We start from the raw sequence: 238,337 nt of genomic DNA, 5'->3' as shown, positions 1-238,337 counted from the left end.
ACAAAAACATGACAGACTGTGAGCTGAACAGGGGAAGAAAGGTCGAGTAAACATGTTCTTATCTGCAAATGCTTCACTGTGTGCGTCTATCGAGTGAATGTGAATCTTGTTTTAGTTTTTTCCAACGTCAAGTACGTTTAGGCTTCGTTTTTGGTCTTTTTTTTTTTTTTTTTTGGACAGGCCTTCCCCACAAGTAAACATTTTCCTGCATGCACTTTCATTTTAATATATGTTTCAGAGTGACACTGGTCATCTTTGTCAATTTCCATCGCTTTCCCCATTTGTTCTGATTAAGGATATTTGTAGGAGGCTGTAATTCGTTATTATAGTAATTGATGATAAGTCGTTGAAGGCTTTTAAATATGTAAATAGTCTTGAGATGCCCGCCCACTCACGTTCCATTTTTAACGCCCGCCACCTGGGAAAGGAAAAACATGCCTGGGGATTCATATGACAGGACTGTTGAGGCATTGTTTGAGAAATTTTAATTATCAGCCAGTGATTGGAGGATCTGTAGGTTGGCTTAAGATTCAATCTGCCCACTTGATTCATGCAGACATTCATTCGCTGGTCTTTTTGTGCCACGATTCATCATCAAAAATTTTTATAATTTCACAGAGCGTTGTCCATTTAATCAAATGTCATTGTCAGAAATAATGCTAAATTAATGTAATCGTTTCTCAACACCACAACAAGATAGGCCTAGATAAATATTTTTCAAGTTAGGTATTAAATATCTAGGGCATTTCTTGAGGGTTTTTAATGTCCTGGTTCTTGAATAATTTCTGACCCCCAATTCAGATACATTTATATCCTATTCATTGCACTTAAGTTGACAATATTGGCGTGTTATTGAATAAGAAATTGCTGGCTTGGCCTCGACAGCATCCAGATCCTGCACCTTGTATCTCTGTGTGTGCATTACCCATCGTTTATTGGTCATATGTTCAAAATCGAAAAATGCAGCATGGTTAAAATATTGTAATTATTTTGTTTCCTTCCATTTCCCTTAATGTCAAACACAGAAGATGCCAAGTTAGTTATCAAACCAATAATCACCTACAAAGTCACTACATCATCCCATTTTGCAACGCTGACTATTAACTATTTTGTGTTTTTAAACCCACCAGAGGACCATAGTGGCATCTTTTGCATTGTCCATGCTTTGTCAATGTATGTTAAGGCCATTATTTAGCTGTGTAAAAATCCAAGAGATCTTGGTTTCCTTCTATAGTGTCATGACCTAGTTTGGCAAAAACTGAGAGACCTCCAGACTCTCAAGCCTTGTCCAAATACCCACACTTGTGCTCTTTGCACTTGACTACTTCTATGATGTATTTCCTGGTATTTGGCCCAAGTGTTCAAGTGAGGATGAAGACAACAAGTGTTTCGAACCTGATGGGACACACTTATAATGTTGTAAAAAATGTATTTTTGATTTATTTTAAATACTTTGCATTTTAAAATCAACTTCTAAATGTCTGTTCAGTAGTCCCTATAACATGACAATATTAATTTGTGGTGCTTCTAATTAAGTGATAAAAAGCAGTTCCAAATGTAAATATACATATAAATATTCTAATCAATGTAGTAATAAAATGTGTAGCGCTTTGTTTTATTACCAAATCATATGTAATATCTCAATTATTATTAATATTTAACTTGCATTGGAAAGGTTTCTGTGAACCTTCACGATCTTGGCAAAAACGTCTCGCGATTTATTTCCACAACATGATGCATGATGGGATACACTAAGCCTTGAATACCACTCCGGAGTGGGATTTGGTGTGTGTTAAGAGCACTGTGTTTTGCTGTTTTTAAGATCTGGACAGTCTTGCACACTTACTTGCTGTCATGAGCATTTGCTCTCAAGTGGCCAAGACAGCATGTGTGGGTATTTGGACAAGGCATCAGTGTAATTGTGTCTCCTTGCTCTCATTTCCGACTTTAAAGATCTGTAATCTGTTGGGAATTTGACACCTGGCAAAGCAAACCTCCGTATTGATTTTAATCCAATAAGAGTTTGCTCCATGCATTATGCATTTAAGAGGAAAGCTTATGCTGCATGATTACATGACTCTTTAATTTCATCTTCATGTTTTAAAATGCTGTGTGCATTTCAAGCCTACGGGTCTCCAGGACAGAATAGACACTTTTTTTTTTTTCTTCATTCTTTTCCTATTTTTCCACTTTGCTTTCTATAGAAGTTTTAAGTTATAGCTTATAATTTGTCAATGCATTGCTTCATGCTCTTTGTGGGTGGTTGCTTCCTGGCTCAAGTCTTTAAAAAGTTCATAAAAAACCCCTAATTCTGAGTATGAACAATAATAGTGATGATGCTTGAATACTAGTTTTGCTCTGAATATTTAGCCTTTTCACTGATTTGATAGCATTTTCCTGGCTATCCTCAAACATGCTTGTTTTGATCTTACAGGGAGGATGGAGAATTGGAGGATGGAGAAATAGATGATGAAGGCATAAGCATAGAAGAAGTGAAGGAAGCTAAGGAAGAGCCTGAAGAGGTCGAGAAAGACAAAGAGAAGGGAAAAGACAGAGAAAAAGATGACAAGTCACACCGGCATTCGCGAAAGCGACACAGGAAAGAAAAGCGACGGTCGAAGAGAAGGAGACGAGACCGACAAAAGGTACTTTCGTTCGTTGTATCTTTTTAATGCAACTGATACTAGTACATTTCCTCTTACCTCTTTTTAAAAATTTTCCAATTCAGCATCATTCTCCATCCAGCGGATCTAGCTCGGACAGCTATGACTCGGAGCACGAGCGACAAGACAGACCCAAGAGCAAGAAGAGCAAAGGAACATATCGCGACCATGACGGAGAATTGGCGCAGGTGAGTTCACGATCAGGTACTAGATTTAAAATTTCATTATCAGCAGCATGCAATTAAATTTCCTTTCTACCCACGTCTCCAGCGGGAAAATGAATCCGCAAAACCTCCGAGATCAATACAGCACAAGACCAGCGATTTGGATAAATACAGTGACTACAGTGAAGAAAAGTACGACTATGATGAAGACGATGATTTCTCTGAGGAGCTGTCTAAATACAAACATGCTAAAGAGTCGTCTGGTCACGGCAAAGCAGGACCTAAAGACCAGGCCAAGAGACCAATCATGAAGGGACAACAACAGCAGTGTATGTTTGTTTACTCTGCTTACAAATATTATAGAAGTCTGCATGGGAATCCATCTGAAGACCCAACATGCTAAACCCTTGATCTCGAGTTAAATGTGGCTTATTTTGATCATCTTTCAACTTTTTCGTTCACTTGTTATATAGTTGGTGGGCAGCGAGGTAGAGGTCGTGGTGCCGTTGGCAGGGGACGGGGAATGCAGAACAAGAATAAGAAACAGAAGGGCAAGAACTGGGGCCGGGGTCGCGGTCGAGGTGGAGAACATGGTGGAGGAGACGGAGTGAGTACTTCTCTTTTTTTGAGTAAACTGGTGAGGTCTCAGGGCACTCAAGTTATTATTGTCTTGTCCTCATACAGGATTCTAGAGGACCACCCAGTTTCCAGAAGAAGCGTCCAATTATGAGCCAGGAATTCATTAATCAACATACGGTTGAACACAATGGGAGGCACATTTGTAAATACTTCCTTGAGGGTAGATGCATCAAGGTAAGCTTATTCCACCCTTTTCACACTTCTTCATTCATTTTATAAGTCAAAATTCATTTGTTAGTGAAACGTGATCTTAATGCTTCACAGGGGGACCAGTGCAAGTTTGAACATGATAATGTTGTTCCAGAGAAGAAGAAAGAACTGTGCAAGTTTTATGTCCAGGGATACTGTACCAAAGGAGACATCTGTATATACATGCACAATATCCTTTCCAAACATTTCTTGGATCTGTTTTTAACAGATTAACAGTAAGAGATAATCTTAACATGTCATTAGTCAAAAAAGAAAGTGTTTTCTCTTGTTTGTTTCCCATTTTGGACCTTGACCCTAAAGTGTATGTGAGTATCCTTGCAAGTTCTTTCACACCGGAGCAAAGTGTTATCAAGGAGACAACTGCAAGTTCTCCCATGAGCCTTTAACCGATGTTACCAAGGAGCTTTTGGAGAAGGTATGAACTAAACTGAGACTTAATATTCAGTTTCCATACAGATACATGCCCTGTATTCATATTTAAAATACATATAACTTGGGATAATGTGCCTTGCTCAGCAATGCAGTGGTAATAAAATGCGTTCTCAGTAAATATACAGTTCCAGGGTCTCAATTAGAGTTATTTTATCACTTTATAAAAGTTCAGATATGCAACTTTCACATCTAGCAAGGTTTACATTCTAGCATCAACTCTATCGAATATTGTATGTCACATTCAATGAATAAATCACACATTGGAAACCTAATTGGCGTTGCACATTTTAGATCCTAAATACAGATGAGGAAACTATCAATGAGGATGAGCTGGAGTTAGAAGACCTGAGAAAACAAGGAATCGCTCCACTACCAAAACCACCTCCAGGAGTCGGATTATTACCCACTCCTGGTCCTGGAAGTCCAACGGATGGAGGCAAGAAGATCCCCTCTCTTTTTGAGATTAAAGTTCAGCCTACTGTGGACTTGGCACAGAAGATTGCTCTAAGGTACTTTTGATGTTTATTGACTTAGTCCTCTTAACACTGACTGTTTACATCTAGAATATTTGGTCAAGTTTGGTCTGTTTACATGTCATATAACCTGATTTAGCATTGTCATTTAGCTTTTTCGTATACTTCTATTTACAAGTTGGCAATATCAGTAAATAAATCTTCAATCAACAAGTCAAACTGAACAGTAGATAATTATTTCTACCTACCTTCAAAAAGGTCATTATTTCCACGTTTTTGCCAAACTACTTTAAAATTAAAGACCACCAGTTATTTCAGATTGGCATTGTATGGATTACCTGTTCATCATTATAGACAAGTTTAGAAATATGTTTTTCTCCCCAATAGCCCAAGTGAGTGTCAATTAAACAATAGTTGTTTTTCTTGCTGTTGGTTTGTAGCATGTTTCTTTCTTGTTTTCATTGCAGGCCCAATTTCTACAACAGTGCATCTCCCCCTGCTGGACAGTTTCAAGGTGGTCCACAGTTTGGCAGTAGCCCTGAGGAAATGCAGGCTGGCAATATTATGTCTTCTCCACCCAATGCTTCCCATTCCCCTCATCCAGGCTCCATAGGGAGCCCTCCCATACCATTTACAGGTCCAGGAATGCCCCAAAGCCCACCAGGCCAACCTCCACCCCAGGGCTTTGGCCAGTGCTCTCCAATGCCACCTCCAGGTCAGCCGCCTGCTTTTCATGGAAACATGCAGCACATGAACCGTCCTCCACTGAATCAACACGGGGCTTCATTTCAACCTGTGCCTGACATGCCAATGAACATGCCTTTCCAAAACATGGGCCAGATGCCCTCAGAGTTCTTCAAGAATTTGTTTAGCAGCCAGTCTTTGGCCCAAGGGGGTAGGTTTTCATTTGGCATTATTGTTTCAGTTGTTGTTGTTTATGAAACGTTTGATATTTATAAAATATGAATCTATTCATGCCTTATTCTCTGTTGTACCTACAGATGAGGGACCGATGCAGGACTCCCAGTCACATGGGAGCTCTGATTCCAGTGGGATGCAGGATTTCCTTCCGGCTGTACAGAAGGCTTTGTTTTTACATCTAAACCAAAACAAGCAAGACTCTGACTCTCACAGGAATGATGGACAAGGGTCTGCACCTCCCATCAGAGAGAAAGGTTAGCGTGGGATGTTGGAAATAAACAATTTGAAACAATGATGCTTTAACCCTGAACAATAGAGTGCTGCAGGAATTAGTCTTATAACCTGGAAACAAGTTACGTTTTTGAACTAATGGTCCCATCCTCCTGATGTCAGTGGTTTTTTTTTGGGTTAACACAAGTTCAAGATATTTTCACAATTTATTCTGCAACATAAAATACATCAGTAATACCTTGTTCATTCTTTGAAGCTTTTATGTGTCTTGAAATAAGCAGTTGCTAACAAGTAGAACTAAGCTGTGTTAATTTGAGAAAATTATCTTGATTAACAAAACATGTAAGAATCATAAACTTTTGTTGGTCACAGAGCTTATTTTTTGCAATAATCCAAAAGCCAATGGGAAAATCTTGTTGGCTTTTTTGTTGAGGGAACCAGGGTGATGATTATATATTTTTATTAACTTATATATAGTCAAATCAATGTTAATATTCATTAATAATACATTAGCAAAGTAGGTTTAAAATAGTTCTTGGTTCCGGTTTGATTCTGTTTAAATGTTCATATTCTAATATAATTTCTGTTTATTAGATGAAGCCCCTAACTGGTACTCCAGTGATGAGGAAGAGGGTGGAAGTGTAACAGCCATCCTTAATACTATAAAGAAGCAGAACGAAATGCTAAAAAACCAGCCTAGTGCGGGACCAGCCGACCCTAGACTCCAGAAGGAACGAGCTTTGCCCAATGATCCTCGAATAAAAGCTGACCCTCGTCAGCGTCCCCCAGATCCCAGGAAAGACGCTGGAGATGGTGTCGGGGACCCCAGGCTTGCCAGAGACCCACGCAAGATGAAACCTTTGGACTCCTCCAAACCTGACCCTCATCGCCACCCAAACCCCGCCGTGTCCCACAAACCTCCCGCCGGAGAGGATGATGACGAGTGTGAGAGAGAGCTGAGGGAACGAGCAGCATTGATCCCGTTGGATCCCAGCCCTGGAGCCGCGCTGCGTGACCCCCGCTGTCAAATCAAGCAGTTCAGCCACATCCGGGTGGATATTCTCCTCCAGCGTCCGGTTTTTGCACAAACTGTGGTTTGGGCTCCAGAGGACCTCATTCCTCTATTGATTCCCAAACAGGAGCCTTCCATAAATCTTCCCCTGCCACCTTTAATCGCAGATGCTCAACTAAACCGTAGCCTCTCCTCCCCACCGGATCACCCTCCTTCAGCAACCCCAACACCTCCTGATCCACGTCTGGCAGCCGCCCGCTTCAAAGAGGGCATTGGGCGACTCGGCAGTCCTCCCGGTAGGACTGCAGATGCTCATCACCACCACCCAGACAAGCCCCTGGACCCACGTACTCATAAGACTCTTGATCCCAGAATCAGTCGGTCTGGAAGCCTGGATTCCAAGCTACAGGGTATGAGTGAGAGTCCATCTGGAGGAGGAGCCATTGACCCGCGGCTACAGCGTGGGTCGTCAAACCAAATGGTTGCCGCTTCGGTTAAGCCCGAGTCAGAAAAGTTGCCCCCTTATGCTCCCCGCCTGGCGTCTTCAAGGGGAGCAGGACTTGAGAGCCCTACTACGTTGTTAGGTGGGATTAGTTTATACGATCCACGCAATCACAGCCTACTCTCCCCGAAACGTGATGGTGAGGAGCACTCTAAAAAACCGAGTATCCTAAAGCCATCTGTGAAGCTCCCAAGCTCTCCACCACATGGCTCACCATCACAGGGCACAGGAGTGGGAAAAAGACCAAAAAAGTCCACTTGAGGACTCTGAGAGCAACACAAGTGGCTGTCCGTCAAATCCTCCTGTGCCTACAGTAATGCCAGCGTCTCCTTGCTCGCCAGTCCGGGCGGCAGCTCCCGCTGTGCACAACTTGCCAATCCAGGCACTAGCAGGACTGATCCGGCCTGCTTACACTGACCCGCGGCAGAACAAACCTGTGGGTCCTGCTGCTGGGACTCCCCAAGAGGATGAGGAGGACAAAGACAGTAAGAAAAAAGACAGACCCTTGAGGGATGTCTTTAAAACATTTGACCCTACCGCCTCTCCATTCTGTCAGTAAACACACCTATATAGAATATAGCTCATGCATTTTACTGTATACTGTACATCTGTTCTTTGTAATCACTCTGCATGTATATGAAGCTTTTCTATTTATTTATATTTGTTTGTACATACATTCTCCACAGCTGCATCATGATCTAACCAGACATATTTTTATTTAGGCTTCTTGTGAATTAATAGATTGAAACAATGTTTCAATTGTAACAGACAGAGGTGAGTATATGAAATATCAGTGACACAATGCTTCTGTTGCTATCAGCGGTTAAAAGGGATGTGTGGCTTAAACTATTCATATTTGTAGTACTCTGTAAAGCTATAGAAAAATATACATTTTTGCTTAATCCCCACAGTATTTATCATATAACTACACACAGAGTATATATAAACACTGTAATATAGCAGCACTTCTGTGTCACGTTTATGTCCACTGTGCATTTCATCAAATCATTTGTGATTTTGGTGATGAAAAGGTTCCTATGAGATTCCTTTCAGAGAATCTCTATTGTAAATGGTTTTCTTTTTAACACAAGGCTTTTTTTTATGGTCATTGTTTTTTTTGCGTAGATAATTCTATTTTATTTGTATGTTTTTCCACAGAAAATGAATTGTTTTTGTGTTCTTTTCCGGTTTGACTGAAATGGTAGAAAGGGAATTTAAATACAGCAGTCACTTTCCTCGTTTTTTATTGGATGTCTAAAATAAAATATAAAGGAATTGAGAGATTCGGATATTAGTGTTTTTTTAGTTGATTGTCACTTTTGTGTTGTGAAGTCCAGGACCATTGCAGTCGGCTGAACAATTTCAGTAATTGTTTTAGCCTTCAGGTTAATCCATTTTACTATACAATGATTTTAGAAGGATTGCATCCTCAAAACTATTTAGTCAAATATCATCTGCAGTTATATATAGATATTTAAATCAGACAAATGTTAAAAAAGCAATGTGAAAAAAAGGACCAATACAAAAAAGTAGCATGCATTCCTAATGTAAATCATCATTCTTAAATTTATTGAATGTATAGGTGTACTGAATACCAAATCAACATTTCTTCCTTTGTAAATGTCTGCAGCTGAAAATTGTTTCATTAGGAAGTTTGGTTTACATTAGGAATATGTTCATTTTTTTGCTTTTTATGTCCTTTTTCTACATGTTGCTAAACGGTTTTTAAAAAGGTTGGATCGATAAACCAACAAATATATGCAGTAGAATAATTATGTATTTTAGTTATGTAATTATTACATTAAATAAATGTGATCAGGTATGCAATTTCTACTTAAATACTGATAATTAAATAAAATTATATCGGAAATGTTTTATCCTTGCCTTATCCACATTTTGTGTACTTTTCATGTTTATTTGTATGGCCTCGGTTGTATTTTCTAAAGGCACATTGTGTTCATAACGCTTTTTAGTTTGGTGCACAATGCTGTTGATTTCTCAACATATAATAACAGAATATCCAAAAGTTACAGGCAAAATTAAGATACTTTATTTTGCGTTCACTCATTTGTTATGATCTAACATATTGATGGTTGGTGCAAGGCTGGGCGCCGCTGAATGCTGGGCGGTCCTACGTAGACCCAAATCATCAGTTTCGGGGTTAAGCTGTTCTTGAGCTCGGTGAATAAGGAAACCCTTTTTCCACTGGAAACAGAACGCTGCTGCCTTCGCTGCTTCCGAGTTTGGCTCAGGCTGTTTCAAACCCTATAGAATCAGAAACAGACATTTAAAATTGAAACACTGAAGTTAAGCATGCTAAAAATCATACAAAAAACAAAAAAAACTTACCCTGATGCAGGCAGTCTCTGCAGCTCGTACTCCTTGGATAACTGACTGGAGTAGATTCTGTGCATTCTTCACCAGGATCTCATCTGATGATTTGCACCCAGGAGTAACTGCATTAACACTGTAGAGACACCATGCACCCCTTGGGTCACATGAGATTTTTGCATGTTTAATTTACAGGAAATGTTGTTTGCACATGATTGAATGTGTCAGGGATTTAAGGAAGAAAGTAACTTTTAGATACTACAAGAGAGACAATCAGAATTGTTGCGAGTCAGGGAGATGAACTGTTGATCGTCTCACCTTGAGATGATGGTAAGTTGGTTGGAAATGGTAAGGATCTGCTCCGCAATGACGAACAGCTCCTCAGTACAATGCTTGTCCAGACAGTGGTCTGCTATGACACGCACAAACTTGGTGATCGACTGGCCGCTTGAGACCAGATCTTTCGCAGATGTTACAAAAGCATCTTTGGTCTACAGGTGAAACAAGCAAGTGTCAGTATGGGAACATTAACTTTATACAGAAGAAAACTTGAGAAGCTTCTGACCTGGATTGGCCCTTTCTTCTTCAGGTACTGCGCCATGTGATAGAGTTTATCTGCCATTTCCTTTGTCACCTTGACAATCTGGTTACCCTGATCATCCCACTTCTCAGTTTCCCGTTTCAGAAAGAGAGAAGTGTAAGAGAGGGTCGTATCTACTACGTTAAACACAGGACCTCTTGGGCTCCTCTTGGATGTCTCTTCCTGAGGTAGATAAATAGTTTATAATGCTAGATCTATAATGTTGTCCATTCTTCAACTTTAACATGTTTCATCAACATTCTTTTTTTTACCTTATTTGGTTCCTGATTGGACACATCTTGGACACTTGGTTTGCTTTTAGTAGGACCTTGATTATTTGTAGATAGAGGATTTAATGTTGCTTTTTTTGTGAAACCTGGTGTCTGGGACATGACTAATGTACTAGACTCTTTGCCCTGCAAGCTACACTTGATTTGTTCCTTTGTGACTGCAAGAATTCCATCTATTTTACAGATTTCTTCAACGAGGTAATGTGCCTTTGCTGACCAGCACTGTGACTGGATATCAAGGGTGAGAGTGTCTCCAAGAGTTTGTGTCTCTGCTATTAGTCTGGCTCTACTCACAATGTCTGACATTTGAAATGTTAAGTGGTCATTAATGAATCTTAGATTGGACCTTTCCTTTGGGTCTCTAATGAAATTGAAACAGTCCTGAATGGACTCTGTGGCGCTTTTAACATTCTGCATAAGCAGTTCGGCAGCACTTTCAAACTGTACCAGAGTATCTTCAGTTTCCATGTCTCTATCATTTGTTTGGACAGAGCATGCCAAAGCAATAGTGTTTTGAACGGCCGTCACATAATCTTTGTTAACTTTGCTCAGAAGACAAGAGAGTGCTTTCATTTTAATCTGAAGCTGTCTCTGAAGCAGCTCTGACTTTGCCAGCATCAGGACACTTGAGAGGGACACTGTACCAACTTCTTCAGCAGCCTGTAGGTAGGAGTCCGTAAGTGTCTTCACGTCATCTTGTAGTTCTCCTATTAGTTTAACTTTATAGCCATCTCGACAGTTCAGAGAAGACAGTCTTGCAGCTTCTTGTATACGAAGTGAGTTCTCAGATATTACTGACAACCATTTTTTGGGTGTCATTTGATGTGTGACTGTGTGCCCCTTACCATCAGTTGTTGCTGTTCCCACAATCTTATCCAATGAGTTCAACACTACTTGGACAGACAAGGCCCAAAGCATGCAGAGACCATCAAGTTCATCATTTTGAGTTGGTCTTGAACCCGCTATATCTGTTAGATTCTTGGTGTTGGTTTGGGCTTTTTGGAGCTTGCTCTGCAAAGACATTATACTCTCATGACACTCTCCCATCACCTTTATATCCGAAGATGTCACAAGTTGCACAGCATCTGCGCATAAACACATGACCTCCGTAAGTTCCTGTGTGATGGTCTCCAACTGATTGGGTACATAGTTTTGGAACATGGAGCAAACAGCATGGTACCACTTCCCTGCCACTGGAAGCAATATCTTACGGGCATTTTTGATGAGGTCAGAGAATTCCGTGCTGTGTTTATAAATGCTATCTGCACTCATGGCTGAACTCATGGCTGTTTCCTGTGCTGTCTGGACAAGCAAGGGTGTCAAGGACACGAGTTTGGACCGCAGATTTTCCACTTCCTTACTATCAGCTGTGTCTATGACACTGGTGGCTTCTCTTGTAGCTTGGGCATAGCAGTTTGAGAGTCCTAGTACTCCAGTGCAAGCCATGTTAAGAGCCTCTACATCTTTACCTTTGGTCATGCAGACAACTTCACACAAGAGAGGCAACAAATCAATATTATGGAGCTGTATGACAGCTTTAGATTCCACGACAGGTGCAATCCATGCTTCTTCAGGGTTTGGCACAGCATACTCCATTATTGTTTGAACAGCCGGATTCTCTAAACCAGCTTTGACCTGACATGGAGTTTCCTCACTAGTTGAACTTTGCACTGAAGACTCAGATTCGGTTTTATCGGAATGATCTTCAGTTGATCTTTCATGCTCTGAAATGGGCATTGCACATGGTACAGTACCGGCAGACTGGCGAGCTCCCTCCCGCAGTGGGCTGAGCAGATGTGGATGCTGCAAACCATCAAGTCCTTCACGTAGAATATCAAAGTGTTTTAAGGCTATTGAAACACTTTTAGAGAGTAATGAGAAAGTCTCATTGCTAAGACTGGTATAAGAATAGATATCAGTGACATAACTAGTCACCTCAGCAGCGGATCCTTCCGCTTGCTTTATCAGAACCAGAAGTCCGTTACGGTAGATTGGATTGTCACTCTTACTGACATGCCTTCTCACAACCTGGATTACCAAGCTCATGTATCTAATGAGCAAGCTTGCCTGTTTGGTGAGAATGTGTGCTTCTTCATCATTATGTGCATCAACAAACTCAATCCAGTTGCTCTGCATCTCCTTAAGAGCAAGACAGACAAAGTCCTTCACGTTTATAATGCTACTAAATGCATGTAAGAGCTGCTCCATCTCCTCTGACCATCTCTGTTGCATCTCTTTTAGTTTTTCCAGAGCTTCACTTGAATGCAACTCGTCTTCCTCTAAATTTTGCATTAGTACACAAATTGCTTGTTTCAGCCTCTTGATGCATCCCCTTGAGTTCTCTACATTCTCAAGACTCTTTTCATTACACGCTAAAGCTGAGATGAAGCCGGCCACTTCTGATATCTTGTCAGCATGAGCCATGAAGGATTCAGATCGAACCTGTAGTGTTTCCAGATGCAGCTTATCTTCATCTTGTTCATCCTGGACGATCCTGCTCAGGGTGTACACCAACTGTTCCAGGGGAGTTGAAGTAGTGACAAATATGTCCATTACTTGCAACTGGGTGGCCTTGACCATAGCATCGTCAAGTTTGTGGATTTGCTGCAAAAGAGCAGCACATGTGTTTGCAAGCCATTGATCATCACAGCATTTAATTTGTTGTGACATCTCAGACCAAAGCTGAAGGACCTGCTTGGAGTGTGCAGCAACTTCAAACTGAATATTCCTATGAGAAGTTTTTGCTACTGCCATGCTGTGGAACACTAGGTCACGAAGTATAACATCAAAACCACCATCTTTAACAGATGCAGGATCAGAAAGCAGTCTTAATAATTTGTTTCGTATTATGGTGTAATATCCACATGAACTACTGGCAGCTGGTTCACAGTTGCTCTTGAGTGTTGCAATGATGTCATTTACTGTTGAGTCCACCTGCTTTAAGATGTATTGCTTTGCACTCTGTGCCTCCTCGCTGTGTGGATGTTTGATGGTCGTGTACATGGCAGTGTGCAGCATGGAAACACATTTCTTCAGGGTTTCTAGAGAAGCCATCAAATGCTCCTGTTGTTTGTTGTCACGCAGATCCTGAATTCTTTCCACCACCAAGTTGTGAAGAAGTGGCATTGCCTTTGAGTATACTTGAAATGCTTTCAATAAGGATGATATGTCTGCTGCAGCTCCTACTTGAGAAAGACACTGTAAGAGCCAATCAGCAGCTGCAGCAATCTTCCTTATGGTCGCATCATCTTCCACTAGAAGGATCTGTAGAGACCAAAACAAAAAAGTTTACAATTCTTCCTAATCAAACACACCTGAATAAACTCATCAGCTCATTAACAGAGACTCCAAGACCTGAAATCGATGGGTTAGATAAGGGAGACATCCTAAACGTGTATTGTTGGGGTGCCTCCTAGGACTGGTACCACTTTTCCACCAGGGCTGCTGCAAGAGATGGAGCCCAATTGGGAACCAGACTGAGCTTTTCCACTCAAACAAATCCTGGGCCAGTTTACAGACCGCAGTTTGAAAGGCGCCATTTATAAAAGCCGTATTAGTTCAGGTAAACTAACTGCATTAACAACAGTAATCAAAAATGTCAGCTCGGCAGTGGTTGTTTGAAGAGACCAATGCTCTCCTCTTGCAGAGGTAATGATGGTTTTCAGTCATATGTTGGTGACATGGGGGGTTCTGCTCCCAGCCAGTGGAAAGGTGAGCCAGTTCTGAATGAGTGTCACTCTTGGTCAAGCACCGGCTCCAGCTCCAGCCCCAGTGGAAAAGCATTAAGGAATATCCAACCAGGCTTCTGGAGAGCTACTGTCCTGCAGACTTCAGTTCCAATCTTGCTCAAACATATCTACCAGTAAATATGAGATAAACCTAAACACCTTCATTAGCTTCAGGAAGCCTATGTTTGATTGGGGTTGGAACAGAAATCTGTCCAGGAGCAGGGTTGGAGACCTCTGCTCTAAGAACAAGGTTGGGAAACACTTTTCTGGACATAACCGTGAAGGTCAAGTAGGCTAAAATCAGTTCCTGGAGAGCTTAGCTTCAACATTAATTAAATGGACCTGAACCACCTCCAGCATTTTTTTGAAAACTACAGGTATGTAGTTTAGGTTGGAACTAAACTCTGCAGGACTGTGGCTGCAGGACTCCCTTCATTTCTTCATGTAATTATGAAACGTATTACCTTGACCACACCTAACAGCACATTCTGAGTGGCTTCAATGAGCTCTTCTCTGTGCTCTATGATCTCCGGTTGTATGCTGAGCTTTTGGGTGGCCAGGAGCACGTGCTGACCAGAAACAGTCAGGGATTCCACGAGTGGCTCCATCTCCATCTTCAGAATATCATCATCGGTATCCTCCACTAACCTAAAAGCATGGATATGAAGTGTAATGTGAATACCCAGTAACACATTTAGTATAAACCACAATGCAATACAAAGCTTTTGTTTTTTTGAACACGTACCATTGTATTACCACCTAATTCCCCCACTTTAGCATTGTGCTGCCTTGGTACTTTTTCTTTAAGCAACAAAGCATTTTTTTCCAACTATATATACAATGATCTATGTATTTGTTTTCATGAGGCAAAGAAACTTTCATGATAGCATTTATTTTACTAAATATAATTTTTCTGCTTCACTTTACATCCCGTCAGGAAAACACATGCAACTGACCTTGTTGCTACAGCTGCCATGTTTTTGGATGCTTTGGCCACCGCTTTAGCTGCAGCTTCCAGCTGGGTGAATTCATCCAGTTCTGTCTCGCTCCCGCACAGAAGAGTGAGGTGACACAGGTGAGAGGACAGAGGGGCCACCACCTGCTCTATTGAGCTTGTTTTTATCAAGCCGTCCTCCAGTATAGATGTCATGTTCTTTCACTGTAACAGAATAGATGTCAATATATTTGAATGCATTCTAACTGAAAAACAAGGTTTCATTGTTAAACAGTTGCCAGGTCAAACAATTTTTCATACCGACATTTATGGAGTAAGATTAAAATGTTTGATATAAGCAGCTAGGTGAAGATCTTCTTTATTAATTGATATATTAAGATAAACACTTACCTGGTGGTGTAGTAGCTCCATGCAAGTGTTCTGCCTGTCACAGTAGCAGCTAATGAATAATGCAGTGCATTAACTATGGGACAGCACTGTGTGTTTAGCTCTCAGATGTCCCATGGTTACCATGGTAAGTAATTTACCATATAAACTGTAAACATACATTTCAAATTCATATATATATATATATATATATATATATATATATATATATATATATATATATATATATATATATATATATATATATATATATACACACACACACACACACACACACACACAGTGGGTATAGAAAATAATCTTTAGAATCTATCCCTTTAAATAATCATATTTTGTTTCTTTGTAGCCTGAAATTAAGACGGACACAGTTTTTGTTTTATCCAGCTGTATTTACTTGCATCTTACAACATCCAAGTGAAAGATAAAACACCCACATGTCAAAAAAAAAAAAAAAAAAAAAAAAGTAATACATTTAAAAAAAAAATTCTATACGAGTTGAAAAAATGAATGGAGCACTTTTAAGGTTAGTAAAAAAAATGCATGGGGCAAAATACTGTCAAATTCTTGAAAATGTGTTGCCCTCTGCCAGAAAGTAGTCAATGGGAAGAAAGGTTACCTTCTGACATGACAGTGACTGAAAGATCACAGAAAAACAGAAAATACTGACATTACTGAGGGGGTGATCCTTTTTCCAACACAGTGATTCTGTTTTTTTACAAAAAAAATTCTGATATATTGGAGTTATATCTTTCACTTGGAAAATAGAGCTGGATAAAACCAAAACTGTCAGTCTTCATTTCAGGCTGCAAAGCAACAAACTTTGATTGTTTTAAAGGGGAGTGATAAATATATAAATCCAAAATAACCTTATGTATTGTTGTACAATGAATTTTGTCACAGAATAGCAGACATTGACTAGAATGTAGTTTAAACAGTAAGCTGGCATTACACTAGAGGGCATCAGTGCAACAAGAAACACCACTGAATGAACTGTTTTGGGTGGCACCCAACAAAACTGAGACGAAAACATCTGTTTGTGATTTTTTTAATTTTAAAAAAGCAGTTTCAGTAGATAAATACATAGCTCGAGCTTGTACAACAAACATATTTCTCAATACATCTATAAAACAGTGACAGTAGTTTATTCTAAAATCCTCAAAATAGGTGATAATGGCAACAACACTCACAGTTAGGATACACATGTACAAAGTCAAGTATGTGTCTCTCAAACACACCTATGCAAGAACCTGGTGTTGGGCCGGAAATGAAATGCAGATGTGGTTTTGTCAGTGATCAAATAATAAGAGATAGGCCTATATTTGTTTTGGAGAATCTTCCAGAGATCATCTAATACCCAAATAAATGGTTTCTTTCACATGAAGCTTCTACAATGAGAGGAAAATGCAAAAAACAAGCAACCAAGTTCATTGAATGAAGTTATTATTTTTTCCAGATGCTCTATACTGAAAACTCGATTAAACATTTAGGTTCTGTGCTGTTTCTGTTCGAGCAGTTAAAGGCTGAATGGATGTGAAATCTGACTGTAAACAGCTCATGCTATGCTCTTGAGTGAACTCCAAAATGTTGACAAAAGTTTGTGCCCAGTGATGAGGTACTGCACATTCCCACCTATTTTTAGGCCATTACACACTTCAGGTCCTGCAAACCTGGGCCTGTGCAGTCTGAACTTCATGAAACTTATTGGATTTGTTAAAAAAGCAGGAAAGGTGGGGTATGGTGTCATGTATACTGTTAAAAAATAACAACATGCTGTAAGACGGGTTTTTATACTTACAGTAGAATTGTACTTCGTTACTTGGAATGTGTCCCTTACATAATGTTTCATAAAATAGCTTTTATTTTGAGATTTTAGACAACCAGAAGTCAACATATGATTTCAGCATTTCTGTGTGAAATAGGATTTAGTCAAGAGAAAGTTAATATATTTGGTGAAAGACTATAAAAACAAAATCTTTTCCTTTTGAATAACATGCATCTTTCTTTCAGTGGAGTTAAAATCCAGTGCAGTACAAATAATACTCTAAGCTTGTGAATTTCACTTATATTTAACTAAACAGGTTTGAGCTGAGAACTTATAAGGTTCTCTCTTTCTGTTTTAAGTAAAGCTGAACTGAAGTCGAATGAAAATTGGCTGAAAATACTCATCCTCAGGCCATCCAAGATGTAGAGGAGTTTGTTTCTTAATCAGAACAGATTTGGAGAAATGTAGCATTGCATCACTTTGCTATGCAGTGAATGGGTGCCGTCAGAATGAGTCCCAAAAAAAATAAAAATCACAATAATCCAAACCACGCCAAATTGCATCAAGGCATTTTAACTTTTAATGGAGTTGTGTGCATTATTGTGATGTTTTTATAATCTGTTTGGTCTCTCATTTTGATGGCACCCATTCACTGCAGAGCATCCATTGGTGTGTAAGTGATGAAATGCTAAATTTCTCCAAATCTGATGAAGAAACAAATTCATCTACATCTTGGATGGCCTCAGGGTGAGCACATTTTCAGCAAATTTTCACTATTCCTTTAACAACTTGAGCAATAACAGCTTTGTTTGGTTTGCATCTTTTGTCATTCTCATTTGTTCATGCAACATTTAATAATTCATGAGTTGTCTGAATGAAAGACACAAACTTTTGCTTCGATTCTTTGTAAGTTAAAATCTTGAGGGGATAAAGAGGTACAATCCATCTTCAAGGTTCATCTGAAAACTGAGGTGAAGGAATAACATCAACTCTTCGGCGTGTGTCAGTCATCAGTGCTTTAAAAACAACTCTTGAAGCTCTCTTCTATACAGTATGGAATACATTTTATAAAAAATAGATTTTTGCTTTTTAACAGCGCCCTGAGGGTTGTAATTGTCTGCTAGTATTGACACGATATCCACATTCGTTCCAGGAAGTCTCTCTTTCCGTCTCTTTAGACCCACTGGCAGGAGGCCTGTCCCATTGGGATCAATGGGATTCCACTGCGAGTCTCTTCTGGCGGGCCACACGGTCGAACATCAGCTAGATCACCATCAACTACAAAAAAAAGTGTCAAACCTCCGAAAAATCTGGAGAATATTCTGTTCTTCCACATATGGAAGGCTGGAGGCTCTGGGTTTTAGGAAAGAGCTGTGGTGAAGGTAGCAGCTTATTGGATTTTCTGAACCGAGTCCAAGCTCTCCTGGCTCTTCTGGACCCAATCCCAGCTTTCATCGCTGTCCTTCCTGTTCTTTTCGGCCTCTATGATCTCTCTGTAATGCCTCCTGAAGAATCCCATCTGCAAAACACAAAAATAATTGCTTTGTTGGCAGTGGACAGATGTAGAGACGCTCACTGACAAAATTACACTCCCTTTCCCAATCACGTGTCACCTTACTGCTACAAAATACATTACCGCTCAAAAGCTTTGGGGTCAGAAATATATATATTTTTAAGAATTTAATTTCTATATTTTGTAATGAATGCATTAAACTGATCAAAGGTGACAGTAAAGACATTTATAAAGATATAAGATTATTTCAAACTTTCTATTCATGCAATAATCCTGAAAAAAAGTGAGTTTCCACAAAATTTTGAAGCAGCACAAATGTTTTCAACATTGTTAAAAGCAAACCAGCATATTATTCTGATTTCTGAAGATCATGTGACACTGAAGACTGGAGAAATAATGCTAAAAATTCAGCTTTGCATTACAGAAATAAAATAAATTTTAAAATACATTAAGATAGAAAACATTTACTTTAACTTGTAATAATTTTACTGATTTATTTACCTGCTCTTAGATGTATAGGTATGAAAACATCAAGTCAATCACATTAAAATCAGTCTATAAGAAATGCAGTGCGTTTTTGGTGCCTTGACCCATCACAAGGTTTCATGATGATTGACATTCAAACTGCATTAGAAATGCTTTATCATATCATATAGGTATCCAAATATATCTAAATTTACATTACTAAAGATATTAGGTATATCTGATGCCAGGAGTTATAATACCACTTCATAAAAAAATGAAATGTTAAGTTAAGATGGTGCTTTTTATTTTAGCGAAAACACTGGCTCTTGAGTTTTAGTGTTTCGCAGAAGAGAGAGAGAGAGTCACACAGATTCGGAGCGACACAGTGAGTAAATGATGTCATTTTTGGGTGATTTTCTCCCTTTGTGTAGTTGGAGCCAATGGAGAGGGGTGACACTACTGTAAAGAAGAGCGTCAGCGCAGGAAATGAGCTGTTCCTCTTCCTGTGACTCGACAGGTTTGTCTTTGTTTGAATGCGGTTTATTGATTCAGACCCCAGCTCTCTCCAGACATTTCCTGACGCTGGAGTAGCTGGACATGTGCAGCTCTTGTTGAGGACGTTTATTTTGGCAGATTTGGGGGGGGGGGGGGGTATCCCTACACCAACATTCCAGGATTTGCTCTAGTATTCCCTCTAGAAAGTAATGGAGTGGAAAAGAAAAAGAAGCCTTTAAATCTGTTCAGTGCACTTTAATGTGTACGTGTAAATTATAGTCAGCGCTGTGTTTTGTTACTTTACGATCGCTCTAAAACTCTCTATTGACCCCTCAGGCTAAGAAAAACAACAGTAGTGTGTGAAAGAGGGACATGTGACCCTCTTAAAGTCTAGTTGAGGGAATATCTTTATAAACTGACACACATCCGCTTCACTGTGCCTTTTTTTGACTGAGGGTATTAAAAGCAGCCTGATGCTAATTTAACTGTAACGGGACGCTGCACATGAGCAGGTGCTTCTGCGATGACCTGACGGGTCACATTCTCCGCTCACTTCGACTTTGCAAGAGCTGAACTGCTCCTCAAGAGGAACCGTCTCGGTGTCTCATGTGATTCGTACTGGGTCTCGAAAAGACAAAAAAGTGAACGTGACAAGCAAACAACCTCATCTGGAACGTCGGTGTGTTTTGGAGCAATGAGGATGAATATCTAGTAGAAAGTCTGATGTGTATTTGCATGGTTCAACATTTTCTGTTGGTTCTGGAATAATGTTTCTATCAAGCAAATACAACTCTAATCCTAAAATCAGTGAGAAAGGAGAGGTTGATCGTGTCGTTTAAGCTCATGATCTCAATCCTCAAGGCATTAGGAATGATCTGAAAAGTGTGTGGTGCTTCTCAGCTGAGATCATGAATATTAATTAGATGTCATATAGCAGATAATTGTGTAATTACAGTCTACCAGATTCACTCATGTGCTGAAGTGAGTGCTGAGGAGGTCTGGGGATTTATTTTTTTCCCATATCATAAGATACTGATGTTTAAACAAATTTAAATATGTCATTAATGGGGAAGGAAATGCTTTCCATATGCTTGTAAGACCTCAAGAATCAATGTAAAAACCTAAACTCCTTTATTTCTTTATTTCCCCCAATTCTGTTTAATTTTTTTCTGGGTCTGTCATTTATTATTTAATAAAAATGTATCATCTGAAATAAATTCATTAAACTTTTTTTTTTCAAGAAATGTTACATTTACAAATCTAGCAACTGAAAATATATCAATAAAATTACAACAAACCATTGCATTTTTTTTTTTTTGGTCAAATATGGTGTTTTGCGCAACTGATATTTAAATATATACAATATATATATATATATATATATATATATATATATATATATATATATATATACACACACACACATGCACACAAGATATCTAAAAATATCTTGGTTATAAGATAATCCTTAAAATAATAATTATTCTCAAAGTAACAAAAATGCTATTATAATAATAATTATTATTACTACTACTACTACTTTACTGATATTATACAGTGAGGAAATTATGGCAGAAATATATGAATATTTTATAATAAAATGCACTTTTAAAATTAACAATAATATTGTTATTATTTCTTTGAAAAGTAAATTTATTACACAGCAGTAATATGTTTCTGTCATCGTTTCTATCATAAATATATATTAAAAACATACTCAAAAATTATTCTTTCTAGATGCTTCTGCTTGTTTTATAATATGTGAACGGCTCTTATTTTTTCTTTGTATAGTGACGAAACTCTCTAAATATAATGATTATTTTTGGTGTTATAATGGTTGCTGCGTTCTTGCCAACCCTAAATCTAATCCTAACTTACTCCTAGGCTAATACAAATGTTGTTCAAGCCCAAAATCCAGAAGGCTGCTCAAGGAACGGACAAGGATGTTGATGGAGGAACGTGTGTGTGTCTGAAGCGCTACCTTCCAGAGCAGCACGGCCAGCAGCAGGAAGAGGAGGATTCCCACGAGGAGGCTGATGGCGATGATCCATCCCACCACGTAACCCCTGGGCTCCTGACTGTGAAGAGCCTCGAACACCAGCTGCAGGACGACACAGAGAGACTGAACATACACACTAGAGATCCTCACAAAGAGCAGACATTACAGACTATATGAATCACCGTGTCATTTCCTGAATTGTCTCATGTCTGTGCTGAGTCTACAACATATTGGGCGTTGACTCAATCAAAAGGAAATGAGACGTCATTTTTAAAGTCAACAAATCAATCAAACGCTCGTCTGTGAAGGTTTTCGTGAATCCAGATCATCGCAGAATGCCAGGAAGAGTTTATTTGTTTATAGTTGGACGGCATTATATCATGTGTCCCTGGAGCACAAAAACAGTCTGAAATCTCTGGGGTATATTTGTAGCAATAGCCAAAAAAAAAAACATTGTATGGGTCACAATTATCGATTTTTCTTTAATGCCAAAAATCATTAGGATATTAAGTAAAGATCATGTTCCATGAAGATATTTTGTACATTTCCTACGGTAAATATATATAAAAGCTTAACTTTTTATTCAAAAATATGCATTGCTAAAAATTCATTTGGACAACTTTAAAGGTGATTTTCTCAATATTTAGATTTTATTGCACTTCCAGATTTTCAAGTAGTTGTATCTCAGCAAAATATCGTCCTCCTAACAAACTATACATCAATTGAAAGCTTATTTATTCAGAAAAAATAACCTGGTCTGGTTTAAAAGAATGGCTATTTTTAAATGAACTTTCTCTCTTTTAATACTGTACATATACACAGTTTTATGCACAATGTGTGTTATATGGCATATGTGCTTGCTGACCCTTAAATGTGGAAGAATTTCACCTCTGAAACCATAATGTACTGCCACAAAAACAGCAAATAGTTCCCTCAATGGATCTGGATGTAAATGTTGCATGAAATGCTAGCAGAAAATCCCAGTCTGGAGCGAGATGCCGGACCAGATAAATCTCGCTTCAGCTTCTGGCCACAATTTCACTCCTTGAATATGAGGGGCCAACATAATAAAATAAAATAAAATAAAAAAGCCTGCCATTTGCAGCCTCCAGTCAAGTAAAATCACAAACAGAAAAACAGAATATCAATGTCAGTTGTGACTTTGCAACAGTAATGAGATAAAAATAAGACTTTTGACAAAGTTTAGAAGTGATCTTAACACAGCCAAAATACCAGTATTATTAGTATTATATTATAAGATTTTTTTTATTTTTGTTAAATACTTTTATTTTCATTAGTATTTAATTTTTTTAACTATGTAATTTTTTAAAAAAATTTTTAGTTTTATATATTTTAGTGCATAAACCGAAACTTATTTTATTTGTATTTATTTTTTTAATTTATAGAATTTTATAATTGAGTTACAAATAAAAACAATGCAATATACAAAAACGACAACTCAAAAAATTAATCATGACTTTAAATATTTTTCACCAAGTTACTTTAATATCAATTGATCTGAGTTATATTCTCTTACTGTATGAAAACTATTAGCCTCATTTATGTACAGCATATTTTTTATTGCCTTTCAGGAACATCTGAGGTGAAGTCGATAGTTAAACAAATCAAATCCTAAGCTATAAAACCCTTCGGGATAAACACTTTTATATGGATAAGACTTATTTTTATCCTTGCTAAACAATGGAAACTAAAGTGTAAGGTATAAATATTGCACTAAATATATCTCAAGCATTTGTTGAGTTCAGCTGACTAAATTAATGATACAGCAGCAGTATATAAAGGTTTAATGCTGTCATTTCCAATTAGTTCTGGTGGCTGTGAACATGACAGAAATGTTACATTTGAAACACGCTACAAGACTGTGCAGTATTTATTCTTATACGCTGGCAATGCAATTTGTAAATGAGAGTTGCATGTCCACCCTTTGCCCCAGCGGGCGTCGTGTGTGACTTAATAAAGGATTGCTTTGGGACCAATGCATTTCCTAAGTGCTGAGGGCAGAAGGGGGCACAGACACTTTTAACAGCCCTATTAGGAATTGGCCTTTATGCTACAAATAGGAGGCTGAAATTGGGTCAGAAGGCCAATCAGCTGAAAGCAGATGCCATGGCACCAGACACCGAAACACAGTCCCATATTCCTCCAATCAATCGGCACGCCGAGGTCTGCAGTATTAGGGGTGACTGCTCTCGAGCACAGCTGTAGAGTAAAAAAAAAGCCCCCTGCACGCACACGAACTGCAAACCTGAGCCAGATCTCAGCAGCAACTGATTACTTTCAAAGACATTAATGCTTGACTGTAGTGTTGTCACGGTACCAAAGTTTCGGTATTCGATACCGATACCAGTGAAAATCCACGGTTCTCGAGTACCAATTTCGGTACCAAAGCAAAACACAAAAATATGCTAATTAAAATAAATGGTATTGTAAATAAGTATAAAGAATGGCATTGGTTTTATTTTTTACGTTTTTCTACAAGTAATATAATTATGAAAAACAGTAAACAAGTTTCACCCAAATTTGTCTTTTAGTTAATGCAATTTAAACATTTAATTTTTTTGGTAAATAAAGGGGATTTGCTATTAAAATTAAAACATGGAAGACATATTGTGTGATTTACTTCTTTAAAAAATAAAGTTTTTTAATTTTTTTCAACAGTAGTAGCAGTATCACAAACATTTTACTAAATAATAATAATATTTCTAGCACAACGCCTTTATGTAAAAATGAACTTTTATTTTGACGGGCTACTTTTATTTTGACACTGGTTTTACTCAAATGAAATGGTAATATGCTTGTGAAGTGACTCAGATAAGGTTTATGTTTTTATGTTGTTTATGTATTTATGTCCTCGTTGAGATGGCAGATGCTGAAATTACTGCAAGTGTCACGTGCATCAGTCTATGTAGTAAACAAATCATTCATTCATTCACACAGAGACGCGCAGAACATGCAGGATTCAGATTTCAACCAATTTTTGCACTTTACATTTACTGGTCTATATGGAGATTTGATTTGATAAATTTATGCTAACCTTGACAAATTCCGTGACTGTTCATATTAGTAAGTTTCATTTTCATGACTGGATTTTGAGATTCCGTCCACGTTTTCTGCTTCGCGGAAATCATAGCGCTGTATGCATCAAGAACCCGGTTGACCAACGGTACTTAAAGAAACCTGCTACCGTCACATTTTCATTTCATTTAGAAGTACCAGGTCTTTTGACAACACTTCTTGACTGTTGGATTGGATTATTCATCCGTTTGATGACTTACAGAAGTGTCCTCTGGAAGGCCGGTCGAGACCTCCACGGCCCTGTCGTCCAGCAGGACGTGACCTCGTGTCACAAACTGGATCACAGAGGAGCTGTCCTGCAAACACACACCGAGACAGATCAGGGTTATTATACTTAAAACTAAAATTTAAACCAAAACTGAAATTAAAACCATAAAAAAAAAAAAAATAATAATAATATATATATTTACTTGACATAAAATGAATCATTAACTAAAATAAAATAAAATACCGTATAGAATATAGCTAGCTACCAAGGTAACATTTCTCATTTTATTTTAGCTAATTAATTTAATGTACTAAAACTTAAATAACAATGAATGAAAACTATAAAACTACAAAAATTTACAAAAACACACAACAAAATTACTAGAACTTACACTAAAATGAAAACAGAAAAAAATAAATATTAAAAACTATAATACTATGTAATTGATAATAAAAAAGCTCTGAGACAGACACGTTTAAACAAATTAAACAGTGTTATTTTAGTATTATTTATATACTATTATAGTATTTATTAATATGCTATAATTGTATTTTAGTTTTAATTTTAGTGATTTTTTTAAGTGCTTTTGTAACTTAAAAAATAGTCATTGTTTATTTTCATTTAAGAAATTTTTGTACTTTAATGTATTTCAGTTTGGGCAACATTTCTATTTTGTAAGTGTTATAGCTTCAATTTCAGTTTTTAGATTTTGTTTAGGTTTATCATCTAATATTTTATTTATTTCAGCTTTATTTTATAGCTTTATTTAATATATTTAACTAACAATAACAGCATTGGATGTAAATTAGACACTGCTCATTTTATGACAAAATATTTGTTGCTAAATATCTTGTTAAAACTGTTGTTTATCACTTTTTGCTTAGGTCATATAAATAAGGCTATTTTATGTTTAGTTGTTTGTTTTATTACTTACATTTAGTGTAAATTCATATGTCGAATTATGACTGATCCGTCACACTAAATGAGATCTTCATGGGTTTCGTGCCTGATAAATTATTTATAATAAGATACATTGCTGCTTAATTGGTCTCAATGTATTTCATCAGCTTCTTTTTGTCAGTAGCTTGTCATTTAGCCAGCTACATTTTATCTATCTTAAGGTTACCAGTTTACATTTACTGCTGAAAATTTGGATAGGGCTGGTAATTAAGTTAGCTAATTAGTTTTAGCTATAACTAATGCTTGTTGCCTCAATTCTACAAGTCTTAATTACACACTCTGGAGACTTGCATTGACATTACATTAACTTTTTAATTAATTGAAGCAATAACTCACCCTCTGTAGTATTTCAGTGTTCAGTAGCATTTGCACATCTATACTCGTGGCTTCTTCTTTAGCCTGAGAGCTCAGACTGCAGGAAATAGTTAGACACGCTCTGCCAGGCCGGTCACAGTCCTGTTGACACAGGATACCATCAAAGATTCACCCGTTCAGCACAAAAACTGATGTGAAATTCGGGTTTTCATGAGTGCTTTATGGGGCATTAAATGCTGGGATCCACTGCTCTAATGTATATGCACTGACAAAAAATTCTTACAAAAAGCATTAAAGATGTGACTCTGGAGATGAATTTCTTAGCAATGCATATTACTAGTCAAAAATTAAGTTGTGATATATTTATGGTAGGAAATTTACAAATTTAACTTAATATCCTAATGATTTTTGGCATAAAATAAAAATCTATGATTTTAACCCATATAATGTTTTTTTTTGGCTATGCTAAGAATGTACCCCAGTGACTTAAGACTGCTTTTGTGCTCCAGGGTCACAAATATGGCTTATTTCCAAGTGCTAAATGCATTTGGATGCCATTTCTTCTCTGAACTATGCCAATATGCCCAAAAAGTCCTTTGTCATACCAGAACTTTTCTGCCAGATTTGGTGAAGAAAGCAAAAAATGGTGTGGAAGATGCTCTCCTTGTCCTGAGGGACTGTGCAGGGTTTGGGGTTTCTTTGCCACGTGCAGTTCCCTCGACCTTCTGATACCTGCAGACAAACAGAAAGTACGAAAATTAGCAAATCTCACAGTTCCCTCACAGCAAAATGGCACCAAATTATTATATATTCTCTGTTTTCATTGTAATTTCAGTTAAAGTTTTAAGATTTTTTTTTTAGCATGTCTATATAGTTTTTATACATACATATATATATATATATATATATATATATATATATATATATTCTTTCAATTTTATTTTTAGTTATTTTAGTACAATTAAATCAAAATGAGAATGTTGCCTTCTTTTTTGAATTGGAGAAATTATGCTAATCAGTTTCAGTAACTAAAATTATTACTTATTCCATGTCAGTATTCTTTATTTTTAACAACAGCTGTTTAAGTTGATAAGACGATTAATAATCATATGCAAAGAGAGGGAAATCTGATTTTCCCAGCATACTTTGATACAGACTATATAATGGAATAAATCTAGACATTAAGTGTCGTAATGATGTGTATGTGAACTAACAGTTATCCTGCTACAGCTGCTTTATGGCAAAATTTGCCTCATTTTTGAAGTTTGTATCATTGATTTTACTTTCCTGTTTAATAGTCTCAAGCTGATCTGAAATAATCTGTAGTGTTAAGTGCTTATAAAGGTGAATCAACTTTAATAGTTAGTTGCTTTTGTAGGTGAATTCAAATTAATATTGATTCATAATCGTTGCTTTTAAATGGGCGTACTCAAATATTTGAGCTGCTTTAACTCGGGTCTACTAATTTTAATTAGTTATGATATAAGTTATTCAAATCTACTTACATTTTTAACCAACGATGCTTTTGATTATGACTCAGTTTGAATTAATGACTCAATTTTTTAGCTGTAAAAATGTTTCACTAAAAACATTGAGTGCTGGATCACTGGAAGGCGAGATGCTCACAGACATTATCATTTATCCAGTGAGCTCAGACCTGCTAAGCAATTCGGATAACGAAAGGAAGTTCTTTCCCAGTGGGACTTGGGAAGCCTTTCTCTGACAGCATGTCCCATCTGGAGTGATTTAATGTCTCGCTGCCCCTTCCACCCCTCTGCCCCCGGGGAACACTTCACCTCTTCCTTAAACCAGCATCCTTTTCAGTCAGACCTCCGTAGAGGAAAGCATCTGAAGGCCCCACATTGTCTTCTCTCAAGTCAAGGGAAGGATCTCTGCCTGTTTCACACAGGTTTTACGAGCCAACAGTGTGTCTGTCATTCATGGGCTAATTTCACTACAGTACCGTTTCAAAATCTAGTGACTTGCTTCACTAGACAGTGTTTTAAGAAATATAAAACCAAGGCTCACTGAAAAAACATTATGTAACGTTTTTTCTTGAACATTTTTCAATGCTTTCATGTGAAAATGTATCTGTCAGTGTAAGTGTAATGCTGTACCAGGTGAGCTACTAAGCAAGTTTACTATGTCATAAAAACCATAAATGGTGCTGGTAATGTGATGCAAACCTCTGAATGTATTAGTTTATAAATCATACTCTACAGTAAAAGTGTTTTGAGGTGGTACAACCATACAAAAAAAGTATTTGATAATCGATAATCTGCACCTGTTTACATTATTTGTGTTAAAAGGAATAAAAGTAGTTGGTGTTTTATTGCCACTAGTGTTCATTTCAGCTGGAGACTGCATTGAATTCTATAAGTATTTGATGTTTTTTGTAGTTTCGCTAAAACTTTAGGTACATGTAGATGCGTGTTTTCCAAAATAGATTTTGCGCTGTTCAGTTCCAGACAGTAGGCATTAAAATACCCAAGTATGTGCATGCAAACATTAGCTATATCTCATTTTGCTAAGAAAGATATCAGGTTAAAGACAATCTTGCTGAGCATGTTATGTGAAGTCAACATTCGTAACTACCAACCTGAATAATACGATTTAAAAGATATTCGAAGGTAGTTCTATTGCCTCGTTTGAGAATAAACTGAGGATTATTAGCAGCACAATAATGCAAGAATGCATATCAAGTATGTTCAATGCACCTGAATATTTGCCAAGCATTCTCTTTTACATTTGAGTATTAACTTATGTTGATTTTTGGGGAATTGCAATGCAATCGGTGGGGGTCAATTTGATGATAGATGGTCTTTCTAATACACATTTATGTGTTGAAACGTTGCATGCACATTCATGATCTTAAATGAGAAAATGTCACCAAATTTCAAAAAGAAATACATAGTTTAACTAGTTTTTCAAACTGTTTAAATGTTTGTCGAATTGACACGAACACGAAACGAGTAATTGTTGAAGTATTGCTGGAAGGCAGCTCACTAGGTTTTCTAACCAAGCTGATGTCATGTAACATGTATCTCACACGCATCGAGGGACCAGCCCAAGCTGTTTCTGTAAAAACGCCCCATATGTTTTCAGTCATGTGAGGAGAGGAATTCCTCCACGTGTGCTTTTTTAATTAGGCCGAGTGTTTATTCTGTCCATGTGGGTGCCTGGGAACGTCTGCTCCTCCTTGAGTCGAGTTACCCGGCATTGCCACTGTGCTACAGGTTAGTCAGGGTGAACAGAAGCTTTCCCCCAAGTGTCCCATTCCATCTTTTCGTGCAAACCCGTTAATCCTCTCATAAGTGATTCCATATGGGACGAACAGGGTGGGATACAAACCTCCCCTGTCTCCCCCCATTCACAGGAAACAGGTTGATCCCTGGCCTGATCTAGCAATACGGCCAATGCAAGGGTTAAATCAACACCGTATGCAGTGAATGTCTGCCCTCTGTATAAGCTTATTGTGAGGAACTATCTGCAGCAGCTCCATAAACCCCGTCTCTCACCTCTGAATTACCTATAAGCCTATAAGAGCTTGTTGACATCTCTAAACTCTTGCTGTGGAAGAACAGAACTTAATCAACACGCTGCCCTCGTTTCTATTGATACAATACAGATAAAGCCTAGCGCTGTATATTTAGCTTCAAAACATGCAACAGTTGTGGCATTTATAAAGTATTTTAAATAATGTAACCTTAAGTAGAAGCAATGTTTTAAAGGTAACATAAGTAAGACAAAACTGACAGTGGACTAGAGAATCATTGAATATTAAAATGCATGCATATTTAGGTATAAAGTGAAGCCTTACATTTTTAATAATGCACCAACCTAGCATCAATTTTTCCACTTATAAAATGATTATCAAGACAATGCTTGCATAAAGTATGCACTTACTCTGACAATTAACCCTCAGCAAGCCTGCGGCACCATTTCGAATGTAGCAAAATTAGATATGTTAGGAATAATTGAAGACGGGGCCATGCAATTATTGTAAACCAAAGCACTGTAAGGTTGCAATGCAGCTATGATGCAATTTGTGGTAATTGTCATTAATTCAAGCAGCTTGGTTCACAGTAAATGTCACATTAAAGTTTGCATTTGGCAACACAACATGGGCTAACAGTCTAATGAGAAGCGGTAATAAACCTCCCGTTGTCAACAAAACAGAAGCCAAAATAAAGCTTGATGTTTGAATGTTTTAAATTGAAGAAATTAAGACGGTCACAAATATGAATGTACACAAAAACCAACAGTTTCGGTGTAATGCAAAAATACACACAATAAGGTCAGAGAAACCACTTACAACTCAAACAAGTGTGATGAGAATAAACAGCGACATATCTGATGTGAGGGAAAACAATGCGTATGAAGTTGAGCTGAATAAACAAGCGCATGAGTGGCAGGAACTCACTTGTGTGTCAATGATATGGAACATATCTGCTCCGTTACCAGCCATGCGGTTGGGTATCCTGATGTTTACCGTGGAGCCTGGAAGTCTGCTGGGCCCATTGTTTATCACCTACACAAACAACGCGAGGGAAATGGATCAATGCTGGGATTTACGCTCAGCACAACAACTAACAACTCAGAGAGCAAACAGCACACTTCATATACAGTACATTCAAACCACATTATAATACAGTTTGGTTCTGGATTGGTCAAATGTGGTCGATATTGGTCCTTTTGACTTGCTTAGTTAGAGACAATGAATATTTGGCAATATTAGGGACTTTAGTGTACAGACACTATTGGATGAGATCTGAATTGAGCTGAATGATGACATCACTGTTTTCCCTAGAGCTGCTTTATAGATTAATTCAACTCATTCCATAATTGATGAACTTTATACAGTTATTGACTCAAACCGAATCAACAAAGAACTAATTTCAGATGAATAATGACGGTCTTTTAAGAGTTGCTTTAAAGCAGAACTGATCTCTGATTGCATCAGTGAATCATTACTTACTTGTTTATCACTGTAAAGCTGCTTTGAAACTGAATTGTATAAAGTGCTATATAAATAAAGGAAACTTGACATTGAGTTATTAAAAATATATGTAACACAGGTGAAGCCTTTCAATAATGCAGTAATAAACCATTTTCAATAATATTACAGTCCAGTGCCAATTATTCACTACTTGTTTACATCAAGACATCTCCCAAGTTTTTTTGTCTTTAAAACAATTCCTAAAAAAGTATTTACTTATGCCCCAAATTAGGCAACAAGCCTGTAGTACTCTATAATTTAGAGCAGGGGTATTATGGTATAATCAAAATAAAATATATAAAAGAACTTAAACTTATTTTATTTTATTTTATTTAGTCCTCAATTTCATTCATTTTAACTTAAAGTGCTAAAATAACTAAAACTTAAATAAAAATGAATAAACCTATGTAAACACATTGAAAAAAAAAACCCTAATTAAAATAAATAAATAAATAACACAGAAAATACATAAATAAAACAAATTCATATTATTAATAAAAACTATATAAGTATAACAATAATACTAAAACAGCACTGGTGCCAAGGTAAAAAAATACTAAAATTACAGAAATGTACAACAAATTAAAATAAATAAATAAATAAATAAATAAAACCAAAAATACATAAATAAAAACAAATTCATATTATTAATAAAAACTATATAAGTATAACAAACATATTAAAACAGCACTGGTGCCAAGGTAATAAAACACTAAAATTACAGAAATGTACAACAAATTAAAATAAATAAATAAATAAATAAATAAAACACTTTGGAAATGAATGATCACAGCCTGTGAATAAGGTCCATTTTACCAAGTAATTGATCCCCTGATATTGCTAGTGCTCATAAACAAACAAACAAATAAATCAATCAATAAAAAAATAAATAATGCACCTTGTAACTAACTGTACAAACTTACAGATTCTGCAATAAAGTATACTGAAAAATACTCCATATGCATGTATTCTACCTGAAAGGTGAAGTTGAGCGGCTGAAAGCTGCACTCCATGTCGTCCAGCTGAACAAAGTGCGATCGCTCCACTGAGTTTCCATACACAAATGATGTAGGGGAGACCACACTGCAGAAACAGACTCACAGTTAATATTGGTCTGTCTCTCACTTAACGGGATTCATTTGATGGTATCCTTGTGTACATGTGCTGCTGTCAGAATTATTTTATTTTAGTAACACACTCTTGGAAACTAGTCCGTGCCAGGAGAGTGTTGCATATTTTTGTCTAAATGTACTGAATACAGTCTTTATATTCATATACTGATTACAGAAACCTTCTAATACATATGAAGTCAACTTGTTAAATGACATAAAACAGACTTTGATCTGATTTGATGTCCAACACCTGGAGATCATGTTTATATATTAAAGTGTAATCTCTGGTGCGCTCATGTAAAACATTACAGGGAGCACCTTCTCATTATCAGGCTGTACATCTGGCTATAGAACATGTTGTGTATTTAAGCCTCATTCATCTGTGAAACAAGTGAGCCTGTGACTTTCAAATACTCCAGCGCAGCAAAGAAACACATGCCAGAAAAGAAATGTGCACATTGGAGGTGTATACTGAGCCGGCCACAGATGTCTCTGCTGTTATCAGACGTCTGGAAGCATAATGGGCTACAAAGCTGTTACAGGAATACAGTAGTTCACAAAAAGATGAATATAATGTAAGATAAGGAACCAAGTTCACACTGGTCTTATGCATTCAAAGAAAGTGCAAAAACCAGTCTTAAGTGTCAATTCTTCGAAATTGCTTTATGCATCATAGTTGAATAAATAAGGTTTCGGTTGATATATGGTTTATTAGGATCGGACACTATTTGGACAAGATACAACTATTTAAAAAATCTGGAATCTGAGGGTGCAAACATTAATTATTAGCAATGCATATAATAATCAAAAATTAAGTTTTTATATATTTACGCTAGGGGATTTACAAAACATCTTCATGGAACATGATCTTTATTTAATATCCTAATAATTTTTGGCATAAAAGAAAAATCGATAATTTTGACCCATACAATGTTTTTTGACTATTGCTACAAATATACCCCAGAGACTTAAGACTGCTTTTGTGCTCCAGGGACACATATGTATAGTGCACAGGTAATAGAGACACAGGTTTTGTAGTTTGACAACATTCAATTCACAGGTTTTGAACAACATGAGAGTGAATAAATAACGATACATTTTAGGTTTGACACTCTTACCCTGTGATTGCTGTGTCCACCTCATGTACCAGCGGTATGGACAACTCCAATGTGTTATCGTGAAGTGTGCTATCATGTTCTGGATTGGCACTAAGAAAATAAAGAATACAAATATTCATAAATAATAGCAACAAAAAAAGTCATTTGTTTATTAGAAAATGAAGGTTTTCAAATAATAATATATAAAACATATAAATTATTGAGCAAGGATGCATTAAATTGATCAAAAGTGACAGTAAAGAGTTTATAATAGTATAAATAATTAATAATTAATTACAACAAATAAGCACCAAATCATCATATTAGAATGATTTCTGAAGGATAATGTGACACTGAAGACTGGAGTAATGATGCTGACAATTTAACTCTGCATCACAGGAATAAATGACATTTTAATATATAGTCAATTATTGAAATTGTAATAATATTTCACAATATTACTGTTTTTTTTTTCTTCCAGCCCTGGTGAGCAAAAGACACTTCCAAAAACATTTTAAAATGTTACTGACCCCACACGGTTGTATTGTATTGTACAATGTGTTTTTAGCATGGTTGTAGGGACAGTGAAATTTATTATGTTTCTAAGATGGCCAAAAGTGCATTATTAGGGCCCCAGCATCGCAATGTTAGGACCCTATTGGAATTGCTTTGTTAATTATTTTTATAAAACTGATCAAACTTTGCAAACATGCCAGAAGTGGTGAAAATGTATGTCCAATATAGGTTTCAGAATTAGGCATGGCAAAATGGCTAGATAGCGCCACCTGTACACTTTCAAAAAAGTGCCCCTCAAGCTACGTTTCACGTATATGTAAAATTACACACATGTAATGTCCCAATGCCAACAAAAAGAGACTCTTTGAGCGAAATCGAAACTCAGCAGGAAGCAATTGTGTTGTGTTTTAACTCCTGCCCCTAAAGATTTAATCAGATCAACCCCAAATGAAGTCAGTGTAATTTAAAATCCTTTGTGTTGTTAAATTGCGAAGATCGTAAGTTTTCTTAGAAGGACGTGTCTGTGGCATCCTGACAAATCTCGATGTTTCGCCATGAAACATGAAGTTGCTGTAACTCATGTATACAATGTCAGATCTGCCCCAAACTTTGATTAAAGCCCTGCAAGACATGTAACGGACAATATCCCATAAGAATCACAGCGCCACCTGTTGGCAACAGGAAATGACTTATTTTACACTAACTTAAACATACCATGTCAATCTGCACCAAACTTCACATGTTTGATAAGAGCCCTGGCCTGAAGACATCTAGATGCCAGTATTCAGTTATAGTCATAGCGCCACCAGCTGGTCACAGCTTTAACGAGAGCTGTATTTGCCTCAGAGAGCTAAGAGATCTCACACATCTGGCCAGCATTAGATTAATATCATGACTTCAATATCAATACTGAAACCACTCAATTTCTTTCAAAATAGCCAAATAGGGAAAAGTCCAAATGTGTAATCCATCTAGGTATTTCATGTATAAACATCATGGCATTCACTAATAAGGACGGATGATGTGAAACGTGTATCCTAAACAAAGAAGTAAACGTATATTATTAAAACTGGGAAAATTAATTAAATCAAGAATGTTTAAAACTCACCTTCTTGCATGAACTAAAAATAGCAGCGTCTCATTTTCACCAGACAGACGACTTGTGTCGAAAAGCACCGATAGATGGTACTGAAAAATAGAAAAGGTTAAAGCTACAAGGTTAAATGGCACTATAATTCACGAGATCACCAAGCAAGTTGCTGAAGCATGCTCTTGTCATACTACCTTGGTTTGTGCTCTCATAAAAGGAAATCCAATGCTGCACTTGAGGAAGTCCAGCTCTACCAGCATACAGGAAATGCCCTTCTCATCCTGGAGCCCAAACAGACAGAGAAAACACCAAATTACAGTGAGAATAATCAGACAAAACCTTCATAAGTTGTACTAATTTGTTTTGACCCCAGCAGAAAATCACCAACCGCAGTGCTTTCCACAAGGTATGCTTAAAGAAAAAAACTCCAAAAGAAACACAAGAAATCACTGATTGCCATGCAAACATACAGAAGGCACACAAATGGTTTACTGCTGAGAATAAACTCCTGCAAGCTTGGTTCAGTATGCATTACAATCATGTTTAGATCTCCAATTTAGATCTCAGTTTGAGGTAAACAAAACAAATTAATAGGGATGCACGATATTGGATTTTGGCCGATATTCGATATGCCGATATTTTCTAAATAATTTTGGCCGATGCCGATACCGATATCGATATATATACAAATATATACTGATATATTTACAAATATATACTGATATATTTAAACTTTAATTTTACTGAAGAGAAATCCATGTATCTCTTCTGTACTGATTCTACCATAAATTTATTATTTTACAAATGTAGACAGACATTCACATCTGAAAAACAGGTCAATTATTTCACTTGGAGAATATCGGTTTGGCTCATCGGCAGAAAAATTCATATTCATATGTTGTGCCGATATTATCGTGCATCCCTACAAATTAATTTTTTTATGTTTAGCTTTTTCTCTTGCAATTTCAAACAGTGGACACACACCTGTAGTTTTAAATTTGTTGCAGGATCTGCAATCAATTGGAACACAATTGTGCAAGTGTGCATACTAGAAGAGTCTTGTGAAAAACACATGCTACAAGATGCGTAGTGTGCATAAGGCTTTATGTAAATGACTTATACCTGGAATACACTACATGATTTTTGTCCCATTTTCTGGCTGATTTACTGTCTGGAGAAGTTGACGCTAGTTGCGCAAAATCAGAGCCAGTCTGCAGATTTGAGTTGACAGATAAATAAAATCGCAATAGTGTATGATGGTCACAGACCACAGTCATGTAGTGTATTATTTCCTTTAAAACTCATTCCTGAAGTCTTGATAAGTATAACATATGCATAGTTAACAATAAATAAATAAATAAATAAACCTGAAATATGCACTACCTTTTGGTGGTTTAATAGTATTTTAAACAGCAATTAATATTCAGTGATATCATTTGAAACGACACTGAACTAAACGAAGAAATACTATGACACTGTTGTACTAATACTATGACGCCCGCAGAGCTGCTTTGAACCAAACTGCATTGCATAAAGTGCTACAGTATATAAATAAATGTGACTTGACTAACACATAAATAACTGTATTCTCGCATGCGTTGTACACTAGGAGCACATTAACTGGGAAAGTCGCCAGTGAGAGTTGAGGGCTTTATTTAAACACAGTAGAGCAGCACCGGCTGGTTTGTGTAAACAGTTGAGATTCAACCCTGTGAGGAGTGAGCATTTCTCGGGTGAGAGTTCACCAAACTGTCCCTTTACAGAGCTGTGAACGTAAGATACAGCGGTGCGCCTTCAGGAATCAGTCAGGGCCACTGATAAACCAGACGGCCTCACGTTGCTGGAACAATGCAGAGGACAGGGGCGGATCTAGAAAAATATTGATGGGGTGGCGAGAAGGGGGCAGGAATTTTTGAGGGGTGGCAACATATGGCAGACATATATATACTGAATTTAGTCACAGTTATCACAGATTTATGATAAATATATGTGCACACTACAAAAGGGCACAGGCTATCATTTACAAACTTAATCTCATGCAATCAATGTCTTGCATTTGAAACAGTTCATATAAGGAATGAGTGACCATACCCCATAAGCACCACACACTCATGCATACAGTATGCATCAACATGTAATTAAGAGCATTATAAAAGATTCAGTGTTATCAATATGTCAATTTATTATAAGAAACACAAGATTTTAACAGCCAATGACATTTACAGCTGGGGAGACTCAACTGATTTTCTACTGTTTAGTGTTAATCATCATCTAACTCAACCAGTCAAGAGCTACATTTAGCCTTAGATGTTATATGAATATGGTACTGAAGCATAGGTTTTATTAGCTGACAATAATAATAAATAAATAAACATTATAGGCACAAATAGATTTATCAAATGAAATGGTGAAATCCTCACATAGCGCACTGACGTGCACATGTGTAGCCTACATCATGCATCAATATAGTGAAGAGCTGAAAACACCACGCGTGCTTCAGTGTGTGTGTGTGTGTGTGTGTGTGTGTGTGTGTGTGTGTGTGTGTGTGTTCCCAGAGACGTGTATAACAACACCTTAAGGGTTCCCATAAGCAGGATTGCAGTTCGGGAGTTCGTAGCGGGATCGCAAATCATTTGAGTCAGTTATGGGGATCGTGAATCATTTGAGTCAGTTTGGGAGTTCAAAGCGGGTTCGCGAATCATTTGAGTCAGTTATGGGGATCGCGAATCATTTGAATCAGTTCGGGAGTTCGTAGCGGGATCACAAATCATTTGAGTCAGTTATGGGGATCGCGAATCATTTGAATCATTTCGGGAGTTCGTAGCGGGATCGTGAATCATTTGAGTCAGTTATGGGGATCGCGAATCATTTCAGTCAGTTTGGGTGTTCAAAGCGGGTTCGCGAATCATTTGAATCAGTTATGGGGATCGCGAATCATTTGAATCAGTTCGGGAGTTCGTAGCGGGATCACGAATCATTTGAGTCAGTTATGGGGATCGCGAATCATTTGAATCAGTTCGGGAGTTCGTAGCGGGATCACGAATCATTTGAGTCAGTTATGGGGATCGTGAATCATTTGAATCAGTTCGGGAGTTCGTAGCGGGATCACGAATCATTTGAGTCAGTTATGGGGATCGCGAATCATTTGAATCAGTTCGGGAGTTCGTAGCGGGATCGCGAACCATTTGAGTCAGTTTGGGGGTTCGGAGCGGTTTCGTCAATGATCTGAATCAGTTCGAGAGTTTGGAGCGGGTTCACGAATCATTTAAGTCAGTTCGGGAGTTCGGAGCGGGATCACGAATCACGAAAGATTCGCGCTCGGAAATTTTCAAATTGGCCATAACCTTTAATTCGTTTCTGGGGTGGCAGCAGGGGTGGCAAGGCTTTCTTTTCTAGATCCGCCCCTGGCAGAGGATAAGCGCTTAACTTTGGGATCTTGCGTTCCATGTGAGGTCCTGCACGTGTTTACAATTCTTGAGTTTATATTCAAGCTATTCTTAATAATAATAAGAAGTGCTGCAAGAGAAAAAAAAAAACCATCAATAAATAGCAAGAAGCAGCTGAGGGGGTGCAGTTCATGCACTTGGCGGCTCTCAGGGGAAGAGTTTGAGGTTTTTGCCTCAAGTTCTGCACTCGTTCGAAACGTTTACACCCGGGTTTTCTCAGATTTGAGCACTGCTAACATGCAGCAGAGAACCTCGTCTGGCAGCACTACAGACTAAATTGGGCCCATTAATCATTTCCGAGTTTAAGAGCACTCTGTGGTTGACAATTTGCTGTCTGAGGTCTATATCCACACCAGATCATGCATTTTTACGCTTTCTGGCTTTAGTTCAGCTACCCAATTTCCCCAAAACATGATCTTAGGCACACATATTTAAATGTGTCTGATGCAATCAGATGTGCACTGCTGTAAGTTAAATTAATGTTTTTATTCTGCATATTGCATTAAATTAATCGAAAAATTACAATAAAGACATATTATTTACATAATATGGCCCTTAAAAGTGGTGTAAGATCCCTCACGTACGATATGTGGCAAAAAGCATTCAACATTATTTATTTATACAGTCGTCTCCCTCTTGCTCAGCACTTTTTTTTTACGTAAAAAGAGTAATATTTTGAAATATTAAAATAACTGTTTTCTATATCAATATATATTAAAATGTCATTTATTCCTGTAATGCAAAGCTGAATTTCCAGCATCATTACTCTTAAGTCTCCAGTGTCACACAATCCTTCAGAAATCATTCTAATATGCTGATTTGGTGCTCAAGAATAATTTAATATTGTGTTGAAAACTGCTTCATATTTTTGTGGAAACTGTTTATACTACTGGAGCTCAAACTTTTAAATGTGAACATTTTCCACTAATGTTTAATACCGCCCTCCTTTATCAGCATTATTGAACCACAATTTTTTTTTTTTTTTTTTTTTTTTTAACAGCAGATGATTTTGCCACATTCTTCACAGACAAAACCAGAACAATCAGTAGTCAATTCTCAGCCCAACAAACACAGGACCTCAAATCAACGACTCCCACTGCTAAAACTCCCATCTTCTCCTTCAGTCCCCTCACTGAAGAAGAAGTATCAAACCTTCTTCTCTCCAGCCATCCTACAACATGCCCTCTAGACTCTAAGCAATCTCTCCTACACTTTTACCAGCACTCACACATCTCTCCTCATAGGTATCTTCCCCACTGCATTCAAGAAGGCTCGGGTAACCCCACTGCTCAAAAAACCTACATTAAACACTTCACGTACAGATATCTATTGTAGGTTTTCATTCCAATTATAGTGAAACATTTTTTTCAACCAGATAATCATTGTTTCTCTCACAGAACAACAAACTGGATGCTAACCAGTCAGGTTTCAGGAGTGGCCGTTTAACTGACACTGCGCTACCGTCAGTCACAGAAGCCCTGGGGATTGCAAAAGCTGATTCCAAGTCAGTCATCAGTTCTTATTCTGCCGGATCTATCTGCTAATCTAATCATCAGATCCTCCTGTCTTCCCTCTCATCACTGGGCATCAAAGGGTTTCCACTTCATTGGTTTGAATCTTATCTCACTGGTAGAGGTCTTTCAGTGTGGCTTGGGGAGGGGAGGTATCCAAAGCACATCAACTTGTCACTGGGGTTCCACAGGGATCGGTTCTTGGACCCCTCCTGTTCTCCATATGCACAACATCACTGGGTCCCATCATGCAGGCACATTGTTTCTTCTAACATTGCTATGCTGATGACACACTGCTCTATCTTTCATTTCAACCAGATGATTCAATGGTAGCTGTATGTAGCTGCCTGGCAGACATCTTGGCATGGATGAAGGAATATTAACTACAGCTCAACCTGGCACATACTGAACTTCTTGTCTTCACTGCCACTCCAACTCTACAGTATGATTTCTCCATCCAGTTAGGTTCTTCTACAATTACCCCATCAACTTCAGTCAGAAGTCTTAGTGAAACCTTTGATGACCAGCTGACCTTCAAAGACCACACTGAAAAGACTGCTCGATCTTGCAGTTTTGCATTGACTCTTTCAAACGGAGCATGCTGAACCTTCAGAAATGATTCAGAATGCAGTGGCATGACTGGTCTTCAATGAGCCCAAAAGAGCCCATGTTACACCTCTCTTTATCTTATCACCTCGTAATGGTGGAAAGCTACATGTTAGCCAAAATCATCACGATTAAAAGAAGCAAAGACTTAAACTACTTCAGTGTGTGTGCACTGAATTTATTTAATACACGAGTTTCATAATTTGAGTTGAATTACTGAAATAAATGAACTTTTCCATGACATTGTAATTAATTGAGATTCACCTGTATGTATACTCCAATTGCAAGTCATTTTGGATAAAAGCGTCTGCAAAATGACTTAATGTAAATGTATTTTGTGTAGAAAATGTGCTTGTACTATCCTTCTTTCAAAGAAAGGCATTCAATCTCTAAATCTGCCCATTGTTTTGTCACTTCAGTTTTGGTAATTGTATTCCATCTTGTTCTGGAAGCAACGAGGTGTTTTCATTAAGTCAGTGCTCTGTGTGTTATTACATTGAAACATTAACAAATCTCAAATGATGTATGCATTGGCTGTGCAACTGTAAAATAAACTCTTGTATTTTATCTCCAGCCAGCTTGTTTCTCTCTCTCTCAGTCTTGTCTTTTACTGCTTCAGTAACATTAAAATTAATTGAATTGCTTGCTCACCAATTTGAAGGTCTTCGCTTCACCTGCCGCAATCTAATAGAAGGACAATATGCCGTTTATCAAATTAAACTGAGTGTATTTCTTTGCCAGAGAGGCCACCTAAACAGTGCGATAGAGCTTCTGAAACCAGTTCACTGCTGCAGATGGTTTGAGTTGCAAGACAAACACAGAGTCAACAGGACTTAATATAAAACAAGAGGCGAGCACGAGTTCACACTCGGCATGACGGAGAGCTGAAGCGCTCTGAGGGAGACGTGTGAGGACGGGTCACATCAACACAGACGACTTCTCGTGGCGTTGGGGTAATTAGAGGCGTCCTGCTGTGTGTACAGTACTACAACAGCAAACAAAGAGTAGCCCCTGCGTCTTCTCACAATACACTTCCACCTGGTCGTCCGCATGCGTCCCATTCAACCGTCATGAGGAATTACTCGCAGAAGATAGAGCTAGTGGCGCAAAAATTATCCAATGAAATTTAAGACGCTAGCTCCATCTGTATCAAAACACATGGATATATAAAGTGAAATCTGAGCGCATGTAAAACAGACCAAGGTATGTTTATGTTGAAGGTGATTGAATTCTTTCAGAAGGATTTCAGAATGCAAAAACAAATGGTCCAAATATTAAATACTCAATTAAGGACAGATCAAAAGTAAACTAGAAAAAAAAAAATTAATTCAAAGGTCGTATGACTTTCTATCTTCTGTGGGGAAAAAAATTTAATAGTATGTTTATGTAATATGCTTTGGTTTTTGGAAAAGGACAGCATGATTTTTTTTCTCTTTTTTAAAATGTATTTAAATAAATAAATATAATTATGCAATTTTATTTATAATAAATAAAAATACATAAATCTTTCCTCAAAAATTATTTTGTCAAGAGTGAAAATCATGCTTAAAGGTTAGTAAATGAAAGTAAATAAATTATCCCTATAAATTTTATAATTTAAACACATTTAAATATTTATTTTAATAACAAAAATTCACATTGGTTTGAATTGACATTCCTTTAATAAAGTATTTTTGTCAGTTATTCATGGTACATTCTCTCATTTTTTCAGTTTTTTCCCCCTAAAAATCAGTCAGTTTAAATAAACAAAAAACAAAACAAATTGTTAAAACAGTAAATATAAAAATTTTATTTTAGAAATATGTGACCAAAAATAAATAGCATCCCCTAAAGTTAAAAAACATTTAAAACAATTAAATTGTTAATGTAATTATTTAATTTAAATAAATAAAAAAAACTAAAACATGTTTAGTAAAGAAATAACATCATACTGGTTTGGAACAACATGAGGGCAAGTAAATAATGCCAGAATATTATTATTAATATTGTTATTGACAGTGCATTTTGCGTTCTCTGTGTTTTTTGTCATTTAAAAAAAACAGTAAATATAGAAAATATAAAAAGTAGAAACACGTGGTCAAATATATAAATTATCCCATAAAAATGAAAGAAAATGTATTAAAATGTGCAATTCCACTGATTCGTTTCCCTTTTAAAAAGGCAGAGTTCATTTTAAAGTGGTCTGTTCAGCAATCTTAAAGAGTTTCTCCATTAATCATCAAACTAAAGGAGGAAATGTTCTTCCTCATGCTGCTGATAACTACAGAATACTTTTCAGCAGGAGAAGCAGAACATGAGGGAGTTTGAGAAGAAAGAGATAACGATACGCTGACCAGCTGCAAAAAAACTCCTGTTTCCACAACTTCCTCATATCTTTATATTCTACATGCCTTTTTCCAAGCTGTCCCTTTAAATAATGGATACGATGACCACATACCCTTAAAAAGAGGATTCAGACTTGTCACATTTTCCAGTAAATATAATTTAATCTACTGGTCACCATTTGGCACTGAGTTCATGGCACACCCTTGGGCTTACATCGTGCATATTACATCAAGAATGTTTAAAGACTTCAGTCGAACTGGCAGACTTTTATGTAGTTTTCAGTAGGTTTTAAACAAATTTGTGTTTAACAATGAACACATTTGAGGGGTTGCTAAACTAGCTACTGGATTGCAAGATACCAAAGCGTCACAGAAGTCTGGTGCAGAGAAACGAATGACAAACACACAGCATCACTGACTTACTCTTTGTAAGAAGTTGATGTAGTGAACCTCTCTGGAGAAGTTGAAGTAGATGTTGGTGTCGTAGGCGTCGTCTCCAGCGTTAGAGATGGTTAAATTTAAAGACACGTTTCTCACTCCACCGAGAGCCAGATGAGAACTGATGTAACGCCTGCGAAACGAGAAAAAAGTGAGACAAGGACAACATGATGAAAGCAAGCTGTTAAGAATAATTCCTTATATTTGGATTGAAGCATCTGCTAAATTTCTAAATATGAAACGAATTTCAATCTAAATATTTCTGTGTCGTATTTCACCCCGTAAGCAAAATAAATGAAATATTGCATTAAAAAAAATTATGCCTTTTTTATGAAAATTAATATTTTTGCATTGTGACTATGACAATTTTATTAGCAAATTCTCATCACTATATCGTGAAATTAATGATTACATTATTTTAATCTTTAAGTATTTACCATATATATTAACTGTAGTATTTCTTGAAACATCTTTAAAATTTGATAATTCAAACATGAAAATAAATAAAAAATTACACTTTGCATAAAGTAAATAAAGCATATTTTAGTACAATTAATAATTTTCAATGTTTTCAAATACTGTAAATTTTGTATTGATAAAATAAGTTTTTATCTATCTATCTATCTATCTATCTATCTATCTATCTATCTATCTATCTATCTATCGTTCTGTATTTCTATTTTTACTAAAGACTATTGTTAACAAAAAAATGATATTGAAAGTAAATTATTTGAATGTATCCTAAAATTAGATTTATAGTATTTGTCTGATACAAAATACACTGTCACAGAACATGAATGCTGGTTTTGTAGCCGTTACAGTAAAATGTGTTTTCAATTAGTGAAATCAGTGAAATCACCATCCGCTCTTTTAAACAGTGAAGGTTCAGCATTTAAGGAAACACTCTTGATGAAACCAGATTAATTCAGAACCAGATTGCTGGACCTCCTTAAGCCCGGTTAATGAATGACGTCATGGACGGGTGAGAGCCAAGTGTGTGTCCACACCCACAGAGACTCAACCCTAATGACGCAGATCGACCGAAACCAGGAGAGGACCAGAGGCTTTACCCAGAAAGCAGCAGTTTCCCATGAAGCCTCAGGTCAGCGGCGCAGTCCTCTGACAGACAGTTCTTCTCAAACCACGTCTGTGAAGAGTCAAACAGAGCAAAGGATGTTTACATCATTGTCAGAATAACCCGAGACGGGATACTAATACTAGAGGGTGCTGTTGAGCAAGACTTCACCACACACTGGATGGGACTTTTTCCACAACGGCCTTTAAAGCGCTAGTATTTGAGTAGCGGTTTCAAACGTAGCGCACAAGAAAGTGCTTTGTGTTTGCATTGGACAGATTCTGACACTGACACCTTTGCTTTAGCGCTACAGACGAACTGTACGGTTACTAATAGCCTCAGATTCCCCTGTAATGGATTCCTGATGCGCTGGAAGATGCTCGTTTCCTAAAGCTGAGAGGGGAAAGCATGTGACCTAACAAGAGGGTGGGTTATGAAGTGGCGTGTTGGCAAATAAATTCATCAATCTTCCACATTCCACTCACACGAGTCAATAGCCATCATTGAGCGCTAACTAAAACCACATTTATAACTGGAGAATTTGGTCACTTTTGGCATTTAGAGATGCAGGGTGATGTCAACGGCAAATGAGTACAAGGGTAAAAGAAAATAATGTACCATATAAGATCATTGTAAAGATATTAAAATCTAAAAACAGGCAAAAAAACGCAATAAAATTAAATAAACATTCCGAATTTTTTTTTTTTTACAAAATCTGACACTTTTAAAAAGGTAGTAATATGTGCCATTTAGGTACTAACATGTGCTAATACATGCACATTTAAAGTACTAATATGCACTCTAGACGTAAAAGGTAATTTAGACGAAGTTAGATGATAACTGATAATAATTGAGCAACCGTGGTAGGCAGACGTTTCTATTCTAACGCATTAATGTTATTCTGCTTCTCTGTTTGTGATCGAAAGTTGCTAAAATTTGGGAATTTTTTAAGTCAAGTGAACCATTAAGCAAATGCATTCAATCGATCAATCTAAAACAGTTCTAATGTGAAGAAAACCAGATTGATTACACTGATTACATCATTGAATGGATAAAGCAAACCAGTGTCTGGCTGGTAAAGTTTTGATGGATGAGGATTGTAATCAAGGCGGAGATGATGAAGTGACATACAGAAGACATACAGGAAGCACATGTGAATCTGTTATATACTGATCACCAAACAAAACATGCACTCATCACATATACTGTATTTATGCATATACACCAAGGTTCAATAAAGTACATTGCATTACACTCTGATCTAATACAATACATTTATAATAAAACATAACAAACGTATTGCATTAGGACACTGTGCAATCTAATCTAAGTGTCTTAGATTGATCTTGGTCATCTTCAGTTCTATTCTTTTTAACCTTCATTTTTTAGGTCCAGTGAAAACGTAAGTATTCAAACCTCATTCTTTGCAGCGATCTTCTCTCCTTTTTTCCAGCGTAGAATAGGAGTGAGCGAGGGAAGCTCGCGGTCCTGGTGTTCGTCCACAATGTGTTTTCCTAAACTGTAGGCTGCTTCGAACACGATGGCGGCAAACACATCCTTCACTTCTTTCTGTTAAAAAGCACAAAAATGGGAAAACGTGACATATAAACAATAAAAGGTGGCAATGTGTCAGTTAATTTCACAGTCACTGATATACAATTATAGTTTTTGTTAATATTATATTTTATATAAAAAATTTTTGTCATAATTTGATTAGTTTTTTATGTGTTTTGTCCTTTTTTAACATATGTACTTAAACTAAAACAAACCAAATTAACCGAAGAACGAGAAATGTTAAAAAATAAATAAAAAAATAGAGACAAAAAAAGTGTTTTTATGGTTTTAGTTTAATTAATGATAGTTTTGCAGGTAATGCACAGATCTGGTTATTTTTCCTTTATAATGTTGAAACTGGCACAAAAACAACACTTTTCCTTTAAATAGACCAACATCACAAAACATCCACTAATGTGTCAAGACAAAAGCACACAGACTGATGTAAGTTTAGAAGAATAGCCCGTATGACAAGTAGCTCAATCGGTCGCAGTATAACTGGCTTTGCACGGGCTACAATCACATTTGTGTTGAAAAGCTTTATAACCGAGGCTCTTTGCAAAGCTGCTCAAAGCACGAAAGTGAACAGCGCGCCATTAAAGAGCCACCAAAAGCTATTAGATGAACATTTGGAAAAAGCTGGCACGGCTCTGCCCCGACACACTTCATCTTCCCTTATTTTGTCAATATGAGCCACGGGCCGAGGAGTGTTTCCTTTGGCACACTGCTTGGAAACAGTCAAACGAAAGACCGAACAGGTTCAAATCTGGACATCCTCATTAGAGGACACTAAAGAGGGAAGGTCACTGGAAAAGCACTTTCATCTGCACCACCAGGATAGAAAAGCAAACCCCTTCACTTTCTTTCTTCCCTTGAGTTTTATCACATGGTTTCTGTTTGTCCACCCACCCATCCCCTTCCTCAGCGATGCTGATTCAGGCTGATGTTTCAACACATCGTGATGCACTAGATAGGGCACATCCTGTCCTGCACCTTCACATGCTGATAGAGTTACTGCAGGAAACTGAGGTGCGGCGGCTGAATGGACAGGTTTAAGACTTATTTACACCATTAAATGGGGCATGTGTGTTCATTACACATGACAGAATGAAGACAGTAGTATAATCAAATGCACAGTTCACCCAAATAATGAAAATTCTGTCATCACTCACTTTCTTATTAGAAACCTGTACGACTTTATGTACATTTGCAAAGCTTTTATTTAAAAAACATTTATGAATTTACAAAATAAATTGCTTTCTTAGCTTAAAATGGCACTAAATAAATAAATTAATGGTAACACTTTAGAATAAGGTTCCATTAGTTAATATTAGTTAACTACTTTCGTTAACATGAACTAAGCAAGAACAATCCTTCTACAGCCTTTATTAGTCTTAGTTCATGTTAATTTCAACATTTACTAATGCATTATTTAAATCAAAAGTCGTGCTTGTTAACATTAGTTAATGCACTGTGAATTACCATGAACTAACAATGAATAACTGTATTTTCATTAACTAACATTAACGAAGATGAATAAATACAGTAATAAATGTATTATTCATTGTTTGTACATGTTAATTAATACATTAACTAACATTAACTAATGGAACCTTATTCTAAAGTGTTACCAAATTAATTAATATATATGAATAGTATTAATATTTTGTATTATCTTTTGTTTTATATTTTCCTTTTTTTTTTACTTTAATTAGTTGTGCTGGTCAATTTTAATTTTCTTATTTATTATTATTTTTAGCTTTTATTTTATTTCAAAATTTTTATTTCAGTTTTTAATATATTAAAATATATTTAATATTTCACTTTGTTGACAATAACATGCAAAAAAGAAACAAAATAAATAAATAAATAAATGGTTTGGAATGACATGACGTTGAGTAAACAATAATGTTTAACAAAAATGACAAACTAAAATGAATAAATCAACACATGAAATAGACTAAATTACTTCATATAAAAAAAATTATTATAAAAAAAACAATTTAAAATAATTATAATATTACAAAAGTATAATATTACAAAAATACTAAAAAGGAGATGCTGTCACTAATACACACACACACACACACACACACAAAACCCCTGCTTTGTGCTGGAGATGTAGGTGTCGAAATCAAAGCATCTGAGAACCAAAGCTTGTGTGATAAACCCTAGATTTAACATTTAGCGGCCTGAGTCCTGTGAAAGCTGCACGTTCATCAGCTGAGAGCCTCTCGTGAGCCAGCTGACATCCAGAGAGAGGCTTTTGTTACAGTACTACGCTGGGGTCGTAAAATGAAGAATATAAAGCTCAGTCTTGTGCAAGGAGCTGGTGTTCTCCTCAGGTCCCAGCTGGGATTGAAGCAGTACGTATATCACATGAACTGTTGACCGGTGATCCCCATCCTGTGGAGCAGTAAAGATCAGGAGACAGACAGCCAGACCTCAGGAACAGTCACTGAGCCACATGTGAACATGAATGAGCTCTTGTTCTTCAGTAAAACACGATTAAGTGTGCACCAACTTCATTCACCATAATCAGTGTATTAAAAATGATCTCCAGACTAAATAAACAGTCAAGTAGCGATAACTAAGTTATTTTGAACAGTCCAACTAATCTTACACGAAAGTGCATTTCAAGTAATTCAGTTCAATTGGCCGAATCCCCGAAAACTTTTTGTTGTTGTTGTTGTTGTTGCATTAATGTCCCATTTAATGTGGAATCGTATTGCTTTTTTACATTTTTACTTCTTTCACTGTAGTTTTATATTTATTTTTCTTATAAAACATTTTGTTTACTATAATTTTAAGACAATGACAAAAACTTGGACTCCTAGAAAGGAAGTAGAAGATGGATCCAGTAAAACCACACAGAGGAGACACGACAGGAAAAGCACCTCCTCCACAAGGAAGTAGTAGATGTCTCAGCCTGCGCTTTTAATAGCTTTTATCATTATTATTAATGCCTCCTTTCGCCTTCTGCTTCCTCCGTTCCCAGCCCCCCAGACTCCATGCTTTGCTCAATTATAAACTGTATTTATAGAGCAGAAGAAAGCACGCCTCAGGTCCTTTCATTGGGTGAAGGGACCCCAAACAACTGCTCCTTACATACCGCGAACACACACTGACAGACTCGAGCCAAGCAGGTCAGTCAGCCGCCACAGGGCTTCAGTGTACGAGCCGCACGGCTGAGCTGAAGCGGCGTCTGTTTCCTTACATTGTTTCTATGTGGCACAGTAAAGCCTTTCACAGAAAGACTCAGCACTACAGAACGGCTTCCCACAGGCGCATTCGCAAGTCATAATAGCACTTTTTATGACTGCAATAAAACTAAACGGTCAGAACCAATGGTCACACTTTAGGCCACAGTGTTCATATTACTGTGTATTTATATACATAAACATTCAACACTAGTAAAAACTAGTATATGAATAATAAATAACTGGCTGCTGCATGTCTGCATGTCAAGTCAAGCACCTATTTAATAAATAACGTGCATAATGTGTAATTATTTCGAGGAGCTACTAGTAATTAGTAGTGTTTTCATATTTTATTTACAACCATTTGATACAAACCATGGTCCTTGATGATTGTCATATCAACTCTCATTCAAAAGTTGAGGGTCAGTGAGTATTTTTTGAAAGAAAAAACACTTTTATTCAGCAAGGATGCATTCAACTGCTCAGAAGTGAACTTTTATAATGTTTATAAAAGATTTATATTTCAAATAAATGCTGTTTTTCAATTTAGCAAATAATCCTGAAAATAAACAATATTTTACAGTTTCCGAAGAAATATGAAGCAGCACAAGCGTTTCCAACATTGATAATAATAATAAATGTTTTCTGAACAGCAAATAAAAATCATGTTACAATGAAAACTGGTGTAATGGCTGCTGGAAATTCAGCATCGCATCGCTGGAATAAATTACATTTTAACATACATCACGATAGAAAACAGTTATTTTGACTTTTAATAATATTTCACAATTTTTTTACTATTTTCTTCACCAAATAATGCATCATTGGTGAGTATAAGAGAGTATAAGTGGACTGTGTTTGTATGTTTTGTGTTACTGAAAGTGATCACATGCTGACATTCAGCACACTTGAAGAAAAGTATGATTAAAAAACCTCTTTAGCCACGAGTGTGGGAAATACAGTGTCTAATTTATGAAGGGTTGGATGCCGTCCATTCCCGAACTCACCAGAGCAATAATCTCTGGTCTGAGGATCACTGAGTCTGACCTCACGCGTTTGAACATGGAGACAGTGGTGAAATAGTGCTGATTGAATGATAAGAGCATGTGATTATAAGTGGTTAATCTTAATCTTCTTTTGAATTAAAAGCATTAGGATTCTGAATTAAAAGCATAATTGATTCCTGTGATGCAAAGCTGAATTTTTAGCATCATTACACCGGTCTTCAGTGTCACATGATGTCAAACACAATTGTGCTGCTTCACATTTTTGTGGAAACTGATACATTTTATTTTCAGGATTCTTTGATGAATCAAGAGTTTCAAAAGAACAGCATTTATTTAAAATATATATCTTTTATTGGCTAACATTATAAATGTATTTAGTGTCACTTGATCAATTTAATGTAACCTTGCTGAATAAAAGCATAAACCTAATTGGGAAGTTGTGTTTTTTTATTTTTTTTATTTTTTTTTTATTTTAGGCTTAAAATTATCAATAGACAATTAATTATATATATAACCATTTCTTAAGATCTTATGCAATCAAGCTTCTTAAGTAAATTTATCTTGTTTTAAGGAAGATCAGATCAGAAGACATCTTTGTGGAATGTAAAAAGGTTTTTCATCAGCATCAGGCTGTAAAACACCTTTCTCTGACAAACTTACACTCTAAATGTGTGGGTAGAAACAGGGAGGCTGATATCAAATGCTTTCAAGAATGTAATTTGTATTTAATGGCTTAAGTACTTCAGTTATGTGCCAATATGAGACAATCTTCAGTTTATCTTAAAGATAAGCGGGGCGGCTGAACTCAACCTCTTTCTGTTCTTCAGGGAAGACAGAAGGGATGATGTCATCTCAGCAGACGGCGATCGTGATTGGCTGAGAGCATTCGTGCTCACATGGCTTCCACCAATTCCAAGAGTTATTAAATACATGCATACCGTGCACAAACCAGCACTTTTTTTTCGAGATCAAGACCCTCGACCCTAAACTCACAATTCCTGCTATTAATCTACGCTCATTCCCTTTTGAGGGCAGACACAGGCATGACATGTTTTTAGAGTCATGATAAAACATGAACTTCAGCAATATGTGAACTTCAATCCAAAGATCACTTTTATTATGGCTCATACATTTGAAAACTATTCAACTTAAGCATTCAATCTAACCAGCATCATTTGCTCTACAGACACATTAATCCATAGAATAAACATTAACTACTCCTTAAAGGAATAGTTCACCCAAAAATGAAAATTTCCCTTCTTACAAACACGCAGCTTTTCTCTTTACAAGACATTAGGCTAAATGATAGACTGGAGTGGTGTGGATTATTGTGATGTTTTTATCTGCTGTTTGGACTCTCATTCTGACGGCACCCATTCACTGCAGAGCACCCATTGATGAGCAAGTGATGCAATGCTACATTTCTCCAAATCTGATGAAGAAACAAACTCATCTACATATTGGATGGGCTGAGGGTGAGTAGATTTCCAGCATTTTTAATTTTTGGGGTCAATTATTCCTTCAACAATTATCAGTGTCATGACAATGAGTTTTTCCACATGCAATACTAATTACACAATTGTTAATGACCAAAGTTGCTATCCACGCTAAAACATAACTATGACCCAAAATTATCATGTAACCTGATTTTCAAAATCCATTGTATTTCATGAAAGTGATAAATGAGTGAAACCTGAAGATTTTCCAGTATAAAATCCTTCATATATGTCATTAATACTAATAGGACCCGTCTGAACATGAACCTATCACCCTCCAAAAAAATTGGACAACCAAACACAATTATATTGAAATATAATACAACGACATAAACTCATCTCGCAATATTTTCCTGGACAGACATCGTTCAAGACAACAACATCCCACATGGAACCAATTATAAGATACAGAAGACCAACAAAATTCAAGGAATTAAAATGAATAACTGTGACGAAGAATACAACTCATGGAGCCCGAAATAACTGTGTTCATGTGCTGCATGTGTTTGCAAATGTGATTAACTTATTCAAGTGTCAGAACAAACAGATTTAGACTTTTACAACATTTACAACACACCAATCCAGTTCCACCTTGAGATAAATCACTTAGCCTGTGGAAAACTACAAATTAGCATGAAAGAATAATTATTATGTCCAGAAACAGAACAGGTGAAGCTGCATTTGATTACTGAACTAAAAGCTGGAATGAACCGGACATGAACCAAACAAAGACTGAGCGTGGAGATATCTCTCAGATCTCCCTCCAAAACCCACAAGCTCATCTGAAACTGATGATAAATCGCAGGCACTCATTCCTGAAGTGTTAGTCCATGCACAGAAATGTCTCATTTCATAAACAAATCAAACTAGCAGCTTTCCAACCGCTTCAAAATAGGCCAAAGAAAAGTAAGTCAGATGGTGTCAAACAGAACATAATTGTGCTGTGTGGCGAGAGATATGATGTAGTTTAGTTCAGAGGTTTTCAACTGATGTGTCACGACCAGTGTTTGGAATAATGCCGTTTAATAGAACGGCGTTAGGTAACGACGTTATTTTTTCAGTAACGCGGTAATCTAATTAATTACTTTTCCCGTCGTTACAACGCCGTTAAGATTACTGTACGTTAAATGCGGTGCGTTACTATGCATTGATTTAATAAACTATGCAATCCGAACGCACCCCTGGCTCACACAGCGAGTGAGGAGGTGGGTTAATAACACAGACAGTAAGGTTAATAACGAGATAAACAATTATGATTGGCTGAGGCAGAGTCATGTGTTTCATGGTAGCCAATCAGAGCCACACACACACACACACACACACACACGAACGGAACAGCTAAACAGCGATTCGCAGCAGCAGCAGAGATGGAGAGTCAGGAGCAATCCGATGAAAAGTTGCCATTTTCAAGGTGGAGATATAAGCACTACTTTTAATTCATTGTGGTCAAAGGCAAGAACGTGCATTTAATGTTTACATGTAATGTGATACACACACATCTACAAAGATAGTGGCCAAAAACACTTTTCTTACAAAGACAATACTTAAAGTGCAAGATAAAACGCTTGCTGTCTGTTGACGTGCAATAAATATCGACTTTATGTACGAACACCTGTCTGTTTTACTCATTTTAACTGACTTGTGAAAACTGCTAAAAAAATAATAATAATTGACATCAACTTTTTTTTTTTTTTTTTTTACAGTAACACAAATAGTTACTTTCCCTGGTAACGAGTTACTTTTATAATAGAGTAATTCAGTTACTAACTCAGTTACTTTTTGGAACAAGTAGTGAGTAACTATAACTAATTACTTTTTTAAAGTAACGTTCCCAACAGTGGTCACGACACATAAATGCTTCAAAGGTCTGCTAAATGCAAATAATAAAGCATGGATAGGTTACAGTGTCATTGTATTATTTTAGATATACTACTGATTAATATTTAATTTAATAATAGATTCATATTTTAATTTATTTTATTTTATAGTTTCAGTTTAGATTTAGTGTTTTTTAAATATTTTTTTATATGGTTGTTTTATTTTTATTATATATTTTCTTTTTTTTACATTGCAAATGTTTAATTTCTTTTCATCTAATGTTTAAATTTATTTTATTAATGCTGTATTTCGATTGTCAACTATTTTTAATAGTTTTAGTCAGCAATGACAACACATGATGGGACAAGATTGCAAAATAAATGCTTTCCCTATACTGTAAACAATCTTTTTTGAAGGTAATCAAGTGTTTGTGAGCTTTTCTTGCAAAACAGAATAAAAACCAAATAGTACAAACTTGTTTGTAATAGTAATATGTGAACCAAATGCAGAATTTCATACAAGAATTGTTGCATCGTCTTCATTTGCATCCAAATATGACCTTCATACTAGCCTATCTTCCACTCTGAAATTAACCCATTAATTACCCTTTTTTTCCAAAATGATAGTGAACAAAACTTTTGGGTTTCTTAAAAGGAAAAGCATTGCATAGTTTCACAATACATGTTTCTGTATTGCAACTTGTGTTACTCTTTAGCTCTGTTCCAAAAGCAGCTTTTCTAACTATCATCCAAATTGAAACATTTCAAAACATTTGTCTGTATATATTCATTTAATGCACATAAATTCAAGAACCTAGCCATGCATTCTGCACCTTCTAGGTTTTCACTGGGAGTGTGTCTATAATGCAGTCAAATGCTGTCTAGTAGATACTCTTGCAGTGTATTGATGTTGAGGCAGATATAATATCGGCTTGTTTGCACAAACTGCAGGTGTTATCACAGGGACACATAGTTTCCGAGCCTCCCCATCAACCCCCTGAGGACTGCTGAAATTTTCCCATGAGAATGATGATGGTTAACAAACACTGAAGTGAGAGCATCACTTCAGCTGGCTAGAAACTTATTCCATGTGTGGTTAGCATGCAGTCCCCCTATGCTATACAGCACACACAACACCCACAATGCACTTCTAGATTATTGATAACACATTGGATACATCATATGACCTTGCATAAAAAAAGAAAATTGCATAATGCACACATAAAAAAGTAGATTTAGCATGTGTTCAGAATGAAATAAATAATATAAATAGACACAATGACACATGAGTGGATGCATTACTGGAACAATGTCCTTTTATGGGTTCATGTTCATAATGTAAAAGGTATTTTGGCATGTGATGCTAAGTTGAAAACACAGCTGGGATTTATAAAGCTGGAATGGAGGTGCCATGCTCCTGTGGTGTAAACAGGCACATGGAAAGCATTTTCTCTCCATACAGAACATCAAATTAAGGGGTGAATCTTATTAAATCTGTCATGAACATTTGACCACAAATTGAAAAACAAAGGAAAAAAATTAATTACATTTTGCACAAAGAAAATCCAGTTTTTAGACTAGATTTTTTTAGTATGTGAACTTAGGGATCATCCACACGGAGATGCATTTCTGTGAATACGCACACATTTTTTTCCACATGTCCACACGGATCCGGTGTTTTTATAAAGTGAAACCGCTATTTTTTGAAACCGGGTCCCAGAGTGGATAAATTTGAAAACGCCGTCTTTGCGTTTTTGTCTGGACGGCTAATCCGTATATTTTCTGAAACGATGACATCATCGGCCCACGTCTCCCCCCTAGTCAGACACCTCTACGTCACGTAACAGCAAAAAAAACATGAACAAACACTGAACGATTATCTTTTTATTAACTAACATTAACACTGATTAATAAATGTATAGTTCCATGTTCGTTTGTGTACCACGGGCAAGGTTTATGAGCATAGTCCAAGTCTTCTTCTCTGTTTTTAGTGTATCTCTGTGGCAGAATTACAGCGCCACATACTGGTCTGGCATGTATACTACATCATTATGCGGTTTCGTGTGGACACGGATATTTCTTGAGACGAGGAAAAAAAAAGATCGGATTGGGGTAAGCTCCGTCTCCGTGTGGACGGGGCCTTAATTTTGCATGATCAATAACAAAAAAATAAATGAAATAAAATAAAAACACATGCTAAACTGCCAGTTAAACTTCCAGTGTGATCAAATGCCAATCAGTTAATCAGTTGAAGTTAATGTTATTTATTTGACTCAAACTATTAATTGAAAATTAATAGACAGACAGATGGTCAGTTTCTTTGCAACCATTATTTCAAGAAAAGCACATTCCCCCTAACAAGCAAACAATAAGTAATGTATATTTATATACAGGGCCGTAGCTGGGGTCAGGTTGTACCAGTGGGCCCTGTTTGAAATTGTTTAATTTGAATGTTCGTTCATTTTTACTTATTTTTGCTATTTACACAATGTTTAAGTTTTTTTCAAGTTTGTAGGTGTCCAGGCACAGAAACCGAATAATTAAATGTAAAATAGCACTGGATAATCTTCAATGTAAAAATGAAATATTCAATCAAACCAAAATTTATTCAGAGACCTTCTCACATTATTACAGTTTATTTGCTATTGCTTCTAAAATTTGTATAAAATATGACAAGAATTTAGAATTAAACTCTGTCAGAACAATCTCGTCTTGATAACGTCATAACTTTAATAGAAATGTATGTAATTGATTACAATCAACCAAAACTACAGACAACTGTTATTATGACAATATTTACACAACTATCAATACTTTGTTGACCAATTACCAAGCAATGCTTCATTTTGTTCAGACCGTGGTGTGAAAAGGTTGCATTAGCAATTCAGAAAAAAATGCATGGTGCTTTATAAGGTGCTGAATAATTTTTGGTCCAAATTGTATTGATAGATAAAAAAATTATATCTATCTATTTCACTAGTAGTTCACTGTATGAAGATTCTTTGGTTATAATATGTCACAGTTTGCTTATACTCACTTACATAAATGTATTAGTGTCCTGTACCTACCAATAAAATATATATATCAAAAATTTAATCTGGAGTCTGGATAATTTTTGGTTTGACTGTGCATAAATTCTTGTTAAAACTACAAAGAAATTCAGTCAAGAGCAGTGAGTGATTTTCATTTTCATTTTCTTAGATTAACATTACAACAGCCAGTCGCTAAATTAGGTGCTGTCACTTTAAGAGACGATGAACGCATCTTTTTCCTCAACTGTTTACTTTCACTTAAGAAAAAACTGACTTTTTTTTGCATACTTTCCAAGGCGGTATTTTGACATATTTTGTATGTATTTGTCGGCACAAGAGCAAAAAGAAGCAAATTCTGTGTTCAAGCGTAAATAAATAAATAAAGTTGTAATATTTATAAGAAAAAACTCAAAATGAAACACTGGGAAGCATTGCAGTAGTTAAAATGTTACGATTAAAAGTTCTTAACTATCAGGAAAAAATGTCAAATGAACAACAACAACAACAACAATAAAACCTTCATTATCTAAAAACATGTTTCATTTATGCAAAATATTTTTGGGGTGAAATGTGACCTGCACATGCTCTTGACAGGTTTGTGTGATGAAAATAATAGCTAATAATAAAAAAGAACGAGAACAAAGCATTCATCAAGTGCTAGCGAAAAAGTCAGGCCAAGATACATACTCTCTCTGAACACTTCAACAAAAATGAAACTGCCTGGAAATCTTTCCGCTGTGCAAAAATACACCGGTATTTAGCAGGACATCCATTTCATTCGGAAGAGCAACAGAACTTAATCCCTTTGGCCTTGACATGTGCAGTAATATTTCCATGGCTTGATACGTCCTCTCTGCTGCTATCTGTCGACATAAATGCCTGGAATAACTGATATGCCCTTAGGTTTTACTCACTACGTGAGCAGGTGGGTCATGTCAAGGGTAAGTGTAGGGAGAGCCAAGGAAATCCTTCACTCCTGCTACTCATTCCCAGAATTCCAAGCCATCACCATATCAGGCTGAAAACGGGGCGCTCCTGAAAAGGTCCCAAAAGCAGTACGCACCCGGGAAGCACGGGAGGATTGGGATTAGTTCCTTTTATGGAGTTGTAAAGTGAGTTATGGATGCTGGAGGGAATATGGCTTCCATCACCTCAAAACCAGTTCAAGAACACAAAGATCGTATTCAAAGTGGGTCCAAGCTAAAAATCACGTATTTTAAGAAGCTGACCTTCTGTTTTTACAACGGTCAGTCATTTTGAAAGGCATCAGATCATATCTGCACCGCTTTAGTTATCTACAATGCATTTATCAAAACTGCCAAGAGACTAAAATATTTTCAGCTTCCGCTGTTGCAAGATATTGGATATCTGCTTTCAGTTCTATAAAGAAAAACACGGTGAAAGAGGTTAGAGGAGTTTCCTTATGTTGAGGAACGGACTTCAAACTGTCATATATGGTGAGTTAATAAAACCTCCGGTACTATCTTAAAAAACCCCAAATAATAACATTGCAAAATCACATATACTGTACGTTATGCAGCTATAAAACATTAAAAACAACAGAAATGAACACTGTTGTCAAGTGGCATCTAAGGATCATCTGAGAAATTAGAAACAGTTATTTTCTGATACAATATTGTTAAGAAAATTAACTCTGATGAATAATAAGTAAAGAAGCAGACTTACATTTATTATATTTTATCTATCTATATCTATTCAGTATTCTATTTACAGTAATATATACCAAACGCTTAAATCTGGAACACATAAAGCATAATATACTAAAAATCATTTTTAGTACCGTATTTTTCGGAGTATAAGTCGCACCTGAGTATAAGTCGCATCAGTCCAAAAATACGTCATGATGAGGAAAAAAACATATAAGTCGCACTGGACTATAAGTCACATTTATTTAGAATCAAGAGAAAACATTACCGTCTCCAGCCGCCAGAGGGCGCTCTATGTTCTCAGTGTAGACTACAGGAGAACTGAGCAGCATAGAGCGCCCTCTGGCGGCTGGAGACGGTAATGTTTTCTCTTGGTTCAGGTCTCTTAGTTCATTTCTCTTGGTTCATGTCAAATTAATTTTGATAAATAAGTCGCACCTGACTATAAGTCGCAAAACCAGCCAAACTATGAAAAAAAGTGCGACTTATAGTCCGGAAAATACGGTAAATCCTTACTGTTCTGAACTATGAATGTGCAAATTCAGCTTTCCAGTAAACGTTGATACTGTAGATTGACCTGCAGACCCTCTATTATGTTTCTCTCTCTGTATGATCCTGCTGAAGCAGCTGTGTGAACGTCAGCTCATCCTGAACGCTCTGGACGACAGCGACAGATGCTTCCTCAGGCCTCATAAAACTGCTGCACTCTTACAGTGCCGTTATTCTGGGTCTATTGTTCTGATCGCTGCAGGTCTCGTAATCTTCTGCACGTGGGCTGAGAGACGTACAATAAACTGCTACATGTTTATATGTTTGAGACTCCACACCGAAGGTAGTCCACCACTGCGCTCCGACAGAAAAACACACACAATTCCAACAACAACCAGAGTGTGGATGAAGTCAGGTGTTAAATACCAGACACATAACAGCATGCCATCAGACCATATAAACAAAACCTCCAAAAGCATGCTTTAGGGAATGGAAAATCAAAGGTAAGAGTAGAGTGTGTGCTTGACAAAATGCACATATACTGTATGTGAAGCAATTCTCACAATGGAAATGTTGCTCGAGATATGGCTTCCGGTGTACAACAGATTATTTTTCTCTGTGGCCCATTTTATATATACAGTATATTGTTTTATCATATATTATAATATTAACATTATACCATTTGAAAGTATATATATATTTATATATATATTTAACAATTATGAGTGTATAACATTTATCATATAAAATATAATAATCATTTATTATACATTAAGATATTGACATATATAAAACGTATTAAATATATATTATTTAAATAAAATTTAAATAATAATAATAATAAAAATATAAAAATATATATTAATATTCATATACAATTTTGTATATTAGATTTGATTGTGATGTCATATTATATATATTTTGTTTTATTATATATTAATATTTAGATTCTACCATTTGACAAGTATTTAAGTATTTCATAATATCTTTTTTAATATATATATATATATATATCATATAAATATAATAATGATTATTTATACATTAAGAAATTGACATTATACAATCTTAAAATAATGTTAGACCGTTGAATATAATATATATAAAAAACATTTATTAAATATATATTTTTTAAATACAATTTAAATAATAATACAAATAATACAAATATAAATATATATATTAATATTCATATACAATTTTGTATATCAGATTTGATTTTGATGTCATATTATATATATATATATATATATATATATATATATATATATATATATATATATATATATATATACACACACAAAGTTTTTCTCAATAGCAAGCCTTTATAAATAGCTTCACATCATTTATCACATATGCATTTACTTTCCTAATATAACGTAATACTTATGAAGCTGGGGTTGTTATGTAAGTATTATATTAAGCTCTATGCTGTGTACTTTCCCTGGATTCAGCAGGCAACTAAACAGAAGCTTGGCTACTTCTTGGAAGTTTCCTGCCGTTTTGACTGTTTCCGAGCTCGTTACATGGCTTTTATTGCCATTTTAATATTGCATTTTAATATTTTTCCGTCACCATGCTTTATAAATAGGTGCTGGAGTCGTGAGCATGTTTAATGGGAGACAGCTGGATATGATCACCTTCCTGCCGTGTGGATTCATTGTGTCAGCTTTCTTGGCCGGGTGTAAATGAAGCCCGTGGAATGGCACTGGAGGAATTGCAGCGTTGTGTTATATGTGGCAACACAAAGCCTGTAGTGTGGCAAACAGCCTAGTCCTGTCCTCTCACTGCGTCAGTGCTGTGAACACCATCAAATCAACACTGCACGCTCTGACACAGTCTGTGTGTGTGTGTGTGTGAGAAATATGATCAGTGTTGTGTGGCACTGAACTCTACCTGGACAGCAAACAAATAAGTCAAGACTGAATGAGTATAGGGAAATGTTATACTGTAAATAACTGAATAAATTAAAATCTAGACTACTTACACTATCTTCCATAGGTTTTTAAATCTTGTATCCAGCAAGGATGCATTCAATTAATCAGAAAGGATACTAATATTTGTATTATGCATTCTATTCATCATAAAATCCTGAAAAAGTAAAAAATGAAGCAACACAACTCTTCAAAATTTACAATAATCCTAAATGTTTCTCAAGCAGCGAATCAGAATATTAGAATGATTTCTGAAGATCATTTGACACCGAAGACTGGAGCAATGATGCTGAAAATACTGCTTTGTAATATTGTGAAATATTATAAAAATTTTAAATAATGCTTTCTATTTTAATATACTTTAAATATACTTTATTACTGCATTGCAAAGCTGAAATTTAATATATATATATATTTATTTATATAATTTTAAATAATTATATATATATATATATATATATATATATATATATATAATTTTAAATAATATAATATAATATATATATATATATATATATATATATATATATATATATATATATATATATATATATATATATAATTTTAAATAATATAATATATATAATATAAATGAGATTATTTAAAAAGTTTACACTTATTTTTACACTTATTATTAAAAAGTTTATATTTATCTTTTTATATAGTTAGAAAGTTGCATTTTTGTATTTTTAATTTTACATTATGTATAATATAACATGACATTTTATATAATTGCGTGTTTAAGCTAGTTTTAAAAACTCTTCTTAAATATATTTAATATATTTAATATATATATATATATATATATATATATATATATATATATATATATACAAAATAAAAATAAATAAATAAATATTAAAATACACAATATAATATATTACATTGATACAAAATACAAAATGTGTAGGGATTCAGGCCCATTTATTGCTCTGAGATTCAGGGTGACCCACATCTACTCGAACCATCCAGAAAACACTCTCTGATATTTCCTTTCTACTACAGAAGTCAGTGTGTGTGGACGTCACCATTACACAGATAATAGATTTGTCCTTTACATCTGGTTTCATTCGAGTGTTGAAGCCTCTAATGCCTCATCTTTCAGCTTGGACATTTAAAGAGTCAACCCTGTACATCCACCCAGTTTTTCGACCCATCATGCATGGAGTGAATGGTTAGCATGAGGGTGGCAATAGTAAGCAAAGAATCCAGCCGAATCTTCCATTCAACTCTAAAAGTTTTTCCTGACAACATCCTCCACAAACTCCTACATCCATCACGATCAGAAAACACGGAAAAAACGTTTACCTCTCAGGTGCTAGTGTACCACATATGAAGTGTGTCTAACTAAAAATAGCCAGAGAACGACATCTGGAAGTCTGGAATGATATTTCATAACCAGTGCCAATAGAAACATGTTTAAAATGATCAACAAGAATCCATGATGTAATTCCAAAGAGGGGAAATTATAACTAGACTATTTACTAGATTTTGAGAAGCTCTTGTAGACGCTTGTTTCTTTTGGCAAGATGCATGGGTTTTATAAAGTTTTCTAACCTCGGTGTGCACAGGAAGGGCTCTGGAAAAGCAGAATATGTTCAATTAAATGTACGTAACTTCATCTGATTAAACCACATCTAATTCTGGATGTGATGCAATGAACCTCCCCAAACAGGAAGTGCTACAGGCCGTCTCACTGACTGTGTCTGTTAAAACAAAATTAAGACGTACACAACTCTATTACAGATTCTACTCTATTAAAGATATCTACTTGGCCACTTTGAAGATAGTCTTAGTTGGTCTATGGACTTATATACGGTAATTCATTTTCAATACACATTTCTTTAAGCCAGTCTACTATTGTGGTATCAAATATATAGTCTATATATATTATAATATTTATAATAATTATACGTAATATAAAAATAAAAATAAATTATATACATATATATTAATAATCCATTTTAAATTTATTTTAAATTTATTTTAAAAACTCTTAACAGACATTGATCAACTGCAAACATTATTAAGAAAATATTCAAATAATATTCAGTGATAGATATATACATACATATACATATACATATATAAATATACATATATATATATACATATATAAATATACATATATATATATATACATATATATATATATATACATATATATATATATATATACATATATATATATATATATATATATATATGTATATATATATATATATATATACACACATATATATATATCTTTTACTAAGTCTGCAATTTTTGTTATATTATGTATATTATTATTATTAATATAAATATTATATAATTTATGTGCTGTTTAGAGGTGCGATAATGTAATATATATTTTCATTTGAATATAATAAAAAAATTGAAAAGCTACTTTGATACACTCTTAATAGACACTGTTGTTCTATTGCAAAAAAAAACATTTAAAATAGATTTAAAATCTTTAAATATATTTTGCTATATTATGCATAATTTACATAAATATGACTATATATATATGTGTGTGTGTATGTATATACAGTATAAATATATATACAAAAATATATGAATAAACAATTTAAAAACTATTTTACACTCTCTTAACAGACTTTGTTTTATTGCAAATATTAATATTTTAGGTAAAGTAGTTATGCTAAATAATACACTACTCAAATAATATCAGATATTCACCCTTAACCAGCACATAAAAGCAAAACGAACTGTTATTGCACACTTAATATCTCTGTAAGAAATAGGCATGCAAACTAATCCAAATGACCCGGTCAATTGACAACCAATAAAGATTTTAAAGTCAATCAAATACCAAATCCCATTTCAAGGTCTATTTCATGAAAGAAAGATTTGCCAATAGAAATATCACATTCATTGGCCTCAACAAGCAAGGTTAACAAAATAGAAGTCTATGCAGATCTCTCTTAAATCAAGAGGTTCATCCAAATGTTCTCCTGTAATATCTGCGTGACTAAATATAGTGAGCTATAGTGAGTCTGAATGTGTTCGGGGGCCAGAGAAAGAGCTCCAGTTAACACAACAGCAGCTCCAGGACCGCTGTGAAGATCCCTCTGGAGAAACATAGAGAGCCAGCTGCTTTCCATTAGCATTCCTCAGCTAGTGAGTGGGGGTCCTGGCTTCATGTGGGGGATGCTAACACCCGGATAAATGAGAGGATAGCTGTGCAGACTGCCCTCGGGACTGCAGCCAAATCAAGCTTGATGACGGGGATCGAGCTGCTTTGAGCTCGCCGCCTGAACTAACACACTCATGTTTTGGAGCATATTTGAGTGTTGTTTGACAAACTGATACAAGGCTTACACTTTATAACTAGCTGCTTCGGGAATTCGTATTGGAAGCTTCGTTTCTGACGTTTGCAGTTTTGGAATAAGACTGAATTTTGGAATAAAAAACAATTCCAAGTTATATATCTCACCTTTTGGAGATTTCTTCTCAGAATTGTGAGAAAATGTGTTTATGTATCACATTTCTTACTTTTTCTTAAAATAAATAATAATAATAATGACTTTTCATCTCACAAGTTTTATTCCTTGAAGTCTGAATTGTGAGATTTTTTTTTATCCGTGGTGGAAACAAGCATCCATATTTTAAGCATTATTCATTGTGAATCTGTACATTTTTATCCACATAATTTTGGATTTTGACTATTTATAGTGAAGCATCTAACAAGCAATGACACAACAGTACACTATAATAATTCAATAATCAAGTCAGCAAGTTAGTTTTTTTTTTTAGGAAATCAATATTTTTATTCAACAAAGATTGATCAAAAGTGACAGTAAAAACATTTAAATGTTACAAAAGTTTTCTATTTTAATTAAATGATATCCATTTGCTAATAAAAAAAAATGGTTTTCTACAAAAATATGAAGCAGCTGCTTTCAACATTGATAATAATAATAATAATAATAATAATGCAACAAATCAGCATATTAGTATGATTTCGGAAGAGCGCGTGACACTAAAAACTGGAGAATTGATGCTGAAAATTCAGCTTTAGCCACAGAAATAAATTATGTTTTTATATTTAATTTTACATTTTTTAATTATAAAAATACTTCATAATATTAGTGTGTTTTTTTTTTTGTTTGTTTGTTTTTTTATCAAAGAACTGCAGCCTTGGTAAAAGAAAGAGACATTTTTTCTTAAGCCTTTAAAAAGACCCCAAAGGTAAATGCTAGTGTAAATATGAGCTGCTACACCACTCAATATTCAGAATAAAACCGCAGTAAACCATGCCTGGCATGATCAGTTTAAACAATCTTAAAACCAGTCACAGATACAGATACTCTCCTTACACAGACTTTAAACAGAACAGCCCGGCTAATAGAATAAAAAAAGAAAACCATGCAATAAAAGTACATCTCACTTCCACACGACTGACAGGTTAATGTCTGAAAGTGTTTGCTATGATTATGCCAATGCTATGCATACTCTGCACATTGCAGTATAATCGAATATATTCTAAAATTAGCAGTGGAAATTCAATATAGTTTCAGATTGACATGTTCTGAAGAAAACGTGACAGATGTTTGCACATGCAAAAGATGCCGTCTAAAGTGTTGTGGGAGAAGATACACAGCAAAGCACTGCTAAAAAAATACCAGAATAAAACAGATAAGACAGCTGTTTTCTCCACATGGAGCTAATAAAGACTCAACCTGGATGGAAACACTTGCAAACCTTTCTTTGTGGCGCATTCAGACTGTAATTTAAGCAAGGCACAGCAGTTCCTCCACTGACAGACGGGATTCACCTCAAATCTACAGAGACAAGTGTGTTCTTCCAGATAAATGAGTGTTTGTACTTCAGACGAAGGCTGTTTATGCTGCTTGATCCGTTAAGGATCACCCAGTGAGATCCGCATGCCCACCCAGAACATGAGGACAACCTTCAGACAACATTAAGTTCAAAATATCACGCTAACTAGCCATTAAAACCAATATACATGTATTTGTGATTACACTAACATGTCAAATAAACTATGCTGACACATTAGACCACAAGTGAAAAGATGCAATTAACAAGCAACGCTCTGATTATGAGAAAGAAACTGTAAAGTGTTTGATCAAAAGTACACACACTTAATGACAGATGTGGACAGTATTCAGCATGAAATATTAAGATGCATTATGCTCCACTTCACTACAGCACAGACACATTCATTGAGCTGTTCAAGCAGGACATTCAAGGGTCATTGTATAAAGTTTTTTTTTTTACTTGAGAAATGTCATGACACTACACGCTTCTTAGAAAACTGTCCCCTGCTGACAAAGCTAACAAAATATAAGACATACAGTAGTGCAAAAAAAAAAAAAAAAGTAATTTAAAATGCAAAAAAAAAGATTAACAAATATATAAATAATTCTATAATTTTTCAATGTTTTATAAAAATGTTAAAACAAATTATATGTTCCATGAAAATGGCATTCATAAATAAAGAAAAATAATAAATATAAAAATTAATAAAATATTAATAAATATATATATATATATATATATGTAGTATACTACACACACACACACACACACACATACACAGAGAAGGATAGATATGAAGAAAGGAAGAAAAAAAAGCTGATATATGTGTGTGTGTCTATATATATATATATATATATATATATATATATATATATATATGTATATGTATGTATATGTATATGTATATGTATATGTATGTATTGCAAACCATTTAATGCAAATGTAGTTTCAAGTAGGTTTAATCACCATTCTATATTAATGTGCTGCTTTAATTGATGCATGCACACACACACACACACACACACACACACATCACTCGCACATAAACAGTGAGAGAAAGAGAGATCGGAGATCGTGCTGTGCACACACAGAAACATATCGTCAGCGCTGCCCTGTGACTTTTATTAATAAAACAACCTAGCTACTGGATCGCAACGTAATATTTCTCAGCAACAAGTCTGTTTTGAAGTAACTAAACCGCTTTATAGACATGCACAGTTAATTATATAATTCATTATTGTTTATAATTTCATTCAAACAAATGTGCTCTTTCACCCCTGTGTCTGTCTCAGTGATATATACAGTACATTTTAACTAAACACAGTAAGAAGTATGTAGTTTTAACTCAAAACAGCATAGTAAAACTGTAAGCCATTGAGTTTTAAAGTAATTTTTACGCATATTTTGATGAAGGAACACAAAAGGCACACAGTTTTGTAGAATGACCCTCATCAGTCTTAAAGCTGCAAAAGGAAACTATGTGTGATTGTCCTTGAGTAAAGCAAGAAGACTCGGTCAGCGAACCGAACTGTATTAGTAACATTAGTTGTATGTTGCTGGTTAATGCATATTTGCATCATGCGCTGTTTTATATAAAGCAAAAACAGGAGCGTGGTATGGGCGTACCCTTCCTGTAAGGAGCTCCCCTATGGAGAAGTGGCCTGCAGAGGCTCATAAAGCAGCGCCAGTGAACTTTACAGGCTCTGTGTGGGCCTCCTTGTAAGATCTCAAGCTCCACGTTGCCCTGAGGACACTGACGCTGTGACCGAACGCAGGAATAGCAGCCTATTACCAGAAAACAGACAACAAGAGCCCAACTGTGCGGCCACAATGACGCTGTCTCTCGATAGAGTCGTGAAACAAGGTCTCTCATTAGGAGCCCCGCATTTCAAAGGTAGTTGTTTGTCACCTGATGTGGGTGTTTCATTCTGATAGCAAGACTTCATTAGCTCCCACATGACTTAATAAGAGCTTTAAGATCCCAAAACATGGATATGTCTGACATCCTTTGAGGGCAAGACTGCAGTAAACGGCAAAACCTTTGAGTTTGGTCGCTCAAATCGTATCGTATGTCTTCAGTATAAAGCACAAGAGTCACTCTCCAGACTTCTGTTTCAAAGCTAGCTCAGAAAAATTCACATGGACTTATTTGGTGCATGTTGATGGAGTAAAACAAAGTTCAGCAATAAAGTCTGCTTGACCTCCAGCAAAGGTCATGGGAGAGAAAAGACAGCGGGTGAGTCGAGGACAAGTGCAAACAACATCACATGGACCAGCATGAAATGACATTCACAACCCATTTACTTTCATAATATGACATTTCTCCTTATGAAGAGACATAATCTATGAGAAACAAAGTATTTAATTATATCAGGATTTGAAAGTATTTTTATAAGTCGGTATTACGTGGCAAATTTGACTTAATTAGCATAAATCTGAAAAAATTTATGAATAATAAAATACAATAAAATAAAAATGAAATACTGCATTAACATTAATCTGCGTTAATTATTATTATTTTTTTATAAGTAGGTATTACATGACAATTTTTTCTATATTAACATTAATTTGAAAAACCACATTAAAATAAATCTCTTATTTTTTTGTTAAGACTTAATTATTAGTTAGATTCTAGGAAGGATGCATAACTTAAAATTGTGATCTATTTAACATCTATATGATTATGCGCTGCATCTTGAAAACAATTCAGCTGATTTGCAGAAAAAAACCTTAATATTATCTAATTCAGTGACGCTGAATTCAAAACGTATACCACAACTTAGATATTTATAAATTATAATTATATTTTTTCAAATTATATTATGCATCAGCTATAATAATGCACTTATCAAAACAACAAAAGCAGTCAAAATATTTTAATATTCAAAATGTGTCATTTAAATTGCAATCTGCAAAGGAGTGAAAAAAGTGGAAACTGGGATTATGCATAAAATAATGTCTTCAGAATCATTCACGTGTGAAAATGGGCTGAGACTTGAACAAACTGGCTCAGAGGACGACAGGAATCAAGTTTTTCTGTGATTAAGAGATAATACAAGACTTCTTCATCTTACAAATGGTTGTTGAAAGCACTACAAGAGCAGTATTTGTGTAATTAGCATTTCAAAATTAGAGGAAATAAATGCAGGAAATGTTTTATGAAAAATGTATCCTTTGGGATAAGATGCATGAGTGAATGATGCACAATAAAACAAGGAACATGCATGTCAGAATAAAGTTTGATTTCATGAGTTTAAAGGACAAATCCCAGATGCATGAAGTTGTGGAATATCAGAGGAAAACTCACCCTCACGAAGGACGTGTAGTGATGGCACTGCTGTCGGTTGATCTCCAGGCTGAAACGCTGACTTACAGCCACTGTCTGCTCGCCACCGTTTCCAAAATACACCCGCGGCGGCAGACCTCTGTGTCTCTTATCTGAGTCTGCGGTTAGATTGTACAGCAGCTCTGAGGAGAAACATAGACACCCAGATTTGAGTAAGACAACAGTGGAAACATCTCTCAAAGCATTATCAGAAGCAACCCAGAGATTTAAAAACAAAGTCAAGTGAGATGTCAAGTCGTGGAAAGGAGAGAAAACATTACGAGAACATTTCTGGGGCCACGTCCAAGAGTTAAATGTTTGTGATTCATTTCTGGAAATTTGAGAAAATGGCAATGGGATGTAGGAAAAACATGGTTCAGAATGTCCTGATGAATCTCATTAAGAAACATATGGGTCATATTTTATCACAAATGTATAAAAAATTAAAAGAAAACACATTAATTATAACAATATAAAAATAAAATAAAATAAAACACACAATGTACTGATGAATAATAAAAAGTATTGTGTGGCTCATAAATTAATTAAAAAAAAATGAATTAATTAATTAATTAAAATGTCAATGAAAATAATTAATAGTGAAAAAAATGTAAGTAAACGAAAAAATTAATAGAAGTATGTGAATAAAATAAAATAAATAAGTAAATAAAATTAGACACAAAATTCTCATTAATGCAATGCAGTTAAAATTTCATTTTAATGACTGTTGACATTGATTTATTTTTAAATTAACATTTAGCACATTTGCACATTTAGGTTATTGTAACAAATACCATTATGATGTACACAATTACAATTGTACTTTACAATTCAGATAATATATTTTTTACATGTAATCATAATGATATTTGCATTATTAGACATAAGAAGCTAAACAAAATGTGTTGAACTGTTATGAAAACAATGTCAAAAAACAAACTTTGGGCTTTTAATTGATTATGTGCTAAAAATAAATACTTACAATTCTGCATATGACTGTGTATGTGATAAATAAAAGTCTTTAATCCTGTAAACACGTTTCAAGAGTTTTTGCTCTTTGGGTTTTGGGATGAAATACGATCCAGACATCTCTTTGGTGAGATTCATCCATCTACACCTACAGGCTTCTCCAAAAAACAGAAATTGATCAAAAACGCAGAACTCTTGGACGCGGCCCCAGAAAGAGCTGCTCTTGATGAATTTCTTGACAGTTTTTTGTGAAATTCACCCAGACGAGGTTAAATGTATAATTGCGGGACCTCTGCTCCGATCCTGACGCTGAGTAAGAGCTATTATTACCGTGCTGCTCTCACAGGGCGTCACTCAGATGAACGGGCTCCTGGAGCAGTGCAGGAGGTGTAGTTTTAATGCATCCAGCTGTGAGCGCACCATGAGCTCACTACAGTCCACAGATCCAGGGTGTCACCCGGACACAAGGTGCTGCAGTACTTTCCAATGTGACACTGCTGCTCTTTACTTCCCAGAAACCTTCATTATCATTATATAACACTCCCTTTATTTACTCCGTCTCCCATAAGGCCACACTCAAAAGCTAAGCAAGCGGTCATTCACATCAAATCCCAGCGGCTGCATCATGGGAGGGCCAAAAGTGATGCATAGTGCATTGATGTTTTTATATCTAACATTTGATTATATTTCATAATAGTCTATTTTGGAACTGTCTGTGTGTTGTTAGACTGAAATAAAGGTCAGCACAGCATGCACTGACCTCCAGTTCAGGGATTTTTGCACCAAGAGAGTCATGAGAGCCAAAAGACAGCGGTTCAGTTAAAAACAAAGAGTTATTATTATATATATATGTTTTTTATTTTATATAAAAAATTTTTTTAACTTTTTTAATATTTAATATCAAACAATAAATTAAAATATTAAATAATAATAAAATACAAAATGCAAAAAAAAAATCATAAAAAATATATTTTTTAATTAAACATACAAATAATATAATAAAATACAAAGTTAAATAAAAATAAATAAATAAATAATAATTCCACATTGGCTCACCTATGTGGCCGGGAATGTGTTTTCCTCGAAAGCTCATGCAGATGGTGACGTTGAAGCAGTTGAGATGCTGAGGGCCTTCGTGACACTGTGGTACTGTGATGTTAATGGACACGGGCAGGAGGATGGAGACGTCCACAGAGATCACCGGCCTGGATCTGTCACAAGCAACAGCAAATAAGATCAAAGCTAAATCTGAATGGATGCTTATCAGAGAACACGAACTAGGAACTGATGTAAATACAAGCTTGTGCTGGATCAGAAGAGCACAGCTTACCTAAACAAAACCACACTGTCAGCCATGAACGCCCCTATCGTCACATCTGATATGGGAAAAAGAGACTATAAAGTTATACTGTTACAGACCTTCAGAGTAAAACTTCTGGGCTGACCAAATGACAAACTGTTGTATCTTTAAAGGTTAATAAAGCAGAGCGTAACAAATTGACTAAAACAAACTTCAGAATAATGAATACATTCAAAACATGACCAAACACTATAATAGCATGTAATTAATCATAAATATTTGTAAATTGCATTGCATGAAAGTTGTAAGGGTTATGCATGGTCATCATAACATTACACAGAGTTATGTACAAATCATCATGACCACTAATTAGTAAACACATTTTATCTTAAAGTATTGTACATGCAAACTGATATACTGTATATGACACGGATCAAGCAATTATTTTTTAAGTAAAAGATTAATGGCCATGTCCACTGTGGAATGCTGTAAACAAAACAGAGCAGACAGAATGTGTCAGAGAACGGTTAAGAAAATTAAACAAACACTCAATCCACATTCCCAGGATTTTCACAGAATGGAACGTTGTCCATCGTATAATTAATCCAGTTTTACACAAGAGTCTTCTGTGGATGTAAAAACAAGTTGAGAAGAATCTTTTGGGCGTTCACCCGTCACTCTGGATCACATGTTGTGACGAATCACTCATTAGCTACACGTTACATTTAAACACTTGGAGTTTTCCAGAATGGAATAAACTCACTGGAGGTCGGTAGAAACGTTACATGTTTCCCATCTTTACACAGAGAAGGCCAAAGTAAGTGGTTTGGCACCGATCACGGTTTTGATCTAGTTAATTCGGAACATTCTCAGTGTTCATATGAGCAGAACGTGTTCAGAAGTGTCTACAGCAAAGCCAAACCTGGATATCCGTTTCCATCCATGTCTACATTGCCGGAAATTGACTGGCCGAACATTTGAAGGGATGGGTTGATGCTTCGCCCGGACAATCTCTGCATACGATCCAGGTGACAGAGAAAATCACATCAATTAAACAGAAACATGAGTATTAACATCCACACACACCAAATCCTTAATAATACATGCACACATTTATTCAATTCTTCAGCTAATTTGATAATGCGTTCAGCTAGCTATATCAGTGTAGCACCCTCAGCTCCATTTAATCAGCACAGAAAATGCACAAAAGCCAGTGGATTCCATCAATTAAACTGGTAAACTGCATGAGCTTTAAGGTTTCTCAATAAAATCCCAGTCTTTGGGATTTATTTGAATACAGACACCAGGCAAGCTCAATAGCACCATAAATAAATGAAAAATCGAAACAAATGGTACAGTACTGTTGCAAGCTGACATGTTAAAATAAATAAAACAAAAATTCATAAGGTTTTATTTGTATCCATGTCTCCAAATCAAGTGTTGTTGAATGTGTAGCAAGTAAATAAAATAAAATACAATACAATAAAAAAAAAAAATACTAATTAAAAATAAATAAATACAAATATTACATTGAATGCAAACGTCTAAAATTTGTATTTGAATTTAAATATTTTATTTACATTTTTAAATTTAAACATTTACATTTTACAAATACTTAAAATTTATAAAATAAGATAAAATAAAATAATTCTAAAACGAAATGAATAAAATAAAAAAACAATAAAATAATATATTAAATAATAAAATATAATAAAATTATAATTAATAAATTTAAAAAAAATGCAATGCAATAAAAAAAAATTATATATATAATTAAAATGGTAGATTACCATTGAGTACTTGTTAACTATTCCTGTAGCATCACCATGGTAGATGTAGACAGCACCTCCATAGTCATCCTCCTTGGGGGCTCCAATCGCTACATCTACGGCACAAAAGACAAGCCCAGAAGTCAATGAGAACAATGGAACTTCTTTAAAGCACTCGTTTTATTTTATTTATTTTTTTTCTACTGTTGGGGAAACTTGTCTGACATAATATAGAGTCGTCACACAGTATCTGCCTTGGCTTTTCCTCAAGATCCTATTGGGCTCATACAGTCCGACAAGCAAGAAGAAAGTCTGAACAAAGACCTGTCAGAGACCTACGACCTCTAATAGAAACGCTAGAGGTGGATTTGTGTGTGTCAGGACCCCAATAAAGGCCTGTTTGCTTTAAGCCCATCTCTGTTTGAGAGACGCTCTGCTAAGTCACTTAATGGACACTTCTGTGTCTTTAAGAGCCTGTAAAGATCTGTGAGACTTCAGGGGGGTTGAATTCGAGACGGAAAAAAAATCCCTTGTGCAGGAAAACAGCAGTACACATATTTTGAAAAATTATAAATCTGATTCACTAGCTTTTGCCATGTGAGACTGAGACAGTTTATTGGCTTATCAATATGCAAACCCTTTACATTCATGCATTTTATACTTTAAAGTGTTAATTAGGGTCGAAGGTTTGGGGAAAAAAAATCTCACTGACCTAAAAGAAAAGACCCAATAAGAGACAGGTTAACCTCTTGTAATCTCTTTATGGTTACAGCCTCCTAAAGGAAGATTTACTAGCACACTGACCCCTGATCAGTTCATCACAGATGCTTCTCACTACATATATGCAACAGCATTTCTGTACAAGGATTCTTGAGCGCTTGAATAAGTTTCTTGTTTCACTGTCCTACACCGGAAAGATTGACTTCCTGTTTAATCTGACAATCGGTCTCCACTTCTCAGGCCATTTTAATTAGCCTCATCAGCTCTAATTTCTCTTTTGCACATTAATGGATGCTTATTATGTGATGGTCAGTTTCATTAACAGTTACTGTGTGAGAATAGAGGACAGGCTGTACTACAATTACAAAAAAAGAGCAATGCATCAGGTGAAGAGCGAAACCAGATGCCAAGAAAAGCCTGGTGGGGTGCCAGGAAAATCAAAAAGTGAGAAGACTAGTCATTTAATTCATTTGAATTAAAGGAATACTTCAGATAAAAATACTTATAATGCACAGCTGAATATTTACCCTTCAAAATTTTGGAGTCGATTTTTAAATGTTTCTAAAAGAAGTTTCATTTATTTGATCATAAAAACAGTAAAAACTGTAATGTTGTAAAATATTATTTCAATTTCAAACTACTGTTTTCTATTTGAATCCATTTTAAAATGTAATTTATTCCTGTTATGCTAATGCTGGATTAGCATTGTTACTTTTTTATCTTCAGAAATCATTCTAATATGCTGATTTGCTGCTTGTGAAACATTTCTTGCTACTTTACATTTCTGCGGAAAATGCAATACATTTTTAATAATCATATTTTTTCCAGATTCTTTAAACAATAGCATTTATTTGATCACTTTTGATCCATAATGCATCATTGCTGAATAAAAGTATTTTTTATATTACAGATTCCAAATTTTTGTGTTCCTTATGTAAGGACTCTAGCAATTGAAGTGCTTTGATGTGTCATTATATATTGAGCGCAAACACACTCTGTACACTGACCTTGGTAGCCATCGTCATCAATGTCCCCAAGAGATGTGATACACTCTCCAAAATGAGCATTGTATGCATTATCACCATTCAGTATAGCGACTTCCTCCATCACTCCCTGAACAAACAAGTACAACACATTGTGTTTATGCTCAAAACACCTTCAAATGTTAAGTTTTGGTCATTTACACCACAAGGCATTCGAATACCAAACTTTAGTACCATTCAAGTGAGGTTCATGACAACATTTGCATCTTTAAAAGAAAATTCACCCCAAAATGTAAATTTGCTAATCCAAGATGCAGATTAATTTATTCCTTCATCAAAACAGATTTGGAGAATTTTAGCATTGCATCACTTAGTCACCAATTGATGCTTTGGGGTGAATGGGTGCCGTCAAAATCAACATCCAAATCAACATCTTGGATGGTATTTTCAGCAGATTTCTGATTGAACTTTAATAAGTAACACAGATGTAAGTGAACTCACATTGCCACTGCTGAGGTAAACAGAAACCTGGCCTTCATCCCGGATCTCGCTGTGCATGGGTGCTCCCACCAGCAAGTCCGACAGTCCGTCCGCGTTTAGGTCAACTGCACACAATGAGGAGCCAAAGTAAGAGCCCATCTGAAACCAAGCCGAGCCGAGAGCAAACGTGTCAGTTTACAACACCATGCACATGGCACATCACTCCTCCATTAGATGCATTATCTCATTCAGTTCCCTTTGGAAGAAAGTCAAGCTATGATTTAGCTACACTGCCCCATAACTGAACGTACATCAATGAGATCCGAGAGCTGGCTTTAACATAAACACAAAACTTGATATATAGAGCAAGAGTCATATATAGTACTTTAACTCAGTAAAGGCGGACTTCTGAAACAACAGTGAAAAAGAAAACACATTGGGAGCATTATCCACCTTATTTTTCCCGTAAAAGCAGGTGAAGCCAATTTGTAAATTTTATGTGTCTAGGTGCCGGTGTCACTCGCTTCCAGCTATTTTTAGCTGTACAAAACAGCTCGTTTTGCTGCTTGTGTCTTTCCATATTATTTTAATGCATGATCTTAATTATGAACACACTGGTTTGTAGTGCAGACCGTTTTACCATTTACTGCACTGTGTTATTCTTCTCATTATTGATTTTTAAGTCTCACACATTCACAGAAATCCCCCACGTGGGGTGCATTCTTGTGATTGGCTAAAACAAGGGAGATATCTGATTGGTTGCAGATCATTCCCTGTTTAAAAAAAGCATTTGTGTGTTGAGCCAAGTCAGGCTCATATTCACAAATGCAGTGAAGTTCACAGACCGCAAGCAGTTTGTGAATCAAGATATATGTGTGTGTGCATCAGAAATACATTTCTGAATCTTGTCCTGTGCATTTGTGAATCTTGAGTGCATTTGTAAATGCTGTTTGCATTTCTGAATTGTGTGTGTATTTCTGAATTTTTGTGTGAATTTGTGAATTTTGTATGCATTTGTGAATCATCTGTGCTTTTTATATTTTGTGTGTGCATTTGTGAATTTTGTGCACATTTGTGTATCCTGTGTGTGTATTTATGGATTATGTGTGTGAATGTATGAATCCTATGTGTGCATATGTGAATGTAGTGCATGCATTTAGTTCCATAGTAGTCACACAATATCTCCCAATAATGTCTTCGTATTTAAATGCTTAGTTTTAAAACCAGAGCTCTTTAGTTTCAAACATATAATGCAATGAAATACTGTACAACAATGACTGAGAGATGAACAAATAAACATTCCTCAAAGCCTGATGATCATACTTGAGGTTATTTTTATGTTTACTTAATAAAAATCAGTGCATTTTTTACAGCAAAAGATATAAGTGAGGCAAGACTCGACCATAGCGATTTTACAATGACACTAAAAGCCTTTAACATTTGGAATAAATCATGTTCGTAAACAACGAGCATCAAACTCACCATTTTCCCTGAGGCTTGAAAGGTCTTCACAAGAGACGTTCCTTCGATTCTGAAGATGTAAACCTAAAACATGGATGACAATGTAGATCTGGAATGTCCAAGTGAGTGTAATCTAAACCAAACCTGGAACCAATGATGCAAACTCTGCTAGAAACCACTCACTTTTCCACCACCACTGTCTTGAGGAGCACCAGCCGCCACGTCTGTGGTATTCGGGGAGGAGAAGTGACCAGCTGTCACAGCATACCCTAAAAAACACAAATCCATCACAGACTGACTACAGCGTGAATATTGAAGCAGTTATTAATATCTGAGCAGGTATTACCGAGGTAGCTGTATCTGGGAGGACTCAGGTTGTCTTGATTTAGGTTGTAGTGAGTATTGGATGTCATGTTAAACACTTTGACCGTTCCGGTCCAGTAATAAGAACCAGGCGCACCCATGATAACCAGCTCCTAGAAAACAACATAAAACTTTTCATCAAGCTTCAGAAGATTTCCTTATGACTCAACAAAGTTGCATTTGAAATCATGGGAGAAAAACAAAGAGGTGTTGGTGAGACTCTGGTCAGTTGAAAGCCACAAACTATGCTGTATTATCTGCTGATGATAACCCAACCATGAGCTGAACGGACGGCTGTTATTCATCGCTTTGATCACTCAATGGAGTCTTACGCTGAAGGAAAACTCAAGCCTTTGAACTGTTTTAGTTGCTCCACATGTTTTGTGACGCTTTGTTAATGTGTAACTCCAGAAGAGCAGTCTGGAATAGAGATACAATACAATACAATATATAATATGATATAAGATAATATATTGATGTTCAAAAGACTCGGCGTCAGTAAGATGAAAAAAATATAATAATCTGTTATTTTGAATTTCTTAATAATCAACGAATCTTGAATAAAAATCATGGTTTGCAAAAAAATACGTAGCAGCACAACTGTTTAAAACATTGATAATAATCAAAATATCAGAATGATTTCTGAAGATCATGTGACTCTGAAGACTGGAGAAATGATGCTGGAAATTCAACCGAGCATCACATAAATAAATTATATTTTTAAATATATATGAAAAAGTACCAGTACTTTTAAATTGTAATAATATTTCAGAATTATTAAGATTTTTACTGTATTTTTAATTAAATAAATGCAACCTTGATGAGAATAAGAGACTTCTTTCAAAAACATAAAAAATCTTACTGATCACAAACTATCAATCAGCACTGACAAAAGTCAATTGTTTTGTATTGTTTTTGTTGTTGTTGTTGTTTACTGGCAATGGTTAGAACCCTTAAAAAAATCCCTATTAAGAACAGAACAGAAAAAAAATAATAATTGTGAAGCCAAGCCACTGAAAAAGTTGCGGGTCCCTGTTGGGCTCTAATCAAAGTACAGTATATACTTTAAAAAATGCATAACTTGTCATAAATGTTTAGCTCTGAAACTATGGTGAGAAAAAAACATCCCCCTTTTTCTGATGGCCGTTATCACAGGGAATACAAATATAAAAGTTTGGGAACATGGAATATCCCTCATGTTATTAGGAAATGCATGGGGTCTTTACGCAGTTCTTTTGATTTCTATCAAGCCACAAACAGGCGCTTTCACTGCTTTTACCATTTCACAATGCCTGCCTGCTAAAAACATCCGCACAAATGCTATTTGACTCATTCAGTCCTGCCAAACACCTAAAAACAGCACCTCCAGCTGAGCCGGCAAAATTCACTCAAGAATGAAGACATCTGTTTTAGACGCTTAAGGTCTTGAAGGTCACTTAAGACATTCTGCCAAATGATAAAGTGCCATTAGCATCCAAACTACAAAGCAGCTGATGCAGATGCCATTCTGCTATGGGTTAACTCCTCTCGGACTCAGTTGAGGTCAGCTTTAATGCAACAAGACTCTAGTTCTTATTTAAAAACTGCCTTGCATTCCTCCATCTCTTAAAATGAATAACATCTCAATAACCAGACCATAAAGGGAGTGAGTTTCCAGTCATATTTCAACAAGCAAAGTGAAGAGGGTCAAAAAGTGATCTAGTGATGATACTGATGAACTGCTGGGCATCTCATCCGTCAGCCTGCGTTCTCGTATCTGTTCCAGACATTTCTTCCAAAGCATGGACTGCATGTGGATTGCGTCTCAGACAAAACACTGCAATGGTCAATGTACAAAACAAAGGGCTAGTGGATGAACAATTTGCATCCTTAAGCTAACACGTGCATTTTAAAGAACGATAACTGCAAAATAAACTAGTCCACTTCTGCATTATACTAACAGTAAAGTAAATCAAAAATTAAATACAAAATATAAAAGTTAATTAAAAATAAAAGTAAAAATATAATAATAGTCCAGTTATTTCCATTAGTGTTATTTTAGTATAATTCATACTAAAATGTATACTAATGACTGTTTTTACTAAAAAATTTTAATTAGAATTTATTCTTCTTTTTTTTCTTTTAATTTTAGCTACATTTATTTATTGTGATTTTTACTACTTAAAAAAAATACAATTTTATTTTATTATTATTATTTTTAGTTTATTTCGTTTTAGTTATTTTAGTACTTCAGGTTGAACTGCCTGGCAATTAGATGAAAAATAATAAGATCAAATATATTAAAATACGTTTTTTTTTTTTTTTTTTTAATTTCAATTAACGTTTATTTATTTTTTATGGTTTGAGTTGACAATAATACCCCTGATTTGCCGTCCTACACAATCCTGATTCAGAAATGTGAAAATATTGAAAATATTCAGATGCACATCAAATTGTACAGACTACTTTTATTGATCTTCATAACCACACATAGAAATAAACAGATTGGAAATTTTGCTAAACAACTTTATTTGTGTTCTGAGGAAAGAAGAGCATCATACAGTTTTGGAACGACATGAAAGTTGGTAAATAATGACAGATATCTTTAGATGAACTATCCCTTTATAACTCTAGAGAGTGAATATATCAGGTATACTGTGCTAAATGTGATTGTTCATACATGTACCACAGCACAGAGCGCCACACATGTGAAAACACATAACAAGCTTGTTCTTCTACTGACCTCAGTGAAAACGCCTGCGATCCCGGCTTGGCACGAGCCGTGCTCTTCCCCATAGGTCTTCTTATGGTCTGTGAGAGTGAGTAGGGGGACAGAGAGAGAGAGAGAGAGAGAGAGAGGAAGGAAAAAACAACAGACCACAAATGATTTCGCTGTGAGCCTGAGCCAGCGTTTACTGGAGTTCTTCCGACATTCCATATGGAGTTAGTCAAAGTCCCAGCTCCATCCAAGAGGAATCTGTGGGCTGAGAGACAGACTGAGAACGACCTAGCAGCTCCACGTTCAACAAAAACTCTCGCTCTGGAGGGCTTCGAGAACGGGGGGATCGCTGTGCTCTCCGGTTACAGAAAATATTAGGCTTGGATCCCCCCATAATGCACTGCACACACATACACAAGGCCCCCGATGGCAACTCACTAGAGTCGGGAAAAGATATGGAAGGAAATGAATAACTCTGGAGCGGGACGCGGAAACAAATTCTGATCGAGAATTCATGCACCTTCTTTTGCTCTTTCCACAGCAAATCAAAACATCTCGTAAAATACGAGGAATCCTACCGGGATGATGAAATTCAATGCTGATGGAGACGTACAATACATGATGGATGGAGCGATAAACAGCGAGCGCAAGCCGGTTTTGATATTGGCACTCTTTAACGAACATTGCGGGTTCAATGCAAGTTCATTTCTGTGCATCTGTGGCATGCTGTCGATTACCACAGAAACAATGTTGACTCATTTCTCAGTTTATGAAAATAAGCAACAAAATAAAAAAAAACAGTTCATAATAATGCACTTGGAAAGTTTGTGGGGTAAAGCATTACACTAGGATGAAAATACTCTATTCTGAAAGTAAAGCCACAAGACTTACTGTAAACATAATGCACCGTAATATGAGGCTAGTGTATTAAATATTGCATTCAATATTTCTCCTGTCATGAACGTGTAAATGCAAAACACTTTTGCATTGATATGCACAAGGAAAGGAGATATTGATGAAGAAAAACTGCTTTAAAAATACTGTTAATTCTGCTAAAATAAAATATAAAGTCAAATAAAAATTACGGTAACACTTTAGTATAGGGTCCACTTCATACTAATAAGTAGTTGCTTATTAGCATGTGTATTATTAACATATTGGCTGTTTATTAGTGCTTATAAAGTACATATAATGCATGACATTCATAATCCTACCCAATACCCTAAACTTAATAACTACCTTATAAACTATTAATAAGCAGCAAATAAGGAGTTAATTGAGGCAAAAGTCATAGTTAATGGTTAGTTAATAGTGAGAATTGGACCCTATAATAAATTGTGACCAAAATGACTTAACTGTGCTAAAATGAATGAATGAATGAATGACATTAATTAATTAATTTAGTTGAAATGATTTGTTTCTGGTATATAACGTTATGCCTCAAATTAAGGCAAAGCTGATCAAATTAAGAACCTGGAATATTACTTAGCACTGTACACAATGTTTCCTAAATAAAGGCTAAAGCATCCTTTATCTTGATGTGCAAAGAGTCCAATATTTAGCCATCATATCCCTGAATGTGTCCTCCAAACTCCCTGCCTGACGGCTCATATTTCTCTCCAGTGTGCTGCTTCTTTCTGATTCTGGAGGTGCCAGCGCTTTGATGCCAGAATACATGAGTCTGAGGTTTTGGAGGAAGTTCAGGGTGTCATAACTCATTGTGAAGCCCGTTGTGAACATGTGCCACAGTAAATAGTGTCATCTTTCCAACTTGTTCTGAGGGTTCAAGTCTCGGACTTGGCTGTCATTTCTGTAGTCTGCTTCAGTGGAGTGTATGCTGGACTTCTAGTGTGATGAAGACCAGAAATCCTCCAACAATAGGGCTGATTATCACTAACAATACATTACACACTGTCATGCATCTCAAAGATTCAATAAACACTGTAATAAATCATCGTATCATAACTGAACCACAATTTCAAGCGGCGTGTAGAATGAATATGCAGGATCAGTTTCAATCTTTCTCACGCGGTTCTCTTGACTTTAGTCCATAATGGCGCCTCATGGATGCGGCTCTGACCACACGAGAAACAGTGGTTTCAGTTTGTGCTTATTTACTTGACCTGCTTCTACTTTAATTGAACTGTGGTTCAATGATGGTAATACTTGGGCTTAGAGGTCTGCTCAAAAGACTGACCCTAAGTATTAGCAATAGTAATAGTGATGTTTGCTTTATAATTTGCCACTAAAACATGAGTTTCAACAGTGATATTGAAACAAAGACTATGGTGCTGTTTTTGTTAACTAAAACCGAAACTATTAAAAATAGTTTTAAAGTGAAACAGCAAATCTAAAATGTATATTATGTTATATTACTTATTTTTTAAACAGTATATTTCATTTATTTTTTTGTACTTCAACTGACAATGGAAAAATACTTATCTTCCAAACATCTAAACATAAATCAAGATACATTTACTTGAGGATCAAATTACTTTACATGACTTATATACACACAAACACAAATTTACACAAAATTAAGCAAATTTATGCTTAAAAATAACAAAAAATAAAAAACTATCTGCCAATGGAGTCAGAAATATAAACATACAATTTTTCTGACCACTTTGGGGCTCACATAAGATCTTAAGTCTATATATATATATATATATATATATATATATTTAAAAATATATAAATTACAATACAATACAATTTCGAGACTTAAGATCCTAAGTGATTTAGAATCTCAAGTAAAAGTATCTTGATTTAAGAATGTTCAGATATTTGTGCTGAAAAACAAGACAAAAGTACTGAATAAGTATTTTTTTTTTCAAATAAAAAGGTAAACAAATAATAAATCGCAGCTAAATAAAATGTTCTTAAAATCAAAAATCACAGACTAGAATTAAACTCTCTCTCTCTATCACTATATATACACACATATAAATATATACATATACACATTTATAAAATACTATATTATTAAATACTATAATAGTATATAGATAACCCTGAAATGACCCCTGAGATGAGTAAGAGTTGTAAAGAGCGTGCCGTACCTTCATAACACGGTATGAGAGGCTGTGACTTGCCCTGTAGAGTAGCTGGAATGACGGAGCAGTATCCGTGAGGAAGGATATGCTCCGATTCGTAGTACACATTCTTCCAGCGGTGAGCACAGGCCTGCAGACAATACAAGAGAACAGTGATGGTTGAGAGACCAGGACTATAGAAGTAAATCAGGGCAAATACAGTATGATTACAACCCAATAAACAGACTCTATATCCCTTACAGCGTCGGTTTCTTTTGCATCCAATTTAATGCAATGTGTATCATGAGAAAGGTACAGTATATACAGGATTGCATGATAATTGGACCAAGACACAAACAGGATACACAGACAAAGCTTTTTCTTTTCATCCCTGCTCCAACTTAAGTTCTGAGGCAAAACCTGAGCACAGAGCCAAGTCTGGACACGGTTGTGGATCTAATATATACCTATAGAGTCCATGCATTAATACTGTTGTACAGGGCGGCAATAATCATTATAATTAGTACTTTATATGTATATGGTGGTATTTTGATTTACTGATTGCCAGGTATATGGCACCCTGTTTTTGCTCATGAGGAAATTTAAGTCAAAATCAAGAGAACATCAAGAAAAACAGTATTAATGCACGGACTCTTTAGGTTGCATCATTAATAAAAGTGGTGCAATAAAAAAAAAATCACAAAATTGAAATATAAAATACTGATTCAAAAAAAAAAACTATTTTACAAAAAAATGATTTTGTTACCTGCATCCAAGACAAAACAAGAAATAAAAACTTAAAAAAATACAAATAAAAGCTTTTGAAAATCCTAAGTCACAATCATAAGAGACCAAGCCCAATAAATAAATGAAATAATACATGAGCCCTAATGGCATCTGTGCTTTTTCTTCTATCCTAAGTCAATAAAATGCCACCACAAAGGTGTTTTTCTTGTTTTCTGTCAATTGTGCATTAGATGCAAGAAACTGTAGATGCACGAAAGTACAACACAATTGTAAATCAATATGTCTATTGAATCAAATATCAAATATTGCAATGACATCACTACTGCCGGTTAGATATGCATTAAAATTCATGTCCGTAGCACAAACTGTTAACACATTAAAGTATAATGCATTGGTTTATGTGTTCGTATGAGGAATAGAAATAGTGGTACTTGTCTTAGCAAACACCAGTAATGAAACAGAGGCATACAAAACAGAATTCAGCTTTAATCAAGTCATTATACACATGGAAAAAATATGGAAATGATCAAGCATCAAACCAAAACCTCTCTGTTTAGCTCATTAATACAGTCCCATAATCGTCTGCCACAAACTTTCCTTTCCCTATTTCATCAAATCCCTCGTCGAGGAGCTCAGGACTGTAGAGAAACCCAATTCCCCTTAAAAACAGTTCAGCTTCCTGTTTCTCCACTTCCAACAGTGCTCAGTGAGATAAACAAGCGAGTTAAAAGATATTCCAGCCACACGGATTCATTCGAACGCTCACACGTGATGTCAGATGACTATCTTGCAGTAGTTTATTTTGTGTTGAGAAACACTGATTGTCTGTTAGACCATGTTGAAGCCTAAAGCAATCCGCTCAATCTAAACTCATTCGATAACCATCTCAGCTAAACATCAATAAAACTACCTCAGCCTAATGACAACCAAAAGAACAAACTCCAACTTATTCCCTGGCAGTCAGTGTTGGGAAACACACAGGACAGACGTAATGAAATACATAATGCTTAACTAAATCAGGAACGAGTCTGAGAGGCTCTGAGTCATGGGCCAATCATGTTCCTGCTCATGCTGAGAGCTGATTGGCTGAGTGAAGGCCACCACTTCTGCACAACAGCTCTCTTACATGCCTTACAATTAAACATGAATCCAACAGACTTCCATAGGTTTGCAACAACAACAATAAAAAAGCAAACAGTCCGAATTAAGGGAAATAAACTCAGAATTCTTACTTTCTCTGACTTTTTTTTATAAAACGGTAACAGAATTTTTTATTTTCTCACAATTCTGAGTTTACATCTCGCAATATTAAAACAAAGTCTGAATTGTTGGTTAAAAAAAATCGCGATTACCTCTCTTACATGCTTCCATACATGCTTCCGTACACATTAATAATACTACAGTTCAAAAGTTAGGAGAAATGTGGTAAAAGTGCAGTAAGTATTACAGTAATATTACAGTAATATTGTGAAATACAGTGAAACTCTTTTTCAGCACCATTACTTCAGTCCAGTGTCACGTGATCTTTCAGAAATCACTCTAATATGCTGATTAATATGCTGAAACATGTCTTACAGGTCAAAGGGACTGCATTTACCGTATTTTACGGACTATAAGTCACACTTTTTTTCATAGTTTGGCTGGTCCTGCGACTTTTTCTAAATTAATTTGACATGAACCAAGAGAAATGAGCTAAGAGACCTGAACCAATAGAAAACATTACCGTCTCCAGCCGCCAGAGGGCGCTCTATGCTCCTCAGTTCTCCTGTAGTCTACACTGAAGACATAGAGCGCCCTCTCGTGGCTATAGACGGTAATGTTTTCTCTTGGTTCTAAATAAATGCAATTTATAGTCCAGTGCGACTTATATATGTTTTTTTCCTCATCCTGACGTATTTTTGGACTGATGCGACTTATACTCAGGTGCGACTTATAGTCTGAAAAATACGGTATTTGAAATAAAAATATTTTGTAACATTATAAATGTCTTTACCGTAACTTTGGTACCGTAAAACAAATGGTAGCATACTGTACATATAAAGTTTATGTTGCAATCAACATATTAAAAAGCCCAATGTCACCTCTGTGGTGAAATGCATTATGGAAAACACATAGTTGTAGCTCAAAAATCTGATTGCATGAGCTATGCCACGTCTTGGTTATTGTGCCACATCTCCTGGAAAACTCCTCCTGATTGTGTTGGCATCTTCCTCACACGTGCCTGAAAGCCCATATGTTATATCTGGTCCTGACTTGTAAATACTAATCTACCAATCAAATAACCATCATTAGGGCTTCCACTATAACATGCCATCTCTCCCTCAACCTCTGTGATTTGAAATCAAGGAGACTGACGCTAACGTCTTGTTTGACTTGTTTGTCCAGTTGAAGCATCTCTTCTAGAGCTCCCGTTTGTCATCATGAGAAAATGTCCCTCAGTTCAAACGCTTTCACTTGATGTACAGTACAGCTGGAGTTTAACAATGCGGTTGTCGTGAAAGATTCTGTAACAATGATGGCTTCGTCATTTCTGTCCACATTTTACAAGTTGATGTGGCTTGTTTTAAACAACTGCTGAGATGGTTGGAAATTCATTTGTTAAAGGCAGTTAAGAACAACAATTGTGTAACAATGGATCAAGTAAATCATGCTTGAAGTAATTACATCTTGGAGAAAAGCATCAATGTCACTCGAGAGTTGAATCAACACACAAAAATCCAGACAATATTGACCATAATTACCTATTTAACAGGTAAACTTTGAACAGGTATTCTTTCTAATCTGCTTCCTCAAAGTAAATGTTCTGTGCAATATTAAGTGCTGAAGAAATAAGTCATAAATTTCATAATTTTGCACTTCTGGTTCCATGTCCCAGTCAATGGGCTTTTTGAACTGGTTTTTGGTTAAATGCCTAAAATAAGGTCTGTATTAAACATAAGCTCTTAATATACACACATTTTATTCTAAAACATAAAATACCTCAGTAATACCCAACATTTTTAAGCTTTTACTTGTTTTGAAAAAGGAATTCAGGTGTCTAAATGGGACTGCAGAGGTTTTCTGTGACATCATCACACTGACTACTCACTAGTCGCTTACAGCCTCACTGTGTTAATAATTCATGCTCTTACTCTTCTAAATATGGACTGAAAGATTTATCTGAAGCTCAGTTGTGTGATTTTCGTTTATAGCCTAACTTCAGTTCAACCTCTTGTTCCTGATATAATTAAATGCACATTGTGTCTCTCTTCTACACACGGTGCATGAAAGTGCAGGGCACAAGGTTCATCTTGACTCAGTAGTGTTGCCAGATATCGCTATAAAAAAAACAGCAAATAATATCAAGTCTATAATAAACATAAATCACCCCTCCTTAAAATGTTCTTGTTTTTATAAATTGATGAAAACATTTTTTTCGTCATTCAAAATGCATTATTTCATTGTAGTCTCATTTCCGTTTAGTTGATAATATGAAATTTCTGAATTATAACTAAAATTATGTCACTGACATGCTTGGAAATAAGCAGCATACCAAAATATCGTGACCTGCACCTGCCTACATAATTAACGCCATAAACTGCATTGCATTATGTGCCAAGCCCGAAAAACAACCCGAACATGTTTAATGCTAATATCACCAAACATTAAGAGCCTTTGGTAGCTATAATATTACTCAAAAATAAAGGAAAGATGGCAAAACATTGCTTAAAATGTATTTCTAATTATCATAAACTTTTGCTGGCCACAGAGTTTATTTTCTGCCAAATCAGTTCAATCCAACCAATCCAATCCAAAATCAAATAAAAAAAATACTTTTGGCTTTTTGTCGAAGGAACCAGGGTGATGATGACTTTCAGGTTGGCCTACAAAGTTATGTAATCTCTGCATCACTCTATAAACCATGTGACTTCAAAACATTTAATCCAATTAGAATTTAGAGTCACAGTTGGCAAATATTGCTTACTTTCTATTTCAAAGGTCCCATTTACACTGCATGGTTCAAGTGACCCAATTCCGATTTTTTTTCCTCTCATGTGGCACAGATCGCAAATGACCGGTGATCGTGTAAGCAGGAAAATATGAGGTAACACTTTATAATAACTGCATGCTATTAATCATGAATTAAACAGTTCATTCATCATTTATAAAGCATTAATAGACATTTATAAGCAGTTTATAAATACAGATATAAATGCTTTATACCTGATTTAAAAGCATATCTATAATGTATTTAATAATTGTTTTTTTTCATACTTTATTGATGATCAATTTCTCATTTCTAAATGAAGTATAGCATTATTTACACACCAGTTATTAAGGAGTTGTCAGTGGTTCATAAGATCACTTAGAAATTGTAAGTAAATGATAAATAAACTATTTAAATGTGCATTCATGCATCTTTTTATTCAGACATATAGTAATAGTTACTTATAGTGTTAATAAACGGTTTATTAACATGTATTTCTACTGTAATTCAGGGTTAATTCAGGTAGTTATAAAACATATGTAGTTGTTAGTTAACTATTTTTGTGAGCTCATCTAAAGTGAGGACTATTTATGCCTTGTAAAGCTTTTACAAATGAGATTTAAAGGCTGTTAATATTTCTATGTTCTGTATCACTGTGTTGTGTTTGTTTCCGTTTTTGGTTTAGAAGATAACTGAGCCTTTAAATATCCTTTATAAATGCTTTACAAGGCATAACTAGTCCTCACTTTAGATGAGCTCACATAAATAGTTAACTGACCACTACTAAATGCTTTATAACTACCTGAATTTACTACATTTCTTGTAATCTTATGAATCACTGGCAACTCCTAAATAACTGGTTTGTAAATAATGCTATACTTCATTGAGAAATGATAAATTGATCATGAATAAAGTATGAAAATACAATTATTAAACACATTCTAGATATGCTTTTAAATCAAGAATAAAGCATTTATATCTGTATTTATAAACTGCTTATTACTGTCTATTAATGCTTTATAAATTATGAATTATCTGTTTACTAATGCTTAATTAATGATTAATAGTGTGCAGTTATTATAAAGTGTTACCAAATATGAATATGAATATGAATCGGATACGTGCATTTGCATGTGCCATGTAAGCAGACAAATCGGATATTTCCCAGTAAATGCGAGTTGTACGTCATTAAAAAAGTGACGTCAACTCAGGTGGACACCACCAACTGAGATCACATGACTTATTATAGACGCGAAATCTGCCCAGCCTGCAACAGGGGCTCCTCTTTTTTCTCCGCCCTACGAGACCAATGTTTTGCTGATTTTTTTGACTTTTCAAAATATTGTGGAAAGCAAAACACTGTATAATTTTATTTGCATCTGCATCCATTGTAATTCGTGCTGTTTTACTTCCTATTCCGGGTCAGAATGTCTACGTTTGGTAGTTTAAGCAGTGCATAGTGTAAATGCAAAAATCGGATATGGGACACTTTTAAAAGATGATGTAAGCGGGTCTTGGGTATCGGATTTGGGCATCAAGACCTGCAGTGTAAATGCAGCCAAAAGGTAACATACCAGAATTTTGCCGTTAGGTTTGTCCTGTCGAGCCAGACTGACCCCCATCCACTCATCATTCCTGTCGCCTTGACACGTCTTCCCGCAGGACTCCCTTTGCTTATTTCCTAGAGTACAGAAGGAGAACATTACTGTAGCCCACAGAGAGACAAACATCTCTGTCTGCAATGAGAAACACAATAAAACCACTCCGAGACCAGACAGCCTGAAGCAAAAGTCAGACAGTCAATGTTTGAGACTGTTCAATTTGCTTAAATACAGACAATACTTCTTTGTGTTAGTAAGATGAGAACACAAAATGTTTGAAATGTAAAACTCATGTGTATCAAATGCAAATATAGTGTATGAACTGCTCTATTTGGAGAATCAAAGTCTAGAAGCTCTTTTTTTACTTCTATTGACCAAATCAACTTCCAATCTCACAATTCAGTAGCAGAAAGATGCGTGCAACCTACTAAACACTGATTAATGAACTTTTATTTCCTAAAATGATCATCAAAGCCATGCAAATCACATCTGATGTGGATGTTGTGTATAGTCCTCAACAAAAAGTACATGATATACCAAAATATTGTCATAAATATCATGGTACATTAATATGGTGAGCATTCAGTACCATGGTACATAGTCAAGTCATGTCACATTTATACTATGATCAGCTATAATCAATTTAACACCATATCAGCAGCAGTAGATATATGCATGGCAAAATCAACAGTGTTATGATTGCAATATCATTTCAGTACTATTTACAGAAGACAATACCATCATTCAGCTCAATTGAGTTCAACTCGGTTAATTTCAGTTCGATAAATGTGTCAATGCTGTAAAGTTAATCAATTATCAAGCAAATTCAGTTCAGCTATAAAGCATCTCAATGGAATACAATAGAGAAATACACAAAAGGGCTGTATTTCCCAAAAGCATTTTAAAACTAAGCAGACTGTAGAGACCATTTCTACTTAAAGTATGCAATCCTTTCGGGAAACACATCCCCAGTCTGTTCACTAAATTGTAAGGCATTTAAAAAAAAAAAAACTCAAAGCATGATCACAGTTCATTTACCTCAAACGTTTAGGATTAAAATGGCTTATACTGATGACCCTGAAAAATATAAACCATGAGATATCAGCTTCTTGAATCAGACATGATCTATTTTGGAGGTATTGTCTATTTTAGGTATTTAACTGCACAAAAATGGAGGATTTATGAGCAAGGTGTGTTATTCCTGCAGGGAGTTTATCTAAGCATAAGGGTCGGATTTAATGTTTATCTATGAGTCTTGAGCTACAGCGGCCCTCTGAGGGGCAAACTGTGATTGTCCGAAGGAGAAAGAGTGATGGCTCGCGGGCAGCGGCTGTTTTCTTTGGCTCTGGTTCTTTTCTCCTTCTCAGCAGACTGACAGCATTGGTGTGAAGAATGCATCAATTACAAAATGCTCAACTGAACTAGGATTTCTATTCTACTCCCACCCAGTTCTGAATGAATCAATGCATAACCAGAAATCTTCAATTGTTATAGCATCTTCTTCCTACTAAGACAACATCCTAAGTTTAAAGGTCTTCGCACACAGAGTCTGATATTTTCAAATGCAGTTTTCTGTTTTAAAATGCATGTTACGGATTCAGAAGTGCAGACAATCGAACCCGATCCAGCTTTTTTTTTTTTATGGCGGGTGAATGTTTCAGACAAGGAAATAGTGTGCCATATGCAAAACTTCACTTTTGATCAATTTAGTGCATCTTTGCTGATTAAAACTTCTAAGAATCTTACTGAACCCAAACTTTTGCACCAGCAAGACGAGCACTAACCAGGAGAAACTATCATGAACTTGGTTGGAAATTCATAAACCAGTCTTTTTTAGCAGCTATTACACGAAGTCTGTCACTTTTTACATCGTAAACAGTAACTTGTCAAAGATGGGGCAATTGGTTCTAACCATGTCTTGTTCGGGTTTTTTGAAGTTAATGCTTTTGCTCCCAAAGCTGTGAAGTATCCAAAGCACACAAAGAAGAGAGCCAGATCTCAAGTTAGGAGGGAAACACAAACTGTCAAAAACAAAGATGAAGTTTGCTTGGGATACGGACGAAACATTATTTTCAGCAATTAGCAGCAAAGCACCATCCAAAAAAACACTACTCACTGAACACAGATATATTTCACAGGGTCAAAACTGCAGGCAAACCGCGAGAAGAATTCTCTTCTTAAAACCCTTGGCCATCACTTCAAATAAGGAGGCGCAAGGAATGTTCCTCAGACTATAAACATCCCACCAAATCAGCGACCCCGGTTCCCTCCGAACAGTCGTGTTTGTTTTCGCATCTGTGTGAGTCCTGAGTGCCACATTCTTCTGGTTGTGAAATGCTTAGTGAGAGGATGAGAAGTAGGATGAGATCTGGAAGTGTGTAGTGATTGAGCGCGAGCCAGGAGTGTGCTAGTCGGTTAACGGATAACTGAAAGAAAACAAATGCGCGTGCTACTTGGATCATCACGGGCAACTATGATGAAGCGCTGGTCAACAGTGAATGTGGTGAAAGATATGTCAGGTGTGGATCTTTTTAACACTGTGGGAACAAACCTGATCAACCAATAATAGTTCAGTACAGTGCACAGCAATGCAACACTAACACACAAATAGTTTTAATTTGATTTCACTCAGTTTCTGTACAATTTGCACTATTGCATGTAATGTAATCAACACAGGCTCATTTGAAAAATTTGCCTCTTCCTACATTTACGCTCCAAAAACATACCTATATAAGTTTCTGGTTGAAATGTGCACTAGTGGTAGTAATAAACAAACTACTTTTATTCCTTTCCACACACATTATGATTACAGAGACAGACTATTGAAAAATAAAGACTTATTTTTGGCAGTTCCTTGCAGAATACTATATTAAGACACTTTTACCATAGTACAATATTTGCAAACTCAAGCGTTTTAATGTTTTTAGCACACAAACAACCCCATATGCATGTCTCTTATGACGTAGTAAACTTGCTCATTGGCTTACCTGGTACAGGTACGTCAGAAACTTAAAACACGAGTCAAAAACTCCACAAAAGAGATCAAAGCATTTACACTTTAAAACACATTATACAGTACCCTTATACCCCTGACAATCAAGATTGTAATTGCCAATCCATAAATATGAATCTGAATAGGCTCAGTGTTGCGTTGAAGGGAATAACATAATTACTGTATGTAATGAAGCTAATACATAGTAGAAAGTGGAGATTTACTTGCCTAGACAACTGAGGACAATGCATTTCACTTTATCAAGTATAGAACTTCAATGAAGGCTGTAAAAATAGAAGAAAGGATCTGCAGTACACAGCTAAAAATTGCTCGAAATGTACTTGCAATTATCAAGATCAAGACCATTTCGTAACTGATAAATAGTTTCATGTCTGCAAACAGATTAGTAAATGCTACTGAGATAACATCTGACAAATTCTGTCATAATTTACTCACCCTAATGTGATTGCCAAAGCAGTAGGACTTTTCTTCTACTGTGGAACATAAAATGTGACCCTGGACTCTTAAAGCAGTCTTAAGTCTCTGGGGTATATTTGTAGCAATACAAAAAAAAGCATTGTATGGGTCAAAATTATCGATTTGTATTTTGTTAAATATTAATAGGATATTACGTAAAGATCATGTTCCATGAAGATATTTTGTAAATTTCCTATTGTAAATATATCCAAACTTAATTTTTGATTAGTATATGCATTGCTAAGAACTTCATTTTGGACAACTTTAAAGATGATTTTTCTCAATATTTCGATTTTGTTTTTTGTTTTTTGCACCATCAGATTCTCAAATAGTTGCATCTCGGCCAAATATTGTCCTCCTAACAAACCATACATCAATGGAAAGATTAATTATTCAGCTTTCAGAGGATGTATAAATCTCAATTTCGAGAAATTGACCGTTTAGACTGGTTTTGTGCTCCAGGGTCACATATATGATGTTTAGCAGAATGTTCTTGTTCCACAGAAGAAATAAAGTCACATAAGTTACAAGAATAGTTGAAAATGAAAACTGGGTGAAGATGTACTAATCCTCAGGCCATCCAGGATGAAGATGAGTTTGTTTCTTCATGGAAACAGATTTGAAAAATGTACAGTTGTGTTACATCACTTGCTCACCAATGGATGCTCTGCAGTGAATGGGTGCCGTCAGAATGAGAGTCTAAACAGCTGATAAAAACATCATAATAATCCACACCACTCCATTAACTCCTTCAGTTAATGATTTGTGAAGTGAAAAGCTGTGTTTTTACAAAAAACAAATTCATCAATCCATAATAATGCTGTTCATATTTTTACCAGAAGCAATGGTTTAAAGTTTAAAACATCTTAATGGATTTGTTTATTACAAACACACAGCTTTTCACTTCACAAGTCATTAACTAATTGACTGGAGTGCTGTGGATTATTGTGATGTTTTTATCAGCTGTTTGGACTCTCATTCTGACGGCACCCATTCACTGCAGAGGATCTTTGCTGAGCAAGTGATGCAATGCTACATTTCTCCAAATCTGACGAAGAAACAAACTCATCTACATTTTGGCTGGCCTGAGTGCGAGTACATTTTCAGCAATTAATTTTTTTTTTTTTTAGGTGAACTACTCCTTTAACAGCACCGTTTCAGAGAAACGGACACTTGTTCACTATATCAGTAGCGATATTTCTTAAGGGGGCCCCTGAGGGATCTAATCCCAAATTATTCATGTAAAATTAAAGTAGATCCCCCAGGACATGCTTCATTTGCTCATGTGTGTTCAGTCAGTAAGACACAGCGCAATCAGAAGTGTGCGCATTAAACCGCTCTCATCTCTCCACCACAAGAAAAGAGCTTCAAGAGATCTCTACACACTGAATCGTTGGCAAGGCCATTCGGAAAATATTAGCCAAACCATTCATCATTTCTATCAAAATGCTTCAGGAGCCAGACAACAGACATTTTAACTGATCTCACACAGTAATAGTAATAATATTAAAAAGATAAAACAATGATATCGTCAGCTGTCCATCACATAAACAAGCTCTTAGTATGATGCTTGTTTACAGGAGTAAAAGTGTAAATCGATACACTATCAGCGCTGAGAGTGAGGGTTAGTATAACAGGGGAAATGTGAAAATAAGAGGGTTAGATAACAACTGTGTTTTTGATTATAACTGCGAGAATAGTTGTTAAATGTAACAAAAGCAAGGCTGATAAAATAATGGTCCAGGCAGGTTTTCAAATGTTGACCGGTCCAAAATCCATGTTTAACTTCATGAGTGATTTCAGTTGTACAGTGGTTCGGGTTAAACTGCCCGTATAAAACAGTTCTGCTCTTTTACTGACTGATTTGACTGTGCAGATGAAATCGTCTGTTTTTCATCGAAACTGCTGTTGTCAAACCAAGCACATCTGACACTCACAAAAGAGAGAATGATAATAGATCAACGCATTTTCACTTCCCTTTTTACCAAAGATCTTTAGAAAGATTTAGACATGTTTACATAGAGATCTGTGCAATAACATAGCTACTTTGTTTCTGTTGATATAAACAATCACAAAGCTGAGATTTGCTCTATGGTTATTATACACATATGGCTTTGCACAAGTATACAGTATGCATCCGGAGAAATTTATACTTTTTATGCAAGTTATATACTTTTTTTATAAGTTTATATTCTAATTATTTTATATGGACGTATTTTTATATCCAACTTTATATAAAGAGCAAGATGATAATATAGTTAATTTTTGTGAAGAAAAAAAAAAGTACATTTGCTATATACAATATTTTTTGATACATGAAAAATTCTACGATTCGATACGATACATGATTATATCGATCGACATATCGATATTTTGATATTATATATCTATTTTAAACAACCATCTTCATTTTTATTAACTCACAAATGCAACCAAAATATAAAACAAGAACATTTATCTGAAATTTTTACATTCTGCACCTCAGTTGGGACATTCACAAAAAATAAATAAATAACAATAATAATAATATTATATATATATATATATATATATATATATATATATATATATATATATATATATAATGTTTTTTAATAATAATAATAATAATAATTATATATATATATATATATATATATATATATATATATATATATATATATATATATATATATATAATGTTTGCAAAAACAATTCTGGCTGCTTATATGGGCTCAGTGCTAAAAAGCTTTTCTACAGATAACCTAATTACAAGAAATAGCAAAAAAATAAATATATATTTAAACTACAGATATCAATATTTTACTTGTGACATTGATGTATCGTATCGTCAGACATCGTATCGATGTATCGATGAATAGTTACACCCCTACTATTTAGTCTATAGGCCTACCACTTTATGTGAGCATATGTTTTCAGATAAAATCAGACATAATACATCCAACTTTATATTTAGAGTCTGATAATAAAATCACATTTTTGATTATATAAACAATCAAGCGGCTGAGATGCACTATGCTTTGTTAACATACTCTAGGGATGCATGTAAAGTAAGAGCTCCTGCATGTGTATTCTGGGTATTTGTGAGACACACACCTCTGCCGAGGTCCATCTCAGTGCAGCGTTGCTCTGGGTTGTTGTGGATTCGGCACTTGTACACAGCTCCAGGAGATTGAACCGAACTGCTGAATGATGAGTTTGCTCTGGGAGCCCCAACCACAATCCTACAGACATCAGGAGAAAGTGTCACTGAACATCACAACACAACTACACACACACCCTGGGATGCCTGGGACAGGAGTGTTTCATCATTATAAAATGGAAAACCAAACTATCTTTTGTAAGTGTCTGTAAGTGTCATAGATGAATAATGGAGATGCCTAATAACTGAATTAGCCCTGGAGGTGGTTTTGCCTTGTCGTACTGTCATGGTTTGGCTCTACAATTCAGTGATGCAAGAACTACATCATCATCTCCACTGAAGCAAAGGCAATGATTTGGGCGCTGGCCAGTGTTTCCCTTTAAACTTAAGGTCAGCCCTTGGAAGAAAGACTTAACATCTGTTCAGTCATAAGAGAGGTTGCAAAAATGTCATGTCTGAAATGTAATGGCAAGAGTTAAGTCATAAAAGTAAGGGAAAACATTGCACTTTTGTAAGCGTGAGCTGAATAATGTAAGAGAATAGCATGAACATGAATGTGATTATTTTGTGGTGCATTGGTAATCACAGTCTAAAAGCCCTAAATGTCATTGCCTTAGAAAACAAAATGTAATTCTCCAAATGCCGAAGGAGCTTTTTTTCCCAGAATAACTTAATAATAGGCTTATATACATATATAAACTTTATATTTGTTTTTGTATAAAGTCTTTAAGACAGTTTACCTATGGCTTATTGTACTAGAGCGCCAAAACACAACTTGAAACAAACCTCAATAGACTAAAGAGACATAATATTTATTTTCACCCTTAAACCAACTAAAAAGACGCAAAACTGACTGTATGAATGTTTAATCCATTCCAGACTCAGTGCTCACCAGCGTGTGTTGTCATGGACGTGCTCCAGGACCGAATATCCAAAAAACGTCGCCTCTGGTCCTCGAAACAGCACGGGATGGTGTAAGTCAAGGTTGAAGGAATACGCCAAAGAAATTAAACACAAACACACAAAACCATCCAAAGCGCTTCTTTTCCGTGTAGAAAATCCCGTCATTCTGTTGCGCATCCTCAGTGCTGAAGTCAACCCGAGGAGAACTTTATAAAAGCTATTAAATCTTTCTATAGAGTAATGGAAAAACTACATTTATAGGAGTACACTGCTTCCTTTTCTTAAATGTGTGGATTAAACGCATGCAAACAGGGTTTGAGTTTGTGGATCGGAGGCTTGGGTCAGGATAGCGCGCTCATTGCATGGCTCTTCTTCTCTTCTGCAGCGTCTCTGGAGTTTCTCTTGGCATTAAAGCGCTGCGCTCGAGATGACGCGTGCGTTGTTGCGCGCGAGCATCACATTTCACATTATAAGCCGAGGAGCGCGCGGCTCCGCGTCCACTGGCGACATCTACCGCCAGCGCTCGGTACTGCAACTCATTACTGGCGCGCTACAGCCAACATGAGCACATTTTACAAACTGTAATGCAGGGGCGGATCTAGAAAAATATTGATGGGGTGGCGAGAAGGGGGCAGGAATTTTTGAGGGGTGGCAACATATGGCAGACGTATATATACTGAATTTAGTCACAGTTATCACAGTTTGATGATAAATATATGTGCACACTTTTTTTTTTCTTTTTAAAAGGACACAGGCTATCATTTGCAAACTTAATCTCATGCAATTCAATGTCTTGCATTTGAAACAGTTCATATAAGGAATAAGTGAACATACCCCATAAGCACCACCACACTCATGCATACAGTATGCATCAACATATAATTAAGAACATTATAAAAGGTTCGGTGTTATCAATATGTCAAATTATTATAAGAAACACAAGATTTTAACAGCCAATGACATTTCCAGATGGGGAGACTCAACTGATTTTCTTCTGTTTAGTGTTAATCATCATCTAACTCAACCAGTCAAGAGCTACATTTAGCCTTAGATGTTATATGAATATGGTGCCTGAAGCATAGGTTTTATTAGCTGACAATAATAATTAATAAATAAACATTATAGGCACAAATACAAATGTACTTTTAGAAATGTTTTAGTATTTATTTTTATAAAGTTTATTTTACTAAGCAATTTCTTACATAATTTCTTTGAGTTAGACCAAACTTTTATTTTGGTGGGTTTGTAGACAGAGTTTCTGTGTTTTTTAATTAACTATTATTATTAGCTAATAGGAAGTATAGCATATCAAGTATGCTAATACTTGAAGTATAGCATACTCTACTGTGCAAAAGTACTTTTTCTGTTTGAATTTCTTCAAGTTATACCGAAATTTTATTTTGACAGGTTGTGGTAAAGACATTGCCGTTTCTGTCAGTCTGTGTATACGATACGAATGAATGATGATAGTTTTATCAAATGAAATGGTGAAATCCTCTCATAGCACACTGACGTGCACATGTGTAGCATACATCATGCATCAATATAGTGAAGAGCTGAAAACACCACGTGTGCTTCAGTGTGTGTGTGTGTGTGTGTGTGTGGTAGAGCACACATTCCCAGAGACGTGTATAACATCACCTTAAGGGTTCCCATAAGCAGGATTTATTGTTGTGCCCCCCTTCCTCAAATATGATGATGGAAAAAAAAAACTACTATGGGGTGAAAAAATAACTTTAATCAAATAAAAAAACTAAATGAATAAATTGTATTATTTATAAATCACAATTGTAGCTCTCGACATTTACCTGTGGCTATAACTTTATTATGACCCTAATTTATTTTATAGTCTCAAGCATTCAGAAATCATGCAAAAGGAAACTAAGCAGTTTTACTATGATAAAACCATGGTTTATTTTTGTAAGGGTTGTGATATGCACGTTTTTTGTTGAAGAAATTATAAAGGCTGTGTCATCTATAGCAAAAAGGTGTCCAAAAATGAAAGATTAAGTGAATATTTGAATGTTTGGTCAGTAGCCTAAACAAGGATTTGATCGTCCTGTAAGTGTAACAGCAGCAATTACATAGCATTTGTAATAACATTTACATAAATTGTTTATTTTGTATTTGCCTACATTATGTATTTTAACAGTGTTATTATTAACCAATCATTATTGCCTCATTTTTTTTATATAATACATTTTAAGCCATTTTAAAGGCTATTGATGGCTTAAGTCTGTTTTTATAGCAACAACAAAAATATTACAGTATATTAATACTTTGTAAATTATAAGAGTTTGGGGATCACAAATCATTTGAATCAGTTTGGGAGTTCGGAGGGGGTTCGCGAATCATTTGAGTCAGTTCGGGAGTTCAAAGCGGATTCGCGAGTCAGTTTGGGGATTGCGAATCATTTGAATCAGTTCGGGAGTTCGTAGCGGGATCGCGAATCATTTGAATCAGTTCGGGAGTTCGTAGCGGGATCGCGAATCATTTGAATCAGTTCGGGAGTTCGTAGCGGGATCGCGAATCATTTGAATCAGTTCGGGAGTTCGTAGCGGGATCGCGAATCATTTGAATCAGTTCGGGAGTTCGTAGCGGGATCGCGAATCATTTGAATCAGTTCGGGAGTTCGTAGCGGAATCGCGAATCATTTGAGTCAGTTTGGGTGTTCGGAGCGGGATCGCGGATCATTTGAATCAATTCGATAGTTCGGAGCGGGTTCGCGAATCATTTGAGTCAGTTCGCATGTATATATATATATGAACATTTTTTAAGCATTTTAATACGGATACTAAAATGGTGATTGTTTTTTTTTAAGTTATATATTCTGCTGTGTATTAAACTATATATACATATTTATACACACACATACATACTGTATATTCAGAGTATAATACAAATTTGCTCATTCTCAGAAGCACATCTGAATGCAGACACTAAAATATAACGATAAAGTTGAATGCTTATGGTTTTTGGTGGCCCCTGTAAATATCATGGCAGATGATTATGGTATTCATTCAGAACAATATCTCTTGTACAAAATCTTTGCATATTTAAACATTATTTGGTCAACACAACAGTAATTATATTATAGTGAGAATTAATCTGATGCTTAACCAGTCTTCTCTAACACCTGCAATATACAGCAATGTCACCAGAGCTTCTGCATGCAGAAAAAGAGAGGATTTGAATGTAGTGTAAATAAAACTTTATTAGTTGTCTTAAAATTTATAAACAGCCTCAAAGTGCCCTATATGACAGAGATTTATAGCCTTTTATTTCAACAATGATTATTTACAGTATGAAGCGTGGTTCTAACTAGTAAATTTTCCCGAAAATACAGTATTAAGTTACACAAAAACATAGTAAACATTAAGCATACTATGAGCCTGTGTCTTTATATCGTACATGTGCTGTGTAGATAATTAAAGGGTAATTTCATCTTACCTTAAAACTGAAAAACAGGAAAAAGAGATAAATCAAACAAACCGAACCTTACAATTATTGCACAAGTCTTAAATCATACAAATGCAGCTTTAAAAAAAGAAGAACCGTCCACCCAAAAAAAAAAGAGAAAGCAAGAAAAATCCACGTAATAAATTATTTCTGACAAGCTATAAATGTAAGAATATTCTCTCTTAATTCATTAATCTAACCAAGTTCCCTTGTACCATTAACTGTGCATGCCTGTGCACACACACACACACACACACACACAGACACACACACACAAGAAGAGCAGGCTCTTTCATGTCAGTAGCATCCCTCAGAAGCAGCAGCAGGAGAATCTGTTGTTCGGTCAGTCAGGTTCAGACACAGATCTGGTTCCACCTTACCGGAGCCAAGGCTGTAAAACACACAGATGGAGAACAGAAGCCCAGTTACTTCAGACACACACAGACAAATCACCAACCAAAAACATGACGTCATCTGAAGAAACATGTGACAACTCATTAGCTAGACAGACATCGTTAAAGAAAACGTTCCAATGCTTGTGTGTTGCTAGGCTGTTCCTAAGGAGTTTGAGAGATGCTACTATGCAGAAATAAGATGCATCAAGAGTTGAACACGATGAAGATGGCCAAATTTTTCTTATTTTGTTGATTTTTCATTTAGTTGTAAGCAACAGAAGATAATTGTATGTTTGTACTTAAACACAAATTAAGTACAATTTACCTTGATATTCAAATTCCAAAAGTTTTCAAGCTCTTAATGCATCTTGTTTCCTTCTGGAGCATCAGTGAACGTTTGAATCTTTTTTAATAGTTGTGTTTGAGTGCCTCAAAAGTCCTCAGTGTGAAAAGATGTATCTCAAAATCATAAAGTCCCTGCTGGAAAGGGTTCAAATATGCAAAGATGCTGAAAAACTGAAGAATCTGCAGGACCTGAAGGGTTTTTCTGAAGAACAGTTCTCAGTTTAACTGTTCAGAACAAACAAGGGACTCATGCACAACCTTCACAAAACAGTACATTTTACAATGTACAACATTTTTTATTATTGGAGCTTTTGAAGTATATTAATCAAAGAATCCTGAAAACGTATCAGTTTCCACAAAAATATGCAAAAGCACTGTTAATAACCAGAAATGTTTTTTGTTTTTTTTTAGCAGTAAATCATCATATTATACTGATTTCTGAAGATCATGTGACACTGAAGACTGGAAGAATGATGCTGAAAATACAGCTGTGCATCACAGGAATAAATTACATTTTACTTTATATTACAATAGAAAACAGTTATTTTAAATTTTAATAATATTTCAGTTTTTACTGTATTTACTTTGAACAAATAAATGCAGCCTTGGTGAACAGGAGAGACTTAAATTAAAACAATCGAAACTTGAAAAAAAATCTAGTGATTTCGTGAATGAGTGGATTCACAAAAAGCAAAGCAGCAACTCAACAACTGGAGAAATGTAAATAAATGTCAGGAATTCTGATATGATGATACTATATCCACTCCTATATCCATAATGGAATACTGGAAAAGGAAAGAGAAACCTTATAACAAACCATCAAGTATTTGATAAGAAACACATATGGGCTTCATTTAGCATCTCTAGGCCCAAGAACTGCAGAATGAACATCAGTGCATCAGCGCTGTACATCTGGGATGCATGTTTCAGCCGGTTTGTTAACATACGGAGAGTCTTTGAAGCCTGCGCTTAAACTCACAGCTGCTTCTGTATACTACAGACACGCTCACCATCACACGGGAATCCTCATGCTCCAGAAGCTTCTGCGCCTGGTCCGGAGGAAACTTCAGCATGGATGTTAAAACCTTGGCCATTGTCTGAAGAAAAGAAGAAATTAAACTGAAATTCTAAATTTAATGTTATAGTATAAAAGCAAGAAATGACAACTTAAAGGGATAGTTCACTCCAAAATAGAAATTGTGTCATCATTTATTCACGGTCTTCATATTTGTAAGAATGTGTGCAAACAAACAGTTGATGGTCCCTATTGACTTCCACAGCAAGGAAAAATACTATGGGAGTCAGTGGAGATCAGAGATTTTAATTTTTTTGGGGTGAACTATGTCTTTAAAATGATTGTATTTGTTCATCACTCATGTTTTTACATGAATGTACAGAGCTGTTCATACAGTTTCATGAAATGTTGGACCAGAATGGAAATTACGACTATTTTACAGAAGACAGACCCTCAATGTTATTTTAGTAATATTTGTATTCAGTTGTAGTATTTATTCCCTTTTCTAATTTAATTTAATTTTAGGTTTAGTCATTTTATGAGCATTTATCACTTTTATTAAATTGCTTATAAATGTATAAATATAAACATACACATTTTAGTAGTTTATATGCTATAATATAAATTAAGTTTAACTTTAGAACATGCTTTTCTCATTATTGTTTTGTTCTTATATATATATATATATATATATATATATATATATATATATATATATAATATTTCATTTATTATATATATTTTATTTCATACACACACACACATATCCATATATATATATATATATATATATATATATATATATATATATATATATATACATATATACACACACACACACAACAAACGTATTAATAATCTTAGTACTTCAATGTCAGCTTGTTTTATTTCAGTTTCTTTCAGTTTTACTAATTTTTTTGTTATTTTAAAATTCAAGTTTTTTCAGCTTTATTTCAATTAATTTAGAATATTTTTATTTTTAGTTAACCACAACAACGCTGCCGCCCATCTTTAGCGGAGCTGCTGCTCTGCACTGTTCTGTGAGCAATTACATCTGGCAAAGACAAAACGCTCATGATCTGCTGCATGCTGGGTAATCAGCCTGCAGCCATACACGGCTCTAATCAGAACCAGCGCAGCCGTCCTCTTCAGCATCTCTCTTATAATGATACAGGCACCAGTGGGTCATGTGATGAGAAGGAGCCTCCGGGTCGTCCGCCGGACTTCCTCTCTGACAGGAAGGCCTCTCGTGATGTCATAAGGACCGACTGTTTATTAGCAGCGAGGGAGAACCCCGCTGCCTTCAGGGCAGCATCAACTGAGCTGTTAATTAGTCCTGGCTTAACTGACCAGATTCCTGCTAAACGGACACAAAACGCCGCTGTTGGGAGTTTTCATGGGAATGAGTTTTTTTACAGGCTTCCATCCGGACTCCCCATCACACTTCTTTACTGCATCCTTCCTCTAACAAATGGCATTATTATGTGGTGGAAACTGTGCATTGTGGGAAAGATAATATGGGTTTATCCTACATGTGCAGTAGCTACATTTTTTGTCAATGTTTATTTAATATTATTTATCTACTACTTATTATTTATTGAGTATTTGTTTAGCATTTATTAATATTTTACATTAGATTTTATTTTTTTATTTTCAGGTTCTCGTTTAATTTTTTCAAATATTTCGGTTTAGCTTTTATTAATTTAATTTCGGTTTTAAGAATTTTAGCACCTCAACCAATTTAACTTCTAGTGGCCAAAGCATTCTTTCCAATTTTCATTAAAGTTTTCCATGTAGTGTCATATTTTATTTTAGCTTTATTTAAATAAACATGATTTTCGTTACAGAAATGTACCTTTGTCTCTCTTCCCATCATGTACTCAAACAAGACCTTCCTGAGGTACTCTAATTCGGTCGGCTGGGTGAAGGGGTCCACACTGTTGTGTGACATATCTGTAGAGACAAACCAACAGCAAATTCATCATAATCATTATCACAGAGAATCGAAGAGAACTAGAGACATTAAGCTCGGTTTAAGAGGAAACAGTTGCTGTCTGTACAAAATGATAGCGGTTCCCTGGTTCACTCCAGTTCTGCTAAACGCCGCTCTGTCAGGGCCGCAATTAAAACCAGAGCAGCCAGATGAAGAACTTATAAATCCTCCAAACACTCATCTTCTAACAGTTGAACCAATACAGTCAGAAAGGATGTAAAAAATAGAAAATAAGATCAGACGAGAAAATATGTGCATTGCTACAAATGCAAAATGTAATACAGTTTAGGGTTTTGTTTCAAATCTGAAGTTTGGGCGATAGTAAGAGTTAATCTTTTAGAACGCTACACTGGAGATTGAGGACACTTTTATCTTTCTTTGACATGTATAAGATAAGCACGAATTCATAGATTCATTAAACACACACCCACGACCTTTGCGAGGCAATAATCAGCCTGTAAATCACTTCCAGCGGCCGTAGTTAAGAGCGCCGGCTCACGGAGACGCTGGAGCACTATAATGACAGCATTGTGGCTAAATACAAGAAGCTTGGGCTCTGTCGAGGTGGGGGCCTTTCCGTTTTCCACTCTCCTTTTAATGGATAAAGAAGTGAGAGCAGAAACAGAACAGGAGACGCTGAGACCGTGAATGAACAAAAAACAACTTGAGTTATATAAAAAAAAAAAAGCAAGACGGAAAACCTGATGCAAAGCGAACGACACAAAATTATCCAGTCCAGTTCAACATTTATGACTAGGGAGAATTACACAATTTTGTATCTCAAGGAAAGTGATGTAAAAGTTGCACATAAAAGACAAAAATATTAAATGCAAAAAAAAGTCACAAAAATTCCCATTTCTTATAAAAATAAAAAATAAAACAAAAATAAAGTAAATTGAAAATTCGGCATTGCATCACAGGAATAAATGACATTTTATATTAAAATATTAAAAATGTTTTTTAAACTTATAATATTTGACATTTTAGTGTATTTTTCATCAAATAAATGCAGTCTTGGTGAAACCTGGATTCTGTCAAAAACATTTAAACAATCTTACAAACTCCAAATTTCTGAACAATAGCGTGCATGCTCTCGCTAAAAAGAATATGCACATGTGGTAAACATCATAAGCGTCACGAGCACCCCAGATGTGCAGTTAATCTTCAGTAACGTCACATGGAAGTGATGTAAGCATCAAGCAATTAGTTTTATAAGTGAAACTGACTTTTGCATTACAGTATCTAGCGTGCACAAACAACACAGGAGGTACAACCGATCAGCCAGCCGTCTCGCCTCATTAAACCTGTGAATGACTGGCAATTAGCAGGAGCCGTGTCTCTCTCTGGAAAGCCCATTTAACCCATGCTGAAGACACTAGGGTGGCTGAACGTCCAGGAACAGACAGCCCGACAGAGAGAGCTGGGACTCACGGTGCCACTGAAACCCAAACAGGCCTTTGATCAGAAGCATGGAGAAATGAGGGGCTAATAAATAACCCGACCTGTCCGACTGACCCCAAATCAGCCCAGTCTGGGTCAACAGGGACGTAACACGAGCCACACCGAGCGCTCTCATCTCCAGAACAACACTGTTTAGATGATACAGAGGGACTGGTTTATGACCGCTGTTAGCACATGCTTAAACTGTTGACTGCATAATGAACAAAATCCATAAATACTATCAATGCAGAGAAATCACAGTGTCATTTCAGTGCTCTATGGTGTTTTTTAAGCAGTTTGTGTCTTGTGAATCACTAATCAGAAAGTCAGAAAGACTACTGTCCCTTTAATTGGATGCCACACAGATAAACTGAAGAACAGAGGATCAACGGATGGGTTTGTTTATGTATGAAGTTTGCTTAGTTGCATGCCAGATGGATATATTCAAAGGAAAAACTCATCTGGCAATACAATCAGAAGAATATTTCATTTGGTTTATAAGGAGAGAGGATGCCTATTGAAAGTATATTTTGCAGATTAAGAAATTGCAGGATGCATTGTAACAATCTCTGTGAAAAAAGAAAAAGGTTGATTTAAAAAGTTGAAAGCACTTCAACTTAATTAGAATTTCTGGTTTTAAAAATTTGTCCCTTAAACAGCCACATTTCAAGCTTTCAAAATCAATTATATTGTGAAATATTATTACAGTTTCAAGTTACTGTTTTCTATTTCAATATATATTAAATTGTGATTTATTTCTGTGATGCGCAGCTGTATTTCCAGCACCATTTATCCAGTCTTCAGTGTCACATGATCTTCAGAAATGATGGAAATATGCTGATTTGCTGCTCAAGAAACATTTATCAAAGGTAAAACCTGTTGCACTGCTTCATATTTTTTGTGTATATTGATGCATTTTATTTTTCATGATTCTTTTAAGAACAAAAAGTTCAAAAGAACACCATTTGTTTGAAATAGAAATCTTTTGCAACATTATACGTCTTAAAATTACAAAAATAAGAGTGTATCTTTAAATATATGAAAAAGGTTTTACAATACAATATTAAATGAATGGTGCACCTGAAAACAAACAGTTTGTCTGCATTTTCTTCCTTTCACATCCAAAACCCATATGCCATTCATTCCACCAAGGAACATTAAAAGGTTTTATTTCGATGCTGATGCTGCTCTTGTCCAAACCTTGCAAGCATTAAAGACACAGCACATCTTTCCTTGAATCTGGGGTCATTCGTGGGAACTGGGGCGAAACACGGTCTGTGAAAAGCATTGGATTCAGAGAGGAGCTCTTTGACACCAGCAGGGATGATTTTCTCCTCTAGCTCCCCATATGTTTAAGCTCCACATGTGTGTGTGATTGATAGCAGGGTTGAAGCGCTGCTCTCCTGCGGTGACTGATCGCTCAGAGCTAGTCAGAATAAAGGTGAGGTTTATCTGCCAAGGGTCAGTGTGCCACATCATTCATTAACCTCTGGGAGTTACAGGAGATACTTGACAAGCATTTTACAGTCACTAGGTGGCTAAAACCCCCAAATTCACATTACAAATAGATAAATAAGACGGTGAATAACATCTGGATAACAGCTGGCTTCAGAAACATCGGTCTGCTTGCCCACAGCTAGACAGTATAGCATGCAAAAACCATCTTAATTGAAAACAGTTAAGGTTATTTACCTCTATAAGAGCTTCCCAGGTGAGTCACCACTGCCGTTTTATGGGAGCGTCTTAGTTTGTCTTCTAGAGCATGAATCTGATAAAAAAAAAAAGAGAAAAAGTTACACGTATAGTGCAAAACTGATCTTTAGGTTTTAGAAATTAACAGGAAATTGGATTGCATTATACATTGCACATTAATGACTTTGGCAGACCCTTTTATCCAAAGGAACTAGACAGGATTTTAATATTATCAGACTAGACTTAAATTGATTGACTGTGCTCACACTTTATATAATGCCTTCCCCAAAAAGTTGATTTTTTTGTACGTTTTGGTTGCACTTGTGGTGCTCCTAGTCAAAAGATATCTGTCTACAAAAACCCTTGCTTATAAATCTCATTATGATATTTTATCACCAAATATTATGATTATTTCTATTTCTTTGAACTCACAGATCGTAGGCCTTGTTGATCTGGAGCTCACGCCTTTTTCACTAAGATCAAAGAAGTCTACGAACAGTTCCAGAAATAAATACAATTGCTAATTGAAAGAAAACAAGTTAACTAAAAGACTGAATCCAAGATATGGTCTTAATACAGCATAATGAAAGACTTACATGCAATTTTAAAAGACCGGTCATTAAGTTAGGATTTTCTGTACAGCACAAGGGCTAAACAAGTCATCACTAGTTTGTCCCAGAGAGAAGGAGGATTATAAAACTCAAGGTTTGTCCAGTGTGTGCACCTCCCCGTGTGAGTTTGCATTCGTGTGTGGTGAGATAAACAGCATGAGCTCTTGCTGTAACTGTTTGTAAAGTTGAAATAAGAGTAAACAGATGTGCGGTGTAATGAATCTAATCTCATTTCGGTTTTACACAGCTGGAGGAATGTGACGGTTGGTAAATGCTCCTCTCATTCTTTCACTATCATTTGTTAACACTTCTTAGGGATAAAACACACTATATGCAACTTAAGCATGCAAACGCAAGCATTTCTAGCTTCTTCTATGGTCAGTTTCCTTAATTCAGGACAACATGACCGAGCAAGCTAAAGTAAGTTAAACTGTCAGCGATGTTTAGAGCTAGCTTCCTGTTTAGTGGCACAGACACACAACAAGCTAAGCTCTCTGTCTTTCTATCAGTATATGTCTTCACTTACCCTGTCGTGGTATTCCTGCTCTTTTAGCCTGGCTTCACTCAGCATGGTCGTCTTTTCTGCAAGCTGAACCTAATTGGACATAGAGAGAAAGACCAGAGGTCAGAAATATAAACACATGAAAAGTAAAAGCAACATTTAGAGAGGTACAGTAAGATTTTTTTATGTTTCTGCTCATTAAGGTTGCATTTCTTTGATAAAAAATACAGTAAAAAAGTATACATTTACAAATAATAAAGCTGAATTTTCAGCATCACTACTTCAGTCTTCAGTGTACAATGATCTAAAATACTGATTTGCTGTTGAAGGAACATTTCTGATTATCATCAGTGTTGAAAACAGTTGTGCTGCTTAGTAATTTTATGTAAATTTGATTTGATTAATAAAAAAAGTCTAAAAGAACAGCATTTATTTGAAATGGAAACCTATTGCAACATTATAATTTTCTTAACTGGCACTTTTGCTCAATTTAATGCATCACCGCAGAATAAAAATATTTAATTTCTTACTGAGATATGTTTTATTTTGAGCAGTCCTTACAACAGTCAACCAGTTAGTGTCCATGGGATTTCATGCAAAAAGTAAATAAAAATAAAACCGTACCTTTAACTCGTCAAGACCCTGAAACACAAAACAGAATCATCAGGTCACACAACTGCATAATTAAGCAAATATTAACACATAACAAACTTGTGAGATCAGACTGTAAAAATGTAGCATGAGGTGGAGCGTGTGTGTTTGAGGACCACTTTATCCTGAACAAGGCTCAACTTTTTGTCTCTTTCCAAGCAAGGATGCTCTCGGAGGGGTAAATTGAGAACAGAGACTGTCTGTTTAAGGCCTCTTTCTCAGGGACGCATTTCAAAGCTTCTAAGGAAATTAATTATTGTGGCCTATACTGGATTGAGTCTATTACACTGAATCTTAAGAGTCTGCAAATTAAGTCTATTATGTGACTAGAGAGAGAGAGACTCTGCATTGTAAGACTTGACTGTCTGGGTTAACTTTTTAGGTAAATAAATATTTAATGCCATTAAATGCATCACTGATAACACATGCACCTGATTTGACATTTCAACTTTTTGATTCCGAGACTTACATTTATATCCATTAACTTAAGATGCTTTTATCTGACAAATGAGGAACACAAAAAAGTAATTAATGCTAAAAATATATATATTTCTAGTCAGAATAAGAGCAGCAGGATAGGTGTCTGACACCAAGAAACATGCAAAGATACACAGAAAGAAGAAAAGACAAGCTGATAAAGAAAGACCTTCGTACAATTTGCCCAAATTTGAAGGGTTTTCCATCATTATGTGTTCAATGGTTAGTTAATTTATAAATCAAATTTATATTGGAAACATCACTTTGTATGTTCAATTTATTGTCAAAGTTAAACAAATATGAAATATAACATGAGCAAACTAATGCTGCAAGCTAATGGCAAATATAAAGAAAAAAAAATCTTAAATAAGATTTATTATTTTAACTATGGCTTTTCCTATGGCATTATTTATAATTTATTATTATTATATGATTATTGTTATATAGAAACTAATTTATATAAACATACGCACTAAATATATAAAATATACATAAATATATAATTAAAAAAATAGCCAATATATTTTATTATATACAGTTATTATATTATTATTATCATGTATTATATATAAATTAACACATTCTCTAACATACAACAACATATACACACATTTATATATAAATATAAACTTAAAAACATTAAAAGCCAATATATTTTTGACATTATTTTTAAATGATTAAATTAGTATAAAAGTTGCATTTAATTAAACATGGCAACTCTCATTTTCATGCATATCCACACAAACCACAAAAAATAACTAGCTCCCGGCGGGACATGGTGTGTAAACTGTGCTGTACCTGAGGGCCACTGAGACTCCTCTGCTGTAGCTCCTCTAACTCCTTCTGCACCTCACACACGCGGTCGCCCATCTCCACCTCACGACTCTACAGGGAGAACAAACTCTGAGCAAATGTGTCCTTTCTCTTCAAACCCCTTTACAGTGTTGCCATACTGTATTCGTTTTCAGATAATAAACTTGGGTCTGAAAATGCATGGGTAAACAATTCGATATATCACAAACAGTTAGCATAATTCTCTGTTAGGATGGATGCAAGCAGCATAAGGCCTGCATCATTCCCTACAGCTCTAGGCGGAGTCTGAAGTGCTAGTTGACTGAGGTAAGTGTTTCCTGATGATACACAAACTATTAGCTGAAACCCGAACTCACTGATTTTATGTGGTGGAATTTGGCAAAAGCAATAAACTCCTCGCAAAATTCTTCCTGTGTCTATCTATAAAGTTGAACGTATAATGCATCTTCTGGCCATTAACTCACAATTGCATGAAAAAAAAGCTACAGTTTCGCGTTATTTTGCCATACCTGAAGGACCTGTTCGTAACGCTGAACCGTTTTGTTCAGGTCTTCTTCCTTCTGAGCGATTATTTTCTGAAGTTGACTGACTTCTTCTCGATGGTTATTTATAAGCTCGGTTTCCACACCCTGAGCTTTCTCTGTGAGGAAAAAATAAACAGGAAAGTACAGTAAGAATACATGAAGGTCACCACAGAGTTACTAGTGGTATAAAACACTAAGTTCCACACTGAATGCATTACATGGCAGGATTGAAAACACATGGTAAACAAATCATGAATTTCTTATCTCATATTTCCCGACGCCAGTAAATCAGCAAATGTGAACAACTATGAAAACACAGGTCGTTTATGTCCTCAATGCTTTCCAGGACTATCAGTACTTGGTTTTATTCAGCATTTATTTTTTTGCACTCAAAGGAGTACTAGACTCCAAAATGTCTTTTATGTCCTCACATTTCCAAAAACAGTAAGAATTACTTTCTTCTTTGGAATACAAAAAATGTCATGCCGAATGTTCACAATGCTCCTTAAAAAAATAACATAAAATAAATGAGGACCAATGTTGCCAGATTTTTAACTTTTGGGTGAGCAATTACGAATTCAGAATTGCGAGATATAAACTTTCAACTCTCAGAGATGTGAGATTTATACTTTAAATTCATAGGAAAAAAGTCAGAATTCTAAGAAATAAAGTCGAAATTTCAAAATATTTACTCATAATTTTGACATTTTCCTCAGAATTGCGCGTTTATATCTACCAATTCGGACTTTATAACACAACTGCAAGTTATAAAGTCAGAATTGGTAGACAGATATTAATCTAGTAATTTTTCCTCAGAATTGGACTTTATAACTCGCAACTGCGAGTTTATATCTCGCAATTCTGACTTTATAACACACAATTGCGACTTAACATCTTGCAAATCTGACTTATTTTCTCGCAATTGTGAGTATATATTTCATTCTTATATTCTGCGTAAAAGTCAGAATTGCGAGTTTATATCATGCAATTCTGACTTCTGACAATTGTGACTTTTTCACACAATTCTGACTTTTTTTTTTATTGCCAACTACGAGAAGAACTGCGAGATGTCAACTCGTAATTGCTTGAAAAAAAAGTCAGAATTGTGTGAAAAAGTCACAATTACCTTTTTTGATTTTTTATTCAGTCTAAGAAATTGGCTTCTATATTATACCCATCTTAGTCTTCTGTAAAACAGTACTACCATAGTAGCATTAGCAATAAACAGTACATTTGTACCGTAGAGCCCTAAAACAGTTTTAGGAGACTCCTAGAAATAAGACATATATTCTTCTTACCAATGGTTTCCTTAACTGAACCTTCCAGTTCCTTTTCTTTCAGGGCAATCTGGGTGTTGAACTCCCTCATTAACTGCTTAAGAGCGGAATTTTGTTTCATTTCCATATCTTCAATTTCAAGCCTGTTAAAAAAAGATCAACCATATGAAACCTGGTAAGAATACTGTTACATAACATATGCATCCTTATCCTCAACTGTTTCTAAAATTTTCACATCTTACTTGAGCTTCTTTTCGCTTTCCTCTGTCATTTCCTTTTTCAGGAATTCCAGATCCTTCTCATGTTCTTTCCTTAGAGACCGAAGGTCTTTCACTAGTCTGGTGTAATCTTTGTGAAGCTTCTGCTTTTCATTCTCAACCTCTACCAGCCTTCTCTGAAGATCACTCTCTGAGGTGTTTGTATTGTTGATTAGGCACTCATTAACAGTATCCCCGTTTCCTTGAGTTGAACTCTGTTGTGCTTTTAGTTGATTTTCTTTCTCTTCTAGTCTCTGCTGCAAATCATGAAGCTTCTCCTCATATTCCTTTACCAACAAGTCCTTTTGGCTTGTCCAGTCATCTTGGTACCCGACAGTTTCCACGTTTTCCTTGGCCGCTAGCATTGCAGGCTCCATTCCTAATCTATTGCAAATCGTTTGAACTTCAGAAACATGTTCCACCTCAACTTCTTCAATCAGTTTCTCCTTGATCTGTTCTTGAAGATCCGAGCAAGTCTGCTGCAGCTCCTGCACTTGAGTTGTCTGTTCAAGCAGGTCTGCTTTAAGGCGACTTATCTCAGTTTGGTAATTTGCAATCTGCTCATTCGATTCCGAGAGTTTGGTCTCAAGCTCTCCAAGTCTTAAAGAAGTTTCTCTAGCAGAAGTGGCAGATTGCTCCTCCTTTGCAGACATGTCTTTGTGAAGAGCAGCAAGCTTCTCCTTATACATATCTTCTAGGTTTTGCAGAGAGGACTGTCTTTCCTTGTTTTCTTTCTGTAGCAATTCTTGTAGATGCTTTTCATGCTCTTCCTTTAATTTTGCATTGGCCTCCTCCATTGTTTTCTCAATTTCCTCTAGAGACTTTATCCGTTCTTCTTTTTCAGTCTGGGTTTGCTTTATGCCTTCCAACTGTTCCTGCAGGTCTTTGATAGCCTGCTCCTTTTCCTCAATTTGTGACGTCAGCTGCTTACGAATCATGCCAATCTTTTGCTCTGCCTTCTTCTTCAACTCAGATACTTTACCAGTCGTTTCAGCTGACGCCTTTTCTTGGGCTGCCTTCACAGCCTCTTCTTTCGCCCTCAGGATCTCAGCCTTCTCCCTCTCAAAGTCATTTCGTTTTGATTCTAGTTCCTGCTTGGCTGTTTCAATGTCTTTCCTCAAAGATTGAAGACTTTCCTCAGTTTTCTGGATTAGGGCACCATTTTGAGAGCTTTGGTCCTGAGCTTCCTGGACCTGCTTCATCAACTCAATCTTTTCGCTCTCCCTAATGGTAAAGTGCTGCTGCAAATCGGCTGTGAGTTGTTCTCGCTCTTTTGTCCGCAACTCTAGCTGCTCCTCCAGATCACAAACTTTCTTTGAGCAGCTTTCCAACTCTGAGGTCAAGGCATGAACTCTTTGTTCTTTCTCGGTAAGAGCCTGGTCCATTTCTGACTTAGTAAGGGAGTGATTGTCAATGCTAGCAGTGAGCATCTGAAGTTGGTTGTCCTTCTCAGCAATCTGCCTCTCCATGTCTGCAACTTTATCTTGAAGAGATTTAACAGAGCTGTGACTCTGACTGAACTTCTTTTTCAGCTCAGAGAACTTATTCCTAAGTGAGTCTACCTGCTCTTGAAGCGAGGTCTTCTCTTTCTCAAGCCTTTCCACCATCTCTCCCATTTGGCATTTAACCGTTTCCTTGTCCTCATTGTGCTGCTGATTCAGCAGAGATATGGCTTGCTCTTTCTCGGTTATGCTACTTGCTAACTGAGTCTTCAAGTCATTTATGACTGATTCTAGATTGCTGATTTGCAAAACATTTGCTTGGAGATTTCCTGATACGTGTTCTTTTTCCTCACAGAGCTGCTTGATTTGAAGGTCTTTCTCAGAAAGTACTTGGGAATGATTCTCTGCATTGGACTGCAGAGACTCTCTTTCGGTTTGTAAGGCTTTAAGAGTTTCTGAACTTGCCCTAAACTGAAGAGTCACCTCATCAAGAGAGCTCTTTAGACTATGGTTCTCATCCAAAGTCTGCTGAAGTTCTTTCTCTAAAGTGCTAATTCTGTTGTCCTTCGTCATGATAATATTTCTTAGATATATGACCTTATTCTGATGATCTATCACCCGGCGTTGTAACTCCCCAACGCGTTCTTCAACTTTCGTACACAGTTCAACAGAAAAACCATCCAACTTAGTCTGGGCTTCCTGACAACACTGCACAAACTCCTTCGAGATGGCACACAATTGCGTCTGGAACTCTTTTTCTTTATTTTGGAGTTCAGCAGTTTTTTCTTCTAGTGTTCTCTGGAGATCCTCGCCCTCTTTACACTTGGACGTTTCAAGCATATTCAACTTTTGCTGGGTGTTTACCAACTCTTCAGATATGCTCTGGAATTTCTTTTTATTAGATTCCTCAGCCTTTCTCAATTCGTCCTGCAAATGGTTTCTTTCATTCAAGGCCTGGTTCAGATTCTTTTCCATGGTTTCGACTTGTCTTGTAAGTAAACCCTCCCCTTCAGATAAACTTTCCAGCTTGCTTGCAGCCTCCCTGAGCTCTGTCTGTAGTTTCTGCACAGTGGTTTCCCTCATGGCAAGCTCCTCCCTGAGGTTCTGGATGTCTTTCATAACCTGTTCCTTTTCTTCCCTGCTGGCAACAAGCAGCTGAGAGATCTCTTCCAACTCTTGGGCTTTTTCTTGCAAAGACTGAGCATGTTTTTCTTGCAACTCCTCCTCAAGCTGGTTGAGTTTCTCCTGCCAGCGACGAATAAGATCTTCATGCTCTTGTTTATGAGTCAACTGAAGCCTGACTAAGTGTTCTTTGTGATTGGCCTCCAAATCAGACATGGCGTTGCTGAGGCCCTCAGAGCTTGGTTGCTCCATGTCAAGGATCTTCTCCTTCAGTTGCTGGTCTTTCAATTCAATCTCTTGAGCTTTCTTGGATAACTCTGCTTTGGCATTCTCCTCTTGATCCTGAAGCTGCTTCTTCAACTTGTCCTGCGCTTCCTTGGCTTTCTGCTTGAACTTCTCCATCTTGTTTTCCTGGGATTTCAGCTTGCAATCCATGTCTTTCCTAATGTTCTCAAGTTTCTTCTCGTGAGAACTCTTCTGGTCTTCCAGCTGCTTCCTCAACCGGTTTTGCTCCTCTTGCATAGTTTTGCAGGTTGCAGCATGCAGATTTTCTTTTTCAGACAGTTCCCTCTTGACTTGCTCCATCTTCTGCACTATTTCCTGAAGTTCACTTGTCTTTTGCTCAAGATACACTTCTTTCTCCCGACCATCATTGCGCACTGCCTCAAGGGTTTGCTCAAGATCTTTCACTTGATTCTTGGTTTGCTGGAGTTCTTCTGTAAGTGTGCTTATCTGAGATCTTGATTCCTCAAGAGCTTCTTTATTTGACTGTTCCCTGAGTCGAAGCTCCTCGAACTGTGCACTTCCTTTTTGCAAAGTCTTTTCTCTAAGCACATGTTCCTCTAGTATTTTTTCCTTCTCCTCCAACACAATCTTCAGCTGATTTATCTCGTCTTTCAGCATTTTCTCCTCCCCTGCACACGACTGTTCTTTCTGTTTCATATCTTCAATCTCAGCCTGATATTTTGCTCGTTCTTCCTTTAGTCTTTCCTCAAAATCTTGTCTTTTAGTTTCACTGGTAGTCTCCACATTTAACAGTCTCTCTTGTAACTGTTGTTTACTATTTAGTAGCTCACTAAGCTCAGAAGACAGGGTCTCAATCTCAGTTTGTTTGTCACTCAGTTTATCAAGCATCTTTTTGTTCATGTCTTCCACATGAGAATGGAACTGTTCCTCCTTGTCTTTCAGAATAGATTCAATTTCCGCTTTATGTTTCTCCACAAGCTCCTCCACAGCAGCATCACGCTGCTGATTAAGGACTGTTATCTGCTCTGTCTTTGTCTTTTCTAGCTCCTGCTTATGTACTTCTTCTAAAGCAGCTATATCAGCCTCATGTTTCTTTCTCTGCTCTTCTAGTTGTACAGAGAGTTTATCCGAGTTGCCAGGATCCTTCTCCAAGCTACCTAGACAACTCTCAAGCTCTTGAATTCTCTGTATTAAAAAAAAAAAAGACGACAATTTTAAGGATTCATGTTCTCATGCATGATGGCTTCATATCTATGGGTTCATTTGGCTATTCGACTACAATAAGGATATCATGTTAAACAATCCTTAGATAAGGTGGCAGATTAAATCACCGTTTTGGCTGACTCCAACTCTAGCTGTAGTTCCTTGGCTTGGTTTTCTCCTTCAGACTGAATCACAGCTTTCTGCAGCTCGGCCTCCTCCAGAGCAAGAGACACCTGCTGGTCTTTTTCCTGTGCCAATCGCAACAATTCCTCACGACACTGTTCCTTTGGTAAATAAAGTGAATCGGTGCAAATTAGCTTATCAAACACCTACATACAAATAGCTAATATTCGCACGAACTGATCATAGTTTACAACTGAAATGAAAATTAAGGCATACCACTGCTTGTTTGATCTGAGCACTCAGTTCCTGTTCTTTTTTAGCCATAGCTTCTGAATGTAACCGTTCCATTTCTGCAATCCTGTCCTCTGAGGATTTCTAAAAAAAGAAATAAATCATAGAAAAATTAACATTTGTCAGGTTTGATGGACATTTTAAAACACTAATACTCTAATGTCCACAATTTAAAACTATTTCCAGTCCATCTAGACCATATGTTAAAACTAGGTTATGTAAAGTAGCATAAACAACCTGCTTAATTTAAACGGTCTGAGAGGTTGGGGAATTATAATTTTATTCATTTTTATTTTTGCCATTTCAGCATCAAAGGCTTTATTCATGGGCAATTTTATTGTTATATTATTAAAAAAAAAAAAAAAAAATACACAAAATGCAATTAATAGTAAAATAACAACTACATAAAATCTCACTTTAATATTAAAAAAATAATAAAAAAAAATAAATAATATATATATATATATATATATATATATATATATATATATGAAATCAACTTAATTATTTTACAAAGTATGAAAAACAGAAATGATTAATTAATTTACATTTAAACAGTATATTTTACATTTTCTCATGGATATAAAACACCTTATTAAATGCTATGTGGAAAAATTAAGGTGATTGTGAGTGTGGGTTATAATGCTGATTGCATTGGGATGTGTGATTATATGCGACAGGTTATTTGGGGTAAAATGTAAAAAATTAGGACATACTGCATGTGTCTTTGTTACAGCATGGCTTATGGGGCCTGATGAATGAAACAGAACTGCATTTCTTTGTCAAAAATGAAGCCCTGTCTCATATACATGCAGGCAGAATGGTGGGCTGTAAATGTGGCATCAATTTGGTTCATTTTTATTTACTGCCCTTCAGTTAATCAATCATACTCCAATGCACAAAGGAAGAGACTAAAGGTGTGCAAATCCATAAAAACACACAGCCTTCATGGGAACTGTGCAGCAATGAACATTTAAACGCTCATCCAGACAATTCTCAGGATGCATGTGACACTGTGAGTGGATGAATTGCTTTTCCAGGCAAAATAACTTTAAACAGGTCAAGTTACAAATGAGGACAGAGAAATGGCAAAAGAAACATACTAAAATGCAAAACAAAATGGTTTGATTATTCTTGATTCTAGTGTCTAAATTAATGCGTCTCCTCAAGATCCTCTAGTGTGTGTAACAGGATGTAGCTCTCAAACAATACTGATGCTAAGAAGGGACAACCATAAGAGACACAGCAACAGATGGCATGTTTTATTAACACAGAAAATGACTTCTTACAGTTTTTTGCAGAACAAACAGACATTTTCCCTCTCTTTCTGACCTTGTTTTCTAATACACACCTTCATAATGGTGACCACTTCCTGTTTGACTCTGGTCAGCTCCTGTTGCAAGCCTCTCCTCTCTTCCTCGCTGGTTTTCTCCACCTGCTTCACCTGCTCCTCCATCCTCAGCTGTATCTGGCGGCGTGCCTCCTCCGCCCGCTGGGCCACACCGAGGGCTCGCTCCAGCTCTTCAAACGCTAGGAAAGAGTCACAGGAAGTGCAGTTAATGACAAGCAGACACAAGGGCGGGAAACAGAGAGAGGAGATAGTCTCACTCACCTGCTTTCTCTGATTTCTCTTTCTGTTCCTGCAGCTCGTCTTTCTGAGTGATAGTCTGCTGGAGTCTGGAGCGCAGCTGAGCGATCTCCTCTTCCTTCATCTCCAAAGTCTCGTGCATCTGACGCTTGGTTTCTGCGATGACCATTCCCTACAGAACGAGACCATAGGTGAGTTTTAAAGGGGTGGTTCACACAAAAATTAAATGCACTCATCCCAGATTTTCAGTCAATATGTTCATCTTCTGGTCTGATCCTTATGCAAAGCTCCTTTGAGTTTAGGAGGAATGGTGATTTTGAAAAACGAAACCACAGTATTGCGGCCCACTTTTTAATTTTTTCAAAATCCACTACTGATTATGTCTAGGTTCCTGCAAACTAGGTTCTCGCCCCGTACAGCAGGTTCTGCTCTCAGTTTGAGGACGCACCTCTAATTGCTTCTGACGTTTGTTTGTGCTCTTCACATTCCATACAATGACCCAAGTGGCAATGATCTCTATCCTGCAGAGTGAAGGTCAAAGGCTAAACAAAACATGACTGATTTGATCACAACTCCGTTGCAAACAGACAGCTCTCCATATATCACATATTTCACTTAGATGACATCTCAAAGACTATTTTTTGATCACAGGGTGCAAAATCAACTTTCAACCAAGATGAATAAAAATCTGTAATAATATATTGTTTCAATTGATTTAATTGTTAAAGTATACATTGTTATTGATATAAATTATTTAATTTTATCAGTGAAAAATTTCATTTATATATAAAAATTTCATTTTTCAACATTAATATATTTAAATAATAATAATATTTAATACAGCCAAATAACCAATAATATGGGTCTATATATTATATATATATATATATATATATATATATTAAATATTTCATTATAATTACTTCAATAATAATAATAAAATAATAATATTATATATATATATATATATATATATATATATATATATATATATATATATATATATATATATTAGTGCTGTCAAAATTAGCGCGTTAACGCATTCGATTAATTTGAAATATTTAACGCGTTAAAATAAAATAACGCAATTAACGCGGTTGCAGTTTTTTTTATTTCCAGTTGTGGCCTATGTATGTTCAACGTGCAAAGAAATATGGATAAGACCAAGGAAGGACTTTTAGACGGAAAGTTTCAGTATAAAACTCTGCCGGATTACTCTTCAGTCTGCCACAAGAAACAATATGACTGTATGACTGTAACAGTGCGTAAATCAGACCTTTCTGTAACGCTAACGTTAATAAGCTTAAACGAAAATAAAGAAATAATTGTGTAGCGGAGTATTTTTTGAACACAGTGCCGCGAACTGTCAATCACTCCTGTGCGCGTGCATCACTGTCCTCCTCAGCTGCAACAACTTGCGCTCTCTCTCTTCATCAAGCTTTAAAACAAAAAGGGGACAAAAAGATCATATTGTCTTTGTGCATAGGCTATAGATTAATCAGATAAATGAATATCTAAATTTGTGCCTTGCCGTCTACGGTATTTTTTTAGAACTTAGAAAAAAGATGCTGCAGCCAATGAACAGCCGGCGGGGGCTGCAGGACGACTCAACCTCCGCAGACAGTTTTTAATGTTTATCAGACAATAAATACTCAAGATTTTGCTTTAGTATAACTCACAACGAGTTTCACACACCTTCTCCGGCCACGTTGAGTTGTTGACACTTAACAGTGGGAAAGCGACACATGCGCTATTCACTTGTATAACTTAAGGGTGAATGGGTAATGTAGTTTCTGCTCTGGGTGGGATGAATTAGGAAGCTTGCATTGTGAAGGGCGCTCTGAAAATCGGCAGTGCAGGTAAAAGATTAAAACCTCTATTAAAACAGATGTCCAAATGAGCGTACCGGTACGCTACAAGCACGTTCTGGGCGCACGGAGAGGTGGCGGTACGCTCAAGAGCTATATTTGGAAGTGGCGGTACTGAGTACCAGTGCGTACTGGCCCACTTAAAGCACTGGCAGTGACTATACTTTGGAATTTTTTTGCAGTCCACTTAGAATTCAACATGGAAATCATTTTTGTTTTTTATTGGCATTGATTGTTTTGAAATTCAAATGGTACTTACATGCCTGTGTTTTTATTTCTGTAATAAATATGGCTTTCAAGCCAACAGTTAATTTGGAGGATATTGATGGTTTATTGCAGGTATGTTGTTTACATGAGAAAATCTGTGTTACAAGTTAAAAAAAATTCCAATAAACAATCATATTTTGAATTTAAATAGTTTCTTTGTCTTGAGTTTACATTAATTATTTACATTTTACATTTACATATCCAAAAAGTTTCAGTCTTTTAATTGCGATTAATTTTAAAAAATTGTGCGATTAATTAGTTAATTTTTTTTAATCGATTGACAGCACTAATATATATATATATATATATATATATATATATATATATATATATATATATATATATATATATATATACAAAAAATTATTATAAAGAAATATACATTTTAATTGGTCAATTTACCCACCATTATCCTAAAATAATAAGCAATACATTATCTCCACTATTACTTTTATACACAAACATGTCAAATTAGAAAAAAAAAAATGTTCCGATCATTTTAAAAAGCCTTTCCGGGATAATTCATCTTTGTCTTCGAGGGCCAGTGGAATTTATACTTCCACTCCTGCTGGCTCAAAAACCGTCCTGTGGCAGACGCACAACATAGCTGAACCCTTCTGAGGAGCGAAACGAAGCGTGTCCTGTTTCTCGCTCACCTTGTCCTGCTCCAGCTGCTCGATGAGGTTCTTGGCGTCTCCCAGCTGTGTGATCAGCTTCGTCTTCTCTGTAGTGTGGAGCTCCTGGTGAACACACAGAAGACAGACGATGAGCGTGCCTCCATGGATCTCAATACATTACTATACATCAACACTCATTGAGCATCTTTCATAAAGACCCCAGAGCCAGCTGGTCTAGACAACCTGGATTAGAAAATGAGACCTGAAACTTCGACTAGCAAAATGTGGAAAAAAAGGTTTGGTTGAATGTCAAGATCTCTTTGCACATTCAATAAGTCTGGCTACACACAAAAAAACCTATTTATCTGTTCCTTGATGCACTGCAACATGCCAAAAACAATGTAATTTAAGGCTTTGCAATGGTTTAATTTCATGACCAGGTCATTACATCAAAAAAAAATTTATCACAGGCATCAAAATCGACATTCGAACGAGACTACATGGAAATAAGTAAAAAAAAATTAAATAAAATGTATTACTTCATTGTTATTTTTAATACATATTATTGAAAAATTTATTTTTGGTATTTATATACAGTAAATGCATATTACACAAATATTATTCAAAGACAACTGAATGGCACAAAATAAACGAAAATAAAAACACAGAAAATGCTTTATTTGATTTGTATTTATTTTATAATATCTATATTTTTTATGTTTCATGTTTAATTAATTTTGAAACACTTTTTATATAAATTTGTGGTGTTTGCACAGGCAAGCATCATTATTACTATAGTTGAAACGATCTGAACAGACAATTAAAATGTAATTTTTGTGCATAACTATGTGCTTCAGACATGAATGATACCTTAAACTTCATAGTTTATTGACAAAGAGGTTTTTCAATGTAATTTAACGTTTCATTTTGGTCTGGTCTGTGATAAAATGCTAAAAAACATTATAGCAACCACCAAACAACATCATAACACTCTTCTAGGGATCTGCATTTGGGTTATTTTTCCCCAATCGACAGCCAAAGCTCGTTAGCCGATTATTAACCGTAAACTGTTTCAATTAGAATTTAATTAAAATTAGAAAGGATAAGTGTCTGTGACATGTTAAAAATACTAAGATTTGTTTTTGTTTTTGTCCCAAATTTACGCACTGCCTCCGAAACTAACAAAGTCATTAAAAAATCCAGATCATGTTTGGTTTTGTGCATTCTCGCATCCATAGCATGCATTTTGATAGGAGAGGATGGGGAATACGAAAAAATTTAAAACGCATGCAAAATTTTCAGACTCTATGTGCAAAGACCTTTAAGCTTTGTTACGTTGACAAAGCAGCCTGTTCATTATCGAAATAAAATGTGTCCCTGGAGCACAAAAGCAGTCTTAAGTCTCTGGGGTATATTTGTAGCAATAGTCAAAAAAACATTGTATGGGTCAATATGATCAATTTTTCTTTTATGCCAAAAATCATAAGGGATATTAAGTAAAGATCATGTTTCATGAAGATATATTGTACATTTCCTAGCGTATATATATCAAAACCCAATTTTTTATTAGCAATATGCTAATATGGTTTAAAGTTGATTTTCTCAATGTTTTGATTTGTTTGCGCCCTCAGATTCCAGATAGTTTAAGCCTAAATTAATTCATTTTGGCTTGTAGCAAATGTTGATACAACTTCTTAAAGGCCCATTTGAATTCTTGATCTTTTGTAAATACTGTTAATTGAAAGAATTTAATTTAGAGTGAGGGGAACTAAAATAGCCCAGCTATGTTTACAGTGTTTATTTTAATGTTTGTAAACATTTTGCATCTCCATTTAGATCTATTTCTGAATGAAATAGTAAAATGCAACTTATTATAAGCCTAAATGACTTGTTTTTCTCTCTAAAAAACTATTTTTTTTAATACTTGCATCATATTTTAACCATGCAGCAAACCTTTATAAATATTTGGATAAATTACTGAACATAAATAAATAAATGACTGATTGTGTTAATCATTCAAAATTCTTAACGGTCGGTAAAGGGTTAACTGGTTAACATCCCTACACTCTTCACTCAGAAACTGCTAGTACATTTCACACAAAAGTTCAATTTAAAGCAGCACTTCAGTGTTTCACATAAATCTGAAATGATTTAGTGATGAAGGAAAGTAAATGAAGAGTAAATCATGGAGTTGAGCTTCAGGTGGTGTGTTTAAGTGTGAGCGAGTGTGACGGTGGGAATGTGTGTCCGAACACTGCTTGAGACAGAGAGAGGTTCATTTTAACCTCTGCTCTCACTGTCCTGCTGAGCACTGTTCCCACACACACACACACACACATCCACAGGAAACACAATCACAGCCATCCGGCCGCTACCTCACACACACACACACACACACACACAAATATATCTGTACCAGCCTCTTTACCACACACAAAGTAACAAACACACTACCCAAGACAAAACCATGAATTAAATCAAATAAAATAATACATTATGAAATAGTATTAAAGCATGGATGAATAAAATTAATAAAAAATGTAATATAAACTATATATATATATATATATATAAAGAAATGTAAATAAAATTATCCTGCATAAAATATAAAATTAAATAATGAATAAAAAAATAATAAACCATTTGTGAAATAAAATAATGTCAAATAAATTATAATGAATATAGTTAACATAATAATAAATTATGAATAACGTATAATTATTAATAAATTAGAATATAATACAATAAAATATAAAACACGCAGATTTTCTCAAATTAATCATATGTAAAAAAAATGTATGAATTAATAAAAAATTTAAATTAACAAATAAATACCTAAGATTAACCCTGCATCAATAAAATACAAAATTTAAAAGATTATATAATATAATAAAATAAACCATGTATAAATTAAATACAACAAAAAAAAGTAAAATACTGAATTTTATATATATATATATATATATATATATATATATATATAATTAAAAATATAACTACAACAAATTCTGCATTAATTAAAAAAAAATACTAATAAAATATAAGAAAAAAAATTAATTTTGTAATTTTGCTCTAGAACACAAAGTAGATAGCTCAATAAGTAACCTCATATAGGGTTTGATCCTGCTGCCCTTCTTTAACCACTATGCTACAGCTACCAATGAATAAATCCCTAACCAAACCTAGATGTTGTTCATGTTTTGTTTTATTTATTTTATCTCAGTACCTTCATTTTCTCAAGCTCTTGCAGTCTCTCCTGCAGCTGCTGCTGTAAAACCTCGTTCTCGCTGCTCAGCTGAGCGCTGCGCTCTTTACTGGATCGAATCATCTCTTTACATCTCTGCAGGAGACTCTCTTGCCTTTTGATTCGCTTCTGAAGAGCCTCAAGGTCCACCGCGCTGCCCGGCTCTCCCCTGCCCTCTGCTGGCCCCACACACAAAACACAAACAGGTTAAAGATGACTTTGGTGTAAAAAAAAAAACGTTGTGTGTTCTTGGAGACCTGCACACACCTGTGTTAAGCGTCGAGCCGTCGTCTTTCGAGGGGCTCTGAATGTCAGAGGTCGCATCAACCGTATCTGTGGAGGTCTCTACTTCTGACGAAAGCACACCTCCAGACGCCTGCAGACGCTTCTTCAAGAGAGAAACCTGAAGACAACAGCTTCAGTATCACCTCAGATGACTAGGAGATGCACAATACAAGATAAACACACACACACACACACACACACTTGTGTCTGAAGCACAGTGATCATCTGGTCCTTCTCCTCGAGAGCAGCATCAAACTCCTCCTGCAGGTGTTTCTTGGTCTGCTGGTCCATCTGAAGCTCCTGAGGAGGAGAGATAAGGGCTCAATGTCTCAATATTGTTCAAAACTATATATTAATATTTAAATCTACAAGTCCTATATTTATGTTGCATATGTAATATAAATAATTTGAAGTATTTAAAGAAATGCATATTTTAAAAATAACAATTTGGAAGAATTTAAAAAAATATATATAAATATAAAATATACAAATAACTGCTCATATACAATTATCATACAGAATTAAACAAAAATAATATAATTTATCAAATGAATTAAATACAAATAAAAATCACATTAAATCCATATATTTTTATTTATTTTGTTTTATTTATTTTTTATTTTTTTATTGCATTTATTTTCATAAATGTAATTACTACAATGACAAAAAATAAATAATAATATATATATATATATATATATATATACACATATATATATATATATATATATATATATATATAAAATATATAAAAAAAATACAAAAACAGCATAATTAGTAAAACCTTAACTAAAATTTAAAATATACAATTAAAATAGTATAAAATCGTATTCATATGGTATACTATAATAACACCGCTTCATGCATGGTTTATTTTTATTTTATTCATGGTTTATTGTGTTTTATTATTTATATTTTTCTTTTTTACTCCAATATTTCATATATTGTGCCCATCACTCACACAATCCATTTAAAGCAAGCAGACAAATTCCTACACTCCGCAAACATCTGAAACTCTGGACCATATCTCTGAAACATGTCACTTTGCAGACGTTCGCTGCTTTGTGAACGCTTTTTCATGCTGCCTTTAAATACACCGTGTGAAGCGAAGACTAATAGAGATATCAGAGGTAGAAAAACATTGACGGTAGAGCTGTGATGAAGAATTAATGTGTTCCAGACGAACCTCCCTGAGCTCTCCGATTCTTCTTAGGGCTTTATCTTGACTCTGGCTGAGGATGGCCTGAGAGAGAGAGAGAGAGTGACAGACTAATATCAGCTCCAAACCTCACAGCAGAGCAAATCGAGCGACTCATTAAAGGAAAAACATCAAGAAAACATTCCTCCAGCTGCCCCTAAACTATCATTTATTGACTGAATATGACATTACCTGAGTTTTCTCTTTATCCCGCTGTACAGTTCGGTAGGCCGTAATCAACTAAGAAAGGAAAAAGAGAGAGAAAAACATCAGTCTATTAATAATGATCAACTCTTTTCACGAATCAAACGGTCCCATGCCCAAATCAGGGACCACAGGCATGTAAAAGTACACTATTGATTAGTTGATTAGTTCTGCCACTAGTCAATGCATCGGGCTTGACTTCACTAGTTCAAAGCAGGAGGACAATTCCTCATTTTAGTGCAACTTTATAAAGCTAAATAAAATACTACTGGAAAAACATATTTGAAAAGGTCCTTCTGACATAATCTAAAATAAAATAGAATACATCTAAAGTAAAAGTGGAAAGTTTTGTGCTTAATAATAATAATAATATTAACAATAACAACAACAAATCAATCAAAACAATTTTAGAATTATTTATACACTACTACTTGTTAATATTTTGAATTAGCTTTTATTTTTAGGGTTTTACATATTCAGTTTTTGTAGTTTTGTTACATTAACAGATTTTTATTCATGTTTTCATTTGCACAATGTTATGATTAATTGATCATTTCAGCACTTGAGCAGAAATGCATGTATTTCAGTAAGTTACCAGTTTACACTTAAATCTTTGTCTTTTTTAGTTACTTTTGTTATGTTTTAATGTAAACTTGTTTGCAATTTTGTATTTTATTATTTTGTAGTTTTTATTAGTTATATATCCATCCATCCATCCATCCATACAAGCTTTAATACTTTTTTATTTCCATTTTAATTTCAGTAATTTTAGGATGGATTTAGTATTTGAACTATAGTATACTAACTAACTTTAGTATTTGAATTAGTTGCCAATTTGTTTAAATTAGTTCTAACTTTTGTTAAAAAAAATTTAAAAAATAATATCTTTCAAATAACCCCCCCCCCAATCTTCAATATATATATATATATATATATATATATATATATATATATATATAATTTTTTTTTTTTTTTTTTTTTTTGCTTTCTTTCAATTACTAAAAATTATTTTAATAGCTTTTAATAATAACACTTTTTCATATATCAGCGGGTCTTATTTTACATAAACATGATGTCAGGAATAACAAAGATGATCCATTCCATCCCGGCCATGTTTACAGTACAGTATGCGTTTTTCCAAACAGGAAGTTCTTCAGTGTTATCTGGGACACATCACTAATTACATCACGATGCTAACACCTGATCCTCCTGAGGTGGACCGAGTGACTGGATCAGGTGGAAATAATCCACATACTGTCAGAGCAGTGCATTATCTGATCAGGATTAATATGCACAGGCAGTACTACAGGCCTTGGCTCTCCTTGAACAAATGATATGCAGCTAATTTGATGGATTTATCATTTCGCCATTATCTCAGGAAACACCCTACAGCAGAGGGAACACAGTGATTACAAATGAGCCAAAGAGCTTTAATGAAAACTAAAACTCAGAAAGCTTTTATATTCAGTCTGGGCTTTAATTTACATTTAACTCTATGCATCAGGAATGAAAGAACTTAAGATTCGGTGGCTATTTGGACATGTCAGCAAAGTCTGTCTGAGCATGCAACTTGCAATATTTCTGGTTAAATTACTAATGGATAACAAAGATTGCAGTTTCCATCTCAAGTATGCATTGCTTTGATTTAATGCAATCTGCTAACCTATGGTAAGTAATTAAGAAACAAATCTTTTGAACTACACAGTCAACACTAGAAGCATCTAAAATAGTGTTGCATTGCATTTTACGTATTAATACAAGTCTGTTGCACAGATCACAGACTGACAAGATAAAAGTTGACCAGCTCTGAAGGATAACTGTCAGCACCTCTGCTTCACACACAAACTCTTTAGTGTACAAAAAGCAATAATATCAGGCAACTATCCAGACTCCTGAAGAGGTGGAGAGATCATAAACTTCATAAATATGAATCAAAATGTTTCTTTTAAAAAAATTAAATGTCAATAAGACAATGCTTTTACATTAAACAACAATAAAAGCTATTTGCAGCTTATGATAGTTCTTCAAGGCCACATACGCCAAAAATATAATGCATTTGTAGTCTAAACGGAAAAAAAAGGGGTAAATCTGACTTTTTATCTTACAGTTCAGACTTTATTCCCTCAGAATTGGAGATATATACTCAGAATTACAAGACATGAATTGGGAGATATAAAAAATAAAAAAAAAATTTACTCTGAACTGCGAGATACAATTGGAAAAATGTATTTATAGTATAACAAGCTTGTATCGACCACGGATAAAAAAAAAATTTTAAAAATAAAAATTTGCAAATGTGAGTAATTATGCAAATGGGAGTAAACATTTACCAATTCTGACTTTTCTGATAATCCAGGCTTTTTTTCTCAGAATTGTGTTTTTTTAATATTTGGCAGAAACAAGCTATAATTATTATTATTATTTTTTTTTTAAGTAGACATAACAAAATGTTAATTGCTTTTACCTTGTTTTGTGATTTCATAATCTCATAATTCTGACTTTTTTTCTCCCGGAATTGCAAAGAAATAGTATGGATTGTGAGACAAAATGTTGCGGTTGCCTTTATTATTACAACTAAAAACTGTGCCAAAACAAGGAATATTGAAGCTTGACTTTTTGCAAAAGTGTTATATGTACAGTTTCTGTAAGACCCTCCCCAGAAGTAGATCCGAACAGTCTGACTGATCAAAACCGATCAGATCACCCGAAATAAACGCTCACCTCGGAGTACTTCCCCCTGTAGTTGCCAAGGCTCCTCTCGACCCGGTGCAGGCGGTTCAAGAGCTGCTCTTTAGACAGACTCTCAACGCTGCCGGGCGAATCCTCCGCCTCACTCTCGACGTCTGACGAAGGGTCGTACGCCGGCGTCGTCTGGGCCTCGTTCTCTCCGACGAGAGTGAGCGATTCTCTGGAGGAGCTTCGGACCAGACTGTCCCGGGAGCCGGAGCGAAAGAGCCCTTCACCGCGGGCCGAACCCCGGAGCAGAGACTCCACCGAAGAAACCTTCTGCTGCAGCTTCTGGGCCAGAGACTGAGGAGCACACAAGCATCCCAAATCATAACAATCAGACATTAAATAAGAAGATTCTGTTGTCAAACTGTGATTAAGCCTGTTACTCAAAAATGACAGCAATGACCAATCATCAGAAATACAAAAACAACTACACAAATGAGCAATGAATCGAACAATCACAAAAAATAAAATAAAAATTATATATATATATATATATATATATATATATATATATATATATATATATATATATAAAAATAAAATAAATAAATATATATATATATATATATATATATATATATATATATATATATATATTAGTGCTGTCAAAATTAGCGTGTTAACGCATTCGATTAATTTGAAATATTTAACGCGTTAAAAAAAATAAAATAACGCAATTAACGCCAATTAAGACCAAAGAAGGACTTTTAGACGGAAAGTTTCAGTATAAAACCACAAGAAACATTACTCTTCATTTAGTCTGCCACAAGAAACAGCAACATTAAAATCATGAACTCAAATGTCATTGTTTAAAAAAAAAAAAACAATGACTGTAACAGTGCGTAAATCAGACCTTTCTGTAATGCTAACGTTAATAAGCTTAAACGAAAATAACGAAATAATTGTGTAGCGGAGTATTTTTTGTACACAGTGCCGCGAACTGTCAATCACTCCTGTGCGCGTGCATTACTGTCCTCCTCAGCTGCAGCAACTTGCGCTCTCTCTCTTCATCAAGCTTTAAAACAAAAAGGGGACAAAAAGATCATATTGTCTTTGTGCATAGCCTATAGATTAATTAGATAAATGAATATCTAAATTTGTGCCTTGCCGTCTATGGTATTTTTTTTTAACTTAGAAAAAAGATGCTGCAGCCAATGAACAGCCGGCGGGGGCTGCAGGACGACTCAACCTCCGCAGACAGTTTTTAATGTTTATCAGACAATAAATACTCAAGATTTTGCTTTAGTATAACTCACAACGAGTTTCACACACCTTCTCCGGCCACGTTGAGTTGTTGACACTTAACAGTGGGAAAAGCGACACATGCGCTATTCACTTATAACTTAAGGGTGAATGGGTAATGTAGTTTCTGCTCTGGGTGGGATGAATTAGGAAGCTTGCATTGTGAAGGGCGCTCTGAAAATCGGCAGTGCAGGTAAAAGATTAAAACCTCTATTAAAACAGATGTCCAAATGAGCGTACCGGTAGGCTAAAAGCACGTTCTGGGCGCACGGAGAGGTGGCGGTACGCTCAAGAGCTATATTTGGAAGTGGCGGTACTGAGTACCGGTGTGTACCGGCCCACTTAAAGCACTGGCAATGACTATACTTTGGAATTTTTTTGCAGTCCACTTAGAATTCAACATGGAAATCATTTTTGTTTTTTATTGGCATTGATTGTTTCGAAATTCAAATGGTACTTACATGCCTGTGTTTTTATTTCTGTAATAAATATGGCTTTCAAGCCAACAGTTAATTTGGAGGATATTGATGGTTTATTGCAGGTATGTTGTTTACATGAGAAAATCTGTGTTACAAGTTAAACAAAATTTCCAATAAACAATCATATTTTGAATTTAAATAGTTTCTTTGTCTAGAGTTTACATTAATTATTTACATTTTACATTTACATATCCAAAAAGTTTCAGTCTTTTAATTGCGATTAATTGCGATTAAAAGTTATTTTTTTTAATCGATTGACAGCACTAATATATATATATATATACTTAATGTTTATTATTTAATTGCTTATTTTTTTTAAATGTCACATTTTTATTTATATAATTAACAAAACACGTTTTATTTTTACAATTTAAAATACCTGTATTCCATTCAAATATATTGTGAAATATAATTTATTCTTTTGATGCGCAGCTGTATTTTCAGCATCACTCCTCCATTTTTCAGTCACATGATCTTCAGAAGTCATTCTAATATTTTGATTTGCTGAGGTGCTCCTTCACATTTTTGTAAAAAATGATTTATTTTTTAAAGAACTCTTAATGAACAGAAAGTTTTAAAGAACAGCAGGTATTTCTTTTAATAAAAATAAATCTACATCACTGTGTATATAGTTCTAGTGTTTCAAATAATCTGCAATGCATGTCATCTGGTCACTTCAGATGCAATGTGAACAGATTCACTTTTAACATTTCATGCATGTGAAACACAAATAAGGCACTTTAACTATTACTTGCCTGAGGAGAAGCGATTTCATCTCCGTTCAGACTTCCTCTCGGAGAGCTGCCGGCCGCTTTAACGCTCTGCATCAGAACAGAAGCCACAAACATGAGTGAAAGTGTGTCTCTGCAATCAACAGGTCAGGTTAGTATTCCTCCGGCCCATCGTGCTGCACCCCGATTACTCTGGCAGCAATATTAGCTTTGCTATGAGAAATGCAGGGGCTTCTGGTTACACCAACCCTAACCTCATGCAACTCCGAGAGGAACACATGGGGTTAAACACAAACATTACTACTGCGTTACACAAACGAGGAGTTAAACACAGCAGCACTACACTAGCAGCTAATCTGCAAGAGAAGCTGGTTACTGAGAGCGTGAGAGTTTGTCATTGATAGGTTCGGCAGACGAAAGAAGTCATGGGTAATGTTTCTCAGTTTATAACATGATCGTGATGTTCTACTTCAGAGCTGAATGAGTTTCAATACAAATGTTAAAAAGCAGCACACACACACTGTAAAGTTATTTCTTTTTCAGGTATAACACGGTCAACAAGGCTCTTTTCCAAGAATCTACTGTTTAACGTCCAATTAATGTTGTCCCAATCTTAGCCAAAATTTACATTTTACAGTCCAACATTAAATATAGTACAAGTTAAAATAATAATAATAATAATAATAATAATACAACTGTAGTTGTTGTTTTTCTTATCATTATAAAAAATTAAATTTTTTAGTATTATTAATATTATAATATCTAATAATAATAATATTACAAATATAATCTAATAATAAAATATATTATCATTTATAATAATAAGAGCATTAGCAATAATAAAATGTACAAATTATTATTATCTACTACCACTACTAATACAATTAATAATAACAATAATAATATATGAATGATAATAATACTATTGCTATTGTTATACTTTATATTATAAATAATAATAATAATGATACAATTTTACTAGTAATAATGATAAAATATTATTTATAATACTAAGAATACTGATGGTAAAAATAATAATAATTATTATTATTATATAAACTACAACTAATAACAACAATGATAATATATTTAATTCTTATATTACTAATTACAATAATTATCTTATTATTATTGCAGTTTACACGTGGCTCAGATGTCTATATTTGACAGTAATATAGTTATTATAACTATTAAACTGTAATCTAGTTGTGGGAGGCATTCCTATAGAGATCATAAATCAAAAAAAAAGAACTTGATTATGAGAAGACTAATAGATGCACACAGTATTTCAGTAAAAATCGAGCCATCTATTAATGCAATATGCTGGAAACAGCGTTTTGATGCAAACTAGCTGTATTTAAATCTAAAATCAACAAGTGAAGCTCGCTTTCTGTCTGCTGTACATGTAGAAGAAGGCAATCCTTCAATCAATCAAACACTTCAGGCCAAACGTTATAAACACAACTAATAAGACAGCATTATCAGATATTTTGCACTTTGAAACCAACAGTTTCCTTTACATCATACACAACCAATTTCAGCAAATAAACGTGCTTTCATTTACAGTTTAGCATGTCATTGTAGTGTATTGCCAGACAAGGCCAGGGAAACTTTGACTATGTGCTGAAAAACAAATGTTTCCACATCACAGCGTTCAGGTGTAAAGGACAGATACCATTCTGCACATTTCTCCCCAATGAAGATGATAATGAGGCCAGTAATACGGCAGATCACATGATCAGTGTTTGTTTGATGTGATTGGTGGTGCTGTGTGTCAGCTGTGGTGTGTGTGTAATGAGCTCAGGTGTGTGTGGAGGATTGTAAATGTAATCACAGTAAATGTAGTGGAAGAGCTGTCTGTTACCGTGTGAAGTGTCTTACTGTAAAACTGCTTTCTAAAACTAATGACAGATACACAGGACTGTAAAAGGGTTCAATATACTGGCTTCTTATTCTGTTTCAGAGCAGTGTTTCTGACATCGTTAACTAACATGATTCAAAATAGTTTGTGTTTATTTGAAATAAAGCTGCAATAAAAGTATACATTTGATTAAAAAAACGTTACATTTCTAAGCAAATAGAAATGCTGCTTTGACAAGTGAACTAAAATGTATTAATAAAGTTAAAATGGAAATAAAAATATTGACAGATAAACATTTAAAATTAAAATGGTTAAAAAAGCTATAATCAAACTTAAAATTATAAATAAAATAAAATCTAAAACCTAATCAAACTTAAAATTATAAATTAAATAAAAAAATCTAAAACCTATAATCAAACTTAAAATTATAAATTAAATTAAAAAAATCTAAAACCTATAATCAAACTTAAAATTATAAATTATTTAAAAAAAAATCTAAAAGCTACATTTAAACTTAAAATTATAAATAATATATTAAAAAATATATTAGTATATAAATAATACTAAAACAAGAGTGCCTTGGCTAATGTAACAACAGCACAGATTTTAATATAATAATTATTATTATAATAATGAAAATAAATATAATAATTATTATATAAATTATAATAATAAGCAAAGCAGAAACTTTAAAATGAACACCTAAAATGTTCAAAATATCAATAAATAATTCAATAGTATAATAATAAGAAACTGTACACAATTGTGTCTAATTAGCACTTTCTAATTCTCTGACAATACTTGCCAAGCTAGGACTCCATAGAGAAAGCCAATGAATGTATGTACTTGTATTTACAGTAGTGTATATATATATATATATATATATATATATATATATATATATATATATATATATGAATGTTAGATTTAACCCTAACTAACCCTAACCCTTAACTGATCCTCCTTAAAATTATTCAAACTTGTTTGTCAAAAGTAAATTAGGGTAAAATAACTAAAGCATGACAATTCATTGGGAAATATTGATACGAGTCATGCAAAAGGACCTTCAAATTTGGAAACACCTTTAAACAGAGAATTTGCCAAATCAGTTTCACAAGGAAATCAAAATAACTCAAAGGGAACAGCAAGGGTACATTAAATCTATGAGGACACTACTTAGGGAACGAGTCAGGGAATCCAAGGCATTATCTAACACTACGGGAATAACATTCATTCCTGGAGATGCCAAATTAGAGGAACCATTCCGAGGTCCGAAAACGCACAGATCAGGCCTAACGAGGATCGCAAGATATTAGATGCAGGGGTTAGAAGCGAGATGCCTTTGAGTTATGCAGAGACGCTCAAGAAGAAAAGCTGCAAGCAGGGTGTTACTCAGCAGGCCTCCTCTATAGCCCATAACCTCCAAAGGCATCGCAGACGGGACGGGGTGAGGAAGAGGACAGACTCACCGCACTGGGCACCTGGGCCGCTTTGGGTCGTTTTGAGTGGTCCAGAGCAAAGATAGTATACTCAGAGAGAAAAGCAGGCTCTGCTATCATCCCAGCCAGCAGCTGAACGACCCCCCCACACGAGTCAACGCATTAATGAAGAGCAATGAGAAAACAACACAATGAGTGAGAGGACAGAAAGAGAGCCAGAGGATGAGAGAAGGACATCTGTGGAAACAGAGAGAGAGTTGAGACAGCCCATTCACACTGAAGCTGCAGAGCGACGCTGTTTGAGGTCTCTACCAAACCTGATTCTCTACAATGGGACTGGCATCCAATCCTGATATATTCTGTGTATAGAGACATCAAAAAGGTACATCTAGCAGTCTTTGGCATAGAGGAAATTAGGGCTCAAAAATAAAGAGGAGTCCACAAAGCTGTGCTGTCAATTTATTTTACGTTTAACAATGATATGCAAAGTTTTTGAATTAAGTCCGAATTAAATATGTCTGTGAAGTTTTGACTTTAGTGATAGTCTTTTTCATGAAGAATTAAAAAATATTAGAGAAATATAGCACAATAATATTTAAAAGATTTTTTTTAAAATATATGATATAAATACAATATTGAAATTATATTATTATATAAATTATTCTATTTTATTACATTAAATATATAAATATAATAACTTTTTATATTAATATTATGTAAATATATTAAATATTATATATATATATATATATATATATATATATATATATATATATATATATTTTTTTTTTTTTTTTTTTTTTTTTTTTTTACTTATTAAAAATAAATATATATAAAATATATACATTCAAAAATATATAGATTTTTATAAATCTTAAAAAATATATATTAATTTTTTTTAAACAATTCTTACATAAATACATTTAGAAATTGGTGTAATTATACTAATTGTCATGGACTAGTAAAAATGTTGTCAGTGCAATCAAATATAAATAAATAAATAAATCTTTATTGTTGAGTCCTGGAAATGCTGAGATGATGAATTTATTCTGAGATCTGATGGAAATTTCAAAAAGAAATACAAACAGAAAATGTGGTTGAAAGACAAAGGTACAATCATAACCTCAGCTCACTGAAGAGTAAACCAGTTTCCCTTCAATGGACATATATTTATTCTGAGGTACATTCTATTTAAGCTACGATTCAAAAAAAGAGGACAAACATCAATAATTTGTGACAAAGCGCCAAAGGACAAACCAAGCAGAGTCTCTGAAAGTCAGAAGATGCATTCATATATCATTATTTATCATGTTTAAATGTTCATGCTTCAAATGAGGTTTAATGTCACGGTCCAGAAATGACAAAACTGAATAATCTAGACTATTATTAGATCGCAGTAGTACAATAATAGCATGTCGTGTGGTAGCCAACCAGCTGTAGATTATCAAACTGATTTGAAATCTCTGCACAAAGTTCTCTGTAAAACAAGAGGTAGATCATTTCACATTTTAAATTCACAGAATAATAAATCAGATTCGTTTCCCCTAGACCAATTGCAGGCCCAAAATGTATTTATACACTTAAAGCGCGTTTAATATGTATAGCTATACTGTATAGATTTACTGTAAAGTCACGTTGCATATCTCACACATCTGACAAACACCAAAAGATCACCTTACATTGTTGACTATCGTTTAAAAAGCCTGTGTTATGACAGTATGAAGTATTTTTGGTCATAACAGTTCAGATATTCTACACTCAAGAGTTAAAGAGCGTATCTGGCACATGTATACATGCACTCAAGAGCAGTGAGAGGACAATGAGGGCTGAACTCTCACCTCTCGGTCACTTGGGGAGGACGGGGCATCTTGGTTCAACAAAGGGGGCTGAGCGCGCCTCTCTCCTGAACTCACCTGCTGGACACAGACATCAAGTCACGACAATCACAATCAGCACACCAATTACACTGCTGGTCTAAAGTTTGGAATAATTACAGTTTTTATGTTTTTGAAAGACGTCTCTTCTGCTCACCACGGCTGCATTTATTTGATCAAAAAAATACAGTAAAAACTGTAATATTGTGAAATATTATTACAGTTTAAAATAAATGATTTCTATTTGAATACATTTTAAGATGGCATTTATTTATGCGCTGCAAGGCTGAATATTAAATTAAATTTGAAATTAAATTTATGCATTTATCAAATGCTTTTATCCAAAGCAACTTACAGTGCATTCAGGCTAACATTTTTTACCTAACATATATGTATAAATATATATATTTTTTTTTTTCACCTTCAACTTCCAGATTTTCAAATATTTGTATTTCAGCCAAATATTGTCCTCGTCAATGGAAAGCTTATTTAATCAGCTAACATATGATATCTAAATCTCAGTTTCAAGAACTGACCCTTATGACTGGTTTTGTGGTCTGAGGTCACACACACACACACACACACACACACAAATACATATATCAACAAGGATGCATTAATTTGTAACATTAACACAGGACAGAGTTTAAATCGGTTTAACTGTATTGATTTCTACATGGATACAACCAAATAAAATTATATTTCAATATGTTTTCAGTGTTTATATACATACACATGCGCACACACACACACATATATATACATATACACATATATACATATATATATATACATAAATACATATACACACATATATACATATACATAAATACATATACACACATATATACATATACATATATATATATATATATATATATATATATATATATATATATATATATATATATATAATAAGCAGAAAAAGATATACAATAGATAGATATAAATGACTTTTTTCAGACTCACTCTGAAAATTCACATAATAATTAAACCAAACAAACTTGAATTTCAGCTGAAGTAGAAGTTTAACCTCTCAGTATAAAGTCTGTTTAGGGAAACCTGCTGAAGGGCCTGGGCTCTGGTAACAGGTCGAGCTGGTTTGGGGCTCATTAAAGTACTTGACAGACAAGACATGATAGTGGAAACGTGGTATTAATAAGGTAACTTCGAAGAACACCACGGTACATGTTTTAAATACAATGTCGGTACCATAATAATATTTGAATATGCAGCTGGGGATAGCACAATGAAATTATACTTATGAATTAATACGGTAACACTCAACAACACCATGGTCAATATTGCTTCTTGGTACTGTTTTGTTAGTGTATAACTAATCCAATAGTTTATTTATGAACTTAAGAGCAAACAATGTCATTTAAATCTTTAATGCAGTAATAAGAGTGTTAGACTTCACAACTGTAATAGATGTTGTGTTTTGTTAGCATATATGCTACATAAACAAACCGCTGCACTGACCTGCGCGCTGCTCCGCTGAGGAGACTGCTCCTCGATCACCTTCTGCTTCAGCTTCTTAAACATCACTCCATGCGTTTATTGCCACGTTAGAAACGACTTTACTGTACGTTTAACAGAATAAGAAACTTATGTGTATGTGTGGATGAGAGCAGTGCGCAGATGCAGCTGACGTGGAGGAAAAGTGAGTAGCTACGGATCCACGAGAGGCTCAGAAAGGACGATTGTGAATTATTGATTCGCTATTTCAGTAGAACATGAACTGAGACGGTGCTGTGCGACACGTTATAATAAAATAAAAAAAACTGTGAAATCTAACATGCTAATTAAATTCATGTACCGGGGTAACAAGGTATTTTCTTAGAATACCATAGTATTTCTGTAGTAGACATAGTTTGTTACTGATAATAGTTTATTTTAATAAATAAATATTGATTCTTTAAGAGGTCTTATGATCAAAACCTATACACACACACACAGACACACATACCTACATGTTTATATTTAAGAAATATTTGCATGTATATGTTAATATTTATATGTGGTTTATATATAACTATAAATATATATATTACATACTGTATATTTCTTAAATATATACATGTCTGCGTATATTATATCCATATATAATATAGTCTACATATTATTTTCAAGAATAATAGTTATATTTTAAAATAAATTGAACACAATATAATAAAATGCTAATAAAATAATAATATAATTTAAAAGGCAGGCATAATAATAAAAGACATAATATAATTTAAAAGGCAGATAATTATGTTGTATTTTATTGAAGACAGCATATAACACTTGTTAACATTTCAATGTTGATTTATAAGTAAGAATTAACTGACATTAATTCAAACACATTTCAACACTGAAAGTCGGTCATGTGCCTGTTATGCTTTATATTATTTATTCACAAACATAAACAGCCAAACTTTAATGAAATTATGTGCATATCATAATTTGACTTAAATGACTTGGCAGAATTAAAGTTTAGTTTGTATTTTGATTGCATGAATGATCCTTAATGATAAATTTGCTTGTGTTTTTGTAATGTAAACCCAATTACTGCACAAGTAAACTGAAACTGGCTGGATGATTACACACTTTGCATTATCATAAATAACCTTTAACCTGTCTTTAACAATTATCTCCCAGTGTATTCATTAGGGATGAGAGTCGGGCCTAATTTTTTTCTCATTCTTATATAACTACATTCAGCATGAGACACTTTGTGTGGTCTTTCTCAGTGGTTAAAGGTCACAGACTCTATCACAAGGGAAGTTTTACTCACTTGAATTGTGAGCAAAGCACCAGGTTTCTCCACAGGGATTGTCAATGCAGAAACGGCACTGTAATTAACTTCAGATAACAAGTATCTGCCTAATGAGCCATAAATATTTGATCACTATGGGCCATACTGTTAAAAACAACATACGGATGAGAAGTCTAGGTAATGCATATTCACACATGATCTGTTCAGTTTGTGCTGTAACACATTAGTTTTGCTCTCCATTTAATCTAATTGTCTAGCAGAAACAACCAATATATTAAAGCCAAACCTCAACTTTTCTTTCTTTTTGGTTTAATGTTGTACCTATTCTTGAGAAGCTGTAGAGGGCGCACACTATAACTGTACAAAAGCAATAGTCTTTATGAAAACACTAATAAAACATCACATCACATCAGTGTTTCATAATATTAAGATTCTGTAATTGAAAACCCATTATTTATCAACGACTATGTTAAATATTAAAAGATTTTTGCTCTTTTTTTCAATTCTTTTTTTTCTATTTTCAATTTATTTTTTTATCAATAATGCAAGATGACAAAAACAAACAGTCAACTTTTCAGTTAAAGTCAGTTCATTGATGATTCAGTGATCATCCGGTTCAGCTCTCTTCCAATAGTGTTTGTGCAATCAAGCCGACATTATTGCCAGAAATTAAGCGCCCCCAACTAAGCAAGTTAAAGGAGACATTGGCAAGGAACTAAAACTCCATTGGTGACAGGAATGGAGAAAAAAAACCTTGGAAGAAACCAGGCTCAGTTTGGAGGGTCAGTTCTGGCTCTGGCCAGACGGAAACAGCATGGTATGGTTTTATTCCAGGCTTGTCAGTGCAGAGTTGACAGAAAACATACTTTCTAGTCCTGCTGCATTTTGGACCAGTTGGAGTCAATAAAGCATTTCAATAATCTAATCTCGAGGACATGGACGTATGAATTAACGTTTCTTCATTTGACACTGAGAGCATAGGTCGTAATTTAGATATATATTTTTAGCTGGTAAAATGTGGTTTTACAAATGCTAGAAACATGGTTTTCAAAGGAAAGGTTGCTACCAGATAGCACACCTAAATAATGATGAAGAATCGACAGAGCATCCAGTGTTTAGACAGTGGTTTTTCAAACACCAAGCGGTCCTAGTACTGAACCTTGTGGTACTCCATACTGTACTTGTGATCGATATGATATCTCATCATTCGCTGCTATGAACGGATGATGATCGTCAGATAAGAAAGATTTGAACAAAGCCAATGCAATTCCACTAATGCCAACATCATTTTAAAGTCTACTCCAAAGAATGTTGTGTGCAACAGTGTCAAATGCAACGCTAAGATCCAGTGTAATGGATAGTGTAATGGATGATAAGAGCAGGTCATTTATAACAACTCACTTAATATATTGACACTGGTTATAGCCCTGCATTTCATTATGAAAAGTCCCAATAAACATACACCAAAAGCACAGGTCATTAGTATCAGTATTGTGTGTTGCATTGATAACCTCCTTTGCATGAGTTTGAGTACTTATAGTGATGGACATAATGCATCAGCGAAATAAGTGATCAATGATCAGCAGCAGGTTTCTGTCAGGTTGCAGGTCTGTGTCCATCCTTCATCCTGCTAATGTCACCACTGGCTGCATACGGGAAACAATCTATCAATGTCTGAATGCTGCAAGTTCCCAAAGCTGTATCCAGAAACGCGAGGACCAGTACAGACTTAGATTTAATATCCTGCACCATAATGTGCTTACAGTCATTTTCTGTGTAAAAGATTTTATCATGTTAGAGTTTTGACAGTTATAATTTTTAGTGCATTTCTTGTTGCATGTTGAGAGCAATACATTTTATCATGAATACAACATATTATAAAAGTTGAAATGTGTTTGAAGACAATAAGAAATATTTGAATAAAAAACACGCACTTATCTAAAAAACCTAAGAATGTACAAGTAAAAATTTCAACCCTACCTATGTAGGGGAACTTTTTATTTTTCTCCCCAACCCCGAAAATGATAGTTAATGTTATTGCATCGGACCAAAACTTGCTGAAAAAGTAAAATGCATTTTATTAATTTATTTAAAATTATTATAATTAGTTATATTTTGGTATTTTTTTTCCTCAAATGTGTTACACTTTTGGTAATTGCAATCAAAAAATTATATTTGGCCAGGAACACTAAATTATTTAAAGGATTTTCAACACAGCACAAGAGTTAACCTTCAAAAATGATGAAAACCAATTAACGTTTTAATAAAATATGCAATTGTGTGTGTATGTATATATATATATATATATATATATATATATATATATATATATATATATATATACATACATATATATATTTATATATATATGCATACAGGACAGAAACATAACACAAGCTTAAAACTCAACATACTGTACTGCACGTCATGTGTCATGTGTATGTGAATTACCAACTGCACTCAACATGTCAGCTTTGCTTAAGTCTTCTCTCTGTCCTTCGGCTTGACCTCTTTACATTTAAAGAATGAAATCACAATGTCAGATAACATCCATCTTCATGTAACCACAGGGTATCCATGCATCTTCACTTCAGCGTAAACATAAACGTGATTTCTGTAAGTAACATGTCATGTTTAAGGTTCATCAAATCAAATTCCCGCAGATTTATGTCAGAAACATTAAATTCATCATTAATACAAAGACAGGAAAACAACATGGCCATTATCTTAATGCATAACATCCAGTCACAGAGGAATTTATGGTGGGGGTAGTTTATGATTGTATTCAATATCATCAGTAAATTTGTTATATATGCATTAGAATTTCATTTTCCATTTTAATAAATGAGACACAAGACACAATGAGATAATGAATGAGACAAAAGTATTTTGAATATTTATTTTCATGCAAGAAAAGTTCAACAATCATACAATCCTCCGAGCTGAGCGTGAGAGAGTGCAGATGCTTTGATCTCATCCACTTATGATGCACATTCAACATATGTCCAACCATGTCCTCGAGAGGAGTTTATAAGAATTTTCTTTTTAGGATTTTCTTAGTAGCCAGGATGTCTAAGAAACTAAAATAATATATGTTTCACACTTGTCTTACATACACACATCAGATAGATTTCCTGTTATCTCTTAGCTTATTGAAAACTCATGCATATGCCTACACTATTAGAAAAAAGGGTTCATTGGGGTTCTATATAGAACCATAGGGTTCTTTACTCAGCTCCAAAGAACCTTTTATGCTAAAAAGGTTCTATAATGACAAGAAAGAACGCTTTTGGCACAAAGGTTCTTTAGACTATTATTCATTCATATATCACATTATTCTGCAACATTTTGTATTTGTAATTAAAAAAAATTTTTAAGAAACTTAATATCACATTTTAATCATGCTGATTTTTGGAGAAAAACTGAAATGGCACTCTTCATGTGATATTGATTAACTACATGAAGTGTTTCTAACCCCCATATCTTGAATTTTGTGATCATTCTCATGCATTTATAAATGCATTTGAATACACCTAATAATGCAGTGAAAGAACGCACTCAAAATGGACACAGGCCACGCACACTACTATTATGACTCAAATGATTCGCGAACCTGCTACGGACTCCCGAACTGATTCAAATGATTCGCGATCCCCAAACTGACTCAAATGATTCGCGAACCCGCTCCGAAGTCCCGAACTGACACAAATGATTCGCGATCCCGAATTAACTCCAATGATTCATGCTCCGAACTCCCAAACTGACTCAAATTATTCGCGAACCCGCTTCGAACTCCCGAACTGATTGAAATGATTCGCGATCCCCAAACTGACTCAAATGATTCGCGATTCCGCTCCGAACTCCCGAACTAACTCAAATGATTCGCGAACCCGCTATGAACTCCCGAACTGACTCAAATGATTCGCGAACCCACTTACAAACTCCTGAACGTATTCAAATGATTCGCGATCCCGCTCCGAACACCCGAACTGACTCAAATGATTCGCGAACCCGGTCCGAACTCCCAAACTGATTCAAATGATTCGCGATCCCCAAACTGACTCAAATGATTCGCGATTCCGCTCCGAACTCCCGAACTGACTCAAATGATTCGCGATCCCGCTCTGAATTCCCAAACTAATTCAAATGATTCGCGATCCCGCTCTGAACTCCCGAACTGACTCAATTGATCCGCAAACCAGCTGCGAACTCCCGAACTGACTCAAATGATTCACACTCCGAACTCCCAAACTGACTCAAACGATTCGCAATTGTGAGTTATACTAATATGGATTTGTAGTTTTGAGGTACTTGATGTTGTTCTAACCCTGATGGGAATTTAGATGAATCTGTATATTTGCATTATTTATCAGTGACAGATTAATGTAATTTTATAATGGACTTATTTTGTAATATGTACCTGTAGGTGAAACTCTGTTTTCATTTTTTATGAGATTTTTTAAATGGTTGGTGTTTTAATGTTGATTTGTACATTTAAAGCCTTGAATATTTGAAATAACAGTAGCATTCTTTCAGTAATAGTAATTCATGGGTGACTATTTTATGTGAATTACATTTTTACATTTTAGGATCTTGATGTTTGTCAATTATATTAAATATTTAATCTGGAAAGGACAAAATAAATGATAATGAATAAACCCCTAAAAGCTTCCATAAACCTTTTTTTCTTTTAATTGAACCCTTAAAAAGGGTTCTATATAGAACCTTTTAGGGATTCCAAATACGTAGCGCCTGTTAGAACCTTTTAAGGTTTTTTATAGAACCTTTTCTTCTAAGAGAGAGTCTAAAGAGCAAATAAATCTCCTCCACAAAAAGTGTCAATTTTAAGCGTTTTTTTTTAATTGCCCAAAGTAAATATAGAGTGTAAATTCCATACACTTTTATTACCCCAGCCCCAGTCAAACCATAACGAAACTGAGCAAACTGTAATTTAACGACAGTGATATGTTTTAAGCAGTAAATCCAGCATCATCAGCAGATTTACAGACGCTCATGACAGAAGTCAGCGTTTGTGACGCACAGCCGTTTTTCGCCTCTCGTTTGCTCAAGTTGAACATTAGTGATCTTTTCTTGACATTCTCAACACGCCATCAATCCCACAATCCCCAGTGTGATATGGCAAGCCGTTGTACCATTAAATATATAAACTGCGTATCTAATTTAATGTGACTAATATGCAAGTCTCGCATAGAGAATTGGAAGTTTAACTTTTTTAAAAAGATCCCGCTCGTGTCCTCTAGGAAACAGCCTTTAACATTATTCATTGTTTTCATCACCTTCTCTTCTGCGCCTATGAAATATTCATACAATACAGAGTGTCAGCTGGAGCGGGGAGCCTCGAGGAGACTCGTTATTCTGAGGAGAATTGATCGGCTCGCTGTCAGGCGGATGTTCCCGCGGTGACTGTCACTGCGTGTGGAGAGATCAGAATCACACTGAGAATCATTTGTTACTTACTAAAGCTAGTTTATACTAAGGGTTAGTCATTTGAATAAACCCCAAACCCAAATATGACAGCTGTGTATCTGGAGCAAAACATCACAGATCAACTCATTGCATCACTCAAATCACCCTGGCAACCGCACAGCAACGCCCTAGAATTATACAAGCAAATTCTACAGGAGAACCATTTCTAATTTATAATATGTTGCAGTTTATTGATTTTAAAATCTAGTATATATGTTGCAGTTTATTACTGCAGAAATGTAGTTTATCATATGTTGTGATATATACATATATATACATATATATATATTGCAATTATTTGTGAAATTTACAAGCAATTTCTCAGTGGAAATTGTTTCAACGTATACTAGTTTGAATTAGCTTTTATTTGTTTTATTTTTATGTAAGTCATGTTTATGTGTTTTTGTAATTTTTAATAAAATGTATTATTTGTTTGTGATTTCTTTTTAGCCTTTTTTAGTTTTAATGATTTTAGTACTTCAAATTCAGCTTATTTTATTTCAGTTATTAGGCCACATATAGTGTGATATACTGTGCAAACATTAGAGGTCGAGAAGCCAACAGAGAGCATGGATCACTTTTTCAGCAAGACTTTATATATATATATATATATATCAAGCACAAGGTTGGGGGTTCGATTCCCCGGGAACACATGATAGGTAAAAATTGATATCCTGAAGTGCATTAATTTAATTTAAATATTATATATATATATATATATATATATAATTTTATGTCAGCTTTATTTCAATGATCCTATATCTCAACAAGTAATATGCAGTTACTGTATGTTTGAATAAAGCAGATACTCTCTTGGATAAAGTCTCGCTGAAAAAGTGATCCATGCTCTCTGTTGGCTTCTCGACCTCTAATGTTTACACAGTATATCTTTAAACACCTACACACACTCTTCTCAGGCCTGGAATGAGGAAAGCTTCGTTCAAGCATTAGCATTTTTGCTCCATTGAGTCAGAGATGCGCGGGAGACTCCAGAGGACGGGAGAGATGAGTGATGCTTTACAGCTCAAACAACAGATGCATGATGGAGCTTCAGCTTCAGCTTCACCCAACACAACCATCCAGCTCTCACTGACACACAACTACATCAGACATTCAGACAAATACTCGTCATAATCCGCTTATTCATATCAGTCTTCACTTAACTTAGGCATCGTAAGTCACTGCACTTATGGAAATGTAAGCAAACAGATTAAGTTGTTGCAGAGAATATTTATAAAAAAAAGAGCAGGAAATTACGTGTAAAGTACACAAAACCAATATAAAAAAGTAAAAACAAAATCATAAAAAATTATACAAAATAAAACACACTACCTTAAATAAACACAATAAACACCTAAAATAAGATAAAATAAAAATAAAAATACAAATAAAAGTAAAAATAAAAGTAAAAATAAAAATAAATAAATAAATAAATAAATAAATATGAAATAATGTAAAAAAATAATAGTAATTATATAAAATAATATATATAATATAATATATATGACTTACTCTATTTTTTTCCTGTTAAAGGAATACAAACAAACAAAATATGAAAAAAAATATATTTTTTACTAGAAATTGATTTAAGAAAAGCATTGAAATGTTTGTTTAACATACAAATAGTGAGGTCAAAGTCTTTTGGTTGTAATATGGGGCAGGTGCATGGCAACACCATAAATAAACTCCTCTGCATCTCAACAAGTCCCTCTGAAAGGTGCATGATGGGTCACGCATTGACCACTAGTGAGCTTGAATCACAGGCTGGATATACTGTTGCCTCAATTCACCCCGAGCTACACACACACACACACACACACACACACACACACACGCACACACACACACACACATACAGGCTTTACCATAATAAAAGTACTTTTAGATCTGACCTATTGCGGCCTCTCACGCATAATCTAGTGTTCAGGAGAAACATACTCAAGAAGATATTTGCATTAGATTAATAAAAACAACCGCACACTCTTGCCAAAGTTTTTGTCATCTGAGACCTTTCATAACGCAGCTCTTCTCCAGTGCTAGCATTAGATTGGAAGATTTATCGAGATGTATCACTACTGTAAATGTGGAATATTTCTGCTTTAATTGATTACTGTAATTTCTTTCACACTGCTCTTTCTGAGGACTTGATGATGCATGAAAACAATTATCGTGGTCATTTAAAAAGGGCAACTTTTGACCTCATATAATGAAACTGGTCTTGCAGCAGTAATGTACATGTACTTTAATCTGCTTTTCGAAATAACAAACCCTTATCGATTGAATCACAAACAAATCATGGAAATTAAGTGTTCAAAAGGATTGGAAATCCTTAGAGAAAAAGAGAAAAAGACTCTTTAGAAATTGTATTCCACAGAATAGATAATTACATTAAATTCAAGTAATTTTATTAGACAGCATTATGTATGTATGTATTTATTATGTATTTATTTGATTATAAGAATTGAGAATATAAACTAGAAATCTTTACTTGTTTAATGGTGACTATTTATTTATTTATTTAATTATTTATTTATATTCGCTATACTTTATATAGATATAGACAGAATAGATAATTCCATTAAATAAATAAAAAATATTAGACATTATTATATTTGTTGGATTATAAGAAAATAATTTATTGTTACATGTTTATAATTGTGAGATAAACTTTATATTTATTCATTGAACAGATTCTCTATAAATTATATTCAGCAGAAAAGATAATTACATTAAAGATAATTTAATTAGACTAAATTTTATTTATCAAATTAAAAGAATATAATTAATTAATTTAAACTTGTTTATAATGGTGATTATAATCTTTATATTTATTTATTATTCATTAAACAGATTATATAAATTATATTCAGCAGAATAGCTAGTAACATTAAATTCAAATAAATATACTGCATTTTAATTATTAGATAATAAGAACATGATTTATAAATTTTCACTTGTTTATAATGGTAATTATAAGCTTAATTATTTATTATTCATTAAACAATATAAAATAGAACATATTTTCTAAAAATTAATTCAAAATTAATTCTAATAATTTTGTTAGACTGCATTCTAATGATTAAATTATATGAATATGTCTGAGGCTATAATTTATGCTAATATAGAATTTATCATTATTATTTATTTAATATTTAAGGAACACTCCACTTTTTTAATTACTGTAGGCTCATTTTCTAACTCCCCTAGAGTTAAACAGTTGAGTTTACCATTTTTGAATCCATTCAGCTGATCTTTGGGTCACTTTTAGCTTAGCTTAGCATAGATCATTGAATCTGATTAGAGCGTTAGCATCTCGCTCAAAAATGATCAAAGAGTTTCTATATATTTCCTAGCCTAGAAAAGCGCAACTTTTAATTTTCCGTCAGTCTTAGAACAAGATGTAACTACAGAAGAGTCAAGTTTTATATAGGAAAAATATAGAAATTCTTTGATCATTTTTGAGTGAGATGCTAACGGCCTAATCAGATTCAATGATCTATGCTAAGCTAAGCTAAAGGTGTTACCGCCAGACCCAAAGATCAGCTGAATGGATTCAAAAATGGTAAAACTCATCTGTTTAACTCTAGGGGAGTTGGAAAATGAGCCTATTTTCAAAAATAAATAAATAAATAAATAAAAATAGTGGAGTGTTCCTTTAAGTAGTTTTATATGTAGTGTGATTATTCAGGTTTGAAGACACAAAATTCAATTCCACTACATTTTCAATACTGGGCCAAAAGGTCATGCAGTATGTCTTCTCATTAAAGCATTGACACACATCAATCAATACCTGCTTTATGCCTCTCAACACCCACTGGTTTCAACTAGACGCCATCAATATTTCTGCAGAGCACTGAGACAGAAACTAGACACTGCAAGAGGACACTGCTGAAATAATGTCCATGAGAGAATACATCCATCCGCTTTTTATTAAACTCCACAGATCAACTACAACAAGAGATGGAGGAGAATCTTAAGATCTACTGGAATATAAGAAGTCCTTTTGCACATACGTGAAAGCTTTTAAATCTGATAATCAATTAAACAGTATGTTTTTGAGGGCCTCGGTATCTGAGGGGTGCTCAAATGAGATGTTAAAATGCTTTCTCCATTATTCAACATTCAGAGTCAACAATGAGTCGATGAAGTCAACTTTGCCACGTTTATGTTTGATTAAAAATGATAGTTCGCCCAAGAATGCGAGTTTGAATTATTTTAGCAATTTCTTTGGCACAGCTAGAAGAAATTACACAGTTCAGCCTGAAGTAGCGTTTATTTAGTTTTATATTAAAAGAATAGTTCACCCAAAAAATGTAAATTTGCTGAAAATGTACTCACCCTCAGGCAATCAAAGATTTAGATGAGTTAGTTTCTCCATCAGATTTGGAGAAATGTAGCATTGCATCACTTGCTCACCAATGAATGGGTGCCGTCAGAATGAAAGTCCAAACAGCTGATAAAAACATCACAATAATCCACAATTAATACACACCACTCCAACACATCAATTAATGAATTGTGATGCTAAAAGTCGCATTATGTTTGAAATCCATCATTAAAACCTTTTTTATTTTATTTTTAAACCATTGCTTCTGGCTAAAATATGAGTCCTTTATCCATTATAATAAGAATATATTTGTTTTTGGGTGAACTGTTCCTTTAAAAGAACAAGGTGGATAAACAAGACAACACAAGAGCACAATATTCAGACACAGACATTACACTAATGAAGGAGTAATGAACAAACACATCCATCACCACATACTGGTTCTGCTGAAATGTTTGGCTTGATTAATGAGAACACTATGATTCAAGAAGATGTTTTAATAACAAGTTTCAAACAAGATATTTTGTAAAAACGGAAGTGCAGATGTTTGTTTAGTTACTGTCAAATTGTTTTTGTATTTCTTAGGTCGTTATTTCTTAATCATAATCGCTCAGCCCTAAATCTCTAACACATTCTGGTCTCTATACTCTCTGCTAAGATAACAAGGTACATTTTTAACTATAGAAATCATTAGAAATCATACTCCTCCAGTTAATTGATTACATTTGGAAATGCAATTGCAAGCATTTGTTTGTATAAAAGTTTTCTGAAATGTTATGTTTAAATATGCATATGAGGAATTTTCTTTTTAATTTGCATAAAATTCCAGAACAGAAATCTGAACGTTGAATAATGTCATATTCAAAAATCTTGTTTCTTTTTTGTTTGTTTTTTTGACATATTAGAGGGAACAGAGGAGAATAAATGCTTTACTTTTTTTTAAGTAAAATGTTTTATAAAATCAGGCCAATGTTATATGAACAAACCCTTCTATAAAAATCTTCAGAATATACATAGGGGAAAAAACTGTAACGTTTGGTGTATGTAAAGTGCTCCTGAAGGTGCATTAGAAAAATCTCATTCGGAAAAACAGGCTTTTCGAAATAGACCCAAATAGATAAATGTATGCAATGTATATTAGATGTTTCTTTCCACTAGTCTGAATCAGCATGTTTTGAAAAGCCAAACAGGACAAATTCTTAAAATTGACCAGTGCATGAAAAATGTTTTTGCCAATATTGCCCTAAAAATAAGACTATATATACACATGAATACCATATAGTGGTAACGCATGTGAGTAGGTTCTTGTTTGTGCAAAAGGATAATAAGGAAATGCAATAAAAGTGCATGTTGACTGTTGTCAGTCAAGCAAACCTTAGCAACTCAACTGCTGCTCTACTATGTGGAAAAACTGTCAGTAAATGAAATAAAACAAAGGGTTTCTTTTCATCAGTGCACAGGAATGAAAACTCTGCAGAGCTTGTGGTTGTTAATGTTTATTGGTACCATGTGCCAAATGCTGTTCGTTTTCAGTTGCCTGCGGCGCAAAAGCCACATCATTCAAGCCTCCTGCATTCTCATCAATACAACACACAGATTTGATCCAGAAGAGCAGCTGAAGACTGAAGCTGCTGCAGATGATGATGGACCAGAACGCAGGAAAATTCATAAATGTGCATTCATGTTTTTCAGCTGTTTTATTAATTGTGTGGGAGCTATTTTAAAGAACACAGTTCACCTGCTGAATGAAAACGTATTTAATTGAATTACTGTTCTGGAACATGTTTGGAGTCTGTGAACACAAAGGTTTCTTTCACAACCTTCGGTAGCTGCACCTGGTTCAGCCTCAGTGGAGTTTAAACTGGTTAATGTGTAATGTTTGATCAAGCGCTGTGAATGGTACATTAATGCTCATTTGATTTAATTGTGGCTAATTAAACGGGCTGTTTAAAACCAACAAGACTTTATCAGCAGGACATGAAGTCCGTACTACACTGAAGCAGAGCAGATTAGAGTGAAGAGAGTTGAATGTTGTGCAATAGTCATTCATTAGCCTGTGTTATCTGAGAGACATACATATATGCACATAATATGATGAAAAGATAGTGTAAAGCATTCACACTTCCTTCTACACTCATTTGTGCACACGAATGAATTAATATTGCATTATGTAAGCCTCAGGGTCTCTTCATCATATACTGTACATTAATCACAGCAGTCCTGCTTTGTGCATGCATGATTGAACGTATATCATATTTAATATGCACATTTTCTAAGGTTTCAACATGATCAGAATTTTTTTGAAAAACCTGTTGCACACAATCTACTCCATGCCTTCTGTCATCTGATTGCAAGTTAAAGTTATTTCAGTATAATTGTACAAACAGCCACCTTCAAGTTGTGCTTCATTTGCTGAGAAATCTTTACTGATTTACATAAAGTAAATTAAAGTAAACATAATTAAACATAATAATTATTAGTCATATTTTATGAACACTTACCGGACTAAAGCAACTAAGTTTACATTATTATCCATACATCATAAAAAAAAAAAAAAAAAAAAAAAAAAAAAACTTTTTGAAATGTATCAAATTTAATCATCAGGCATTTATAAGTATCAATCATTATTGTATTGCATTGCATTATATGTTTAAAAACTAACCATTTAAATATCATCTTACTAATGGAAGTACAGCGTGACAACTGTTATTTATTTGCAGGTTATTTATAGAAATATCAGCATCTGCATCATATTTCATATTTTTTACTCAGTTTGAGCCTCTGAATAAAACTGAGGTGTTTTTCCTCCATATTCTCGCTGTATCACTACACAAACCATAAAAGCATCTTATCTCATATGATAATCAACAAAATAGATTACAAAATATTTTAGGGGTCATGTCAACTAATGCACCAGCTGCATTATTGCTAGTTAAGTTTTGTACTAAAAAAAAATCATAACATCATAAAAATTATTTTGCGTGACCTGTTTGAACCCTCTCCTGACCTTCAGAATTAAATGAGTGAACTTTAAATACATCTAAATATCTTTGCATGTGAAATGAGAAGAAGCACTTACATCCTGCAGATTTACTTTTGGATCCGATATAGTTCACACTGCTCCGAAGTAGAAGTCACATTAAATTGTGATGGATTCATAAATCATTTAGTGCCAACTAAACGGTTCAGATCAGACTGAAATCATCAGGGGTGTTGTTGAAAATAATCTTGAGCTGCTGGTTTTTCTTCAGAAGGATCTGCAGAGAAAATACACACCACATTTTACTCTTCTACTCAAACAAATAATGACTAGTCCCCTGTGGCAAACAAGTACAGCTAGACAAACATCATATCTGGTTTACCTATGATAAACAAGGGTGAGGGATGTAAACCTTTAACCTTTTCTCGCACAAGTCAACAATGCCAACCCTGGATCTGAAGGATTCAGTCGTCTGTCAGTGATAGATGCTGTACAGTCCGTCTCTCAGTCCTCGCTCGACTATGGAGAAGAATCTGTATGTGTGAGAGCATCTTTATTGCTTAAAATCCAATAAATGTTTCCAGAGGCTCCAAAAATACCTTTTTATTGTACTTCTGTATGATTCCCAAGGCAAAACAAAAATAGATGTCTATTGCATCGACAAAATCACAGGCGCTACACGGGCTGCAGATATAAAAAGTGGAAGTAAAAGTGATGTGTGGCCAAGTACGGCGTTCCGTACTCCGAATATGTGCTCCTCTGCATTTAACCCATCCAAGTGCACACACACATCAGTGAGGAGTGAACAAACAGCCATTCGTGGTATTACAGCTGGAAGAAATAGCTGTTGGAAGATTTGTGTCAAAGTATGGAAATGAAAAGTCGTCATATATGCTGTCAGAAACCAAAAAGATGAAGATTAAAACAGAAAGTGCTATGGAGAACAAAGAGATGATGCAGAGATCATCTGCATCCGGCTGATCTTCACTGGATGGAAATGCTTTTCACAGAGGAGTTTCTTAAATTGTGGACAGCTTGTATCTTGACAAATTACAGCTGAAGTAAGCTGTCAGCTTCATTACATGTTATTAACAAAAATGAGATACCACAGAGAACACCTCAACAATTGCACAGCAATTGTCAAGTCCTTTTTTTATATAGCACTTTATACAATACAGATTCTGTCAAAGCAGCTTCACGGTGTTAAAAAGGAAAATAGTGTTGATAATGCAGGTGGATAATAAAAACAGTATTCTGTGAAATAAATGATTTCTGTGGAAAGTCACAAATACACAACACCTTACTTCAAAAGCTTACTTTCTTTATTATTTAATAGATCACAGTGGTATTAATCATATTTGGCGCACTTGGGAGAAAGAGCTCAGCAATGAGTAATGTATATTGATGGTGGTGACTTGGTAGATACAGTTAAATCTATCAGAAGTGTTTACTTGAACTAGACTGGTCCAATAGTAATCACTGTCCATTATGCAATGAATGCCAGAGTGAAATGGAAACTTTCATGCACTGTTCTAGTTCGAAAAGTTCTAGGATGGAGAGGCACGGAAGATGGGGGACATTTTTTTCAATAACATTTAACAAGGACCCTGTTGTTGTTGTTGTTTAACTTGGTTTACCAACAAAATCCTTTTTTTACCTGCTAACCGGTTTCTACTCTGTGATGCGCTTGTGTTACTTGTTAAATAATGCTTTCTAATTGAGTGGATTCACTAGACCCCCATCCCTTTCCCTCTGGTATCGAGAGATTATTCAGAATAATTCCTATGGAGAGAATAACTGCAGTTGTTAGGGAGATGGTGGCATGTTTCAACAGATATGGGGGCCTGTTATGGAACATCTACCCACTAGTTTACAAGAGATTATATTTAACTGCTTTGCAAGGGTGATGCTATGCAAACTAGGGTGTTTTGGTATAATACAATAATATTGAAAGTTTAACCAAATTAATATTAAAGTCCAATAATCATAACAATAACAACAACAATAATGATAAAATAATTAAATATCATGAACCCTATATGAGCCTCTTAACACAGCTATTTGCCCATCAGCCCATTCCATCTAATATAGTACAAAAAATATAACCTAGTAAGTTGCAATTAAGGCGTATCGAATGTTAAAATGCATTTCAAATATAAAGTGAAGTAGGTATTATAACCCATTGTACTCATAATAATTAAATACATTTCATAATCTAAAAGTTTAGTTTAGAAGTATCGGTATCGATATTGACGATACTGGCCGATACTTAAAAGTATAGGTATCGTATCGAAAACAAAATATGTGGTATCGCACATCACTACTGCATAGGAACACCTTATCATATCCCAAGACTTTCTAGCAACCTTTTTAACACCTTTTAACTTGGCTTTCTCAAGCCAACATCAAGTTTATCTAGGTATGTTTGCAACATTTCTGATGCATTTTTAACGGTTTCTGCTGAATATTAACCCTTTAGGCGCCAGAGGTTTTTTCCTAAAACGTTCGATTTTGTCATCTTAATTTTAAAAGGCTATATCTTAAAATTGATAAAAGATAGAGACTTTCTGTCAATTATATAAATATTAAGGACGACCCAATGTTTATGTAGGGTTTACATTTTCCCATCTAATTTGCATATTATGACGTCATATGATGGTGGCCATCTTGAATTATAGAATTTTCATGAAAAGTCACGTGTTTAATGAACAGCACTGTACAGTATGTGTTTGTGCAGCAGCACATGTTTACTCGTTTGATCCTGTTGTTCTGCACTAAACATTCCATCTGGGATCAATACAGCACCTGTCTAATGGACTCTCGCCAGAAACATGTTTTGGTGTGGACAGATTGCAAATGTTTTCACCATTATAATGAAATCAGTTAGTCACACTGAAATGAACCAAAATATCCCATATATATTCATGCATGTAAACACACATCAGTGTCACAGCGAAGACAAACTCTTAAAGAATGAGAGACCATAAGTCTGTAAACTTTCTTGCTACCAGTCATTATTCTGCAGAAATAACTTGGTCAGTGTATGGCCGGTGTTAAGGGTGTTAAGGGCACACGTGGACAGGAAGCACAGCCTGTCATGTGTGCTGACAGCAGGAAGCCAATCAGCCGACAGAGCCCAAAATCATACATCATCATTATACACATCACATCCTGCTATCTCTCCAGCCACTGACCCAGAATAGCTCATCAGCCAATCAGATCAGGCTATTTTTCCCACTGACCAGGACCGATGGTTAGACTGTGTAACTGGACGGGTCATTTTCAGGAAACGCTCCCGATTGAGCCCTGTGTGTGTCCTCAGGACTCACTTCTGTTATTATCAGGACAGTGGACATAGCAACATTATTTAAAGTGAAAATACACCTAGAAATGAATATGCTATCAATGTCATTATTTACATTACTCATGTTCTATTTTTACAGCATGCTCCAGTGCAGTGGCGTAGCCACGGGTGTGCCAGGGTGTGCCTGTGCCACCCAAAGTGGCAGCTGGCACACCTAAAAATAGATGCAGAATTATTTTTTATAGTCTCAATAAAAAATGTTTACTAAACTTGGGCTATTGTTGATTACTTAGAATATATATATATATATATATATATATATATATATATATATATATATATATATATATATATATATATATATATATATATATATATATATATATATATATCGCGACTCGGTTGATTCAGATCGGCACTTCGAAGCCTGTTCGCGACTCGGTTGATTCAGATCGGCACTTCGGAGCCTGTTCGCGAGTCGGTTGATTCAGATCGGCACTTCGGAGCCTGTTCGCGACTCGGTTGATTCAGATCGGGACTTCGGAACCTGTTCGCGACTCGGTTGATTCAGATCGGCACTTCGGAGCATGTTCGCGACTCGGTTGATTCAGATCGGCACTTCGGAACCTGTTCGCGACTCGGTTGATTCAGATCGGCACTTCGGAGCCTGTTCGCGACTCGGTTGATTCAGATCGGCACTTCGTAGCATGTTTGAGATTTTTTTAATTCAGATCTGGACATCGAAGCAGGAAGTGTTTGTCAAACAGTTAATTGGTGATAAATGAATATTTGGACTTGAAGCTTTTTTTTACCTGTCGATTCAGCATGTACATGGACCCACACACAAAGGTGGACACACTCTAGACGGGTGTGCCAGGGTGACCACCCATCCGGCGTAGCGCGTGCGCGCAAAGCGTTTGAAGCCCAATACATGCCTCCCACAAATTGAGACTGTGTCACGCATAATCAATGCTTGCTCAAATAAACGTTGGTCGCTATATCTGGAGTCACCAACCCGTCGATCGCGGTCGACAAGTCGATCTTGGAAGCATTTTAAGTCGATCGCGAAGATTTTTCAAAATCTGAGAAAAAAAGGTGCGAGCCTCCAGTGCGAGTTGGGAGGAGCCTCCGCTGACTGCGCGCGCACCTCCCGAAACAGACGAGACATTTATACTTGACACAACTGTTTTAGACTGAAAACCAGACCATACAACTGATTTAGACGCGGGTGCCGGTGTGATGAGATACACTAATATCCGTCTGCTCGGGCATGATTGTTTTAGGCCTGTGATTGATTATTGAGGTAATAGGGATGGCACGGTTCGCTGAAATAAAAAAATAAAAAAAACGTTCGGTTCACCACACACGGTTCGGCACGCGCTTTAACTTAAATCTGACAAAGCATCTGTAATATCATCTGTAATATGGCTTACTATAAATGGCACGTAAAAAAAACAGGGTTCAGCTAATAGATGTTTCTGTTGATGCATGCGCATTCTGGCTTCCCAGACATTACAAAAACATGAAAAAAAAAGATCTATATTGAGCAACTACAATTCATTTTAATCCTATAATTATATATTATCATTTATTTAAAGTGAATACATTGTAATGAAAATAAACAAAATGAAATAGCTAAAGTTCAAAATTATCGTATTTGGAAGAAAATGATTAAATTTAACAATTAACTACATTTTGACATGACCTGCAAATTAACACTAGGAGTATAGTTGGACGGAAGCAGTGTGACAAAAATACTGTCCCATAATTTTGCAGAGTAATCTGACAATAAATGTGGCACACCCAGATTTTCATATGCACACCAGTGTCTCTTTTCTGGCTACACTACTGCTCCAGTGTTGTCTGTTTTCCAACATTTTGTTTTGTTTTCTGCAGAAGAAAGAAATAAAACCATGCTAACTTGGAATGGCATGAGAGTTAGTTAATGAAGACGGAATTTAAATTTTTCATTTTTAATTCAGTTTAGTGTGTGTAATACAAAGATGTTTTAATGTAAAACAATATTATTTTTAAAAGTTTTGAAAATCCTCAGAATATCAACCAGTTATAAATACTCCAGAAAGATCATTTTAATGAAATCAAATAATCCAGCTTTAAATGTTAATATTGAATCTGATTCATTATTGAAACGTTTTTAATCAAACATAATTACTCTCAACTTTGACAAAGAACAAAAATATCGATTGTACATTTTGTAATGTGGTTCCCCTTTCAACATGCATCTTTCAAAAAAAAAAATTCATGGTTGTTATGAATGTAAATATAATTAATACAGCAGAACTAACTCAATTATATATTTAAATTAAACAAAAAAGCCTTTTTTTTTCAAATCTGTTGCTCTGGGGTTGAAATTATGTGGTGCTTGATCATAAATGACTCTGTTTCCTGATGCAACACTGATACTATTTGCTGATTTAGCTGCATAAAGCCTGTGCCTTTGTAATAAAGAATGAATGAATATATTACTTTAACAAATTCATACTCAATGAAAAACAAATTCCGGTGTTAAAACAGGATATCACTCACTTTCTTTTTCCCATCTCTCACCAAACATGCATGAATCCACCTCACCTAACAGTGCGGAATATCTGCTATCGTCAATGCTCGGCAAACGTTGTTTATGAGCAGCTGCTGTGGCTTCCTGACTGCGCATGCATATTCATACACAGTTCATCAACTCGTGCTCTGACCTAAAGTGCTGCGCCTGAGGCTGGTGTGCACAGAAGAACATTGCTTTGCTGAAGCACAGGCCATCCATCAAATAAATGCAGATCTTTCTGGTGAGGCATGTTGTGCTCTCTACAGGGGAAAAATACAGAGATGAGAAAAGTAGAATTTAAGAGATGGAAATTTGTCAAAGGTTGAACCTTTGAGGTTCTGAAAAATGGAAAAGCCCAAGATGCTGAAAAAAATATATTTGAAGAAATGTTCATTACAAAGAAAAAAATAATTTCAGTGTGTCCTTTACTTTTTAATAATAAACAGAAAATGTTTACAACAAAGTACTTACAATCAAAGCATTTGCTGAAAATGTACTAGCTTGTTTCTTCATCAGATTTGGAACAAAGTAGCATTGCATCAGTGTCTCAGCAGTGGATCCTCTGCAGTGAATGGGTGCCATCAGAATGAGAGTCTAAAAAGCTGATAAAAACAAATAATCGACAAGTAATCCACACCACTCCAGTCCATCAGTTAATGTCTAGTGAAGCCAAAAGCTGCATGTTTGAAAGAAACAAGTCCACCATCAAGGTGTTATAAATTTAAACTTTCGCTTCTGATCAAAATACAAGTCCATATTCCATAATAATGCTTCCTCAAGTGAAAAAGCCCATCCCTTATTGTTTTCTCAAATCTGTTTTGGAAGTTTTTTTTAAACTGTGCTTGATCTGTGCATATTTCTCTCCTGATTCAGCTGGAAGCAATGTTTTGAAGTTAAAAATGTCTTAATGATGGATTTGTTTCTTGCAGTTTTTGGCTTTACAATATGTTTTTGTTATGTGTTTTATTAGCTGTTTGGACTCTTATTCTGACGGCACCCATTCACTGCAGAGCATCCATTGCTGAGCAAGTAAAGGAAAGCTGTATTTCTACAAATCTGTCCCCATGAGTACAAATGAGTATAAAACAAATGCAAAAATCAAAACCATTGATTAAAGTAACTAAAAATGCAATGTAATGCAATTTGAAAACAGTACAAAATTAATAACACATAAAAAAATCTTTATAACTGATTTGACAGAGCTGAAGCTCTTGCTGAAAGTGTGTTAATGCACAAGTGTTCAATCGTAATGCAGCTGTTTCTCAGGGAATTAAAGAAGCACTTCTGTCAGATAGCGACTATTAACACTCAACAGATTTTACACGTGAGTGGAGAAACTGGTTGTTCGAAGAGACAGGAAAAGCACGAAGACGTGTGTGTGTGTGTGTGTGTTTGTGTGTGTGTGTGTGTGTGTGAAGAGGGAATTACCATACAGATTGGCTCTTTTAATGTTCCATTATGCGCTCAGGTTTCATTATCACGGCAGTTTCAGCTGTGAAAGGAAACAAATGCCAAATATACATTAAATGACAGCCGATAAATCCACAAAATAGGTGCAGTAAAGACTGCTGGATGTGCAATTACTTTGATATCATGACTTTGCATTCATAACATTTCACTTAATTCATCTCCACCATCCATACTAATCTCATTTATCTTCAGAGTATACCTGTTTGTGCATCGTACGAAAGCATTCATTATAGACTTTTCAGTTTATCATGGGATGCTACGTTCCCATCAAAACAGGAATGCTGGCATAGCATAATCTCACTACGCTTTTGGCTTGTGTCCCGGAGGCTAGCTGATTTTTGATGTCGTGCAATGGTGAATAAGGCTTTTCAAACTGTGCTTAACCCTGAACTAAAGCCTTTTTAAGCCTGGGTTATTAAACATTGATCCAGAGAAGAGTTAATTGCATTGTCTTACTAAAGTCTACACTGGTTTAAATAAAAGAAAGAAAGAAAAAGAAACAAATGGGTATATATAAATATTATATATATATTATATATAATTTATACACAAATAAATATAATTAAATAATTACAATTAAACAAAGGATAATTCAGAATTAAAGTAAAAAAGAAAATATTCTTACAATTTTAATAAATAAATTTGTTGAGTAAATATTTAGTCAAATAAATATTTAATTACTTAATTTATTGGTTTAATTGTAAAACATAAATAAATGGTAAAAAATCATAAGAATGAAAAAAATCTTTAAAATAAATAAAAGAAGTCATAATAAACATTTAATCATATATAAATTCAAATATTTTAGTAATTAAAATTACAGGGAAGGTAAAAAATGAAAGGAAGGAAAAAATAAACGTAACAAATAAAAAATAAAAATAAAAAAGCACATTATTTGTGCATATGCATATGGTTTCAAGGGATTTTTGAGGTAAGTTTTTAAGTCAAACCCTTCAATGATGGACCTGGTTTCTAACTTCATCAGCAATAATCAGCGATCAGGTTCTTCTAGTTCTGTGTTAATTTGGCAAACAGCTGCTGAGGAAACAGCTTCATCAATCAGAGTATTTAGCAGCTCTCTTTTGCCCTGTCCCTGCATTGACTTTCACATTAGCTCTTCTGTGGGTGTTGGGGACATACATTATCCGTCAGGAATCACCGTTAGTCTGTCGAGGACATCAAGTCACTTCTCATGTAGAGGTTTTATTTGATATGTAAAGCAGTGATGAGAATGAGCTGACGGGTCTGTGAGGAGGATCACGCTAATTGACGTGCTGGGATGAAAACTGTGCAGCTTTGGAAGCACATAATGGTGTGGACTACTCTGAAGTTTGTCCATGTTTAGATCTCATTCACTTCTCCTCCTTGACCGGTGCCAGTCAGGAACTAATTAGCCACTGATGCTGACTCAATACAGCAAAAAACAAACAGGTTTTAACAAAACCTATCATGAAAAGCAGTCTAGAACGGCTGCCTTTTATATTTTTGAGAAGCTACATTTCAAGCTATTTGATTAAATGTGTTGGGATATTCTGAACTTGAGACAGCTGGAGCATTTCAAACCAAAATATCTGCTGTTATCAAAGTTATAAGCTGCTATAATTAGCTTGCGAGAGACAAAAAAAGTTGAATGTGCATTTCAAGCAGCAAAAATGTTACATTTCAGTCGAACTTCCCAACTTCTGAACTCTAAAGACTCGAATTATGTCTTCCTCATTGTTTCATATGAAAATGAAACTTTGAGATAAATAATTGGTCTGATGGGGGAATCAAAATTGAGACACACACACAAAGATCCCACTTTGATTAAAAAAAAAAAGGATGGTGATCCGTTCTGACAAAAAATGGCGTAGATACTGTTTTTTAGATTGCAAATATTTGAAGTATATATAAATAAACTACTTTTCTACTATTAAATAATAATTATATTAATTGTGTATATTATTAGCTATGTAAACAAGCAAAAATGCAGTCTTGAAATAAATGAAAATTGAATTATTAATATTAAATAATAATTAATTGAATATTCATAAATTATTTAATAATTTATGACTAGCTATACAAACAGGTAAAAATTGACAGACGCATAAAATAAAAATAAAATTAAATAAGTACAGAATATAAATAAATACTTAAATAAGTAAATTATCACATAAAGTATTTCTAAGAGATAAAGGTTCTGTGTAAAATGCTGTGGATGCTAATAGTGAAACTATAGTGCTTTCTTTTCCACTGTTTTAATATCTGTCAGGTGAAATGCCTTGAAAAGTAATAGCAACCCATTCCTCAATAAGAGAAATGATTAGAGGTCTCATGCATAATTTGAGCATAAAAAACTGAGTTTTATTGGTTTGTTCAAATCTCTAACTGCAAGTGACTAATGGATTAGTAACAGTCAAACACTAACATCTCAATGCACTTTCTGTGGAAGTATAATTTCAGCTTCGTTGCTCTGGTCTTGGCTAATGTTGTACTGCACAAATACATTTGTAATGTCTAGCAGTTTTTTGTTATCTCAAAGCATAAAATTGGTCCCCGAAGCAAAGCATCTGCTTAATGAAACCTCATTTTGCTCCAGCACTCGTATGAGTTCTGCCTCTTTCGACGTGATAATAAAGCTAAAACCAGTATTGTGTTTCCCCAGCTGGTATATTGGTTGTGAAGCAGCGTTAATCAGGAGGAAGCATCAAACATGTCTGTGCTTGTCTGTTATAAAAAAGATAAAGGACAGTTTAACGGTCCATGCAGTGTTGCATATACAGTGTGCATCATGAAAAAAATCCTTTATCTGTTGAAGATTTCATTTTACTATGTAAATATTCATAAATAATAAAATATGTAAACATATAAGCATTTTCTATTACTGAAAATAAGCTGCAAAACACCTTGTTTATTAAACTAAAAATCATATTGGGAAATATTTTTATAAATTAAGATACTATTTGAACATATTTGTAAATTGTAAATCAGAATTTTCAGCATCATTAATAAAGTAATACAAATATACAAATATTTTAAAATAACATTAGATAAACAAACACACACACAATATATATATATGTGTATGTATGTATGTATTAGGGCTGTCAAATCAATTGATCGCAACTAATCACATCCAAAATAAAAGTTTGTTTACATAAAGAAAAATCTATAAATACCTGATTTGCAAAGAGTACACACAAATCATCCCTGCTAGGTGCATGACAATTATTTCATTCAACCATGCATTTCTTCTTGCATGCAATTCCTGGTTTTGTTTTAATTACAGTTCTGTGACAACACAATGATTTGCATTGCATTACAGTGATGATGTGTGTTAGCCTGGTGTAAGCAGCTGTTATTATGGTATGCATCTCTGTCTAACGCGAGCCCACAAAAGACCTATTGACTAGCAGGCTGTGATTATTCAGGTTGTGTAGGACTGATTGTAATTCGCTCAGGGCTAGTCAGTGTGGTTTTACTTCACAGCTTGTTTCCGCGAGCGAGGATCACGGCCTCAGCTAGTGCAGAAAAACAATTTGTTCAGTGTTGACGACGGAGGAGGATGGAGTGAAAGCGCTGCTTCAGATTGAATGAGCATCACAGGGAAGATTCAGTCGAGCAGTCATAAGCTACAATACGTGTGCTGGGAAACACACAGAAAACACACAAATGCTTCCTGACATGCCATCGCACACTAGACTGTTATGAGACAAAGAGCTTGGGAAAAGTGTTAAGTTGCAGTTTTTCTCCATAAGAACAGCTGAATAGCTAACATCAGCTCGGTTTTTATCAAAACATAGAGGTGTAACAGTACACAAAAATGACAGTTCTCTGCTTTTTACTGGACAATGGAGGAAAACCAAACATAAAATTGCTTCTTCTTTTTTTTTATTAAACTGAGGTTTACTGAGCAAATCGTGGCTGTCTTTAAATAATTTCAATTATAATTCATAATTGAAGATAGATAGATAGATAGATAGATAGATAGATAGATAGATAGATAGATAGATAGATAGATAGATAGATAGATAGATAGATAGATAGATAGATAGATAGATAGATAGATAGATAGATAGATAGATAGATAGATAGATAGATAGATTGCGACAGTTATCTGTAGATCCCGCCTTCTTTCAAGCCACGATTGGCTGATTATGTACAATGCCTGCACGCTATTGGTCAAAACTACTTTTCAGTCATTACCTTCAGCAATTATAATATCAAAGACAAAACCTCGGACGTTTTAGGTAATTTAGAAATAATTGCAACAATAGAAAGAAGAACAGATGGAAACATGTGCAATTATTGGCCAGGTATGAAAGGAAACAAGACAGAGAGATTCTTAGAATAGATTTTAATTTCTTATATGCGTGACTCATTAGATATGATCTTTTTAAAATAAATATAAAAGTACAATTGTTATAAATGTGCAACTTGCAACCAGAAGGATCATTTGCATACAGTAAATCAACAGGCAACATGGGGCAGGCCTAAGTCTGAGATGAAGACTTGTGAGGAATGATAACCAGGTAACCAGGTCTAGATTACTGACCAAATACTCACAGGTGACTAAAGTGGTGTCCTAATGAGGGATCATTTTGCTTGGTCTCAATCACTGCGTAAACTGCTAGTGTCATTTGATTTGAAGTCAACATGAAATCCAAAAGCATTCCTATTTAAAAAATAAAAAATATGAATATTAATATATGTTTAAATATTTAGAATGTTTTAATAACTGTATTTTTAAAAAAGCAAATATTTATGCTAATTGTTATTAACAAATTTCCCTGATCCAGTGATATTTCATTAGTAATATACTAGTATAGTTTTAGAATATTTTATAAATTTTATATTTTTTTTCTGATTTAAATATTTTAATTTATTTAATGTTTTAGTATTTAGTATTGCATTTTTGTCATTTTAATTAATTTTTTAGATGTCCATATAGATTTCTTTTTTAATTTAATTTTAATTTCCCATTACCATTTTTATTTAATTTTATTTTTAGTTAACTATAATGACCCTGCTGTGAATGATTCATTAATTAAAGTTATTCCGGTGAAAAATATGTTTGACTTTGTAACCATTCATCAAAATGTGCTAACTTGCTTATCGTCTTATTTATTTATTTATTTTACATTTTTCACCATCCAGCTATTACCCAATCGATAAAATCTTGAATTCATTTGATGTTTCAATCAGAAATGTCATGTTATAAAAATAAAATGGGCTTGGAATGCTATTTCATTGTAAATTTCAGCTATTGAATTACATATGAACCCGAGCTGATGGTCTCATTTCATGCATGTTTCAGCAGAAACAGAGAAATAAAGAGAGCAGGAGAGACAGATTGAGTAGGCGAACACTATTCTGTTCTTCTCTTCCTGCATACTGATAAGGAATCTTTCTTAAAATATAATGATGCTAAAAATTCATATCAACCGTCTGACTCACAGTCATCACAATTACAAAATCTGATATGCACGTCAAGCGCCTCTCTTCATTGTTCAATGCAAAATACATGCAATCTTCATGTTTGGGGATAATTGTAAATTATTATTCGTTTCTTTTCCTTTATAACTTTATAACCTTCATTACTTTTCCACAGAACTACTAATGTACCTGCCATCATCTGGTATGAGAAACATTCATGCTTTTATAATAAGAGTTGCATGAAATGAATACATTGAGAATGACTGAACATCAGGAGGATAATATGTTTTTGTCAGCATATTGTTTAATGCATCGAAGTAATTTTCTTAAACTAATAGTTTTAGCTGTCATAAATAATGTAAAAGAGCCATCATTATAATTATCTGCAATTGGTTATATAATGCATATTAAATGTTAAATATTCAATTTTTAAGTTAAAACAGATGTTTAAATCACACATCATCTTATTTTGAGATCACAAACATGACACAACATGAAACAAGTGTCAGAAATTTCTAATACTTGTCCCACCTTTAGAGTAATCTTTATAAACACCATTCTCTATAGAGTGATGTATTTTTCTGCATTTACCAACAATAAGTCATAATCTAAACCTGGTTTCCACCTCACACACCAGCGTAAAATCTAACGACCTTGTTTGGCTTCATATTGCTGTTAAAAACATAAAGATGAATAATGATCGATGAGTTAATTGAGTCCGTATCAACGGCTACAAAAAAGACAGATAGATAGATAGATAGATAGATAGATAGATAGATAGATAGATAGATAGATAGATAGATAGATAGATAGATAGATAGATAGATAGATAGATAGATAGATAGATAGATAGATAGATAGATAGATAGAACTGTGAAATTCCCGGACTTCAGTTCAGTTTGATCCACTGCAATCAATGGAGATACATTTTGCAAAATGCAAAAGATTTACTGTACAGAGTAAGTCAGATCTATAGTTACATGGTTGAGGAACAAAATAAGGCAGTTGATATTGATCCATGCATGCATTATAAGAGAACAAACTTAAATTTATTTGATATATTTTAATGCATCTTCAGGCTTGTAAAAACACATTCCTTCTCTTTGAGTTGCATTGTTAGCACAGCTCTGCTTTACATCTCAAACCCTCTTTTCATGTTCATCACTCATGTGCAATGATATGTTCATCATGTAACGTGTGGTTTTCTACAAATTTGATGTGAGATTTGTAGGGCTTCTTTAGGGGTCAGCGGTATGACGTTATAGTCATTGTTTTCGTTAATTAAAACGAACTATCACAAACATTTAAAAAAAGATTAAATAAAATCTAAATACAATTTTTTTTTCATGTAAACAAATATTAGAAGTTCAAATTTAAATACTAAAATTACAACCTGTAAATAAATAAAATGAACTGAAATAATACATTAAAATAAGAATGATACCAAATAATAACACAAAATAATAACATTAAAATAAAATAAAAATAAAAAAATAAAATATTTTTTTTATAAATCTATAATAGTATATAAATAATAAATAAGTATATAGCAAATAAAAAAATAAAAAAACAGTCATCAGTTAAATCTGGATTTTACATCAGAGAAACCAATCAGATGATCAACATTTTCTAATTCAATGGATTATCTAAAAATAAGCATTATTGTAATTTAATATATAAACAACTTTAAGTTGAATTTCATAATATGTACTGAATCTTACTCATAATATGTTATATTTTGTTCATACTGCCAACCCCTAATTTTCATTACATGAAGCACATTTAATCAAGTCGTTTGTTCCTTTAAAGCTCACCATCACCGCAAGATATTACATTATCATATCTGAATATAAAAATAGACCTATAACAGATACAAGTGCCTCTTGTATGGCTTTACCATAGTAGCATGCAAAAAACTACATCAGAAGAATAAACTACCTGAGGTTGTATAATATAAGCAAGAGCCACGATCTTCTTCCTTTGCAATATGCAAAGAGAATCAGAAATTGTTCAGCTTGACTATTTACAGTGAGTTACATACAGGTATTCACTTAAAGAGTGTGAACTGTGCTATGCTAAGGGAGGGAGTGTGTGTGTGTGTGTGTGTGTGTGTGTGTGTGTGTGTGTGTGTGTGTGTGTTGTCAATGCAGATGCGTGCTGTTGTTCCCTGGAGCAGAAGAGAGCTAAGCAGAGATGCTATAGATCACCAGCAGAGAGCTAGCTAATGGAAACTACATCTGTGCTGATGCCTCATCACACCTGAGGGACTGGATTCCCTCTCGTCTCCCGTCTTTCTCCCTCTTCTACTCTTACCATGTCAGGATTTAAGGGTTTGCAGAACACTAGCATCTGTTTCTGTCTGCTACACACACAAATACTGCATGACACCTCAGCTATTGAAATTCTTCAACCAATATTCTTTGTTTTGTTTAAGCAGTTTGATTTATCATTTGGGGGGGAAAGGGAGTTTGCATTGGCAGAGTTTTGCAATGAAAGTTGGTGATTTGAGGCAACATGAGCGAGTTTGTTTGTGCATTTGACTTTAATTAGACCTCAACCAGTGGGAGTGCAGAATGGCTCAAAAATGTACTTTATGGTAGCTTATGAGTTTGTTTACATGCACAATAAAATAGCGATTATTATAAAAAGGAGTTTGTGCAAATCATTAAACCACCAACACAAGAAAGTCTTGTTTACATGGCACTATGTAATGATCAGATGATAAGCTGACAGATTGTTGTTTATGCGGTTTAAATGCAAAGCAGTGAAAATAATGGGGAATTAACTGATGTTAATGAGTGCATTTACATGCATGATCTAATATCTTGAATTACTTAACTTGTTCTTCTATCTGTGAAGGTTGCAAACTATTTTAGCAAAACTGATTTTTACAGATTGCTTCACTGTAGATTTAAGCACACATTTTTGTTTTATTTTATACAGTTGCACGTCTTGTTTAGTTTTTGATGCCAATAAGAAGAAAATCATTTAAAATTCTCACCAAAATTGCATGCAAATCTCAAATCAAATGTGCTTTTTAAGCACACCAGTGTATGAGTGTGCATGTAAACACTACAATATGGGTTTCTGCTTATGCAATACCTAAATGTACTTTCTGTAATAACTTGCAGTACATTGCAAAAAAGTTATGCTTTCCATATTTGTTCATGTATTAAGCATTAACTCAATTTTCTTAAAATTTTCAAGACTTCATTTTTACATTTGCATCTCAAGTAAATCTAACTTGATTTATAGTCATATTGATTTAGAACATCTTTCAAAAATAATCTATCTTTTATTTTATTTTTTGCAATGCCTACAACATATAATGTCATGCCTTTATGAATTGAAGACTTTCTGCTCTGACTAAAGGCCTTCATTTATGGATTTTAAGGGATTTTTAAGACCCGCAGAAACACTGAATATAGCATTGCATAATTCCCTAAACTTCTTCTAAATGGTTATTCAACAACTAAGACTGCTCTGTAGTGTGTTCAACACCAGGCATGATATTATGCATCCTACCAAGCTAGGGCAGGTGTAGCAAACACCATCTGAGAGGACATAGACAGTGTTAATAAGATGATAGAGGAGGGGTTGAGGGCACTAACATTCGGTCTGCAGATGAACACGAGCTCCGCTGGAAGTCTAGTTCTGTGCTGATAGATGGCTCATATTCTCTATCTCTCTCAGGGCTTCTTCATTTTATTCTCCTTCACTCTGTCTCACTCCATCTTTTCAGCTCCTCTTCTCTCCTCTTTGGGGAAGCACATAGTTTGGCTTTGAAGTTCCTCTGCTCAGCTCATTGGTGAACCTCATCATATTACTGTGAGGGTGTAAAACCCTCAGCTGAACTTTTCAAACAGTGGCTTCTCTTTGCCATGAGATCCCTACCGACAGCAACAGAGATTTGAAGGGGTACATTAAACGCAGTCGCTTATACTGTACAAACTTCCAACCTCCCAGCTCTCTAATCTGCATAAAGTCATCATTTGTAGCTATAGAAATAAGCCTTGTTCTATGTGTCTTTAATTAATGCTGCATACTAGCTCACATATAGTGTTCGAGGTCAAAAGTGATGTTGAAATGATTCATAAGACTGACATTTTTTTGTAATAGTAATAATGTATTAAGTAGTAGTTTTGTATTGTTTTCCAATAATGCTTGAAACATAATACATTTACTTGAAAAGCAACATTGCATGAGATATTATATATATGTATTGTGTTGTTTCTTCGTATATTCTGTCACTATAAAACTATAACTATAATTTAAAACAACTGAAAAATCTGACAGTTCAGTGAGTTTTGATATGTTGCGGAGTATTGCTAAGTAAATTTATGCTGTTTTAAGGATTTTTAGATGTTTTAACCATAAAGATCTGATAAATAAACAATTAAGTATTAATTTTTGTAGTGTTGCCCTATGGAAGAGGAGAGTTTTTAATAATACTTTTTTGACTTTTTGTCGAAAAGGAGTGCCAGAGAATTATAGATTAAAACATTTTGTTAATTGCGTGAACCTGAAAGAAACATAATAATGCAGGTACTGAATTTAGCTGGATGTTAAGAGACAAACTGTACAAAATAAGGGACACTGTGCAAACATGAGACATTGTCCAATTGTCCAAATACTGAGTCTGGACTTTCCATTGAGCAGAGAAGTACATACTTTTAGTGCACAGCATAAGTATGCAAACTGGGATGCAGCCCAAGACTAACAATGGATATGTTTGAGACATGGAGATGGTGCATAGTTGTAAATCGAGTGTGCCGTAAGTAAATACGATGCTACTTTTACTTTTTTGAGATTAGACAAGCTCTACTCATCTCCTATGAATAGCCACTGGTAGTCAAGTCTAACTTCAGAGCGTTTGTTTAGGGTTAGCTCCTGTAGTACATTATTGTTGATAAATTCTAGAAAATATTATTCGGGTAATCAAGGTTTGTTGCGTTTAATTACTAGAATATGCAAAGTTACTTAAGGTGCATTCAAATCCTCCTGGGAATTCATATTTTTGAGTTGGGAATCCGCAATTACGACATCATGTGCATTCAAATATCTTTGAAGCCTTTATATATAATGCTTTATAATAGTATTTTTTATGCATTGTAATGCACTGTGTGATCTCATGACTAACTGTGGTTACAGTTATAATACATGATATCTATGTAAATATTTGCAAACCTGCAAATATTATAATGCATTTTACGAAAAGGTATAATCTGAATACATTTTGAACACTTTATAATGCATTATACATAAATGCTTCAAGTTAAGCATTAATTATTATTTTTTTACTGCAAAATTATGACTAATGAATTTGCATCAGGTATGTTGCTTTTTATGTTTTTATTCAAATATAATTGTATTGTAATTGAACTTTACTATGGTATTTTATGCATGCAACTAAGATAAAAAATAAATAATTGTATTAATTTGAGCCATCAATGCAGATGCTGCATTCATTGCATCTGACTTGTTTTCTCACTGAAACGATCCAAGCATGGGACTTTTCTCATTTCCCACTCATAATTGTGATTTTTTAGTGGCACTCATGTCCTTTCAACTTATACAGTAAATACGATCTCTCCAACATGATTTGAGTGTACCGTTACTTCCTAGAACGCATTCTTAGCATACATCTTAGCAAGTCACGATCCAAAAACCCTAAAGGATATCCTATACAGTTCATGCATGCCATGCTGTTCTGCACAAGCTCAAAAATGTACATCGCAAACCCCAATCGCTCAACATCCAGAGAGAGTTGGAGAGGCTTTACCACTAAAAACAATCGTTTTCTACCTAGAGTCACTGGTTTCTGCTAACCGGTTGTTCATGATGCCCAAAGCACCGACGCCACCGGAAAAGCCGTTCTGACGTGAACTTCCACACACCGTTCTGGGATATCCATTGGCTGACTCCGACAGCTGTTTCTGCATAATGGCCAGCGAGATTTTATTGGATCCCGTCAAGTCCCGCATGGAGATCATCTCGCCCGAGAGCCTGCGTCCCTCTGTGTCGCTGTCGCAAGGTTTGTCCGAGTCCGGCGTCCGGCCGAAGCGTCCGCGTCTGAGGCGCGAGCCGGGCCTGATGGCATTGCGGCGTCCCAAGAAACCGTTGGCTTTGTTGCAGTGCTGGCAGCACAAGCAACTCATTTTCTCCAGCATCCAATTGAGGACCTGCTTGATGACGATGGAGATGACGTTGAAGAGCGAGTAGATGCAACATACTCCAGTCAAGATGAAGATGAAGTTGGCCAAGCGGTAAAGTCCTTGGTAGCCGTACGCAGCATTCTGGCTGCTCACCAAATCTCCGAAACCAATGGTGCTGAAAGTGACGAAGCAAAAGTACAGCGAGTCCAGATAAGCCCAACCTTCGACTGGAGTGTACATGGCCGACGCGCAGCAGGAGATCACGATGGATGATAAACCCAGAATTAGCATCACGTGGTACACCGAAGGTTTCCAACCGGGCAACGTACTCGCAGCAAAGTCCTGGCAGATCCCCGGCGGGAGGAGACCACTGGTCCGCAGACGGCGCAGACGCACGGCCTTCATCACCACGGCCAGCAGGGTAATGATGCGCTCCAGAAACAGGTTAAAGAACAGGATGGTGGCCGCGCAACCTAACAGACCGTAGAAGATCAAGAAAACCTTTCCAGCTACTGTCACAGGCGTGGTCATCCCGAATCCTGCAGAGAAGAAAACCAAAAGACTTTGTTAGAACATCCTAGTTTTTATTTGCAAGATAAAATGTTTGTTTACATACAGTATATTTATTTGGTAGATTCATGCATCTATTAAAAACTGATGAATGAGAATAGTGTTTAAGTCTTTTAACTTTCAGTCAAGTAGTAAATATATAGTATAGGCTTTAAATTATTTAAATACAAGGGAAGAAACAACACAAGTGTTACTATGACAAATTTGATTCAGTATTATTATTGTTAATTAAAACAATTTTTAAAAACATACACATTTTCGTTACTGAAATAAAAAATAAAATAGCTTTTTATTCAGCTAGTTGCAAAGGCATTTTCATTTTTATTTAATTTCACTTACAGTAGTACAAATAATGAAAACAAAAAAAGTAATAATTACAGAACACTATATGCAAATATATTTATATTTTTAAAATAACTAATATAAATAATAAAGTAATTAAAACTTTAACTAAAATTAAAAAATAATTATATTAATAATAATAATAATAGTAACTAATATTCTTTGTGCAAAATACATGTATATAATTATCATTTTAGTGTGAAATGTGATGCATTGTACTATTCTATCATTTATTGTTATTGTTATTATTATTATTGATATAATTATTTTTCAATGTTTTAGTAACTATATTATTTATATTAGTTATTTAAAAATATTGCATACAGTTTTTTGTAATTATTACTTTTATTTTATTTAGTTTTCATTATTTGACTACTCAGAAATACCAGTTCAGGCAAAAGTACCATAATGCATTACTTCCCATAAATAGTAACTAAGTAATGCAATTAGTTACTTTTTTATGAAGTAACACAATATTATAATGCATTACTTTTAAAAGTAAGTTCGCAACAGTGCTTAAGGATATAAAGAAAAGTACAGAAAACATTTCACCAGCACTGTAACTAGACATGACTGTGACTGCTGGGATGCAAAATAAATCGCAGATATCCTCAAAATGTGATTATAACAATGACAGCTGACCTTCAGCAATGCTGCAGTATTCACATCCCGGTGATTAAACTAGCTTGTCTTTGACTGTTCGCTAGAATGGATTTAAAGACCTATATATTAAAGGGGATTTTTTTCTAAAGGATTGTGTCCTTTGAAACACATCAGTATTGAGAGTCTTCTGAATAATTAAAGGATTGCTGGGAGAAAAAGATAAAGCACTTACACATTTGTCATTATAACAAATTATAACGGAAGAATGTGAAAGAGAAACAGCACAATAACCTCTTTCTGCATTTCCTGCAGAAAACAGGTAGAAAAAAACCCAGCATTAAGATTTCAGGTTTGGTGAACACAAATGTTTCTAGTTAAAAGCTTGAATTAATTGGCTATTTTGTGCCAAAGTGTCACCCTGCACTTTGGTTGTTAATCTTCCATTGACTTGCATTACTAGAATTACACACTAATATGCTATAAACATCTTAAAGAAATATAGAGCAGCATTGAAGTTATCTACAAAACTGAAAAAAATTGAAGAAATTATTAGAGTAAAAAACAAATAAATAGTTTGAAAAAATATTACTGCTGTACCGTTTGCAAACACTATAAACTATAATAAAAAAAAAATCAGCATACATTAATATGAATTAATACAATAAACCATTATGATCTAAACAAGCTGCTAACGATTTTAACATTAACTTGAGGAAATTATTTTATTAACATTAAAATAATATTAATATATTATTAGTAATAGTAATTTCTTATCAAGCTTAATTTAAAAATATCACTTAATTGCTCTTATTTTAGTATCGAGACACTATTATATATATGAATCATTTTTTTATATAATTGTTATTTATGTATCGATAATTGGAATTTTGATAATTGTCATTTTTATATTTTAAATTTTATATTTTAAATTTATTTTATTTTAGATTGTCAAATTTTCATTTATTTTAGTATATTTTAGTTATGAGTGTTTTTATGTCTATAATCTGTATTCTTTTTTTCAGTTTCTATTTTAGGTTTTTTAATAACTAAATGAAAATGTTTCTTTGGAAATTAACTGCAATAAAAATGAAAAAAGGTTGAATTTTAAAATTATTTTATTTTAGTTGATGTTTATATTATTATTATTATTATTTTGTGCTTTTATTTAAGTATAAAAATGCTGAATCAGCCTTAGCAAGAGTCTGCAATTTTACACAAAAAAAAAAAGAAAAAAAAAGGAAACCAATTCTTTTGACAAGCCCAGAGTGCTATTAAACGTACATCTTTTGTGCCATGCCCATGGAGTGTTAGATAACACTTCAGTCTCAGGAGACACACAAAGAGCAATGCCACAGACTGTGCAGAAACATATCCAATAAACACTGTGGAAACACAACTGCACATACTACACTACACAACAAAAATGAATGATAACACTAAGCAGAAAAGCGCCCATGTCGCTGATGGCAATACACAACAGGCTCTCCTGAAAACAGCCCATTCGCAATCAAGCAGTGCACTTTATAAGACAAAAAGAGAACAGGATCAAATCTAACCTCTCTACTTAATTAACCCCGCTCGTTTTTCCTCTGGCGTGCCGCTGAGATGCTCTTGTTAAGAGGGCACTGAGGTTTCGTCTGCCAAGGGCCACCCAGCTCTCTCTCTCATTAAATTCTCTGTTACCTCAAGCCCTGAAGCATCGATTCTGTGCTGTGATTCAGAGCCGACACTTCAGACTGGATCTCTAGAGACTTTAGGGACAGAGGGAGAGAGAGAGGCAAACACCCAAAATAACCGGCAGGGCTTTAGACAACAGTCTGACAGATCGCCTTTCAGGAGAATTACAACTCAGCATTCATAACTGCTGCATTCTGCTGGAGTGTGTGCAAATGATCAACGCCAACCATTATATTTCATAACCAGTATAAAACAATGTGGCAATCTGGAAGCAATACACCCCAGTAAAAAAATAAAAAATAAATTAAAAACTCCAGGCATGCCATCTGTTTTGAGGTCTACAATCTCTTTTCAGAAAATAAAGCAACTTACAGTTAAAAAAACAAATAATGTCAACATTAATCAAAATTCACAACACATTTATTTCCATAAAGTCACCAGAGGATGTTTATAATATCTGCAGAAAGTCATTAGTCCAATCTCATTACTATACCACTCCAGTGCATCAGTTAATGTCTTGTGAAGTGAAAAGCAGTGTTTGTAAGAAACAAATCCATCATTAAGACATTTTAACTTTCAACCCCCAAAATATGAGTCCATAATTATATAATAAATAATAAGTGAAAAATCCAAAACCCAACCACATATTTGTTTAGAACTGTTTTGGACTGTTTTCTTAACAGTGCTTGATCTGGGCATATTTCTCTCCTGTTTCAGGCAAGTTGACTTTTTCATTAACGAAAACAGTTAAAAACACCTTAATGGTAGATTAGTTTCTTATAAACACGCAGCTTTTCTCTACACAAGTCATTAGTTGATAGACTGGAGTGGTGTGAATTACTTGTGGATTATTGTGATGTTTTTATCATCTGTTTGGACTCTCATTCTGACGGCACCCATTCACTGCAGAGCATTCATTGGTGAGCAAGTGATGCAATGCTACATTTCTCCAAATCTACTACATCTTTAATGGCCTGGGTGAACTATTCCTTTCACTGCACTACAAATATAATTAGCTTTGTATATATATATATAAATATATATCACAACATGTATCAGATGGGAAGAAATTTGACTTATATCTTGGAAAATATGTTGCCTGGTCTACAATCATGTTACAGTTTCTATGCATGCAGTAAGAGTAGTGTGTTCTTAAGAAATTAATAGCATACGAGCGCTTGACTGCGGCAGATGGTTTCAGCTCGTTTCCAAACACAGTGCAGCACGCAGCAATCTTTGCCTCACAATATGCCAGCACAGTCTAGCTATTTAGCACCTCCAGAAAAAAAAAAAAAAAACGAAAACAAAACATATACACACCCTGCAACCACACAGCAACGTCATTGTTTGCATTGACACGTAGCAAGTGTCCTAATTTGACCAATCTGGCACTTTTCCTGCCCTGGACAAAAGCCATTTCAGTTGTCCTGCTGTCTTCAGGGATCTCAAACCGGACACATAAAATACAGAGAGGATGAGGAGGGATGGTGTGTTTTTCCTGTGACGAGCAGGAAATCATTAGTCACCGATTGGAGTGCAGGGGGTCTGCGGAGAACGGGTTCAGGGTGTGATGATGGGAAGGAGGAGCGGAGTAAGAAGTATCTGATGCTTTCCCTACACCATCTGCCCCTCACTCGCCCTGCTACACATCATGTGCTTAATTACTTACGGTTACACAAACACGTGACGCACACCAGCTTGTTTTGGTGATGAACAGAAACCTGCATTTCAGATTGCATAAAGAACAAAAGAAGTAAACTTTTAACCCCAACATAAAGGTTTCCTCATATGAGCTAGATTTATGCTAAAACTAGTGCACAATAATTGTCCATATACATAACCAGTACTCAAAAATGGTATAGTCACCTCCAAAAAACTAAATTTAATATAAACTTTAATATTTGACTTTTCAAAATGCAAAATATACATTTAATTGCACTTTATCTGTTTGCATCTGTAGATTTCAACACATACAACAGGTTTTTTCATATATCATTTTATTTTTTATTCTTAAAAACATGGTGATTTTTTTTTTTACTAGTTGCTGACAGTATTTTCTGATTGAGTTATAAAAAAAAAAAATAATAATTATAAAAAACATTTGACTCTAATATGGCAAATAAATAAATAAATAAATAAATAAAGCTATAATTTGTAACCAATGTTCAGTTTTGTCTTCTAGAAATGTATGCATATTAGTTCATATTTAATTTAATAGCATTTTTTAAAACAACATTTATTATTTATTATTATTATTAATAATGTAATCAATGAAATGAGGAAGTATGGTGATTTATATTACCGGTAGTTATTTGTATTAATTTGTATAATTAAACACTCATTTAGAAAGAGTTATACAGCTGTGCAACAAGAGATATTTTGCCAGGAGCTCAAAAATATTCTCAAAACCATTTTAAAACCATTTTAAAATGCTGATTTATGCAAATTCCAACTTTTTTTTTTTTGTGGTAGCAGATTGGAAAATACCCTACAAGTGAGCATGGAAGCATATTTATTATTTATTGATTTTGCACAATAGTTTTTATGAGAAATTGATATGGTGACTTGTCATATGTAAGCCATCAGATCAAAACCCACAGCTGTGGATTCAACCGGTCTTTTCACACATAATGGCTATAAATTGACTACAATAACAATAAAATAATGAGCCACAACCGAGCATGACAGAATCCCGAGCGCAGCAATGCGAGAACTGGCAATATAAACAAACAACATGGAGTTATTTCTGCATTGATTTACTCAGAGCAGGGAAAAGAAGATAAAGAAAGCAAAGGTCTAGATGAGGGAGAGCTTAGGGAGACGTGGGCTGGATATGTTTGGCTCAATGCTTTTTCACTGGTTGTTGCTTTTGTTAGTCAGAGACATCGGAGAGATTTGAAACTAGGCATCTGGATCTGTAACTTGCTGTTATCTGGCTGTGATCTGGGGCTCCTTGTCACAGTTATAAATCATGAAAGACTGACAAGCTCTGGGCTTGTAGTGTGCACTTACACTGGCTGGGGCAAAATCTCTCACATACTGTATAAAGCATTTTTGCAATCAAATAAGTATTTATCTCTCACAGAAACAATAAATATCTATCTACCAAAATCACACTATAAATGTGCATAAATAAATAAATAAATAAAACAGAAATTGTATTTTTATTGTTAACTAAAACTAATAAAATTGATATAAAGTTTAAATGAACAATATTAAATGAATACCTTTTTTTATGTTTAAGATTATTAAATTATATTTTTTATACTAAAATATAAATTGAAAACTAAAAATACCAACAAAAAAAATTAACTAAAAATAAAGCTAAAAATAAATATATATTTAAAAAATGACAAAAGCATAAAAAATTACTTCAACCTTAATCTAAAATTTAAATATACAAATATATAAAATAATACCCAAAAATGTGTTTATTTTATACTTAAATATAAAAATAAAAGCTAATACAAAATACTATAAAAGTATATAAATGTCATTAATTAAGCTGGACATAGACTATCTTTTTAAATAATTTTTAATAAGTGAAGTAAACTAAAATTAATTTAAAATTTAAAATAAATCAAAATGGAATTAGAAAAAAACAAAAATGACGAAAGCATAAAACAAAAATTACTTCAAAATAAACTAAAATAAAAATATACAGAAAGTATGTTTATTTTACTCTGAACATACAAAAATAAAAGATCATTTGAAATTTCAACTATAATTGGATATAAATAAAACTAAAATAAGTCTGACAAACTAACTTTATTAGTATATATATATATATATATATATATATATATATATATATATATATATATATATATATATATAAGAGAATTAAGTTCCCACAGACAGCTTTGTCCTTGAGATCTCGGTAAGAGTCATAAATATAGCTTTTATACATTTTCAGGATTTCCTTTCTGGAATCTGTGTTTAAATGGTTCTTTGAACTGTGTTAGAAGCCCATACTGTGTTCAAACATGGGCTTTCACACAGTGTTTGGATGGAAAAGCTCACCTGCACCCTGACGAGAGCATACGGTGAAGCTGGTTTTGAACTGAGGAAGTCATACAGCGTTCGAACAGTAGAGACCTCGCTGCATTTGCTGGACGAATGGAAGAGCCCAGAATACATTAGAAAAGAGATTCACACTGCATCTGAACCAAAAGCTCACGGTGCAATTCAAAAGAGTGAGGTAAACAGCTTTATCATCTGAATCTGCATTGGTCACAGTCAAAGAAATAGTTCAGCCAAAAATGAAAATTAGTTGAAAATGTGCTCACTCTTAAGCCATCCAAGATTAGGATGAGTTTGTTTCTTCATAAGATTTGAAGAAATGTAGCATTGCATCATTTGCTCATCAATGAATGCTCTGCAGTGAATGGGTGCCGTCAGAATGAAAGTACAAACAGCTGATAAAAACATCACAATAATCCACAAGTAATCCACACCACTCCAGTCCATCAGTTAACATATTGTAAACAGAAAAGATGCATGTAGGAAAGAAAAAAAAAACTTTTTAAACTTAAAAGTCCATAACACTTTCTTCAGTTAAAAAGTTATCTTGTCTGAATCAAGAGAGAAATAAGTGCAGATGAAGACAAAAAAGTTCTAAACAAATATGTGGATGGATTTTGATGTGAGAAGAAAACAATAGATGGACTTTTCCACCGCCTTATTATGAATTACAAACAGAAATTATGGTTTTGAAGTAAAAACAGCTTATTGACTGATTTGTTTCTTACAAAAACACAGCTTTTCACTTCACATGATATTACTGGAGTGGTGTGGATTATTGTGATGTTTTTATCAGCGGTTTGGACTCTAATTCTGACGGCACCCATTCACTGCAGAGGTGAGCAAGTGATGCAATGCTACATTTCTCCAAATCTGTTCTGATGAAGAAACATACTCTAATCTTGGATGGCTTGAGGGTGAGAAAATCACTTCTGAGCTGACAAAACTACAATTCCCATCATTCTCTTTAAATAAATGGTTAATTAATGGCCACTCATTATTAACATGGCATTACAAAGAAGCACAAACACAGAACTCTATGCTTCTCATTACATATTGTTGCCGTATTAATCAAGTCAGTCGTCATGAGGCCTGAACACGGTCTGGTTTGTTCGAGTGTCTGTCAGTATTTAATTTTACACAGAGCACTACAGAGGAGAGCTCAACACCCGTCTGTTCCTTCATTGATTTATAGTTGAGAAACTGAGCAGTGCTGCCTCTCCTTCTGCATTTATTTCCTTATCGACTCAGACTTGTTTTCACAGTCTGCCACAGAAACTTACAGTTGTTTGTGCAGTATGCCGTGAAAGATTACTCGCGTGCATGACAGATTTTTATACAGTACATCTTAAAAGAATTGCATTTATCTCAGCTGTATTAGTAAGGTTAAGAAGCCCATGTTATTGCAAAAGGTTCATGCCTTTTTAAGCTTATACTGCATGATACAAAATAAATGCATTGCCCTTTCTTTATTTAAGTTTGTGACACAAAGCTCCAGACTGTCTTGTATAGTCTTGCAATGCACAAATTAAGAAATGTAGTAGATCATGCATGTATTTTATGCATACAGACAATTTGAAAACTTTGCATAGCATACTACAGAAATATATTTTTGTAGTAAAACCATGGTAAATTTTCATAAGGGATGTACTGCCAGGTTAACAAAAAAAAAAAAAAAAAAAAAAAAAAAAAAAAAGTATATATATATATATATATATATATATAGTAATAAAGTTACACCTTGCACCTTACAAGGACACAAAACTATTAACTGTTTTGAAAATTAACACAGCTTTTTCCCTGTTACTTATATTTTTAATGTGTTTTTGATCAAATAAATGCAGCCTTGGTGAGCAGAAGAGACAACCTTCAAAAACATAATTAAAAATATATATACCAACCACAAACCTTTGAGTGTATTATTATAAGTGTATTAACTATTTAAAATCAGTGGAAAAAATATGTCAAAATATACCTGTATTAAAGACACAATCTATGACATTTTTTTATCTAGCATTGCTTTTTTTTGATATTTTAACTCGAAAACACGACAAAAACACTCAATGAGTATATGACTTTTTAAGTATGCTACATGATTTATTAAGAAAAATGTAAACTGGAGATCCATATCATGGTATCCCTAGTGGCCTAGCGTAGTATTACAGCATACAATTGACACATTATGCTTAAAACACATGCGTTTTTTAGGAGAAAGTTTCTGCGTACAAGTTGTGCAGAACCTGTTGAAATCTGGTGCACTGAACGGTTGAATTTTGTGAGAGTAGTCTGTGCTTCCCATTCTTGTCTGCTTGGCATTTTATATACAAAAATCTGTTTAAACATAGACTCAGCAGAAGTGTACAAAGCGTGGCCCTTTCCCAGAGCAAACACACCTGTCCCTCCGGGCATTTTCTAAAGGCTGAACAAAAGCACTTATATCTGCATAAAATCTTTCATATGACTCAATGAGCACAGCATATAAAACACATCATGCATTAGAGAGCCAATTCCAGTTCATTCATACTCGGATAGCGCTCATGACACACTCCAAATGTCCTGCTCTTTCCCAACAGGAGTGGAGTGCACTCGATCTATGACGCTTTCTGTAAATTAAAAAGAGCTGGAGATATTAACAGAGAGACATGCTTGAGTTCACGTGGAAGTGAAACAGAGAGAGGGAGAGTCTGGAAAAGGTCAAAGCTAATGGCTAAAACCACACATATATAGTTCTTGCATTTAAGAAAAATGTGTCTATCCATCACTAGTTAATTGGTAATATAGATAACCACTGACCCTCTCAGCTGATGTCACAGTGATGCATTTGGCTTTCAGAACTGTTCTTGGGCATCTTAGGATCAGCTACTAACACCAGATGAGATACTTAAAGTGACCTGAAATAGTCTTAGTTAACAACAATAGAAAAATGCATCAATGGTGCTAATGGTTTCACACACTGACAAAAACTATAGTATAGGATTTACTTTGAATTTACACTTAGAAATTGTTAGTAAATGTTATAGTTCACAAATAGACTAAATGTGAAACACGGAAACATTATAATCCAATAATAAAATTTTATTTACAATTCATCTCAAAAGCATATTCTGTATAGTCTGTAAAGTTGTAAATACAATATCGCAGTATGTTTTACAAGGAAATACTATTTCAGTTTTTCTTCAGGTTAATTTACTTGTCGTTTCTTTACAATTATTCATGAAATTTACTAGCAATTTATTTTGTTTCAAAGTAAATCAAACACAGTGTAATATTAACCCACTAGCTTTAAATACAATATAATTTTCCTGGACAAAAACCTGTGCTGCTTAAAGCTGCTTGCAGTGAGGTAATCTAACTGATGCTTGTGCCTTTCTAGATTCGTGTGCAATACAGTGAGCAATTTGTGACGGGTCTGTAGGTCTTCCAGCTGAGACTGAAATGAACTTTACACAGTTGAGGTAAAAAATAAATAAAAAGAAAGCTCTTCGATGCTGTGTAGAACAGGCATCTAAATTTACACTGGCACTGGAGGGAACACCATGCCCAGAATCTGAAGAATAATGCTGATGCACTGCAGAGTTCTCAAGCTGCCTCTCCAGACAGTTTTAAATGTAATAAAAAGATAGTCAAAAGTTTCAATAATGCTCAGAACTGCAGGATCTGCAAAGCTCCTCCTGGTCGTCACGAGGACAGGTGCAACCCGGCAATAACCACCGTTCAATCAAGGATTCGGTTTTAACAGAAAAATCCACTTAAGTAAAGATTGCAAAAACAAGCCACACACACACACACATACACCACTTTTAGCAAAGATAGACTACAAGGGCAATGTCATACAGGTTAATAAAAGCACTAAACCCCAGTATAATTGCTTCCTCATTTAGTATAGGTTTGGTTTCTTTTGATTTAAAAGGTAAATGTTTAGTTGCCAAGCTCCAATTTCTTCAAAAAAGAGAGTGTGCCAGCTTTCCTGGAAACATTTCACGTGGCAGCATTTCTCATTAAAGTGTAGTTGACCCCAAAAAAATATTAATTACTGACCCCCACAAAAGTATATGTTTTAGAGAAAGTCAAAACTGCTCTCTCTCTCTCTCTCTGTCTCTCTCTCTCTCTTTCTATTTATATATATATTATTTGTTTAACAGGTTTGTAATTATTGACATGAGAGTGAGTGAATGTTTTTTGTTTTTTTTAGGTGTACTGTCCCTTTAATGATGGATTGTTGGCTTGTCACTCAGAATATTAGTTTTACAAATATTGACCTTTCCGATCAAACCAATATCTCGGATGCTGATGAGATTTGTGTTGCTGTGTATTTACATTCAGTGAGGAGGTTTATGAGGTTATCGTGGTCTGTAGATAATGCTGTGACAACAACAAATCTGTGGTTTTACTTAAAGTAATAGCTGTCTGCTTCATGCTGTGCTGTGTGTGATTGATCCTCTGTGTATGCAGACGCCATCCTCAGATGGGAACGCTCTGCATTGAGATTTATTTACAGTCTTTGTGTGTTTGCCAGGGCAGATCACATACATGGATCAAGGGCATGTGAATGGGTGACTTAGGGGATGCAGGCCAGAGATAAATGTAGAATTGGGATGGGCGGCTTTTCCTGACACTGATTTGTCACTGCGTGGGTTTTTGTGTTTATCTCAACTGCTCTGTGGCTATAAATGCAAAGATCACTCTAAAGATTATGAGTTGTGTAGTGCAAATCATTAGTGATGTTTGCAAAAACAACCTAGCAATCACATAATAATGACTTTATAACTAAAAACCACAGCTACTGCATACATTATTGTGGCAGGATTTGAAAAGGCAAACCAATCACAATCACATTACTTTTACACATTTAAATCTAGCTAATCTTAATATTTCACTGACGACCAGCTTCAGTTCAGCATTACAGATTAGCAGGAATTATGATGCATAAAAGCAACTGTTTAAGAATCATTCTTGGCCACGGTGGAAGCTTAAATCCTCTTATTTAAATAGTTTAAAGTTGAATCTATATACTCAGACACTATAATGGAATATATCTGCAAACAAAAGTCATTCTTGCGACACTATTAAAAATAAACAACCCAAAGAGGGCTTTTTTATTTTTATTTTTGTCCTTTAGTGAACATTTCTTAACAGAACTTTTTTTTCTTAGTGTGAAGAACTTTTTACAAATCTAAATAAAGTTTTTCCACTATAAAAAAAACTTTTGTGGAATGGAAAAGTTCCATGAAAATTTAAATTTCTTAATGGAATCATCAATGGAAATAAAGAATCTTTATTTTAAACAGTGTCTATTACAGACCGTTTAAAAAGTAAATTCAGTTCCAAACAATTTTACAAACATATATCTACATACAAAAGAACATAAAACATAAATGAACATAAAGCAGCATACAGAGGGGTGAAAGCATCACAACAGTCTCATGACCTATAGCTTTATGATGCTTGTGTCCTTTTCATGCAGAATTAATGCTCAGAATGACTAAAACACATGATAAACGATACGAGAATCTTCAGTATTTCCAGAAAATAGCGTAAGAATGCCTTAATCTTTCAAAAAATAAAAAGTGAAATGATTCTCTATATTACAGTAATTGCCATTAAAATGATGTCACAAATAATCTTACAAAAAAAAAAAAATGTTGATGATAATTCAGTCCTTTTCCTTTCTTTTTATATTTTTCGGGTACAATATATAACCCAGCCATAAGATCCACCCAACCAGAATGAACCTAAATAAATAAAAAATATTAATCAAACTATTAAAAAAAAAACTTAATCACATTCTGTCTGGTCTCGCCTCATTCAGTATCTGTGCTTGAGTACACACTGTTGAGAACAGCACACACACCTTTTTTGTGGCTGCATGCCCTCTTCCATTTTTAACTTTGACATTTTCCAGCCCTCTGTTTTTACAGAGCAACCCAAGAGATCAGAGAGAGAGAGAGAGAGAGAGAGAGAGAGAGAGAGAGAGAGAGATAGAGGACTCTCGGAGTATCATGTTATCATTCTACTAGTGCTATTTTTGCAGCATGCTGCATGTTTATTATGTACAATATGCACATTTTCTATGCATGGAATACCTGGATGATATTTAAATGCAGATATTGGAAAGTGTGAACCAGAATAGTTTGCAAGAGACGTTTAATGTCACAGACAATCTCTTAGCCACTTGTATTAAGTAAAAGCCTTTAAAAAAATCACAAATCAGATATTGCTGATGTATTTAATGTTGTGGAATAAATTACATCATCAAAATTATCTTGAGCTTGTTTTCACCGATCTTATTTCAGGACGAAAACACATTGACTTCAGGAGGATTAAACTGAAGTTCAAACTCGCAGATGGTCAAATATTTTGAGATGATAACAAGATGTAACAACTAGAGCTTGTCACAACAAATATAAAAAACAAACACATTTTAAGTGCCTTAAACATCACAGTCCATATCTTACAGTTTCAATCTCTCAAAACATGTGCATGTCACATTCACCTCAAAATCAAAGGAATAAAATTAGAAATCATTGTTAGAATCATATTTACTGTGCAAAAAAATAATAATTTTAGGACAAAATATGATTTTGACATTTTGAAAAAATTTCTTTTTTAAATTAAAGTTGCCCCAAATTTTCATTATTTTAATGCAAGCAGAAACGTATTTTAAATTCATTTAATTGCATTATATTCACATGATTCAGATCATTTTACCATTGCCTTTTGTAATTCTTCTAGTTCTGTAATGACTAATGCATCAGAAGTCTTGCGCATTCACAGAAAATAGCTTACTTCTGGGTTACACAATAAAGTGAATACAGTACACTGTAAACTACTACTAAAAAAAACAGCCGCCGTGAAGCTTGGTAACTACATTGGCCCTTCTGAATGAAACACTGCATTTCATTGACCCAGATGATATTTTAATGGATAACACTTGCAAATCATTGTATCATAATTCTCTGACCTGCAATGTGAAGTCTATCAGTGCAAACAGCATGTGATGGAACACAATGAGACTGAAGGAGAGAGAGCGTGATAAGAGGGACGGGGAAAAGAGGCAATCCATTCCTCTGCATTAGCCAAGCAGGTTATATTGCTAGATGAGTCTGAGGAGGAAGAGAATATCACTGAGGAGACAATGATGCATGATCCAATCAAACACGCAGCTCACTGAGGAGTAACCGGAGCCAACTGCACTGATTACTACGACACGGGAGAGAGCGATGAGAGAAAGACGAGTCTGCGATGGGGATCCCCGAGGTTTACTCACACAACTGTCTGTTTGACCTACGTCAGCCGGCTTTAAAGGAGAAGATCACCCCCCAATAAAAACAACATCAGGACATTATTTACTCACGCAGTAACAAAAAAAAAACAGTTTCTGTCCATTTGGATTGCATAGTTCAAAATAAAGAAATAAACCTGTTATAAATAAAAATGTTATGCATAAGTGTCAGTCATATATAAATGAAAGAGGTCAGATTTCTGTAATAGCACTTATAAAGTGAAGTTTTAAATATAAAAACGATTTTATATTTATATTCAATAAATCCAATTTGTAAAATTATCATACGTTTTAACTATCGGTAATTGAAAATTGTTTGTTTCACCAACCTACTAAACTTAATGCAATGCTTATTTATCAGTCATAAATGAAACAGCTATTATAGGTATGATTATGAAAATAAAAAAAACCTTGGCATAGTTAATAAACTATTTGAATCTATTTTTACTTTATTTAAATAATTGTATTTAGAAAATGCATATAATCAAATATATATATTTATATATTCATATAATATATTATAAAAGAAACAATTATTATTATTTTTAGTAGTAGTATTAATATAAAATAATAATTATTATTATTGTTGCATTACACCTATTTGATTTTATTTAAATCATATTTTCCAAATTCATTTATTCATTTTGCTTAGAATCAGCATAAATTCATGTTCATTGTGAAATCAATTACATTTATTCAGTTAAAGAGGATGAATATGTTTAAAATATGGCTAGCTGTCTTTTTCTGTGGAACACAAAAAGGATTGTATAGTCCGAAAACACAAAGTGTGTGCAAAAGAAAAAGCAACATGATATATTCTTAAAAGGCAACATTCATGAGTAAAACCAGAAGAAACACGCTTCAGCTTGTGGAGTCGATGGTGGTGGTCTCTCCTGAGAGTCTCCAGAAATCAGTTTCTGTTCAGACAGGTGTGTAATAGTCTGAGCTCACATGAATACTGTACGCACTTCTATTCTATCAGCGTCCTCCAACCAAACCTAATAGCTCCGTCGCAACACAGGTCAAAAGGAGGCGATGGCCAGATCTAGATTCATTTAAACCTGCTTCGTCAACTCGTTTTCAGCTTTTTGCCCACGTCTTTTGACATTTACACTGAGAAAATGTTCCAACTTTGCCAATTTTAAATCAGGCCAAAAAATCTCCTTTTGTTCCAATGGGGAATAAAAATCATAACCGAGTTCTTCTTTAAAATCTCAATTGTTCCCACGTGACAGTAAGATTAAGTGAAGAGCTTCAGCCAAAGTTCAGACAGAGATGTTTCTTTTAAAGAAAAAGACTCACATTTCTCCCCAGCAATATCTTAAACAGTGCTCATTTGCTAAAGTTGATATGTATATTAAACATAATGAAGAACTCTTTATATATCTCCTGAGCAATACAGTTCTCCTCCAGAAGCCTGCAAAGCCAAGATTGGCAGTATACACTGCAGACTGCAGTCGCAATGATAACTCATCATTCAGACATCTCTAAAACATTACACTGAAATGTGTAACATGACTTCGTCATAAACAACAATACAAATTACTTGACTCAGCCGTGTCTATTTATGTTTCTCCTAAGGTATTTTAGGAGCAACATCTGAGACAAATTTGATTCTTATGCAACATGACGTCCAACATCCAATGCTTTCATTCTCAGGCTGTTCTCAAAATAAACTACAGTAAATGTCTTACAAAACTAGGGGGTTTCAAACGGTGCAAGGGAGATCTAGAGAAAAGTTTAGATAAAAACAGAGTAAAAATGTGAAAAAAAGATTGAAATTAAAATAATAATAAAAAAATGAAGGAGAAATTAACTGAGAAATTAGGTCAAAAAAATCAAGTTCTGCCATGCATTTTTTTTTTTTCATTTGAGAAGCCATTTCACTTGGTAATACGTCACAATAGGGAAGAAATTTCGATTGCAATTTTAGTTTCATCTCGACTTTAAATAAGCAATGCATCTATCAGTACAGAAAAAAAGAGGTAATAATCGAATGAAAATAGAAACTAAATATTTTCCAAATGATATTTAACACATATTTGTAATATTGATTTTTCACTGGTTAAACTGGTATACTATTTGAGGAAAATTTGAGATAATTTTAGGTCGATCCATGGTTATATAAAACCCCTGTACTAGACTACACTTGATCTATAATTATCAAGCTCCGCATACTGTATAAAGGCTGCACCCTTAATTAAATAAATGCAAACGTAAACATAAACAGCCAATTAATGTTTGTGATTCATAAAGTGGTTCTATTTATAGTAAACCTGTTCAAGCGCTGAGCAGGATTCTCAGTTGTTAGCGTCTGGCCACTAATGAAGCTCTCCTGTCTTGCTGATGTGAGTGATGATGAGTGATGGTTGTACCCGGCAGAAACGTCTCCAGAGCTCTGCAACAGACCATTTCTGAGAGCATGTTACTAACCGCCTGTCTTAAACAGAGTTTCCTCTCACCTTGAGCTGAAGCCGCTCTGCTTCTGCGATCCTGCTTGACTAATAATATATATATATATAATACTTCTACTAACAGACTATGAGAAATTGAATTAACAAAGTGGTTATTCTGTTTGATTTAAATGATGCATCTTAAACTTTTATTGATCAACATGCTTCTAGTTTTCTTTTGTGGTGCATACTAGTATTCATGTTAAGCATATACAGGTGCTGGTCATATAATTAGAATATCATCAAAAAAAAAACATTTCACTAATTCTATTCAAAAAGTGAAACTTGTATGTTATATTAATTCATTACACACAGACTGATATATTTCAAATTTTTATTTATTTTAATGTTAATGATTATTACTGACAACTTATTAGGACTTATTAGACTTGTTATAGCACTTATATATCATTGCTCTTTTTGTTGTTTTTGATTGCTTCCACTGTCTTCATCTGTAAGTCGCTTTGGATAAAAGCGTCTGCTAAATGAATAAATGTAAATGTAAATGTAGTATCTCAGAAAATTTGAATATAACTTAAGACCAATACAAAGAAAGGATTTTTAGAAATCTTGTATGAAAGTATGAACATGAAAATGATGAGCATGTGCAACACTCAATACTTAGTTGCGGCTCCTTTTGTCTGAATTACTGCAGCAATGCAGCGTGGCATGGAGTCGATCCGTCTGTGGCACTGCTCAGGTGTTATGAGAGCTCAGCTTGCTCTGATAGTGGCCTTCAGCTCTTCTGCATTCTTGGGTATGGCATATCACATCTTCCTCTTCACAATACCCCATATATTCTCTATGGGGTTAAGGTCAGGCGAGTTTGCTGGCCAATTAAGAACAGGGATACCATGGTCCTTAAACCAGGTACTGGTAGCTTTAGCACTGTGTGCATGCAGGTGCCAAGTCGTGCTGGAAAATAAAATCTGCATCTCCATAAAGTTGGTTAGCAGCAGGAAGCATGAAGTGCTCTAAAACTTCCTGGCATACGGCTGCGTTGACCTTGGACCTCAGAAAACACAGTGGACCAACACCAGCAGATGACATGGCACCCAAACCATCACTGACTGTGGAAACTTTACACTGGACCTCAAGAAACATGGATTGTGTGCCTCTCCTCTCTTCCTCCAGACTCTGGGACCCTGATATCCAAAGGAAATGCTAAACTTACTTTAATCAGAGAACATAACTTTGGACTACTTCGCAGCAGTCCAGTCCTTTTCGAAGCGAGACGCTGCTGAAACCCATGTCTTGCATAAGTGTGAGCGTAGTGGTTCAGTCCACTCTTTGTGAATCTCCCCCAAATTTATGAATGGGTTTTGTTTCACAATCCTCTCCTAGGTGCTGTTAACCCAATTGCTTGTACATTTTTCTACCACATCTTTTCCTTCCCTTCACCTCTCTATTATTTTGTGCTATGACACAGAGCTCTATGAACAGCCAGCCTCTTTTGCAATGACCTTTTGTGTCTTGCCCTCCTTGTGAAAGGTGTCAATGGTCGTCTTTTGGACAACTGTCAAGTCAGCAGTCTTCCCCATGATCGTGTAGCCTACAGAACTAGACTGAGAGATCATTTATAGGCTTTGCAGGTGTTTTGAGTTAATTAGCTGATTAGAGTGTGGCACCAGGTGTCTTCAATATTGAACCTTTTCACAATATTCTAATTTTCTGAGAAACTGAATTTGGCATTTTCCTTAGTTGTCAGTTATAATCATCAGAATTAAAATAAATAAATATTTGAAATATATCAGTCTGGGTGTAATGAATCAATATAATATACAAGTTTCACTTTTTGAATGGAATTAGTGAAATAAATCAACTTTTTGATGATATTTTAATTATATGACCAGCACCTGTATATAGTATACATTTTAAAAGTCTGCTCTGCCTCATGTACTTATGTTAAGAAATTTGGGGTAAGTTTTTATTCAGCATGCATGCATGAAATTGAATGAGAGTAAAGACATTTATAATGTTATATAAATGCTGTTCTTTTGAATTATCTAATTTTCAAATAATCATGAAGAATAAAATCAATCATGGTTTCCTTTTAATACTTTTTTAATGTTCAAAAACATTACAAAATCGTAGACGATCTCATACTTTTGAACAGTACTGCACATAATGCATGAACCATGTATTAAATGGATTAAAACAGTGATTAACTGGCAAATAAATGGTTCCCTATAATAATGTCTCACTGTGTGTGAAATGGCAGGTGTTTGGCTTAGATGAAGAGGAAGTGCCCGCGTCATCCCTAGAAAACCCCCGTCATGATAAAGACTGAGCACCTCACATTTACTGACTTTGAAGCTCTTCTGGAGGCGGGAGGTAAATAGAGACTTCACACTGAGATTAAAGGTATGTTGGAGACTGAGATGGAAATAGAATGCACAAAACACACATTAATTTAAGCTTAGCTGCTAAATAAAGTATGTTTATACTTGCTAGACTGTGTTGCCTTTTAGAAGCCCCACAGAGGGTTCTGCCTGCGAGAATGTACTGTAAATCAACCACATTTGTTTTACACGGCATTTAGAGAATAAATAGTAGTTACAATAAAGCTTTGTTTAAAATAAAAAAAGATCGGTCATGCATTATACTTAAAATCTTTGGTACTTTTTTTTTTTTTTTTTGAGTTTTTGCTGTATAGGAAATTACTTACTAAACATCTTTAGTTGACACATAAGAAAGGAACTCATCGAGTTTGGAACGGATGAGTAAATGAGCAAATTCATATTTAAGGAGCTTATTTTAAAGTCTCCGTAATTAATTATAATTAAGTGTTCAGAATCTCAATAGCATTCAGGGTTTGCCAAGCGTGGATCTGCATGTCTCAGACAGCTTCATCATCTCACTGTCTGGAGTGTAAACATCTGCAAACCACTGCCTGCTGGGACGAAATATCAGAGGAACACAGACTGACATGCTTTTGAGCCAGGGAGAGTAGCATTCAAACCTGACAGAGAATGGCCTCGCTGTCAGTCTACACCCTATTTTTCATTTGTGGAGGCGGTCAACGGCTATCTGTAGAGCATCTGAGGTTGCGTGAAGCTGCTTCAGTGAAAGTACTGCTGAATATATTACTCAGGACTACAAAGTGCACGGCTATTGATTACTCACTGCAGATGGAAAGTGTAAAACAGGAGCCAAGGTCCGTAGGAAGCAAATATACACAATAACCAGAGGGCCGCCTCGGAGGGATACTTGCTCTTTAGTGACCTATAACAGGGTAAATGTTATCCAGGACATGTGGGCATCAGCACATTTGGTTTTTGGGACATGAGCCCCACAGCAAACTGCAAGCTTTAGGCTTGGTCCTGAATGCAGAAGTCCAGCAGGGAGTTGGCTTGGCTTTGCTTGGCTTAGCCGCAGCCTGGTACCGGTGAGAGAGTCAACACTAGAGGGTGTTTATTGGTCTTCAGAGGACTTATGCTGGGCAAATGCCAATGGAAAAGTGAAGTCTCTGCAGAGAGCAAGGAAATGTTGCCTCGGCAAGGCAAAAGTGCACTGTGAGTTTCTATGAAAGGTCAGGGAATCAAGCAAGGTGCCAGAGGCTATTGCTGATAAAAATAAATCAGCACATGTATTGCTGCTGTACTACTTTGCATTTATAAGCCCAGTAGTAAATAGTGGTAAATAGTGCTGCAAAAGCAAACTGGACGAGGCAAACCTATAAAAACACACACATAAATAGATACAGATTGCATTTTATATCTATCTTTGGGGAAACCTTTTATGTGCAGGGTTTTAGACATAGTAACTGAGTGAAATACGAGTGGATTGCAGCTCTTAAAGAGATAGTTCACCCCAAAAATAATACAAAACCAATTGTTCTCACATGTCTTTTGAATAAAATGAAAGAAGACAGTGATTTATACTGCCAAGCTCTAAAGGGAAAAACAAAAGCACTATAAGTATTCCATATTATTTGCATCCTAAGTCCTCTAAAGTCACACAACAGCTTTAAATGAATTAAAGACTAAACAAATCATATTGATAATATTACTACTATATGCAAGAGTTCTCACGTATAATTAACATATATGCATATTTGTATATTCAATTTTGGTCTATCAGGACTTATAAGGTTTGAAACCTAAAAGCACAAAGGAGATTTTGAAACGATTTTCAGGCAACGAGTTTCGACAGCTCTCGTTTTCCTCAAATTTTGTAGTACCTTTGCAATCAACTGAAGAAACAAAGCCATACTCACAGTACCCAGCTAAAAACAAAAAACAAATAGAACTAAAAAATTAGAACGTTTTGCCAACACTCCTATTAGGTTATGAAAACATTATTTCTAAATGTTCTATGAACATTCAAAATGACCAGAATTTTTTTATTTTTATTATATGCTAATGGAATGTTGCATTTCATCATTTTGCAAACACTGCAACATTAGTTTTGAATTTTCTAAAACAAGTACTAAAATTGTTTTAAAAATTTTTAAAACATTAGTCGAATGTCAAACTAAACTATTTCAGGAAAAAAAAACAATTCCATAAATAATTCCATTAAACATTAAAATAATAATGTTTTGAGAACACGATTAAAGACCAAAGTCCTATTAATGTCACTGGAACAGAACGTTAGCCAAAGTTTTGACAACATGAGAACATTCTCTGTTAGTAATGCACTAATTACTGCAGAAACTACATGAGCAAAAAGTATACTACTGTATCTTTTAAGAAAAGCACTGGAATCATATTATAGTAGACCATGGATATTAATAATCAAGAATAGTTATTCCCACAAAAGAAAATCCTGCATTTGGTAACTTACCAATAGTAGACACCACTGTCCCAACAAAATAAAACGCCCCTGTAAAATCCCATCTGGGTCGAAGGGCATCGACCCGAACTCCAGCAGCAATCGCAGCCTCGTACTCTTTCAGGAAAGCGCCCAGATCTTGTAAGCTGATATTGAACGTATCGCTAAAGTTCAGGAGAGTCCGGTTCCAGCGCCGGTGTGCTCGCAGCTCAGACGGCCTCTCGATGGCGGAAAACACCGCAGCGCCACACAGCAGGTACACGATGATGAGCACGGCGAGCAACAGAAAGCGCCCATTGTCTTCGTTAATGTGAAGGGAGCGGCAGCAATGCAGTCGCTGCGCCGGCATCATCCAGATTTCAGCACCACGGGCGCAGTGGACAGCGACCAATGCAATGACATGGACCCTCTAGAGCTGCGCCTTCAGGACAATCCAAGACCTCCTGAGATCATGCTAATAATGGGATAATACGTATCAAACACAGCAGAGAAGTTTTACATGAGATAATGACTTCTTTTAATACACTTACCAGCTCACTTGATCCATTTCTCATTATCAAAGGCAGGGATCCTCTCGAGCTGCTGCTTTGGAAACTCCGCTCTTCAAGGATATTGCACGTTAACAATAGGATCATTTGCATTAAACAGGCAAGATACGAGAAAGAACTGATTTAGGACTTCAATAAATTTCTCCTTTCTGTTTTAGAAAACTCAATATGTTGATTATTAACGTCAATTACGTATTTACTTGTAAACTGTCACTTTCAAAATAACCTACCCAAATCCTTCAAGTTTTTTTTAAGGTAAATGTCTTTTAAAACACAACTTGTGGATCCGCTTTAGTAGATTTAGTTCCTTAAATAGCAAGACTCACCCTCGTGCTCAATAAAGTAGTTCTCCGTCCATCTCCGTCTCCATCGCATTGATTGTTTATCCGCATAAATCCACCTATAAAGTGTTCAGATGCACGCTAAAATCCTTTGAATTTCCAAAGGCTCCTGGTTGTGTTATATTTCTGGGATGCAGCAGTGTGTCCTCCTGCTTTTCCATGTTGCGGGTGAAGCATCCAGCTCTTCCTTTGGGTCGCTGCGCCAAATCTCTCGTCCCGTGAATCACATTAATTTAAGCTTCAGTGACAGATACAGCGGGCTAAATGCAACCATTGCAACCACAATGGTCCTTAATCAAATTTAAATTTAAAATATGAAATCCACAGCTAGTGTTCGTTTAAAAAATAAATTAATAATTAAAGATGTATTTTTACACTTAAGTGCTTTTAATATTCAACCCCCCTCTTTTCCACCCTACGCCTTTCATTCGAGCAGCAAACAGCCTATTCTGTTTTATTTCGTCTCTGTTTTGGCTCGTAAATTTGTTGTTTTGGAGGGAAACGCGAAGATGTTGAATCGAAGAGCGCGCGGGACACTTTTTCACGCTCTTTTTCTCTCGAAATCCTAAGGAACCGCCAAAACCATCAGCCTTGAAGAGAAACGTGTCGACAATAACGTGACAAATGTGGTAAATGTTGCTTCCATTCCCTAGTAAGTCCATTTCGCGCACGCGTTGGCACAGACTCCCCAGGAATCAGGAGGAAACGATGCGGCACGCGTTTCTAGAACTACTACACTATTAGAGCTGCTCGAGCGCACCACGGTTACAGCAAGAGGTGGGGCTGGGGTTTTTTTCTGAAAATTAATCGATGGCATAATTACCTGTGTCCAGCATTGCCCCAGTCCTGACGCAGTAATGGATGAGCCTGACTGCAATGCAATGGCTGGCATGTTTAAAATCCAGAGTCTTTCATGCAGTAAGTGCTTGATTACACAAATCAGTAGTTTTCTGAACTGTTAGGTCACACTGTAGCTCACTGTTTTCATGCTACAGCGTAGGTAACAAAGTACTGATTGATACAGATTAACAACATCTACTTGAATGAACGATACACTCACTCATAAATCACTGCATCATTTACTAATGTCATGTCCATTACAAACCCTAATGACTTTTTATTCTGTGATATGAATAATGAGGTGTTAAGCAGAAGACCTGATCTGATCTTGGGGAGAAAAACGTGTAGATGCATTTTAGATGGGAAAGCTATGTAATCAAAGTGTGTTGACACGCATATAATTAAACTCCATAGCTGTTCAGGCCACATGCATGAACTTTACACCTCCAAAACCAAGCAAAGTCAGCATAAAAAAGTTTGCCAACCCCTTTTTGTGAGCTCAAATATCAGTAACAAAATGTCAAAAATACCATAAACGTAATCTATAAGACTTGAGTGCTTGCAAATAAGTGAATTTACCATTGTTATACACTGAAAATATTCCCTTGTGTCGGCTTATATGTCCCATTTTGATGCAGCAATAAGAATGAATGCAATTTGAGAGCTGTGGTGGACTGAATGCTTAATATATTGCTTTTGGCTAAAAGCATCTAGTCAATGAATAAATAATAACATCATTGTACATTTATTTGAGAAACCAAATAACCATTTATTTGTAGAACAGTCAAACCATTGAGAGATGGCTAGACAAATGTTAAAAATCCACTTGCAAGAATGATTCGCCCAGAAACAAGACAAAACTACCAGAGTAACACTTCTAATAAACCTTTTTGTTGATGAGTGCTCATGCCAACTGACTTAAAAAAAAATGTGTCCACAATGCATTATTTACTAGTTTTGAGAAGGTCATTATTATTAATTATTATAATGCACAGTATTCAGTATATATCATGGCTTTTCTGGCCATAAATATGATTCTTATGCAGTTTTATTGTTACCATGATAAATACTAACTGCATAAATGCAAATGTAACTGAATTATTTATAGCTGTTTAACTGCTGAAATGGCTTTTGTCACAAAAACACAGACTCATCATTATGTTGTTCCTTTTGGCATCTCAGTGCCAGAAATGTGTCAACACTTGGAGCTCTTACTCTGCAGTTTAAATGTATAACGCTGCAGTTCCTATAAACAAACACAAAACGGCATTCACAACCTATTGTACTTACATAATCTGATTTACTTACATGTTAAACAGCATTCAACATAGACTTAAAGGAATGGTTTACCCAAAAATGTAAATTTGTTGAAAATGTACTCACCCTCAATGAGTGCTAGTATTTACAATCCTTTGCAGTGAATGGGTGCCGTCAGAATGAGAGTCAAAAAACTAATAAAAACACGACACTATTAACATCTTGTGAAACAAACCCAGACAAATCTTCATTTTTGGGTGAACTACAACTTTAATAATTTGTAATAACACAATAATCATGTATTAAGAGACAAAATGCTGAATTCATGCTCTGTTTCATTCACCAAAGCTAATTTTAATTTCATTTGGTACTAATTTGCTCGCTGCCTGCTCCAATATCGTCATGCATATATACTTCATCTTGACTGTGAACACAGAGAGAGTTGCTGATGAGACTAGAGGAGTCTAGCTAATGACAAAATCTCTGCCTGTCTCTCTACGCTATTGACGCTGCTTAGGCAGAGAACATATGGTTGCATCTATCACTAACTTGTCAAGATTCACCCTGAATGTTGCTGTTTATAATTAGCTGAGCAATTAAATGACAGTGCTTCTCTGGAGGCTGACAGCAGTGGAGGGGCTGAGTTAGATCTGTGGAGGGGTTGCCATTGGGGAAGACTATTGATAAGGATGTCATTCTGCAAAGACCAAGCAGCAGAGTACGCTCTGATCTAGAGATACAGCATGTTCACCTATCATCAGCACACACACATACACATTTATCTGACTGAGCTAACTTGCTGAAGCATTAACAGTGTTTGATATAATTCCAGGGAGTCTGCAGGTTTTATAAAAGTACATTTAAGACAGTATCAAGGTATTTTTAAGGCTAAGTAAAGAAAAGTTCAGGAATAAATTAAAGGGAACAGGAACATTATAGTTTAATGTGGTCTCTGTAAATATCTAGAGAGCAGACATTGAGCTGTAACACTTCATAGATTAAAAATACAACTTCCAACATATTACTTTTTACATATTTTTTACATTTCAAACAACCAAAAAAAAAAAGGCTCAACTAGAATATGGATATAACTTTTACTGTACCTTCTGATCACACGGCAAAAAGTGTGCTTTTTCTCAATATTTTTGTCTTGTTTTCAAATTCTTAAATAAAGATATATTGAGATCTAAAATGACACGATTTGAAGTTTTGTTCTCCGAGAAATTAATAAAAATGAATTGAGTTTATAATTAAAACAAGAAAAACTCTGCAAGAATAAATAAATAAATAAATAAAAGTCCTAATGGGAACTATTTGATAATGATTTTCAGGTGTTTTACTTGTATTTTGAATTATGCATTGCAATGTGTTGTGTTGTATTTAAAGGTGAAAGGAAATAAAACCATAAAATAAATTTTCTCTCTCTTTCTCTTTCTCTCTCTCTCTCTCTTTTTTACAGTGAGTGAACATCTGCCAACCAGCAAAGAAAAATTTTGCATACCTCATTAATAAATATTTGTCCACTTTTAAGTATAAACTCACTTCATTTAGTTCAATTTCCCAGAAAACAAGAATTCAACTATCTTCATCATATATCAAGTAAAAATATGTTTTGATTTATAGATGTGTAGATATTTGTACTTGAAAACAAGGCAAAAATACATGCAACGTATGGCAATGCATGCAACATTAAAGCCATGAATATAAAAAGGCTTTCTGCTATGATTTAAGATGTTTTAAAGGGCCTAATTTCTAGAAGGACAAATTAACAGACATTAAAAAATTAAAAAAGTCGCACATGGAACTTAAAAATGAACACATAATTCTCAAGTCAAAAAATGATCCCTTGGCATCACCACATAACAAATATATTACTAACAGTGACAACAACAACAGCATAGATAAAGTCAGCAAAATAATACCCTATAATAGCATATGCTTAATTTAATAATGCTGCAATACATGCTAAATCAACAACATTGTTCAATAAGAAATTATTTGCTCATACAGCTGTGGGAGAAATGTTAGAGGACAACGTGGGTCTAACATGTGTTTTAATGAAGATCACATGCAGAGTCACTAAAAATGAAGTAATTCACATTTCCCGGGGAGACAGAATGTTCCATATGCTGTATAAAATGCTTTTCTACAGTACAAAAATAACACAATATTATAACATGAGCTAAGCAGTCGGGAATCACTTGTCAGCATCTGTCATTAAGGGGTTAATTAGTCAGTTTCACAGTAAAACATTTCACTTAAATGGCACAGTGTGTTATCAGATGATCAGTCAGTTATGTTGGCTGAAACATATGTTGATAACCATTTAGTTCCCTGCAGGGATCGACATCTTGTAGTTGTGGTGCACAGAGTTTCTTTACACCATTATTTTATGACTGTAATCCATTGATTGTGTCCTTTTCATGGCTCCTCATTTATAGCTGTGGGAGAGAGATGATCTCTGAGGAGCCAATTAAAGTGACCTCCTCTACATCAATAACTGATGAGGAGGAGACGAAAAGCATCATAACATTCATTGTGCAGTGATGATGAACAGATTGTGTCCTCTAATCTGAATGAAGCCCTTAGAATTTGTCTGATTTGACGGATTTTTATTTTGATATGATCAAAAAGAAATAATAAAAAAAATCCACTTATTTTAACATTAGAAAACATTTTTTAATTTATCATCAAAGCAATATTACCCCCCAAAACTTTTTAACTGGTGATATTATTTAAAAAAAAAATCACCCTAGTGTTCACTCAACAGCAAACTGATTTCCATTTTTAACATTTTAAAATTATTATTTTATTCAATATATTAAGAGAACTTTTATTTAACAAGGATGCATTAAATTGATCAAAAATGACAGTAAAGTATCCTGAGTGGGGGTGGGGGGTGCACAAAGATATTAAGCTGTTTTCAACATTGATGATGATCATAAATTTTTCTCGAGCAGCAAATCAGCATATTAAAATGATTTCTGAAGGATCGTGTGACACTGAAGACTGCAGCAATGATGCTGAAAATTCAGCTTTGAAATCACAGGAATAAATTACATTTTAAAATGTATTCACATAGAAAAGAGTTATTTTAAATTCTAATAATATTTCACAATTTTACAGTACTTTTAATCATACAAATGCAGCCTTGGTGAGCATAAGAGACATCTTTTTCAAAAACATCTTTGCAACCTCAAACTCTTAGTGTACGATGTGGAAATGTAAAGCAGCAGGAATGACGCTCTTTCCTCAGTTCAATCAGATATGAAACTTATGAGACATTTTGAGTGCCGTAAGCTAAATTTGAGGAAAAGATTCCCATCAGAATACAGAATATCAGTTGAAAAGGCACAGAAATAAGGTTCTGCTTAACCAGAGTTATTTCAGAAGAGATAAAAAATATAATATGGGGATAAAATAATGTGGATATGAAAGCAAGGCCATCGTCAGTGTAGTAGATGACATTACCATCAAATAAAACATGACCTCACATCAATGCACAATGGGATTTAAAACAGATCCCTTGTTCTCTATATCATGCAGCATTTAGGTGAAACTACAGAAGATGAAGTTTACTTTACCTCATGTAAAACTGAACAGGGATTACCTGATACCTTATAAACCATGTGGCCCTGCTGAAATGGATGCTCCGCCGGCTGCATATAACAACAAAAGAGCAATAATCATTATTATCAGGTAGTAAGGAGAGGTTTCTTATTGTAGTGAATGTCTGTGTAAATGATGCTCATTGCAGAAGGAACTACTGGAAAAACAGAGCTGTGATCATAGAGCGTCCTTTAGGTGGATCCTCTGCAATAAATCAATGCTGCGTAAATCATATCATATCCTTCATAAAAAGGCATATTGGGAAAGCAATAAAAAAGATTGGAACAAAGAAAATATTCCAGTAGTTACATCAGACTTTCATTTCCAGGTAGCATATAGCAAGGCCAGTTTAATGATTAAGCACTTTTCATGCTAATTCAAAGGGCTTTAAAGAGAAGTGGAGGGGAAAGGGAGAAAAAGACACATAAAAGTGAATATAAAGATCCATTAGGAATATAAAAATGAATACGAAAAACAATAATGAAAAATTGTAATTAAACATTTTTCTTGCCTTTTGCATTTTGAAAAATGCCTTTTAAGTCAATTATGTAAAAAAAAAAAAAAAAAGAGGTCGAAGAATGACTTCAATTGCATTAATAAATTGCATTTTGCCAAATCAAGGAATATTAATAAAAATTAACATACTGATTTATTCTGAACTGCTCTTCCTCTTCCTGTCATTGCATTCAACAAAATGACTTAAAATATAAAACAGAGAAAAGTGTTTAATTTCTACTATTTAATTTCGCAAGATGAATAATATATGACAAAAAAAATGTAAGAAAATATGCACTGTTGTGTTGTGTCGAGGTAATAAGCATTGTAATAGGTAATCATAATTCACAGCAAAACATAATTAAAAATACACCATTTAATTATAATATATTTATAACAAAACAGGGTAACACTTTACAATAAGGTTCCATTAGTTAATGTTAGTTAACTACGTTCGTTAACATGAACTAAGCAAGAACAATCCTTCTACAGCATTTATAATCTTAGTTCATGTTAATTTCAACATTTACTAATGCATTATTTAAATCAAAAGTCGTGCTTGTTAACATTAGTTAATGCACTGTGAATTACCATGAACTAACAATGAATAACTGTATTTTCATTAACTAACATGAACGAAGATGAATAAATACAGTAATAAATGTATTATTCATTGTTTGTTCATGTTAATTAATACATTAACTAACATTAACTAATGGAACCTTATTCTAAAGTGTTACCCAAAACAGTTAAAAATAAAGGGTTTTTATATAAATTAAATATAAATGGTTTTGTGTGATTACGAAAATCCAAGTTGATATAAAATCTGTGTACAATATTAAACGCTTACATGCTTTTTAAGGATTTTTGAATATTTTGTTTTTTTTATTAATTTGTAATATATATAAATTGAATATAGAGGGGAAAGCACACACACACACACCATCTTTGATTATTTAATATTTCATTATTTTGTGTAAAATAGTAATGCTTTCCCTATTCCTTGAATAATACCATATGTTATGGACACAAATGCATTTTTAAAACAAATGCAACATTACCCTATTACCTATATATATATATTTATTTAATGTATTGTTCAAATCTATTAACATTTAATGACATATTGACATATTTTTGCATTATTGACGCACGTTTTCCTAATGAATGTTGTTCAGTTGCTTTGACGCAAAAGTGCATTGAGTAAATATATAGCAGACTTTAAGTATACGAAAAGTACACTTGCAGCGTATTTTTACTAAGTACATAAATGTGTAAATGTATTGGTAGTATACTTACTAAGCATCAAATACATGTATAGATTTTAGAATATCTATTTCTCACTAGGGTAGCCCATCTTCACAAATGAATTAGGCATGAAATCAACACTGATTAGCTTGTTGGCTTCACCACGCTCCCGCAGTAATCGCTCTTTCACTGATATTATAATGGCGACAGCAACTCTCAAGGGTCAGTGAAAAATATTTCTCTAACACAGGAATGTGTCTCACTTCAGATGTGATGGTGTTTTGTAGCAGCAGCACTTCTCCTTGCGATCAGATGTGTCTCGGAGGCTCGTGGGTCGCTGTTGAGTACTTTGGACAGGTGCCACGTCATTGAATCGCGCTCCTCTTACACCTGCACAATCTGTTCAGCAACAATCCCATCAGCCCACGGGGAGCTTGAACAAGACCTGCAGAACAAACACATTACTTCCTGACAGGGTAAATACTGTGTGACTCTGAGCATCTTTATAGCTCCATTCCTAATTGAATAAAATGCCTTACTGTATATTACATAAGTAAAGAAGGCAGCGACCTTCTAAGATTACATCCTGACTGAAAACAAATCTCGTTGGCAGAGATGATGTGCTGTAAAACTCCTCAGATTCCCACAGATTTGGGAAACTGTCATTCATTTAACATTTGAACATTTCTGCAGATTTTCCCTGCAGAAAATGCTTGATTTGGAAAACTCTTCACAGGCAACAACTCAAATATCACTATGAGAAGTGCACAGACAATATATTCATTAACAGTTATTTCAAAGGAGAATCTCTAATTGATTAATAAAAATAACTATACAAAAAAGTGCACAAACAGCATAAACCAAACACATTATTACTAGCCCTTTTTTATTTTATTATTTTTAGATGAATTCAGAAAAAAAAGCTACTTTTTGCAGGTCACTTTTTCTTCGTATTGATCACACTAAAGAAAATATTAAATAAATAATAGATGGGTAAATAAATAAATACATGCATATACATACATAATATACAAATAAGTTTGGGTGAAAAATAAATACACAACTAAATAGTGTACACAATAAGTGTAGGTTAAAATAAATAAATGATAGTGTATAAAATAAATGTAGGTACAAGTAAATAAATAATTATATGCAAAAAAGTGCAGGTGAAAAATAAATAAATACAAATATTATTGTGCAAAATAAGTGTAGGTGAAAATAAATAAGGGAATAAATAAATACACAAATATGTACATATATAAATAATAGTATTTATAAGTAAGTGCATAAATAAAAAAAATAAGTGCATAGTTGAAATAAATCCAAAACAGCAAAATATTACAGAAGCATTGCATGAATTAATGTTCTTATTAATAACAGACACCCTTCACTGCTCAAACAAATTCACCTTTGCCTGTACCTTTTTTCTTGTACAAATTACCGTCATCCACACTGCGTTCTGCTTTGCTGATTCCTCCTCCCCTACGACCTTCACCAAAGGATGCACAAAGACATATAATCTCTATCTGTCTTTACACAGACCTGCACAAATATTTACTAAATGGCAAAACCTCCACCTTCTTTCCAAACACCCATGGTTTCGATTCGCAGTGAATGCATGAACTGATAAATCATCTAAATTGAATGCAATGTAAGTCACTTTTAATAAAGGCACATGTCCAATTCATGAATGTAAAATCTGTATCATAAGGGTAAAAGTAAATGTAGACTGTATTAACCACTAGCATTTTGATCTATGTTCTATGGAACTACAATATGCATCAACTGATCTGTCTTCATTCCTCTGAACAAACCACAAAAACATCACCGACCTCAAAACAACACTGACATCTCCGATTGGAAATGGCACACAAATATTTACAGCTCGAGAAGAAAATAGGGCAAAGTAACTAGAGTCTATTAATAAATCAGGAAATGTGTTGCACCAATGCAAATGACCTTTGAGGGTCTGATCTATAATTAGTGGTGCTTTCTGAGTCAAACATCACTGTCACTTTTGTGCATAAGGATCGGAATTAATTAAACGAACCTAAAAATACAAATGCTTCAAATGTTTTTTAAAGCAACAAACATATAATCCTTGACTTTCAGATGAGAACACAGCACAAAAAAGCTAATCTACAGAACAAAATATCACTTTTTTTCACTTGAGGCAGCAAGTAATTATGATATTCAGCTGCAGAGGAAGAATAAAGACACAAGTGAGGAGGAAGACTGGAGAAACATAAGCAGAGCATCAGCAATATTTGAGCTTATATAATAGTGCTGTGTAAGAGTATGTGCATTATATAAATGCAGAGCCTCTATGGCAGAATGTTTTCATGAGTGAAAAGTCATGTGATTATTAAATATGTGATGCTTTTGAACCCAATCAGGGCGATGTCTGACAACACATTTACGCAGTACATCCCCTATTTACAATGTATAACACTAGATAGTATGAAGAACAGATAAAGAACTGATGATCGTTAATCTGGTATATAGAATGCTAGATAGAAAGAAAGAACGATAGAAATAATTAAAGAGCAATAGAATGATATATGGAATTCTAGAATGAATGCATGATAGAAAGAATGATATATTCAACTAGATGGAAAGAATGGAGGACAGATAAAGAACTACCAATTAATTGACTGATATATAAAGCACTAGATAGAAAGAATGACAGATAGAGCACCTTCACATTGGCTGGCTTTACTCCCTGCTGTATTACATAAAAAATGCATGAACGTATACATAAATGCATGGACTTTCTCTCAGATATCTGTACAGAGAGTCTCACTGAATATAATTTCACCTCTCTGAGAGGACAGCTGGGAACAAAGCACTATGATTACAGTGAACGGATACGTTTAGATTAAACAATTAAAAAAGCCTGGATGGGAAAACACATGGTTTTTCTGAAAAAAAAAAAAAAAATCATGTGTAAAAATCGCCACCATGACATCAGGGCGTTGCTATGTGGTTGCCAGGGTGCTTCCAAAAAATATGCCTCCAGTGTAAGTGTGTGGGATTTTGAAAAGTTTTATCGCCTGCCAAGTGGAAATCTTGCATCTCTTTGCTTAGAAAATGCAATAAGTCACATGATTTGAGACTTAATTAACGTTTAAGTTAACAAATCCATGAACATCAGTAACAGTGATGGTTGCATTAGCAAACAGCACTAATGAGGCAGAATGAATCAGTTTTATATAATTACTAACACCTCTCTCTCACATCTCAAACATTTGCAGTAGATTCATCATCGGTAGTGAAATAGATCTGGCAACTCGCTGACAAAAAAATGTAGTAGATGCATTAGAAGTTCTGTCAGAGTTTGTGAAAATCACACAGACACAAACAAACCAAAGACAGTTGTGCTGGGTGAGTTATGCATAACACATTACCGGATCACTGTCTATATTTGATGATACAGTAGCTTCCTTCCCCGATCTCCTCTCAGTCCTGGGGCTCCTGTAAGAGAGCGTTTACACTTTACTAGAGAATAAACTTTTCAGAGACTTCAATGTTCCTATTTGTGTAAATATGAAAAGTAAACCAATGTCAGAATCTGTTGGGATAAAGATCATCACAGCACTTAAAATAAGATGAACCACATGATAACAAACATACTGTAGAATCCATTTAATATTAATGTTTTTATTATTAGTGTAATTATTAGCTTTATGTGAGACACTTTTTCTAAGACGTTATTTACTTACTGATATACACCAAAAAATGATGGCAGTAATAATTAATCAAATAAACATTAACTTATGAAGCACCATTAAATGAAATCCAGCATAACCTAATACAAATATATACTATAAATATATATAGCGTTTTCTCAAGTTAAAGTAGTTGTTAACATGAACATCTGCTGTTTATTTCTCTCGATGTGCACACTTTTTTAGCATTAAAATGTGTATAGTTTCATTTGGTTAACTGCAAGTGTTTGTTTCAAATCTCTTAACTTGTGGAGGACACCAGCGCACAGAAGCGTTCTTTGTTCACATTAGTTCAGAGTTACTGCTAGTTTTAATGTAAAATAATGCAATTATTTCATAAACTATAACCTACATCACTAAAGAGGTCTACGACTCAAGTTTCATCGCATTTATTTAGGACCAAGACAAAAAATTACCGTCTCCAGCCGCGAGAGGGCGCTCTATGTTCTCAGGGGTAGACTACAGGAGCACTGAGCGCCCTCTGGCGGCTGGAGACGGTAATGTTTTCTCTTGGTTCATATAAAATTAATTTTGATGAATAAGTCGCACCTGACTATAAGTTGCAGGACCAGCCAAACTATGAAAAAAGTGTGACTTATAGTCCGTAAAATACGGTATATATATCTGCCCATTGCTGGTGGTTGAGGAGAGACCCCACATGATTGTACAGCACTTTGGGTGGACAACAATACACAAAGCACTATATAAATGCATCATTCATTTATTCATTCCTTCATATAGGCTAGCCATATATAATTGATATTAATATTAATTAGGGCTATATTTTTATATTTATTGTTATGCTTATTTTCCCCTTACCTAATTAACGTTCTGTGATAAATAAATGTTTTCATTTACAAATTAAACTAGCGAATTATTAATTTATAATTCTACTATTTATTATTATTGGGTTAGGATATTTATTTAGTTATCGTTAAATTCAACCTCTAAAGTGCACTTCCAGTAAAAAATTCCTGTCACATAGCATAATCAAAAGCTTTATTGGCATGTCGGGCTTTTACAGTATAAGCTATTATTTACAAAACTCTTCAGGGCTGCGTTTTCCTCTGAACTAATGTGAACAAAGAACGCTTCTGTGCGCTGGTGTCCTCCACAAGTTAAGAGATTTTAAACACTTGCAGTTAACCAAATGATACAATACACATTTTAATGCTATAAAAGTGTGCACATCGAGAGAAATAAACAGCAGATGTTCATGTTAACAACTACTTTAACTTGAGAAAACTCTGCTAATACACGTTGTCATAACGTTCACCTTGGAGATTGAAAATGTTCCTTTTTTGAGACACCAGGAGCCCAAATTCAGACCCAGTCACCCAGAACAATAAAACCCACAGAAGAGGTGGGAGTTCAAAGGAGGAATCTTTATATTACCAAACTGCATTGAGAGGAAGAGTAGATATAAGTCATGATCTGCAAGATTAACCACAATCTGATGCGATTCAACCACCTCAGAGAAAACTAGAATCAAAAGTTAGTGAACTAACTTTGATGTTGGCTTGGCCATCTTGGCCATGGGGCAAAAGAGCCACAGTACTTGTGTGCCCAACATTCTTGAGTTGCTCCGCTGCAAAAAAAATAAATAAATAAATAATACCATAAAAAAATACACCTGCAACAGTCTCTTTCCATGGTCCCTTGCTGTTTTCTTTTTTAATAAATCCTAGGCTATGATAACAGCTACGACAGGGTTGTCTAGCAGAAAGCAAAATAAGTCATGCAAAAACCATAATCTCCTAAATACCATTCAATTTAATCTTATTTTAATAGTACTGACAACATATTTTAAGTTATCACACATTACTGAAAAATTAAAGAAGGGACATTATATATAGTATACTTCGGCGAGTCAAGAGCTAAACAAAAAGTCCTGTTTCATTACAAAATACTGTAACTTTTATAAACTTTATACTATCACCACAACATTTTAATTAATATTTATTATAAAATAAATATTTCATAAAACTGAAACTTAAATATATTATTTCTATAGGCTATACAAAACAGAAAAGAAAAAAGACTAAATAATAAGGCTGAATAAGCTGATCTATAGCATGGTAAATGTTGGTTGCCTGTCTATGAATGGTACACCCCTCTAAGCTCACAGAAGTGGTTTGACCCAAGTCCTCAGCAGCCAATGACATTGACCTCTTCAAACAGATTTTTAACATGTACTTCACGTGTATTTCACGTGTATTTGACACGTGAAATACACGTTAAATACCCGCTGATTTTTCACGTGTAAACAACACGTATTTAACGCGTTAAATAATATTGGATATAATATCGAAGTAATATAGTATTTTAAGAAGCTCTTAAAAATATATATTATGTTGTCAAGCCAACATAACAAGTGTCTTCTTCTTCTTCTTTAGGGTTTATCGGCAGCTTGCATCCATTATTGTTGCACTACCGCCATCTTCTGGATTTATTTTCCTTTAATATCCATTTACATCATATTCTTCTCATCAGACCTGTTCTTGATTAAAAAAAAAAAAAACTAAAATATGTCCTCTGCTTTGGAAAACAAGTGTCAGCTGCTGCAAAAGCTTTTGAAGCACAGCAGCTGTGGTAAAAGAGTTCTTGTGTGTTCTGATTGGTGGATGATGATGATGAGTGGATGAAGACTAGAGCAATCAAATAGTGAGAGAGTGATCTGCTCACCTGGTTATGTTCATGGATTTTTCGACGTGGAAAGCAGTTCAGAATGGAAATATTGATATTTTATTTGTTAATAACATACTTTTTGTACGTTAAAATCAGTAAATGTTATGAAATTAGAGAACTAAGCCAAAAGTAGTGCTGGCGGTGTTGATTTGGATGGGAACTTCAGATTTTGAATCATTTGTGTCAGTTAATTTGGGAGTTCAAAGCGAGTTTGCAAATCATTTGAGTTATTCTGGGAGTTCAGAGCGGGATCGCGAATCATTTGCGTCAGTTCGGGAGTTCAAAGCGCCTTCGTGAATCGTAAAATAGCAAAAAATGGCCAAAGATGTGTAGAGGATCAACTATTTTTTATATACATATACACACACATACACACAGACCGGTATGCTAACACACACACACACAAATAAGTTGCATACATATCTAGAATTCAATGTGACTATATTTAAGAATAAATAATTAATACCATTAAAGCAATCATTACAAGCATCTTACATAATAAATAAATATTTTACTGTCTTATGGCACTGATATTTTTTTCTCTTAAAGGAACACTCCACCGTTTTTTGAAATAGGGCTTATTCACATTATTTCCTACATTTAGATAGGTGGGCAAATGCATTTGTGTGTCAGTGCATGCATTGTTTTAGTTTGACTGGGTCGGCGTTAGCTTAGCTTAGCACAATGAATGGAATCCTTTGTTGCCAGCTAGCATGGCCGGAGTAAAAGTGATCAAAAAAATAAAAAAACCCCACCTAATTACTTCTTGTGGCCTGCGTATTCACAACGAGTACAAATAGCGATCCAGATTAACACTAGGCGATTTCCTAGGCAGATATTGACTTGGGACTATATTATGGGGAAGCACAGAAGAAAGTACTGCTACTTCGGCGCAGAGATATCACGCAACACATGAAAACATCAACTCTATGTGAATACAGGTATAATATGGGTCGATCTATACATGCGTCATGATTAAAATAATCACTTACTCTGTGGACAGCTGTCCATTTGGTCCATTCGGCGTGGGGCGTTTTTTCCAGTTCACTTTGTCACACCGAAAAAAAAATCGAGTACTGCAGAATGGATCAGCGCCGTGAAATCCTCTGTAGATGTGACACAACTTCGGGCACGCTCATCTTGATCTGACGTGTTGAGCCTGGTCATCAATGGCAAAAACATGTCCCACTCTCTACAGCAAAGACACTCTATTTCCGTCGGCATAGATTGGCATATTCCCCCACATTCACACCACCAGTTCATGTTGGCTCTCATCCTCACGTCCTCAGGCTGTTGAGCGATCGCAACTAATACACGCGCATATAAATTTCACTCGCGGCTGGCTTGACGGTGTTTTTCTGAAGTGCGGCTGGCTTGACCGCAGTCTCCTACTGTCGTTCTATTTCCAAAGCACGCAGCTCGTCTTCTGTAAACTCTGGTTCAAATAGGTATGGTTCTGGTTCTTGACTGTCTGAGAAGTCACCCTCTTCGTCTCTCTCAAAATCAGCCATGTTCATCGCCATTCGTGTACTGTAAGGAAAACAGCCAGGCAGCTACCATTCACGCCGGTATGTTGACGGAAGTCGTGGGATTTCATGTGTTGCGTGATATCTCTGCGCCGAAGTAGCAGTGCTTCGCCTAAGCAGCAGTGCTTCGCCTGTGCTTCCCCATAATATAGTCCCAAGCCAATATCTGCCTAGGAAATCGCCTAGTGTTAATCTGGATCGCTATTTGTACTCGTTGTGAATACGCAGTCCACAAGAAGTAATTAAGTGGGTTTTTTTTTATTTTTTTGATCACTTTTACTCAGGCCATGCTAGCTGGCAACAAAGGATTCCATTCATTGTGCTAAGCTAAGCTAACGCCGACCCAGTCAAACTAAAACAATGCATGCACTGACACAAAAATGCATTTGCCCACCTATCTAAATGTAGGAAATAATGTGAATAAGCCCTATTTCAAAAAACGGTGGAGTGTTCCTTTAAGTTGTTATAGAAAGCTCTTAAGACAACAAAACGTTTAACATACTGATTTAGATGTATAGACAATTACTGTACTGAGCACTCTATTAAAACAATATTCACATTAAAAAAAATTGAATTACTACAAAAAACAATGCAAAAGATGTTCCACTTTGCATCTTTTCTTTCCTTTTGATAATTTATGCACAAAAAAGGCTAAATTAAAAGTTTATTTGGTACACTACCCCAAACAGTACAAGGCTCTACTTCTAGTGCTTCCTGTACATAATATTCACTAAGCTTAAAGGGTAAGTTCACCCAAAAATAAAAATATTGTCATTAATTACTCACCCTCATGTTGTTCCAAACTTGTAAGACAACTCGTTCATCTTTGGAACACAAATTAATATATTTTTGATGAATTCTGAGACTTCTCTGACCCTTCCATAGACAGCAATGTAATTATAATGATATAGGTCCAATAACGTGGCAAGAAGATCGGTAAAATAATCCATGTAACAACAGGGGTTCAACAATAATTTTACGAAGCTACGAGAATACTTTTTGTACCATATATATATATATATATATATATATATATATATATATATATATATATATATATATATATATATATATATATATATAACGAATTTATTCAACAAATTGTCTCCTTGATTTCACCATGGTGCTATTTTCCATGCACTGAGGATCCATGCACTGAGGATCCATGCACTGAACGTGAGTAGCGCATGCTATTATGTGTCAGCTGAAAGGTCAGAGAGGTCTCGGAATTCTTCAAGAAATATCTTAATTTGTGTTCCGAAGATGAATGGAGACCTTACAGGTTTAGAACGACATGAGGGTGAGTAATTAATGACAGAATTGTAATTTTTGTGTGAACAAACCCTTTAAACAAGTGCTACACAATGAGATAAAGAGAATAATCTGAATAATTACCACAGGGAAATGTTTATATAACTGGGAAATGTTCTTATAAATGTGTCACCATTGTGTGCTTGAGTTGGTTCTAGTAGTAATAGAGTCCTCTGCAATGCTGTTTTTGAGGTAAATGTGACCCCTCCATCTGACTCCACAGCTTAAAGACAGTTCCCTCCTTTTCATTTGTCTCTAAAAAAAAACAAAGCAAAAAAAAAAAACATGACATATGGACAAAAATGTTATTGCCATATACACACACACACACATGTATGACTGGATACTGTACATACACACATATAAGGTCAAAGGTTTACATACACCTTGCAGAATCTACAAAATGTGAAACATTTTTGACAAAAGAGGGATCATACACAATGCATCTCATTGTTTATTTAGTACTAGCCTGAATCAGATATTTCACATAAAATATATTGTCCACAAGAGAAAATAGTTTACTTTATAAAAATGACTCAGTTCAATAGTTTACATAGACTTGGTACTTAAAGGTCCCATGACATGGATTATTTCCTTTTTTTTTTACGTTTCCTTAGGTGTACTTTTGTTAGTATGATTTTTACATTTAAAATTTAGAAATAAAAAGCATTTTTATATCCTGATATTAGCCCTCTGGCTTGATTGCTCTGTTTGAAGGGGCGTGTCTGCTGTGAGACTCAGAGTAAACGACAACTGTTGTGATTGGCTGACATCTTTGCATACGAAATGCTTATTACATGTGGAACCCCTCTCAAATATATATATATATATATTAGGGGTGTAACGGTTCACAAAATTCACGGTTCGGTTCGATACGATACACTGATGTCACGGTTCGGTTCGGTTCGGTTCGATACGTTTTAGATACAGCAAAATGTAAAAACATCTCAACTTTTCAGAATGCCGCAAGCGCACCGCGGGTCATGTGACAAGAACCAACCAATCAGCTTCATCCTTTCCCGTAACAACGTTGAGAGCTCAGCCAAGATGAAGGAACAGCTGATCGTAGTTGTATATGGATTGCAATTTTGAAATAAATTTAGTAGCAGAGCTACTGCAAGCGATTTTTAGAGCTGCAAATCCATTTATCCTTCGCTGAAATTTCCGCGTCTCATGGAGAGAGCACGTCATTGTTGCTTAGCAAAGACAGACGCCTCATGAGCGCTTCTGCCCGAGCGCTTTGGAAAGGAGGAGAAAGACGCGCTTAGCGTTTTCTATGCGTTTTTAGGAGCGATATGTGAACGGCCCCTAAGGCGCTCGCTCACTCAGCACGCGCTGAAGGCTCGTTGCAAAATGTCTAATGCATTTAACAGACCAGAAATATAAGATCCTAAAATAACCAACAGGTCTGGTGTTTGGGTTGGATTCCCTGTAAGCTATAGTGTCTAAATGCTGCAGGGATAGTTTGCTGCGTGCATGTTTCTCCTTTTTTTCGTCTTTTCCCAGATAGTACTGACGCATATATCCCAGATATTCCCGCTGGTGTTTTTTTTTTTTTTTTTTTTTTTTTGTATTCCCGCTGGTGTACCCTGTCATGTTGCAGATGCGACATACCGTTGTTTTTTTATCCACCACTCTCTTGCCATCACCATTATAGCTTAAAGGGAATCCAAAGTGCACCCAAACACCAGACCTGTTGGTTATTGGGGGATCTTCTCATTTGTAGTCTGTTAAACGCATTGGCTATTTTGCAACGAGCCTTCAGCGCGTACTGAGTGAGCGAGCGCCTGCTGAGTAGCCTAACATAAACATATAAGATGGTGTTTTTTTCTTCTTCGGGAGTGTCAGGGGCGTTGCCTGTTACGTTGTTTGGGTTATTGGGCTACCTTGTTGAACGCATATCATTATATTTCTATCTCTCTCTTTTTTTTTTTTTTTTTTCAAATATAATTAATTACTCCAACGAACCGTTCGGTATACATAATGCGTACCGCGTACCGAACCGAAAGCGTCGTACCGAACGGTTCAATACGAATACGCGTATCGTTACACCCCTAATATATATATATATATATATATATATATATATATATATATTTATATGTATACAGTACAGACCAAGTTTGGACACACCTTCTCATTCAAAGAGTTTTCTTTATTTTCATGACTATGAAAATTGTAGATTCACACTGAAGGCATCAAAACTCATATATATATATATATACTATTACAGCTGTCGAGATTAACGAATCATGGAAGTGTTGATTATATAATCATTTTTTCAAATGAATCAATTCGGGAGTTCGTGGCGGGTTCGCAAATCATTTGAGTCAGTGATCTGCTCATCTGGTTATGTTCGTGGATGTTTCGATGTGGAAAGCAGTTCGGAATGGAAATATTGATTTTTTTTTGTTAACAACATACTTTTCGTTCCTTAAAATCAGAAAATTTTATGAAATTAGAGAACTAAGCCAATAGTATCGCTGGCGTTGTCATGTGATTTGGATGGGAACTTCAGGTTGTGAATCATTTGAGTCAGTTCAGGAGTTCATAGCGGGATCGCGAATCATTTGAGTCAGTTTTAGAGTTCGCAGCGGGTTCGAGAATCATTTGAGTCAGTTCGGGAGTTTGGAGCGGTATCGCAAATCATTTGAGTCAGTTCGGGAGTTCGTAGCGGGTTCGCGAATCATTTGAGTCAGTTCGGGAGTTCGTAGCGGGTTCGCGAATCATTTGAGTCAATTTGGAATTTTGGAGCAGGTTCGTGAATCATCTGAGTCAGTTCGGGAATCATAGCTGTATATGGATAGGCATTTTTAACTAATTTAGTAGTTCTAATTACGTTTTACACGCGTGTTTAGGTGTGATCTGTGAACTTTCTGTGCCTTTTAACAGTATCAAGTATATTCAAAAACTAAATTGTGCCTTAAAAGTGCATCCATCTAGGCTAATGTTAAGTTACATGATGAAGTCATACTAGTGTGCGTGGTGTGTGTGCATTTTGAGTGCGTTCTTTCACTGCATTATTCGGTGTATTCAAATGCATTTATGAATGCATGTGAATGATCACAAAATTCAAGATATGGGTTATCAATATCACACGAAGAGTGCCATTTCAGTTTTTCTCCAAAAATCAGCATGATTAAAATGTGATATTAAGTTACTACAAACAATAATTTGATTACAAATACAAAATGTTGCAGAATGATGTAATATATGAATGAATAATAGTCTCAAGAACCTTTGTGCCAAAAGGGTTCTTTCTTGTCATTATAGAACCTTTTTAGCATAAAAGGTTCATTGGAGTTGAGTAAAGACCACTATGGTTCTATATAGAACCCCAATGAACCCTTTTTTTCTAAGAGTGTTTTGTTAATAAAGTAAATAAAACGAAAACATGAATGTTTTAATGCTACCGAATAAAAATAAACGATCCACTCGAAAGTCTCTGCTCTGCTCTGGATCAGTGAGCTGCGTCTCGGGCCGATGACGTCACTTCCAGGGAGTCATGTTGTACACGCCCCCGTACCTTGACTCCGCCCCCACGTCAAAACAGTGCCACAAAGAGAGACGTGCAGAAAAGTGAAGCACAAAGGGAAAATGGTATCGCACGCTCAAACTAGACTGACACGCAAAATAAAAGCAACGGTGCAAATTAATTAATAGATATGACCATGTAAAATATTTATTGCAAAATCATTGCTTTCGCGCTGTTTTATTTATGTTTTGCAATTCTTAATTTTTGTTTGCAAAAAGCAAATTTATTTTTTCCTCAATACTTGAATTATCGTCTGCAAAACTTTAATTTCATTTGCAAAACGTACATTTTTGCGTATATATACGGCGTTAAATTGACTCCATAGTATAAAGACTCAATGTACAATCTAAGTATTTTGGGAAACAGCAGTATAATAAATGTGATTTGATGTTATTAAGCCAAGGCAACATTTAAATAATGGCCATATTAAACACAGAGAAACCAGCGGTGCAATATAGAAGAAGCTTTGGGACTGTAACTGTGGCCTCGAGTGAACTGTCATTTTACAGTAATGTCCATTAAAAGGCCTCTTACTGGAAATAAATGCATTTGAACTCCCTCTCATTGGTCACTAGTGCCATAAAAGGATCACCGTCGGTTATTAATGTCGCCAGAGATGGCAATGACCCTGCCAACGGCCCTTCAGAGACCAGTCGTCATGTCCTTCTATTATAACCCCTGGACTGATGCATTACTGCCATTCGTTATTTACTTGTTTCTACAACATGTGCAGCATGAAATCGGCATCATTAATCAGGTTGTGCAACACATTTCAATACAGCATCCAGAATGAGAAAGCAAAGTAAATGAATGAGACTGATGTCTCTATTAAAATCAATCTGCAAGTAAACCAATAAATGCCCAACTGTTACATAAACATCATCCATCAGGTGTTAGAAATAACAATTACTGATCATCCAGCCACTGTTTGGGTTTAATATGATATTGGATTATTATTTGTCACTGGTAAACATATGGAAGTCCGTTTCCACAACGGTAAACAAAAGAAGACTTTTTCCCTAAAATGTTGAGAAAAAGACAAAAAACAGTTGCACCTTTTTTATTTTTTTATTCTGTGGCGAAACAAATAAAATAAAAAGTTAGTTGCTAGTTAGAAAGTCAGAATTCTGCGTTTATATCTTGGAACTGTGACATTCTCTCAGAATTCTAAGTTTACATCACACAATTATTGTTATTTATTTATTTTTTGCCATGGAATAAGAAATAAAAAGAGTTTATTGTGGCTTATTTTTGGCATTTTTCCCCTCACAATTCTGAGCTTGACAAAAAAAAAAAAAAATATATATATATATATATATATATATATATATATATATATATATATAGATATAGATATATATATTCCCACATATATAGTTCGTTTTACAATATCAATGTTGACTTCCATTCAGATTGGAAAAGTGCAACTGAATGTCAGACTTATTGATAATCACTTTTAAGCAAATTAAATGCATCACTGAGTCAAAGTGACTATAGTACATGATAAAACCTGTGTAGCAAAACATCGGCTGAAACACATGAGGAAAAGACTATAAAAAGAACACTATAAACCTCATACTCATTCATTGAGCCTGCAGAAGCTCCTCTGCCTTAATAGATTCACTAGCCATCAGTTAGTTCTATCAGTTTCTAAACGTACTTTAGAAATGTCAACGCAATACAACAACACTTGAACAATACTTCTACAGCATTTATTTACTAATTCATTATTAAAATCAAAATTTGTTTGTTAATAGTAATGCACTGTGAACTAACATCAATGAAGAACGAATAACAGTTTTTTCATTAACTAACATTAACAAAGATAAATACTGTAACAAATGTATCATTTATTGTTAGTTCATGTTACTTAATACATAAACTAATGCCAACAAATGACACATAATTGTGAAGTGTTACCAAAAAAATAATATTGTTTAATAATTGTTTATATTCCATTATATTTTATCATTATTTCCATATTTTGCCATTATTATTATTATTATAGTAAAACATTTATATAAATAAATAAATATATATACAGTATTACATCTTTTATATTTTCTAATGAGGTTAAGCATGTTAATAAATATTTTTTGTTGTATTTGCATATAGTATTTTTTACAACTCTCCTGACATTTTGGATGCATTTATTTATATATTTGCACTTTCTATTATTTACATTTGTCCAAAAGGTATATGAGGCAGCATAATTATGTATCGGAGGGTGTCTATGATGCCTTTAAATGTTGTCTATAGATAGGCAGCACATATTCAGACAGAGCTTATGTTTCTCAGACTGCAACACAAGCAAAAGCTTCACAAAGCACTTTCTCCAAGCACAAATTAGAATTTGACTGAAGTAATTTCAGTACGACTTATTGAGCAGAGATACCATATTATCTGTAAATTGGAGTGGTTAATCCAGCTTTTGCAACTTTCTGGAATGCTTTCCCCACATCCCTGACTGGAGAAAAACATTGAACTTCTTGTTTCAAACAGGATTGCATCACATTATCGAAGCAAGATGTATGATTCACCTGGGACTGTCAAACCTCAGAATAAATGTTAGCTGAAATTTAATGTTTGGTCTGGTAACTAGAACAGATAGAACATTGTTTGCACATTGCATCTAAATCTTACAGCCTGTGAATTGCAGTGACCCATTAATTGGTTAGAATAGGATGCGACACAGTAAATTTACAGCCACTTCGACTCAAAAAAAATTTTTCACAAAAAAAAAAAAGACAAAGATACATTTCCATTAAGGATTGGCCTCTTGAAATCTGCACAGCAAAAATACACAAACGAAACATGTGGAAATAAAAAATGAAATCTGGGGGCCACAGGAGTGATTTCTAAAGAGGTGGCAACAATTATAATGAAAATTGGTCTGCTACTCTTCAGTTTATTTTCAATCTATGAATATTTAAGTCATGAAGACTTGATTTGAAATTGCAATACAACAGCTCTGGTACCGAAAGATGCCTGCTGAGAGCATGAACAAAGCACTTTAAGACAATGATTTGATTTGTGCAGGAATTTACATTGAATTAAATGTTGTAGTTAATTCTTTGGGAAGGCAGAATGGCCAAAGCCAAAACACACAGCTTAAGGCATTCAGTTCTTAAAACCCTTCTCCACTGAAGTTGTTTCATTAATGAAAAAACAAAAAAAACAAAAAAACATAAGCACCAGACAGCTTGTGATGCAACATGCTTGGGAGGGGGGGACTTCATCAAATTCAGGTGGTGGATGAGTATAAAAACATTAAATTAAATTAAATTAAATTAAATTAAATTAAATTAAATTAAATTAAATTAAATTAAATTAAATTAAATTAAATTAAATTATGCACACATAAATAAATGTTTAAATATATTTGTATTTATTTATTTATATAAAAATAATTTTATACTAAATTAATTCTGAGGACACACTTTTCTACATTTCAGGATCACTGCTTATCCCTATTTGAAGTTATCCTAACAGGAGTAGGAGACCAATTTTAAGCATATTTCATAAATTGTATTTTGAAGCTAAGTATAAAACACTTAAATGAGATATATGAAAAAGAACTAATAAAAATTAAAGAACACTTTCAGATACCACCAGGTTATTTGTGTTAATCTGGTTAGGTGCTAGTTTCCTTTTAATTATGACATGCCCTATTTCACTGGCAACATTATTAATTTCGCTGAGAATGCAAGATTGCGGGCTGCCCAAAGGTGACTGAAATCCTAAGACAGGAGGAGGTCCAGATAAGTTTAGTTTATTTGGGAAACATTATGATCAGCATCACACTGGGGAAAGACTGAAGCTGAGTGTGTGAAGAAGAAGGAGCTGTGATGGTTTGAGGGATGTTCTCTGTATCAGGAGTTTGGTCTCTTATACAGACACATATTCATCAGAACCTCCTTCAGCAACATACGGTTCCTTCCCTGCAAACATCTCTCAATCTGCCAAACACAATGTTCCTGTCACACTGTAAAACAGGTAAAGCAGTTCTTGAAGCTGAAAACACTGAAATAATGAAAAGTCCTGCTCTAAACCCGACTGAACATCTCTGGAGAGTCACTGGTGACTGAGTTGTGTCTTAGAAACCCTCTACAGTCACCGAACTCTAGAAGAGACCTGAAGAAGAGCGGAGCAAGATCACAGCAGCGCGGTGTGAGACACTAGAGATGTGCTGAAGTCAACTCCTACTGATTTCTGACAGCTGTGACCTACTAAATATTAGTTGTAATAATCTTTTGTACTACAGGGGTTACCGTTTTCCAGTTTCCACAAAATGTTGAAATGCCTTTCTAATTTTGTCAAATATGTTAGTGGAACAGTTTACATTGATTAAGATCAAGTATTTATAGATTCTGTAAATTAAGTACAACACCCACAGTTCTCTGGTGCTAAAACGGGCTTCATTATACTATTGACAGGCCTGAAGCGCTGATTACATACTCCCTCATTTACGTCATTTACATAATGAGATCCCTTTAAGAATCATTTATTACTTCAGGCATTAAGAGATCAACTGACACCTAAAAAACTGTCTGATTAATGCAAATCGATCTCAGTTTATTGAAATTGTCATAAAAAAAAAGTGTCAGAAAAACAAAAGATCTCTTCAGCTGAATTGTCGTCTGCAAAAGTCTTTCTAAGATGGCATCTTACACCTATTACTGGTTATAAGTTCATGTTAAATACATTCTGCTCATTCAGTCAATAAGAAATAAGATGATTATTCAGCCAGCGGAGGATTATCATGAAGAAAGCGCTTTGATAATCCATTAATATCTGACTGGGATTACTGAAGAGAAATTTATGAACTATGAGAGAACATATTCAACATAATTCACTCTGATCCAGTAACTGTATTCATACTAATGAGTTTGACTGTCATTTCAGTTAAAGCTGTGGTAGGTAACTTTTGACGCTCTAGCGGTTAATAAACAGAACTGCTTGCGTCTTGCGGAAGAACATTGTACCGGAACTACTTCTCTCTGTTTATGTCTATGAAGAATCACAAAGGTTCTGGGTTACTCCGCCGCGGTATCCCTGAAGCAATCTAAAATAGTCCGAATATAAACACTTATTATAGGTGCACCCTAGTGATTCAGGACAAGCTAAAAACACGGTTTGGAAAATGGATTCATGGTGTACTCGCTTATTATATACATTTTTCTACATTTTGAATACAAACAAAGTTACAGACCGCAGCTCTGATTGGTTGTTTTTTACCGGGAGCGATGGAGTTTCTCCAAATGGCAATAGGACACTGGGAGGAGTCAGAGGAGCTTGATTTTTTCACAGATTAACTGTCTCATATTCTACTGTCAGGACATAATGACAGGTTTAACAAATATGCAAAAAAAAATATATTTTTACAAAAGTTACCTACTGCAGCTTTAATACAAGCTTACATTTTGTTAAACATTAAAGGTATAGTTCACCCAAAAATAAAAAAATACCTCACCTTCAAGCCAGGTGTATATGACATTCTTCTCTCAGATGAATATAATCAGAGTTATATTAAATAATGTTCAGGCTAATTCATGCTTTATAATGGGAGTGCATGGTAGCCCAAAATATAAAGTCCAAAAAATTGCACCCATCCATTATTAAGTCCACGTGGCTCCGGGGGGTTAATGAAGGACTTCTGAAGCAACACAATGAAAAGTGACAGTGAAAAGACTAGCTTCCACGTACTGTCATGACTGTAGGGTGACATTACATTTTTTCTTTTTGAACTATTCCTTTAAGAGCTTCAAGGAAATTGCTGATTCTGTTTTCAGACTGAATAATATTCTTCATGATGAGGTGTTTGGGTTGTCAGATTGGTCTTTCCCACTACAGTGCCACTAGCATGTTTAATGAAATGCATTGATCTAACGGTGAGTCACTCGCTGGATCAATGCAAATGTGCTCAAGAGTCGATAACACACGACACAAGCTGCACAATTTAATACCTGTGTTTTTACAAATGCTATCAATGGGCAACCTTAAATTGAAACACCAACAGGTTTGTCAATATGATTTCTCTACTAAAACAACCTGAATGTACAGTACCATACACTTCCATGAATACTAAAGCTGTGTTTATAATGAAAATAGTATGAGTATCTTTTTTTATTCAGCAAGCATGCTTAAAATTGACCAAAAGTGACAGCAAATATATTTATAAAGTTACACAAAAATATGTATTTCAAATAAATTTTGTTCTTTTGAACTTTCAAAGAATCCTAAAAAGATAGTATCACGATTTCCGCAAAAAGTATTGTGCATTAACTGTTACATATTAAACATATTAGCTGTTTTCAATATTGATAATAATAATGTTTCCTGAGCAGCAAATTTCTGAAGGATCATGTGACACTGAAGACTGTAGTAATGATGATGGAAATTCAGTTTTGCATCACAGGAAGAAATTACATTTTAAAATATATTCAAATAGAAAACAGCTATTTTAAATTAAAAAAGATCAAATTGTACTATATTTTTGATCAAATAAATGCAGCCGGAGCATAAGAGACTTCTTTCAACTATACTTTTGAACAGTAGTGTATATATACATTTTAACAGTGAGTCATCCATATTCTCTTTAGGAGGGAGAACCCCGTGAATAATGCTTCCAGGTTTATTGATCTATACAGGATGACAATGCTGAAGTCTGCAGGCCATGATAACAGAGAACGGGGAACATCAATCACTAGCCCTGTACTAACAAGAAAGCCCCATTTACAGCCGCCACATTGTGCAGATCTTTCAATCTCTGCTGGTATCAGTGGATCAGACACACCTCCTCCTCACTAGGCACATGACACATCGTCATCGATCACCCAAAGACACACTTGAGGTATCTGCTCAAAACATTCAACCACATTCGATCACTTACTGTACCACTGCCATATTCAGGCGACGATGAACTGAATCGCTTGATTGAATTTCTCCTATCAGAATGAGAGAAGAGAATATAAAGAGATAAATACAGTACATAGGTCATAAAAGAGAAATTAGCATAAGCTTAATTAACAGCATTTGTGGCACAACCACAAAAAATTATTTCCACTTCGCATAGAAAATAAAAAATCTGGGTTACAGTGAAGCACTTACTATGGAAGTAAATCCACAAAAAATTAAAATACACATTGTTATGTATATTTAGTGCTTTCATGAAATTATAAGCTTTGCATTTCTGCATTTAAACTCTATAAAAATTTAACTATTTGGATTAATATTTATTTTATAAATTATAATTACTCTTTTTACTGCCCATTAAAATATCAAATAATACATTACTTAGTAATTTAGTCAATTTATATATAGATTAATTTGTAAACAAATGTATTAATGCTTATTTTCATTGTACAATTTGTAATTAAATAACAAAATACTCCATATTTTCACAATAACATAAGTATTTATTTATTTATTTTTTAAATTGGTAAACCTTTATTTGAAGATTTTATGTAATACACTTTACAAAAGATTTCATATGTTAAAATGCATTATATGCTTTCATAATAATTATAACCAGATTTAAAATGCATTGTAATATTTGCAGACTTGTTGGGTGTCTGACATCTGTTTTAATGAAATATAATTTCTAAAGGTGTAATAAAATGAATAGATAAGTATTATGAAGTTTTATAAATGTGGTCACAATTATTCATGAGATCAATACATTATAAGGTGCATTACAAGGCATAAATAATGGATTCAGTTTATATATATATATATATATATATATAAAATGTATTAATGGCTTTGAGTAAAGTGAAAATGTCTGACCTCATAACTGTCTTAATCTTCCATCAAAATGACATTAAATGCTATGTTAATGAATAATTTAATTCTAAAATCAAGGCAGTTGATAATACAGTAAATGAATGCAGCATCTGTGCCTGTCCATTCAAGAAAATTCAATGGAGGAGAATATATGCAACATTGCTCTAATGAGCGTCCGGTGCATTTCTAACCATCTTCATATCCCTTGTGTTTATTTACACTGGCCATCAGAAAACAAAACACACAAGCTTTGCAGCTCTAATTAGATGCTTCTGGTGGAGCATTTCTGGTCCTGTACATGCACAGCATCTCTATTCTCCAAATAAATCAAAATATAATAACCTCACTGCTGCATCCCGCAGTGCAGGAGCTGCATCAGCCTCCGAGGAACATGATAATTCAGCGACTCTATAGAGGAGTGAAGCAGCACAATTAGAGGACACAATTAGAGAAACAAAGCTATAGAAAAGGAGTGAGAGCTCCAGTCGAGCTCTGTGGCTTTGATGATGTCTCTGTACTAGCAGATGAATTAGGATGTAATCCATTATGAATGAATTATGTACATCTCCGAGTACAGAGACATCATCAACGCCGCAGAGCTCGACTGGAGCTCTCACTCCTTTTCTATAGCTTTGTTTCTTTAATTGTGTTAGTGATCTGAAGAAAACCCTGAAACTATGGATTAAACATTCCTTGTCCTAAATGATTCCTCAGATTGTGACTTATCAAAGAAAAGTCTGCTGCTACTTTACTAAGTGATGAATAAATGAGAGGAAAACACATTGCAGAAACACACACAAAAAAAAACAAAATTCACAAGATGCACAGATTAGATCTTTCTGCATGCATCTCATATATGGCCCTATATCAAGAGTGATATTACAAAAAATCCCCATAGTAAAATTTGTATATGTTCATATGTTATTAAAATAATATTATTGTTTAAATCATATTATATGTAGCAGATGGGATGTTTATTCTCACTATTTATGACCAAAGTAGGTCTCCAGGCAAAACGTTAATGGCTTTTAAAAGGACTGTACAGCAAACTGTGGAAAGAAATCCTAATGGCAATTTTTTTTTTTCAAATGTGCAAACAGAATACATAATGCATAATACTCTTGAGCATGCAGCTTCATACTAAACCAGAATAATAATAAAAATAATTCCTTAAATTGTCTAACCACATTCTATGAAAAAATTAATTAAAAATGTGTTAGCGGTTAGGTGATTTTAATGAAACGTTCACAGATTCTAACCTTATTGAATGGATAAGTACTGGTTGCCTCTTGCAATACCACGTCCTTGAATAAAGCACTTAACCCCAGGTTGCATCATGGGAACTCTTTAATGTAAAACTACAGTTTATGGATGTTATAACCTATCGTTCTGCAGGCAGGAACTGCATTAAAACTTAAAATCTCTAACCAACCTACATACATGAATTTATACCATCAAAGCTTTTATGGGTTAAATCAGGTAGAAATAGCTCTTTAAATGTAAATGTAGCACTGCATCACTTGCTCACCAGTGGACGCTCTACAATGAATGGGTGCCGTCCAAATGAGAGTCCAAACAGCTGATAAAAACACCACAATAATCCCCAAATAATCCACAGCACTCCAGCCCATCTGTTAATGTGTTGGGAAGAGAAAAGCTGTGTGCTTGTAAAAAAATAAATAATAATAATAATAACTAATCCATCATTAAGATCTTTTCAAATTAAACTGTCTGGCAAAAATATATGTCTACAATCCATAATAATGCTTGTTCCAGTGAAAACGTCTCCATGTTATGAAGTCAAAAAACATCTTAATGAAGGATTTGTTTCTTACAAACAAGCAGCTTTTCGCTTCACAAGACATTAATCGATGGACTGAAGAGGTGTGGATTACGTGTGCATTACTGTGATCCTTTTATTAGTTGTCTGGACTCTTATTCTGACGGCACCCATTCACTGCAGAGCATCCATAGGTGAACAAGTGATGCAATGCTATATTTCTACAAATCTGATGAAAAAAAAACAAACTCCTCTACATCTTGGATGACCTGCGGGTGAGCACATTTTCAGCAAATGTCCATTTTCCTTTAAGGTAGCTATTGCAGGTTTCCATCTTTTACATTGCACGAAGATTACACAATATCACTGATATTTTCTCTTAATTTGGAGGTATATTACTCCCCCCACTGCTATCTTTATGACAGAGTGTTTCGTTCAGGTTGAAGTAAGATATGCAGTTTAGTTCAGAAAATAGCTGATTATACGCTGACTCTTGATGGAGGTTGTCAGAGCAGAGCGCAGGTTATGACTGGGAATTTTCTGCAGCGTTAATCATATAATCCAGCACTCCTACAGGGAGTCATTTACCAGATCAAGTGGTTACGATGCGAGTCCAAGAGCGTGTGTCCGAATTAAACATGCTGATGGAGAAAAGGACAGTCGGATGAATCCCTGACAAGTACGTCATGCATTCTGTTCAAGTTTTAAAGGAGCAAATTAAGGCATATGCTAAAGGTGAATTGTGTAATTTTTAGATTAAAATACATTTGCTTGTAATGCACTACACCTTTAATAAGAAATCAGATTGATTTTCACCTGTTGGACAATAAGATAGATCATAAAATCCCACAGATTGACATTTAAGAAGGGAATTGAGCAAAGCAAGCAACCACCCAGCATCCTAATGGGAAAGAAATCTTTTGCTTGGTGCCGCAGATATTACATTCTTCATCTTTAATGACATAAAACACAAAGATAACCGATATTTAAAGACCTAACAAAGGCCTTTCTGGTTTATCGCAAAAGTGCATGTAAAATAGAGAGTATTGTTCACTATGTCGCACTCTACTGAAATGTTGTTTGCATTGTTCTGTTTTAGCTTCATTGCACTTTGCACCATCGGTTAACTAAAATTAAAACCAGAAAAAAAAAGTATAATATATCAAAAACTCATTTTATTTTAGCTAATTAAAAAAGAATTGAAAATGTTTGTATTTAATAATTACAATATAAAACCTAATTAAAAATCAATCAAATTATTTCAATTATTAAATTAAAATGAGATCCAATATAATAAAAATAATTAAATAAAAATGTGTATTTTTTTATCTTTATCTAAATATGCACTTTTTTTATAATGCAAATTTAAAAATAATGCATCTTTTCCAGACCTTTTTATTCTACATTTTTAATTAGTGTGCATATATACAAAACTGCTTTTTTTTCTTCTTTTTTTCTTTTTTTTTTTTTTGTTAACACAAAAGTTGCAATGTTAATCACAAACTGGGGTGACTTAGTAACTGGAGTAATTGAGATAACGGTGTCCTTGAGCAAAGCACTTGACATCAGGGCACTGCAAGAGGTCTGTCCCTGAAATTAACATACTACATGAAAGCAATTATGAAATATCAACTATAAAACATATCCCATGAAAGCAATCCTGCTACATAAACTCAGCAAAGATGAATTCAGTGCCGCTGAAGGTCAGTATGATGCTGAAAACAGGTTAAAAGAGCCTCATCCACAGGTACTGACTCCTAATGACCTCCTTTCTGCTGAGAGCTTTTATTCTCAGATCTCCAATTAATGCTTAAATTCACTCTCTGTGCCTCGGTCTTGTCAGTCTGTGTTCCTCTGATATTTCGTCCCAGCAGGCAGTGGTTTACAGATGTTTACACTCCAGACAGTGAGATGATGAAGCTGTCTGAGACATGCAGATCCACGCTTGGCAAACCCTGAATGCTATTGAGATTCTGAACACTTAATTATAATTAATTACGGAGACTTTAAAATAAGCTCCTTAAATATGAATTTGCTCATTTACTCATCCGTTCCAAACTTGATGAGTTCCTTTCTTATGTGTCAACTAAAGATGTTTAGTAAGTAATTTCCTATACAGTAAAAACTCCAAAAAAAAAAAAAAAAAAGTACCAAAGATTTTAAGTATAATGCATGACCGAAGCCCCAAATATATATATACATATATGACATGAAAAAACTATTTCAGTCCCTGAATGGATGAAAAGTTTAGAGCCCTACTGATGATTAAGTCTAGAGTGTGTCCACCTTTGTGTGTGGGTCCATGTACATGCTGAATCAACAGGTAAAAAAAAAAGCCTCAAGTCCAAATATTCATTTATAAATATATAACAGGCTCCGAAGTGCCGATTTGAATCAACCGAGTCGGGAACAGGCTCCGATGTGCCGATCAACACAGTCTCTACTCGTCAAATGTCTGACGCATGGTCAAGTGATCTGGCGTCACTTTTTTGACGCACTGGGTATACCTTTGGCGTTATTTTTCAACGTGCAGGTTAGTCCAATAGACTTCTATAGAACTCAGCAGCGTTTAAATTTGACGTCTTGGTTCAGCACACCGCAACTACACTGAATAAATAAAAATAAATAATAGGCTACAAAAAAAATTATATATGACAGAGATCGTTTTTATCTGGCCCTCCAACTTGTTTTTAAGGGTTTAAATATTCTCGCAATCTGATATCAAAGTGATCTGATCTCTGTGCCAAAGCTTAGCGCGTTCATCAGTGGTGAGTTTAACAACACTCAACTGCAGGTAAAACAGCACTCAGCGGTGAGTTTGACCAAAGCAACGCTCAACTGCAGGGAAAACGACATAAAAGGTGAGTTTAACAACGCTCCAAGGCGCGTGCAAGTAAGCAGTTTAACCGTTTTCTTACAACCAATTTCGCTTATCGCTTATTCATAGTTCATCATCTCTATGAAATCACGTTCAAGAAGTCTCATTCAGCACACATCGCGATACTTGCCATCAGTTTCCATGTGCCACAGGGTCGGTGAGTAGATATAATTACGCTCTTTTAATGCCTGTTATAAAATTTATTCTGTCTTTATTAATCAGATTAGCGCCATATTGTTTACTCGCTGTATTATATCAGTCATCCGAGGCTGTCTTTGAGTTTCATTGCGTTTAACTAAGTGAACACACCTGCTAACTAGTGTGATTAAACCCTGTCGGTCACGTGACGTGCCATAGACTTTCAATATATTCATTTCATGTCAAAGATGTAAATTTGTAGTAAAATCATGGTAACCACGACACGTACAATAGCAACAAATTAAATTTGAAGTTAAAACCCAGGAACGGGACATTTACCATGTTTTTGCCACAGTAACTGTAGTTCTACTATGGTATATTAATAACCAATACAACAATACAATAATCATCAAACTAACTTTGGTTGTACAACTGTAATGGTCGTTTTTGATGTGCTTTTATATTACAGATATCACACATTTACTGTATCATGCTTTTGATACCTTTTTATGTAAATCCAAAAAAAGTAAATAAATAAAAGGAAACATTTTTCCCTTCCTGCAGTTCATTCATATCAGTTTATATTTTAAATATTTTGCTCACAAAACATTATTAAAATTCTGTTTATAATTCTATTTTATTCTACCCCTCCCCCTTTCTTATTTTTATTATTATGTATTTTTTTTTTAGCTGAAAAGATGTAAAGGAAGCAGTCATCCCTGTGGTGTTTGTGGAGAGGTTTTCCTTCAGAAATGGAGAAGACAAAAAGCTGCGGAGGCAGACATTTGCAGCAGTAAGTCTGTGTTGGTTTTACCTTTTTATCAAACTGCTGTTATAAATTGCACAGCATTTGTTGTTTCTTAAACTTTTGCACTGTCCAAATACCCACACTTACCATCTTTGCACTTGACCAATCGATTATTTATTTGACGTATTTCCTATGTTTAGGCCAAGTGTTCGAGTGAGCATGGTGACCACAAGTGTGTGTCGAACTTTTCATGACCTGATGACAGTGGTTCCCGTTCCTGATCCTGGAGAACCCCAGCACTGCACGGTTTTGGCGTCTCTCTTATCTCACAAACACACTTTTGAGGTCTTGGAGTCTTCACTGATGAGCTGATGAGTTGAATCAGGTGTGTTTGATCAGGGAGACATCTTAAATGTGCAGTGTTGGGCTTCTCCAGGACCAGGATTGGGAGCCACTGCCTTATGGGACACACTTAAGTGTTTACAGAGATTTTTAGTTTGATCATTCAACTTTGCATTTTAAAATAAATTAATTGAAAAATTATTTTCAATATCTAATAATTATTATTATTATTATTATTATTATTATTATTATTATTATTATTATTATTATTATTATTAATATTTTACATACATTGTAAAGGTTTTCCGTGACCCCTTGTGAGATCTCGACAAAAGGTCTCACAATTTATTCCAAAAATTGATGCATGATGGGATACACTAAGCCTGGTATAGAGCTCCGGAGCGGTATTGGAGATAATGTGGGTTTAGTGTTCATTAAGGGCACTGCGCTTTGGCATTATTAAGACTTGCGCACTACTGATAACAGTCCTGTTAGCTTGTAATATTTTTTTTTTATATATATATGAATATAGCTGTATAATTACACACACACATACGCACAGTAATGTATAAGATGCATGTAATGTAGTAATATTTTTCTTTCTTTCTGTCTTACAGGATTGTTTGCAGAAAATGCTGTTCAAGCTCAACAGCTCTTTTAAGAGCCAACCCTCACAAACCTTCCTAAAAACTAAAAGAGCTGTTACTGAGTCTCAGCGAATCTTGCCATGATCAGCTCTTCCCAGGTACATTTGTTTAAAATATTTTTGAATCAACATTTACTCATCAAATGCTCTGGTCTGAATCTTATTTTAAATTAACTTAATTATATGTTTAATGAGCAATGTTAATTGCACACAGAGTAAGATTATCTTGTTTTTCAGAAGAGAAGGAAGACCAAGGAAATGATTTGCTCATGAGGAATGAAGACGGCCATCTTGAGCCCAAACAAAGACTGAAGTCCTCTGGTATGTGTGTGTTGAAGCAATGCTGTGCAATGCTGTGTTATGTGTTACAGCACTTTATGATTTTATCTCACAGGACTGTTCATCTCAGCCGTAATTTATTCTTTCTATGTTTTTATTCTTAATAAAAAAAAAAATTATATACAGCTATTACAATTAAATCATGTAGGCAAAGTGTGACTGGAATATTTTTAAACTTTAAGTAAAAAAAAAAAAAAAAAAAACACCAACTGTTTGTCTTAAATAAAATAATACAAGTTTTATGTAAGTGGTTTACATTATTTCATTGTTTCATAAATGTTGTATTATAAATTGTGGATTGATAGTTGATTGGTTTGAAGCCAGGCCTTACACTAAAACACATTTGTGAGAGAAGTCAGGAACTTTGAAGATAAATTAGAGAGGGAAAAAAGACACATTTACTGCAACAATAGATGAATTATAGAGGCAAAAAATTCTGTCACATGCTAAGGGGTGTCTCATGAGCAAGTCCTTTGCCTTAATTCTTGCAGAATGAAATTTTTATTGCAGTATTTTAATTTGTACAGATGATCTCATCAGCCAAATGGGGGGTTTTGACCAAGTGATGCTCTTGAAAGGACTGAAAGAAGAGGATGTGGTAAATTGTCTTCAGAGAAAAACCTTCTCAAAAGGTCTCAAAACAGCTTGAAGAATGGTAAGTGTACAGTACTACAAGGGTCATAGTTGCTCACCCTGCTAAAATCACACAGAACATAAGCTGAGCTCTCTGTCAATTAAACAACTTAATCTGTATTGTTTGTTTCACTTTGACCAGGTCTGGGATTTTAGGACTGAGAGATCCTCTGGCTGAGAGAAGCTACACCACATCAGTGCTGGATATCAACCACAAACAGTTTCCAGACACGAGAGAAGAAGATCACGATGGGGAGATGAAACCAGTTTAGATGTGATGATGGGAATCATTATTTTCTGGAACAGTATCACATGTCTTAAATGTATCACATGATCTGTATCACAGTTGACTGGATGGATTATTTTTACTTTTAAGGACATTTCATCACTCATCTGTGTGAACTGATTAATTTATGATATTAATGAATTTTTGATCCTTTATTATTTTCCTTGAATTGTGTTTGTCTTGAAGCTACTTTATCAACTTCATAGTCTATGCTTCAATAAAATTAATATAGTGAATATTGTGTGTTGAAAATTCTTGGTAAATTCATAATTTTACTAGATACTGTAGGCTACTATGGGTTTATTCTACACTTGAAAAACTACATATTAATTACCAGGATTATTTTTTGCTTAAACATTAATGACATCTGGAACAACAATACACCAGAAAGTTATTATTGTATATATTTAATCACAAATATGCCTATATATCTATATAAAGGGATTTACTAGATGAATTATTTTGAAAAGCCATTTACTTTATAGTTACAAACACTTGAGGGATAACTGAGAATGTAGCAGGAATGTTCAACATGGATCTTGTACTGCATTAAATCCAAGAGCACGCACATTACTGATGTTCAGCATCTGAGGACCCAGATAAGGGGATGAGGAGGACATTTTTACACTGATTGTTGCTAATTAGTTAATATATATAGTATTCTGAGTACTCCATGAATTATTCCTTGTGGAAAAGTGAAGTATCACAATGTGTATAAATTGTCCTTGATTACTGCTTAACAGTGGGGAATAGATAATGGCATGTTGTTGCAGGTTTATCCATTATATTTATTACTGTTAACTTCAAAAATAAAATAAATAATCTATAATTTTTATTATTAAATCATTTCTTTCTAATTTTGCCATGTTTCATCAGATGGCCTCACCATGTCCTGTCAAAAGCTTTACTGCTCATGACATAAGAATAAGAAAAGGTTAGTCTATGAAAACTGTCAGATATAAATGTGACTCAGCTCAGTTTGTTGTCCATTATGAGGAGAATACATACATGTAGGTTTTACTGCCCTTCTACCCCCAGGGGCCCAGTAGCACCCCCCGGAAGAGCCAAAAACTGTAAATTTGAAATGGCTGTAAATCAGAGTCCAATTAATGAATCAAAGAGAAAACCAGAAGAATTTTTACTTATGCTATGCTGATAAAATAATGTCGGGCACAGTTTTCAGAAATAAATGGAAATGTTTCATAAAGCCATTTTAAATATTGCTCCCTCTAAAATACCAAATTTCACTCTGTCTTTCAATTATATCATAGAGGTTTACACAATGAAACTATTCATATATCCAGTTTTCCATTAAATATATTATTTATTTCATTTCGTCAATAAAACGATTTAAACTACATTACCCACAAGCCTCCGTCGTTCTATATATGGAAAGGCGAAACTAGGGGCTGTTTTTTGTAGTTCATCGAAGTTATGATTAGGGTTAGGGTTAGGATCTCGCTAAAGAGGTAATTTTCCTCAACATAGCAACCCTTAATTGTTGACTTAATATATTACTAATGTGATAATAGTAGCAAAACGTTCTTCTGTAACACGATGCGCTGTTTAGTATGGGTTAAAGGATAGTCCAACCACAGACAACCCTGCGATGACAAGGGACATTGACAGCCAATGATATCAAAGCTGAGCAGCGGCGTCACGCTTCCTTATCCATTTATGACCGATGACTTTCGTTTTTCGGCTGAAGGGATAGATTGGTTAACAATCAATAACATTTGCTACCTATTAGATTGTGTTTTATTAACGTCTACACCTTCCTCCAACAATAATGCAAATGCGCTAATTATTGTTTTCAGCTTGACAAAAATTGGGCAATATTGATGAGCACATGGCCAGCATTCGCAGTTCTATCGAACCGATTCCTCTCATTAAATCTTTTTTTTTTTTTCAAAGACAGGTGCATTTTCTAATCAAATGATTAGCTTGTAACATTTAAATTGCATGTTGTTTTGTTTTAAATCTATAAAAATTATTCACTTTAGTTTTTCTGTGATTTGCCATTCTTTACCAATTGAACTCTAGCAATAAAAACAGAGTTAAAAAAACTGATTCAAAGACAAATTGCCCATATAACTGCACTGCATCCTCTGTCAATAAGTTGTTTTTGCCACTATGAAGAATAAAAATTCTTTGCAAATACTTTTATTTAAAAAAAAAAGTAAATACAGATAGTCTTTCAGAGAACACTGAAGAATTTATTTGACCAAAAAGTGATACAACACACTGTTTCAAACTCAGAAAATAAAGACCATGAAGACATGCATGTCAAGTGTGCAATATCATCTATAAACCTCCATCAGCACAGCATCAAATAAACACTGATTGTCCGAACAATGGAAGAAAGATAACGTTCAGGAAAACAAACACCTGCTACATAAAATTGCAGAAATAAAACTGACAATAACATCATTCACTTCATGACTGGAACTAGGGGATGGCTGTGCATGAATACGTCCTTTACGAAAACTCCTGATGAGAACTGATGTTTGTTTTTTTATGATAAAAGCACCAGAAGTAAAGTTTACTGTATGAAGCTTGAAAAAGAGAACACAATGCTTTATCAATATAAAAATACTATTTTCAACCATTGTTTTGATCACTGGTTCTGTATACAATATATGGGTTGCTGGAAGGTCACAATGTATTCATTATAAGCTTAGAACTAAAACAAAACTGCACTGCAAAGTCTAAACACTGATAAAGGGAGCATTTCTGTGTGTGTTGGGAAGATAAAGAGTTAAAGAGGTGAGTCCTTGTGCATGATCGAGAAGAACATCATTTTCTGCGAACAATCCTGAAAGACAGAAAGGAAGGAAATATTATTACATGCTACTTTTAGACCATAAAACCAGCCTCTGTAAAGATGCTGTATAATTATATATTAAATGCATCTATTATTAAAAGCTAGTCAATAATAGCAAGCTATATTCATATGAATTATAAAAAAATATATTACATGCTTAAAGGAATGTTATCAGTAGTGTAATTGATCTGCTCACGGAAACCTTTCCAATGTATGTGAAATATTATTATTAATAATAATAATAATAATAATTAGATACTGAGAATAATTTGGAAGTAAAACAAAGTGTTGCATGTTTTCTTGGTGTACAGAAAAGTATATTTATTTTGTACATCATTTGCAACTGCTTTTTTTTCACTTAATTAGAAGCCCCAAAAATTTAATTGTCCTCTGTAATAGGGACTAATGAAAAGAGAATTAGAATTTCTTTTAAAATGCAAAGTTGAATAATAATCAAAAAAAAAAAAAAAAAATCTCTGTAAACACTTAAGTGTGTCCCGTAAGGCAGTGGCTCCCAATCCTGGTCCTGGAGAAGCCCAACACTGCACATTTGAGATGTCTCCCTGATCAAACACACCTGATTCAACTCATCAGCTCATCAGTGAAGACTCCAAGACCTCAAAAGTGTGTTTGTGAGATAAGAGAGACGCCAAAACCGTGCAGTGCTGGGGTTCTCCAGGATCAGGAACGGGAACCACTGTCATCAGGTGATGAAAAGTTCGACACACACTTGTGGTCACCATGCTCACTCGAACACTTGGCCTAAACATAGGAAATACGTCAAATAAATAATCGATTGGTCAAGTGCAAAGATGGCAAGTGTGGGTATTTGGACAGTGCAAAAGTTTAAGAAACAACAAATGCTGTGCAATTTCTAACAGCAGTTTGATAAAAAGGTAAAACCAACACAGACTTCCTGCTGCAAATGTCTGCCTCCGCAGCTTTCAGTCTTCTCCATTTCTGAAGGAAAACCTCTCCACAAACACCACAGGGATGACTGCTTCCTTTACATCTTTTCAACAACAAAAAAAAATACATAATAATAAAAATAAGAAAGGGGGAGGGGTAGAATAAAATAGAATTATAAACAGAATTTTAATAATGTTTTGTGAGCAAAATATTTAAAATATAAACTGATATGAATGAACTGCAGGAAGGGAAAAATGTGTCCTTTCATTCATTTACTTTTTTTGGATTTACATAAAAATGTATCAAAAGCATGGTACAGTAAATGTGTGATATCTGTAATATAAAAGCACATCAAAAACGACAATTACAGTTGTACAACCAAAGTTAGTTTGATGATTATTGTATTGTTGTATTGGTTATTAATATACCATAGTAGAACTACAGTTACTGAGGTAAAAACATGGTAAATGTCCCGTTCCTGGGTTTTAACTTCAAATTTAATTTGTTGCTATTGTACATGCCGTGGTTACCATGATTTTACTACAAATTTACATCTTTGACATGAAATGAATATATTGAAAGTCTATGGCATGTCACGTGACCGACAGGGTTTAATCACACTAGTTAGCAGGTGTGTTCACTTAGTTAAACGCAATGAAACTCAAAGACAGCCTCGGATGACTGATATAATACAGCGAGTAAACAATATGGCGCTAATCTGATTAATAAAGACAGAATACATTTTATAACAGGCATTAAAAGAGCGTAATTATATCTACTCACCGACCCTGTGGCACATGGAAACTGATGGCAAGTATCGCGATGTGTGCTGAATGAGACTTCTTGAACGTGATTTCATAGAGATGATGAACTATGAATAAGCGATAAGCGAGAATGGTGTGTAAGAAAACGGTTAAACTGCTTACTTGCACGCGCCTTGGAGCGTTGTTAAACTCACCTTTTTATGCCGTTTTCCCTGCAGTTGAGTGTTGCTTTGGTCAAACTCACCGCTGAGTGCTGTTTTACCTGCAGTTGAGTGTTGTTAAACTCACCACTGATGAACGCGCTAAGCTTTGGCACAGAGATCACTTTAATATCAGATTGCGAGAATATTTAAACCTCAAAAACAAGTTGGAGGGCCAGATAAAAACGATCTCTGTCATATATATATATATATATATATATTTTTGTAGCCTATTATTTATTTTTATTTATTCAGTGTAGTTGCGGTGTGCTGAACCAAGACGTCAAATATAAACGCTACTGAGTTCTATAGAAGTCTATCGGACTAACCTGCACGTTGAAAAATAACGCCAAAGGTATACCCAGTGCGTCAAAAAAGTGACGCCAGATCACTTGACCATGCGTCAGACATTTGACGAGTAGAGAGTGAGACTGTGTTGTGCCGATCTGAATCAACCGAGTCGGGAACATGCTCCGAAGTGCCGATCTGAATCAACCGAGTCGGGAACAGGCTCCGAAGTGCCGATCTGAATCAACCGAGTCGGGAACAGGCTCCGAAGTGCCGATCTGAATCAACCGAGTCGGGAACAGGCTCCGAAGTGCCGATCTGAATCAATCGAGTCGGGAACAGGCTCCGAAGTGCCGATCTGAATCAACCGAGTCGGGAACAGGCTCCGAAGTGCCGATCTGAATCAACCGAGTCGCGAACATGCTCCGAAGTGCCGATCTGAATCAACCGAGGGTGTATATATATATATATATATATATATATATATATATATATATATATATATATATATATATATATATATATATATATAGCCTATATATATAGCCTATATATATATATATATATATATATATATATATATATATATATATATATATATATATATATATATATATTTAATTAAAACTATTTGAAAAAATATTTTTTGTTACTTGTAATAAAATAGATGTTTTATAAAAATATTATGAAATATATATATTTAGAAATCCATCTATTTGCCAAGGATTTTCATTTCTTTGATGTTCCAAAATCATTAAAACTAAAATAAATAAAAAAATTCAATGGTATCTCAGTGATATTAAAACAGCATTACTGTACATTAATGCCTGCCTCTTTAAGACACTTTGTGCCAGACAATCCCAAAAAGTAATTAATCACTTAAATATATGACTTCAGAAAGCGGAATATTTTGCTGTGATTTAGCATGTTGGTCACAAATACAAAGGCGTTGCATTCACCCAAAACCTAGAGTTACATAGTCCCACAGTTAAGTACTTAACAGTTTTCTCCATAATTATATTCCCTGCAGTTAGTGCACTGGAAGTCAATCCAACTGAAGCATCTGCCAAAAGGCTGAGAACCAGAACGATCTGGAGGAGGACGGGAAGTGTCTCTCACTCATACATGCACAAGCTGTGTGTCATCTTGACTGCTACAGGGAAACCTATTAAACAAACAGCAATGAAGCTTCATTGATACCAAACAAATCCATTTGAGAAGAAAGAGTATTATCAAGCAAGGTTAAATTAAATACTCCCTCGTAAAAGTGAGTTATTAATACTGTTGGCAGAATACAAAGCTAACACAATCATGGCTGAAAGTCAAGGTATAGTGATGTATTATCTCCTAATATAATGCACACAATATAATGACGTCACGCTAAGCTGGAAAAACACATTGTTATTTTAGTATTATATGTATATGTATTAATAGTATTCATTGATATCCTGAATTTATTTCCATATTTTATTTTAATTTCAGTTTAAGTTTTTGTAATTTTGTCATGTGCTTTTGAAATTTTTATTTGTTTTTATATTTTTTATTTGGCTTTAATTTATTTAGATTTCCGCTTTAGTGATTTTGGTACTTAAACTTGTTTTATTTCATCTAGTTGCCAAGGCAACATTTATAAATATATTCTATAAATATATCTAATTTCAGCTTTAATTCAACTGACGAAAAAAATTCTAATGGTTTTATTTAAAAAAAAAAAACAGTTATTTTCAAAACAGTTATTACTGCTTTCATTGACTACTGGATTCACTTTATATAGTTTGTAGCATCCGTTCCTTTCCATTTGCCATTTATTATCAACATACAGATTTAAGACAGATTTTACTGGAATATTACATTCTGTTATTTCTACCTGAACAGCTTCTTTACCCACTTTATCATGTCTGTTTGGTTTGGTTTGGTGCTAAAAGGTGCTGCATTGAGTTTTTCTGTGTGGAAGTGTCAAGGCTAAAGACACAAAGAGTTTTCTAATAGATGAGAACAGAAATGCATCGTGACTGATAAGCACATTAGACTCTAAGAACAGTGAGAATAAGGAATCAGAAGCACCGCATACGAATTAATGAGAGAGTCAACAGTGACTGGAAATGATCCTGACCAAACAAATGAAAGTGTTCACTTTAAAGTACAGCTCATTTCGACTGTGCTATTATTATACTCCAGTCTGGCATATTTAATAATCAGTGTTACTGAACACACCGAAAATTGTGAAGATGATACTGACTTGAGAAAGAAACCTACACCTCTTCCTCACACAGAAATATTTATATTTTCTTTTTTCAGATTGCGCCAGCATGAACATTTGAATTAAAGTAGAAGGAGATCACGTGATAGGTGTGACTGATTCACTTACATTTTTGTAGAATATTTGATATAAGAGAGGGATATGGATATGTATATCATATACATCAGAGTTATTACAGTTAACTAAAACTATTTAAAAAAACATTATTGTTACTTGAATTAAAATATTAACTGATGATAAAATGAAATTAAAAAGCGTATTTTATTTCAGCTACTTGCAAAAATCTATGAACTTTATTTACTTAACTCAAACTTAAAATAAAAATGAATAAAAATAGTATTTTTATTAATTTTAACAAAGTATATTTAACATAAAAAAAAATTAATAAAAACATCCAAAACACAAGAAAATTACTAAAACATTAACTAAAATGAGAGGAACAAAAAATAGAAAAATATAATCGTATCTGAATGATCCTAAATAAAATTATGAATGAATGATCATAAATAATTACAAACCTTTTTTTCATGTTCTAAATGTGTCTACATAGTAAAACTTTAAATACAGTTTGAATAATGATTTTTAATGTGGTCTAAGACCCTACTGTGTGGATCACAATATTACAAATACTACAAATGTATGACCAGTTACTGCATGAAGTCCTGCAAATTTGTTGTGGGCCAACACTGCACCCTGCTGACACAAAATGAAAACTAAATATGACATAATACCTTTCTAGACCCTCATCACATCTCTCATATATTAGCTACATCAAATAAATAAATACACTCTTACAGACCTACAGGTCAAACATCGGATCTCTTCAAGACGTTTCATAAGCTGCCTTAATAAATCTCTTATTTCAATTCTTCACTTTGTATTTTTGATTGAATGTATAAAAATGTTTCTTTGTGTCACTATCAGCTATAAATTATTATCCAAACCGGCTGCTGAAGTGCTCAAAACAAATGACTGTGATTGTAAATTAAAATGAGAACAGAAAATACGTATATATGACTAAAACAAATAATCATCAAGTCTACAAATAATATTAAAATAACATTAGAAAGTTATTTTTATAAATTATAAAGTATATTAATAAGAAATGTTTAAAAGTAAAAATAAATGACTAAAACATTAATTAAAATTAAGATGAACACTAAGTATAAAAACAAATTTTTAAATATTAATAAAAACATTAATACGATGATGATGCAAAAAAAAATTATGCTAAAAATGTTTTTTAAAAATTGATGTCGTTTAACTTCAAAAGTCTGTAAGCAATAAATATTTGAATGTAAGAAAAAAAAAGAAAAAAAACTTTGAAAGTACAGACATAAACTGTATAGGCATATTTTTAAATACAAAATTAAGTATTAAAATTAAAATAAAGATAGAACAAATTAAAAAAAGCTAATTCAAAATAATATTAAAAACTATAATTGTGTATAACTGTGTATTAATGATACTAAAATACACTGATGCATTTTCACTTAAGAAGTCTTTAAATAATAAATGTTTGAAAGTAAAAAAAAAAAAATGTTACATTTTAAGAATTAAAATTAAAATTAATAAAATATTAATTTAAAAATAATTTAAAAATAATTTACAAAACTTGTCTTTATATCCAGGTTTTTAATGTCTGCCGTGACCGTTTAAACTTGCTTTCAGACTTTTTTCATGTTTAACCAAAAGTTTGTCCATCTAAAAACATTAGTCCCATCGATAAAAGAATGATTGAGGTATGTTTCTCCTGTTAATTCTTCCAATACACTTTCCCAATTGACTTCCACTGTAAACCAAAACATGCATAAAAACTGCTTTTACAAATCCAATGAAAACACTTTCTTGGCAGTATAATATATTAAATTCAATGAAAATAATAAAATACTAATACAAAATGAAGTGTCTGTATAATAGGCCTATGCGTTTAAAATAATAATTATTTATTTGAAGTGCTTGTTTTGTTTGTTTCATGGAGAGCTTGTCAGAACAGGCCAGTAAGATTATATTAACTATCATTTTAACTACATAAATGTCTACAAATTGAAACTGATCTGAGGTCATATAATTATAGATGCTGATGCATTGGTTCACAGAGATCCATTGGTCATCTTGCTGGCCCTGATCCGGCACGGTTCTGGACCAGATCTAAAATGTTACTGGACCAGATCTTGCCCACATTTAGGCCAAATTATCATAAAGGAACTCCCGAAATGATTCAAATGATTCGCGAA

At 34.7% G+C, this 238,337-nt stretch overlaps 4 protein-coding genes across 8 annotated transcripts; 1 reads left to right on the top strand and 3 right to left on the bottom strand.

Annotated features, from left to right (window-relative positions):
• Positions 1 to 2: 2 nt before the first annotated feature.
• On the top strand, positions 3 to 8,526 carry LOC113113217 (zinc finger CCCH domain-containing protein 6-like; the record flags this gene model as incomplete). Its single annotated transcript, XM_026279385.1, is given in 14 exon segments — positions 3 to 26; positions 28 to 41; positions 2,435 to 2,645; positions 2,729 to 2,851; positions 2,934 to 3,156; positions 3,301 to 3,434; positions 3,512 to 3,640; positions 3,731 to 3,845; positions 3,982 to 4,091; positions 4,400 to 4,617; positions 5,049 to 5,476; positions 5,583 to 5,756; positions 6,328 to 7,481; positions 7,483 to 8,526. Coding segments are annotated over 14 exon segments (3,381 nt in total), but the record flags the coding sequence as incomplete, so codon positions are not given.
• An 8,021-nt stretch (positions 8,527 to 16,547) lies between these two features.
• Positions 16,548 to 96,859, bottom strand: LOC113112364 (integrin alpha-9-like). Its single transcript, XM_026277841.1, is given in 29 exon segments — positions 16,548 to 18,799; positions 21,735 to 21,854; positions 25,049 to 25,144; positions 26,353 to 26,472; positions 26,937 to 26,972; positions 26,974 to 27,063; positions 30,755 to 30,862; positions 32,305 to 32,413; positions 33,561 to 33,650; positions 35,164 to 35,243; positions 35,340 to 35,426; positions 43,456 to 43,603; positions 44,541 to 44,617; positions 45,962 to 46,114; positions 68,837 to 68,997; positions 70,880 to 71,034; positions 71,154 to 71,199; positions 72,046 to 72,136; positions 72,914 to 73,008; positions 74,620 to 74,725; positions 75,097 to 75,234; positions 76,558 to 76,620; positions 76,720 to 76,805; positions 76,883 to 77,012; positions 79,622 to 79,689; positions 82,660 to 82,783; positions 88,921 to 89,027; positions 95,513 to 95,640; positions 96,451 to 96,859. Coding segments are annotated over 29 exon segments (3,129 nt in total). The 5' UTR covers positions 96,639 to 96,859; the 3' UTR covers positions 16,548 to 18,670.
• Positions 96,860 to 99,657: 2,798 nt separating this feature from the next.
• golga4 (golgin A4) lies at positions 99,658 to 137,658 on the bottom strand. Of its 5 annotated transcripts, none has more exons than XM_026277836.1 (25): positions 137,452 to 137,658; positions 135,934 to 136,011; positions 134,126 to 134,227; positions 130,820 to 130,885; positions 128,332 to 128,640; positions 125,599 to 125,646; positions 125,395 to 125,451; positions 124,410 to 124,508; positions 124,191 to 124,326; positions 123,906 to 124,102; positions 120,719 to 120,802; positions 117,952 to 118,099; positions 117,691 to 117,869; positions 116,325 to 116,423; positions 116,054 to 116,209; positions 111,898 to 115,907; positions 111,677 to 111,798; positions 110,364 to 110,494; positions 109,840 to 109,926; positions 108,538 to 108,555; positions 107,938 to 108,006; positions 106,801 to 106,876; positions 103,531 to 103,628; positions 101,671 to 101,757; positions 99,658 to 100,311 (listed from the first exon to the last, which is right to left on the bottom strand). In XM_026277836.1, the coding sequence occupies exons 1-25, from the start codon at positions 137,512 to 137,514 to the stop codon at positions 100,297 to 100,299; spliced, it is 6,534 nt and encodes a 2,177-aa protein (XP_026133621.1). In that variant the 5' UTR covers positions 137,515 to 137,658; the 3' UTR covers positions 99,658 to 100,296. The 5 variants fall into 5 exon arrangements, with proteins under 5 accessions (XP_026133621.1, XP_026133623.1, XP_026133622.1 ...); XM_026277838.1 differs by having other exon boundaries at positions 135,934 to 136,008; XM_026277837.1 differs by having other exon boundaries at positions 123,906 to 124,099; positions 137,452 to 137,657.
• A 32,248-nt stretch (positions 137,659 to 169,906) lies between these two features.
• Positions 169,907 to 194,070, bottom strand: LOC113112361 (potassium channel subfamily K member 12-like). Its single transcript, XM_026277835.1, has 4 exons — positions 193,029 to 194,070; positions 192,685 to 192,755; positions 192,167 to 192,608; positions 169,907 to 170,967 (listed from the first exon to the last, which is right to left on the bottom strand). The coding sequence occupies exons 3-4, from the start codon at positions 192,504 to 192,506 to the stop codon at positions 170,075 to 170,077; spliced, it is 1,233 nt and encodes a 410-aa protein (XP_026133620.1). The 5' UTR covers positions 192,507 to 192,608; positions 192,685 to 192,755; positions 193,029 to 194,070; the 3' UTR covers positions 169,907 to 170,074.
• Between the last annotated feature and the right edge of the window lie 44,267 nt (positions 194,071 to 238,337).

This window comes from Carassius auratus, chromosome 13, assembly GCF_003368295.1.
Source record: "Carassius auratus strain Wakin chromosome 13, ASM336829v1, whole genome shotgun sequence".
Taxonomy (NCBI): Eukaryota; Metazoa; Chordata; class Actinopteri; order Cypriniformes; family Cyprinidae; genus Carassius; species Carassius auratus.
The sequence above is the reverse complement of the archived record's forward strand: the minus strand, read 5'-3'. Positions and strand labels throughout refer to the sequence as shown.

Coding starts and splice junctions, on each gene's coding strand:
- LOC113112361 (XM_026277835.1), bottom strand. CDS start 192,506: ATGATGCCGGCGCAGCGACTGCATTGCTGCCGCTCCCTTCACATTAAC. Junction 170,968..192,166: donor GACAGTGGTGTCTACTATTG/GTAAGTTACCAA, acceptor TCTTCTCTGCAG/GATTCGGGATGACCACGCCT.
- golga4 (XM_026277836.1), bottom strand. CDS start 137,514: ATGTTTAAGAAGCTGAAGCAGAAGGTGATCGAGGAGCAGTCTCCTCAG. Junction 124,327..124,409: donor TCACTGTGCTTCAGACACAA/GTGTGTGTGTGT, acceptor TGTTGTCTTCAG/GTTTCTCTCTTGAAGAAGCG. Junction 101,758..103,530: donor TGATGGGAAGAGAGACAAAG/GTACATTTCTGT, acceptor TCTTTTCTTCAG/ACAATGGCCAAGGTTTTAAC.